The sequence below is a fragment of the Brienomyrus brachyistius genome, chromosome 15, assembly GCF_023856365.1.
Source record: "Brienomyrus brachyistius isolate T26 chromosome 15, BBRACH_0.4, whole genome shotgun sequence".
Taxonomy (NCBI): domain Eukaryota; kingdom Metazoa; phylum Chordata; class Actinopteri; order Osteoglossiformes; family Mormyridae; genus Brienomyrus; species Brienomyrus brachyistius.
Window position 1 is genome coordinate 17,132,856 of NC_064547.1, and position 220,152 is coordinate 17,353,007.

Consider the following 220,152-nt stretch of genomic DNA (forward strand, 5'->3'; position numbering starts at 1 on the left):
TCACTAAAACATTTGTAGTCATTCCTGAAACACCTCCCAATCCCCCCCACCCACCCCCCAACACAAATCCTTTGTATGTTTCACATACATGGTCAATAAAGATGTCTGATTTCTGAAGTACCCTTAAGGGAGCTTCTTAATGGGATTTACTTCTGCATTCGTAAATAGGTGAAAATGGTATGATGGGCTCTCTGGACACAGTGGCCATCAATAATATAATATAATATAAGGAAATCAGGGAAATGGATCATGATGCAATAATACAGCAGCTGCCTTATGACCCCCCCCCCCCCCGGGACACATCACGTGGGCAAGGACAGGCACGGTCGCGGGTCACCGCAGACCTCTGTAATGTCCATGTACCTCCATGGATTCACTGCACCACGATTTAACACTGGCGGCCTCCTGCAATTACCTCCCTTGTCAGTGTCTGGGTCGCTGCTGGCTGGGAAGCCCAGGTCCAGGTCTAATGTACTCTGGCCGCTTGCTGCAGTGTGGATTCCCTGCTCCCTCCAGACGACTGTTACGCATGAGATTGCAGCTTCCCAAGCTTTCAGGCTGAGTTCTTTGGCCATCAGCAGCCATCTGTAGGTGTTTCAGAAATAAAAAACACCAGTTAATGCCATTAGAGGATGTTTGCTCTCCTAACAATTTACTTATAAAAATGAATATAAAACAACCAAAGTATTCTCTCCTCTGTTAGAGAGGTAGATATTTTTGCTGGTTCACTCATAACTCAAAATCACAGTTTTAGGTAATGCTGTGTTAAAATCTTTCCATTATCCAAAGACCTTATCCCAAGGTCCTTTTAGCAGACGTTTGTGGTTCAGGCAGCCGTTTATAAAATCTTCTTAGCTTATCAGCGTCTAACCACTTTTACAGCTGGTTGCGTTTCAGTTTCAGGTTATAGTCTTGAAGGCAGATGATTGCGCTGCTGATTGACGAATGTATATTTAGGGATGTCACAGCAATAAGGAATATATTCAGTGAATGAGTTAGCATTTAAAGCAATATTTCTATAATGTGTTTTATTTGCATGTAAATGCTTGTACAAACTGGGGTGCACGTGACGTGGTTGTTGAGTCAGTCAGACGGTAGATGGTAGAACTTATCAATTCATGAGCTGTTGCTTCTTTTACCTTCACTAAGTGCTGAGAAGGTTGCCTGAGAAGTTGGTGGGAAAAAATTAAATCCATCAATCAACAAATCCAATCCGGGTGGTGATAAGCTGAAATGCAAAAATGTCCCAGAGGGAAACATGCGTTAGAGAGGGTGGTAATAAGGCTCGACATTGGACCCTGGGGGGGGGGGGGGGGCCTGGACAGGCTATGCTGTAGAAATTGCTTATTTAACAGTGAGCAGCTCATGTGCGTGAGACCTTGCTGAGGAGACACCAGTGATGCAACATCCACCCTATGTGTGTGTGCGTGCTTGCGTGCATGCATGTGTGTGCATGCGTGTGTGTATGTGTGTGCGAGATGGAGGACGTCCAGGCAGACTACTAAGGCATTTCCCGGAATGTGTGGAAGAATCATGGTCTACATCTGGCTTTCCCTGTCACACACACGCACACACACACACACACACACACACACACACACACACACACACACACACACACACACAGTCACTATATGGACAAAAGTATTGGGGCACCTGGCCATTAAACATACAGGAACTTTTATGACGTCCCAGTCTAAATCCATAGGCATCGATATGGAGATGGTCCCCCCCTTGCAGCTGTAACAGCTGTCACTCTCCTGGGGGGGCTTTCATCAACATTTTGGAATGTGTCTGTGGGAATATTTGCCCATTCATCCAAAAGGGCATTTGTGAGGTCAAGCTCTGATATTAGACGTGAAGGTCTGGCTCAAAATCTCCGTTCTAGTTTATCCAAAAGGTCTTTGATGTGGTTGAGGTCAGGGCTCTGTGCAGGCCAGACAAGTTCTTCCACACCAGTCATGTCTTTATGGACCTTGCTTTCTGCACTGGGGCACAGTCATGTTGGAACAGAAAAGGGCCATCCTCAAACTGTTCCCACAAAGGTGGAAGCATAAAATTGTCCAAAATGACTTAGTATGCTGAAGCAATAAGAGTTCCCTTCACTGTAACTAATGGGCCCAACCCCTGAAAAATAACCCCATACCATCATCCCTCCTCCAGTAAACTTTACAGTTGGTACAATGCAGTCAGGCAGGTAACGTTCTCCTGGCATCTGCCAAACCCAGACCCATCAGACAGAGAAGCATCATTCCACAGAATTTTTCCACTGCTCCAGAGTCCTACACCAATCCATCCGATCCTTAGCATTGCACTTGGAGATGTGAGGTTTGCATGCAGCTGCTCGGCCATGGAAGCCCATTCTATGAAGCTCCTGGTGCTGTGCTGGGGTTAATGCCAGAGGAAGTTTGGAACTCTGCAGTTACTGAGTCAACAGAGCATTGGTGAGTTTTACTCACTATGCACCTCAGCACTTTACATGGTCTGACACGTCATGCCTGAGTTTCTGTTGTTCTTAAACTCTTCCACGTTGCAATAATACCATTTATAGTTGACCGTGAAATATCTAGTAGGGAAGAAATTTCACAAACGGAGACTTATTGCAAAGGTGGCATCCCATGATAGTACCATGCTGGAATTCACTGAGCTCTTCAGAATGACCCATTCTTTCACAAATGTGTGCAAACCTGACTGCATGGCTGGGTGCCTGATTTTATACACCTGTGGTAATGGGTCTGAATGAAACACCTAAATTCAAAGATTAAGAGGTGTGTCCCAATACTTTTGTTCCTGTAGTGCATAGACAGCTGAGAGCGAATCTTGTGGTCTGAGCACAAGGTCAGCCAGTTATTTGATCCCCCTGGAACATTTCGAGGGGTTAAAGATGTTCCTGCGCCTGGTAATGAGGGGGATATCCTGCTAGGGGTGCAGGATCCGCTTGTATTTTTCGTTGAGAATGAGTGAGCGTCTGCTTAAAATCCTCTGACTGCCTCACAATGAACCGTGTCAAAGCTGTCAACAAAAACATCAACCTGGGTAAGGAGGAGAACGAGTGACGGTGGATGGAGATGGATACGCGTCGATCCTCCCAGACGTTACCCCAGACTGTGAGCTAAAACCCGGATGGCAGGTATCCCGAACTGCCAGCTCCCTGCCTGACAAAGTCAGGCGCACAATCCCATTCGAAAATCCAGGAAGGGGTCATCTGTGGGCCCCCCTGGTGTAGGGAGCATTAAAATGAGCTCCAGGAAGCTGTGACACAGTCTGAGAGATTACCTTCGCCAGGACTGTGACGGCTGGAGATGAGTACAGTGTGAGTGAATCCTAACGCCCCTGGGAGCCCTTTCCTTCCGTGAACAATTCTCACACTTTCCATGATGATGCAAGACACACTTGGATTTACTCAATGCGTTACAACTCTCTCCATATATTTATGTTTAAGCTACTGCTTGGTAGAAGAAGCACCTTTCAGGGTAATAAGGGTAGCTTTCCATAGGTACCTATATGAGGGATGATGGGGGGTGTTTGGGGACCAAGAGTGAGATAGTCACCCCCCCTCCATCCCAATCAAGCAGAGCTCCAGGACCTTGTCGACATGCCAAACGCTATGCCTGCCTTACTGAAAGCCTGTAGATAATCTCACTGTTCAAACAAATATACAAAACTGTCTCTCCGCTGGCCAGTCTTGCAATCTCATTGGTGTCTGGATTAATTTAAGAAAGAAAATCGACAGGGTCGTAAAAATCCTGCTGCTGTTGTCATGCGTGAATGTTTTTTTGACGTATGCCAGAACGGCGAGTCAACGGAGAAGCTCATTTCTGCTCGTGCTTGCAGACCCCGAGTATCTCGGGTGAGTATTGTGTGGGTTAGATACTTAAAGGGCAGGGAAAGCCCCCTGGGGGGATACTGTTCAAAGCTGAAAAGAAGCAGACCATCTTAATTAGGAGGGGGAACCATCTGGTAGCGTGTGGCAGATAGAGAGAGGAGGAGAGCCTCACGCACAAACATACAGACACAGGTCAGCTTCTCGGTGGAGTTGTGGATGATCCCCCCCATTACCGAGACAACAAGCTTGCTGTCGGCATTTTTTTCCAGAGTATTCACTCTCGCTCTCCTGCCCGTTAACGTCTGAATTCTAAGGAAGATGGGCCTACGGCATTATCCGCATTCCTGCTATCGGCGCAATGTGCAGCTTAAGTGCTTAGCTATACAAAGTTGAGCTTACGAGCGCCACACCATCTGTCAGCTTAGGTTGCGGAAAAGACAACTCCACCTGTTAAAATTCTTTGTTTGTTTTTATTTAATTTGTTGCCTGGCAACAATATCTCTTAATTTTTTAAGGGTGTAGCATTCTGTTTTTGGCTCCTCTGTGGTTGAACGGACAGTCATGAATTGACACAAGTGGTGGTCTTTGCCAAAGAACTCACCATCAGGCAACATCCAGATCAATTACTGACCGTGGCAACATGTAAATATCAATCGTTCAAGCTACTTCAGATGGGTGCGGTTTTTCTGTAATTGTTCTCCTTCTATGAGACTTGGGGTCTTTCTCTGGGCAACCTGATTGATGTTGCCCTTTCTTTTGTTCACGTCCTCATATGATGAGATGGATATGTGAAAGATTCCCAGAAGGCAGCCCAACATGCCGGAAACACATTTCACAGCCTCCCTTGGCTGACCCGTATCGACACGCCTCTTATCGTGGCTCCGAACTCCTGGCATCTTCCCTGATGTACTCGAATTCATAAACGCTTGTTGATAATTCTGAGGGGGATTAAAGAGAACTGGAAATGTGAAGGTCGGTACAGATCACATGTGAGATGACGACGAAAGAACCCGTTATGATTATCTTTATGATCATTTATTTCACTTGTTCTCATAGGTGGTTAATTCAGACTTATGCTTAATGCAATAGCCGGGATAATTAGATTTTTATTTGGAATTTTTAGGCATGTTGGGTGTGATTTTCTTGCATTGCCAGGGGAACGATATTCTAGAACATTCCATCTCTAAACTGCATATGACAGCATTTCAGTTCAGGAAAGGGACAAATATCAGTCCTCTACTTCTTTAAAGAATACTTCATAGAATTTTCAGGGAACAACTGTATAACTGTATGGAAAATGGATTCGCGATTCTGCAATCAGACGAACGTGATCCAGGTGAATGTGTCAAAGGCTGCAGGATGCATTTGAATACACCCCTTATTTGACTTTGCTCCTGAGGAAGAACATGCTTATTGTGTATCGTCATTGAGTTGCTCTGTGTTACATCATTTAACGCACTTTCCTTGAATCAGCATGCAAATGCATAAAGTTAAACCAGATAATCCAGCTTTTTTCCCGTGTTTAAGTCCCGAACAGCCCAGTACTCAAAACGTGCATTGAGAGTGAAGCTGTAAATGAACCCTATTTTAAAACTCCCCTTTAAAAAAAACAAAAATGGCCCAGCTATTGATGTGTGATGTCATGGCTCGCGGCCAATCAGAGTACAGGATGTGCCTGTTAAGTGTCTGGTAGGTGCTCGAGAATAATGCATAAAGCTCCCATTAAATATTTAATCCGTTCCCTCCACACAGTCCTCCACTTGGATCCCATTTAAACCCACACGTGTTGTGTGGTTAGACCACAAGTGACGTTTGGGGTCTCAGTATCCACTCTCCGACACTGTAAGAATAACAGAGGATCACCTGTCCCACAGCACGAGGATGACTGCTCCCGACTGGCCTCCCCAATGCTAATAAACATGCCTTCGGTGCACTGATGGTGTGCAGACTCAGAATCGCAGAAATCATACTGCTTTTACTTTGTGTAATATAACATGTAAAATGTAAATATGTAGAATTACTGGATTTTTCATTCCTCCTTTTGGCGCCACGCGGCATGAATATCATCATTTAGAAAAACTAAATCAGCATTTTCTCACACACCCCTAAAAACGAGGGACCCAAATATCTATGGCATGAGCTGTTTGACTGTTGGAGTAAATTATCAGCTATTTCTATGTCTTTGTGGTACAAATTGAGTCCTACAGTGATGATTATAAAGACCAAACATCCATCCAACTATCCCATCTAGGGCAACCCTACTTTGAGTCCTTGGCTTCCTCAGGTAGGCTGTAGGTCCTGCATGATGGATGGATGGATGTTCTTTTTATACAGAATTACTTCTGAGCTTAAAATGGAATCATATAGCAAAGATTACGAAGTCCATCCATCCATCCTTCCATTCGTCCTTCCTACGGTGGGCTCCAGGCTTCCTGTGACCCTGTAATGGAGTCGTGTTTGGAAGTTGGGCAAATATAATGAAGCACTTTCCCCTACCAACCTTGCAGAACTCTTCCTCATTACACTTTCATCTATAGAAATCTTTTCTGGAGCATTCTGCTGCCACAAAGAGGTTATTCATACTCCACTGTCAGTCGAACATGTATAATTTAGCCCTGCACATCCATCTTTTAATAAAATATGTTCATGTGTAATAAGGTGTCTGAATTTTCCACTCTTTCTATAAAAAAAACGAAGACCACCTATTCTCCCATTATATGGCTGTTCCCGTATCAGATTTAAAGAGGCACATGATTTGTTCCTCATGCCATGTGCGATTTCTCTCAGAACACCGGGTCAGCTGGGAGCACATCATCGCCGCAAACACGTTACAGACTCAGTCGTATAAGCAGAAGACGGACCGGCAGATGCGGGGCCGCATTTCGCCAGATGAGACGCAGTAAACCGGAACAACGTTGAAGTCATATCTGCTCCTTGAAGCTAGCAAGACCGGAGTTGAATTTTAAAAGTTAGAAGTAGCCGGAAGGATAGCTATCGTATGTAGGGGTATGTGAGAGTGGTGAGGGAATGTTATGGGTGTATCTATCACTCCACATTTGAGTTCAGGATACAGAATTTCTTTTTACCACTTTAACAGTATAAAGCAAAAATAAAGAAATTAAGTAAGTCAATGCCAATCAAACGCCACTAGGACACTTCCAAAGACACCTGGTGCTGATGACAGAAGTCAGAAAAGAAGTGTCTCTTTGTCGAAGTTGCGTACTATTGGTAGCCCAACCCAGCAGCAGTGACTATCACAATAAAGGAGCCCCTTGTATTGGGGGCAGTACCGGGGGGGTTGGGATGCCTCCTGGCTTCATTCATTCAGAAGTCACATGAACGCTGAATGTGCTGTGAAATCCCACACAGATATCCGTGCAATTTCAGCAGCATCCATCATCCATCATGAGGAAATTGCCAACTGCCCCCCCCCCCCCACACGTCCCCCCAGCTTCCTAGACACAAGCTGTCACACTCAAGTCCCGTGGGACTTAATTAAAACCGGAAGTCCTCAGCTGAAGGTGCAGTGAGCTGCTTTTGCACGTCACACTCCCTCGTCAGCTGGAGTCTCGACTGCATTGAGTCTTGGTTATAGAGGCAGGCTGACTTTTGACTTGTCCCATCTTGTGACAGTGTTTGTAGTTTTGGGTTAAGGAGTTCAGAGTTCCGCCCACTACTACCCCCGTTATCCGCACCCGAGCCCCCCCCACACGCACACCTTCTCATCCAATCAGTGCCCCCCAATTAAGTCTTGTCACTTACCAGAGTTCCTGCTGTGTTCAATGGCGTCAGGAGCCATCAGGCAGAAAATCATAAGATCTTTACTGTCACGTGACCAAGGCCGACGGAGAGCTCTGCTGACACAAGACAAAAAGGTGCTCAACCGGGAGGATTAAATGCAAGGTACCATGTGTGAAACATACAGCAGTTTGCGCGCCTGGGAGTTTGGGCAGGACTGTCCGGATCAAGATGCTCTGCATCCACGTCAAATTTGACAACAACAATAGGTACAAAATTCAAGGATTCTATTAGCACGCATGTACTGGCACACCATCAGTGAAATAAAATTGCTACTATTTTAGATTAAATAGTTATTAAATCATATTTATAGTGCAGGTTGTAGCAATAGCTTATATTACTTGGCAGTGACCCTAATGATCCTACTGGCCTGGAGACAGAAGCCGCTCCTCAGTCTCTCAGTCCCGATTGTAAGGCTCTGGAGGTACCTGCCTGATTGCCGACACTAAATGAATCCATTTCTCACATACTCACCTTCTGCTTTTTAGCGCACGGTTAAAATTCCGGCAGAAACAAATCAACAGTGCTTGAAAGGTATCTCTAGGGTCATACCTGTGAACAGCCCCCTCGTTCGGCTCCGGCGTCCGACATCTGACCTCGTTGCATCGTCTCCACTGGAAACGGCACATGCAGAGTCCGCCTGCCTGGTGTCATCGTAACGGTCTTGAACTAACATTTCTTTTCAAACTGTTACGCGGCAGGATTAGGATAAAGAGACAGAACGTGTACCTGAGGTGCACGGTCTTATTAAAAGTGGGGGGGGGGGGGGGGGGGGGGGGCGGAGGGGTTCAAATTCACGAATCTGAAGGGGCAACTGCATAACATTCGGCACAAAAGTGAAAATAAAGGACTTGTGTTTAATTTCTCCTTGATAATATTACTAATTTAGACTTCCTGCTAAATAACAGTATGAAACATTACCATGTTGGGGGGGTGACTTGGAGGGCCCCCCGGGTCCGGAGAATTGCCTCTGCAGAGAGGATACAGCCGAGGCCCTGGTCCCTTACCTGCAAATATCACAACCCCCCCCTCTCCTCCCAGACATGCCGCCACCCCCACGGTCTCCTGGATACTCGCATTGCATGCTGGGAAACGTGACAGCTTAGGGTCAAACAGAGGGTTCAAGAATCAGCTGGATTATTCTGCCTCGCCGTTAACCTCCATAAGTCCATCAGAGGCCAACTCGTCGCAGCAAGCATATCCCTTATAAATTCGACATAATCATGCTAAAACAATATATGATCTCTGCTCTTATAGCATAGCGGTATTTTTTGTGAACAGTTGTGTCTTCTCATGGTCCGTGATCCCCACTGAATCTGCTGGGCTTCCTTCTGTATCCGCACGGTTTGCGTGCGGCTGGTTGCCAGGTGGAGCACGCCGTCAGCAGTCAGGCCGAAAGCAGCTGTGGCAACATGGAGTTATTGGTCTGGTGTGGCGACTGTAAATACACTGGAGAGCACAGGAGGGAGAAGGAGCAGGAGAGAGAGAGAACTAATATGTTCATTATCTTTGTCTACTGTTTGCATGATTTCATTTCCCTACAGTTCTATCATTGTTACCTAAATGGTTTCGGCAGGACATTTACCCGTCAACGTACCAATAAAGTTCATCTGAATGAAAGAGAGACAGAATTGTACGGATGCAGATTATCTTTCCTTCTGGAGGTACGGAAAACAACCTGAATCAAAGGCCTATGCAGATCTGCAGGGATGTAGCTGGGCTTTTTCAAACCAAAGCCGCCAATGTTAAAACATAAAAAAAAAAAGAAAAAATAAAATAAAATTATACTGTAAGTGGACCGAACTTTATAACGACTCTGTGTGAATAAAGCTTTTAGTCAGTAGCTGTCTTCCGTGGAGTCAGTCTACAGCCAAGTCTGAGTGACCGTTTTCTCACCTTTTCTGATGATATTTTCTTTCACATAAAATGTATGAAGTACGAAAGTGTGACGATACTTCAAAGCGGGAAACGCAGTGACCCACCGGTGGAACCGGCCGGCTGAAAAACCGCTATGAATCCTCATTCCCTTTCAAGGCCTCTGGCCAGCGGACTGTAAGACAGACCTATAAAGTGACTTCGCACAGCAACAGGGATCCAGAAGCTGGGATGGGCCGGTGTCTCCTCGAGCCGAGCCTGACCCACATCGTCATGGAAACCCCGCTAAGTACTGCTGTGCCGCCCAGACATCACGCTGAGGAGGCGCATCCACTGTCCCATGTGGGGATATGAAGACCACAACAGGATATGAAGACCACAACAGGATATGAAGACCACAACACAAACAGGCGCCACCACAACAGCAGCGCATTACAAACATAACCTGATCAACCGAGCAGATGCTTGTCAAAAAAATGGCAATTTTGCAGCCTCCAAAATGGGATTATTAAAAAAACTATTATTTTTACACCCAGTACAGAAATACACAGACATACAGTCAGTGGAAATACGCAAGTAAATTCATAGTTATATTATGCGCTAGGGACTCGGGGGGGCATGGTGCAGGCAGAAAGAAGTGATGAGATACCAGCGGCTTCAAGACAAAGGGGGAGGGGGGGTCTACTAAAAATACACTGGGGTAAAATACAAAAGAAAAGGACCACGAGGGGTCAGAACTAAACAGGGGAAAATAACTAACAGAACCACAAATGACTAATGGGAAACCAAGTAACACGGAGAACAGAACTCAGAGAACAGGCAGAGTAACAGACGCAGAACAATGTACACGACGACCGACTGGGAAATGGCCGAAAGCAGCCACTTACATGCACTGATACTGAGGACTAACAAAGGGCAGGTGTGAATAATCAAAAACAACCAATCAAGCAACAAAGCAGGGCAACAGGCAACAGGTGGAATGAACTACAATAACAGAGTGTTGGACAAGGGAACCCTAACAAACACCAAGGCTAGGAAACGGACTAAACGTGTACAAGCAGAACACAATAAAAAAAGAGCACAACTTATTTGACTTAACTCAAAACAGGGAAGCAATGATAACTAGTAACACACACTAGGGAAAAACAGAAAACACACAAAACAGACGAGGCTGGTCTAGAACCCCCAGTCAGAGGACTCTGTTAATGTGTTAATGTCTTGTTAAGTGCTTTTAAACAACTGTGTTGTAAAAGGCACCGTATAAAAATAAATTGAGTTGAATTATGTGTTTTTTCATTTTACTTCACTTTGTAATATTCTAACATGAAAGAGTAGACGAGTTACAGATCTGAGAATCAAAAGTGCTTATGCAAAATTCAGAGACAAATTCTTCACCAAGTCGGCATGTAGGAACATAAAACGCTGATAATCGTGGCTTGGTTCTGGTGCTGCAAGAAGGGATCCGGTTTTATCATTTTCGGCTTAGATCGCTGACTCTGGCACCCCCTGCATCTTTCAGCCCTGAGATGAAACTCCCAGATGTGACATATTTCGGCCCTCATTGTACTTTTCCTAAAAACTTGATTGTATTAAGTTAAAAAAAAAACATTCATATAAATAATGTAAAACTGTGCAGAATTTGCTGTCATTTTCCTTTTGTGGGAACCTTTCACAAGAAAGGTTGTAAAGCGGTGTAAGGCGCCCTCTGCAGGACACGCATCTGCCTGCAAGGCGATGAATGATCAGGTTCTGTACATATCGTGCCGCACTGACTTAAGCCCATCCATCCATTTTCCAAACCGCTTATCCTATTGGGGTCCGGAGCCTATCCCGGAAGCAATGGGCACGAGGCAGGGAACAACCCTGGATGGGGGGCCAACCCATCGCAGGGCACACTCACACACCAGTCACTCACACATGCACACCTATGGACAATTTAGCAAGTCCAATTAGCCTCAGCATGTTTTTGGACTGTGGAGGGAAACCGGAGTACCCGGAGGAAACCCCACGACGACATGGGGAGAACATGCAAACTCCGCACACATGTGACCCAGGTGGAGACTCGAACCCGGCTCCCAGAGGTGTGAGGCAACAGTGCTAACCACTGCACCACCATGCCTGATTTAATGCCGTGCTTTTTGCAAAATCCAGTTTTTTTATTCTAATTATGTCTCCTGAAAAATATGACCAATCTGATAAATATATTGTATACTTTTTGCAGATTAAGATTACAGTGGGGAAGGGCTGGTTGTTAACAAATGTTTGTCACTGAGTTGATGATTCTTAAACTAGATGGGTTGTTTTGTGCAAGTTGTGCATGGATTTAGTTTTCTTTAACTACTAAAACAAAATGTCGTTTACTTTTTTTGCCATAAATTTCGACTCTGAAGTTGGAGTTACGTCGCATAAAGTGGGCGATTGTCTATATTGTTATATTTCAGTTTCTGTGCTAATCTACACATCAGCTAGCAAGAAATGTGTGCTAAACAGCAGGTTGGTACAAGTAGTCTCATTTTTCTGAGGGGTTGGTTGTCACTCAAGTGTTTTCAGGGGGCTGCAAATGCATAATTAAACCAAATGAGCGCGGGATGATGCGCTTCTGTTTTCAAAGATTATGTAGTTAATAATTTTGCCGACCCACACACCCTTCGGCAAAAAGCCCGGTATGTCAGGTGGCTAGTGCAGCCCTGCTATTTACTCTAGATAAACGTTAAAGAAGCAGTCATACCTCCATTGGCAGTTCGCCAAACGACGCATGTCCGATAGGTGGCAGTGTTGCTACCCCGAGGATCCGAACGAAGGTTGAGCAGCGACGATGACGCTTTTATATCGCGTTTTGCTGGCGCAATATCTTTTCTGAACAAGCGAGCTGTGTTACTTTTCTCAAGAAATGGAAACATGTTTTTTTTTTCAGTTTCTGATGTTTAGTCGACAATTTCCCTTATAAACGTTAGTCATTATTTTCCTGTGGGTTCATCTCAAGGATAAGTGTCTGTGTTCAGTGCTGAGTCACAGTAGCTGTAGGCCTATGATATGGTCTTATTGTAAGGTTGTTCTCACTTTATAATATGTATTCAAAGCTGTCCGCCACAAAGTTTATTTTTTTTTGTCAGTTTAGTCATCTCAAGGATTTACTGAAAAGAAGCATTGAGACGAACCTCACGTGACGTTTAGGTTTTTCATGAGGGAAGAAACACGTAATGAAATACCACCATCGGCAATAAATACTTTATTTGACCACAAAAATATGCGAACTACTTATGTAGACACTTATGAAGTATTTACCAGTTGAATGGCACAATCATGTAATTTAAAACCTTATAGGTTTTTTTCTTGCATTCATTATCTGCTTGCAGTAGAAAATGGGAAATACTGAAAATAGATCATATTTTACACGGTCATTTCAAAGACAGGATACAGTACGTAGAACGACAAAAATATACATTCAGGTGGAACTCGACGTGTGATGTTGGTTTAATTGACAGGCGAGCTCCTGTTGTACCCGCAGTCTCTTTACCCATGATAATGTCTAATGCCATCTGCTGCAGGGTTCTGCTTTGAGAAGTTTTGCGCCCGTGTGTTGCCGTAGTGATAATGCCCTTTCACCTCCAGTGGTGTGACACTGCATGGTCACACGCTTGGTGAGATCCCGCCTGCCTGGACCACGCCAGATTTGTCACTGTCAGACGCAAACCGGGAGTGTTTCTTTAAAAACTACAAGTCGTACACAGCCCTTCAGAAAGAGATAGAGGCACCTGGACATGGGGCAGGGTGTAATGAGAGTGGGGGTGCGTCACAAGAGAGTGTGAGAGCAGCATGAGTGATTCCTTGTATTGGATCGGTCATAGTGTTGGCGACCCCTGGAGGGACGTCTCGTGTATTGCAGCACTTGATGGCTTAAGCGGTAGAGTTCGAAACTGGGGCATGTATAGCGGGACGTTACTCACTGCCGACCCCACGGCCCATTCACCTCCCTGAGTACCCAGCAGAGGGCTGGATTCCTGGGGGAGCCTGTGCCACTGCCCAGGGAGGGCTGCCAGGACATCGTCTTGCCGGAACCTAGCCCCCAACTCTTCCGCCTCCTGGCCATTGTCTTCTTCACCTTCTTCCTGCGAGGTCATCCTCAGATAGCACAGCTTCCTCCCCGTGTCACTCCTGTCTGGGGCCTCTTCCTCCTCCCGCTCCGAGGTCTCGGAGTACTCCTCGGCTGAGTTGTACAAGCTAGAGCACCGGAGAAGCGACTGGGAGCCCTGCGGATGCTCGGGCTCCCATGCTGCCCCCGGAAATGACCCAGAGATGTCGGAGACGTTGGCTGAGAAGTTGCCCTCATCAGAGATACTACTGAGACTCTCCTGCTGCTTGTAGAGAAGACAGAGCGCCCCCGGAGGCAGGACGGTAGCATAAGTGATCCTAGACTGGGCCGAACCCTCAAGTCCCTGAATTTCCCTGCTCTCTTCAACGGCTGAGTGTCCAGGAGACTCACTGATCTTCTCTTGAGCCGGGGGTGTGGTCTCCTCCACGATCACAGCTTCTGAGATGGCCTCTGACTCCAGGAGCAGTGGGTGGGACGTCAGTAGCTCTGGGTGTCGAAATAGGTTCTCGATAATCTCTGCCTGAAGACAGAGGAACTGTCAGCATGTGCTAGCTCACAATTTATGCTTGGACCTGTTAAACCTGAATTAATGTGTTGAAGATTCTCACTTGATCTTTAATCTTTAAGATAATCTTAAATCCTACTTGAATTCACAATGGTTAATTTTTTTTTCATATTTGAACTGTCCCCATTTTCTCTTCTGATTTTTGTTAAAGCCATCTGCTTCATGAGGGGGCGGCATGGTGGTGCAGTGGTTAGCACTGTTACCTCTGGGACTCGGGTTTGAGTCTCCGCCTGGGTTACATGTGTGTGGAGTTTGCATGTTCTCCCCATGTCGTCGTGGGGTTTCCTCCGGGTACTCCGGGTTCCCCCCACAATCCAAAGACATGCTGAGGCTAATTGGAGTTGCTAAATTGCCCATAGGTGTGCATGTGTGAGGGACTGGTGTGTGAATGTGCCCTGCGATGGGTTGGCCCCCCATCTTGTGTTGTTCCCTGTCTCGTGCTCATTGCTTCCGGGATAGGCTCCGGACCCCCGCGACCCAGTAGGATAAGCGGTTTGGAAAATGGATGGATGGATGGATGGATGGATGGATGGACTGCTTCATGAAGAGTCATGGTGAGCCAGGATCCAATTCCAGAAACGATAAGATACAAAACAGGAGATACCCTGGATGGAACGCCAGTCCGTCACAGAGCAGCTAATCACACACGGTCCCGGCAATACAGAGATACCAACACACCTAAACCACCCAACGGTCTCTGGACTGTACAAGGAAAATGGAGAACCTGTATGAAACCCGCATCAACAAGTGAAGAAGGTGCAAACTCCACACATACAGAGGCAGGGACTTAGATGGAATCCAAAACCCAGGTGAGAGGATACAGTGCTACAGCAGTTCTAAGACCCAAGCACATCATATTTCAATGACTCCATTGTAATGCAGAAGATAACTTACTAGTGTTTCGGTGAACGTTACTGAAGTGAGCTGTACAGTGTACTGTACATGTCATGTCAAAGACAATTTCAATCAGATTCCAGTCTTGGTTCCCTAATTAGTCATCAGCAAAGGCAAGACTGATCCGTACACCCCGGCACCGAGGCAGAGACACTGACCTTCTTAAAATCCACGCCTTGGGCCCAAGAACAGTTGCTGGGATTCGGAACATCTTTCCAAACAACCCTCCTCATCCTGAAACAAATAAAACCAGGGGGAACGTTGGCAAACATGAAGGATGAACTGCGTGCGGTACCAGAGAGACAGCCACTCTCACTTTGCCCCGGTAACTCCTTAGCTGCCTCGATCGATTCTGAACTCCACTGCCAAGAGTCTGTCCTTGAAGAATTACACTGTTGAGATCTCGGCCTTTCAAGAAGTCATCTTGGCAGAAGTCTTTGCGCCGACATTCACTCTCCTAGCCTGACTGGGCAAAGCTGCTGGCCAACAAAAGCAAGGCAAATGGTACATATTACCTAAGAGGATATTTATAAACTCCTATTGTCCCATAATGGAACACAGAGATGATTATCAGATCACATAAGCAGCTATAACTTACAGCAAAAAGAAATGCAGAAATGTGAGGAGCGTAGCATGTAGGTTCTGCTGTTTGTTGTCTGTCTTTTCCCTGCTTAACCAGCAGGTGTCGCTGGCCGTCACTTTCCTAGTGTTTGAGTCTCCCCGATAGTTTACTACCCGCACCTGAGCCTTGTTATTCTTAGCCCTTGTGTTCATCAATGGCCCACACTTGCTTCCTGTCTAGTCCCAGTTACATGTGTGTATATGTGCCTTCCCTTGCGCCTCAGTTGGTCATTGTGGGGTTTGCTTGTGTTACCTGCCAGTAGCTCTGCGCGTTTTGTCCATGTTTTGATTGTGTTGATGCTTCTCCTCAGTGTAGATCCAGCCCTTGTTTACTCCCTATGTACCCAACCTGCCTTTGACTCTTTGAGGTCCCTTTCGTGTTCTCTGCCAATAAATTAGCTGTTGTAGGTCCTTCCATCACACCACACCAGGATGTTTGTCTGGTTCAAGGCTGGGTTTGAATTAGTCTTCAGAAAATTACAGATCCTTATTATTTCCCCGAGAATCAAGACAATCACAGGACTGTTGTGTTTCATATCCAAGGTTATGTATTTGAGACGGGAAGGGAAGTCATCTTCTGAACAGAGATGGTTTTGTTTTAACAGTCTTCAGCACACTCTTATTTATGTCCTAATCCTAATCCTGTTTTGGTAATAAAATCTGAATATTTCACTGTGCTTCTTGCCACAAAAAAAGTATTAATGTCATTTTCTGAATGAACGCGTTTCTAAATCGCATGCAATTAATTTGAATTTGTCACATACACACAATTAAACTGGGATACAGAATAATTAATTACCACATTAGAAGTATGACTCAGTCCTCTATGCAGAACTGCTTCAGTCACACCGGGCTTTAGGTTTGAACTAGTGTTGTGGATTCTTGAGTTGCATCCTTCCTGTCATCCTGATCATGTAGCAGGAAACATCTAAACCATAAGCCTGCCTGCAGTATGCTGTCTATAGGAGGCACATACATAAGAACATAAGAAGTTTACAAACGAGAGGAGGCCATTCGGCCCATCAAGCTCGTTTGGGGAGAACTTAACTAATATCTTAGAGTTGTTAAAATCTTATCTAGCTCTGATTTGAAGGAACCCAGGGTTTTAGCTTGCGCTACACTAGCAGGAAGACTATTCCATACTCTAACTGCACGCTGTGTAAAGAAGTGCTTCCTCAGATTCATTTTAAAATGTTCTCCCACATGCAGTGAAATACAGTGGCTGGTTTTCACCAGGCATTAAGGGACCTAAGGGTTACCGATTCCATGGAATGTCCATAGAATGTTGCTCCCGAATTATTGAAGATCACCCAAGTGGTTTCTGGAAAACTTGAGATGGGCATTTGGCTTCTTCTCCAACAGCAGTGGTTTCTACCTTGCTGCTAAGTCATGTCCTGCATCTTACTTTTGCTCAGTGTCTAATGGCGAAGCCATAAACCTTTACCTCAGCCAAAGCACGAAAGGCCTGCTGATCCCTAAGGTTCTTCACTGGTTCTCTAACGTGTTCCTCTGTGATTTTTATACCTTACTGTCAGTCTTTTAGCCCAAACGGCCACTCCTGAGAAGATTTACTAGCGTCCCAAGCTTTCCATTTTGGCAGTAAAGGTCTGGCTGTGGTTTGCTGGAACCCGGAAACGGTTTTGTAACAGTTCTCTGGCAGACAGGCACCAAACGCCAACCCGTCTCCTTTTCCATCCAAATATAAAGTCTCTTTTCTTTATCCCATCTCTGTGCCACTCGGTTCTGTTTGCTGACTCGCCCGGAGCAAATGTTACAGCATGGCACTGAAACAGCTGACCCAGACAGCCCCTTCATTGGGGTTGAATTACCTGGGAGATGCCAGGTTTGTGTGTCACTCTTTTCCCTGCTTAGCGGCCCCTTCTGTGTTATCTCACAATACACCGACCAAAATCAATCCAAAGACCAAGGGTAGATACTTTTTATAAATCATAGCAATCTCTGTACTTCTTCTAATAAACGAATAATAATATACTATCGTTAATGACACTACTCCGGATGGTTTACAATAGAACTGCCAAAGGTTTTGAGGTAAGGAACACAGTCCATATGTGAACAGAAACACATTGTTCTTCAGAGCAATAACTGCCCCCCCTGAAGTGTTTTCCAATTCTGATAAAGCATGAAAACACTGAACATTGGCTCCAGACTTTTTTCCATAACTGGGCATGTACTGGTGCCAAGTTCCCACAATCCTTCATGGTCTTTAGGAGATTATGATCCAACCACACTGCCAGCGGATCGGTCAGCCTCTCCAAGGTCAGAGGACCAACACTTTTCTTAAATCTACATATTCAACCTTTTTAATTTGCAGACAGAACCTGCATTGGATTACATGCTATAGAGAGCTCAGCCAATTTACCAGGTAACTGCAAATCTGCTAAACCACTCCAGCTTCCACGTCATCCACTGAACCAAACTTAGAGATGTGAAACGATATTTAAGATGAAATTAACTCAAATGAAAGTTCTGTGTAATAAAAAAAAAACTCTCGTTTTCTCTCCATTTTCCAGCAGGCATCCTGTGTGACCACTTCAGGTCATCCTTTAGCTTTTCCTTTTAAATAAATGCACGTTGCGAGAACACACATGCAACATGCACACGAATAAACACGCATACTGCACAAAATGAACACACATTAAAAAGAAACTACAGAGGCTGTCCGTACTGGCGCTGGGAGACGGTCAGCATCATGAACAGGGCCACAGACAGGAAAGCTACGACCATCATCAGCGTATAGACTGCTTGCTCTCTGCCGGGGCGCCCCCTGACATCTGCAAGGGGAATAAAGAAATTAATGATGGTAGATAAGAGAACGCAGCCATTACGGGCAGAACATAGGTTCTTCTGAGGGGGTGCTGATATGGGGTCCCATAAGGGAGATAAAGTGCTAGACATGGACCTGCCTTTGGAGGAGATGGGGTCCCCTTCCCCATGTTCAAAGACTGGGTAGAGAACGAACTGGTATTCATCCGACTCAAAGAACACATCTGCAGGAGATACAAGACGAACGACGAGTAAATTACAGGACACACGAGGGAGCGCAGGCGGGAGATGGGAGGGTGATGTGTGTCTCTGAAGGGAGGGGGGTCATTTCCAGCTGGAGTCGGGACCAGGGGAAGGAAGTGTGTGGAGCTACACCTGCACGGTGTTCATACAGCAGAAATACTGCAAAAAGCAACACCAGGCGCCCTAGATGATACATAAGGGTATGTTTGCATCGCTAAGCACCTTTTTAGTACAGTCATTCTCATCAAATGATCAAAATATTTTTGTTGAATGTGTTAGTTTTCACATATCCCACCTTGCTCTCCTTTTGTAAAACACACATAAACAGGTGAGAGTGAAGCTTGGAGTCATGAGCCCATGGGAGATGTGTCTACTCTGCGGAATTCAGTATCGGCGCCGATGACCTTCCTATCACAAGCACAGAGGCCGAACCCACAGGAGCCACCCACACGAATACACACTACAGGGACGCTGAAGCAGTACCGTGCAGATAGAAGGGGCTTGTCGTTGCAGGGACTCGAGCCCAGCTGATACTCTCCCCGACCGCCCGCTCTCCGGCGCCTCCTCGACCTCGCCACTCCACCACGAAGGACACTGGGGCGGGGACCGTCGGATCCAGGAGCCAGGACAGCACAGCACAGCTGCCATTGAGCACGGTGGAGCCGAAAGCCCGGACCGGCTGCGCTGGGGGGGGGGGACCGAAGTAAGGGCCGTTAGAGAAATCCATTAAGATTTTTGTGGCACTGACACGCGGGCGAGGACCTTCGCGGCGAGAGGGAATGGCGGAAATTACATTTCAGTGCAGCCGATTTAACGACCGGCGAGATAAAGCAAAGACGCTTTCTTCCTTCGATTACACTGACCGGCAGCTTTTTCAGGCCGACAAAAAAGGGACTATTAAGAAAAACAGGGATATTAGGGGAGAAAAACATGAACATGTCAAAGCCTCGCGATTCAGAGCGGACTGAGGTGCTCCATTGGCTCCGCTCGTCTCTCCGGAGCACGGCACAAACGCCGGAGCGCTGCTCTTATTAAAGAGCTTCTTTTCAAACCACGTTTGGCGTGCGGTAACAGTAACAAGTCTCTGTTATTCGAGAGAAGTCTCCGGAAAACAGGCCTACATCATCGTCAGGGTACATGCTGAAATATCCATCCACCATCCATGCCACATATCCCAGAAGGCAAGGGTGATAGTCTGTCATAGGCCACGCCCACACAATAACATGTTGTGGGCAAGTTACAGGCCCCACTGTTTGTATTTGGATTGTGGGGAGAAACCCATGAATAATACTTATGGGAGTCATACTTACACAAAATGTTTCTAAGAGGAGAAGGAAAAATGATTGGTTCAAAAAGAGATAACCAATGAGATTGTAGAGGTGGTGGGTCCAAGCAACCAGAGGAGACGGGACCAACCAGTCAGATGTCTTGGTCCTGCCTCCTCTAGTTGCTTGGGCCCACCTCTTCTGCAATCTGATTGGTCATCTGTCTGAACCAATCATTTTTCATTCCACCCTCAGAACATTTTTGTGTACGTACAACTCCCATGAGCATCCAAAATAGAACACGGCCAACTCTCTTCAAACACCAAACAGAGCCTCTTTCCAGCCTCCTACAGGAAAAGCCCCACTTTGTACGAAAACACCCACACAGTTTAGCCCATAATTCCTCACCCTCCCGGACAGTTATTTGAACCATACAAAGCGCCAGGAAACCAGCACTGTCCCACTCAGCTACCTCCAACCACAAAATAAAGAACCACAGACAACCAATGTAATCAGCTTAATAATCACATCTACAGTAGTTACCTCTCCTGTCCCTTATTAATCATTATTCATGTGCTGTCATTATTATTTAACCTCGCTGTCATTTCTTTTGCATGTTAAATGCATTTCCATAAACAAATAATTTCATTCAGGGTGATATTTTACATTTCAATTCGAAAGTGGCTAAAGCGGCAAGTCTCTCCCAGTAACTAAAGAGCCATGAGGTTCTGAAAGAGCGATTGTCTGCACTTTCTAAGCACAGGGAGGGGGGGGGGCGAGTGGCGGCAGCGTTTTCATGGGGGGGAGGGCTTGGTCGCACAGAACCGTGTTGCAGACACTCACTTTTTCCAAGACAAGGTCTCACTTTTATGGCTGCACAGAAACTGCAAAGTTACCAGTAGATATTCAGGAGATATTCCCTGTAACTGATGCTTAGGTGGACGGCGACAGTTCCCCCCCCATAACAGTAAAGCAGGTTATTTCCGCTGATCGCATCTTTCCACCAAGGTTCGCCAAACGTGCCTATAGCCACCGTACCAGTTAGCTAAACCAAAATGTTACAACAATGTTACAACAATATTACTGTAAATCACAGGCATACAGCCACCCATTCAGCAGTAGTATTTACCAGCACTCAGCCATGCATTTTGGTGGGGGCCCCAAGGTTTTGGGTGGGGGGCCCCTGCTGGCCACAAGCAGTCACTACAGTAAGTATTCCCCAAAGTGACTTTTTGAAGTGGGGCCCCAGAATCCATTCATTCATTTTCTACAGCACTAATCCAACACTGTGATCTGATGTGTAAGTTTAGAGTGGTACCTTCCCCATCACCAACGATCAGAATCAAACTTAACTACCTTTCATCGCCATTAACAGTGTTAGTCATGTTACTGTCAGGGGGTCTCACTTTTGGGACGTCTGCTCAGTGCCATGTGAGTGTTCCTGGTCGAAGACCCGAGCTCATTGACGGCCATGACGGTGACGGCGTGCTCCCCCGCACTCCAGAGGAAAGTGTAGCCGGACACCCAACCCGGGTTCTCTGACCACATGGCGCCCCCGGTGGTCTGGTGACGAACTTCAAGCCTCTCCACACAAAACAGGGGGTTCCCTCTTGGCAAAGGCTGTGGGGGCAGAAAGGAGCTTTTATACCCATCCGCCCACACACACACACACACACACACACACACACACACACACACACACACACACACACACACACACACACACACACACAGCTAAAACCCTAATCCAAACAATGATGACCCTAACCCTACCCAAAGTACAAGACTATTTTGGTTTTTGATTGCATTCACAGTTTCATTTAAAATTTAGGTTTATTTTATGGGGGCCTTAAAAATGAGTTTCCCCTTTTAGGGACCAAAATGGTAGTCCCCACAATGACAATATTACAGGGATCTATCACATTTTGAGAACATTTCATCTATATAATGTAATATAAACACAATCCACACATACTTACACCCACATGCACACGTACCACCTCAGATGTGAAACAATATCACTGATCAGCTTCATATACTTCCATGCTACATGACAAATTCCTGACTCAGAGTACAGAGAACAGAACCTTTGTGTCACTCCGTCGCAATATCAATTTAGATGACGATTTCGTTCCTTGACGTTCAACATGGCCAACTGAACTGAACACTGAAGCTGGACGCTCATGACTGCTCAAGCTGTCCTGTGTGTCTAACCTGGGATTATCAAGGCTTCTCCTTTAAAATATGACTAATTAAAATGACCCTGCCATGTACTGTGGTTGCAGAGGTTGTAGTTCTTCAAAAATTTGTTCAATGGCTCAATGTGACAGTTGAAGTTTATAATATGTAACTTACAGTTCAAAGCCCACTCAACTTGTGGATCATATTCACGAATAAAGTATAAACTTATATTAAAGAAATTAGTTAATCTTTCTTTTAAACCTTGAGTAAAGAGACTGTGTAAGAATTCCAGTGTACTTGCTGAGACTGCTGCCCATAGAACTTCTCGTACCTTCAGAAGCAGCGTGACGTTGGTCCGATTCAATTCAGGATCTTCTTGAATCACTCGCCAGAAATCGGGTCCCTCTTCTGGGGCTAAGATGACAAATGAGGAGTGACCATGAAGACCGAGGGTGTGTGTGTGGGGGGGGATTGTTTTGACTCACAGAGCCATTAATGAATGCGTTTAATTGTTATCTGAAGTCAGGCGTTTATAGGGCGAGGGGTCGGGGGGTAGGATAATTTATAAGCCATCCGGGGCTAAAGCTCAGGCCCCCACAAATTGCACCACCTCTGTGTCTATGCTGATATCAGCCTAGAGCCCCCAGATGCAGAACTGTGCAGAGCTCTTAGGCAAAGAAAATGATGCTAAAATGACGCTTCATGTTGGTGTACAATTATGATATAAAGTCTGTAAAAGTGGCAGCCGGACCACTTCCAAACCTCTCCTAACATCACCCCAGTACTTGTAGCAACCATCCAACACGTTCATAAATTTTTTGACTCCACGACTACCCACCTTGTATGGCTAATCGATACCTCATTGACTTTTTCCTTTACTAATTTAATTTACTCTGTACTAATTTATCTAAACTAATTTAATTAACTAATTAAGTGAGCCCGTGGTGAAATTTAACAAGCAGATGGAACGGCTGAGGTGCCCCTGAGGAGAAGTTTGGGAACTGAAGCAGTGTTCATCTAACCATCCAACTAGATATCAGTAACTTTTTGGGGAACGGAAGACATTCTTCTTTGTTGTTGTTGTGTTACTGTTAATCTGCATATGTTATGATGTGAAATAGTGTGTTTTTTTCGGAGCAAATATACACGGACTACCTAGTAAACAGCTTCAAACATTCCTTTGACTGCCTAAGACTTTGGCACAGTGCTGTACATCAACCCACACTGAGGAGGGAGAGAGTCTGACAAGCTTTAGATTGGCACCAGATCAGAGAGACAAGCACTGCAGGGACGTTTAACCACTTTCTGGATGCTTCTGGATGTTTGTACAGGCCGGAGTTGCAGTTCTCCCTGATACGTGTTTACCGTTTGTCAGGTACGACGGCCAACAGCAGCCACCTATGAATAAAGCCGCGGTTGGGATTTTCTTCTGTAAATATTGACTCGTTGCTCCTTCACTGAACACACCACACTGCTGCACTATACATTTTATTCATAAATGCGTTTCCAGGCAACACCCATTTGTTTTGTAAGGCCCCCGAGAGTCTCCTAGACAGGGAATCACTTCAACAGTCACGGATATCCAGACCTTTGAGCTCATCATATTGTCAGCCGTAGTCGTAATAAGGAGCTACTGCTTAATATAGATTTCTGACCTGTCTGCAAATTAGACGCCCTACTTATGAATCTCATAACCCACCCACCCCCAGTTCCTGTCATCAGAAGGTTGTTAGTTCAAATCCTAGGGTAGACAAAGTCAGTTCACTGTTGGACCCTTGAGCAAGGCTCTTAATCCACAATCGCTCCAAAGACTGTATGACCTGATTTCTCAAAAAATGTATGACGCTTTCCATAAAAGCATCTGCTAAGTAAATTAATGACATTGTCCAGGGGACATCTTGGAATATGGATACAAAAGCTGAATTTGTTTGGTCTTTCTGATGTAAAAAGTTTGCATAAGCACCTTGTGAGACACAGGCAACTGAAACTAAGCCACATATTTAACCTTTAAGGCCTGAATAAAAATCAGCTGTATACAGGTTTCCAGTACTGGTCGACGCCCACGTGGCACACAGACAGACCTCACCACTGACACCCCCTGTATAATATAAAGTGAAATTAGCTTGCTAAGGCACCACCCCCTCAGAAGATGGCACCCTAGACGGCTGCCAGTTACTTAAGTGTAACTGAAAGCATAGTCAGGGTTCTGGCAATACCGGACCTCTGAAGCTCTGGACGGTGCTGTTGCAGGGGTCGCTCCAGTCACTCCAGTATCCGGCCCCCCCAGAGCGCCAGCAGCGCACCTGGACTGTGTAAACCAGGCACGGGTCCGAGACCGCGACCACGGCTGACTCATTGAAGACGGGTCCGGCGACCTGCAGATTAGACCCAAAACGGCTTCATATCAGATAAATGAAAACCTATTAGTTACGGCGGCTCAGAGAGTGGCAGTGGCAGATAGTGTAGCACATCAAGATAGTTTAATCTGGCGGTTTGCACCGCATTTCGATTTACACTGCAAAGACGCTCAATATTACACTGAAGCGCAAAATTCTATTTCATTTAAGTTCCAGTGGGGAAAAAGGACCACCAGCCAACTTGAGAAAATGGGTCACGTGACCAGCAGCTGGCTTCCACTTACTTACACATTTCAAATTTACACTTTGTTATCATAAGCCCCCCTACCCCGAATCAGGCCTAATGCAAGTCCCCGCTAACAGGCCCCAGAAGGATGCAATACCTTCCAGTGCGTGCTGGTGCCCTCCGCTGCGTAGCGCACCTCGTACTGGAGGCCGTACACTGGCAGCTCGTGCCGCTTCCACTCGACACTCAGGAAGCCGGCAGGGACAGTGACGGCAGAGAGCTCGAATGGGGGATGCGGCCTCACTGGGGGCGGGGAGGAGGCCTTCAGAAGGTCAGCCAATCAGAGCACGAATCTTCTGGCATAAGTTTAGCCATGTGATTCCACTTCTGCACTTTAACCATATTTTATTTGCTACAATATAGTCTATTTGCATCTTTATCACCACTGTCCCCACTGTCTTGTGCTGTATTGCACTACTGTCTGTCCTGCACTGTCTTGTACTGTATTGCACTGCCGTCTGTCCTGCACTGTCTTGTGCTGTACTGCACTGCCGTCTGTCCTGCACTGTCTTGTGCTGTATTGCACTGCCGTCTGTCCTGAACTGTCTTGTGCTGTATTGCACTGCCGTCTGTCCTGAACTGTCTTGTGCTGTATTGCACTGCCGTCTGCCCTGCACTGTCTTGTGCTGTATTGCACTGCCGTATGTCCTGCACCGTCTTGTGCTGTATTGCACTGCCGTATGTCCTGCACCGTCTTGTGCTGTATTGCACTGCTGTCTGTCCTGCACTGTCTTGTGCTGTATTGCACTGCCGTATGTCCTGCACTGTCTTGTGCTGTATTGCACTGCCGTCTGCCCTGCACTGTCTTGTGATGTATTGCACTGCCGTCTGTCCTGCCCTGTCTTCTCCTGTATTGCACTGCCGTCTGTCCTGCACTGTCTTCTCCTGTATTGCACTGCTGTCTGTCCTGCACTGTCTTGTGCTGTATTGCACTGCTTTCTGTCCTATGCCCCATGCACCTGTCCCCTACCCTGCAACTGTGCCACAAGAATTTCCTCTGAACACATGTGACAATAAAATCTGAAACCTGAAACATGACCCCCCCCCAGCCTGAGTCCCTCCTTGCTGTGATTATGTGGCTGCTGAATAAAGTAACCGTGGCTATTACCGGTTCTGGCTAATTGTGATCTTGATCCCTCAGATTCTGAGTACTGTTTATTTTTTCATATTTGCATGTTGATAATGTTCTGCAGATCTCTGAGTGAAAACTACTGTTTGATAAAGAATAACAAGACTTGCAGACAGAAAAACACAAGCTGCAGTTTATATTTTGCAAAAATGGGTTGTAACCAGTGTACCTTCATCACTGAGCAATTTTCCTTTCATAAGACCAAACAATAGAGTTTGTTAACGCAGTAATTAATGCAGTAATTGATGAGATGCCATTTCCATATATTTATGGTGGCATTCAACTAAGTTACAGGGAACAAAAAAGCTAACCTGTAATTATAAAGTTACAAACACTAAAATTAATGCATGAAAATGTGAGGGGAACGTTTCTGTCTCCAGGAAAATAACACTCAAGAAATGTGTGTTTAGTTTGACATAGACAACGGAGCTGAAGGTGTGGCCAGCACACTCACCCAGGTCCATGGGCATGACGGAGGTGGGACGTGACCTGATCACACCCTCCTCCTTCCTCACTTCTAGCCACATCCTGTAACAGGAAGCTAGCAGAAGTGGCTGAAGCGTACACCTGTTGGAGCCCCTCCCCTCAACGGGACACTCCTCTGTGGGAACCACGCCCACTTCCTGTTCTGCCACGTCACAGGGGAAGTTGTGTTTCCTGCCAATGGAAAAATGACAAAATAACCATTCAGCAACATAGCATGGTACTGAAGAAGCCTGTCAGATAAAAACCCAAACGACCCACCCCAGGGGCCTTGTTCCACCTGCACTTTATCTGTCCCTAATCCTTATTTATTCTTCTATACCGTGGTCCATTTACCATATTGAACATATTTATTACTTTTTTATTATGCTACACTGTTTGTCCTGCACTGTCTTGTCCTGCATTGCACAGCTGTCTGTTCTACACTGTCTTGTCCTGCATTGCACAGCTGTTTGTCCTGCACTGTCTTGTTCTGAAATGCACAGCTGTTTGTCCTGCACTGTCTTGTTCTGAAATGCAGTGCTGTCTGTTCTACACTGTCTTGTCCTGTATTGCACAGCTGTTTGTCCTGCACTGTCTTGTCCTGTATTGCACAGCTGTTTGTCCTGCACCGTCTTGTCCTGCATTGCACAGCTGTTTGTCCTGCACTGTCTTGTTCTGAAATGCAGTGCTGTCTGTCCTACACTGTCTTGTCCTGTATTGCACAGCTGTTTGTCCTGCACTGTCTTGTCCTGTATTGCACAGCTGTTTGTCCTGCACTGTCTTGTCCTGTATTGCACAGCTGTTTGTCCTGCACTGTCTTGTCCTCTGTTGTACAGCTGTTTGTCCTGCACTGTCTTGTCCTGTATTGCACAGCTGTTTGTCCTGCACTGTCTTGTCCTGTATTGCACAGCTGTTTGTCCTGCACTGTCTTGTCCTGTATTGCACAGCTGTTTGTCCTGCACTGTCTTGTCCTGTATTGCACAGCTGTTTGTCCTGCACTGTCTTGTCCTCTGTTGCACAGCTGTTTGTCCTGCACTGTCTTGTCCTCTGTTGCACAGCTGTTTGTCCTGCACTGTCTTGTCCTCTGTTGCACAGCTGTTTGTCCTGCATTGTCTTGTCCTGTATTGCACAGCTGTTTGTCCTGCACTGTCTTGTCCTGTATTGCACAGCTGTTTGTCCTGCACTGTCTTGTCCTCTGTTGCACAGCTGTTTGTCCTGCACTGTCTTGTCCTCTGTTGCACAGCTGTTTGTCCTGCACTGTCTTGTCCTCTATTGTACAGCTGTTTGTCCTGCACTGTCTTGTCCTGTATTGCACAGCTGTTTGTCCTGCACTGTCTTGTCCTCTATTGCACAGCTGTTTGTCCTATTAGCCCCCACTGCACCTGGCCCCTCCCCTGCTGCTGCAGCATAAGAATTTCCTTGTGCTCCTCCAAACATACGTGACAATAAAACCTAAAACTTGAAACCTGCCTATAAAGGAACGTGACCTCAGCCCACTGACTGGCGTTCCATCGGCAAGTCATGGAGGACAAGTCGCCATTGGTCTCGCAGGAGATGGCGATGTTGAAGTCTGTCCCAAAAGCACATATGAGACAGGTGAGAAGCCAGGGCCACATAAGACAGAGGGGAGCGATGGAACGTCAGAGATGCGCTGCTCACCCGTGACGTAAATCTGCGCGTAGGGGTAGCTGCAGCGGGAGCTGGCCCCGCTCTTCTGGCAGCAGTGCAGCACGTCGTAGCCGCGCTGCCGCGGCGGTCTCACGTCCAGCAGGGTGACGCTGCTCACGCGCTCGCTCACCACGCTGTACTGGCTTTCCGGAATCTTCTCGTGGTAGTTCAGCCACCACGCCACATCTTCGGCGCGGAGGCTCCGGTTATTGAACACGCAGCGGACCGTCACGTTGGAACCGGTGCTGGCGAATAACCTCTCTGGGAGGTAAGTCACTTCTGCAGATGAAGTGAACAAACGAATGAACAAACAGACAAACACAATATTTTTGAAAAATAAGGTGCCCGGTCCAGTGGGGCTTCATGAAAGGATCCATGAATGGACCCTCCTGCTTTTCCAAGTACGGCTCCCCTTGTAGATATATTATATCAACTCCTATCGCGGCTCCACAGATTTTCAATTAGTTGCCATGGCAACTGGCAATAACAAGGACTTCCAGAGAAGCACGAACATAGTATTCCGTCTGAGGGAAAGAGAGGGCGTCAGAGAAGCACCACAACCCAGGAGATTTATTGCTTGCCAGAAAAACAGCATTAAATTTCTAGGAATTTCGCGTATTTAAAGGTATTATAAAATGTTCCGCGCCGAATACGTGCCACCCAAAGGCTAAAATAGTAAATTAACCTGCGAATGGTGCCACACCTCCATTCTCCATGCCCGTTCTAAGAAAAAGACCCAAAGACCCAGGGCTGCCTAAAGCATCTGCCCGGATGATTTATAACAGATTAAGCCTCACATCGGGCATTTACAGAGACAGCTATAACAGGTGGCCAAATTAAAGAAGGTATTGCAGGAGATGACGGATGGGCAATGAATGCTTGGCTGCTCATTGCAGTGTCACCCCCAGCATAATGCTAAAGGCCCCCAGGAAATAAATAAGACGACATGTGATATGTCAGGCCCCATCTCTCGTTGCGCAGTGGAATCCTGAAAGATCTATCAACCATTGCACTTATGTAGCAGACACTTTTATCCAAAGTGACGTATGTTATTATATATATATAATAACTTCTTTTTTTAAGGGTCAGTGTGTGGAGTAGTTGGGGCTAAGGGGCTTGTTCAGGAGCCTAGTGGTGAAAGAACTTGGCCGGCAGACAGGATATGAACTGGTGACCTTGTGATCACAGGTGGAGAACCCTAACCTGCTCCTTCCCCCCGTCACCCTCCCGTTCATGGTGCACCCACCCACCCCGTCCTGATGAACGTTCAGCTCTGCCTCAGTGCCTGCTCATCTACGCTGTGGGGGGGGGACACTTTGGACGTCACACGAAACCCACGCCCTCATCAGCAATAGTTCACTGGGCAGCAGCACGTAGACCGCATGCCGCACCATGCCGTCTGAAATTCCACAGCACAGGGCTCCATCAGGGGGCTATGAGAATGGAGTCCCCTTAATTACTGCCCTAGTCTGTCTGTCTGTGAAGCGTAATCCTATAGTACGATTGTAAACAATTCATAAATCAATCTAGCCATTGTCTGTACCTGTTTATCCGATTCAGGGCCCCATTGCAGGGCACACTCACGCAACATTTACTCATACTCACACACCTACAGGTAACTGGGTAACTGCAGTTAACCCCAGCATGCTGTCGGGCTATGGAGGGTGGGGGGGGAACTAGAGTACCCATAAGAAACCCCAGAATGACACAGGGAGAAGACGCAAACCCCACACACACGGAGCCATGAACCCTGGTCCCAGATGTGTAAGGCCACCACTGTGCCGCCCCATGCATTAAGAGACCCCATTTGGAAAAAAAAGATATATTGTGTGGGAATGTGTGCTTTGTGATGGACTGGCATTCTGTCCAGGACAACTGCCAGTGGATAAATGGATGGACAAATGGGTGGATGGAGGGATCATTGGATGGATGGACAGCTAGATGGGTACACAAACGCACTGGGCAGTATCAGCAGTACCGGGCACTGGGATGTTTTCCTGACGTGTTTAGCGCTGAGAGCCGATATTAATAACCCTTCTCGGGTCACGGTGGTCTGCCCCTGTTGAGTGTGGAGTTAAATGAAGGAGAGGGCAGAGATCTAGAGGGCGAGTCTCTGTGGCTGTGGAAGCCGGATCATGCAGAGCAACATGAGGCTGAAAACCAGCACCAAATGCGTCTAAGGCCCACACGCCCCCTACAGCTTCACAGGGGAAAGCAGAGGGACTCAGTCATTCAGCAACACTGGTCTTGGACGCCCCTGCCTGAAAGTTCCCTGCCTGAAAGTCCCCTGCCTGAATGTCCTCTGCCTGAAAGTCCCCTGCCTGAAAGTCCCCTGCCTGAATGTCCTCTGCCTGAAAGTCCCCTGCCTGAATGTCCTCTGCCTGAAAGTCCTCTGCCTGAAAGTCCCCTGCCTGAAAGTCCTCTGCCTGAAAGTCCCCTGCCTGAATGTCCTCTGCCTGAAAGTCCCCTGCCTGAATGTCCTCTGCCTGAAAGTCCCCTGCCTGAAAGTCCTCTGCCTGAATGTCCCCTGCCTGAAAGTCCCCTGCCTGAATGTCCTCTGCCTGAATGTCCTCTGCCTGAAAGTCCCCTGCCTGAATGTCCTCTGCCTGAATGTCCTCTGCCTGAAAGTCCCCTGCCTGAATGTCCCCTGCCTGAAAGTCCCCTGCCTGAATGTCCCCTGCCTGAAAGTCCCCTGCCTGAATGTCCTCTGCCTGAAAGTCCCCTGCCTGAATGTCCTCTGCCTGAAAGTCCCCTGCCTGAAAGTCCTCTGCCTGAATGTCCCCTGCCTGAAAGTCCCCTGCCTGAAAGTCCTCTGCCTGAATGTCCCCTGCCTGAATGTCCTCTGCCTGAAAGTCCCCTGCCTGAAAGTCCTCTGCCTGAAAGTCCCCTGCCTGAAAGTCCTCTGCCTGAATGTCCCCTGCCTGAAAGTCCTCTGCCTGAATGTCCCCTGCCTGAAAGTCCCTTGCCTGAAAGTCCTCTGCCTGAAAGTCCCCTGCCTGAAAGTCCTCTGCCTGAATGTCCCCTGCCTGAAAGTCCCCTGCCTGAATGTCCTCTGCCTGAATGTCCCCTGCCTGAAAGTCCCCTGCCTGAAAGTCCTCTGCCTGAATGTCCCCTGCCTGAAAATCCTCTGCCTGAATGTCCCCTGCCTGAAAGTCCCCTGCCTGAATGTCCTCTGCCTGAATGTCCCCTGCCTGAATGTCCTCTGCCTGAATGTCCTCTGCCTGAATGTCCCCTGCCTGAAAGTCCCCTGCCTGAATGTCCCCTGCCTGAAAGTCCCCTGCCTGAATGTCCTCTGCCTGAATGTCCTCTGGCTGAAAGTCCCCTGCCTGAATGTCCTCTGCCTGAATGTCCTCTGGCTGAATTAAAAAAAAAAAAAAGAAATTCAAAGGTTCGATAGCAGGAAGCTCCAAGAACATGAATCAGCAAGCACCTGATTTAAAGTCCAGCTGTTGGCCCACTATGAATCACAGTACATCCTGAGAAGCGGCGAAGGTGGACCTGCTCACCACGTAGGTAAATGTAGAGGGGGGGGCTCCAGGCGCTCCAGACGCCAGCCTCCTCCAGGGAGCGACAGCGCACCTGGACGCTGTAGTTAAATCCAGCGCTGAGTCCACTCAACTCCACCTCGGGTCTGCTGGCGTCCCTCACCTCCTGCACGAAGGGAAACACTGCACCAGTAGAGCTCCCCGCACACGCAGTGCGTGGACCCCGTTTTCACAGGGATCTACGACGGCCTTTCCATTGACCTACACTTTGCATATTTTAACAGATGGAAAAATTCTAATACGAAAACACTCAAATTTCAAAAAACACTCAAATATCATCAAAAAAAATCTTTGTTTGCTTGAGGTGGTTTTTATGGTGAATCGAAAAAGAAGTAATTCGCAAAAAATGGAAACAGATATCTAGGACTTAGTGTAGAGTACTCAGTTAGTTCTTCTGGAGCTACTAATTTCTAGAAAGCCATTCACAACATTAAACAAAATTATGTTTCCGAAGAACAGTTACAACAAAGAACGAACAATAAATAGTGGATAAAAAACTGATAATAAAAATAAAAACGTCAAGTATTTTTTTCATAACATCCGTTAACGGAAATACATCCTATTTGCAATTTAACTCTGGCTACTTATAATTTATGCAATACAGCCTTGCGTGGACATTTGGGACCAGAATCACTGGACAAGTCAATTTTGGCGTATCTTAATGTTGTAGTTGTCCATCATAAAAACAAGTTCGATATGGACTCTCTAAGCGATACACCTGTTAATGTCTTACTGCGTCCACTTTCAGGCATCTCTGGATCAGTGTAGATTATTTACTGTGGACCTCGGATGTAAATGCAATCAGATGTGAGTCTATCAGCCATAACTTGATGCAAGTCTCAGTAAAACCGTGATCCCGTCTGTCACAGAACCACAGCGTGCATCGGCAAGGTGGCCTTACCAAGAAAACGTGGGCGGACGACTCCTGGGCACAGCGGATGTGGCAGCTGAGCTGGCTGCTCTCGGGTCGCGGTGTCGTCCAGCCCAAGTGGACTTCGCCCTCGGCGGTCATGGTGTGATGCAGGTTCCCTGGGGGCACCAGCGTCACTGTAAACCGTACATGGGGCTCGATCAGTTACCAGTCACAGGGGGAGGGGCATCAAATCCAAAGCAGAATTACAGCAGTCGCTTGGTATTGGTTCTAACAAATGGCCACTGCTGTTTTTTTAAAACCATTTTTATACCATTGTGTTTAGTGCTATTATAAAGGATATACGACGCACTGCACTTTGGTTCATTATTCTGAAATATACTATACATCTGCATTATCTATAATAATATTTTTATGACGTATAGCATTAGTAAAGAAAGTACAGAGTTTTGTTTTACATGAAATTTTTTCTAGTCTATTATTTTCTAATCTCTAACTACATATACAGTGATTCTGACGAGTTTACCTGCAGATGCTTCACAGAAACATTTCAAAACGTATCTTTATGACTTTTTATATTTACTGCAATACTAATTACAGCTCATTGACTCCTTCCCCAAGCCGAAGGCTGCAGCGACCCCATAAAAACAGAGAATCAAAGTCGTTATTCAGCAGAATTAAGTTTCACCCTATGAAATTTACAAGGCCTTCCAGCAGCTGATGATGCTTCTAGCCCGATCCACGGGATTTAAAGAGAGGGAGCTCTGGGGGGGGGGGGGGGGGGTGATGTGTACAGTCCAGAGGCTCTGCAGAGGCCCCCAGGTCGGACACGGAAGGCTAAGAAGGAGCGGAAGGTAAACACACGCATGCCTGTTTCCGGAAGCCTCCAACATATCGCCATGGTTATAGGGCGAAAGCAAACAGTAATGTGTGTCTGAGCTCCCAATGCCTCCAGTGGCACATGGTCCCCCCTCCCATCTGGTCAAAGACGTCACCTCATATGCCCTTAAGATAATGGGTGGGTGTAGTGAGGCAGCACAGTATGGCTAAGCCAGGGTGAACAGAATCATGCGACATGGTGATATGAGGGCGATATGTTATGGGGGGGGGGGAGAGGTAGATTTAACAAAACGGTGGATAAGACAGGGGGTGTCAAACTGCTCGGTTCTTCCCCTGTTCCACCATGAATGATTCAGCTCAAGAGCTGTGTGGTAATTAGCACAAGGAGGTGAATCAGGTGTGTTAAATGAGGGGAAACCAAAAACTGTGCAGGGCTCCGGCCCCCCAGGACTGGAGTCTGACACCCCTGCTGTAAAACAAAGTCTGCGATCTTGTCATAAGAAGGAAGGAATCAGGCGCTGTGTCTTGGATGGGCGTGTAAGGAAGACAGAAATGACTCCAGATAACAGGACAAAAGCAAGCGTGCAGTGAAGAAGTGAGTCTGTCACACAACTGCCCCCATCACACAATCCAATCCCCAGCCGCAAACAACTTACGCAAAGTTCGCGGGACGAAGCGCATGGCCGGCGACTGCACAGGACCCGTGCAGCTGGAGACGCTGACCGTCAGGGTGACCTGGCCATCGAGAGCGCCCAACGCCAACACGCACGTCACAGAGTCAGACCCCTCCCTCCTGCGGGCTTCGCACGCTGCACCCATCCCCGATCTGGGGGGGGGAATGGACACCAGTCAGAAGGACTGTCAGGGACTGAAATGGTAACTGAAATGTAAACTTCACGAGGAATGTTTCGCAAGCCGAGAGGCCATCATCTGATCCAGGATCAACTGATGGTTATGATTGCCAAAAGTAAACAGCAAATCAGTTTAGGACCATGCCAAGATTTACTGTTACCCTTTACCCACTCTCCTGGTTAATTATACCCCACTTAAAGCTTCAACTCACCAGTCATTGTAAATAATAAAAGTTACAGCGTGTGACAGATGAAGGCTTCGGGTGGTGAGCTAAACGACATTCGAAGTTCACTGCAGATCCTCGGTACTTGAATCATGCACGGATTCCAGCGGCACGTATTAGGAGACCCTAGTTACACCACTCAGTCCAGCATGGGGCGGAGCTCAATACTCACGGAGAATCCTGTGAGTTCACGGACAGCACGCCGGTGCCACGTAGGTTCGAGGGCCACTCCAGATTACAAATTAGATTTGATGCTGTCTCGTCTATCCGGCACAGGATGTTCAGGCGGGTGGCTGCAAAGAGATTCAATTAACACGTTGGCCCCGACGCTGTTGACGGTGAAACCGAATTAACCGAGTTCAAGGTAATGGGGCTCGTTAGTGAGCTGGCGTTGGCGATCCCCAATTTAAAGGTTTTAGAAGCCTGACAGCAGATCTGCAAAGGGCAAAAACAAGAAATGGGGCTTTTACACTAATGTGTCGTTTTTGGCTAATGCTAGCCAAGCCAGCCCCGCTATAATTAACCTAATTAAACCAATGTGGGCGATAATTACCATCCATTGACATGTTTACTACCATCCTGCTATCTAATGAATGCACACCTACCTCAAACAAAGTAAAACAAAGTCGAAACCAGCCAGTGTTAATATGTAAAAGTCACTCTGGAGCTTTTGCTAAGTGGCTATTTATTTGTGTTAAAAATGTCACTTTAATGCTATTTAGCTGCTTAGCATCTTTATTGAGGCAGCTCATTAAAGTTTAATTAATCTGTTAAAGCAGACGATAGCCGAGTCCTTCAGCGTAAAATAAATAAACGGGTGTTTAATGAGTGAGTATTCAATGAGTACTAAATGAGTATTAAACGAGTACCTCTGGCATCGTGGGTGTCCTTGGTAAGCAGTGGTAGATGGCTGTAGCTGGTCACATGACACCCTGTGACATTTGTTGTGCTGTGTTGTGTTTTTACACTGTAGTTTCCTCTCTGACCAGAAGCGCAGCCCCCATCCGGCCCATCTTCTGTACGGGTCGTGGGGACGTCACACCAGAGACTGGCCTCCCATGTGGGGCCCTGAATCTCATTTGTCCAGGCGGAGACTCTGACACCTGCAGCCCGGAAACAACAGTCACTAATGGTTAATAATCATGTGACTGGTGAGGCTGGTCAAGGGGGGGTCAGCCCCGGTGGTTTGCTAAGTCAGCACCCCCTCAGAAGATGGCGCCCTAGGCAGCCGCCTATGTCACCTTAGGATGACTGGCGCAGAAACCAGCAGTGGTTCTGTTCTGTTGGCGCATCATCCAGGAGAGCCCTTGTTCGCATCTCCGTGTGTTTTCTCGGCCCAGAGAGATTACAGATGAGAAGGAACATTTCATAGAACAATAGGGTCATTATTCACGCCCTTAAACTTCACCATAATTTGATATGAAAATCTCTTCCAAACAGGGATGCTGGCTTGTCCTGCTCTCTGAGCTCATGCAGTGCTCTCTTGTACATCACCTTTACTCGCTAAGTAATTAAATAAAATGTTACACTAAATACAACAGGTCACTCGTATCGCTGAATCTAGACACCACACCTACAGAACGATAACCGACATGACTGCGTGAGATTCTCAGCACACTTTGGGTCCCGATGCTTAGCCAGATACTGGACACCAGTGACTGGGTATTATGAACTGGGATGAATTAATTGGAAGTGGACTGTGGGACAGATCATTTGTAATGTTCAGAATTGGTTATCCACCTGCAGCGATGGCCGTGCCCCCCCCCCACATAGCATCATCCGGTCCTGCACAGACTCAGCTCTAGCTTGGAATTGTTGGGTGGACCACGGGAGCATCGTGGGGGGGTGGGGTGGGGGATGCAGGCAATATAATGTGTCAAAATGGGGGGGGATGTTCCATTGTTTCCATGGCAGGATGGGTGGGGCAAGTTTATGATTGTGGAGCTGGGCCAGGTCCCCCTTCTGAGTGTGCTGGGGGGCTGTTTTCCCAAGCCTGCTCAAATGCAAGTCTTGGTGGGAGGGGTCGTACTGGGGAGATGTGTCTGGAGCGAGCAGACCTCCAGAAGGGGCTTCAGAGCTGCTCAAGGCTGCGTTCCTCCTGCCTTAAGCTTTCAGAGGAATGTAACCCCTCGTGTCTGTGATGTCCTGGGCTAGAGCTTCTCAAAAACTGCGAAGTTTTTGAAAAGTTTGGCACTGCGCATAACTGGTGACTCCCAGAAATTCCATGCATCCCGTCCCTTTTCCGTAACTGTGCAGGACCACGGTGAGCCTGGCGCTTATCCCAGGAATCTGAGGAATGGCGAGCTGCGAGGCAGGGGACGAGGTGTTAGTCTGTCGCGGGGCTCATGCCTAAACCACACGACTTCAGGAGGACATATGAGAAGCTGGAAGAGAGTCACACACACACACACACATGCACACACACCCACACACACACAGGCCTGTAATCATATCTTTATGGGGACTTCTTATTCATTTCTATGGGAAAAAATGCTAACGCTGTTTGTTGTTGCTATGACACCATAGTTTTTTAATTGCAGTTACAGATTTTTAGAAAATTGAGTTTTGCCTTATGGGGACCAGGAAACTGGTCCCCATAATGTAAAAACATGGGTATTTATCACATTGTGGGGATGTTTGGTCCCCACCAAGTAAGGTATACCGGGCCCACACTAACACACAGACACAGACAGACACATGGCAGCCAGAATCAAACCCGTAATCCTGGGAGCATGAAACATGCATCCATCCATCCATCCATCCATCCACATATTTTTACATAGTGCCTTTCACAACTTGACTACCCCAAGACACTTGACTTTACTACACTATTTATACAGAATGTTGCATGAAACAGGATACAAGGGAGGAGTCCTGCGATACATCATGCTTTATGTTATATACGATACGATTATGATAAAATAATGAGTTACAACCCACACTGTCAACAAGTAGGGAAAAAAAGTGTTATGGAGGAACCACTGAATATCACAGGACACACCAATGGCCACAAGTACACACAAGAGGGCAGAGGAACTCGAGCGCGGTTACAAGCATGCCGAAAGGAGCGCTTACCGCATAAAGTGAGGATGAGGAGGAGGAGGAAGATCATCATGCCAGAAAAAGCCCTAGAAACAGGAATGACCCTGTTATCCATCCAAATACGTACCATGGCCAGAGTGCAGAAGATGGTTTTTCCAGGATATCTGGCAATATATAGAGTTTCCCTGCTGCAGAGTGAAGCTTTTGCAGATACACATTTATACAATGAATGGACACATATACATATAACATATATTTATAATATTCATATTATGTGTGAAAGTTATACAAACACATATGAATATTAAAAATATATGTTGTACATATATGTGTATGTGTGTGTGTGTACATATGTGTGTCCATTCATCCATCCTCAAGCCAGTAATTCCTATAATATTCCTATAACTAGCAGTGCAAGGTGCACACACACACACACACACACACACACTAGCACATCATGGACCAGTGCAGGAAGAAATCACAGTATTCTGAGGAAATCCAGGCGACACAGAAACACGCATACTCCACATATACAGACCGGGGTACAATTCAAACATAAGAAGTACACAGAAGTGAACAGGAATATTTACATTTTTCCGCAATAAAAATAAAAGGCGTACTACGTTTAACTGTCAATAGTGTAAAACGGGGATAGAGTTTAATTGTTATACTTACATAATCTCATTTGCGAGCTGAATTCATCTCTAACTGGAGTTAAATTGCCTAAAAGAAAATTGTGTTACATTCATAATGTAGTGCACTTAAGACAGGTTTGCAGAAACAGGTCAAGCACGTTATGAAGTGGCCCACATCTCCTGTATGCGACACAAGCTATACCGACCGATACTGGAAACGACTCACAAACAATAGAAAATAAAACACCCTAACTCCCTGATTTATTAAACGCGGCGGTCCATGCATGCATATATTGTAAATAAATGTCACTTTCAGGCCCTACAAATTTCTGCGATTTCCAAAAAAAAAAAACATTAAACCGATGTTGTTCCCAGAGGCTGAGCGCCACAGTCTATCGGTTTTCAATAAACGGAAGATCCGTTTCCCTCCCCGCTGGTTTTTATTATTGCTCCAGGTAGACTGTGGTAAATAAAAAAGAGATCTAAACAATGTTCTTCGCTTGCTGACCCTGCAGTGTTATGCAGATCCCTGGCAACTCTCATATAACATAACCAAAAATATGACCAAACTGGACGTTTTCAGTTGAAGAAAAATCAATGGTGCGTTAAACCCATTATCCTCCATTTAAATTTATGGCTAATAAACGTCCCGCTTCATTGTCCTCCTATGAAGAATTACCTGCGCTTCTACCTTGGAACTCAGGTTGCTATTCTCAGAAATATCTGGCGATCTGGCGCAGTGGAAAACAATTTGCGCACCATCTGAAAACTCAGCATGCAAAATATTTCACCTTAACGCTTCAACATGCAGGTGTTAATTATGCTGTTCTCACAGTACGTTGACGCTTCAATATGTTATCCAGTTAGAATTCAGAAAATTCAATTGCAAAAATATACGGCATATTTCCTTATTTTATATTTAGACTTAACATGCAAATGTCTCAGAGCTTGAGTTTACTGACAGAAACGCATACAAACAAACTAATAAAACGAATAAAAACACAGAGAAACTCATATTTTACTGAGATCTAAATAATATACCGCTAATGAATGGTGAATATAGTGCAATTTACCAGTCGGGGTGTTATAATTAATATTAAATCAATCCAATGTTCTTTTACAGCCCTTTCGGTGATCGCTTAAAGACGATGTTAATCTCCGCATGCACCATAACACTACAGAGCCCTGCAAAATCGCGATCTGGAGCCAAAATCACGGCGAATACAACTCAAATGCATGTTGTACTGTATATTCATTGACTAATTGATACATATAAAGATAAGGAATTAGTGCCAGGCAAGTGGCTGTTCAAAGCCGTGCGGCGTTTTCCAGGAAACACGCTTCATATCCATGCAGCATCACTTGTCAAAACAGGTCACTTCGTACTCCGTAGTGACAAAAACAAAGCGTCTCACAGCTGCCCGAAAAAATGAATTAACATGGACAGCGTGGACGTGAATCAAACCCGCGGCAGTAAAGCGACGGTAAGTCATGTGCTGGGCACTCAGAAACTTGGAGGCGAACCATGTATTTCAAGCAAGCATCAGGCGTAAAATCTGACATACTTTAAAGTCATTTATCAAATCAACGCTTCTCCCAAAAGGTCTGATCTCAGCCTACATAAAATACCAACAGCGCACTGATGCTGACAAATGCGCGTCAGATCGTAGGTGCGCAGTTTTCCGATCCAGGAGAGCGATGCTGTTAAAGACTTAAAGCGAAACTTCACCCAAGTACAAGCTCACAGATATTCTGACATAGCGACACGTTGTATGCTTTATATTTCATGTGATTTCTCAAAGTCATTAAATATACCCACACAAATCAGTACATCGCAGGAACAATGGAAACATATGCCAAGAATGAAGAAAACATATACTGCACAGTCCGAATAATCCGCTGATTATATACCCATGGAAAAGGTGAGGTACGAGCAGAAATGTCATTGGTCACAGTTGTTGCCAGTAAGAAAGCAGATGCTAGACTACATTTTGTAGTATGCTTAAGCGATGAGCCAGTTTGCTCCATCTGTAGTGAGTGGAAACAGTGGTGTGGTTAAACGGCGACTCTTATAAACTATTAAGAAGGAACCGACTGACTCATAAACTGCAGACCGCAAGAATCCGGGGAATCTCGTATACCGCAGGGATACGGGGGGGTCTGCAGAATGGTCCCATCGTCTCACATCCACTTCAGTTTTGATTATAGACTCGCATACGTGGACATGTTTTTAAGGAAAGAGCGATCCCCTGTCAAAGGTACAACTGCAGGCTTTCCGCGGGTGAGCTGCTGAGATTCGCGTTGTCGGCAAAACTCATACGGCAGCGAAACCCCTGGTCATTCAGAAGTTAAGTAACTAACACACGGGAAACGTAAATTAAAATGAGATAAATACCCGTAGGCAGAGAGGCTTGCGACTCAGTTGCAGTCTCTCCCCGGTCGTGGCTGCAGAAACCCGGTGGGTCTGGTGAAATCCGGATAATCAAAGAAGCGGGTCTGGAGAAACCTACGCTATGTCTTCAAGGAGCGGGTCTGGGGTGAGCTGCAGGAAACAGGGTGTTTAAGGTGCCGGTCCGCGGAAAGCAGATTGGTTGGGGAGTCGGCCAACAGAAAGAAGGGTTAAGGTCCCGGTCCGGGGAAAGCAGAATGGTGAGAGAGGGTCTGGGGGTAGCAGCGCGCGACAGGGAGAAAGTGAAGCCCCATCCTTACCAACACAAGCCCGACAAGACGTGGTGACGTGGTGATGAACAAGGACGGCTTACTACTCGACATCACCGCCAACCTCCCGATAATAGCGCCCGTAAAGACCACGTAATAACGGACTTTGGGTTTATATCCATCCCCTGAAGCGTGAAATATACAAAACGCACTGAGCTTTAGTTGTTTGTTTTTTTTGTTATTGCTTTTCTAAATGTATTTAGGAAACACGTTCGATGATCATGACTCATAAACATGTTGTTACTTCGCACATTTAAAACTGATGCAGAGGTACGTAAATGATGAGTGAACGCGCCGTCTGTTTTAACGGGCACCGATCGGTGGGACGTGTCCAGTTGCATCATTGCAATGATGTCATTTAATGATTCCCCGGCTCTGGGTGAAACAAACATGAGGCGCTCTGAACATATCCTGCTCCCGCTAATAAGAACTAAGTGTTGTAAAACTCAACCCTAATTGCTCCAGGGACTGGCTGACCCAGCTCTGTCAATTACAAGTAAGCAAACGTAAAACGTAAAAGCGAGTGCTATAAGCAGCCCGCAGGTTAATAAATTGCTATAATGCGGAGTGTTGTTATATGTAATTCCAGCAGTTCAAAAAGTAATAGTTTACTTTCTTAAGAAGGATCTGTACTACGTAGGAGCGCACCAACAGCCCGACGACGCGAAGGAAGACACGGGCGTATTGCGGTAAATCGCAGTTAGCTAAAGCCGTAGAGACTCACACACCTCTGAACAGCTACCAGCAAGGACAGACTAGCCCACAAAATCCTCATACTCACTATCTTGTTGACGGCAAGGTCTGCCTGGCTGTCATTGCTCTGACAGCACTGCTGTAGGCATATATTCCCTTAAAAAATAATATTTATTTCCCGGCAAAAGACAGCGGTTTCTTTACCAATAGCAGCAACTGGAAGATGGTGGGCAGAACTATGTTATTATGTTTATGCCAGTGGTTTGATTAAAAGACCGTGAAAAGTTTAGCCACTGTAGAACCACAAAGGGGAGGATTGTATCACATCAAGGAACCAAGAAGGGCATGTGACACCAGCTTCAGTTTACCAAACTATTCAAAATAAGGATGACATCACATTTCCACCAATGATATGCTGGGCAAGGAAGGGTGATGTCATCAACACACAGATCTAGTCATGGCCTCTGGAGATGGTACTGGGATGAAATATTAACACAGGGCTCTAAAATCACACCAAAACCACATCAGCCCCATATCGATACCGGCGAAAGGCATCGTCAACACCACAAATGCAAAACATCCTACCAGTGCTGACGTGATTTAAATCAAGGGTCGGAAGGTCTCTCGGAAGCAAACAAACAGACAAGCTAATGACAGGGCACCTGTTCCCGCCGCGACGGGGGAAGCTATCAGTTGCCACTTACCAGATCTCACACGCGGGACGCTTCAGCACACTCAGCGATTAGTCCGCAAACAGGAGCATGTCTTCCCTCAGAGAAATATGTATGTGATTCGACTGGAGCAGATAAATCCAGGGGAACCGTCCTCCTCAGGCGCATGCCGTCCACTCAGGGCCAGCCCTGGGTCTTCTAATGCCCCCCCAGTAGCAAAAAACAACATTTTCAGGTAATTTAGGCTTACAAAACTAATGCGACAGAATTCAACCAGATGTATTTCTTCAGATTTTTTTTCACTGGATCTTTTGCCCCCCTCCCCCCCATGTGGTGAGGTTGGGATGATCACCATAACCTTGACAAGGGGTTGGGACATGAATGGATGGGTCTCAAAGGCATTATGATCCACAACAAGAGCTTTGCAGTAAAATTACAGTAAGTAGGAAGAAGTTAGGAGAAGTTTACATTCCTTCAAAGAATACATACTGTATGGTGGGGAGGGCAAACACAGGTGATAAATGCACACCCCCTCCTTTGGTACACAGTAAGCACGCTGGCTGCCATGTCCGTCTTCGCTCCCGTTCCGTGTGTCATTCGCTTCTGTCCGTCCCACCTGGCGCGAGTCTCACAAAGGCATTTAGAAATGAAAAACTCACCAGAATCTGCACTGCCTAAAACGCATGAAATAATCTGGCAAAATAATAATAAAAAACTAATGAAAATCCTCGGCATAATGTCAAAATTTAATTTCCATAATTTTCCTAAGGCTCTAAATTATTTTTATTGCTTTAACAAAAAGGGAACCTAAACTCAATATCATATGAAGAGCAGTTAAATGCCAGTTACGTACTGCGGTGTATTTTCGGCCCTTTGTAAAATCCCAGATGGAGTGCAAACTGCAGATGGAGAACATAACCCCCCCCACCCCCTGCTGTAAAACCACTTCTTTGTAATACAACCCTAAACATCCAGAGAAATGAACATCCAATGAGCTACTTTACTTTGATCTCTTGGTCTCTTATTGGCTACAAAATCATGTGAAGCAGAAGCCAATGCACTGTACTGCTATCTGGGTAGCCTTAACTATGTAGCGAGATTTCAAAACCTAGTTTGAGCCAAGTTCTGTCCTCCACCCTGGGTTCTGTACTTTATTATTCCAAGGACGGCGTCCAATTGATCATAAGGGCATAAACAGAACCATATGAACAGGGGATACTTGTTCTCATTACTTTGTGTTCGAAGGCCACGATCTGAAAGCCTTACAATGCCCTTTGCCTGAGCTCACCCTCACCTAGAACCTGTAAAGCTACTCTTCTTCTGAGAATAAAAGGGTTTTTTTTTCTATGTACAGCCACTCATTCCGTGCTGAATGCAAAACCACGATCTGGACCCATCTAGGACTTCGGCTCACTCTCTCCAGCTATCAGCGTGACACTAGCATGGATGGGCTATAGGCCTCCGTCTACAAACTGCACCTGGACGCTATGCAATATACCCAAGCCCCATATCCCCCAGCGTTGCCATAACAACATGCCAGTTATCTGTTAGAACCATGCAGAAGTAGGGGTTTGGGAATTCTCAGCTTGTCGTCCAGGTGCCACCAGCCGACGGCGCTGATTTGATAGGAATGACTCTTCAAATACCCCCTCTCTCTGCAATCGTAAGGAAACTCGGACAAGAAAACCGTTTTTTTTCCCTCCTAGGACGACCCTAGGACTTATCACTCAATGGGCATTTTTCCTTCGTCTTAACAAAAACAGAATGGGAAAGAAGCAAAATTAGCCAAATTTCTGACGAGGGAGATTAAATTCCTTTAGATTACTGACATACCAGTGGAGTCTTATCAATCACAATCTAATCAAGAACAAATGAAAAATGCAAAAAAAACTCAATACAAAGGTTGCGTTTGTTATTGTTTGTTGTTATCCGGGATATTCGCTGAAGCAATTACTGTTAAAGTATAGTTTTTCATGCCATCCCAGATACAGACCAATATAACAACAAATTGGAGTTTATTAGATGTACTGTCTCATAGCATCATAAAGGTAGAGGTCTTTCTTACCTGAATGCGAAATCTACGGGATTTATGCGCATCATTAACAATGTTATCAGGTTCACTGGAATTTTTTTAAAATCGATATTGGCAGTGAAACACAAACGCAGGGCTTGGTTGCTCTGCTGGTGACAGATCACATAGCAGCCAACGCCACTAACGAGCATCCAGAAGCTAATTAACACTGATTTACTGTTAGTGCCGGTGTTGCTGTTTATTAACGTTCTTATGTTGGTGTCAGGTTTCCATAGTGTAGTCGTTATCACGCTCACCTCACATATGAAAAATCCACGGTTTAGAGCGTGTTTATGGGGTGGTGTGTGGCTTAGCAGGTGAGAATGCTGTGCTGGTGAGGGGCAGGGTATTAGATCAAATCCCAGGATCAACAGAGTGATGGCAGAAGTGGGCCAGGCCCTTAAGCTCCACATGCTTCAGAATCTGCACTCAAACACTGTGCATTTCTTGTGGTAAAAACGTCTGCTGACTAATCGCATCATCGCCATCAAACTTCCGAACCGCAGTTCTGTGACGTTCACTGTCGTCAGTGAGCTGCTACTATTTGCGTAGCTTCCCTCTCCAGGGGTTGATGATGCGTGAAATTGCCTTTGTTGGAAAGCGTGCCCGCCTCACTCTAAGCATTACGCTCCTATACATGCCCAGCCTTTAGTAATCTTCCATAAATCACAAGGGGGCGGAGTTTGGCACCTGTGTACCGCAAGGTGGGAGCTGTGGGAGGAGCCACATCTGTTAGAGGAGGGTGTCGAAGCATCTGACTGTTTCTCTGATAAAATCCTCACCTTCCGCATCCACTGCAAACGGTCCTCTCCCTGCGGCAGCTCCGTCATTAAATCACCTGTTGCAACGCGGGCTACATCCACCCAGGATTTTTTAAATCTAAACAGCAAATTCCTATCACCTGCTGAAGTTTCCAAAATCAGCAACTTCGAAGGGAGTGTGAGACCATTGAAGAAAAAGAAAAAAACATCTTGGGGGGGGAAAGTGCAGTTCTGGTTCTAAAAAACTAAACAAATTTAAAAAGGAGTAAGAACCAGATAGAACCAGCATCTTTCTTGGACCTTTCGGAGATCAAAAGCTAGCAAAGTTACCAAAGTTAGCTGGCTCAGCTAAGTAGGGTCAGGAGTCACGTGTTGCGGTCGAACACGTGCGGAACGATTCGTGCCAAATCCCAGCCGATCAAAGAGCCGAATGGTACAAACAATAATATACAGTTTGTCATTAAAATTTCATCCCTGGTGAATAATTGTTGGCAGCCCAGTTTAACTTACTGCCAGATGCATGATTTATGAAAGAACTAAGACTCAAATTTTTGCTGCTTTATATACAAACGTGTTATACACAATTTATGCAGTAAACTTAAATATATAAACAACACTTTCTAATTTTATTTTAAACATTCAGTTAAGGTGCACAAAGCTGCATTGCTGATACTGTCAAACTGGAATGGTTAGATCGTATTTCCCAGGACGTACACTGAGTTCACCAAATGAAGACCTTCTTGTACTTCCTTGCATAAATAAAAAACCTTCAGTCAGGGGCTTGGTGGCTTTGGAACAGCCTGCCAGCATATATGAGGGATGTGCTGCAGCTCTCAGCGTTTAACTTCACCATGAAGACCCTTTAACTTCAGCCTAGTCTACCATAAATAAGGTTTGTACGCAGTACCATGACTGTTCATTATCAGCATCTGCGTCTCCCTCCTCCCCCTTATGCCCAGAAGTCCACGAACAGAAGGTCTCTGGTTCAAATCCCATGGCTGGCAGTGGAGCCAATTTTGGGTCCTTAGCCCTGATTACTTCGTGGGAGACAGACGCCGGCTGACCCTATGCTTTGACCTTTACGGGAAACAAAATGGGAGAGGCGAAAAGAGAATTTCCCCACAGGATAATAATAAATCTCACTCTTCTATTGCAGCAGACCACACATGCTACTGGTGTGTGCAGGATGGGATACGGCCTGCAGATGGCTGAGGAGAGGGCAGGCCTGCAGGGGGTGTGACAGGCCGGAGCGCCATACAAACACGTGCACTACTTTCTGGCCTGTGTGGGCAGCTTGTAACCTTTGGAGCCCCAGTGGGTTTTTTCCCTCCTATCAAACTATGGAGTTTTGTTTCCTTTTGGCTCTAATTCACTCTCCATTTACAGCGAGGGTGGGGCACCTGATCCATGGAGGGCCAGTCTGGGTGTGAGTTTTTGGCATGGCCTCTCAATCAGCCAATAATAAAATAGTTCTCATCTGCAGTCCCGGGGACCCACCGTTATTGGCTGATTGTGAGGTCATCCCAAAAATCCGCACCTGCAACGGCCCTCCGTGGAACAGAGTCCCCACCCTTGCTTTGTAGTCTAGTGTGTCTGACTGTGAAAGCTGAATACTGCATGAACTGAAGGGAGACTCTTTAGTGTACAAAGTTATGTGAGAACAGTTCAAGGACCACAATTTAAAATACGTGCAAAAACACTATAGTTCAGTCATACTCCTCTTATACAGCAGGGGGAGCAGCGGTGAAGGAGAGCAAATTCTGAATAATGAGACTCTGCCGGACTGGCCGTCTGGTCTTTTTCCAGAATCAGCCAGAACGTCGAATGGATGCTTTGGATGAAAGCTGTCGCACCAAGCAGGTGGAGACGGACACCGCAGTGGTACTGAACAGAAGACTGGGCTTCGTTCCCATTACGGAACACCCCCCCCACCTCACCTCACCCCCCTGCGCTGTGGAAACTGTTGCAACTGGACCAGTGATGGAAGGGATACAAAAGCCTGCCTCATATTATATGATTCAGAAATAACTGACTATTAGAATAAAATCAGCATGCATTTTCCAGGTATTAGTGGGTAATCATAGTACAGGACAGATGAGCAACGACTGTTTTCATCGTCCTAAAGTCATTAGCGGTAATGTGATGTAGGTGAGGGCCCTGTATGGGCGAGGCCTCCCCTTCTGGCCTAGAGTGGCCGGCCTGGCACTTAACGCCAAAGTCACAGCCCCGCAGAAATGGGGGGTAATTTGCTTTCTAGCGAGGAGCTGAAGAACATTGTGTGCTGGGGTCTTTAAAGGCTGCCTTTGAGTGGCTTGGCGAGCAGGGGTGCAGGGCCGGAGCGGGAGACCCCTCGCCCGGCCTCGTTAAGCGGCGGCATCGAAAAGCCGGCCATGTTCCAAGAAGGAGCCACAACAAGCCGAAGTACAAACAAGTATCACGACTTGAGGCTGTTCAGCAGCAGGATGAGGCCTAATTAACCTAACCGCCGCCCACGGGACGAACAACGTGGCGTTTCGACTCCGGCCAGATTCAAAGAGCAGCAGTGATCTGAAATCCAGCAAGACGGTGATTCTTCTGTGAAGTGTCAGAGTGGTTGGTTGCACGTTTGCATGCAGATCGTAAAAACACCAGGCTATTCCAACTGGCAGGGATGAGAAATCCTAAACGTAGGTAGAGATTGTAATGGCTGTTTACTGCATCTTTCTTACCCAGCTTCAAGAGCACCTCCTGTAGGCAACTGCTGAGGGCACCTCCTGTGGGCACCTGCTGAGGGCACCTCCTGTGGGCACCTGCTGAGGGCAAGCCCAAAAACACGCCAATAAGTATTTAGGTCTACAGAACAATGGATGGTCATCTCCACCAACCACAACCTGTGAGAACTCCCACCTAATGAAATCAGAGGACAGAGGTAGGGTCAGGGTAGGGCCAAGATAAGCCTCTTCACCAAAGAGCCCAAAACTACCAGCTTCCAGTCAGTTATCAGTAGGAAACCTTCCATGATTGATTCATCAAAAGACCCTTTTAGGCCAAGACTAAAATGTCCTGTGACTTTTGGCAAGTTAAGGTACTCCAAGAAAAATTACAGAAGACTAATGCCCAATTTACCCAGAATTAGAACCTGGAATTATGGATGCTAAACAACGGCCGGTGTACAGACAATTACAGATTTACTTCTATAAATTATCCCACAGTGGCTCCTGCCCTGTCAATCCTTCATCCATTGGAGGGATTCTTGAGGGATGATGGCCGACCTCATCCCCACCATCCTGGCCGCACAGCGGAGGCCCAGTGGTCTGGAATTTTCCATTCTTCCCCGCAATGCTTCAGCATAGAACAATAACAGGACGGTCGGAGGAACACGGCAATAAGTGTGGAATAAGTCACCCGTGTGTGTCTCTGTGTTTCTGAGTTTTAACGAATGTCCCTTAATTACAAGGTTTACAAGACGCATCCTGTATGGTCTTTAATTCAAAAGAATATGCGGAAGACTTCTGTCTTCTCGTAGGCTAAGGAACTGCTGGAAAACAAGCAAAGTAAGAAGTATTTATGACCATCAGAGGACTTTCCTGTGTGGCTTTTAGGACTAAACTTTCCCCACGTTAAGTTTTCTATGCCTAAAACCTACATCTCCTTGACTCACGCTACCTGAGTGCAGAGCGACGGCCTCACAGGTGCTGCACAGAGCACATTGTTTACAAACAAAGCCGGGGGCCCCTGCTCAGTTAGGCGACACCTCTGACGGTGAGGCAGCCTGCAGGCGACCGACACGAGCGACCGACAGAGCCGCGCTGTACTTACCATGAAGCTACGCAGCCGGCGGGGAGGGAATGGAGTTACGGGACCATGGGCGCCCTTTGTAGCGACCGGGGGCTCGCTGGCGAGCGGATGGGGCGCGTGGTCACCGGGCAAAGGCGATGCTATTCTGGGCACCCCCCAGGAATACTCACCAATCATCTGAACGATGCCTGACTCTGAAACACCAGGTTCTGTGACTCCCAGGCTGCCCCCTGGGAGGTGGCTCGGGGTGAGGGGGGGGGCGGGGAAAGCAACGTGGGGCCAAGGGGAGCCCCCCCCCCCCCGCCGCTATTCTACTCACACATTGTGAGGCCCTCTGAAAACCCCCCCCCCCAACCATGAAAAACCTTGCTTTGCCAGTGTTGACAGATCTTTCAAATCCCACCATTTTCCAGAGTAGGGGGCAGTCAGAGCCTCTGCCAGCATCGGGTCTGTTTATGTTCAATTTCCATTGAACAAACGAGAACAGAAATTCATTCTCAGGCCATTTCTGACCAAGGTACAGGGAAACAGTACCAGCCATTATGGGGACTCGCCCAGTGGCACACAAGCTCATTAATTAGTGACATTTTACACCACCAAGGACCTTGAGATGATGTTAACAAGTGAGGATGGTATCCAGCACATTCCCTGCCATTCACCACACAAACTCTTCTCCGTTATATGATAGCGGCGATGCGGTTCACGCTCCACATGGAACAGTCTTCAGAAACCCACGGCAGAAAAGTCTCTCACAAAAACATCTATGCTAACAGGAATGAAATCCACCACAATAAACAGACACAGCGACATCAGCGAATATGTGACAGAGGGAAATATCCATCCATTCATCGTCCAATCACTTACCCCGGCAGGGTCACATGAGGACCAAAGAGCCAATCCCAGGCAGCACAGACCACAAGGCTGGGGTACACCCGGGATGGGTTGCCAGTTTGAGCAGAGCAGGTTTTACAAAATTAACTGAAGCAACAAAACGTTTTAATTTTATGACTTTTCTGTGGTTTGGCCTCCGCTGGTGTATTTTAGAACATAAAAGGACTGAGAGGGGATTTCTGAGCTGAGGCTGGGTGACGACACGTGTGGGACATTCGATACGACGATTCCACAGCTGTGGAATTTAACACTGTCAGCTTGTTCCCCCTGACATTTACTTTTTCTACTTAAAGAGCAGTAACAGTAAGACACCGAATCCGTTTTCCCCGCACGTTGGTGGGGGGGGGTGGGGGGTTAAAACATACCTGTCTATATTTAAGCTGACAGAGTTTAGAATAAACCTTTCCATCGTTATTTGTTGTCCAGGCAGAGTCCAGGGCCGACGCTCCTGGTTCAGAGCCAGCGCTGTTAACTTTCATGTGCTCCCATTGCAGACAAAGGGAGAAAAACAAGCTTATATCTTGTCTGCACACCTGTCGCTGAAGGAATTTGCATTTAGCTACTTCCAAATCGCAGCACTGAGCTGAGCCAACGGATGGCCTGGTGCCAGAGGAACAGCTGGAGGCCCGGAGCTGGGTACGGCTCGGCCCGCCAGCGCCACCCACGGGCCGACGGCCATCGCAGCGCCCGGCCGGACTGACGGCGACAGCAACCACGGACAGAGAGACGTGTTGAGCGCGACAGTCACCCGGGGAGCGCCTTTCATTTGGGGACTATTTTCAGATGCCATGCAGGGCCAGGGCACTCTGTGATCCTGGGATCCGGTTCCGTAAGAGGAACGAGATCCAGTCCCTGGGGATGACCTTAAAGCGGCAGAGGTTTTAGTAGTTAAGGGAGCAGACCCTATCAATGCATCCACCCATCCATGCACCCAACCAACCATCCACCCATCCATGATCCCACATAGTCATCCATCTTACTGCACATCAATCCATCCATACACCCACTCACTCGTCCATATCGCCATCTATTTATAAATCCATCCATCCACCCACCCATATAATCATCGATCTATCCATCCATCCAAACTTGCACCCACCCACATAGCCATCTATTATCCATCTACCTACCCACCCATATCATGCTATACATCCATTCATCCACACACCCATAGCATCTATCATCCATCCATCCAACCAATCATATTATAATCCATCCATCCGCTTACCCAGTACAGAGTCACCATAGTGAGTATGTGATCATTTCCATATCAAAACTGTCTTGTAAATATATACATTCTGCTATTTTACATTTTCATACAAAGAATCTCGTCCACTTTTGATCAGTGACATGTTGTGGCTGAAGTGTCTGGCCAGACATGCAAGTGTGATTCTAATCAAAAAGGAAAATTTAGAAACATTAGGGCTCCCTGATTCCGGTCCTGCAGACTTCCCTGCTCAGACACCCCATTTAACTCAACAGCTAATTGCCAAGTTTAGTCTGTGTGTTTGAACAGGGAAATCTGCAGAACCGGAATCGGGGAACCGTGACACACATTAATCTACATTCCAAACCTGAGGTTCAGTACCGGGTCACATGACGGCTCACGACCATGTGACCCCACAGTAATAATCACTAAGCTATTAAAAAGGCCACACTCACATAAACATACTTCTACTGCTTTGAGCAACATGCACTCGATAAGACGACAGCTTCGACTTCCACGGCCTTAAGGAAGAACATTTGTTCTGAACAGCTTTTAAAAACCACTTAGGAAAAATTCTCTTTCTCCTTGGCCCCCGGGGGCTCAAAACTATTTCAAATATCAAATAATGAAACTAAAATACAGCTCACATAATCCTGCGGCCGGATGAAAAGAATATGCAAGACTTTTTCCGACTCACAGAGCAGCGACCAGACAGGAGAAGAACAAGTTTAATATATATATGCCATTTTCACAAAAATTACAGAATCCCCAACATACCACAGTGCATAACAGAAAAGGAGAAGATTGGAAACGGTAAAATGTACAAAACAGGCAATTTATTTTAATTAAATAAACGGATAACTTAATTTAAACAACCTGAAAGCACAATCAAATTGTACTTTCTAAAGTAGTTTTTTTAAAAAAAAAAAAACCCTGAAATCCTGAGTAATCTATTACTCTAATTGGCTTTGGTACGTCTAATTACGTCTGTGGAACATCCAACAGCGTAAACAATCAATGGAAAACCTCAGATAATAAAAAGTTACATCTCCAGTTGTGCAAGACGCCACATCCACAGCCAAACCAGGGACGATTACATAATATCCATTAAGCGTACATTGTCGCGTTTGTTTTTATTCTCCGTAACAGGTGGATATTTTCATAACAACCGTGGAGTATTCTGAACATCCGAGGAGCCCGATATAGATGCTTAGGTGGAAGCCGGATCGGCTAGTATGCAGAAAAGGACACAGCACTACAGAGAAACATCGGCAGGGCCTTAATTGTTAAGCTTCTTGAGCGGACACATCCGGAAGGGCGTCAGAAGGCTGGAATCGCACGCTCGTTAATTTCTCAGAGGGCATGGTTACGGCAAGCAGAAGGTCTGGTCGTGGGTTATTGGACCACGGCAGGGCTGTGCTTTGTTAGGGAGTTACATTTGCATTCCCATACCTCAGATATGCGCACGCACACACACACACACACACACACACCTTGAGATTGAATATTTGAATGCATGGACTATTCACTACATACGCATACTATATATAGAAAGTATTTATAATTTTGCATGAGCTGTACAGTGTAAGGCGATTGCATGTGATCCGTCTATATCTATCTGCAAATCTGCAAAAGCTGCAGGGTGATGCTACATCACCCTGCTACAGCGAGGGAAAAAAAAAAAAGGGAGTAAGGTGTTTGGAGAGTGCAGGTGGAGGCGGAGTCTTCGCCGGGGTGTGAAGGGAAGGAGGGAGGTGAGACATGAAGGGGAAAGGCCAGCAAGGAGGAGATGCGAGAATGGAGGCCTAAATACCCCCCTCCCAAAAGGTAAGAAAGATTAAAAAACCCCATTGGTGCAGCAACTGTCAGTGATCAAAGCAGTGCTTAAGGTCCCCGGCGGATCGTGCTGCTCTCCCCGACGTCCCGGCAGGCAGGACGTGCACAGTCCCATTCTGCTTTACCAGGAGTCCCAGCTGAAGCTGTCCCCGCCAAATACGAAGAAGAAGCCCATGATGGTGGCGAAGAGGACGACGTTCCCGGCCATCACCAAGCCACAGGCCCCCCACTTAATCTGCCGGGGGGAGACATGGGGGAGCTGATCAGGACAGGGTGCAAAAAGGAGTACACGTTACCATTTTACAGTCAATCGACTGCCGGCTCCCGCGTAGATTCCCACAATTCCCTTCGACAATCAAATCTGAACACAACGAATGGAACATTCCTGAATACAACTGAACACTGCGTTAAGGCTTTGGCTCAAAGTGCCAGGATGGATCAGGTAAGCAGGCTTTACAGAAGGAGGAAAATGGCGTAAAGCAGAGATGATGGGAAGGCAGACAGACTCAGAGGTCGTGACTCGTGGTTCATTGACCGGTTACGCTTGGGTGGAGTTACGAAACCAGCCATCTCATCTCATACTTCTGCTGGGAACATCAGGCAGCGCGTTTAATGGCAAGTCAACATGGATCTGAGGCATGGGGACAACTTGGAGACTGTGCCAGAATCATCCAACACACGGAATTCTTCAGTAGATGTGGAGATGGAGGGGTAGCTGGATAGGGACCAGAACACCGTCTCGGGAGATGTTCCAGAACATCTCCAAAGCTAAATTCAGGTTACTAGACCTTAAGGTGAAAGTCGTCTCTCCCTTCAGCAATGAAATAGTAGGCAAAAGATTGCATCTCAAAAGATGTGTGGTAACTGACATTGACCTCACTGTGGAAACCAGTGGTGGTCGAGTTACACAAGCAGCAGATCCGCTGCTGGAACCAGGAAACGAGCGGGCCGGCTTCCCATAGCGATGGACATAACAAACAGTGGATTGGACACGACTAAGCCTCCCGGGATTTCATTGGCTAATTAATTCCAGGGGACACACCCACATTCAGTCAGAGCTTTCTAAACATCGGGGTGAACGGGGCTAGCAAACATTTCCTGGCAACTAAAAAGAAGCAAACTAATCTTTCTGTAAACTGGAGAAGAGAGAAAATCGGCTGCACATTTGTCCTGAGAGAACCTCGTCTGAGTTCCATCTGCAGACAAGGGCAGCTAATCTTTCCAGAGTAAACCGGGGATTATTCATACACACTGCGCACCAAATGAAACACAAAAGATCGATAAAATGAGGCATGTGCTGCTGAAAATGACCAGTAACCCAGTCATTTATGCAGCGACGGCCAAAGACCCACATGACGGATTGCTTCACTAAATCCCTCCGAGACCCACCCTGCAGAGGCGCGTAAAGCGGGATGTAAGGTTTCTTTAAAAATGCCCCCCGTGCAGCTTGATGTCGGAAGCTCCGCCCACTCCGCGTGCGCCTGTAGGAACATGCGTACGTGCAGGCCGGTGCATCACCTGCGTCGTATTCGAAGAACAGGAAGGACCAGAAACCCTGTTTACACAGCTGGGCCTTCAAGTCAAACTGTAACAGGAAGCTCCTGCTGCATTTTTATACTAAAACTCATGGCAATGATGCGGAATCAAGCCAAGCGTTAGTCACGGTGTAAGAACACAAGCAGGGCTGCACCATATATCGTTCGCATCGTCTTTGTGACGTACGCATATGCGATTATCACTTTGCATTCCTCAGCATTGCTTTGCATCTGTTGACAACTCACAGCAACGCCATAAACTTATCGGCCATGCTGCCTTCGTAAATAAGCTATTTAGCTATCGTCTTCTTCGTTTTAGAAATATTGCGATATTACTTGCGGAAATTTCACATCCTGAGATGTGACGTCACACAGCTCTTAACACGAGCTAACGTCTCTCAACTCGGGGGCTCGTATCCGACATGTTGGAGGACGGGGCGTTGACACGGACCCTCAACCGAGGCTGGAACCCTGCTGGGGGGGTAGAACTGGAGACCTGGGTGCCGTCTGGAGAATCTCCGTGGACCAGGGTGGGGGAGGGGGCAGCAGTGGCGAGTTTATTGTCTTTGAGGCCCCCATTCAGGGGCCCCCATTCAGGGGCCCCCATTCCCCTTTACTGTAGTTACTGTTTTTAGCCAAGCGGGGGCCCCTAAACCTTGGGGATGACTTGAGTGGCAGTAAACATCACCCACAGGGACCCATCCACACTCACTGGGATCCGGATCATTCCACCCGGAGCAGGGGGGCACTCACCACGCTGGCTCGGGCCAGAACCACCGGCAGGCCGAAGGAGGACACCACGATGCCCGTGGCGAAGAAGAAGGCGAGCTCCCTGCAGGCGCTGCTGGAGGAGTCGCCGTCCTCGCCGAGTCGTTTGACGATGAGCAGGGGGATGGGCATCAGGACGTAGAAGATGAGGGTGAACAGCGGCCAGTACACTCTGGGGGGGGGTGAGGGGGGGGGGGCGCAGAACAGAATATCATGGACAGCAAACCAACAACACAGCAGCAAGTCTCTTCAACAAAACACCCAGTCACTGTGGGTCGCCCCAGGGGGGGGCACTAGGGCTGTTTTAACATTGTGTTCTCATTCATTAACATCAGAGCATCACTACCCCAGTGAAGGTTTACCTCCCCCACACTGCAGCCTCGCACCGACTGCTCACCTGCCGTCACAAAGACGGTACAGGAGCCTGGCGTCTCACACCAATAGGCTCAAGAACTGCATTTCCCACAATGCTTCATTCTCAAACCCTGCATTAGCCCACTCCCCCTACCCCCCCAAACCATTGACCTTAATTTTTACACTGTGGCCCTCCATCTGATCTGTTTTGCACATAACCATATGCTACTTCTGGTTAGATGCAAAACTGCATTTTGTTGTAGCTGAACTTGCGTCATGTCTAATGACTATAAAGCTGAATCTTAATAAACCTCCTGTATTCCTTGTCCCGCCCCCCGCCTCATTCAGGGTGGTGTAAAGCTATGCTGAGGGGAAGAAAGGTGAAGTATGGCCCCCAATCCACCTGTTAAAAACGTGCGGGGCGGGGAGAGCGCGTGCGAACGTACCCATACTGCTCCAAGCCGCAGGCTAGCATGAGGAACATCAGGCCGACTGCCCCCCCAAAAGACAGGCCCACCAGTGCTGGAAGAGAGAGCAGACAGCAGGCAGATGCCCCCTCAGCAAACAGTCATCACTTCGGGTTTGTCTCACGAAAGCAAAGCATTATCTACTAACCTACTGCTGCCCTCTAGTGGACAAAAAATGCATTTCACTTGACCAGATACCTTACACCATCCAACCGTCACTTGTTATCAGGGGTGTCAGAGCAGCACGGATACCCTGATGCATTCAGGGCCCCAGCACTATAGGGGCCCTTGAATATACCAGATCATTAGTTATGTGCTTGAGGTACATTATACAATAAATGAGAAATTTTATAGTGGGGGTTTCCATCGGCCCCCTTACTCGGCAAATCGTATCGTCGGGGGTTAGATTCTTCAGAAAGCAGCAACCCTAGCAGAGGGCCCAAGGTGGAATTTTGTCAGGGGGTCCAGAAGTTCTAGCTAATGGAAAAGAGTGAGAAACTGTCAACCCACAGCTTTCTAACACCTGAAAACTACACTGTAAGGCCGCCTCTTGATAAAAATGGGTCTGGATGTCTCTAGGGGCGCATTTTCACACCTCCGGAGAGCGGCTGTGTGCGAGACGCCCCCTGCTGTCCGTCCGGGGTACAAGTTACCCTGCGACGCTAACGGCAGGCGGGACTTCCGTGCGGTGTCAATCACTGCATGCTCTAAAATAATGGGAAGCAGGCTGTAGACAGTGCAAAATAAAGCTACAGACAGACCCTTTCACATTTCTGTTACAAACAGAAAAAACACACTTCATTGGACCCCCCACCACACATGTCATTTTTCCTTCAAATAAACCGGACTTATTTTCCGATTCAAGTGTCACTATTACTTCTTAAAGACGCCTGAAATATGCCCCGACAACAGAATTTGACGTAAAGATGAACAATTCGTCGTGAAACTGATGAATTACTTAATATTTAGACGGTTAATGATGAAAGTTACTTCATCAAGGCTCACCTTGACTTTGTATCACCGCTCGAAGTGCATGTTGTCCTGTAAGGCACTATATGTCCAAAATGACACTGTAAAAGTATCCCAATCGATCATAAACTAAACAAGAGAATTAAAAATGGCTAAAAACAGCGCAATGTGGGTGGGAGACACCAGAATACATTTTTAACAAGACTACTTTCCTTGATCCGAGACACCATCGATGACTAATACTTTCCACAGTTTTGTCCCTTTGTCAGATTAAACAGACTTCAATTAGATTTGCATGCAACGTGTCATTACAGTACATAGTTTAGTTACACCGTAAATGTTAAGCGCCGTAAAACTAATATTCCATGTTTTCCTACGTATTCAGAGTGGCGGAAGTGATCTGGCGCAACTAAGTGACTGGAGTCTTTAAACTTGACTTCTGTAATCCAGTAAATTAACACCTAAATGATGAAACAGAAATAAACTCAGTTAAAAGCTTTAATTTTGTCAAGCATCACAGTAACTGTATAATAGGATGCCTGTTTTTTTATGTTTGGCTTTTTCCCTTTTGTCTAATACTGACAAACTCACAGCATTTTACTTTCGCTTTAATCGCATAGTTCGAAAGACATCACCCCGGCCCCCTTTACCTTTAATCCCAGCCATCTTCTCAGTTACCCAAGCTGGATTTGGTTAACTTCATAAATGACTGTTTTTTTGCCCAGAAAACAACGCCTGCCAGGTAGTTTGGAAAAAGGCAAGACGGACAGAACCATATCGGAACCCGCCCTCTTTCCTGCCAGCCAATTGCTCCGGTGTTTCTATGGGAAAGTCCGCAGTGACTTCAGGCCTGTAATCCCTTCCCTGAAAAGCGATCCCAAGGTGAAAACTGGCAATAATTAAAATTACGGGCCATATTAAAATTCCAGTTTGTTTCAGATTTCCCTAAATGCAGCTATATTCATTTAACCGAAATTTAAATCATTATGCAAATCAGCTCCACGCGAGTCTCACACCGGTTGCTCATCTGGGGGGAAGGGGGGGGGGGAGCAGAACGGTCTCAGGTTTAATGGAACAATGTGCCGATGGTCAGGATACAAGAAACGGCGACAGGGGGGAAAAGTCGAAAACAGTGTCATTTATATTCCTTTATATATTATCACTGTGGCCTCCGTAAGATTTTAAACTAATTTCTTTAACCTCAAAAAAGGGGTAATTTAGCAGGCTCCTAAAAACGTATCTATATTCATGTGGTATATAAATTAATATCTTTAATATTTAAAATTTTATGCGTTATTTTGGTTATTGTCTTTATTTTCAGCTGCCCGTTTTAATGGAGTACATTTTCTTTTACATGAGCATATACCGAAATGCCAGTCAATTGAAGGTATTACAATATAAACATATATGCACACACATAATAACGATTTATGTAAATTTAATATCATACAAATATGGCAGCTTTACAGACTTTGTAAGAAAGAAGAGACTCGAAATCGAACATTTATTTTCTGTCGAAATCGAACATTTATTTTCTGTAGTATTCTCACTTCATCATAGTGCGGCGCCTTGTTATGACGAGGAAGTGTGTATTCGTCCCAGAAGCTAAGATACATGTTTCAAGAGGGTCACCCACGGCCATCAGGTCTTAGCAGATGTACCAATCAAAAACGCACCAGCAATATATATTAAAAAGTACATTTATTTACCAGACACTTGTATCCAACGCAACATGCATTTGAAGAAGCAGGGTCGGTCAGTTCCTGGAGCAACTGGGGGTTAAGGGCTCAATGGTGAAAGCACTTTGCTAAACACTGGATTTGAACTGGTGACTGTCTATTCACTGGTACAGCATCCTAACTAGCTGAGCGACACACCACAGGCATTATATAAGACAGTGGCGTAGGGTTGCGGTGCTGACAACAGCAATCAGAATTTCGAAACGTGCGGTGGAAGGCAATGGTGAACCACAGGAAAACCTTGTGAGCCAACACACCACTATGATGGTGACATAATGGTGCAGTCCTACGTCAGAAGGTGCTCCACAGGATTCTCTGCAGTACAGGTGGTGTTTATGACATAGTTAGCCCAAAGTTTTTGGGATGTCCAAAAGCTAAACTCATCAGCCTCCGAAGCTGCAAAGAAAGGATCACCGATGGAATGGGGGACATTCCGAGCTGATCCGAGCAGTGCTGAGTGTGGCGGAGATGGAAATAGGTCAAGTAAGCATCTTCGGCATCAGCAAGCTAAAAGTTTCAGTCGGGTGACCACCAGAGTTAGAGACATTCACATCCAGAGAGTGAAAGTCCAGACCGGGATTTTGGTTCAACCAACCAGTTGAGCATAAAGAGTCACAGAATATTCAACTGCTTGGTTGAACCAAAATCCCGGTCTGGACTTTCAGTCTCTGGACCTGAATTACAGCTTTGATTTTTAAAACTTGAGACAAGGCCACGAACAACCAACCACGCCACGATACTTGAATGACAGGTTCAGAAAGTCTTTGTTGCTGTACTTCCAGGTACAGCTGGACTTTATGAAAATCCCCGCCTCCTCTCTCAGATACACAGACACGTATTTAAAGAGTTAGAGTGCTAATATAGGCATGTTGTTTGTTAAATTACACAGTACGTTTAAACTGACAATACTATTCCAGGTGCCAGAAATTGCACGCTAATCCAGTGTTTCTGTGCTTGCGGTGGGAGGTGTGTGTTAGGCCTCTGTGCCTCTGAAGGTAAAACCCAATCCTCTGCTCAACAGATGCTAGAGCCCGGCCCGAAACAACCAAAGCTTCCTATTCGCCTGTATATGTGTGTCTTACAGAGGAGCAGGCTGGGATATGCAAAGGTCCCTTTCTCTGTACTTGTACAAATGGCAAATAAAAGCTGCAGGCTGTTGCTTATGACTTTACAAGCAGCATGAGGGGAAACCTCCCTCGATGTCCCCCCCTTGCATTCTGCCCCCACCCTCCCCAATACCTTAGCAATAGCAATGCCGGGGCGTGCTTAGCGTTCTTCTACGGCGGCTTCTAGCGTTATGGCAGTGAACATTTCAGCTGCAGTGCTCAGGATCCGTCATTTAAGTCGTTGTCATGTCTCCGTTTTTGAAGTCCTGTCCTCAAAGCCACATGTGTTTTTGGGTCAAACGCAGCAGGTGCTTTTGCGCGCGACGCTGTCAGACATGAAGCTTCAGTCATTTCATAACTGCATCACCTGTCCCTGGAATACCGCAGGACCGCAGTCCAATATGCATTCTTCTGGGTTTTCTCCAACCGTCCATCAGTTTCTGAAGTCAGGCTAACTGGCCTATCGGTTGCCGGTAGTGAGAGCATGTGTGTCATGATGCACTGGCCTCCCATCCAGCGTGTACCCCAAGCTTGTGTCATATGCTGCTGGGATAGACTCCGCCCCCCAACCCTGTACCACATAAGCGGCAGGAATGGATTGCGTCTGGTTGCTGCTTCCTTAGTGTTTGATTGCTATCCTGCTTTTTTTCCCCCCAGAAGTCACCATACCTGTTGAAAACCACATCGTTCGGCACCGTAGATCAGGTACGATGGCAAATAAAAACACGGGTGCGAGTCAGACGTGTTGAAGAGTGCCTTTCTTACGTTTTGATTCTTCATTTATTTCTGCATTTGCACATAATTATATACAGGTAGGAACGGGCCGGTCAATAATCCACGTTAACGTGACTCACGTTTCAGCAACACTTCACAAGCACACAAGCAAAGGTGTCTGCACCCAAACCCCACAACAGTCGTACCCCAGTTTCACTATGGGAAGATTAGCCTGTTTGTCGGTTCGAGAATCAAGACTGACGACTGAATATCCGTTCGACGGGGAACACTGTATGCAGCTCATTACTGGCGGTCACTGGTGTCAGTCCGTAAACACGCTCAGCAGCTAGTTAGTGTTGCCTTCTGTGTGACACCCTCACAAAAATACCTTCGATGTTCAGCATCTACAAAGGTGGATGATAGGGGCAGTGAGAAAAAAGATTCCCAAGGATATAATGGTGCTCTTTTGTAAAAATGTAACTGCGGGTAACACTGCGGGTAACAAAGAATCGAGTCTTGGACAGTTAATGGGGATCTAACTAAACAGAAAGAATATTCTGAGAGATAGCAGCAGGCCGGGGGGGGGGGGGGCTCACAGCGGGGGGGGGGGGGGGGGGCTGAGCGCTGGGAGGAGGGGGAGGCATGTACTCAGTAAATTGTTGCAAATTTTGCATGATCGTCTTGGGTCTTGGTATCAGCTGCAGGGGGGGAGGCTTGGTAAATTTTGCAGTGGGCCCCCTTCTATGCTATTCCACCCCCCTCAGCCCCCCTTCACTACTGTACAAACAGAAATGTTTTTTTGTACAAGTGACCAGCATTTGGCTCAACATTACGGGCTGTTTTCACCCTGATACTCATCCATTACAAACTACTTCTTCAATTCTCTCACGTGGCGCTTTGCAGAAACGCGTCTGCTGGATGGATAAATGCGAAAGAAATTAAAGCATGATTAAAGCCCTTCACTAATATAAGGATTCTGTGGAAAGTTCCGGAGCATATTGCAGCACATCCTGTAATTAGGAAAAAGCAATATTAATGGATTTCAGAAGCAAAAAGTCACGTTAAAGCCTCCCACTGAATACTCTAGCACATCAATTCTAATTAAAAATGTACTGGTCAGGCCGTCTGTGTTAATGTTTCATTATAGAAGGCCGTAGACAGACATAGTCTTAGAACCGTATAAATTAATAATTGCATCATGAAAATATCATATTATAGCTTAAGCGTCAGCTCTGGTGACTGAAAGTTAAAAATTTACAAACCATGGAAACTTAGACTTCTAGAGCTCCAGACACTGGAAGTACTGGGAGTACTGGGAGTGCTGGGGAAAAAAAAGAAGGACGAGCGAGAGGGAGGTTGAGCAGGCAGCTTTAAGATCCATGTTCAGCTCGCATGATTTTCCATGATGACGATCAAGTCAATGCAGTCAGTCTATAGAAATAAATACATAGTGATCGCCCACGCTGGTCCGCGAGAGTCGGTGTTTTGTAACGTGCCGTTTGCCTCGATCGTATATCACTGTGGACAAAAGCATCTGCTAAATAAAATCAACGTAATAAATGTGACAGGATAAAACACCGCTTGATGAAAATTAAAAGAAAAATACTCCTATGACCCTGACTGGGATTAGTGGTCAAACTATGGATGGATGGATGAATTTGAAAATATGTGCAATAAGTGATGTCAATACAGCAGAAATGTGAAAAATCAGTCCCCGATTTGTCCCCCCACCCACAATTAAAGACAGGGTTGCCAGCTCTCACGCATCAGACGTGACGCTCAGGCTTATCAGACTCTCACGCTCACGCAAGAAATCTTACAGGAAATCTGTATTATTCCATTATAAACCTAAAATCAGCTGCATGAAGAGCATTGGGACAGTTTGCGAACCACACAGATGACTTACAAGGTAATTAAACTGTTACATATTACATGTAAATGCATGTGCATGTGTGTGCAGACTCGTCTCCAATTTAAAATCTCACGACAGCCAGCTGACCAAAGTTGGCCACCCTGTGAAGAGAACATCATCACGTCACATTTCTCAAGATGAAGCAGGAACATCCAAGGTATCTTAAAGTATCCAAACGGCAAAGTGCAGTCTGGAAAAAGAAACATTTAACACTCTCCTTTAAATGTAAACACACTTGCAAGTGAAATAAAGTAAGAAATTTACTCAATGAAAATCCATAGAAGGTAGAGAGTATTTACATTACGGACAGAGTATTACATGTGACACTGTGGTCAAACAAAAGGTCCATGGGTAAGATTTGTGCTTGTGCGTCAAATAAGAATTCATCTTATTGACAGTCAATCAATAGGAAATGCTCTTATATGCTAGGTCAAGATTGCTAGTCTTACCTGTGGGCTTTGGGCCTGTGACCCAGTGCGATCGAGCCATCCCAAAGGAGGGAGACACACTGGATCCCAGAGTACATGATAAGAGTACATCCTCTACGAGGGTTATGAGTGTCATTTGATGACGTCAGATAGGATACTTATGATATGTCTCAACAGCCGTTATCGGCCCGAGTTGAGTGCACTATCTGTCAACCCAGAAGTCTGTCATTTTCCCTTTAAGAAACACTGCCTGGAGCCCACTGTGAAGGTCCACATTGTGCCTACAGCTGGAAGCACTGCTAATTTATAAAAATAAAAATATCTTCACGTCACTACGTCATGGACCATGGCAGTCCTGTCCCCAAGGCTGAGCAGATTTCCAGAGACACAACCAGTTTGGGTCATCGCTTTGGAAAGTCTCTATCTTACGTAGGACTGGCATTGGTGGCTGCATTTACATAAATAGCTAGTAACTCAGAAGCTTTGCATCTTATATATTAACACATTTGTTATCTAGCTATTTATGCAAATGCCCTTTGGTTTAATGACGCTCTTTTCATCCCTTGACACACTTGCATTTGCCGAAAGTGCGTGGTTAAGAGAACCTGGAGACCCCTGTCACATGGTCCCCTTCGCAGTTCTGTCGTAAACATCTCCCCCATCTACAACTGGGTTCTGTTTTGTATGTATTATGGACGGTTCTCTGCTCTTGGGAAGCATGAACTTCACACTCTCGCATTTGACGTGGTCGTTCTGTGCACAGAGACACCTGCAAGATCGCGTCACCGGCGATCAGAGAAGGACAATGGTCACGGCAGAGATACTGTATGGGGGGGTCTTACAGGTCCTTGGGGGGGGTCCACATGAAGTGCTCCTTGCGTCAGTACAGAGCTTTTTGACCTTGGCTTTCGAATTCTGACCAGGCGTCATTGAGCTCCATGAAGATCATCTTGGCATATTGTTCATAAGGCTGTCCGGTGGCCTGGGAATGAAAGCGCAGGAAAAATTACTGCCTCTCCATCTGAGAGCAGAGTCTCAAAAATGAAAGTATCCTGGAATGTGAGAACCTGGTGTATTTGAGACATGGACTGAAAGAAGCCTTTGAGTCAAAGTTCTGATAACCTTGATGCGCCGTATCAGTCTGGACCAGCTAACAAGGTCACTTCCATCCATAAGTTATAAACACTGATCTCAAACGTGCAGTGAGCTTCCAGTGATCATGCAGGCTTCCTCTTCTCTGAGTGCTTACAGCACCGTATGTGTTAATCTACTTGGTTCAGAGTATAATAGCATGCAGTGGGGATGAGGTATCAAGATAATAGGTGCAGGAATCTCAGATGCATTAGATTTTTCTGGCAAAATCCTGTGTCTCTCCTCTTAGCATGTGATATTTTTAATACTTTATCTTTGACTCCTCTCAGAAAAATTGACTATGAGTGAGTGAATTCTTCCACGATACCATTAAAACCAGAAACTGTGGTTTTGTACCGACATAGTGTGTGTGGTCCCAGTGAAGGATCTCTTCGGGACTCACTTTGTCTGGATGAACCACCAGAACGGCCTTGCGATAGACCTTCTTGACCTGCTCAGGGGTGACTAGGTCGGCCATACCCACGGACCGCCACCGGGTCTCACCCTCCCACAGGACCGTGTGCATGGTGGACAGCAGAGCACGGATGTTCCTTTCCTTGCCCTCAATCCAGTCCAGGATCTGGAGCAGACGCACGTCCACAACCCATAACTCACATGTGAGCATATACTGTACTGTGCAGTGCTGTACTGTGCAGTGCTGTGCTGTACTGTGCAGTGCAGTGCTATACTGTGCTGTGCAGTGCTGTGCTGTGCTGTGCTGTGCTGTGCTGTGCTGTGCTGTACTGTACTGTACTGTGCAGTGCTGTGCAGTGCAGTGCTAAGGTCTTGGGCAACCAAAGAAAATGTTCACATGACCTTCATGTTGTTGTAAAACTATGATGTTATACCTGTCAAAGTGTGTCAGCTCAGCCACTTCAAACCCTCTGCTAAAATCACCCCATATTTCCAGCAACCACACAACACACCCATGTACATATTTTTTGACTCGACCACTAGCACGCCTCGTATAGCTGAGCCGAATCTCATTGACTTATGTAACTAACTAAGTTAATTAATGAAGTGAGCTGGTGGTGACGTTTTATAATTCCATGGAGTGGTTGAGGTGCCCCTGAGGAGAGGTTTGGGACCTGAAGTGGTGATCATCTAGCCATCCAGCTAGATATCAGTAACCGTCTGGTGAACAGAATAAAATTTTTACTACATTTTATTGTGTTGATTAATTTGTTCTAATGTTAAAATGTGTTTTGTTCTGAGCAAATATACATTTACCACTCAGATAAATAGCTTGAAACATTTCTTTTGACTGCCTAAGACTTTTCCACAGTAATGTCACACATTGGGGCCTGTAATCTTCAAATTTCCCCAAGTCTGAACTTTTCCTGTGTTTTGATCTTTTCTTGAACATTCATGGGAAGCAGACATGTGCTTATGATGCTTATGTTCCGTATTTAACATACTGACCAGTGGAGTGGTCAGACACCCACCTTTATCTTCTCGGGGTCCATCTCCTTCACCATCTCCTCCTTCCTCATCTCCGCTATCGTTTTCGGACCTCTCTTCTCACGGCTGCCAGTGAAACCTTGACCGGTGAGTAAATCGTCAAAGTTCGCATCTGCCATCTTCGGCTTCCCTGTGTGAAAGAAAAACCAGACCCTGTCATCTCTGGTCTGTTTCAGTTTCTGTTCCTTTCTGTTCCTTATTTGTTGTATATTTATTATACTGCTACTTTTTATGCCTTTGTTACATTTACTATTCTTATTATAGACAAGTTCACCAGCTTGCATTTACAGCCTTTGTACCTTGCAGGGACAAATAAAACACTTGAATCCTTGAATCCATGAAGCACATGCAGTGTGAGACTGATGATGAGTAACTGCAATACGACAGAGATTCCAAAGCCTTTGTATCATGGAATAGGCAATGGGGAGATGTATTAATTTACAGAATATACCAAGACATGTTCCAGAACTTTCTGTCAGGACATGCTGCAGAATAAATAACGACACCAATACATAGTCCATCCCTCCATTATCGTAACCGCTTAATCCCCACTGGGGTCACAGGAGGCCTGGAGCCTACCCCGGGAACAACGGGGGCAGGCGGGAACAAGCCCAGGGCAGGCAGCAACACAGCACAGGGTGCACAAACTAACCCAGGGCCAATTTAGACAAGCCAATCGGCCTACCCTGTACGCCTTTGAACTGTGAGAGAGAAAACGGAGCCCCCAGTGACTATGGGGAGAGCGTGCGAGCTCCACACAGAAAGGACCCAGGACTGGACCCAGGACCGGACCCAGGACCGGACCCAGGACCTTCTTGCTGCGAGGCAGCAGTGCTCACCACCGCACCACCATGCTGACCCAGTACATAGTCAATCTGGCAAATTCCGTTTCTCAGCCTGATGATTTAACAGACACCTCCCCTTCTCCCGTTCTCCATTCCTGCTCCTCCATGCCCATAATCACTCCCCAGGAGGAGCACGACGTGGCTGGTTTTCCGCAGAGCAGCACTCACCCATGCCTGCCGGCTGTTTCCCAGGAGAGGCCCCGCCCATTCCGGAGAAGCTCACGTTGTAATTGGGCCGGTTCTGCAGGGAGGAGTGGGTCGTCGGTGCCGGTTTGGCCTGCTGTTGGTATGGCGAGCGTGGTGAGCTTCCGCCCGGCTGCCTGGAGGGGAACGTGGGGCCGGGCTGCCAGCCCCCAGCTGCCGTGTGCTGGGGAGATGGCCGTCCTGGGGAGCCCGTCCCGGGGAAGGCCCCGCCGGACCCCGTGGGACTGGTGGGCTTGCTGGAGAAGCCTGAGCCACCTGTGGGGACATTGGGAGAGCGGATATAACGCTCACGATGACCCACATCCAGATCGAAGTGGGACGCTCCTCAGACATGGGTACTCACCTCCTATACCGGCCCCGAGCGCCCCGAGGTCGCCAAAGGGGTCAAGCGTGTTGGGCTTGGCCTGATGAGTGGGCGTATTGTGGACCGACTCTGAAGGACTGGTGCTGGCTGACTTGCTGCCCATCCCAAAGGCTCCTACACACACAAGCAACAAGGTCTTAAAAGTCTGAAAGAACTACAACAAAGACCATAGGTATTCTTCAAGAGCAATATATCTTCATATTTTACTCAAGTAAGTTTATTAAGATACAACGTTTGGTTCTCACTCATGACCTGAGTCATGGACAAAGACTCCTGCCAGTGGATGGAGGTTGTGTTACCTGGAGTCGCTGGTCTGCTCCATTCCCAGTCCGCCATTGGGTTTGACTGTTGGATGTTGACAGTGGGGGTGTTGGGGGGCACAGGGGAGTTACAGCCTATAAGGGGGGCGAGGATGGTCAGCTGGCTGGTGTTGAATGCCCCTCCATCCCCCCCCCCCAATAAAGACTCCCATGGTGGAATGCTAATTTTTATTTAAGTGAAGATCAAAATTTGCATGCTTAGAACAGATGCATGCTGGGTACCCATGCCCACATTCTGCACCGCGAAAGAAGGTGACTGTACCACATGCCGGAGCGGGTTCTGTTTCCCCTCTTTACCTGGCCCCAGGAACATGCCTGTAAACTCTGTCCGTTTGGGGCTGGAATTGGTTCCAAATGGGTTGTAATCTGTCCAAGTGAGAATGGGGAAGAGTTATTTGCATGTTATTCTGAGAAGCTGGATTCCACAAAAGCAGGATTGGAGGGCACACTCACTGTCAGAGAGGCGGGGCGAGGGGCTGGAGGAGGGAGCCGCTGCCGATCGGCGTGGTGTGGAGTGGGCAGGGCTGGAGACAGAGGAGAGCTGGGGGGCTGCCCCAAACAGGTCGCCCAACAGATCAGCGTTGGTGGGGGCTCGTGGGGACACGCTGGCTGAGCTCTCTACATCTCCATCTAAACCCAGCAGGTCCACGTCCTCTGTGGGGGGCGGAACTGCCGGGGGCGGGGCTTCGACTTTCCTGGGTGTGGCCTGTGCACTGGCCGCTTTTCCATTAGAGGCGCTGCTCTGCTGGCTGGACAACGACAGCATCTCGTCATCCGACGGCTCACTGTCGTCGTTGGCCGGGCCGGTCCGGCCGTCCAGGCCACCGCCGATCCGTCCGGGATCTGAGGAACACGGAGAACCCTCTCTCAAGGCTCCACCCTTCTTCCGGAAAAGCGACTGAAACACGCCACCGCAAGGACCCGTCAAAAATGCCAGCACAAGGTGGGCATCGAGGGTGGGCATGCGAGCACAATGACGCCTTTTCACCACGGCGCAACATAACTCGTGCAACACAGTCGCCCAGCCTTCTCCCAACTGCTTATCCCGAGCAGTGTCATGGTGGGGAGGTTGGGGGGGGTTTGGCTGGAGTCTATCCCAGGCAGCATAAGGTACGAGGTCGGGGTACACATTATACAGGACCCACCCACTCAATCATACGCTATAGGCTAAGGGGGAAACATGCAAGCTCTGCACACAGAGGCGGAGGGGTTCAAAGCCCCAACGCTGGAGGTGTGAGGGAACGGCGCCACCTACTGGGCCACCCTACTGCCGCTATATCCTGGATGTGTTTTACTGAATGGTGTCTCACCAAGGCCCTGTATTCTACGAGTGATTACGGAAATCCCTAATGGATGGAAGCTTGCTTCTTCCATACCTGTCCTCCCAATCTCCAGTCTCCTCACGCATCGCTCCCTTGCTAAACCTCCACCCCCTCCCCAGCAGTGGGACAGGTTTGATGGGTGTCAGCTCTCCCGGTGTCGCTTATATGCGGGCTTCTCGCACTGATACTGCCAAGAAGCTACCCCCCTCCCAAATCCCCCTCCCTCAGGCTAACCAGCATAATACCATAAAATATACCTCCTTGCTGAAGACTCCAGGACTAAAAATACACCCGTGGCACTCATCCTGCCCGGCTACCTCAGGGAAACTAGGATGCTCCCTACTGGTTGGTTAACGCAGATTAAAATCTAGCATCCAGCCATCCACCAGGTCGCACCCAGTGCCCCAAGGCAGCTGACGGAGGGTTATAATCAGCTAAATGATCCTGAGAATGACCATTAATCCCTGGCTCAGAGTCGCCCCGGAATCCTTCGTCTGCAGTCTAGGACGGATCCTCCATCTGAATCACTTTAAAATGAAAAGTCTGCTTACATTTACAGTTTCAAGTACTTAGAATGATCAGTGTAAATGATCACTATCTCAATCATGTGCAAATCTATATCATTTAATGTCCATTGAAAATGTGCCGAGAATCTATATCAAGAACAAGTCTGGCATCAATTTCCTTTTGCTTTAATGGTCTTCAGCACCTTCCCAGGATGCCCCAGGCAGCTCGACTCCTCAGGCCCATTTAACGACTGGCTATTTACCTTCCTTTATGGTAATACTTTCTTTGAGGTATATTTGTGGTCGTATGTCTGTTCTGATAAAAAGAAAAAGCAAAAACCCATAACTTCATGTGCGTGTGTCTTAAAACCACTAATGTAAATTTACTGGGAGTTACTGTATGTCAAGAGAATCGGCAAATGGTTTGTTAAAAGCCCAGGTTTATAGACTAAAACAGTAATGGTTAATGGATGGGAGATAACAGCTGATTGTGATAGATTACACTTCCGCTTAAAAGGATATTTTTCATTAGGGACTGCACCTGCTTGGAGCAGCGCGTCCTGCTGCTCTTGGTGGCCGGAGAAAAGCACGCTGGGGCTCAGGTCTTTGCTGGGGAAGTGCTCCCAGGGCGGGGTGAGGTCCTTCTGTTTGTCTGTGCTCTCCACCTCGATGTCCAGCATTACATGAAAAAGCTGGGGGTATTTCTCAGGGGAATCACAGGCATCCAGCTCGGGCCTGAGCACACACAGGCACACACACACAGGCACACACACACACACACACACAGGCACACACACACACACACAGGCATACACGCACACACACACACAGGCACACACACACACACAGGCACACACACAGGCACACACACACACACACACAGGCACACACACAGGCACACACACACAGGCACACAGACACACACAGACACACACACACACACAGGCACACACACACATGTTAATCCTCTGACGACTTACATTCCATTGACCGCGACGGACTGACAGTAACTTACTTCATGAACTTCAAGGTGCTGGTGCCTGCGGCGATGAAGCCGGTATGAAACTGTATCTGGAAGATCTGCGTGTTGCTCACCTGCGGGGATCATCATCCAACACGCTTATAACACGTCACAGTAACACGTGACAGTAACACGTGACAGTAACACGTGACAGTAACACGTCACATTCATTTCATTATAAAGGGACAACAGCTCTGTGCAAACTCCTTCCGTTAATTATTTCCCAGAACAGACACTTTCACAGCTTACGGTACTGACAGACATTCACTGAAGCAGCCCCAAACTAAGGTACAACAGCAGGATCCCCTCCCAGGACCAATGGCCAGCACCGGGGACCGGCTCCTCGTACCTTTGCCTGCAGTCGCCCCCCGATGGTGGAGCGCATGTGGTAGACGGCAATCACCACGTCGCCGTAAGCGCTCACCCCCAGAGGAAAGATCACCTTGCCGTCCTGCACCCGGTGCTCTCTAGGGGGCGATATCACCACGACCGGGTCAGCGAGGTCAGCGCAGACTGCGATTTATCACGCTTACGTTTAAAAGAAAAGCCTTCATTAACGATCATAATTAACTGTACGGCTCTGGTGGAACTTTTATGCTGGAGAGAGAGTGAAGTGAGGCTGTTCCTGTTCTCCATGTCCACATACAACATAAGGCCAAATTGCAACAATCATATATATATATATATATATATATATATATATATATATATATATATATATATATATATATATATATAATATATATATATATATATATATATACATATATACACACACACACACTTAATTATACTATTATTACCATTATCATTATTATTATTATTATTATTATTATACCGCGGCGCTGTTCAATTCTCAAATCTGATTGGTCAGGAAGCTGTTGATTCATTTTCCATAAATACACACATTTTAAACTTGGGTTCTGTGTAGTTTTTTTTTCTTTCATTAACCCTTACTTCTTGTTTTTTATTATTAGAATTAATTTCTTTATTAATTCATTCTGTAGAATTTCTTTAACATCCATGATCTGTTTTCAGGTTATTCTGTTTGTGTCTTTTTCCGTTCGTTTGCACTCGTTTGTCTGTTTGCCACTGGACGTATTTTCGCTCGTGCGCCACGTTCTTGCTGCAGGTCTCCCTCAGGAACAATAAAGTCCATCTTAATGCTATTCAAAGCAGGCTTGGCAGATGCGGGCAGGCTCCATACCTCATCCTCTCGTAGTCCTGCGCAGTGGAGAAGATCTTGGTCTCGCCGATGAGGATGTCGCAGAAGGGTCGGCAGCCGCTACGCTGCTTGTTGAAGCACGGCACCGGTCGTACCGTCACCGCCTTGACGACCACAGGCTTGGTGTGAGGCAGCGACGGTTCCTGCGACACCATGCTGCACATGTAGCCCAGGTACCTGAGTGTGAAGGGCACAGCCATTGAGCCGTAATCAGCCTGTAACCCGTCAGCTCCCAGCTGGTAGGTTCATCTGCCCGTCCCGCATGGAAATCCGCCAGAAAGCCATAAGTATGTTACGGTAACGGCTGGGCGGAGAATTCCGAATGTCGATAAATACTAACAAAGATAATGTAAAGCTAATTTAAATAAAAGCACTTTGTTACCTGGTGCTTCTTAATCCATTTCGGTGTCCCCGTCTGCTCGGGGGGAGATTTATGCCGGCACAGTGACGCGACAAATCGATACAGAGGGAATTTACGGCTTTCCCCATTTTTAGCCGCACCCAGCGCATTAAATCACTCATGCCAGGGGTGATCGATATGCGGGAACTTTCAGAATCCGAGATAAGTCGATATCAAATTCCCTGATGGGGGGGGGGTCCTGAATTTAAAAGAGATACACACTTCCTCACTTGAAATGACTAATAATGTGCCCACTGCTTGACTGGTGCTGAGGGGATCTAGCAGGGTTGGATCTGAGTTTGGGGTTAGAGCCCAGTACCTTCTGTGTGAGGGTTAGTGCCCAGTACCTCCTGTGTGAGGGTTAGGGCCCAGTACTTCCTGTGTGAGGGTTAGAGCCCAGTACCTCCTGTGTGAGGGTTAGGGCCCAGTACCTCCTGTGTGAGGGTTAGGGCCCAGTACCTCCTGTATGAGGGTTAGAGCCCACTACCTCTTGCGTGAGGGTTAGTGCCCAGTACCTCCTGTGTGAGGGTTAGAGCCCAGTACCTCCTGTGTGACGGTTAGAGCCCAGTACCTCCTGTGTGAGGGTTAGAGCCCAGTACCTCCTGTGTGAGGGTTAGAGCCCAGTACCTCCTGTGTGAGGGCCACAGGCCCGTCCCGGGCTTCTTGGTGTTCAGCAGCTGCATGGCGGGCCCTGGGCTGCTGAAGAGGTGGCAGAAGCAGAACATGGCGCAGACCAGGATGCCGGCAGAGGCCCGCGTGACATCCTGCAGGGGGCACCAGCGAGCATGAGCCAGGGCATCGTAAACACAATAATAACATTAATGACTTCTCCGCTCAGGGCCCAGCAGCCCAGATTAGGGGATTTTCCACTCTTAATTTGGAGCCATAAAACAAGACCAGGTAATGAACGAGACCATCGACAGGCAGTGAAAATGTAACAGGGTACCTGTGATACATAATCATCTGTTTGTTAGTTATCTGACCTTCAAAAGTGGCTGAAAGGCATCAAAGCCTGCGAACAAAACTGAAAGAGCCACAATGTTTAGCTTAGGATTAGTTACCTTTAAGGGGCATTGGTTTGGAATCTTGATGCTGTTTATCCCTAATTATAAGCGAATAATAAAACAGTTTTTCTCGCTAATATCTATTGCACGTCTAAGGGCAGAGTATAAGAAAACTGAATAAACGGTCCGGCTGTGGGGATTAGTTCTGTACGTGTTCAGACACCTTTACTGACGAGGTTTACATAATGAAGCAGCGGATCATCCCCAACAGCAGTGTTTGGGACCGAGACTTCAAACCAACGTGCTTTGGTGTGGCCTGAGAGCAGAGGGTAGCGGGAGGAGGACAGGGCCGCAAAGGAAGGGCCCGGGGTCTCCTCGTACCGTGCAGGTGATCACGCAGACATTGCGGGGATTCTGCCGCAGCCAGTTGTGCATATTCTTGCAGACAGCAAAGAGATTGTGGAGGCTGGGGGCCTGTCGGGAGGGCCAACTGCACTCTGACACCTGGGGGGAAGAGAGAGAGTGAGAGCGAGAGCGAGAGAGAGAGAGAGAGGTCACATGACCCTGTCACATGACCCTTCTGTGCATGACTAACGCCAGCGAAAATAAAAGACGCTTCAATGCGATTGGTGACTCATCTAATTACAAAAACTTACTTTCTGCCTCAAGGAGAGGTGGGAGAATCCTAGATATTTTTTACATGTTTACAGCACCACCATGCAGGCCTCGGTCTACACTTTCATAGCATAGCAGTCTCCCACCGAATGTGTTTAAAGGGAAAATACACACGCCAATCCCAGATTAGGAAAAGAGGGACTGGCTCATTATGCCATTATACTCCTAGTCAGCTTTTCAATCAATTCGAAGTGATCAGAAACATGAAGGTGAGGAGAAGTTTCCAGGAATGTGGCAGAACACGAAAGTGGGCGTGTAAAAGCAGGAGCGAAGGGGGCAGACTGCCAAGGAGAACATATCTCATTTGGGAGGTTTGGATCCAGCTTTTCGGAAGAACCCGAGAGAATGTTGGCACAATCCTACAGTACAAAATCTACAAAGGTCATGGAATTCTCGCACTCATAACTGAAATACCACAGGCAGGGGCGCTGTAAAGGGGGGGTAAACGATGACGATTCTCGGGGCCCATGACTGAGAGGGGGCCCAGAGAAGCCCCCAATAAACTGTGTTGGGGGCCCTGTCAAGATTCTTTTCATGGGGCCCAAAATCCTTAGCAGCGCCCCTGACCACAGGTTCAAATCCCCGACCAGCAAGACACCACTGAGTACCCTAAACAAGGTACTGCCCCCCGGGCGCTGAATTAGCTGCCCCCTGCTGCTGTGGTATGACAACTAATCACTCAATTCTAAAAAATGAGAGGGGCCATAATGCATAGAGAGAGGTCAACATTATTATTACTGTTATTATTATTAGCCAATGATATGTCATGAATCAGTGAGTGACAGGGGGTGGGGTCCTCCAGGAGCCAATCAGCTTTCAGCTAGTATAAGACCCTGCCTAAGGTTGCATAGGTCACCCTTGTTAGGTTTTTTTTGTACTTAAAACTAAAGGCGTTTTTTTGCTCGGAAGAAGCGTTACCAATATAGCCCTTTGATGAGACTGCAAGTACTTCCAGCCCAGTTAATGCACAGAAAATGGGGTCACAAAGGCTTTAGGAGAATGCTGAGTCATCACATTTTTTACAGTCATCTTATCATCATGCTTAACTACTTATCCACATACTCACACACATCGGCACACACTGTAGGTAAAGAATGACTGGCCTGTCCTCCTCACCCTGTTGGACAACTTGGTCCCACGGTAGTTCCTCTGGGAGAGGTTGAACACCGTGTAGTGGTCCACATGCCGGGAGTCCAGGAAGGAGCGCATGTCCTCGATGTGGTTCCTGTATCCAATGTCCACCGCCTCCACAGGATATGACATCACTGCCCGGGGAGAAAGAAGAAGCCGTAAACACCACAAAAACGGTTCTCTCAGGCAAACAAAAGACAGGAAACAATCAATATTCGATGATTTCTCATCCAGTGAGATCCTGTCCCAGATCCGTGAGTTCGGCCAGGTCAGTCCACCTGTATCTGTGCTTGACCTACCTACTGTTCTTCCGTGAGAGCCGTAAATATTCCACGTTACAGATCAGAGCAGAAGACTCAGCTGTTAAAAAGGCTGGTAAATGGTACTCAAGAACAGTTGGGGAGGTCAAATGAAGGCAGCTAACATGGACTTTCTCTGCAATAGATCACGTGTAGACAACTGCCTCTGTACTCCAGTGACCTTCCGCCTCTGTCTGGCCCCTGCTCAGCCAGTCCACATTTTTGGTCCGTTCCACCACAAACATGCCTGCGCCAGGCAATTGAAGGTTTTACGATTATCTGAAAGGTAAAGAGAGGTTTGTAGGGCTGGAACAAAAATGTGGTCTGGGTGGAGGGGCTGAGGATTGGGTCGAGAACTGCTGAAATATTTTGTCCATTCAAATTAGAGCGTCAGTACTTCACCCTGGTGGGGTACAGGGTGTCTCTGAGACTCTGGGTCAGGTGACCATCACAGTTTGCAAGGATGTAGGAGAAAATTTTATACTGGTGGGGAGACAGTTATTAATTTAAATGCAAAGGTCTATTTATTGGGAGTGACGAATTAAGCCAAATTAAATTTTTGGAGGTGCACATTCTCCCTGGATCCAAAGCCGGTTTGTCTCTGTTTTTCTGTCTACAGTGAGATCAAACAGACAGATTCCTGAGCCTCCATGGTATCTTCTGGCCGTACTGCTGCTGTACTCCGCTTCTTTTGTCGTCCTTCTCTCACAAAAGAGCAGCTGGTTTCTCCTTCTTGTTTTTTTTTTGTTGTGGGTGAAAACCAGAAAGGCTTTTGTTTGTCCAGTAAGCCTCCAAAAAAGGGGAAGTGTAGAATAAAACTCTAGACGGTTTGCTAGACTCCCACCCCCCCCCCCAAACACACATTCACTCACCTATAATCCTTGAGGTGATGTAGGAAATGTCAAGTTCCCCTTTCGTGTACCTGAGTTAGAGACAGAGACAGGGGTGTTACAGCATGCTATCGGCCTACTGCCACCAGATCTACAGACGAGCCTGAAAGTGGCAGTGAAGGAGGGGTCATTAGAAGAAGCTGAGGGGCCACGGGAAGTGAAAATCAGCAGAAGTTTGTTATTATCATCTAACAGATCCTTTTTCCCAAAGTAGTGTGCAGTTAAAGAAGCAGGGTCATCCACTGCATGGAGACGGGCATCGCTAGGCTGTTTGAGGAAGACTTCTCTCCACAAAACATTCTTTACAAGTAAAAGTACACTAATTCATTTAAATAGTGTGTTCTCATTTCCACTAGACCCCCCCTTATAAATCTCTAGTCACACTCCAGCGCTGGAGGAGTTGGGAGTTAAGGGTCTTGCCCAAGGGCCCAACAATGACTTCACTCTGCTGAACGAGGGATTCGAACCAACAACCTTCTGTTTCGAGATACAGCATCCTAACCCGCTCCCAGCACTCACCCCCATTCATTTTTTATCATCCATCCATCCATCCATCCATCCACCCACTCACCCCTCAATCCATTCATCACACTTCCAGCTGCTTATCCTGGTCAGGTTCACGCAGATGTTCCAACATCAAATCCTAAAACTGGTACTTTTGATACTCCTGCCTAATGACCAGGGGATTAGGACGAACAGGACGAGTCATTAAAAGCCACGACCATTTCTCCCTGTTGCAAACCTTTTAAGAATTCAAACCAAGACAAAACATCCCCTAATCTCCAGAGTGGTCCTATTTGTTAAAAGCACTTTTTCCATGCACTACAGAGACAAGCCTGTGGCCTGTGGTTGGAGCTGTTAGGCAGTGGAGTAACATCCACAGTGGCGGTGGCACCTCAGCTTTAGGCCTAGTCAGACCCTCCTTCCATGAGAGACACATCCCAAACTTTCACGCTGATGCCATGTAACCCACAACATGTGACCTCGCCATCTGCTGGCGGGGGTGTGAACTGCAAGCACACCTGCCTAACGATGCTTCCCCATAGTTGAGGCAAGAAGGAGTGGAGGTGTTGCAGACAACCCAAGATTTGTGAGTGCATTCGTCAAAAAATGTTGGAGAACATTATACTACTAAACCAAGCAATTTATCTGGAAAAGGGAAAAGATGGTATTTTCATCATAGTTCTAGCTCTAAAGTCAAACACTCGATTTCCAAACAAGTTACACTTATAAGGATGTAAAAGTATGTGATTCTCTTCTGCACTGAATGCAGAATTACATCCAGTCTGTATGCTGAAGACCGTCATGTTATAACACATGAAGCCTTCACTGCTAAGGTTGCTCTCAGAGCGAATAAAAGCCCCAAAGCACGTGGCTGTAGTCAAACATACCACCACGCACCATGATCTAATAACGTTTAAGTATTTATGTCTTAAGTTCATTGACAGATACAGTGACAGCTTTATAGACAGATTGATGCTCTATAATCCAGTTAATTTATCTGATGCTTCTTTTTTTTACAATTTCTATGTGCACTATGGGATTTAAACCCACAACCTTTGGGTTACTAATGCAACGCTCTACCTGCGAAGCTGCATATGAGTGAAATAGTATAAGGCTGGCAAAGATAAGAGGACGTGTATAAAAGGGCCCTGTGCATTTAGTCGTCTAGGGGGGCACGTGTGAGTTTGCTCCATTTAATGATCCCCCACTGGAGTACCCCCCCCCCCCCCCCCCGAGCCTATAGCGTTCCCCCCCCTTCTGGGGGATAACCTGAATTTAACCTGCAGGTGTACTTCAGCGATACTGACCTCATTCACAGACTTGATGAGATTCCCTGACCTATCAAGCACAATGCTCTTCTCAGGCCCTAGCCAGACCCCGCCAAGCATCATGGGAAATTAACAGCTGACGCCTTAACCGGCCAATAACAGGTGTGACTCAGCCGTGCACCTCGTCAACCAAGACAGACATGCCGCCGCACACCTAGGATGTCTGTGGGAGGTGAGCTTGAAAGGAGACAATTCCATGGAAGACGTCCGACAATGGAACAGAAACTCGCCGTCTAGGGGCCACCTACGCACACCCAGTGTCCATCCCTGGCATAAAGTAATTCTATGTCAAGACAGAGAAATGTGAGTCCCGGAAGGATCAGCCAAGCGGCAGCGATCCAGCAGACCACGGAGAGCAGCTGTTTAATTCCAGGCCACGACGCATTTCAGCTGCACTTCAGACCCACCCGGCCTGCGGCTCATGCTCACGCCGGCATTAATATTGCACAACGCCGGCAGTAGGATGGGCGTGGCCACACTGAGTCAGGTTACATCAGGAGCCTTTTCTGTGAGGCCCACTAGGTTACCATGTGCTCAAAGGAATGCCTCCATGCCATACAGAAGCACTCTGATAGCAGAAGCAATGCCTGATGATCACTCCCACCACCCACCGGCTGATTTATGGAAGATTCCAGTCACACAGCTCCTCGTTCCCCTAGTTCCACTGTTCCACTGCGGATCTCATATTGACAGATCCCCCAGGACATACGAGCAGCTCCTCTGCAGCTTTCCAGAGGAACCGCACCTTTGTGACGCCATGCTTGAAACTTCCATATCTCAGCAGGCGAATGTTCGAGGTTCTCAGTGACAGGTGCTCTGGGTTCATCTTGCCAGTGTGATATTTACTTTGCAGCGATTAGTGGACATCACCGGAAGGATGGCGAAGGGTGTCGTCATCGAACTTGACACAGGGCAGGACTTACGTGGCAACCTGATGCATGACTTTGGTGGAGGTATCCTTCAAGGTGTCCTTCAGGTTGTCTTTGAAGTTGCTGAAGAACTTGCCCGCTCCCCCTTTCACCATGTCCAGAAGGCCACCACCATAGTTGGCATCCATATCTGGAGGTGAAGTGCCTTAACATGAGCAGATTTAAGGGCAGGACACACCTTATGGGCTGACACCAACATGTGAATATGGACCGTGAGATAGTCAATATTCACACACATGCTAATTCTATACATTTAGCAGTGAAACACAAAGATCTAACTGTGGTCTGTAGCAAAAGCGCAACAAACCATTCCCACTGACCCCCCCCCCCCTGCACTTTGCTCAACTTTTAAAGAGAGCACTAAAGAGAAAACTAAAGAGAGCACTAAAGAGAGTACTAAAGAGAGCACTAAAGAGAGCACTACACAGAGCACTAAAGAGAGCACTAAAGAGAGTACTAAAGAGAATACTAAAGAGAGTACTAAAGAGAACATGACACACAAAAACAAACAAAAACAAAAGTAATAACAATAAATAATAATAACAATAATAATTATAATAATAATAAGCTGCATGTTCCTGTAGAAGGTCAGTCATATAGCTTATCAGCATGTGAATTCTTCTTCAAGTTAGGTTAATGTGTCCAAATAAATCCAAGCCAAAATCGCAATGGGCAAGGACGAACGAGGGTAAGGACAAAAATATAGGCCAGAAATGTGCTATATCTGTGTACCAAGGAAATGAACAGGGCTGGAACAGAACCTGTGTAATGTTCTCCACGAATCAGAAAAGCACTTCTGTTTAACAGACAGGCTTGAGCACATATACATAGTATTTAATGCACATAGATCAACCCGTGGCATTTTCATAAGCATAAAGCTATCAGATGTTCTAATAGTCATCAAGCAAGACATCAGACCGTAACATCGATGCAATCAGAAATGCACAGGCTGGATATTTGTATTTCACTATAAACTTTATCTCTATGAATCAGAGAACATCATCTCTGTATCTGTCAGTTAAAATTTACTGTGACAAATTAAACACGATCTGCTTATGAGTCAGAGTATAGTGTAATACTTCAAACATCATCTCTTGATGAGTCAATCAGAGTATAGTTTGATCACTCATACATCATCTCTTTATGAGTCAATAGCAGTATAGTTTGATCATTTATATACCATCTCAACCACTCAAAGACATCAAGAGAGCATGAAGCTGAGTCGAGAAACACTTTAGAAAGGAAAACTTATCTCCACCCCCCACGTAGCTCGCCCTCTATGGACAGAAAAGCTCCGTATCAGTATCAAATGTCTCCCAGGGGGCTGCCTCACATACCAGCCCACATAACTCAGGACCATTAAGCATCTCGCTAAGATGTTGCAGAAGCATTCGTCTGTGTCTTCTCGCATCTCAATGACCATCAGCATGGCAATAGTAAGTATTACTGAAATGGTGAGTATTACTGAAATGGTGTTACTGAAATGGTAAGTATTTCTGAAATGGTGTTACTGAAATGGTAAGTATTACTGAAATGGTAAGTATTACTGAAATGGTGTTACTGAAATGGTAAGTATTTCTGAAATGGTGTTACTGAAATGGTGTTACTGAAATGGTAAGTATTTCTGAAATGGTAAGTATTACTGAAATGGTGTTACTGAAATGGTGTTACTGAAATGGTAAGTATTACTGAAATGGTGTTACTGAAATGGTGTTACTGAAATGGTGTTACTGAAATGGTAAGCCTGCACAGAAGCAGGGCTTCACAAATGAAATGAGTGCACCCACCCATAGCTTAGCGGCCAGAGCAGCCTGCGTGCCCACGTAGGGTTTGCTCACAAGCACACATATTAGTATCTGAGGAAACGCTAACAGACTGGCAGAGACAGCTAGTGACACGCATCTACACCCATATAAGACATGGAATTCAGCGTACAGCAAGCAAAGGAGACACAATCATTTTTTTCAGCTTTTCACAAAGACAACTTTCCATCTTAGACCTTCTCTCATAATCAAAAGGTTCATCATAAAAGGCTCCTCCATCCCAAATCCCGTCCCGGATCAAAAATTTCCATCTGTCCATCTGTCAGCCAGCATCAAAGAGCCCACTCTCCCCATTCTTTAGATCTGGGATGGGCCCCACGCCCCTGCCCCCTGCAAAGTCGCTCACAGGGATGTATTCCCAGCTCCTGCCCTGTAATCAGGGAACCCTCTTTCATGCTGAGAGCACAAAGGCCTCTGAAACTCCCTGCATGTCATCCTACCTGCTGACATCAATAAACCATCAGATTGGACCAGTCCTCATGTTCTCAATGCGGCTCACCTGGGGAGGAAGGGAGGCCATTTGTGCTACAGTTTACAGCATCTCTATTCAACAGCATAGGAGTGAGTTTGTTATGGGGGGGGGGGAGCTACTTAATTAAAATTTAGACTAGGATGAAAATGTGTCTGCCAGCATATACCGTACCATAACCTCTGTGATTATTATTATTAATATTATTAGCAGGAGCAGCAATAGTTTTACTAAGAAATGATGAAACAAAATATCTAAATCCCTAAGAATAATGTAATTATACTGAATAAATTACATACTGCAGTTTGTTTCCCATTTTTGCAGTAATCAGAAAACATACAGCAATCATTACAGGATTAGAATCATCGCACTTCCGCCTTCCCTCTGTTACACGAGTTTAGTGCATAATATCAGCCTAGCGTGTCCTTCAAAGCTAAACCTATTAAAAGAGAGTGGTTTAAAAAGGCATCCCGGCGTAAGGCTGCATGTCAGACGGACTAAGCGGAGGCTGGGGGACTGCGCCGCGCGCCTGCCTCAGCCGCAGCTCTGCTCCACGCGCCGTGCCTGCGGTACATAGGCAGGCTGTGGCCGGGCTGTCTGCGCAGGGACCGGACGGTCTGCGCAGGGACCGGGCGGTCTGCGCAGGGGGCGGAGGGTCTGCGCAGGGACCGGGCGGTCTGCGCAGGGGGCGGAGGATCTGCGCAGGGACCGGGCGGTCTGCGCAGGGGGCGGGGGGTCAGCGCTCACCTGAAACCATATCCTATCGTCCTCAACCTCTCACCCTACACCATCTCCATCCAGACTCGAAGAAGGTTGTGCTGGGAGTCCATTCACTTTCCAGTGCACTGCAGCGTAGCCATCTCTGGTTATCATGCCACGAAGCAGTGGCTTTTAATAAATAGCCCATCGAGGCTCTCTACCTGCAGCAGTCCCACGGGAAACGCATGCAACACTCCTTAGGCAAACCAACATTTCGGATGCAGATCAAAACATACAGCGGTACATTTTTTACCAGTAGTACCGATATATGCTACCAACAGGGACACGTTTAACACTATGAAACCGGGATCCGCTTCACAAGTTAAACGGGGACGATAACAGCACAGCCTCTGCAGCCATGAACGCAGGTCTTGTATGACACCATGTGTGGTTCACATGACACATTACGCCACATGCAATCCGGCCAAAACCTAGCGGCGTAATTAGGCTATTATTGGGCCTATGACAATTATCATCACCACCATCATCATCATCATCGTTATTTATTATAAACTTTAGATTATGCATTAAATGACATGGCAGCGACACCGCGCTTCCGCCGGGCCCCTCACCTGAGCTGTCCATGGTGCTGCAGTCGCCGGGTCTCCCCGGGACCGCCCTCGCCGCCGGGCTGCACGCTGCCGAGAAGCCGCCGCCGCCTCCGCGCTCCCCGTTACTGAGATCGCCGCTGCTGTCCACCAGCTGCAAAGATTCATATCCGTCGCACCCATAACCGGTCTTCTTCTTGTAGCCGCCCAGCAGGCTCATGATCAATGTGTGCAAATCGCATTAATAAAAAAAGCGATGCAGCGGATCCTTCCGACGGGTCTGTCTTAAAGCGACCCTCCAAAGAAGCCGATCGCCCCCGGTCTTCCCGTTCCCTACAGCCGACGAAGGGAACAGTTAGGGGAGTCGCATTTAGGCTCCTACACAGCGCAGAGGAGGCAGCCAGTCCCTCTCCAGGCTTTCTGCTGGATGGAGGCCAGAGCCGACAATGCCATGCCGGCTATAGGTGACTTAAGACCGCCTGTTATGCGGAGGGCGGGGACGGAGGGCTGGGCTAAGGGGGCTTTCGTGTTATTTTAGGACAGGGATTATTATGGTGTCTGCACGAATTAAAAGACCGTTTGTCCAGTACCATGTAAAAAAACTATATTAAATAAAAAGTGTAGGCTTATCAGATAGGACAACTGTCATACACGGAAATTAAACCTTACGTAATCCTATAAAATAAAATGTATTCTGCATATTAAGCGACACCTGCAGTCATTTACTTGGGTTCCGATTACACTTGCGATCCTTTTTTTCTGGAGTGTTCGCCTATTCCCGAATATGTTTATTCATAAGTTCCTAAGACATCCGAGTTAGCGTGGTACACATTATAGCATTTAGCACTTTTTGGGCGGTACAATTTTCCACTATGAGGCCCCAATTAGCCTAACTGTGTGCCTTGGCACTGCGGGAGGAAACTGGAGCAGCCCTACAGGAAGGAAACTCACACAACACGGGGGGAGCGTGCAAAGCACCCCTACCCAGAATGGAGGTGGGATTCAAACCCACAAACCTGGAGGTGTAATGCAATAGTGATACTCTCAGGATAGTAAATCAACACTCAAGCATCTAAGTAATATATATTTTTAATATATATTATATCTTTTTAAACACTTCTCGTTAAAATTAATATTGATTATGTAACAATTCTTATATTTGTAATATAAAATTACAACTAATAGCATGCAAGATGTAATATGATCTTATAAAAAGCAAATTGTGAGGATATAGACAAGAAACAGCAACATGACTCAGAAAGTTACATCACTATTTATTTGTCCTTAAGCACCTTACAAGATAACCATTTGCTAACTTTGAGCTAAGGATCACTGTTTAGCAACAAATACAGGGCACCTTAACAAAAGAAAGAATGTTAAAAACTCACACAAAGTTCATTATGTAACAAACATAAAGCAGAGGTGTCAAACTGCAGTCCTGGGGGGCCGGAGCCCTGTGTAGCTTAGTTCTTTCCCTGTTCCACCACAAATGATTCAGCTCAAGAGCTGTGTGGTAATTAGCACAAGGAGTTGAATCAGGTGTGTTAAAAGAGGGGGAAACCCATAAATGTGCAGGGCTCCGGCCCCCCAGGACTGGAGTCTGACACCCCTGCTGTAAAGACACTTCAGAGGATGGGACAACATTTACACATCAGCATTTATATTCCCAGGAAGCAGGCAAGACAACCAACATATAGAACAATTGCAACACTCCAGGGAAGAAATTATAGAGCCAGTCTTTGTAAATGTACATTTTAATATCATCGGAAGTCATCAAAGATGGAATCCAAGCCATGACTCGTAAAACACGCCAAAGGCTGCCAGTGCTGGTATGTCTGGTTTGGCCGACCGATCAGACAGATTCAGTGGAACCCGCCAGGATGCATTTTGCTAAGACACGGAATCCACATGACAAATGATTCTGTTAGGCGAGGTGTCTTAACATGTTGTACAACAATATTTAATGTGTTCAAAAATAATAAAAATATCCCCTAAATTGTACCAAAGAAAATAAATGAAACCAGCTAAGAGAACGTAACTGTTTTTGTACAGAATACACATTTATTAACGCTGTACAATTTAGGTGTAGGTATTTCATAAACAATTTTGCTTGCTTCATAGGTAATCAACCACCCTAAATGCTGTTAGAAAATGCTTTTATTTGCAAGTTATTGGCTGATAAATGTGAATATTTACTGATTAAAACAATAAGCCAGATGTCTAAATTTCAGAGGCCCGTGTAAGTAATTGTATTGTGTACAGTTGGTCTGTAATATTTGGTCGTGCTTTACAATTATTCAATTACACTGCATATAAAAGTGTGAATGGCATAAAACTGTACATAAATTACTTGGCATGTAAGCGAAGATGTTGCAGTTTCAGATAGTACAGAAGAAGAAAGCAGAACAAAACTACTTAAAGTATTAAACTGTGTTGTCATTCTAAAGATCTTCCAAGGACATACCAATAAACTGAACGTATACTCTGCCTGTGGAGGCCAACTGAACAACTTTGCAGGCCGTTTTTAAAAATTTCGAATAACTAAGTTACATATTTGGTATATTGGGTTACTAGACACTAGTTAAATTGTTTTTAACCAATCCCACCTGGGTACAGAACGTTGCCCCATTGCCATGAAGCAGCTAGGCCTTCACGACGTTCACAATAGTGAAATATTCCAACAGCCAAAAAACTAAAATTAAAAACACAGTTGGAATTATTTTGTCACACTGAATTTGTTTGAGACCGTAAAAGGGCTAGTAATGTCACTTCGAGATGCACCAATGAAAACAACAGATGCAGGGGTAACTGTAAGGGGAGGGGGGTGACAGGGGGGCCAGTGCCCCCACGACAACATGTATGCCCCCCCCTCCCACAGCCCCCTAAACACGTATTCTACTTCTGTCTAAAATAAACGTATTATTATTGCTCTTATTATTATTTATATACATTATTATTTACATGGGCTAAAATTCTGTGCGCTGGGAACAGACACAAACGTGAGCACATTTTCTTGACGGACTCTTAACTCGGATGCGACAGGCGGTCGAGTCGCTTCAGTTGGTGAAAAACGAAGTTAATGACAGAAAAAAAAATTATCAAGCTTGGTTTTCAAAATTGTCTTTTGCTTCTTAATGCTGGCAGTTCAGTGTAAGAATACTTGGAGCACATTATGATCAAATACATCTGCCCCCCCCCCTTAACAGAACAACAGGCCCCAGCCTGCCCCTCCCAGTTGAAATTGTCTTGAAGCACCACTGATTGGCTGGTGTATTGGTACAAACATTAAACCGCACCTGAAACTTTCACGTGGTCAGTACGCTGTAATCATCACTTCCGGTACCCAGTGGGGCTAAGCCTGGCGTTTTTATATATAATTGCATCGGCACAGAGCAATTATTGATAAATACGTATAAAAATACATACTCTGATAATTAAATGGTGTACATTGTACCGTGTCCGTTCAAAGTACAACGGGTAGAATTTATGGACAAATAACTATAAAACTAAATAGCTGTCAATCAGTTACAGTCATTTGTGGTGAATGGATACGGTATAATTATTAATAAATAAATTAAAAAAAAACATCAGGTTTAGTCCCACTGGGTACTGGAAGTGATGACGTACTGGCCACGCGAAAGTTGGGCATTTTATTATTATTATTCTTTTTTTTTTTTTGCATAGGTCCCTTCAGGGACTTCCGTAGGCCGCATTGTTTTAATTCACAAATATTAATATGAATATTACATACCACCAATAATCAGTTGTTGGGTTTGCAGCAACAGCAAAAAAAGAAGAAATCAATAAAAATCAAACGCTAAATTTACAAAGGAGAGCAATATGCAGGTTATCAGACGGTATCCGTGGCTTACCATTGATTAGGCCTATTAAATTATGCCGACCGCGTTTCATAAAGACGCAACGGCGTTGCAGGTGCGATACTCCCACTGCCGCACCTTTGAAGGATCCCTCTTTCATGCCTTTTTATTTCCTACAGATGAACGTGGGACGGTAGCGTTTCGCATCCGGAGAGAAAAGTGCTGTTTGCGGGGACAGTCATCAAAAAGGCCGCTGTCAGAAATCACTACAAGCCAAAGGCGATTTCGGCGGCGGGTGTGAAAACGCGGAGTGGATCGAACGCGCGGAACCGGAGTCACCTTGCCGATCAGGGTGGACCTGATTGCTGGGTGACTCGTTTGAGCTGTTTTACTATTTAGACCCGTCCGAAACTGAAGCAGATGCAGGAAAATCAAGCTACGCAGCAGAGGCTTTGAAGCGTTCCATTCAAAATATTAGCAGTAATTATAAGCGCTGATGGACTGTACCAGGGCGCCTTGTAATTAGAAACCTGCACGCAAATTTTATACAGAATTTTATATCTATCTGCTATTATCAGTTAGATTATGCAAAAACTGCCAAGTATATAGCAGCAAGATATTGGATGAGAGTTGCAAACTAAACGTACTGAGATATTGCTGAAGAAAATAAACTTTATAGTGACTCTCAGCTTTCAATGAAATTTCCCTTAAACCAGTTATATTCTGGTGAAAATCTGTTTTTATAAGACGACAGATCTTCGACAAAATACTTGTTTTATTAGTTGATGGTTGTTGGACTAAAGAATACAGCTAAAATTACAACCGATTCCGCAATTTTTATGGGCAATAAAAATTTTATAGGCAATAAAATCAACAGTAAATGCATGCCTTTAAAGGTATGTATTATAACCACATGTAGCTTCACAAATTGAGACATTCAGGTCTGCATAGCAATAGATGTTTTCTTTGTAGTGTCTGCTGTTAAAGGTGCTGAAAGCAATGAGCAGCATTTATTTAAAGTAGAAAATTTAACGACGAGCCAATGCTCTCCTTGAAATGTAGTTTAATTTTGGCTAAATATAAAGACATTCGCAAGCAACACTGCAACCAGTGGACAAATTCCACCTTCATCAAGGTCCTCAAAAGTTTAAACATCTTTACTTTTAGAAAGTTGTTTATGAAATTCTTTAAGCGCATCAAAGGTGCAAAATAGCTTCAAACTTTTCAAGCGAAAACATTTTTTTTTTCCCAAAAAAAATCAGCAACATTGAAGGTCAGAGGAGAAAAAATTGCAAGAACAATGAACATGTAAGGACATCAAACAGGAGAAAAATTTCCATCTTCATTTTACACAGAAACAGCATCAGAACCGTATTTCAGTGTTTACCCCACCAGAACTTACTCTGGGCACATAATTTCACTTACACGCTTATTTATAGAAACAGCAACATCTTTCCAGGACAGCTGCTCATTCTTAACCAACATGCAAAAAGCAGTAATGGAATTGTTTAATACCTAACTATCTCCTAGTCCAATTCTGGAAGATTTTTAACATAAACGCTAACTTATAACCTTGTATTTCAGTTATTTTTAAATTTAAAAATTGCATAAAACATTGATTGTAATGCACGATAAATAGGGTATTACAGAACACCTTTTTGGTTGAGTAATAGTTTTAGAGCTCACTGATATTTTCTTGCATAATATGCTATTGTTACACACTGTTAAATGTAATGTACTAAGTCATTGTTCAGTGAATTTCACAATAAAGGACTAAATGACTGTTTATTAGGTTTTCTGCTTCTGCCTGTCCTGACACATGGTGAGTTTTACACTTGGGGCCTTTCCGTGTTGTACTGAGCAGATTCGATCCCACGGTCTTCACCGCAGCCCATCACTGTTCCTGGCTGTGAAGAGGCCTGCACCTCAGGAATCTTGGCCGTGATCAGGGAGTTGATGTAAGGCCAGATCTTGTTCGTCTCTGTCCCTGAGAAGGAGTGCAGGATTCCTTTGGACCTGATGATGACAAATGTAGGTCACCTTGGTGGCGCCAGATTCTTGTACGATCAGATCCTCTCTTGTTAAACGGAACCGTAACAGGAATGTCTGTCATAGATTAACCTTAGGTTACCCATCTATTGACTTTACAAATCCAGGTAGTGAGTAGGGGTTAGCCTGTCTGTCCCCAGAATGCACTAGGTTTGAAGGACACACACTCACATGCTCAATCACACACCATGAGTGGCTTAGGTGTAGCACCAAATCACATGTCATTGGTTATCGGACTGCAGGAAGAGGCCCGTTCCGACACAGAGAGCACATGCAGACTCCACACACAGAGCCGGGGATGAGGATCGAATCCCACACCCCGGGAGACGTGAAGCTGCTGTATTAGGTACTGAGCCGCCACACCTCCCAGCCGAAGTTATAAAGACACACATTAATCCATGCATTTTCTATACCCACTTGTCATTTTTTTTTGGGGCGGAGATCCTAAACCTATCCCAGAAGCTATGGGTGCAAGGCACACTCTGGTCACTCCAGTTCACCTTATCATGTTTTTGGACTGTGGGGGGGGGGGGGGGACACACCCCACGATGACATGGGGAGATCACGCAAACTCCACACGCCATGGCGGAAACTCAAACCCAAGTCCCAGAGGTGTGAGACTCACCTCTGCGCCACTGTGCTCCCCCAACGTAAAATAAAATAAGGAAAATAAACCCAAATCCAAAACCGAAAATGTAATGCTGCCCCGGATCTAACACAGTGGATATTCCTTAGACGTGAGCAGAGGCTTCTGCTGCAGTAATGCAGCAATATCCTTCCTCATGTGAATTAACCACTTCTGCTCTCCTTCTCCACAGTTCCGCAGTTGTCCAACTCTGCTTTGCTACAAACGGCTTCCTTATACCTCTCTTACTGGTTTACTAGCCTCTTTATACAGGTCTTCAGACTCTCTGCTCCATCACAGTGCTGTGATGGAAGAAGATCCCCCCCCCCGGCAGAAGCACTTGTTGTCTCATTGCCCTGTACATAATGCAGGTCATTTTCTGGCACCTCCTAAAGCAGTTTAAGGATTCAGAGCCTTGCTCAAGCTCCCCCCCCCGCGATATGATAACTGTGCCAGCTGTAGGAGTCAAACCAACGACCTTCCGGACATGAGCAAAGATTCCTAGCCTGCAGAGCCCCTTTGTCCTTGTTTAACTTGATTTGCATCGTATCTAGATGTTTTGCAAATTTCATCCTGCATGTTCCCTTGCGCCGGCGCCTCCTCTAACATTGTTGCAGATCTGACGTTTAACAGTTGCAGTCCAAACACACAGCACTCCAGTTACACGCTCACATAATTCACCATTGTGCTTAATAAGGTCACATATTACTTTCTGTCAGCAAGCCAGCTGCACACACCAGCCGCCTTAGGCTCCAGCTCAGGTTATTTTTTTTATTAACATGAGGCTTTAATCAAGATGTTTTTGAACACCTCACAGAACAAATCATAAGCCGTCTAACTGTCGGCTGTTCTTGCTGCACTCTGAAACACGATGAACTAGCCAGAAGCTACTCCGCTTTAAAACGCTACTGTTTATTACAGAGCAAGCTCTCCCTTTTGGAGAATTGTACTTAAATCATCATTTTGCTATTCGTACTAATATTCCAGTCTCATATAAATGAAGTTAAGATGACCTGCACCCCTTGAGATATAGTAAACTTAGACAAACAAGGAAACAAAGTTAGACAAATGTATTAAACAAACAAAAAAAAAACAAGGATTAGAGGAAACAAGACAGAACTAAATAAGACACACGGCCATTGAATTTGAGGGACAGCTACTCAGCAGCCACAAAGCTTTCTGGGATCACTGAAGGACGTTGACTTCAGCAAAGATCTGCGTGTGACTTCCTGCTGCTGTATCACTGATGACATGCTGGCATGCAGTATCCCAGCACGAGACACTGGCTGCAGCACCACAGAGAGGGAGGCCCTGCAGTACGTCACCAAGGCGTCACAGAAGATCGCTGGGAACCAGCTGTCGGTTCCGGAGGACACCTACAGCACTCAATGCCTCCGGGCAGCAACCAGCATCACCAGTGATCCAACACACTCCTGTTGCCACCTATTCACCCTCCTACCCTCTGGAAAGCCCTACAGGAGAGTTTGGGACTGTGGGGGAACACCCCACGACGACATGGGGAGAACATGCAAACTCTCAGGCTGAGGAACAGCTTCTACCCCAAAGCCATCAATCATCTCAACCAGGCAAGAAACAACAAACTCAAATAACATCACTCCACCACACCCCCCAGGAGCATTCCGTATGCACACATCACCCAAACTGCCCCCCCTAACAACTGCTAATTCTTAATCGCATGCTGATGATTAAAAAAAAAAAACTACAGTTTAATGCTGCCAAGTATGTGAATAAGTGAATATACTATTCCACTTTGATTCATCATTCAGTGTGATACTGTACATCCATATTCCATAGTATTATTAGTTTTATTTATCTTTTATAACATGCAGCGTTAGTGGGAAAGCACACAGAGTTTCATTCTATGACAGTGTTGGCTATTTCAGGTCCAGAAGCTGCAAATCCAGACCAGGATTTTGTTTCTACCAACCAGTTGAGTCCTCTGTGACTGACTCTTTATACTCAACTGGTTGGTAGAAACAAAATCTTGGTCTGGATTTGTAGCTTCTGGACCGGGAATGGCCAACACTGTTCAATGTGTACAATGACAATGAAAATATTCTATTCTATCGTTCTGATTGTCTTTACACCCACCTGTATAAATCTATGACTGGCTTGGCGATGTCTTTATAGTGCCTCAGTCTTGCCACCAGTGCCTCAGGCTTGTCCTCGTCACGCTGGACCAACGGCTCTCCGCTGATGTCATCCATACCCTGAGATCAATCGCAAGTTTGAAAAAAGCTGAAGAATCATCTGAAGCAGTGGCAGATACAGGCAGACAGGCTTGAGCCTGGAGCCGGGTGGGGAGAAGGCACTCACTTGGACTTCAGGGGGGTTGAACTCCATGTTATACACCCTCCCGCTGGCCGGGTGTATCCACCGGTGCCTCAACCGTTCCTTTAGTGTTTCTAACGGAATGTTGAGGCTGATGACCATATCCAGGGAGCATGTGTCATTCAGGGCGGAGGCCTGGGCCAGCGTCCGAGGGAAGCCTGGGAATGTGGATGCAGGTGTGTTTCTCAGGTAAATCTTGCAGATTTACTTTCTCACAATGAATCGGGCCAGTTCCCAACCAAGACACTTAAAGCTGTGGTTCTGCATCGATATTACATTTTAGGGTTGCAAAGTAGCGGAAAATTTCTGGAAACTTTCCATTCCATGGGAAGTTAAACTGGGGGATTTTGGAAATATTCCACTTTGGAAACTTTCCATGAGAATTAATGGGAATATATGGGATTTAACAGGAAAATTCCCAGAATTTTGCAATCCTAATAATAATATGCTTAGATATAAGACAAGTCTCAGCTTAGCTCTTCGTAACTCTACTAAGTTAGGAACTAGTCATTTTTTGGTGACCAATCACTACACCAAAACTAAAAGCATCTAATTTTAAGAGGCACAAGGTCTTCCTCCTCCATGGTTGAGGGCTAGAATCACACACCAGCCTCTCCTCATCACCTCCTCGTCACCTCCTCATCACCTCCCCATGACCCATCAGACTCCTCCAGTAACTCCATTCCCCCCACAGTTTGATGACTAATGGTGAAGTTAGTTAGTATGGATAAATTGCCCTAAATAACTGCATGAGTCAGTGTTTGCCCTGTGATGAACTGGCCAACCATCCAGGGTGTCCCCTGTCATCCCTACAGGCCAACCATGGCCTTGTATTGGATAAGCTATTACAGAAAATGGCTGTAAAATAATCTTGCTTAATCCTTTGATTGTATGCAACAAAACGAAAACGCAGAAGAATCACCCTACAGCCCCCCACCCCCTGCCCACCTCAGCTACAAAGTGCAATAAGCAAACAGTAACCTCACAGTCCTCATTTAGTAACTTATAAATCTCCTGACTGGGTTTGAACCCGTGTCCCGCCTAAAACAAACAACGCCTGTAAATTTTCAACAGCCAGCCGCCCCCCAACATTAAGAGCGATCAAGTTTGAGTAAGACTTTACTATTTAAATAAATGTTATTTACTCCATCCATTCCAGACATTTCTAACTGCATCCAAAAATGAACCTTCAAAGACGATTTACAGCACCGTTGTCTGTATCACTGGTGTCAAATTTGAAGGAAAGTCTATTAAGGGATGTTGTTTAAAACTGGGCTGTAGGCAAAATGAAATTTGAAATGTTACATCCTGCACAAAGACGCTTCCAAGAAGCCTTTTGCTTCATGCTAAACACATCAGCCTCATACCATCCAGGACCCAGCTGTGTCTTGTCATCTGCTCCAGTCGGGGTAGCAGCAGACATGTCATGACACAGTCTGGGACCAACAGGTCCTTGTCAATGTAGGTTTTTGCCAAAATACCAGCCTCTACAGGGGAGAGAAAAAAAGCAAGACTCCTGAGATGCTGTTAACAAAATTAACTGTTGCAAGCTGAGTACATACTGCCCAAATGCCCTGATACTGAAGCAAATTTTTTGCTAGATTCATAAGCTACGAACTCAAACATTAAACATTTATGAAGATAACAGCTTCAAAACACGCAATGCATGTGAACAACTTAATAACAGGAACTACAAAAAAGGATGTCTTTAAATTATACATTTTCTTATTTAACATATTTTTCATATCGTCACAAAGTTTACTAGTCACAATGCCTGATAGTCCGTCTTTATCAAACACCGCTCGCCTGACAATCAATAAGCGGCTTTTATGTTTACTTAATGAGCTGTGTAAGCTTATAATTCCTGTCAAATGTCGCGTAACAACTATAACCACGTACTAACATGCATGACGAAAGTACAGCATGAAAGTTACAGCAGACTTAATAGCAGAGTATTATTAACGTAATCGAACAGTGAGCAATCCATCTAGAATATGTAATCCCGATTATTCAAAGATTTGATCAAATATCAATTACTTTTTTGCAAAAAAAAAAGATAAAAAAATGTGTCTGAACATGCCAAAACCACAGCAAAGCTCTGCATAAGTAAATATTTAGGCGTTGCAGCCAGAAGGGTTACAGCAGGACAGAGTTAGCCCAGTGTGCACAAAACAAAGTTCTCTTCCATTAGTAGAAATATAAAGTTAATAGTGACTAAATCACTGTGACACTTCGATGACAGATTATGAACGCATAAAATACAGTAAATTAATTATGCATAAAACCTTTTGCAGCAGGCAAACAAATTTGATATTCTTGTCAGTAAAGACAAGTAATTTAAAAACCGGGCGTCTATTACATTAACACCGAATGCATTTGTGTTCAAAGGCCGTCAACTGCCGTTAAGGGAAAAGTTATCCAGTATTATTATTGCAGGTAGATTTGAGCCACTTTCAACTTCATTGAGCTTTATGCATGAACACGTTTCATATATGTGGCGTGGTCGCATGGGAGGTATCGTGATGCCCACCGGTGCTCGCAGAAATGTTCTCCCGCACGAAATCGCCGCTGGACAGATGTTGGAGGCCGAAGCTCTGCGCGATTCTCGCCGAGATGGTTCCCTTTCCCGAGCCCGGAGGACCCAGCACCACAGCCCGGAAAATCCTATTTGCCATTTCCTATTTGGACAACTAAACAGTGATCTGTAAACACAAAGACAAATAAAAAAAACCTCCGATGGCTTTTGTTAAGACCAGCAAATGAAATAGTCGCTCTAGTGTTTGTTAACTCCGAAGCTAACTCGTTATTGATAAGCACGCCAATAGTCACGCACTTTGCGTACGTTTCGCCTTCTTACGTACAAACCTTCCTAAAACACAACGCACCAAATACCAGTTTACACGGCAGTAGATTATGACACACGCATTATTTTTAGATATAATGACAAAATAACTAACTTCGTGCTCATCTGAACTAGCACAATAGCCCATCTGCTGCAGAGAAAACAAATATAACAATGCATGTAAATATATACTCGGGAGAAATTCAACTGTTTGCTCACCTCAATATCTCTGCTATTTACTAATACTGAAGCCTTTAAGTTAACATGGAAAATGCTCAAACCAAGTTTGCACAGAAATGTTACTCTCCGCCCACTGCGCCTTTAAGAAACGGTATCTTTTTTGCAAATGAATGGGGGGGGGAGTCCCGATGGCCAAAATACACAAATCCTCATTAAAATGGGCGCAAACGCATCACACATAGCAGCTGACTTCGAATCGGTTTGTCTCGTTTCGCTCATAAGGGCTGTGATAAGAAGTGAGCGATGATAATCTGATTCGAAATCAGTAATGTGCAAGCATTCAGTCGCCAGAATACCAGAAGTTGCAATACGCAAGCATGTGTTTTTTTAAGTACGCCTTCGTGTAGGCTTCTGGTAGTTGTAGTTCTCTAAAATATACGTGTTGATTTTTGTAAGAATAAGTTAATTTTGATTTATGCAAGTGCATAATCCTGCAGGTACACTAAAGGGATGACAATTTAAAACCCATGAAAGTTTGAGGTCATTTTTCATATCATATTTTATACGAGGCATCCGACCTAATAAATAATAATAAAATCTTAATTATATCTAGTCTGCCTCTAGTCAAAAACGTTAAATTAAATTCGAACATATTGAATTACGTTTCAAATATGGTTCTAGATTTGGTTTTCATAGTAAGTCACAGAAGAACGGTCAAATTATAGACTCTGGAACTTTATGTGCGTAAATACACTACAGAACGGTAGTCGGCGCTGGATGGCTAGTAAGGGGGATGTTTTTACGGTTCTCTTGAGATACTAACGAGAGGAGGCCATTTGGCCCATCAAGCTCGTTTGGGGAGAAGTTAACTAATAGGTCAGAGTTATTCAAATCTTATCAAGCTCTGATTTGAAGGAACCCAGGGTTTTAGCTTGCGCTACACTAGCAGTAAGACTATTCCATACTCTAACTACATGCTGTGTAAAGAAATTCATTTTTAAATGTTCTCCCGTTAATTTCCACCTATGGCCACGAGTTATAGTATTTAAATTAATATTTAAGTAGCTATTTGGTTGAACAGCATTGAGACCTCTTAGAATCTTATATACCTGGATCATGTCCCCCCTTAGTCTCCTTTGCTCGAGGCTGAACAGATTCAGCTCAGCTAACCTCTCCTCATAAGACATTCCTCTAAGACCAGGAATCATTCTCGTAGCCCTACGTTGCACCTTTTCCAGGGCAGCAATGTCCTTCTTAAGGTATGGTGACCAAACCTGCACACAATCCTCCTTACCAAGGAATTATATAATAGTAGCATCACTTCCCTTGACTTAAACTCCACACACCTAGAGATGTAACCCAACATCCTATTGGCCTTTTTATTGCTTCCCCACACTGGCAAGAGTGGGACATGGAAGCATCAACATACACACCGAGCATCAACTTTCTCATAATCAGCTACCTTTATTTCAGTGAAACCCATAAAATACCTGTACTTTATATTTCTGCCCCCTGCATGGATTACCTTACATTTATCTACATTAAATTTCATCTGCCAGGTATCAGCAAATAAGGATCTCACTGTAGCCTCTGTGCCACTAGTTCAATACCTGCTACATCACCCACCTTGGTGTCGTCTGCAAATTTAACCAGTTTACTGTTTATATCGGTGTCAAAGTCATTAATGTAAATTAAGAATAACAGTGGTCCTAAAATTGTACTCTGGCCCTTACTATCCTACAGATTAGTGATTTCAGCTTTTAGAACTCAAACTGTCTGCCCCCCAGTCCCTAATTTAAACACTACTCAGCTACTCTACACAAACGCCTCCCCAATACACTGGTTCCCCTCGGGTTCAGATGCAACCCATCCGGCTTAAACAGGTCCCACCAGTTCCAGAAGGTCCTCCAGTGCCCCATAAACCTGAACTCCTCTTTCCTACACCTCCCGTTTAGCCACATGTTTAATCTCCTTATCTCAATGAACTCGGCCTGGCTCACACCTGGCATTGGAAGTATCCCAGAGAATACCACCGTGGACGTTCTGCTTCTAAGATAATCTGCGAGTTCTACCTCCCCTTTCCTGGGGAGCAGGGGCCTCCCCAATCTCACAGCATAAGGCTACAAGGTGGCAGAGACCGTGGACATAATAGCGATCCATCATAGCACACTCGGGATTCGTTTTTTTTTTTTTTTTTTTTTTTTTAAACTCTGCTACATTGATCAATTTGTTTGGATGAATCTTTACAGCCAAATATTCAGGCAGTTTCATTTTTAAAACTCGATACACGGTATAAACATATGACTTTGTTAATTTGTATTAGACAAAGCTTCATATCGTAAACATGTTCGATTTACAGGTTGTCCGAGAATACGGCCCGTCTAACGTCATGTACCGCAGTACTTACATTATTTGCGCACTTACATTTTTTAACCGCACTCAACTCGATAGAGACAGAATATTTGACCGCAGATATGAAAGGTACAAAATATTGAATTATGACTATTTATATAAAAAAAAAATTATATTGTGTAATTCAAAATTGCTCTATAATTTTAAGAGTATCGATCGAACCAGACGTTGTTAATAATAATAGTAATATTACTACTACTATTATTATTATTATTATTATTATTATTATATAAATGCACGGGGAAGTTATGAATGTTAATGGGAAAAATATTAGTTACTAGCCATTTAAACAATCTGACTTTCCATTTATAAAACGGATCACTTTCTGACAGCAATGTCGATACAATATAATAATGTCGATATAATAGCGGTAACTACCATTTGTGAAGTTTGATATTCAACATTCGTTTGACATTCGGAAAACTTATCCTTTGCATTAGATATTAACACATACAGTATTTGCTATGATAACAATTTCGTGGACAAACGACATAATTCAATGCAGAACAACCACAAATCGAAACGAAACGACGTGTTATATATTTCGCATAGAAAACATTAAGGCGGAGCGCACCCACCATCGCAGTATCCCTCTCTGCTGGGGCTACCGATATAGGGACCGTCAAAAAACTACTGCAAGACACGCAAAAAGGTTTACAGAGGAGAAAATTCATTCAACTATCTTCTAGTCGGGATCATTGCGTGAATTAAGACCACACCCCTGTTAGAATGCCGTGTTTAAAAGGAGACTACAATAAATCATGTGTTTCCCACATTTAATGTGATCTATATTCAGTACAATTCAGTTGTTAAACAAATCTGTGAGGATATAAAAATAAGCTGGTTGCATAGGTATACACAGCCTTAAACTAACGGTTTGTTGAAACACCTTTTGATTTAGTTACAGAATTCCATCTTTTTGGGTGTACACCTGCCATCGATTAAAGTGACTGTGATTAACCCCAAATAAAGTTCAGCTATCCTATTAGGATCTTCCTGACATTTACTCGGTTGCATCCTATAGCAGATAAAATGGCTTGCAGAGAGTTTGCGAAGATTCAAAGGGATCTTATTCATGAAAGGTCTCAGTCAGGAGAATGAAACAAAAAACATCCGTGGCATGAGATACACCATGGAATACCGTCATCAAGAAGTGGAGAAAATGTGGGAGGACAGTGACATTACTGAGAACTGGACGCCCCTTGCAATTATTGAAAAGACGAGATGGAAACTGGTCAAGGAGGCTGCCAAGAGGCCTACAGCAACTGTGAAGGGGCTGCAGGAATTTCTGGAAAGTACTGGTGGTGGTACTACTTGCGACAACATTCTCCATTATTATCCTTATATCTGGACTATGGGGTCAGGCCGGAAGCCTTTTTTCGCAAAGAAAAACATTCAGGCCCAGTTAAATTTTGCAAAAAAAATAGTCTCCCAAAAGCATGTGGGAAAATGTGTTTTGGTTTGATGAAACCAAGGTTGACCTTTATAGCCACAATTTTCCCACAAAAAACACCACCCCACATCACCAAATTAACACCATAACCACGGTGAAGCATGGTCTGGGCTTGGTGTTCTTCAGCTGCAGCTGGAGCTTAAGTCAAGGTGGAGGGACTTTTGAACAGTTCCAAACCTTCAGGTGTCTCATAGAAAGCTGAAGATGAAGAGGAATTCCACCTTTCTGCATGACAGTGACCCCAAGCAGACTCTCTGTCACCCTTATCAGTTACATGTCCCCTTAGACTAGGGGTACCAGCCTGAACGCTGTAATTAAATCAAATGGTGCTTTCGCAAGGTATTAGTTTGAGCTTATTGTACATTTTATACCCCTGCAAAATTTGTTTGTTTTGCAATTGAATTGTACAGGATATAGGTGTCATTCAAGGTCGGAAATATTTTTAAATGATTTATTGTGGTCTCATTTTTTTACATCACAAAAACCAGGCATTTTATCAGGGGTGTGTAAGATGAGATTTATATCCACTGTACTTCCAAAAACATGCCTTGTGGTATGTGAGGAATATTAGTCTGTACATGTCAGAGTTGTTTTGACATCACCAGGTCACATGGTTGAAGAGATTAATAAATTTCATTGATTCATTTGGCATTCAAAAAATTGCCAAAAATAAATAAAACCAATATTTCAGCATATGAGTATCCACTTCTGCCTTTCATCGATAGCCTTAATTCATACAATGAACCCGACAAGAAGATAGTTTGAACGAGATTTCCCCTCTGTAAGCCTTTTTGCGAGTCTGGTAGTAGTTTTGTGACGGTTCCTATATCGGTAGCCCCAGCAGAGACACATACTGCGATGGTGGGTGCCTTAATGTTTTCTGTGTGAAATATATAACGTGTCGTTTCGTGTCGGTTTGGTTACCCTGTACTGAATTATGTCGTTTATCCACGAAATCATAGTGAACGATGTATATGTTAATGATATTAATCAAAAGTATAAGATTAAACTAACTTTACTATGGTAAAATAGCGGACCATCTGTATTGCAGTATCTAATTGACATAAACAAACAACACAATATTAAGCTATATAGGCTTAGTTGCAGTTATACTGTGTAACCAAACTTAACACACTGATTGCTGCGCTACTCAGACAGTGTCATTACCTAGCTGTACTTTTTCCTTAAGCATTTTTAGCAGCCTCGACCCGGAAGCGAGGTTTTCTATTTGTCACATGGCTAAACCATTTCAATAACAACAAAAAATGGCGACAATCACGTTGCTCAATGTGCTCTTGCTGCGTCATTAAAAATTACTGTAAACACAAGAGAATAACAGGAAAATTACGGGTAAGCTTTGCTGGCATGCTTACGACAGAAAAAATATATTGACTAGTTGGATAATATTTATCATCCGACCATTGTTACGATTCTTATTTAAACATGGGGTATATGTTTTTGCTTTGAAAGGGGTGTGTACGGTACTGGGCGTTAGCATTTTGGTTGCATTAAACAACAGTTGCAAATCTAGGTAATAGTAACATTTAATACAAATGTCAAGTTGTGGAATATATATGCACATCTATTTTCTTGGTGTCTTGTGAATAAATTCCTCTGCAAATGCATCGCCCACGTCATGTTATTATTTACAGCGAACTACGTATAAATTCTCGAAATGTAACCATGTGTCTTCAACTGGTCGCCAGTGTTTGATATAGCTGCGTTTAATTTCTAAATATCATTGCGCTTTCTATATTTTGCCAACTTGTTTCGCTTGTTTGCTTATGATATTTAATTCTTTATATTGGATTTCAGACGTTGCGCATTATAGAAAGCAATGCGTGGACTCGCAATTCCCCAAACTAGCACTTCGCTTGCATTAGCTCTACATTAGGGGTTGGTGCTGTTTGTCGGCGGCGTTGCGCAGATGTTATTTTTAATAAATTTGGCAGCAATCCCTAAGGCCCTACGATCGCTAACTGTACTAATCGAGTTGTTTACACGGAGCGGACAGCGCGGAGGGGCGCGGCTGTAATCGGAGCCGACGCCAATGGGCGCGCTACGTGATTGGACGGTTGAGCGCCGGGGGAGGAGCCACGCCGTCGTGCCTGGAATGACGTAAGCGTGTGTTTGGCACGGGGGATCGTGAGCAGCCTCGCCTGTCAGCGAGCGCTGTCCTACGGCGCTATTTGTTTGTTTATGAAGTTGAACTCCTTTTTTGGTAACACTGACTATTGATAATATATGATTGATGTACACACACACACATATATTTATATATATATATATATACACACACACACGCCACGCACACAAGGTTTAGTATTTCAAATTAATGCGCCGATCAATTTTTTCGCACTCCTCGCAGCCCCAAATTTTGCACGCGACAGTGTAAGCGGCACGGAGGGGACCGTGAGCAGTTTCATTATCTTAATCTGAGGTACTGTGAGTAAACCTTCGTGGTTTTTGTCAAGTAGACGAGCAACTACTATAGCCCTGCAGCGTGTCTTAATTCAGTACAGAATATAGGGCGTTTTGGACGTCCGATTAAACAATTTCTTAGGTTCTGTTCAAACGTGTCAGCTCGTGTGCTGTACTGGTTAAGCGACCATATTTGTTTCCAGAAATGTAGGCAATGAGAAGGTGGGCGCGTGTTATAGTGCCACAGACTCAGGTTATTAATTTACTATAGTATTTCAAGCTGTATAAAAAGGAAAAGTAAACAATATGAAGATATACATGTTTATTATTAAAATATACTACTCAAAGTAAACATAAAGTAACAAAAAATGTTATTTGGTTGCAAATGTTGCAATATTTAATTCATTTTACTTATATTTTACTCAAAAAATCTTCCCCAACAGACAATAATAAAGATTTTGAATCAGCAAAAACAACAAATTATCTTCTGAAGTTTTTGCACACATTTTATTATTGCTGGTATTTAAATGAGGGCACTCGTACCAGAGTGACATGTGTGCTGTCTGACTGCCGTGCCACTGGGTCCTGCCTCCTGGACTGCAGCCCCCGCATCCTAGCGCGCAGCTGCACATCGCTGACACCCACAGCTCTGCCTGATGCTACAGGCTTTCCTCCTTCAGTTATCACAGTGCTGATGCTGTCCATTCTAAAGGTACAGTACTGTGATAACTGAAAGATGGCGGCCGACTTTACACCCCCGCAGCCTGAACTGGACAGAGAGGTCACATGGGCTTAAAAAAACAAGTGGAAAATTTGGCAGAATTTACCCATGTATCGAAGTATGTGTGTGTGTATTATATATATATATTATATTATATATATATGAGAAATGGAAATGTGCCATTTTTGTGTCATTTCATGATTATGATTAAAAGTAATTGTCAAACTGAGTCCATTTTGCATTGATATTAATCAACACATCATTAACATCAATTATTATTTTATAATGCTGGGTGACCAAATGAATGAACTGAAGGTGAGTGCCCCTTTAACAGTGTTACTTCTAGTAGTGTCCGTTATCATTCGCGGTGAGCTGTTAATTATTCATTATCACTGACAACTACAACAATAGCATATATTGCTTTTATCTTCACACACATTTCATTATATTTTACATATAAGGAAATCATATTTAAATAAACTATTATATAAATAAATAAGGCATATAGGTATGGCTGAGTCTAATCGACTGAAAAGTGCCAATTTTTCCCTCTTAAAAATGTACGTAATTCCTCTTTCAGTTCAGTTCAGTTCATGTTTCTCTTCCACATTTTATACAGGATAATTCTCACTTAAAAACACAGGAAGCTTGTTATCTAGCCGTGAATCTCAACATGGCGTGAAAAAAAGCCTGTTTCTTCCTTTTCATTGTTCTCTATAGTCCATGTTAAAGATCAGTTTGCATCTCATAAAGAAAGATGACATTGAGTTCTTAGACTAATGATTGTACCAGGACAGAAAATGGAACTTCAAAAGTATTTTAATTATCCTGTATTGCTACTTAACACACACACAAAACATTAGTATGATATTTGTTGTTTGTGCACCACAGCCCTCTATGGGATATACGGTTATGGACAATGGATGAACAGACAAGTTAAGTCATTAAGTAAACCATTAATCACAAGGTATGAAATTGTTATTTATAGCACTGAGTATAATAAAGGCCATTATTGTATTAGTACTTAGGGATTTAGTTATTGTCATTTGAATTATTTTGCAAAAAAAAATGGGGGCCTCTAATCTGTCTTACTCTGCAAATGATGTGGAGTTAGTTTTTTTTCAATAATTGCTTTTATGTGTGAGGGTACTTTGAATTTAACTTTTAAAACAGTTAAGGTATTGTGCTTTTCTGTAAAAGAATTTCTTCTCGGTTGTGGAACAATTAACCTTTTGCCTCAATAATTGCCTAATTTTGACGTGTCAGCTTGCCAAAGTTGCATGTTCATGTCACTAATTAGGCATTTTTAAGCTCACGCAGCAAATATTAGTTTTTCCTCGATTGCATTGGCACATTTTCCAAATAACTAAACATTCGCAAATCAACAAGCGTAGAATGATCAGACATTGACAAGGAGAAAGTGGAAACACCTGACATTCAGAACCTGAGCTCAGAGCGCAGAACCATGACAATGACATTATCTATTTTATCTACGTATTTTTGATTCATGGTTCAAACAGTGCTGGTTGTACTTTTCATTTCAGTGGCACTGACTAATTCATTGGAAGGAGTTTTTCCTTTTGTGACACGAGTTAATTGTTTTGGGTAATTTACAGCCTTTTGCAGATAAACAATGGTGTTGTGCTATGTGCATGAACTCCTCTGAGAAAGGCTCTTATAGTCGTGAGAATGTTAAGTATGTTTCATGATATGTGCCAAAGCGATCAAGAAAATCTGCTATAGAAGCCCTGGTAAAATAGCAGAGGGATCTGCATATAGCTGAGAACCTTCACCGCCCAGTTTCTTATGTTGGGTGGGGTCGCGGCTCCTGGATAGAACATGCAAACTCCACACGCACGGAACGATGTCAGAGACTCGACTGCTGCTCCCAGCGATGTGAGGTACCAGCCCGAACACTGCACCACCTCGGACATCAAGTGAAATTCATGACATGCAAAGATACTTAAGAATTCCTATTATGCACACTTACACAACTCAACATCTGCTTGTTTCATTCACATACCACCATTCGTGGAATCTCCACGGTTCTGATGCATAAAAATGTGTTGTGAACATTTTGCTGGTGTCTGATTATTTAATTGCCCAGCCGGTGGTAGTACTGTGCATTTTTGGTTTAGTTTAAGAACGATTTCCCCCTAGTGCGCCGATAGCTGTCGGGCACTTTTTTTATCATGCCTACAGGACTCATTTGACTGGTATTTGTTTTCGCACGCCAGTGTCATCGTTGCTGTTGATTCAGGAAAAGCGGAAGAGTGGGAACAACTCCACTCGCCATGTGGCGTTAAACTACTCTTCTGTTGTTCTCAGAACTTGGCAAAGCAAAACAAATATTAAATTCCGTATTTGAGGGGCATAATATGCCCGCTAATTAAAGTATGCTTGTCAGTGTAGAATAAGATCGTTGTTTATGAATGCATAGAAACTGGATCCCTATTAATCCTAACATTTAAAGTAAGACGAAAGGGTTTTGAATCCGCTCCCCCTCCATAGATTTGTCTCCAGATCTCAAACCCGATATTATATCTTTCTTATTATTATTGTTTATTTGAAAAATCATCTGGAGAATGAAAGGGAATTAGATTATGCTTTTAAAATTGTCATTGGACAAGATTTTACTGTTATTATTACTGTTCTTAGCAGTCTGCTGCACAATGTTTCAGTTGGCTAAATATTTTGAGTGCAGATTCAAAAGCATTATTTCACTGCCACTGGATGTGTGGTCTTTGGATTACAGGAGAAGTTCTGTTTATTTTTGTGTGATACTTACAGAATTCATAGTACTTTAATGTTATGGCAATCGGTCGCATAATGTGTGTCAACCAACCCCGTCTCGGGGCTGGTTGGCGCAAGTGCACCACATGTTTATAGCTGAATAAACTATTTACAGTAACCGTTTTCTGTAATCTAATGAGTCTGACTTTTAGCTGAGCTCTTAAGGATTAATGTGCATGTAGCTTGGTTATTATAATGTAATATTTGTCTGAGATAAATAGTACTAAATGGAAATTGTGCCAACCAGCCCGGTCTCTCCTACACCTGGACACTGTGCCAAATGTTAACTGTATTTAGTTGACTAACTATTTATGTTTTGTGTAAATATATTAATAGCTATTTTCGTCATCGTATACATAAATTTAGTGATAGTTATAATATGGCATAGTCATTCAAGGGAGAGAGCTATCAGAGATTACTTTTAGGTAGTGCATGTAACAGGCGGTATTTCTCCCTGTAACAGTGATGGGAGTTACGAGCCGGCACTGCATGGGCGTGCTGCAGTTTATACATAACACTAGATTCAGCTTTGTACTGATGTCGTATTCGGCCATAATGGATTGTGAAAAACAGCCCTGCATTACAAGACGCAGACGGGTTCCATTAATCAAAACCTCTTTCTGATAAGACAACACTTAGGAATATTAACAGAACCGAACACGTCACACAAGATGGAGTCTTGCGTTTTATTACCAAGTTGCATTTGTACATGGTATATGTGGAATTTAATATTTTAATAAAAATATTAGAACGCCGCGAAAAATAAATGAAATACTACAGTTGTAACTATATAGCCTAAAGGGAAAGAGAAAGTTAGCACAATGGTTGTTAAAAGCAGCTATAGTAAGTAAATGATTACTTGTTTGAATCCCGGGCAGGATTACACAATTGATTATGGTGCATAAAAATAGCTTCATCGGCACATTTATCTGCGGCAGCATAAGCAAATTCTTATTTTTTTCCGGCGCTGTGGGTCCAGCGGTAGCTTTGAAAGGGTTAAGGTACGAGGGCAAAAGCCACTGCAGAAGAAAGGCAGAAAACGCCAATCAGCCGCGCTAAATCCGTCAGCTTATTTGGGTGTCAGTGTATCAGGCAGCACTTTCAACTCCTCGGCCGTGTGAGGAGGCGACCGTCGAAAATAGCAGCAGTTTATACCGATTATTCTAATTTGCCCATTTTGATCCAGGGTGTCGACGTTTAAAGCGACGCGGAAGTGGCGCTTACTAAGTATGCAAGGTAAGCTGATTTAGGGAGATTATCATTTTTATATAAAAAGAAAAATATCTGTACTCGTAAGGGAGTTTTGTGCCGGCGCAAATTTAGCGCGTTTATCAGGATAACGAAAGTACAAGGCAGCATGTCGGGGCTGAATGCAAACATGTTTCACTTATAAGTGAAGTGATATCAAAATAAATACCTGCATTTGTGTACACGGACGAATTCTTTTTATATAACATGATTTCGATTTCATGTAATTGTTGCTGTAAAATTCCTGATTACATTTTGAATACAGTTCGCGTATTCGTCCGGCAGTAATCGCACAAGAGGGGACCCTGTATGAGCTATGACTTTTCTTTCTGCTCTCACAACCTTACTTTGGTATATAACTAACTGTCCCGGGAGCGATCGCTTCCGATCGGGGTAAAGGCACTCGGGCTGCCAGTGCGCTTCGGCGATTAATGGATCTGGCGAGCTTCGGCAGCTCGCTCAAAGTTCGCAGGGTCTCTCCAAACACTTATGAAATCAGTTTGACAGATTTTGGTGATTTAACTGCTCCGCCAACTGAATCTGTCACAAATAAGCAGAGAAACCGGTGAAATATAAACTTTCGGCTCGTTCTCGTTGATGACACATGCAGTTGTGTCGTACAACTCTCTGACTATTAGCCTAAATTACTGGAATATGTGTGATGTGCTTTTTAGACAGTTCACCACTGCGGCTATACGACGGAGACGGTCTGCTTAATGAACTTTATTCCCATGAAAAGTTTATTTAAATAAAACTTCTCGCAAACAAAACTTCATGGTTACGTAATATATTGCAGCGCCGTGAGTTAGGTCGCTGTAGCCTGATTACAGACTCATGCGTGCGATTTGAAAGAAGGTTTAAAACAAGGGGAATCACCGATCTTTGGGGGATTTGATTTTTTAATTGCTCCTTTAAAATGCATTGCCTCCACTTTCATACAAATGGTTTACACTATGTATCACATACATATTTACAGGAGGATGCTTCTTTAAGTTGTCAGCCTGACATTTTGTGCTCCTTTTCTAACCATCGGACGTACCTGTTGGTTTGCACGATTGCAGTAAACAGAGGTGAAACAAGCGGTATAACTGACTTGTTTTTTCTCCCCCGAATAGCAATGCGGATATTTCAGTCACCGTATCTAGTTGAGGTAGATCTGTGCTATTTTTTTAGCGTTTCTTGCGAAGGGTACGAAGAGAGTCTCCTTAGTAAAGTTAAATGGAGAATCGACTACAGTAAATTTCTTAGAGAACAGGTTATGGTCTGAAAACAACGGATATTGCAGAATTACTCTGCAACCAAAAATGCAAAATAAACAATACGACTTTAAGAAGAAACGGCGAGACAAAAATCATCGGCTGTGGAGCTGGTAGGCGGCTCAGGTGGTATATTGAGGCTCGGTAAATTCCCTTAAGTTTCCCCGGCAGTGTAATTCTGGTTTATTAATTTAAAACAATTTTATACTTTACAGCAAATCTACCTTGTCTGGAAATCGATCACAGTGAAACACTAAAAATGCTCATTTCCGGAAATATCCGTTTTAAATGTAAATATTTAAAATTAACTAAATACCCACATTTCGGTTATTCCACATTCTTTTTGATTGATTTATACATTGTTAAGTAATATTAACTATTTAATACATTTGACAGATGTAGGATATTGTATAATTCATACATAATTTATGAATATTTTGTAGAGTATATGAGGTCTGCCTTAAAAACAAATTGTAGTGGTTACACACTTAAATTTGTGACTATAGTGACCGTAACATGAAAAGTATTTGCAGTCTTTATGCAACATATTTAGCATTTGTATATGTGAAACAAATGGTTTAATAAATTGAAATCATACCTGCATGAAACATACTATTTTATTTGGACATGCTGTACCAGAAATTTTTGTTTTCAAGTACAAGAGAAATGTGGCTGCATCGCCTGACGGGATCGCACACTCTGGGTTGCGTTAGGTAGCTTGATCAGGAGCGCACTGGAATTGATAAGTAATAAGTAAAGACGTTAAACGGAGTGTTAACTCGTCCCCTGAAGATGTACTTTTGAGAAATGGACGCAAGCCTCAGGGAGCTTTTAGAAAAATCTCAGTTTGGGGGGGGTTTAAAATGCAGAGTAGTGGGGGCAAAAGGCGAAAACACAGACTATTATCTGAGTTATACAGAAAAGGAGGCAAGGCGTGGACGTAGTCTCAGACCTTTTGTCCTGTTATGATTTTCAGACGAGAACCACATAGACATTCTGTACCTTGTTCCGCTGTTTTTCACGCCTGTGCAATGGTTTGTTTCTTGGGGAAAGCCCATTTATAAAGGTTAGCTGCAGTTGATATATCAACTAAGCTATACATCAGCAATTACCATGTAATTATTTTATATAAAGCAATCTGTTCCCCTTTAATACATAGAATCGAGAACTAGCGGACCATGTTTGAGTGAGAGTACAAAGCTGGTGTTTGTTGTCCCAAAGACTGGTTATATTTATTTACTTTTCTTCTCATGGGGAAATGAGTGATCGGTCACTTCTTCCTGGATTATGGCTTTTGACCCTTTCCATCTTTGTGTTAATAAACGGTGGAAAGACTTCATGCTACATTTCACTTATTTGAGTGATATATATGACCCAGGTCAATCATACAAATGCCTGAAATATATGTGTGTGTGTTTTGATGTGTGTATGTTTGTTTATTTTTTTATTTATTAAGGGCAGTTTGTGGCTCTGTGGGCTAAGCCTGTGTGCCTGTAATCAGAAGGTCGCAAGGTTCAAACCCAGCCTCAGCCTCAGCCTCAGCCTCAGCCTGTGGGTCCTTGAGCCAGGCCCTTATCCCCCAGCTCCCTGGGCGCCACTACAGGTGGCAGCCCTTCGCAGACAACTTACTCTATGAAAAAAGAGCAAGTTGTGGGAGGCGTAAAGACAATTTCCCTACGGGGATCAATAAAGTATCGATTATTATTATTATTATTTATATATATGCTCTGTTGTGTGATTGGTCAGTTGCCCTGGTGACAGAATAACCGGCAGGAAAATGCTGAGAAAAGGAGGGACTGATGGGCTGAAGTATCCCAGCCAGTTACTACAAAGTCACGTTTCTGGGACTCCAGAGCAGTTCTGTTCTGCTCATGCTCACTGCGCTTCACTGGAGGAGAACAGGGTCAGTCTGGATCACCATTCAGAGGTGCCCTTGTCACCCGACGTCCGTGAGCTCGAGGGGAAGGAAGACCGTAACGATAGCAGAGCAAACTTACGATCAACCGTTGAGATATCGCCAGCAAAGTGCATCACCTGATGTGATTATTACTTGCTGCCCTTGAACGGTTTAACTTCAGATTACATGCTACAAATGGAAAATCCATCATTCATCATAAAAACAAAACATAACTGTTTCAATATGACCTTCCTGTTAGGCGTTTATGCAGATCAATGAATGACTTTAAAGCACTGCTTACCCCAATCCTGCCCTACAGTGGAACTTGAGAAAAACTACGTTGATGCAGATGTTTTGTATGCTTACACCAGTTGACCATGTGGATCTAATTTTTTCAAATATATCATTGAAATGATTAGGTATTTAATACTAAGTTTATTTTTAGTAACTGATTTGGTCCAGTTTGTCTAACGAGAGTTGGTATGTACACAGTATCGACAAAATTGAGACACCTGGCTGTTACACCTACATGAACTTTTATTACCTTTTGCAGCTGTAACAGCTGCCACTCTCCTGGGGGGGCTTTCCACAACATTTTGGAATATGTCGGGTGAGAATTTTTGCCCATTCATCCAAAAGGGCATTTGTGAGGTCAAGCTCTGATATTAGACGTGAAGGTCTGGCTCAAAATCTCCGTTCTAGTTTGTCACAGCATGTTCAATGGTATTGAAATCAGGGCTCTGTGCAGGCCAGACAAGTTCTTCCACACCTCACTCAACCATGTCTTTATGGACCTTGCTTTGTGCACAGTCACGCAGGAACTAAAAAGGTCCTTCCCCAAACTGTTCCCACAAAGCTGAAAGCAAAGAATTGTCCAAAATGTCTTGGTGCGCTGAAGCAATAGGAGTTTCCCTTCACTGGATCTACAAGGCCCAACCCCTGAAAAATAACCCCATACCATCATCCCTGCTCCAGCAAACTTTACAATCAGCACAATGCAGTCAGACAGGTAAAGTTCTCCAGACAACCGGCAAACCCAGACTCATCCATTAGACTGGCAGACAAAGTGATTCATTACTCCACATAACACAATTCCACTGCTCCAGGGCCCAGTGTTGGGGGGTTGCTTTACACCACTGCATCTGACTCTTGGGACTGCGCTTGGTGATGTGAGGTTTGCATGCAGCTGCTTGGCCATTCCATGAAATTTGTGGTGCATAGTGTTTGCGCTGGAGTTAATGCCAGAGAAAGTGCAGAGCTCTGCAGTTACTGAGTCAACAGACTGTTGGCAACTTTTACGCACTATGCACCTCAGCACTCAGAGACCCCGCTCTGTTACTTTACATGGTCTGACACGTCATGGCTGATTTTCTGTTGTTCCTAAATGCTTCCACTTTGCATTAATACCACTTCGAGTTGATCGTGGAATATCTAGCAAGGAAGAAATTTCACAAACTCACTTACTGCAAAGGTGGCATCCCATGACAGCACCATGCTGGAATTCACTGACCTCTTCAGAATGACCCATTCTTTCACAAATGTGTGCAAACCTGATTGCATGGCTGGGTGCCTGATTTTATACACCTGTGGCAATGGGTCTGAATGAAACACCTGAATTCAGTGATTGAGAGGCGTGTCCCAACACTTTTGTCCAATTAGTGTATTTTGGAGGAATGCTATACTCATTGTCCTTCTCTGTTTCATTTGGGCCATTAGGCATTTGGGGGTTTAGTGAGGTTTATTAGAATCTATCCTTTCAGGTGAATTTTTGAAGAAACCTGTCAAAATGAAAATGCTGTTTACCGTTGTACCCTAATTAAGGGTGCAACAATCAATTGTAATAGATATATTGATTTCTTAAGGCCACAATTCGATTTAATTGACTCAATTGACAAATTTCAATTCATATTATTAAACCATGAAAATATGCCAAAAGACTGCAGAAAAGTCAGTGAAAATAAAAATCTTTCACAAAGCAATTTAACGGGCAGAAGAAATCCGGAACATTACAGTACAATGTGTGTAGTTTAGTACATCTGTGTTCCTATTTATCTAGAGAGTAAGCTATACGTATTCAGAAATAGTCTTTTGTTGTTAAAGTACAAATACAAGACAGAATGTTTCTTGTTCAGAGCTTTTTTTGTGATTTCGAAACATGTATAGTTGTTAAAGTTAAAATGAAAACTTAAAGAAATCTTTTTGAATTCAGATTACTTCCACTAAAAAGGTTATGTTTCACTGTATTGAAAATATTTTTACTTGTGTTGGTTGGCGGTAGGTTTGCAGATCAAGTTGCCTCACGCTGATTTTACATTTAGGCCCACAAGCTAAGTTCCACTGAGCATCACAGGAAAGCCATTGCCTGTGAGTGAGTTTGCCAGCAGGAAGTCACAGCTATGAAACTGGCGATCTAGGAAATCACAGTAACGTCACAGGGCATGCCATCTCATTAATGCATTTTAATTTGCTGATGGGTTACACTTGGAGCTCTCATCTGGGAAAAGTAATTGAGCACCAAAGCCTCCCTTTTGACCCAAGTAAGGATGACACATCATGGTCTCTCTTATTGGCCAGTGTCTGAACATCACGGCTAGCTGCGATGGAACTGGGCCGCCAACTCTGCGGAAAGATGATAACCCGGAGGGGCGCCGTCAACGGGCCAACGACTTTAAGAGGCCTGGAAGTACATTTCTACCTACAGGACAAACTTCCCCTGAAATACTCCAAGGTCTGCTATTCTGCTGAAGACCTGTGTGTTGAGGCAGCCAAGAAATGTGGTAAGACACCTTCTCATGGTCTGCAGCTTTTCGGAAAAAAAAAACAAACACAAAATGTTTATTTGAGAACATGGGCCGTTCGGCATCAAATCAAACTGCGAGAACTCTGAATTGTATAAATTGATACTGTTAGACTTGTGGAACAGGCCTGTAAAACTTATGCTGAAGAATTGGTGCTGAGATGAGTGTGTGCGGAAGGAGATGGAGATAGCATGACTGTTTGGGTCAGGGCAAAGCAGGAGGTTTCCTTCTGTCTAGTCGCTGGAGAGTGGCTAGGAATGAAGTCAAGCTGCTTCTGAGCAGAGTTACTCAAGCAAAATCTGCTTTAGTAACATGTCAAAGAGAAAGCCAGAGGTAGAAGACTTTCAGTCATCTATGAAATTCAGAGATGGCTTGGATAGTGTGAGCCCGTCGTGTGATAAATCTCTTCAGCTTTTTTTTTTTTCCACAAAAAGGAGAAGTGAAATTTGCGTTGCCTGGCTGTCAGTCGACGTTAAATTTGCCAGCGACCTTAGTAAAGCAGGGGGTGTGGTGTTTACCTCCACGGACTGGCAGCTGCCTAGAAACCGATGTGCCATACAGATATAAATACTCCACTTTCTGGTGACATCCCCCCCCCATCCAGGTATTTCTCCTTTGTGTCACAACCTGTTTGCGCTGTATGATGAGAGCAGAAACCTGTGGCACCCTCCCAATCATGAGATTGAAGTCGACGAGGGCAGCTCACTGAAGCTGCACTACCGTATGAGGTAAGTTGGGGCGGGGGGGGGGGGGGGGGGGGGGTACGACGTCAAACTCTCTGGGTGATAAACATAATAAAGATTATGACTGTGGTCACATTGTGACTTTACATGAAAAAGGCAACCACAGTAAAATAAGATGTAAATGTGACTATTATTGAGAGTATATCGAACATCAGGTGCTACATGATGAGGTGGACGTTGTGGTCCCACCTTGCCCCCCAGCTATAAACTGGCAATGACAATTAAACTGCTGGAGCTTATTCAAAGTATGTCACCACTGGTATGTTTCCTCAAACTTGTGTGCCTGTGTGCCGTGACATGGGGCCATTGTGAGCCGCAGTGATGATTTAATGCCTGTCAAGGTTATATCACACTGCATATTTTCCCCGAAGGGCGGCTCCGTGACCCAGCCGGTACCACCGCTGTCTGTCATGTGACTTTTACCCTGGCTCTGCCCTTGTGTTCCATGGCTTTCTTCCCCAGGCTCCAGTTCCAAGGTGTGGTTCGTGCCATTAAACATTTGCGTGTGGGTGTGTCCGTCTATCTAACCAGTAGGAGAAACCTGTACTGAAAATAGATTGAACCATAAAGCAAAATTCTGACATGTGGCACGGTCCTTTGTGGATTTCCATTGATCTTTAAAAAGACACCTGTGTCACACACTGACCGGATACTCATGGACCCCAGCCTCAACAATACCTGAGTGTGTAGCAGCACCCTATTCTCACCCCTAACGGCTTTGCAGCATCAAAACACCGACTTCCAGATTCAAGAGTGGCTTCTCCCCCCAAGCTGCATGCATCATGAGCAGTTACACTTCTGCGATATTACTGAACTCTGCAGCTGATATGAATAGCGTCTAAGTGTCACTCATCTTACAGATCTAACCATCCAGTGTGTTTGTATGTAAGTCACTTAATTAAGTCGCCCTGGCTAAGGGCGTCTGCCAAATACTGTAAATGTAAATGTATGTTTTTTTATTGCATATTGTTGTTCATTGTACTGGGTGTAGCTGAGCTAGTGAACATTCCAGTGCACTTGTGGCACATGGCCAATAAAACAATGCGAATGTAGAGCAGAGGGTGAATAACAGGCTTAAATGTGAGCTTGTTAATTGGTTTGTAATCAAGTTCAAGAAATGCTGTGCTAGAAGCTGGCGTTGCCCTCTGCTCCTCACGTTTACCCCCTGCCAAATGAGTTCCGAGGGCACAGTGAAATTCTTATGCCACAGTTGCAGGGTAGGGGACAGGTGCATGAGAGGACAGGGTGGATAGCAGTGCAATGCAGGACAAGATGCTGCAGGACATGACAGTGCAGGACAGACAGCAGTGCAGTGCAGGACAAGACGGTGCCATAAGAATAAGTAAACTAAGTAATATGCCCCATGGATCCAACACTTGTCAGGGTAGATGATTGTCCTCTCCGATGGATTTAGATGGAGCTTATTGGAGACTGTGAATGGATCCAATTTACAGCAGGAGTGATCTCCCCTTGTCTTTATGGAACTGTTGGAATGGGGTGCAGGTCACATCTCTGTTCATGGGGTAAGGGACAGCAAATCTTTGTGAGGCCTGTAATGTCCTGTGTGTTTCAGTTCTAAGAGGAGGGTCACAGAGGACACTGATGAACTTCTGCCCACTGATAGCTGGGGTCTTTAACTCCTCTTGGGCCAGTCTGCCTGCCCCATGTCGATCCAGGACGGTATCGTTGCGGGGTTTTGGGACTCGACTGGACTGTTGTAATTTGCACGGCTAAACACGCACGTTCATTTTTATCCAAAAGTGTGGAAGGATGAACGAGGTCATCTCTATAAGTATGTGGGATGCACTGAGTTGTAAGCATCAGACCGCCCCCCCCCCCCCCGGGGTCGGTCACATGTTCTGGTACGGAATTAATTTTTTTTTATACTGAACTTCCTGTTTATAGTGCCTGCAGCACACAGTGGGACTAAAAATGAAGTCACAGCTAAGCAGACAAGTTGAGTTGCTCGCTTTCGTGTTCCGGGGATCCGCATCTTGCCTGCCTCACCTGAGAAGCCGTGCTGTGCTCTCGGAAAAGCAAGCTGTAACCCCTGCTTGATCCCGAAGGGCAACGGCCTCATTCCGGTTACTCTCGTCCCTCTTCCAGGTTCTACTTCTGCAACTGGCACTGCACAAACGACAGCGAGACCCTGGTGTGGAGGCACTCTCTCAGCAAGCAGACGGGCCCCGGAGGAACGCCGCTGCTCGATGCTGCCTCCCTGGAGTACCTGTTTGCACAGGTGACTGCGGAAGGCGGGAAGGCAATTTGAAGCACTGATCGCAGCTAACTGAAGCTGGTCGTGCTAAAACACGCGGTGGCCCGTAACCACAGGGATTTCGTACCGATATGCCTTTTCTAGGGCCAGTATGACTTCCTGAAAGGCCTGGTGCCGGTGAGGAGTCCCAGGAACGAGGCAGATGCTCACGACATTGAAAACGAGTGCCTTGGCATGGCAGTGCTGGCGATCTCGCACCGTGCCCTCAGCCAGGACCTGCCGCTGTCGGGGAAGGTGGGAGATGTCAGGTGGGTAGCCATTCCGTTGCTGGGCAACATGCATTTTTCCTTTGTCAAAGATCTAATTGGAATAATTACAGTGATTCTTAATGTACACAAACTGGCATCTATCCTCAGCTATAAGAAGTACATCCCAGAGAGCCTCAACAAGTGCATCAAGCAGCGCAATGTCCTCACCCGCGTCCGCATCAACGACGTCTTCAAGAACTTCCTCAACGAGTTCAACACCAAGACCATCCTGGACAGCAGTGTGACCGCACATGACCTGAAGATCAAGTACCTGGCCACGCTGGAGACGCTGACCGTCGGCTTTGGCTGTGAGGTCTACGAGACCCACGGACTGCGCATCTCTGCCGAGAGCGAGAAGTGGCTCCAGGACGGAGTGCCGCCGGTGTACGAGGTGAAGGTTTCTGGAAACATGGGAATAATGTGGCGAGGAAAGCCGACCAAGGTAAGACTCCGTGGATCGAGGTTTGAAGGCATTAGTCGGTTTTCAATAAATTAAACACCTAGCTAAATGTAATCTGCCTACGTCAGACGTTAAAACAGGTTAAGATGTCATTTTTTTCCCTCTTTAAATACACAGAGCGTGCAGCCAGCCAAAGGAAAAAGGAAATTAAAGAACAAGGGACAGGAGAGACAAGTAAAAAATGAGAAAAATGACAGTGATGGCTGGATTCTGTTTTCGGACTTCCATGAGATAACGCACATCGTCATCAAGGAGGCGGCCCTCACTATCTACAAACAGGAAAACAAAAAGATGGTAAGATATTTTTTCACAGGGGTTTTTTGGGCAGATCGTTGGCTGTGGATTCCCAGAATCCCCTTCTCCACGCACACTCTGGGTATCTTCCCACTGACTCGGTTGTTGTTGTTAAGTGCAAGTATTCTTTATTTTCGGCCTTCATCTGTTTTACGTAACTTCGCAGGTGGAGACCGCTGCGTGCATTTTAAGATCGCCGTGCTTGGTAGGGCAGCGTGCCTCTCGTGGTGTTTTCAGATCGCTGGGCTCGTAAACAGCGCGGACGAGCACATGCATGTTGCATGCTAGATCGTGAGCTGAGATAACGGGAGGCAAGGCTGCCTGCCAGCAGTCGCTTTCAGTCACGGTGCTGCCCGTCAAAACAGAGGGGTCATTGTGTCCTGACGCTGACAGTGGTTTTGCAGGCTGTGGCACAGTGAAGATGGCTCCTATCACGCCTTTTCTCCAACCCTCTCCCCTCCTCCCAGGACCTCCAGATGGCCTCTAGGGATATGGCGCTAGCCTTAGCAGCCCTGGTGGACGGCTATTTCCGTCTAACTGTGGACGCCCATCACTACCTGTGCACGGATGTGGCGCCGTCCTCCGTGGTGAGGAACCTGCAGAATGCCTGCTATGGCCCCATCAGGTAATGTCCTGGTGACCAGGCTGCTACTGGCCTCTTCTCCATCTTGTGTCCAAGGGCCACACCAAAGGAGTTTGTGATGATTAGCATGTAGCGGTTCTTCTTACCCAGTGCCACCCCGTCCCTCTCCTTTTCCCTGGCCTTAATCTACCCGCTCCTCCAGCACGGAGTATGCTGTCCACAAGCTGCGGCAGGAAGGCAATGAGGAGGGCATGTACCTCATGCGCTGGAGCTGCACTAGCTACGACCACATCCTCATGACGGTCATCTGCGTAGAGGTAAAGTTTGCGGTTTGCAGGGCCTTGTAGCGACGCTCCACTTGCCCCGTGAGCTTGCCGCTCTATCCAGAGACGCGACTCATACTCCGTTGCAAATTACATGCAAAAATTTGACTGTGAATATACAAATAGGTGGGACTGGATGCACACAACTTTTCAGAGAGGAAAAACTCAAGTGGGGCTTTAATGTTGAACGTTGGATCATTGATCCAGTGATGTACAGTGGCTCAGAATAACCTTCCACCAACTCCGTAGTGCAGTGTTATGTATTCCTAGACTTGTGCAAATCACAAGAGGTTGTATATGAGATGACTACACACAAGTAAATAGAGGTGAATGTGTTGCATACACAACATCGTATATATACACATACAAAAAAAAAATCACATTTAGAAAAGATTTGTGAACATGGTTGTGAATTTGAGCCGGGTCAGCCTTGGGTCAGCTGCTATCCTTCGCTCTCCCCCTACCCCTCAGGCCGGCCCGGTCCTGTCCAGGAATGGACGGCAATACAAGAACTTTCAGATCGAGGTGGGGAAGCAGGGCTACGGGCTATGCGGGACCGACGCGATGTGGCCCACCCTCCCGGAGCTCATGGAGCACCTGACACTGCAGTGTCTACGGACCGACGACATCAGCTTCCAGCTGAAGAGGTGCTGCCCCCCCCAGCCCAGAGGTGTGTGCCGAGAGCTCTAGGAAGTTTCCCAAAACCATACACCGCTCTCAGACCAATTCCCGGCGAGTCGCACTGATGTGCAAAATATCAGTGTGGGAGAGAGAGAAAGGCAAACAGATTCAAAGAGGCCAGTCAGGCGATGGCATCCCAAAAGGTTAGAGTAGCGTGTAATGGGCGTTGTTGGGGGAAACTGTTATATCTCCCCTTATGGGTCACATTTCAAAGAAAGTACACTCTCCCTGATAAGAGTGACTAATCTGACCTTTCCGTTGTTGCGCTTACAGTGAAAGGCAGCATTAAACTGCTCTAGTGTTGCAGTGCAATACAGTCTAACTGCTGACTGCACTGGTTTTGGGCATCAATGAATCCTTTCCAGAAAACTCGACTGTTTTTTATGAGCTGCAGGCCTCCTCTGCGTGACAGTTTGGTCTAGTGATCTCGTTCTGTTGTCGCTACCCGCTTTGCATCCGCTGTCCTCTGAAAACCCTCACGTTTAGAGGTGGGGGTGGGGGGGGAGAGGGCGGTTCCTATTTTCAGTGTTTGTTTACCTTACTCAGCTCCTCATGTTGACCGCATGTCACCCCAAGGGGCCGCTAAAGGCAACGCGCATATTCTGCATCCTTCCTCTCTGCACAGGAGTGTGAGGTGCATGCGGGGGAGGGTGGGGGGGGGGGCTGCTTCACTATGGTCCTGCCCCCTGACCTTTAAATTGTTTATGTGTGCCGTGTTGTGGGCCAGATATTTTCACACACTGCCATGTCGCTGGCACCCCTGCTCCTCACCCCCCCCCCGCGAGCACGGCAGCAGCCCCACTCCTCATACGCCCATCCTGTCAGCACCCGTGCTAGCAGGAAGCATGTGTAGTAAATGCGGTTTCCCTCCAGCTCACGACTCACGTCTGTTTGCCTCAGACACGAGTCTTGTAAAACGATCCCGCGCCTGCGATAGACGCCAGGAAGTTTTCACGTTTGTTTGCTTCCCCCGTTAAAATGCACCTTTCTTTGCTGCGGTGGCAGGGATCAGCTCCGGAAATACCTCCGGATTTTTTGCATGGTCTGCCGTCGTGCTGTCATGTCGCATTTCAGGGCTTCTGAGTCGCTGTCTTCCGAGGTTCTTTTTTTTAATCACGGAACAATGTGGCTTTTAAAAAAAATCCGGCACTTGTACACAATGTTTACATGCATATCAAAACTGAAAACACATCAGACTTTACATGGTATCACTTCATGCGAATTGTACACAAGCTGATTTTGTTGTGTCTGCATGGTACTTAATCCTTATGTTGTTGTGTTAAACCTTCTCTTTATTGTTTTCCAGAAGTCTCCAACCTACTGGTGATGACTAAGAACAGAGTTCATGACCCTCCGCCCCACTTGCAAGTCAGTCAGCTGAGCTTCCACCGGATCCTCAAGGACGAGATCACACAGGTACTATATTGTGCACGATCTTCTGCTGCAGCAAGGGTGTGGAAGGCTTGACCACCCCCCCCCCCCCCCATCACACCCGCTAGGGAGAGCACCTGGGCCGAGGGACGAAGACCAACATCTACGTGGGCCTCCTAAAGAGGAAACCCGATGAAGATGAGATCGACGTCGGTAGCTACTCCTCCCAGGAGGTGAAGGTGGTCCTGAAGGTGCTGGGGTCTGGTCACAGAGACATCTCCCTGGTGAGCTTTCCTCTCCCAGAACCCATCAGTGTCTCCCCTCTGCCTCCATGTCCCCTAACGCTAAGCTTCCCTGCCCACAGGCCTTCTTTGAGGCAGCCAGCATGATGCAGCAGGTGTCCCACAAACACATCGTCCTGCTGCACGGTGTCTGTGTGAGAGACCTGGAGAGTAAGTAAGATCTGAGGGCCTTCTCGATGCCAAACCCCATGATTGGTCTCTTGTGTTATTATTTTTTTTTTTACTGTTACAGATCTTTACCATACATACCCTAATATTTCCTCACTCGAGATCTTGGTAGCACCCGTAGAAATCTAGGATAGCTCTGAGTTTTTGCGGTTTACGTTCCGGTTCCGCAGCGTTTTCCTTTCGGTTTGTAGGATGTGCTTTTCCCCCATTGTGTGTCTGTGCTCTCGCTTCACATGCAGACATCATGGTGGAGGAGTTTGTGCAGCTAGGGCCCCTGGACCTCTTCATGCGGAAGCATCGCAGCCACCTGGACACGCCGTGGAAGTTCCAGGTGGCCAAGCAGCTGGCCAGCGCACTCAGCTACCTGGTGAGACGACTTGAGGCACACATGATGGGGTGCTGGGGGGTATTCGGTTCTTGTCAACCCTCCCCAGTTGAAATATTCAATATGGCACAGTTTGGAAAACTCTTTGAAAAGAGTCAAGTCAGGCTTCTGATTATTGGATTTGTCCTTCATGATCCTGGATCTTTCTTCTTCTAGGAGGACAAAAAGCTGGTCCATGGTTACGTCTGCACCAAGAACGTTCTGCTGGCCCGGGATGGCCTGGAAAGCAAGGGTGGACCTTTTGTCAAGCTGAGCGACCCAGGCATCCCTGTCACCGTGCTCACCAGAGAAGGTCTTGTGGACTTTTTCAACATTCCACGTTCAGGACATTTCACTGCTATTTGACGTAGGAACCATGGGAACTCGTGTAACTAGAAACACCAGTAGAGGTCTCAAGCAAGATTCTGGTCATTGGTAGACTTTAAGAGAAAAAGGAGATATGTGGGCAGCAAGGTGACCGAGGTCCATGTTGGGTTCTTGCCTCTCCAGAGTGCGTGGACCGAATCCCCTGGATTGCTCCGGAGTGCGTGAGGAACCGGACAGACCTGAGTGTGGCAGCAGACAAGTGGGGCTTTGGGACCACCCTGTGGGAGATCTGCTATGATGGAGAGGTGCCACTGAAGGACAAGAAGCTCACCGAGGTATGAATGTCCGCACCTCAGCGTGTCCTGGTAGGAGGTGGGCGTGATGGCCCAAGTTTGACATCTCACGTTGCATGTTTGTTCAGACTTCAACCCCGCAGCTACAGCTGGTGCCGTTGGCATGGTACCAGAGCAACAGCATAGCTACAAGCTAGCTGGTGGTGATCGTAGATCGTAGATACTTTGTGCCATGGGCTAGACAGAGCATTCGATCATGCAGTGACCTTCAGGGGTAGAAGATGTCGATCTCTGCTGCATGTTCACCTCAGAAGCCACAAATTCAGCTCCATTAACATACAATGTGCTTATGATCTTACAAGCTGGCCAACTGTGGATTAATTATTAAACTAACAGTGAGTCATGGCAAATACTTGGAATGTAAAACGGATTTTTCCAAGATCTCCCTTCAGGAGGTTTCGGAACCTTCTTGAGTACTGTAAACAGTAGCTGTTCCTGTTTATGCCAAAATGGATATCTAAAGGGAGGGGGGATCATCCTGTGATGAATTCCCTCATGACTGACCCCGCCTCCTCTGGCAGAAGGAACGCTTCTACACGGCTGAGTGCTCTCTGGCTACGCCCAGCTGCAAGGAGCTGGCCAAGCTCATGGTACACTGCATGAACTACGACCCCCGCAAGAGGCCCTTCTTCAGAGCTATCGTGAGGGACATCGAGATGCTCGAGGAGCAGAGTGAGGGGAAATTCTCCTTTCCAATGTAGTTCCACCATAGAACTGGCAGTATTAGTTTCCTCAAGGCTGGTCTCTGCTACTGAAAGTTGCTATTGTTTCCGACGGTTTCCCCTCGTCACTGTTCTCAATACCCCACCTTGTGGCTGTCAGGAGTACTGCAGTCCTACAAATTATTTAAAATTATATCTACAAAAACGAGCAGATCAGCAACAGCCTAAAGTGCTATGCATGTTTATCCGTTTGTTTTTATATTCCACATCTTATGGAGGAAACTTGTTACTTTAAGTGAAAATGAATAAACATGTTAATGCTAGTTGGAACAGCCTCTTGAACTTACAGCTGCTTGTTCCAGCTCCTTAGCCGCTATGCTAATTGCAATGCGTCGATCTTCATGAGGAAACATGCTGCTGTATCATGCAGACCCACTAATCCAGCCGGTACCAACCATGGAGGTGGACCCCACCGTCTTCGAGAGGAGGTTCCTGAAGACGATCCGAGATCTGGGCGAGGTCATTTTTATTTTACTTCGTATCACGCAAAGCAGTGAGTGACAAGCTTTTGTTTGGTCTTATGAACCTGCTGACTGTGTGACACAGGGCCACTTTGGAAAGGTGGAGCTGTGCATGTACGACCCCCAGAGCGACCGCACCGGCGAGCTGGTGGCTGTCAAGTCCCTGAAGCCAGAGACGACGGACGAGCAGAGCTGCAACCTGCAGCGTGAGGTTGACATCCTCAAGGAGCTCTACCATGAGAACATCGTCAAGTACAAGGGCATCTGCAGCGAGCAGGGTTGGTAACTACAGCTACAGCGACAGGGGGAAGGCGCACGCACCCCCACTCACACGGACTTCCCCCGTGTCACTTCCTGTTTAGGAGGGCTGTCTATCAAACTGATCATGGAGTACCTGCCAGCCGGCAGTCTCAAGGAGTACCTGCCTCAGAGGAAGGCACAGACGGACCTGCAGCGGCTCCTGACGTACGCCGTGCAGATATGCAAGGTACGTGGGCCGTGATTGTGCTGCAGGGCGTCCCTGGGAGCAACAGGTCTCAGGGTCACATGACACAGCGCCGCACCAGGGAAGAAGCCAGCAGCCGTGCTGTGGGCATTGCAAAAGAATCCAACAAATAATTATTCAGTACAACTAACTCATTTGCACAGCTGTCACGCTAAATTAAGTACCGGTAGTTAAACAGCAGAGGGCAGAAGTTCCTTGATCATCGGCTCAACAGCAGAGCATGAGTGAGCTGCATTTCCTTAAGGCGTATTGTGCCGTTTTCCACTAGGGAATGGATTATCTGGGATCCCGGAACTACATCCACCGGGACCTGGCCGCCCGGAACGTGCTGGTGGAGAATGAGCACAACGTCAAGATCGGGGACTTTGGCCTGACTAAAAGCATCAAGGACGGCGAGGGCTACTACACGGTCAAGGACGACCTGGAAAGCCCCGTCTTCTGGTGAGAATCACCCCCAACGCCACGCAGCCTTAAAATCGTCACGCGAATCTACTGATGGAGGTTCGGCTGAATCGCACTAGGAGCCCATCTGCATTACGTGCGATCTTTGGCATCTCGTACCTACAAGGTCTATCTGGGACACTGATTTTTACCAGCCCCGACAATCTGTCCACAAGGAAGAGCCTGCAGATCTCTCAGCACCCCCTGGTGTTCAGGATGGAACTGCAGCCTCCAGAAAAATACCGCCACCAACAGCATCCTCTCGGTGCCACATGTTGTATCCGTGGCCTTGTGTCCTTTGTGCCAAAATCACATTTTGGACCTGACCCTTCCTCTTTCCGCTCTCCCCAGGTACGCCCCCGAATGTCTGGTCCACTGCAAGTTCTACCGCGCGTCGGACGTGTGGTCCTTTGGTGTCACCTTGTACGAGCTGCTCACCTACTGCGAGAGCGGCTCCAGCCCCATGGTGGTATGGTGCCCCCGTCGTCCCCGACCCGAATGCAAAGGCAGGGGGAGGGAAGAGCTTGCAGTTTCTTTCAACCCATTTTGCAATGATTCTGCTCCAAATGTCAGACTGGTGAGGCACAGGGGGGGCGGGTGGGGCTGCTCGGTTCAGGCGGCAGATGGCCCTGGTCGCGGCCGAGGGTGATGGGTGACTCAGCCAAGGAGAGTGTCGGGCTGTACTTGTGCCTGACGGAGAGACACGCCCCCTTCCCTTGAGCCACATCTCCCCTCAAAGATAACTACCACCAGTATGAGCCCCAGAGCCCCCTTCCCCCATTTCTTGGATGGTCTGATGCTTAGATGCCCTGTCCTCGTGGGTTTCAGATGTTCCTGAAGATGATTGGCCCAACCCATGGTCAGATGACCGTCACCAGGCTAGTGAGGGCGTTGGAAGAGGGGAGGAGATTACCGTGTCCCCCCAGCTGCCCAGAAACGGTACAGCGGGGGTTCTCGCCATAGGGGAATTAAAGAAGGAGGTGCTGCTGCCATGCCACCACTTGCCTAATCCCTCTCTCTCCTCTGGCCAGGTCTCCGTCCTGATGAGGAGGTGCTGGGATAACTGCCCGGAGCAGCGGGTCACTTTCAGGGAGCTGATCGAGGCTTTGCAGCCGCTGGCGGACAGGCAATAGGAAGTCGGCGGACCTTCATCAAGCTCTAAAGGGGATTGAACTCTGCGCAGCGACAGACTCCTCGCTCCTTTTTAAAATAACCACGTCTTCGTAAATAGAGCAGCTTCTACGGGATTTACCGCCAGTGGCTTTACGGCTCGCAGCAGTGCAGACGAAGCAGGCCGTCCAGACAGACATGCTATTTGAAACTGCTCACGTCGCATTCAACTGCATATATCGGTGACCACCCATGGACACAAGATGGCAGCAAATCCCACCAATTCACAAAAGGGAAAAACAAACGCTCACCTCACGCCCTGCGAGTCGCAAATCGAAATTAAAATTAAACGGCAGGGCTCAGGTGATTATGGGTCCAAAGTTTGTGCTCGTTTTATCTGGGAAATCGGAAACATTCCGCTGTGTGCAGAACGTTGTGAGCGATGAAACTGGGATGATCAGGACTTACCAGAAGCAGGAGCAGCGGCGAGGCGAGGCGAGGCGGTGGTGCTGATGATGTGAGATGCAGGACGGCAGCCAGCAGAGCTGAGAAGCTGCGGAGAAGCTACAGGCTCCATTAAAGGACACCACGAGTGGGAGAGCCGAGGGAGACGGACGCCGGCGAGAAAAGCACACCAGTAAACGTGACTGCGACTCCATTTCCGCCATTTTTATTCCAGAATGTAAAAGAAAAATGCCTCTCCGTTTGGGAGAGGAAAATAAATTTCGACAAGGAAGATGGTAATCGGCTGGGCAAAAAAAAAAAAAAAAAAAATGTACATAAATACACATTTAATCCAATTAAATAAAAGTCATTTAAATGAAAAGCACTATTAAACATTGATTTTTAAATATGCATGCTAAAATTACAATTTCCCTAAAAATAGCTTATTCACAGTAAAGCAATATCAACCTATTCTGGATATAAAATATTGCAAAATCTAAATGGTCAGAAAACCTAGATAAACTTCAAACGAATGGCTTGCGAAATCTGTGATTTCATTTTCATGTACAAAGTCGTGTACTGTGCTCTTCCCTACACTACAGGCAGCGAGACATTCCTCATCTCTGAAAGTTTCAATATTGCAAAGCTTTAGTAGGGAAAACGGAAAAAACAAATGTAGTGATTGAAGGCTTAGACTCCATATTTACAAGCTATATTGATCCTGTGAGGAACCAAAACGCCTTTCATTTATTGACAAGGGCTGCCCCCCCCAACTCCACCACCACCACCATAACCTGTAAGGGCTCAGGGAGGGGAGCTTGTTTACAATCAATACCAGTTATACACCTGATTGGCAACATGCAAGAGAGGCACCACAATGACAGCAGGGGGGGCCCTTCTGTCACAACACTGGGTTTTTAAAGAGGGTCCGGGGGCTTTTAAAAATGGTTTGTCGGCCAGCGAACAACGGCAGGGCCGCCCCTTAGGACCCGGAGGGCAGAGAATTACCCTCATACCACACTGAGCGGGCTCTGGACTGAACAATGCTAAATTTGACGGGAGGTAAAATATTCTTAGTAAAATGCCCGCGGAATGATGTCACTGTGACAGTGAGGAAACCCCTCGACAGCAAGCAGAAGGGAAGAGGCCCTGCCCCCACTGATCCAGGATCAGCACCACGGTCGGCACTGTTTATCTTACTGTCTCAGAATGAAAACAAACCAGGGAAGGGGCCTCAGTCTGGTCCTGGAAAAAGGGGGTTGTGGGTGTCGAGGCTGCTGTGGGTAATAGCTGTCACGGGGAGACTGGATTACAAACACAGCGGAAATAGCAGCCTCCTAATATGTCCTGAAGAACCGGCAGACGGCAGTTTGCTCATCAGCCAGGGGAACAAACAGCTTTATCCCTTCGTTATATTATAAAGGTTATTAGAAAGAGAGCTGCAGGATCAGAGCTGCTTTTGTGAAGGCAAATGAGCAGCCGGGTGCTTGAAACCCAACTGAACGCAACACACTGAATTCAGTTGGGGGGGGGGGGGGGGGTAGGCGCTGACAAATCACTTGCCGACAGTAGCTGCATGCCAGCAGTGCTTGGTAACGACACCACCGCTCCCACATCCAGCAGATAGGCTGTTTCCCCATAGGCCAATTCCCAAGGTTAGGGGCGTGGCCTTACTGCCAGCTGCAGAGGGGGCGGGGCTAGAGGTCACACCTCAGCTAGGCCTGGAACAGCACGCCCTGAGCGTAGTAGCCAGCGTGGGCTTCCTGCGTGGAATACGCCAGACCCAGGCCGCGTCAGATTCCAAAAGATATTCGGGGGCTTAGAAAAATTTAAAAGCATTTAACATCCCCATAATGGAGGATAAACAGCACCTATCTCAGACCTCCAGCATTGAATCCCTGTAATTCTAAACTGAAAATGCACTCGATGGAGGCAGGAGGGGAGAAAAGTAATTAATTCACGAAGCTTAAGACTCCAGAGCGACAGGCGGGTTAATAGAGAACGAAGTCACACGGCAGCGAACATTATTGCATTTAAGACATGGCCGTCGGATTCCTAGGAAGCTTCTGTCCTTAAGGATTACGAGCCGAGGGCCCCTGTGCTTTCAGTGGCAGGCAGAAGCAGTCCTGTAAATGGCTATAGTCACTCCTACGATTAAAGGTAGTAGCAAGAAGATAACATAAGCGAACGCGGAGTGCGTCAAGGAGGCCGTGACGGTGCGTAATGGCATGAGTCAGTTAGAAAAACGACAAAGGGGTTGGGGGATGGGGGGGGGTTTAAAACTACATCACCTTTTCAAAGATTATGGATAAAAGGGGCTTTTTTCCTCACACTGAGAAAAGACGGATTTATACAGATATAAGTTACAACACACGAGCCCACGGAGAGGACTTGGAATATGCAAATACAAAAAGAGTCTCATACATTTCAAAATTGTACGTCCCTCCCCCGTGTAAACGAGAACCATTTAAACATCGAGCGATAAGCGAGAGGAGCTGGAAGTTAAGGCATGGACAGGACATGGGGGGGGGGGGGGGGGGCGGGCATACCGCGAGCATGGAGGACGAGAGCGCGGATGTTGGGGTGAGGGGCTTAGATCCTCTTCTTCTTGAAGTATTCTGCATACTGGCTCTGGGACTGCTGGCCTGCGTACCCCCCCTCCCCTGCCGCGTCCTGGGGGGCCGGCAGGGGGTACTCTCGCTTCTGCCCTCGCGTCGTATTCTGGAGGGCACAGAAAAGGGGGCAGATGGGTACACAGATCCGCAGAGTACCTGCTATATTCCTTATAAGGAACGATGACATACCAATGGTAAATATTAAAAATGAAGATGACAAGATATTATTTTTTCTGGCCTGATTCCAATATTAAAACTCTGAGCATGTCGATACGATATCAATCTGATTTTTTTTTCCCCTTTAGCAACTACTAAACATTAAATTAGATATTTGTATCAATACATTTCAATGAGCGTGGTAAACATTCTGCATGTACCGCTGCAGTGACATGCAGGAAGATATGGTGGTCACATTGCTGAATGAAAAGCTGTGTGGCTGCGCTACAGGAAGACATCCACTGCCAGCACGACTTACACGATTCCGCTTCTTTGTTTTATTCACGACAACGTTCGCAAAAACGAACAGAAACATTTTCTTAAAGTGCAAATTGTGCAATCGGATAGAAAACGAATCATAAAAATATCACTGTAAACCCCAACTAACCATTTCTAGTCAAAAAGTACGCATAAGTCTCCAATACAGCAGAGTACAGATAAAACTTTTAAATAGTAATTAACCAAACTTTAGAAGAGTACATAAGACATCTAGTTTGTATAAATTTTACTGCATTTAGACCTAAGAAGAATCAGCACCTGCCTTATTGTACTTGGGCACTTTTGCAGTTTTCCCCCCACGTTTGCGTATCTGACAGTTCAGATCCGGTTATTCGCGTTTTGGGGGTCACTGCATTTTCACACCAGACACATGACAGCTCCCATGCACGTGTGACACTGAACACTTCCCAATACTGTCTGTCCCACTCAGGCTACAAGTGTTTTTGCAGTTTTTCAGGGTAGAGCTAATTCTGATAGAAACTCGCATCGGTTTCTTGCTCCCCCGTTATCCAATCCGCATTTTCTCCCAGTATCAGTCTGATGGTGATGAGTATCGGATAGGTGCCGTCTCTAATAAAGAACAAAAAACCAGCCCTCGGTCTGAGGGCACTCACGTAGTAGTACTGGTTCCAGTCAGTGGTCGTGGTAGGGGCCTGGCCACCAGTGGGCGCTGCAGAAGTGGCAGGCATGTGCTGAGGCCCGATGTACCCTGGTACCAGGGGCATTGAGCTGTAGGCGGGGACCACGGTCGTGGGGGGGGCACTCTGGGTGCCGCCATTGCTGACCGCATGAAGAGCTCCACCCAAGGCTGCCTTGTTGGCGTCGACATCCTGCGGGGAGCAGACGCGGGACCTGACACACCCCCTACTGGCAGGATGCAAAACTGACAGGGTGTGGTGATCCCCACAGCCCCGCCCCCATAGTCCTGCCCCCACAATCCAGTCCCCACCTTCAGGCCCTCACGGGTGTTACATCATGATCACTGATCTATCACTGGGGGCCCATTGTAGACGTAAGCACATCAGCACAAGTTATGGCTAAAATGAGGAAAGTTAAAGCTATTTTAATGTCCATCAATGGTGCTGGGGGTGACAGAATATGGCCGAATATGACAGAATATGGCTCCCAAACACCAGGAACAGGAACCTCAGGGAAATTTATTCAAAGCAACATCTGTTATTTGAGAAGGCAAGGTAAGACAGCCTGAGCCACTGGGGCTTAAAGGCCTTGCTCCAACAGAGAAATCACTCCAGGATGTGAACCGGCGACCTTCCGGTCACAGGTACAGCATCCTAGCCTGCTGAGCCACACGCACAAGGCAAGCAAAGCACAACAACAGAAGCCTCTCAGATCTCAGCATGTACAAATTAACAGGAAGTGAGAGAAACGAGAGGACTGAACATGCACTGGTGGAGGACAGTGAACTGAGCAGAACTGCACTGCAGGGGGCAGAGATGTGTAAGAAAACAGTGCTGGAGCGGGGGGGGGCGGAGGAGTACCTTGCTGGTGTCCCTTTGCTGGTACGACTGTATTGCTGTCTGGGACATCTGCGTCTGAGAGTAATACTGACTGACGGCCTGCATGTAGGAGCTGTAGTCCCCATAAGAGGTCGTACTTCCCTGTAAACAGAGGAGTGTGCAGTTATGGGGTGTGGCCAGAAATAGGGTCATGGCCAACAACAACAGGGGGCGTGACTGGCACCGGGGGTGTGGCCAAAAGCAACAGGGGGTGTGGCCAGTAGAGACAGGAGGCGTGGCCATCCTCGGGACTGACATGTGAGACAGATGGGCTTGTACTGGGACCACAGCTACCGGTCACCACTCCGACGGCTTTCCGGGACACACAGGCCATTTGTGTGAGTAAGGTAGCAAGTACAGGATGCCTTAAACACCTCCAGGACAACTACTGCCCACAGCTGAGGGTCGGGCTGCTTACCTGGTGGTAGTAAGTCTCTGAGTTGCTGGAGGTGGGTTGTGTGTAGGCAGTAACCTTCAAAGAAGGAGCAGAGGCTTAGGGTCAGTGGCCACCCCCAGCAGGAGTATTTTGGGAGGGGGGGGGTGGTGGTCATGTGCTCACCTGGGCTTGCTCCTTGGTGTAGTCGCTGGGGGCTGACTCCTGGGTGGGGCCGGTGTAGCCTTGGGCCTGGTAGTGCTGATACCACTGCTGTATGGCCTCCTGCCAGGCAGTAACATGGTTGGCGGGGTCAGAGGTCATCCCCTCCTCTCAATCCCAGTTTGCTCTCCTGCCTCCTCCGAACCTCCCTGTTCTCGCTTATTCATCCTCTGCTTCTGCCTCTCTCTCTCCGTCTCTCTCCGTCTCTCTCTCTCTCTCTCTCTGACTTGCCCACCTGCCTGTTTGCAGTACATGCAGCCAGTCTTGGCGCCCCCCCAGTGGAAGAAGAGCCAGCCAGCTGCCACCGGTGGGTGTGCGCCATGTGTCGTGCTGCTGGAGGTTGAGGACCACAGGGTTGCTGGGTGCCATATGGGCCGGAACACCCAGAGCCCGGCTAATTAATTAATTAATTCATTAATTAATCTTAATTAATGTCCTCCACCACGCATGGAGCCCGGCAACACGCCAGGCATGGCAGAGATGGCACCCCTCCCCCCGCTACATGCCGAGTTCAAGGGCGGTGTCATGCACCCAGCCTGCAGCCTGGCCTTGTCATACCCGTTCATGCCATTAGGGGGCGCTGGTTGCTCATTTCGGCACATGTGACAGCTGGCTGTGAGTAAGAAGCCCAGAGAAAGTTCCAGAAAGGCGGATAAGGAGGGCACTGTGATGTGACCCACGTTTGCCGCGTGCGCCGGTGAGGATCTGTGTCCATGCAGCGGCGTGCTTACCTGCGAGTATGACTGTGTGTACTGCTGTACGTAATCGGCGGGGGTCTCCGTGGTGTATGGGGGGGCTGGCTGCGGGGTCGTCTGTGGGGCACTCGGCAGCACGGTGCTATAAACCCCCCCGGCTGGCTGGACATTTTGAGCCTTGCTGCTGGGAGCTGATGGGCACAGACACCCTATTCAGACCGCAACTAGCAAGCTAACTTACAAGGTAATCCACTCTATCCTATAACCGCGAAGTGAACAGTAAATGGGATACAGCGGACATCCCCCCCCCCCCCCTTCCCCCACCCCAGCCCAGCCACCGAGTCTCGCACCCTGGAGGACCACGCCGGGCAGCACACTGGCCAGGTTCAGGTAGGGGTTGGAGGACACCTTCACGTCCTTGGGTGGCTCCCCCAGCAGCGAGGTCTGGTTGCTGGTCAGGGTCTGCAGGAAAGAAGGCAGCATTCCCCATTAATGACACTGGGCGTTCCCTTGGGGCGCCTATCCAGAGTAAAATTATGGGATGTGAGTTTTAATAAAGCATTAAAAGCAAGTCTTGTTAACGACAAAAACACGATGCGTCAGACTGCCTGTCGGCTGAAACCGCGGCACACAAGCTCACCCTGCCCAGCCCTCCTGCTTTGCTGCCCTGCCGTGATTTGGACCCTGCCAGCAAGGCGCTCACTATGGGGCTGGCCACCCCCTGCAAGAAACCGGATGCCGGCGCCCCCTGCTGCTTGTCCCCAGCTGGAACACCGTTCTGCTCCCCCCCGCTGGGGCCCAGATGCGTCCGGCTCGGCAGGTACGGTGCCTGGCCGGGGGCCTGCGAGGCGTCCTGAGGCAGCTCTGTGGGGGTGGGAGATTTTTAGACGTAGCAGGTAGAGGGTGCGGCTTCATCCACTTGCCAAGTGCCCCCCCCCCCCCCCCAATGCATTAAAATCCCAGACTGCTGCCTCTCAGCTACTTCTTGGAGACTAGAGGTGACTCTAGAGATTTTTTAAGGTAGGGGGCAAAAGAGTCATAATTCACACAGGGAGGCCAACATTATTATGAGCCAATCATGTTTTGAATCAGTGAGTGACAAGGGGGTCAGCCAATCAGCTTTCGGCTGGAACCACTGGGCCCATCCCTGTATGTGTCTGTTTTGGAGATCCGAGGATTAATCTTAAGAAATGGCTTCATTCAAAATGTACATAGCGAGGCGCCCCCTTTTGGTGAGAATTCAGCCTGTCGAGATGAGCATCTCATTTGATAGATAACCTTTGCGTTTGGAAGCAGAAAAGCTCCATTTCCTTATGAAGGCATGGAGACACGTGCATCGACACCTGTGCCACCGGCATGAGCATCTAAGGAACTGCGGGCATCTCCGTCCCACTCGCACACGCCGCTCACCGTTTGGAGAGTCTCCCAGCAGCCCCTTCCCCAGCGACAGGGGCCCCGTGGCCCTAAGGCTCATGGCTTTCTGCAGGAGCATCCTGGAGGGGTCACCCAGGAGGCTGGGAACCTGGTGGGGGAGAAGGCGGGGGGTTGATCCTGAGCCGCTTACAGACGCACGCCGGCAGGGAGAGTACGGCATGTAAAGCAGCACTTTACATTATGCAAATGATTCGACAATCTCTTTTTACAGAATATTAAGCATTTGAAAAAAGGATCCAGAGATGTACGAGCAAATGTAATGTCTCCATATTTCAGGGAGACGAATTACGATCGACAGCAGCTTTGAGCCGCATCTCGTCTTTAACGACACACGCGTTTCGGTCTTTCTACACAGACCCGATTCTGCGGTGCCGAAATGTCGCACCGCTATATGCGATCGTTCCTTATCGATATGCAAATAGCCGCGAGAGGCCCACGCAATGCAGCTGCGGCAGGATTCGCATCGAGGGACGAGGAGACGAGCAGAAATGCAGGTTGGCTGCGTCTCGGGGAAGGATCAGCGCCGGAGGGTTGGCGGGAAAGGACCGGAGGACGATGCCAACCTGAGAGCCGGGGATCTTTGAGGAGGCGGGGAGACTGGCAGGCAAAATTCTCACATGTGTGAGGGACACACACACACTTACAAACACACAGGTACACTATTCATATCTTTGTGGGGACTTCTCATTCTTTTCATTCTAATCCCAAAAATAAAAACCCTAACCCTGCCCGGCCATAACCTTAGTCATAAGTAACCAAAGACTTTTGGGATTTTTTACTTTTTTGATAGCAGTTACAGATAAAACTGAGTTTACCCTTGTGGGGACCGAAAACGTTGTCCCCACAATGTCAAAATAACAGTTTATCATCATTTAATGGGGACATTTGATCTCAACAAAGTAATAGTTACAACAACACACATGCATACACACACACACACACACACACACACACACACACACACACACACACACACACACACACACACACACACGCACGGTGCTCACATGCTTCTCTTTGATCTGCAGTAGCTGCTGCTGGGTCAGCTGCATCTGCAGTAGGTTCTGCAGGACCAGTCCGTTGCCCAACATGGCGCTCTGGAAAGCCGCCCAAAGAGCCACTATTTAATCATCAATAATAAAACAGAATAACAACAGTACCGATCACTATTCATTCTAAATCTGTTAGGCAGAGGGTCTGAATCCCACTGCGCAGTGACCCCTTCATGCGTATCGCCCAGGGACTGTGACCGGCTGTGCAAACCCTCCCTACTCCACCGGCACCTTAACTACTGTGTCACCTGGCACTGCTGTCTTGTGGAATATTAAAAAGCTCGGGGCAGTTTAACGTTTAAATAACAAAACCCCCGGAAACAGGTTTCCAAGCATATGACCTTCAAGCCCCACCCACAGAGCCCTAACCCTCCTACCCCCCCCCCCCCCCGCCACCCCCACCCTGGCACGCACACACGTACATACACACGGTCTCACCTGTTGCACCTTTCCCAACTGCAGCAGAGCCGAGGCGAGGGGGGGGGGCGCAGGAATGGCAAACCCTGGGGACACCCAAATTTCCCTGGGGAGGGACAGTAGAGCAGCGCCAGACCGTAGCACGGCAGTGAGATTCGGCTCCACCCAAGACTTATTTTAACGGAAATAGGTAGGAGACTTTAACATTTAATGACCCCCTAAATTTAGCCGGATAATCGCACGCTGCTCTAAGAGGCCAGGCCACGTCGGCTCCCTGAACTCATTCGCTCTCCCCGCGTCTGAGAAGTTCATTTTAATATCTGATGAGATGTTCATCAAGTGGCGGAGAAGCTGGGGCGAGTGGAAGGAAACAGACATTTGAAATGGACGGTGGGGACTTCATCTTAAAGGAAATAGTTCAGATGTAGGACTGTGAAACAAATAAGCCAATGATACGTGTGTTTACAGAGTGGAAATCTCTCAGCGTCAGATTGGATGTTAATCTCTTATTGGGTCAAGATTCTTTCATTAGGCTGATATGATTCTTAGCCAGACAAGCAAACTGGGCCTGACCCGGGCATTGGGTGGGGGGCAGGAAGGGGGCTCTCTCACCTCCTCTCTTGCTGGTGCCGGCATGGTATGGCCTCAGCAGAACCTGCAGGGCCGCCGGGTTGCCCAAACTGCTCAGCAGCTGTGCGAGGCTCGGTTCCGGGAGCAGACCCTTCTTACCGCTGGACATCTGCCCCCCCAGGAGACACACACAGATTTTTATACAGCGCCCCCTGGTGATGGCAGGTTCGCGACAGCCCTCTATCTCCTAGTCGCTCGGTCCTGCCCCCTGCTGGCCACATTTCCATTTGGGTTCGACGGTGCCCCTAGACCTCGACGGCCTCAACCGCCATAAAGATTATTACTGCTCAGCGTGGCAATAGAAAGTAGATCAATAGCCCCCCCCCCCCTCCCCCGCCTAAGCCCGTTTTGGAAGCTCTGATCAGCCTCGTTAAGGCTGTCACTGCTCCAGACCGGCAGCTTGCTGGCGAGCTGGACTCCATCTGTCACCATGGAGGAGAATAGTCCTACAGCGAGATTTTGGGGAGGGGCTGTGCTGTCTACGCACGGTGTGCTGCCGCCTCGAGGGGGGGGCCGCCAGCTTGGGGCCCCTGCAGGTCAGTCCTCATCAGCAGAGAATGACCTACTTTTTTTTCTGGATTTTCCTTCTGCGATTCCGCGGGATCGGAGTCCTCTGTACCGCGCATATAAATGTGACGTCCCTGGAGCAGAAGACAAGCCCCCCCTCCCCCCACTACCAGTCATGAAAAACAAGTCTGCCTGAATTCGGAGCACACGCCTTGTTGAAGGGGGGTGATTGGGGTTTGAGAGCCACACTGACATGCATGTCGCTCACTCAGTCCCGACGTGGGGGACGAATGAGACGCGCTGCCCCCGGTGGCTGTGAGAGGGAAAGCTGTCAGTTTGCATCATTCCGTCTGACTGGCCACCGCCTCCCTCTCCGCTCAGCACCATCGGACCTGAGAGGAGAGCCCATCTGCTCCATGCCCAGTCATCCCGATCGGGGAGGAATTCCAGAAGTACCTCCTGATTCCGTCATCATCCGCGCCCCCCCTCTGCCCTGCCCCCCACCCCACCGATAAATCCAAGGAGTGCTTTTGCAAGGGCCTCTCTCCCATTGTGGCTATATATTCACAGGCTATGCTTCTAATACCTGCCACACTCCCGGATAGATTTTACATTTTAAAACCAGAGTTCCTTCCTTCCGGAATCTTCCGTAATGTTCACTGCCAATACAAACACAATTAGGTCCTTTTCATGGGCTAATTCGCAACATCTTCCGCATCTCGGGCAAAAATAACCACGGCCCTTGGAATACACGCTTTAAACGGCGTATTATCCATTTTTATCCGGGCTCTATGTATAGCGACGCAGGCCTCTGAGTACTGTAATTAAGCTGACAGGGTGCAGAGTCTCCACCCCTATGTGTGAGCATGTTGAAGCGTGTTTCCCCAGCGAGCCGTAGATTCCATCAAGGAAAACCCTCTAGAAGAACGTCAGCAGAGCCGGACGTGTCCAGAAAGGGTAAGAGCCGTTGTCACGCGTGCCTGACGGGTCGGGGGGGGCGACTCACCGCCCCCTGTGCGGCGATCAGGGCCGCCAGTGTGCTCCTCCCCGAGGTTCCCGGCGTGCAGAAGGACACCCGGATCTCCCGGCCGCCGACCAGCCGCCGGTCGGTCTCCATGAGGACGGCCTCGGCCTGCGCAGCGCTCTCATACTCCACCACTGCGAAGCCGCGAGCATGGCTGTCCTCGTCCTGGGCCAGCTGCCGGGGGCAAGAGAGACGCACCATTAGACTTCAGTCACACTCCCCGAGGGATCAGGAGCTGCAGAGGAACGTGGGGGAAAGGCTCACGGAGGCAAACATCACCAAGGAGCGGCCGAAGGCAGGCCGAGTCAACCTTTTCTAAAGTGGGGGGAGGGTGACTTGGGGAGGGAGGGGAGTAATATCCCCTTGAAAAAAATGGCCAAATCGTAATTAACTCCCAGAATTTCTACATTTCCTTTACATCAACGGTTTCTAAATTATGTCATGTTTTAATGTACAACATAACACATTAAATTCATCAGCATGTCCTACTACCTACTATCAAGTGTTAATCCAACAAAAATATGGGAAGAACAGAAAAGTGTTTCAGTGTTTCAGTGAAGCCCATGACCAAAGGGGGGGGGGTGTTGTAGAATGGTCACGTGACAAGCAAGTAACCACAACCAGTCAGAACCGGCCAGATAATCTCAGACAAACCTTCTAAGATGCAGAAAACTCCTCACTGGTGACATCATTTCCCTGGTGATTAACATGTTACCTGAAGACCATTTCTGCATGGAGAGAAACATGTTTGCACTCCCATGCCGTGAAATTTGTAAGTAACACACCTTCACGCTCCTGGGTGTCTGGGAACAGCCTCCAGTGTTCCACCCCACATGGTGATCAGGATTAATTCCTACCCCCACCCTCCTTTTCTGTATTATACCTTCGCGGCTCTGTGGGGGGAGGCGAGGGTCAGGCGATAGCCCTCTGGGCAGCAATGCGCCGGCGGGGGACACTGACAGCACAGGGCCTCATGCAGACTGTGACCTCAGGGCCAGTGAGACGCCCCCTCTTGGTACGTGGGCTGGGCGGCACCGCTTCTGAATGCTAATGTAATCAGGGTACATCAGCGCGGGTGGAAAGAGTCCATCAAACATGGCATTTACAGCGCGCTAATGCGGCTCAGTCCTCTTCCTACAGGCCGCATCTCTCACACAGGCCGGTGACGGCTCACTCTTGACACCAGGATAATGCACTCGGAGTTTATAAAGCAGCCTGTGCCAGAGCGGAGTAAGTACCTGTCACCAGCTTGGGTGGAGAGCAGATTCAGAGAGGCTGAGTAGGAGCCAGCCCGGGGATCCGACAGAAAAGTGGAGAGAAGACAGCTGGGATCCGAAAGGAGAGCAGAGAAAGGCCAGTGATCAGGCAGAAAAGTGGAGAGCGTCCTGCTGGGGATCTGAGAGGAGAGCGGAGTGAAGCTAGCCGGGATCCGAGAGGAGAGCGGAGTGAAGCTAGCCGGGATCCGAGAGGAGAGCGGAGTGAAGCTAGCCGGGATCCGAGAGGAGAGCGGAGTAAAGCTAGCCGGGATCCGAGAGAAGAGCGGAGTGAAGCTAGCCGGGATCCGAGAGAAGAGCGGAGTGAAGCTAGCCGGGATCCGAGAGAAGAGCGGAGTGAAGCTAGCCGGGATCCGAGAGAAGAGCGGAGTAAAGCTAGCCGGGATCCGAGAGGAGAGCGAAGTAAAGCTAGCCGGGATCCGAGAGGAGAGCGGAGTAAAGCTAGCCGGGATCCGAGAGAAGAGCGGAGTAAAGCTAGCCGGGATCCGAGAGAAGAGCGGAGTAAAGCTAGCCGGGATCCGAGAGAAGAGCGGAGTAAAGCTAGCCGGGATCCGAGAGAAGAGCGGAGTAAAGCTAGCCGGGATCCGAGAGAAGAGCGGAGTAAAGCTAGCCGGGATCCGAGAGAAGAGCGGAGTAAAGCTAGCCGGGATCCGAGAGAAGAGCGGAGTAAAGCTAGCCGGGATCCGAGAGAAGAGCGGAGTAAAGCTAGCCGGGATCCGAGAGAAGAGCGGAGTAAAGCTAGCCGGGATCCGAGAGAAGAGCGGAGTAAAGCTAGCCGGGATCCGAGAGAAGAGCGGAGTAAAGCTAGCCGGGATCCGAGAGAAAAGTCGAGTAAAGCTAGCCGGGATCCGAGAGAAGAGCGGAGTAAAGTTAGCCGGGATCCGAGAGAAGAGCGGAGTAAAGCTAGCCGGGATCCGAGAGAAGAGCGGAGTAAAGCTAGCCGGGATCCGAGAGAAAAGTCGAGTACAGCTAGCCGGGATCCGAGAGAAGAGCGGAGTAAAGCTAGCCGGGATCCGAGAGAAGAGCGGAGTAAAGCTAGCCGGGATCCGAGAGAAAAGTCGAGTAAAGCTAGCCGGGATCCGAGAGAAGAGCGGAGTAAAGCTAGCCGGGATCCGAGACGAGAGCGGAGTAAAGCAAGTCGGGATCCGAGAGAAGAGCGGAGTAAAGCAAGTCGGGATCCGAGAGAAGAGCAGAGCGAAGCCGGTCAGGATCCGAGAGAAGAGCGGAGTAAAGCAAGTCGGGATCCGAGAGAAGAGCAGAGCGAAGCCAGTCGGGATCCGAGAGAAGAGCGGAGTAAAGCTAGCCGGGATCCGAGAGAAAAGTGGAGTAAAGCTAGCCGGGATCCGAGAGAAGAGCGGAGTAAAGCTAGCCGGGATCCGAGAGAAGAGCGGAGTAAAGCTAGCCGGGATCCGAGAGAAGAGCGGAGTAAAGCTAGCCGGGATCCGAGAGGAGAGCAGAGCGAAGCCGGTCAGGATCCGAGAGAATAGTGGAGCGAAGCCAGTCGAGCAAAGCTAGTCGGGATCCGAGAGAAGAGCAGAGCGAAGCCGGTCAGGATCCGAGAGAATAGTGGAGCGAAGCCAGTCGAGCAAAGCTAGTCGGGATCCGAGAGAAGAGCAGAGCGAAGCCGGTCAGGATCCGAGAGAATAGTGGAGCGAAGCCAGTCGAGCAAAGCTAGCCGGGATCCGAGAAGAGAGCGGAGTAAAGCTAGCCGGGATCCGAGAGAAGAGCGGAGTAAAGCTAGCCGGGATCCGATAGAAAAGTGGAGAGGATCCAGCTTTGATCCAAGAGGAGAGTAGAGGAGCCAGCTGGGATACAAGAGAAGGGCAGAGAGGATCCAGCTGGGATTCAAGTGAAGAGCAGAAGAGAGTGGATAGATGGCAGATGGATCAACAAAGAGAAAGAGAAGGATTGGGGGGGGGGTATTTTTACACAGTAGGTGGTTTTAAACCTGTCTGGCTAACCTCCAACTGCGCACCAAATTTACACAGATACTCACAATGGAAGAGCAACACAGTCAGACACCAAAACCAAGCCATGCATATGCACTGCATGCCAGTGCTGCTAGAGGGAGGCGACCTTCCCAGCTGGGGAACACTGGGTGGGCAGGAAGTGGGTGGGGTAGCGGGTGGGAGGTCCTGTTGAGACCGCGCCACGTGACCTTCACCCCCACCTGAAGCTACCTGCTCCCCTGCCAAACTGTGACAGTAATGCCCCCCCCCCCCCCAGCTGGGCCTACTGTCCCCACGCTGCAAGGGCAGAGCATGCTATCGAACCAGGCCATCTGTCCATGCTGCTCCCATGTTTACGCTCATCGATGAAATGCTGCATTTAAGCCCGTCACATAACAGCCGGGAAATCCGAAAGCATCCACAAGTACTCATAAGAGCCGGCGCTCGGCAAAGATGATGCAGATCTTTCACGCCGATGCACCACAGATCATCCCTGGCACAGCTATAACAGTCGGCCAGTAGAGCTCCGTTCAACAGCGTTAAACAATAGATAACGTTAAACGGCTCCCTTCCTGATGCCTCCCTTTGGTGCACGCGTTACTCCCACACCGCCCAAGCTAAACTGCCATTTCTACAGTTTTTTTTGGGATGTTTTTAGGGACTCCAGACACCCCTCTGTTACACACAGTGCAGGTCGCGCTCATCCATCCGGGGGGGAGCGGGGGGGGGGGGGGGGGGGTGTAGTCGCTGCAGCGAGCCATGCGTGGGTTTGCTCGAGCGGCACCGCAAGCGATAGAATGAAAATTACTCATCAAAACAACCGAAGACAGGAGGCAAAAAAAAATGGAGAGTTAAGGATTCGGCGAGATCTCATAAGAGATGCTGACAAACGTGGGGGTGTCAGGCCGTTACACTGTAAAAATACAAGACTCTCCGGAGCATCTGGGGGTGGGAGGGTGGGGTCACTCTGACAGGCCTGGACTCTCGTGAACCCCTTCGCTGACCTAGAGATGGCGCTGAGGAGGCAGGGCTGCCAATCAGTGCCCAGCCATGACAGATCAGTGGATCCATGTGTTTATAAACAGCCACAGAGCAAATGTCCTGGGTGAGAATGCCAAGCGGGGTCCTGGATGACCCCCCTACACACCAGGCGATGTCAAACTGGCCCGTTCGATTCCTCTGAACGGACTGAGAAACAGTTGCATGACAACCCGGAAAAAAATCTACAATTCAGATGAAGTGCAGCTCGGTCTGGTTACCATTGGATACCCAACTTCAAAAACTTTGCACTTTTCCACATAGTCTGCGCTCCAAAAATGAGTCATCTAATGCGCTAAACGCTTCAGAGATCCGTCCTGTCGGCCGGCCCAGAAGCAGGAGGGGTACCTTCCCCCTCCACGTCAATGAAGGGGTAGCCGGAGATGGAGCTGATGGCGAAACAGGAGGATGTTCTCTGAAGTCAGGAGCGGCAGCTTCAGGAGACCAAAGGCAATAAGAATCCTGAACACCTCTGAGAAGGAAGGACAGCGTGGCTACATCCAAATATTATATTTTGCCTTTTTATAAGAAAACAGCAACAAACACTCCCCCCCCTAAAAAAAAAAAAAATGCACCAAAGCCAAAACGACTTCCAAGAATTCGGAAACAGTCTGGCAGCAATGCATTGTGGGCATCCGTAGCGGGAGAATCTGGCTTCCAGAGGAGCGTGCGGATGCGGCGCCGGGAGAGAGGAGAAACCACGGTGAATCACACCGATGACCTCGGTCGCCGAGTCTGCCGATGCCGCAAGGACTCAGCCCGTGATTCACCACGACAAGGGAGGGGTGATGTTCAACACACAAGGCCTCACAAAATGCCCCCACCCCCAACAGTAATGTTGAGTTAAAGGTTAAAACAATCCTGTAGAGATGGGGACAGAGTAGCATGCTTGTGAACTCACTTGGCAAAAGACGGGCTTGTAGCGTTCGGAGAAGACGCTGGCGAGCTCCTCGGTATCGCTGAAGTCGGCCGGCAGCCTGTCCACACAGAGGCACTTGGAGTGGAGGAGCTCGGCTGTCAGCTGGTTGACGTCGGTCCACTGGACCACGAGCGAGCGCTCCCCCAGTGTGCGGCCCAGCAGCTCGGCCCTCGCCCGCGACGCCGAGTCCTTCTTCATGTACTCCACGAAGCCGTAGCCCTTGGAGTGGCCCGTTTGCTCGCTGTACACCAGGAAGCAGCGCTCTGTGTTGCCGTGGCCGCGCACCAGCTCCTCGAACTGGGCGCCGCTGAAGGAGTGCGGCAGGTTGGTGACGCACAGCAGCGAGTCGGTGGGCTGCAGCAGCACCGTGATCTCACGCCCGCGGATGGAGGTCTGGTGGAAAGAGCGGATGGCGTCCTGGGCCTGCCCGCCATTCAGGAGAGTCACGAAGGCTGCAAGACAGGGGGGGCGCTGTCACCATCCCATCCGTGCTGGGAAGCATCCCCCCCCCCCACAAAGCATGTAACAGTGAGTAAACTGTGCCCCAGAACAGAGTAATTAACAAAACTAAGGACCTCATCACAGCTGTTTGAGAAGAACTGCCATGCTAATTAAAGGCGAGATTCATAAATGGCTGAGGTGTGTCCATGGAGATCTTGTGAAGCTCCTAGCTTCACCCCGTCTTAGCCAAACTGTACACACACACACACACACACCATCTTACACTGAAACGATAGCAACCAGTGGGGGGGGTGGTGGCTCAGTGGCTTAGACCACAACACGCCTGATCGGATGGTCGGCAGGTCAAATCTCAGGGTGATTCCACAAGTTGGGCCGTAGAGCAAGGCCTCTAACCCCCAGTTGCTCTAGGGACCGTCTGACTATGTCAAAAATGCTCGTCGCAGCGCCGACAAAACCATCTGCTAAAATGTAAATGTAACTGTGCATCTCGGCACAGTGGGGTGTAGCATGCAGGGAAGCCAGAAGTGCAGCTTATGAGGGCAGGAGACTCTGGAAGGGGACACCCACCGACCCAGGAGAAGCCCTTCAAATTCACTCTGTAAACACCCCGTCTCCTTGGCAACCAAGCTAAGCTAGTTAATAATGCAATGAGTATGACATCAGGTTTCTGAATATTCCCCCAATGTACTGCCTGAGGGGGGGGGGGGGGGGGGGGGGGTTAAAATTGAGACCATGACTAAAGCGGCTACTTTTATCAATATTCAAGCAGGCAACATGAGAGCAGAAAGGGGACTGTGATTATGAGTGGAGAGCATTGATTATTAAATCAAAATTACGATAAAAGCTTCTTTGAAGCTGATACATTCACGCCATCTGCCTGTGCGGCCGGGTGGCGGCTCTGGGAACGAGCATCGCGCTCTTCACAGCCGCGGAATATGAAGCTCACATCCTCTTACATAAAGCATAATACCTGACAGTCAAAAACCTGTATTAATGATACTTAATGCTCACCAAAAAAAATGGGATACATTTGTTAAATAATAATAAACTTCAACGGTGACACGCTGCAGTACTTTTAAACACGAAGACCAACCTTTTTAGGTGCATTTTAGTACCGTTTCATTACTAGTTTTAGTGAAAACGCAAATGGCTGTAGCCAGTAGCAGCAGGAGCGTTAAGCGTAAAGGCCGGGTTATAATTCATCTGGCGGTAATAATTTATCATTTACCCAGCTAAGCTCCCAGTGGGAGCACAGACCCCTGACCGACACGCATGTCACACAGCATGTTAAAGTACCATCTTGTACGCACGTTAGGCTGGGCGCTGCTTCTCCTGTGTGCGTGTACCAGATGGACACATCGCATTAGCATGCAGAGCGCGTCGAGCTCCACAGTGCTGATGTAACACTGGGGTGTGTGTGTGTGTGTCATGGGAAGGGGGGGGGAGGCGGAAACCAACAGGCCCCCACCTGCTGCTTACAACACTCAGGCTGCCGTGGAGGAACAACGACCAGCTGGACCCCCTTCACTCCCGCTGCCACGAAGCAACGCTAGTGTGTGGTCAACAGGGGGAGACACTGGGGCTGCCCAGTTGGGCTCTTAAAACCCACACGCACATGCGACCCTCTGGGTGTCACGGACACACCCCCTACCCTTCATACCCACCCACACCTGTCTCCATATCAATTAACGGTGAACTCTCCCCGCTCTCGAGCGTCAGTCATCCCGAGCGGGCGGCAGGCACGGAGAACCTGGCCTCCCACACAGCACTGAGAGAGCGCCTCTCCACCCATTGAGTGGATGGAGGGACCCGGCCTGCAGACCGCCCCCCTGCCAGTGCAGTTGGACAGTCACATGCCCCTTAAAAGGTATACGGGGTAGCGTGGGGCTCAGTGGGTTCGGATGCAGTGACTGTGATCGGAAGGTTCAAATCCCGGGTTTCACTGTCGGGCCCTTAAGCCCTAATTGTTCCAGAGACTGGTCCTGATTAGACCAAGATCCTTGCTAGGTACAGAGTCCGCAGGGTGGAACTGCAGGGATTCTACCCAACAATATCTTTCATTCGCCTGAGCCTGGCTATCCTGAACCTCAGTCCCGCCATCTGTCAGACCTCCATCCCACTGTCTGGCAAGAATGTTTTATAAGGGAGTCCTGGCAAAGTGCCATAATCCCATCACTCTGGAGGAGGTAAACACGCCGGAGAGAGATGACTGTGTGTGATCAGCCCAATGGCACCCCTCCCCCCACTTGTTTACCTAATGCCAGCTCACTCCCAAAGCCAGAAATTCAGTTTTAAAAGCTTTAACTAGGCACTTAAGCAGAATTTTAAATAAATACACGAAATATAATGATTAACCCCAACATGACAGCGACTAGCCTTTTGCGCACATTTCAGGGAGGGTTAGGGAGTAACAACAGGGAAGTACACTTGGCATATTAAAAGGTGAAATATGACTAATAGGAAGGAAAGTGATGTGATAAACCGTCATTAAATTAGACATCCGGCTGGAATGTATGGTGGCCGGCAAAGCAAGTCTGTGGCCTTTAATCTACTGGAAAAAACTTCCAATCAAAACGGGGCTTTAGTTTAAACTGGTGGGGAGAAGGGGCCAGACTGCTGAACAGGAGATGTGGGGGTGGCACGCAGGGGGTGCACTTCGTGAAGGCCCTTCTTTCTGGATACTGGGGGATGGGTTAAAATACAGGCAGGAAAAAAATTAACAGACCACTCTATATTTTTAAACAAATCTGCATTGTTAAACCATGGTTATAAATAGTGGTTCTGCTGGCAGAAGGTGACGCTGAGCAGCAGGTTGCTTCCAGGTTCAAAATTTGTAAGACAGCAGCACATAAGAGCAAAGTGAAGCAGGAGACACTGGGAACGACCAGAAACCATCCAGGTAAAAGGCGGGAAGCGACAATCTGATGCCAGAGATGACAGTCAACTTATCCGACAGTTTCTCATGAATCATAGAACGACATCAAGTGACCTTCAGAAGGAATGGGAAAGGGGGGCTCCACTCTGTGTGTGTGGGGATTGCACCCCCCCGGCGTGTCACATGGATTTACTCTTGCCGTCCAAGACGTACAGTCAGGCTGACAGGCATCTCTAAGTTTGCGTGTGACAGGCTCCAGACCAGCCCCTTCCCAGGATGCGAAGCCTGAAGAACGGATGGATGGAATCATGCGTCACTACACCGAAAGAAAAAAAACTATGTATTAGGAAAAGGATTTAGATCCACATCCATCATCGGCAGCCTGGAGCCTTACCCAGGAAGGAGCGGGTGCCGACAGGGATGGGATGCAGTCCGTCACAGCGCACACACAATCACACACTGTGGACAGTTTATCAAGATAATATTCGCTTGTTTTTGGACTGTGGGAGAAAACAGGAGTTCCCAGAGGACACCCACGCAAATGCGGGGAGGGCATGTAAACTCCACACAGAGCGAGCGGGGGTGGGAATCGAACCTACAGCCCTACAGGCATGAGGCCAAAACTCTACCCACTGCCAACCCGCACCCTACTCGCGCCATTAAATGACAAAAATCAACAAAACACACAGGTTACCATACTAACAAGTAATCTTTAGCTCATGAATCAGAGCGAGTGGTTTTGAATTATCATCGTGTTTGCCTGAAATTGAGGTCTCGAACCTTTCCTAAAGCGAGCATCTCCAAATGCAAAGAGAGCAGAGGTCAGGACTCGCTGGTGCATCGTCGCCAAGGAGGAGGGATGATGTTTGTTACTGGAGTGAGAAGAAAATGCAGGGAGTCAGATTATAAAGCTTGTACAGGAAAGGAAAACCTCGCCGGTGTGGCTCAGAGTCGCCTCCTGCTGGCGGCTGACCTCAGACCACAACACGACAGCGACCCGCAACGGCACCCCACATCAGCACCCCACATCAGCACCGCTAGCTGCAGGGGATCCTTCACTGGCAGCCTCGCCATGAATGAGCCACTTGAATCGCGAGGGTGCCAGGCGGTCTCTAAGGCGACAAGGCGGAAAACGTGTGTGTGTGAGTGCGCCTGAGTGGGAGGGGTGCGGGGGGTGGGGGTGGCAGAGGGACTTCTCCACCCCCCCAGAAATGGCACACACTTACGTAATGCATAAAGCGCAGCAGGGAGCACAGGACTGGAGGCACTGTCACTAAACTGAGCCCTGTCTGTCCAAACCGGGGGGGGGGATGCTGTTGTACCTTTGGATAATGTGTTCAAACTGAACTGCTCCAGTAAACAGCAACACTGGGCTGATTTAAAAGCCGCCTCAGGGCCAGCAACAAGCAGATGGCTTCTGAATCTTCTGTAGAGATTCACACCTGGGGTGGGTGTGTGTGTGTGTGGGGGGGGTCAAATTAACCAATCAGAAGCAGCTGACGGGATCTGCATCCTGTGCTGCCGAAATATCAAAGAGGGAAGAAGCTTCTTTTTTATGGGATCTGGGGGCAGGTTTGGCACAGCCAAGCCCGGTCGTGGTGACAGTCCCTCCCCAGCCCGAGTCACCTATGCGAGCCAGATGTCACCCATACCATCACCCCAGATGGCAGAGTGCAGGCTAGGCCCTGCCCAGGATCTGAAGGCCAGATGAGGTCCTGAGTTACTGCTCCACCCTCAGTATTCAAATAAATCGTCCAAAGAGGCGAATCATCCGCCAATCAGAGGCTAATTAAAAATTAATCGGGTCATTATTGTATAATTAAACACACAAGACAGCAGCCAGGGTTACGGCGGCCCAGCCCAGCACAAAACAATAAGAGCCTCACACAAGCCAGTGATCCAGGCGGGGCGTGAAATGAAAATCAGTCACCAGCTCCGTCAAGCACCATCACAGAGGCAGGACCAAAGGGTCAACAGCAAATCCAAGGCTGAGAACAAAACTCAACACAATTCTATCAAAATACAAATGTTTCAGCTCAACAGATTAAAAAGCATGCATTTTTTTTGGGGGGGGGGGGAAAGCAGGTCAGCCAGTCTCCGGAATAATATGAAGTTAACGGACCACAAGACAGGGCACCCTAAGCTAACACCACGTTCATTTGCATCACAGTTTAGCATATTTAATGAGGGATGCCACCTGTTAAACATGATAAACATGATGACAAAGAATCACAGAAATGTTCCCATGGAAAAAAAGTCATACAGAAAGTCATGTGAGTAAATTATGTAACTCCGCAAGAAGAGTTTCTATTAAGACATCCTGGCATTGAAGAACCTCAGAGGTTCTGGTCACAGGTCTACAAACCCAGCTAGCTCTGCTCCTTATACGTCCATGATGCCTGGTTTTCCACAACGTGATTTGGCCTATAGATACGGAGGTCGTTACCTGTTCCTTTGTTCCTGTCCACGTAACAATACTTCAGTTCATATTCTCTCAGGATGTCGTGGACTTCCTGTCAGCAGGGGAGAAGACAATCGGAATCAACGGTTTTAAATCTGTAGGTTTAAACATCAGAACGACATCAGCGCACCAGGAAGTGATTCAGCTACGCAATTGCACACAAATAACAAATTGGACTAAAAACTAACACCCATATGGATGAAACGTTGTCCCCCCCACCCAAAGATCTCAGAACATCGTGATGCATCCGTTTAAGGTGATGTGAGAAGGTCAACCGATGGTGGAGAGCTTCCAGCTGTTGGTGCTTCTGAGAGGCAGCAGAAGGTCTGACTTCCTGCTTTTACCGGAATGAATCAGCCCCTCTCAGCCGATATGTGTCCGGGAAGGGGGCTCCCATTTGGAGGCTGAGAGGGGCTGGGAAACAGCCAGTCACAGCGAAATCCTTATCTCACATATAAATTGGAGGGGGGGCTTGTTTAACCTCCAAGCTCTGTAATATGGAGCAGGGGTGTGCAGTAGGGATGTGCAGTAGGGATGTGTGTACGGATGTGCAGTAGGGATTGCAGTAGGGATGTGCAGTAGGGATGTGCAGTAGGGATGTGTGTACGGATGTGCAGTAGGGATTGCAGTAGGGATGTGTGTACGGATGTGCAGTAGGGATTGCAGTAGGGATGTGCAGTAGGGATGTGTGTACGGATGTGCAGTAGGGATTGCAGTAGGGATGTGCAGTAGGGATGTGCAGTAGGGATGTGTGTACGGATGTGCAGTAGGGATTGCAGTAGGGATGTGCGTACGGATGTGCAGTAGGGATGTGCAGTAGGGATGTGCAGTCGGGATGTGTGTACGGATGTGCAGTAGGGATTGCAGTAGGGATGTGCAGTCGGGATGTGTGTACGGATGTGCAGTAGGGATGTGTGTACGGATGTGCAGTAGGGATGTGTGTACGGATGTGCAGTAGGGATGTGCGTATGGATGTGCAGTAGGGATGTGCAGCACTCACAATATAACCCCCCCCCTTGCTTTTCAGTAGGAGAACAGAAAATGTCACTTGCTCATTGCCTTTTTGAAATGACGCAAATGAAACGCAGGACAGACTGACACAGCGACAGAGCTTCAGTTTGACGGGTGGGGGTGGGGGTGAGGGTGGGGGTGGGGGTGGGGGGCGTTGCTGAAACAGGTGGGAGTGCAGAGCGGTCAGCCAATGCAAAACTGAGCCACACAAATAAAAACACATCCAGGTGTTTAAATACGTAAACAATAGAAAATTCAGGATATAATAAGGTCCTCATTTGCTTTTTGCATTCTTGTAACATCCAGGTCAACTCCAGGTCGACTTCAGAGTTAGACCCACATGAACGGCATTCCTGGGGGGGGGGGGACACAATTGGGGGAAAGGGTCCGAAATGATACAGGAGGTAAAACCCCATGAAGATGTCCAACCTTACATACACGCCATTTGAAACCCACCACCCTCACCCATGCGGTTGCCCATCTTGTCTGGGTTTGTCCAGGTTTCCCGGACCGCATGTGAAGAGTGGCTGCCCCCCTCCCTCTCCCGGACACGGGGGCACTTAGCCCACACAGACACCCCTGTAATGCACTTTCTTCTAGACAAGGCTTAATGGCCCCTAATTGAGCAGAAAGCCAGGCCCAGACATCACGCGCTTCTCACTACCGGGCTCTTCAGCTGGGCTGGGGGGACGTGGGGGTTGACATTTTCTTTCCAAGCTGCCTTGAGCACAAACGCCATGAAATTTTAATCTCCTGGGAATCATTTCAAAGGCAAACATCTGGAACGACACAGGAGACGACAGCAGATTCCGTGACGCGCTCGGCACGTCTGTGTCACTTATCTGCTTACCCATCCATGTTAAAGACCCCACCCCCCTCAAGATCCCATATAGAGAATCCGCAAGACAGCAGAACCAAAATGTGACAGTAGATCCACAAAAGCCACAGAACATCTTCAGATGTCTCCATCACCTCCCTCCCCAGATGTCACACCTGTAGGTTGTATACATGGCTACCATCAAGACCCGGGGGGGGGTACCCATCCCTAATCCACCCCCCAAGGGCACAAAGTGAACCAGCTTCCTGGACGTGGAGTTCCTTCGGCGGCCTGTGGCAGGTGGAGCGTGCTATATGGATCACACCCCCACGGTTACGGGGCGGGCCGACCTGGGACTGGAGAGCCCTGCATCAGCCAGCTCAAAGACCGGCACAACTCCGACGGACCTTTTTAATTGCCCTGCTGGACACGCTATCCTTTCATCGCCATGTGAAGAAAACTCCAAAGTACCGCAGGATACTGCCATTCTCTGAAGGCACAACCCCCAACCACCACAAGGGGCTTCCCACTCAGGAGAGGGCAGGAACATGAGCAGGACCGGCCCAAGACAGGTCCGAAACCAACCATGCCCACAGGTTTGCTCTGTTTGTCCCCAAAGAGCACCGGTAGTGTCTCCAGTGGCACAGGTGAAGAGGACCCTGCTGGCTCCACCCACACTGACCCAAAATACCACAAACGGCCCCCAGTGAGGTGCCGCCACACACAGGCCGTTTCAATGCCCGCCGATGTATAAAGGGCACCCCCCCCCACACCCCACCATAACTTTAAATGTCAGCTATTAAAGGAGGAAAGAGGAGAACCTTCCAGAACATTTTCCCCTGTCATCTTTTCACGTGTCGGGACCCCGGCTTCTGAAATAAATGCAAACAACGTCGCTGTCTAAGCATTTTAAAGAAATACCGATTACGCCTCTCCATTGCCGGCACCGAACTCACTCACGCTCTTGAGTGTCGGAGGGAAATTTATTAGCGCAAGACGCTCACTCATTAAACAGGAGCGTTGACATTTATAAGCGGAGAGTGGTCTTCGGGAAAAGGATGAAACATCGTTCCAGCTTTTGAGAGAGAGCGCAGTGAGAGTCTGTCATTAACCCACACAGGCAGCATGAGAGCCTTGTGGATCGGGAGATGAGCATGAAATGGATGCTCTCCCAAACTCCACGGAATACCACTTGCTTCAAAGATGCCCCAAGAGAAAAAAACTACTCCCAACACACACAACCCTCTACCTTGACCTTTGTCCAAAAATCACCACTCTGATCCTCAAGTCATAAGTGAGACGTTTAAAAGGCAGGACAGTAAAAGGCAGGACAGAAACCTGACTGTGCTTCCAAGACAATCCAGAAAGACAAACAGAATCTTAGTATGGAAACAGGAAACGCATCTAGGGTTTGGTACAACAAATAGTCACACACAACCAGAGGGTACAGTTGCACACAGTACAACCCACAGGGGAAGAGGGGGTACAATCACAGGTACAGTACAACTAACAGAGGATACAAGGACCAGAGGATACAGTCACACATGCAGTACCCCCCACAGGGGAATAGAGTGTACAGTCACACACATTACAACCCTCAAGGGAACACAGAGTACAGTGACAAACAGTACAAACCGTGGGGAAATACAGGGTACAGTGACATATACAATGGACAACCAACAGGAAAACATAGGGTACAGTCACACACAGTACAACGCACAGGGGAACACAGAGTACAGTCACACACATAGTACAGCCTACAGAAAAACACAGGGTACGGTAACTCACAGTACAACCCACAAGGAAATGGAGAGCAGAGTCTCACACACACACACACACACACACACACACACACACACACACACACACACACACACACACACACACACACACAAAGTACAGCCTACAGGGGAACAGAGGATACAGTCACACATGCAGTCCCCCCCACAGGGGAACAGAGGATACAGTCACACACATGTTACAACCCACAGGGGAACACAGAATAAAGTCACACACAGTATAACCCACAAAAGAACTCAGAGTACAGTCTCTCTCTCACACACACACACACACACACACACAGAGTACAACCCACAAGGGAACCAGAAAAATGGTCCCCACAACATAAATAAAAAGGTTTTTATTACGTTGTGGGGGTCCCCACAAAGTAATATAAACCTAATACACACACACACAGTATAACCCACAGGGGAACCAAGAGTACAGTCACACACACACACACACACACACACACACACACACACACACACAGTTCAGCCTACAGGGGAAAACAGAGTACATTCACACACAATACGAACCACTGGAGAACAAAGGGTACAATCACACACATGGATAAACCTACAGGGGAACACAGGGTACAGCCATTCACACAATTCAGGCTACAGGGGAACACAGGGTACAGCCATACACACAGTTCAGGCTACAGGGGAACACAGGGTACAGCCATACACACAGTTCAGGCTACAGGGGAACACAGGGTACAGCCATACACACAGTTCAGGCTACAGGGGAACACAGGGTACAGCCATACACACAGTTCCGGCTACAGGGAAACACAGAGTACAGCCATACACACAGTTCCGGCTACAGGGGAACATAGAGTACAGCCATACACACAGTTCAGGCTACAGGGGAACACAGGGTACAGCCATACACACAGTTCTGGCTACAGGGAAACACAGGGTACAGCCATACACACAGTTCCGGCTACAGGGGAACACAGAGTACAGCCATACACACAGTTCCGGCTACAGGGGAACACAGAGTACAGCCATACACACAGTTCCGGCTACAGGGGAATACAGAGTACAGCCATACACACAGTTCAGGCTACAGGGAAACACAGAGTACAGCCATACACACAGTTCAGGCTACAGGGAAACACAGAGTACAGCCATACACACAATTCAGGCTACAGGGGAACACAGAGTACAGCCATACACACAGTTCCGGCTACAGGGGAATACAGAGTACAGCCATACACACAGTTCAGGCTACAGGGAAACACAGAGTACAGCCATACACACAGTTCAGGCTACAGGGAAACACAGAGTACAGCCATACACACAATTCAGGCTACAGGGGAACACAGAGTACAGCCATACACACAGTTCAGGCTACAGGGGAACACAGAGTACAGCCATACACACAGTTCAGGCTACAGGGGAACACAGAGTACAGCCATACACACAGTTCAGGCTACAGGGGAACACAGAGTACATTTACACACAGAACAACCTACAGGGCAAACATAGGTCCATACAGTCACACACACCTTACAGCCCACACAGAAACAAGCTTTAGTCAGACATGTACAAATACAGTCTACATATCAGTATTTTCCACTCAGGAACACATGCACAATCCACACATATACTCGCACCAGAAGCGTGCTGTTGACAGGTTTGCCCGGCACCTGCAAAGACTACAATTAACACTCTACCTTGGTTAATTCATGTGCACAGAACCTACAGAGAGTGCGGAAACATATATGCAAAATTCTTCAACTTCCTTAAGACCCGTATTATACATAATAGGTCTTAATTGCGGCAAGATCAAAACAAGGCAGTGAGTATATCACAAACAGGTACGGGCATATGGGTAACATATATTTAACTTACAGTTATATAGGGAATGCACAAAACGCAGGTTTAAAATGCGACCCGAAATATTGAGAGAAAACTCCAAAGTCATTTCGCCTGCATGTTTACTAACACGTCCTCCTGCATTCCCTCATTCACAAAAATAATCCCCCCATTCACACGAAGAGGGACACTCTCTTGCTCCGGTGCCTCAGACACCCAGGCGCTGGACCCCGAGTGCAGGGCTCTGGATTTTAACAAGAAATGCAGTCATTCATGCCCGCAGAAACAGCAATATTTACTCACCGGAGGCATACAAGGGCATTTCAACCTAGACGTTCGGTTTAAACCTGCCGGTCTAAAGGTACACATTTACATGACATAATAATAATAATAATAATAATAATAATAATAGCTATAATTATTATTATTAGTAGTAATAGTAATACTATTATTATTATTATTATTAAGTTTGGAAAGAATAACTTCAAAATGCTGCATAGTCTGCATCAACTTCGAATACAGACTGGATGCGCCTTTTAGTGCCTGTTAAACGGGATTCCAAAACGTATTCAACAGCACAGGGTTGGTTTGCGTGCTGTCATCGCCCGTCGATGCGCGCAATGAACTTAAAAGGACCGGGGAGAGCGAGCTGAGGGCTGGGCCGGAGCCCACCGGAGGAGCGGTGGTGCCGCATCGCGTCCGATCATTAGGCGGCCGTTAATTGGGACGGGTGTGGAGTGCAAAACGCACAGGATGGGGAAGGGGTGGAAAAGGACGGGGGGAGACACAGGGATGCCAATTGCTTTGGGAGACCAGTGATAAAAAATATTAAACAAACAAAAAAAAAAACTGTACCGATGACACGCTATAGCATCGCCAAGCTGGGTTTTACACACGCTGGGTTATTTCTGTTCGTAAACGCTACAATTATTTGCGCGACCCCGTCGGTGAACTTACAGCTTTATAACTTCAATAACAAAGTAACAAAACCGAAGTTGTCTTGCAACTATTTTGCAAATTAAAGCCTCGTATCCTCTTTCGCGGATGGTAAGCGGCCCCAGAACTAACCGCTATTGTAAAATGCCAAACGTGGGTAAAGCGGGGCTCGGCGCGGATATAAGGCGGAGATCCCGGCTGCTGATGCCAAACGCGCTCGGATCGCTCGTTTATTATAACAAGATGATAAAGGTACGGAAAAGTGTGCCAACTTATATGTGGAGCACGGGCAGCGATGAAGTGGGAGCGGAGGGTTAAAGGTGCAGGTTTGTGAAGTTGATGTTGAGAGTGGCAGGTGTCAGCGGGTAGTTTGCGCTGCATCGCATTACCTGGCTGCTTATGTCTTGAGGGAGGTTCTTAATGAGGATTTTCCTCCTGTTGCTCAGCTCCCTACGAGTTTTTTTCCAGCCTCCTCTCGATCTCATCTGGCTCCAAGTCCGGCAAGGCTCGCAGACCGGTCCCCTCGGAGGACGCTTCCTCGTCCTGGCGGCTCTCGGGGCTGTCCGAGTCCGGGAAGGGCGAGTTGTGCCGCTTCAGGGCGTGCGAGCCCGGCGGCCGGACGGAGGACGCTGCCGCCATTTTGCGCAGCTCTGCGGCGACTGAGCGCAGGCAGCGCCGGGTGGGCGTCCGAGCTGGGGGGGTGGGAAAAAAGGAGGGTGCGAGGTAGGCTGCGATGTGCGCTTGGCGACCCCTACCGGTCGGAAAGGGACTGGGAAAGGCGAACGGGGAGAGGAAGGACGCGGAGAATGGATGAGAGGGTGGACCAGAGTAAGTGGCAGAGGGGGCACAGCATGGATGAGAAAAGATGCATTATATTAACGTCATCTTCGCTTATTGATGCCAGCGCCTGTTTCTGTGCCCCATAATCAATCCAGAATCTACGTGATGCACGTCTTGCGTAAATAACAAATATCTAATTATAACCAAAGTGCAAAACTAGCCTTTGCCCTTCATCCATCCACGTATCGCATTACAGTGCGATGAAAAGACAAGTGACAGACCGGCACCAAATTAAGGGGCTACTCGGAATGAAACGCGAGATGCGAGGCGCGAGGTTTCGGGGAATGAGGCGTTGAATGGCGGCCGCTTTCCTAGCCGCTCCGCCCGTCTCCCGTGGGTGTCCGGCAGTAAATGTCTGCTTTGGCAGCTTCCTCGAGAGGCGTACACATACAAGCAAGCAGCTACGACTCGGAATCCCTACACATTACAGCCCACCTAAGTAATATTTAGCATACACTATGCTGGGGAGGGAATGCCTATTACCACCGTGTATCACTGAAGTACATTACTGAAGTGTGACAAACAGTCCCACTGTTCAAAATATGGCTTTTAAGAGCATAATACATTGCCGACAGACATTCGGCAGCCGTGGCGGAAACATTTAGACTGATTTCAAGACGATCATCCATCCAGATTTGGACATTTTAAGCTGCACATTCATGTCATTTGCAATTTAAATACAGCAGAGTCATTACATCTTCAGAAATGCAGAAGTGAATTTTGCAATTTAGTACTGCTCCCAGATAAATTCTTCATTGTTTCATAAAATCTGGACCGTTCGGTTACTGTCTTTACCATTTACTCATAATTTGACTGTACAGTATACAGTATACACCACTCAGTTAGGTCTATTTAAAATGTAATTAAACGAAGTAAGACAGGTGACTCGCCCCGGAGGGCTGGAAGTAATAAAACCAAATAGGCTAAACAATATGCTGGAAATAGAAGGAGAGTGAAAGGTTTATGCGCGTAATAAAGGCTGTTTTAAAAAGAGCATGGATAGACGTGAGCGCAAAAATGGTTATTGCTAAACGGACGAGGGCGGGGGGAAGACGGGCGCGTGGGTGTTGAAGAAGAGGAAAAATTCAATGCACAGAAGCGGCGTGTGGGTGTCGGTGAGTGGCAGAGCAGGCTAATCGGACACCTGGGAGGGGATGTGCGTGTTTATGTAAGGCGACGCGGAGCCTTGAACCTGCGCCTGCGAGCCGGGATAAGTGGTTGCGTGGGCGCGGGGAAAGGGGACCGAACGCCGGCGCCGCCACATCGCCGCGATTTATTCATCTATTCATCCATTTAGCAGCCTGGACGCTTCGCACCTCATATTTACACTTTGCCCAGCATCGGAATCTAGATGTAAATAGGCAGAGAGGTCAGTTTTTTTTTTTTTTTTGGGGGGGGGGGGGACGGGGACGCCGAGGGGTACGGGGGCGGCGTGGGGGGCGCTTCCTCACATACAGCCTACTGAGCCTCAGTGATCCCTGGATGCCCAGGCGCGCTTGGAAGACTCCGAGCTCACATCTCCCAGACAACCCTGCTTGGGATTATCTGCCACTCTTCTCACTAATAATTATCACAAAGTAATTAATAAAATCCATTTCATGTACTCTATGTATGTCCTACTTGCACGGAGTTTTCAAATCCCCATACACAGTCTACTCAAACTTAAAAAAAATCATAAAACTTTACAATAGTGTACAAAGAGAGAGAAATGATTCATTCATTGATTTCTCCCCAGCGCCATGACGGTCTCCATAACCTCAACCCGCTTTATTCACAGCCCCATCGGTTTGTTAAACTCGTGTCCAATAGCGCTGAACACTGACGTCTTCGTTTTTATTTCCGATTTATTTCTACACAGGCTATCTAACACGTCACTTCGTCATCAATATATGCTGAGAGAAATTAGCTAGCGATTAGGACATTATTCCATTATTTATCAAAATAAACGAAGGCTACTTTTAATAACGCAGCCTACTGCCGTCAGAAAAAACCCCCTCCCTATAATTAGAGTCAAAGTCGCGGTGTTCCGTTCTCATCATTTATAATTTACGAGTTCGTGTCCTTCGATAGCTCAGTTGGTAGAGCGGAGGACTGTAGAGGTTGAACGGAGATCCTTAGGTCGCTGGTTCGAATCCGGCTCGAAGGAAGATGAGCGTTTTTGCGGGCGGTGCGTAGAGGGTCACCCGATCAAACCGCGTTCTTACCATGGAAAGGCCCGTAACCACCAATCGTTCTGGGGATTGACTGACCCATCTTAAAACAGAAAATGTAATTTTGGATAAAAGCATCTGATAAATGAATAAATGTAATTGCATAGAGTTAATGAAGTATGTATACGACAAAACAACCTGCACACCTGGGACACTCCAATATCTATAAATCCATCCTCCAACCACTTGTCCAAAACAGGGCTGCAGAGACCCTAGGAAGAACAGTATAGAAGGACAGGGACACCCAGCATGTATTGCCGCATACACCCACACACAAACATATCCGACAGGCAATTTTAAGATGCCAGTTCCTTGGAGTGCGGGAAGAAATCTATGCGTGACAAGGAGACCATGCAAGCTGTACACAGAGAGAACTGGGTTAGGGTTCAGCCTTCCTCCCCCCAATCCTGGAGGTGTGCAGGACCCAGCGCGCCTCACCATCTCGCAAACGTGCAGAATAATAATTTTTTTTTCTGCTACTAAATGAATTTAAAAAAATGCTGCTGGATCATTTTCATTTCCATATTTAAAAACGCGTGCCGTTTTACACTCTGAAACAAAAGGGACTAACAGGTCAAAGATTATTTTAAAATTTTGCTAATTATAACTCCAGTAAAATATATTACGTTAAACAAATCAATGCACCTTAATAGTGATCTATACATGCATGCAGTTTGCTGTGCAGATGTTCTACACAAAAGGTAATTCTCTGATATACCAGCAACTTCTCAGGCTTTGTATCACACCAAGACTATAAGTAACTGTTAAGTAACTGCTGAGTAATGTCTCACAAGATGGTCTGTGCGGTAAAACATGCAGTCAATCTCGCTGTTGCACATTAGTCAAACAACCTTGACTGACAGAGGAGACACATTGAAAGACAAGATTTCTGTAAAGGTGGGCCTTTTATCACATTCATTTTGAAACTTTTTTTTTTTTAAGCATCATACATCGACATAAGGAAAAGGAATGACGTGAGACCAGGATTCTTTCGGTAACAATATAATTCTTAATGTTCAGTATACACAAGATTATGCTTCTTTACGTTGGCCGGTAAATACTTAATCGTCTCAAATGAAATCAAAAGAAGCTTATATCAGCGGTGTTTAACAGGAGGCCGCAGATGTAAAACGCATATCGTTTTAAGATGACAAAGTTCATTTACAAGGTAAAGAATACGCAGATGTTTAATTAAGAGCATTTCGCTGCATGTCATGTTACATTCCTGGTCGATATCTGCCACCTCAACATGCTCAATCCCAAAAATGAATGTTATTGAAACATTAGGATACATTTTCAGACGCTATGCAGTCAAACATGACAAGCTGTTTAACAATGATCCCGTCTCCGCTGCCTTGACGTGAGCGATTCGACACATCCTCCATTCCAATATGGACAATGAAACCAGAAGACTGCTTTGCCCAGAGCTATAACAAGGACAAAGTTTTCCGTCTAAATATAGCTTCAAAACTGAAGATTACCGATATCGCACGATGTATACACTTTACACACATTCGAGAATTTCGAATCAAAGATTTACACTGATAACTATGTCATTTGTCTAAACATTTATACACACACACATAACATCGGTCGGGATTGGAAAACAAAACAACAGACCACCTTTTAAGAGATTATCAGTAATTCCCTTTGATTCTGTTTATGCAACATATGACGATTAGAAGCATTTTTCCGATGGTCTGTTAAACATTAACAGTGCATTGTTTAGCCATTTCAAAAGTGTGCCATTTGTTCCTCAGTACTTAAAAAAATTGAATCGTGCAATATTACAGTCAGCTGATTACAGGTTTAAGAGGCCATATTCCTTATATGGACACAGAACCCATTTCTGTAACATGCATGAACACATACAGACACGCACACACACACACACACACACACACACACACACACACACATACACACAGACACACACACACAGCTAGACTTCATGTAAAATGTCCACAATTCACAGCAGCCAGAGTAGTGACTACAGGACAGAATTCTTATGAAAGGCAAACGAGTGTCCTGTCTGGCTCCAGCTTCACAGCCTGCATCTCTGCGTGGCCACAGGGAGGCGCCGCGCCTCACTTGACCCCAACCCAAGGAGATGGGATGTCTGGGGATCCCACACCTTCTGAACACACCCTTCAGGTGATCAAGCGGCATCACGACGTACTTTGAGTTGCGTGTTGACCTTCAGATTTGCAATCGGCAAGGACAGGAATCGAAGCGTCTAATTTCCGCAGTCGTCCCGTCCACAAAACAGGCACCATTTTTGGTACCATTTGTGTACAGATATTCTCTCTTATGCTTACCTCAAAAAAAAGAGAAAAAAACAACAATGTTCTTTATATGAGGAAATGGCTCACAGACGTGTTGAATATCCAGCCAGAGTCTCCTTACAGGTGCACAGCCTTCTGAAGTCACTTTTAAAGTCAATTCAGTCTTAACTGTCCATATGATTCAAGTCCTCTTCAATAAATAGTAGAAAAATATCTCTCTAATATTCTTTCTTAAAAATCTCAAATGCATTGTTATAGTGTTTACCGAGTCTCCTCCTTCTCCGCGCACCAAACTTCCCGGGTGCTCCCGTCCTGTAAAGGTCGATTGATTCATCTCAGAAGTCGCCCCCTAGTGGGCTTAAATGGCAGGCCTCTGCCTTGTTCCCTGGGCCAGTCAGCACTCGGCGTCCACGCTGTGCACGGTCACGGCTGCCTGTAGGTGGCGCGCGTGATGCAGCGGCCGGTGGTGCATGTGCCGATAAGGCTGGAACTTGTGACTCAGTAACGCCGCCGTCTGCGGGGGCGTGTCCAGGTCCAGGTCATCGTCATGGTTACCCACATCCACGCCTGCGGTCAGGGGGTCATTGTTGCCGGGCGGGTTCTCGCTGTCCTCCTGCGGGCTCATGGTGCTGTACCCTGTGCGGACAAAGGCATGAGAACATGCTAGAAACACAGAGAATCGTGACAATTACACACCCAATGCCCTCGTCACCGGACACACCTCGCTAGTGCGAGTAAGGATCCACTTTTCTCCACCAGAACCATTTCAAGAGTAGATAAGCTGTGTGCTCAGGAGTAGCCACTATGCACGGCTCTGTTATACCAAGCTGGTATCTTTGCACTTGCAGCCTGGCCGTTAGCCTTAACGAGCCTGGCCGTTCCCCTCTGACCTCTCATTAACAAGGTGTTTTCGCTCACAGAACTGCCGCCGATTGGAAGCTTCTTGTTTAATCACGGCGTCTTGTGTAAACTCCAGGCACCGGAGAGTGTGAAGATGCCTGGAAGGTGAGTATTTCTGAGACACTGGAACCATCATGTCTGGCACCAGCAGTCAAACCACACTTAAAAAAAAAAAAAAATCAGCTAGATCACACACCCTAGCTGTTCTAATGTTCAGCTGCACGGAAACTGAACGGTACACAGTGTTTCCCCTGGGTTTACAGCTTTTTGGTGGCGGGGGGGCAGATGGACACTGATAGGATTCATGGTATTCATGTTTCTCTTTTAATGACAGCAGTGAAAAAATCGCAGATATTTCTGTCTGCTTTTCAGGTGTTTGACGTGACATATTACCCAACGCGCTCTCTGTCCGCTGGGGGGAATGTGCTCACCTGTGTGTGCGCGCATCGGGGTGGAACTCCGCCACGCGCGATACAGAGAGCAGAGGAGAATTGTAAATACGCGACCGTGTACAGACAAAAATGACAAGCTGCTGTGTAAATAAGATAAACAAACTAAATAGCCTTATGTTATTTAATAAAAGGACAATGTATAGATCTGTTCTAAGGGTAAGGTAACCTTAAATGATTTCTGTTGTGATCTGGCGCTATATAGAAAATAAAATGAAATAAAATTAATGACTTTCAAGGGGGACAGGAGGTGCCATTGGGGGGGGGGGGCGCCCCCCTAATATAATGGTAGGGGAAACACTGGTATGTGTTTACTTTCGTTTGGAGGATGGGGTTCAGCAATTTAACAGGCAGGTGAACTTAACAAGCCGGCCAGTAAAGGTATAATTCATTACCACACACCATGCCACATTTCCCAAGTCCATTAATTAGTCTGACTACCCACTACATTTTCTTCAAAGCAAATATGACTAAGCATTAGTGAAAAAATGAAAAAGAAATGCGTCTTCCCATCGAGGACGGCAAGCAGACCTCGACACTCTGGGAGCGGGAATTTGGGACTTTAACAGTAATATGACTGTTCTGTTGGTCATGGGATTTGAACCCACTACCTTCACAAATAGACACAGACACAAATCGCTCATCTATTGAGCTGCACATGAAAGCTGGAGACATAACCTCCCCACTGTTCGGTATGATCTCGGAAAGGTAGCGGAAATGGTAAAAATACTCAGCACGTTAAAATAGCGATACCAGGCCTAAATAGAAAGGAACAGAAGAAACAAGCATCTCCGTCAGTCTCATGCCCCATGGTGCCAAAATGTTGCAGCGCATTTGTGGTTGGCGATGTAGCATCGGGCACGGAGTGCAGCTAAACCCTCCCCTCGCAGAATCCGCCCCCCCCCCCAATTCCCAAAGCCGTGTTGGTGGAGGTCAGGGGACTCAGGCAGCTTCTCCACCACGCATGGGCTCCATCGATTGCGCGATGGTGGCCCCCGTCGGCGTTCACAGCGCGGGCCACCGGAGGTCACCTCCGACGGCAAACTTTTCTCCGCTTGGCGGAGTTCGGGTTCCGCTCTCTGAAATGGGCAGTACGCGCTTCTGAAACATCACTCCCACGGGCTGGGTTTGGGGTGGAGTGTCCTCCGGCGCTGGGGGGGGGGGCGAGCACAGCGCGCTAGCACCGGATTCGGCACCGTGGCGGGCACCGGCAGATGAAAGCGTGAACCCTCCCCCACACCCACAGAAGGTTGTTTCCCGCTCATTCTGCGCTCCGCTCAGCAGCACAATCCTGCACGGAAACAGCCGTTGGCGGTACACGCTTGGTGACTAACAGCCGGCCATGTAAGTGAAGTGGGTGGGCGGGCTTGAGAGGAACAAATGAAGGAATATCATACAAAAACAAAAGGCGAAAAAGAAAAAAGAGAATCCATCATGCTCCCCCAACACACACACACACACACACAAATTTCAGCACCACAGTCAACGAAGGCGCCCCCCGGTGGTTGTCCTTACCGTGGTCGCTCTCAGTGCCGGACCTCCCCCAGTAGCGCTGCCTCCGCTCAGGGCTGTGTGTGTGCCGCTCAATCACTGCGGCGATGAACCGTGTGTTGCTAACTGCCCAGGGTCACAAGAGGCATGGTTAGTTCCAGAAGCCAGGGACTTTACCTAGACCTGCGGAGTTGGTCTGGGTTTCCCAAGGAATCCATCGTCGTCCCGCCCCATTCAAACCCACTCTGCATCTGTGCAACTTTGCAAACACAAACCGACCAAGACCCACTGAAAATCAAAGTCAGAATGTGACATCAGCATTCATACCTTCACCATTCATTCATTCATTACGAGATGCTAAATGTTGAACGGCAGTTCCCCCAATTCCCAAAATCCAGAGCAGGACAGTCAATGCATCAGGCCAACTTACTTATTCCCCGATCTTCATGACTGTCCTCATCCCGGTCATCACGGTCATTGTCTAGGTTGGACATCCGAACCGACATCTCTGCAGGGAGAGAAGACCGGGCTTAAGCAGACAAAGGACACCTTATTTTGCAGTAAATAAGCCGAGAATTATGAAGCGAGTGGTGTTGTTATGTATCTAAGGTATCACACAACAAACGAACTAAAAATCGGAGCCTGGGGAAATGTGACAGGCAACAGACTGACGACGTCAATCTCCATATATTTTCACAGCCAACCGCTCGAAGGCAGTTTGATCACTATTACGAAACGTGGAATGAGTCTTAAGTAAAAAAAAAAAAGCTATGATTAAAGTGACCGATTCGCTTTGTTATGAGTGTCCATGTCTTGAGGGGTTTGCCGACAGTCTTTGGCCCCTGCAGTCTCTTGCTCCACCCTCCCACCTGCACTCACCCTGGGCAGCCAGGGGCGACATGTGCTGGTGATTGCGCCGGTGGATCTGGTGACGGTAGGCGTAGACGGCCAGAACCAGAACCATGATGCAGCCCATGATCCCTCCTGCCACCGGCCCCACGGGGGCGCTCTTTATCATGCTGAGGGACGCCACCTCATCCTCTGTGGAGAGAGCTGCCGTTTAAACCCAGGCCTTCAGAACAGCATCTTGTTTACCGGTGATCTTCAGTCATTCTGAAGACCAGACAGCCATCTTGTCGGCATTTAGTACATTTACGCTTATTTACCAGACACTGTTCTCCAAAAGCAAGAGGTCAGCCAACACATAGGGTCAAGGGCTTTGCTGAAGGCCACCACAGTAATATGACTGCTCTGCTGGCCATGGGATTTGAACCCAAAACCTTTACAAAAAGACACACCTACTGAGCTGCACAGAACCTGTATCCAGCCATATGTCACCAATCTTCCATAATTATGCACTAATCTGTGTTTCATCTAGTCCAATCACTGATCGTCCAGTCATTTTGAAGACCAGCTCACCCAATTGGCTTCCTCCGGGTACAAACCCTATTCTGACAATCATGGGTTAAAGGCAGTCTCAGCACTGGTTCAGCACAATTAAAATGCCGGCCTGCTTCACACTCTCACTCTGTTGTGTGTTTCACTGTGGAAAAACATGGGATTTAATGGCAGTACTAATGGAGCAGGAACCTGCTCTACGCCCACTAGTACCACCTCGCCCACCACGAGTCACCAGTCAAGAGTCATTTTCGCTCTAAAAGCCAGGCCCAAAACACATTAGGGAACGGCGCCCCCTGCTGGTGACATACCTATGTGCCCCATACTATCCACGTAGGGGCTCTTAGCTCCCACGATACCCCCGAAACACTCCTTCTGCAGGGCGCAGTAGGGCTTGTCCAGATGGGATTTCCCATCGCTGTCCACGGTGCACCACTCGCAGTCCAACACGCCGAAGCAGTCGCTGCGGAGACAGAGACATCTCGTTATGGCACCAGCATTCACAACGCCGCCACGCCGGGCCCTGGGGGTCCGAGACCCCCTAATGCAGACACTTCTCATGATGGCGTGAGAGAACTGATTTACATAATGTGTTTCTGCAGCTGTGCTGCCCTAAGAGGGGCCATAATTCATACAGAGGGGCAGACCTTATCGCTAGCCAATGAAATGTTTCGAATGTGTCCCTGTGACCCCGCCCCGGCCTCGTCCCCTGACATGACCGAATCAAAGAAAGGTCACCGTGGAAACGTGTGGCCGCACAGCTCACATCTCCTCGTGTCGGGTGTGGCAGCCCGTGACCCCAGACGGCCCCGCTGATGGAGCTGACTAACCCGCTGGTGTAGCGTTGGCTGCAGCGGGTGTTGATGCACTGGGGCAGCGTGTCCTGCAGACTGGGGTCCGTCGTGGCGAGCGACACGGGTTCCTGGTGCACCTCACAGCTGGGATTCCTGAGCAGGAAACAGCCGTAACGACCCTCCGAATACGACGAGAGCGCGGGAGGCTGGAAGAATGCTCCACTCGCGGAAAACGTCTAACCCTATATAATTATTAACTTTATAAGAAAAGCTGGTGCATTATGGGGGGAAAACGAAATGGCTATTATTCAAAAGAATGAATTGCCAATTAAGAGCTCAGGAGGGGGGGGGGGACTGAATGTCTGATTATCATGACAAACTCGACTTGATAAAGCGATCATGTGGATCTGGATGACTAACTGCGCTAATTATTCGATCCGCACAGCTTAAAAAGCGTCCGCCCACACTCCCCGACGGACTGGGGTTTCAGCCCGACACGACTAGCCCCTCCTGATTGGAGGGGGAGGGAACAGCAGGGGCTCACCTGTTCTCGGTGTTCGTGAGGTTGCCGGTGCACTCGTTCACCTCCAGGGGGCACTCACACGGGCACTCGCACTCGTTCTGCTCCATCCTGCAGGGAAAACGGTGCAGGTTTTATTGTGTACTGAATGTCATTTGGGTAGATGGTACAATAGCTGCGAAAGTAGACCTTCAGCTTTAACAGCAGCCAGGGCTACTGCTCCCCCCCCCCCCCAACTGTTAAGAATTTTCTGCAGCTACTCTGGTCCACATTCTTATTTAACTTTTCTAATAAGTGACGTACACTTTTGGGGAAGCAGTGATAGTCCCTAAAGGCCTTATCGGGGATCCAATGACAAACCCACTCCATTGACCTTGGGATTTGAACCAACGACCTTCTGATCTTAGATACCGTGTGCGACCCCGCTGAGTCGCACACCCTGCACCTTCCTCCCACACTCCAAATTAGGAGCCCGGGTGTCTCTCAGTTCGCGGGGACGGACTTATATGCCAGCCTTGATTTGTTTCCCCGGCCGAGCACCCTACCCATACTGGTATTAAGCTACCCTGGAATAGGGACAAGTAAGGTTGGACAATAACAGGGAATTTAAACAAAAGGAAGAAGCTGACAAAAGGACACAAATGTACCTGGTCCTGCATAATATAGCACAGACACCATGACCCAAACGGACCTGTGGCAGTTGAGACAGAGCCGGTCCACGGTACTGCAGGCGCAAAAGGCCAGCGAGTCGCATGTCTCGTTCAGGATGCCGGCGAAGGCGTTGGTGCCGGGGATTCGGGTCAGCCGGTACTTGGAACAATGGCTGCCGTGGACTAGGTTAGTCAGGTCACCCTGGGGGGGGGGCAGAAGGGGGCTAGTGTCATACGACCATGATGTCAAATAAAACAAAATAAAAACAAAAAGATATCGATAACGGCAAGCTGACCTGTATATGCTCTAAACACTGCTGTTTTCTGTCAACCAAGACTACGGTAGGTAATGTAAAAAAAATTCAAAGTTTCACCCAAGAGTGAAGTTCTACAAAAACGCCACATGGTGGCGCTATAACACAGCTAAGCACCTGAAAAGTCCGCTGATCAGACAGAAAAGCATCCAGAAGAGCGACTGGTCATTATCATGCTGCTTGCTTTCGTCCGCTCACCGCAATGCTGGTGTTGAACTTGTAAAATCTCTGCACAGTGCGGTCACTGAAGCTGTTGCACAGATTCTTCTTCACGAAATTGGGGTGGTTGAGGATGTCATTGGCAACAAGTGGCTCCTGCAATCATAAGAGGGACACTTTCATTAGCTGCTAAGCATATGTGAAACCAGAAAAAAACATGGTATTAAGACAACCAATCAGAAATGAGGAATTACAGTCAGGACAAAAGGACAGTAACCCAACAAGAGCTACTGACGGCCCTACCTTGTGTGTGATGTGTTGCTGTTCAGCCGGGGCGTGACCTTTGGGGTCAATCAGAGTAGGATGAGCAACAAGGTAGCCTCTGTCCTCCATGATGAAGCAGCTGGGATACAAAACACAGGAATGACACACAGATGGTCTGTGTGACCCAGACAACATACATAACTGCCTGTAAAACATAACTAAAAGCTCTAAAAATATTACACTCCATTTATTTAGCAGACACCTTTATTCAAAGTCATTGAGAGCAGTCTGAGCAGGACCAGACTGGTCCTGGAGAGTTTAGTGTTAAGGGCCTTGTTCAAGGGTCCAACAATGACATCACTTTGCCGACTCGGGGATTTGAACTGGTGACCTTCTGATGATATATTGATCACAACAGCTGAACCATCACTTAGAACACATGTAGTGTATATTTAAAGTTAATTAGACAATACAGGAAAACAACGGTAAAAGCAGGGAGCTCAGCTCTGCCCGGTGAAAGCGGCGGGCCTGGCCATCCGCTTCATCTGGCCTGCACTCCCATCAGCTCTGCTCCCACAAACTCCAGAGTGGTAAGCTGGTATAAATATCCAGCACATGAAAGCCCCATTCAGCGGCCCCGCTTGGACGCTCTCCAGAGACCAGCACCACCTTCCAAGAGGATGCCTCTGGAATTCCATCATAATCAGCTTATCTCCCTTTGTTTACGTCTTTCTGCACGGAGGAGGTCGGTGTTTATTTCTGCCGTGTCATTCTTTGGGGCTCCCTCTGCGACGGAGAGCTTTTGGAGGACGGGGGGGGGGGGGCACCATTCAGGAGGGGGCAAATCAGATTAGTTACATTTAAAGGGCCTTTAATGGGCTTGACAGGGGCGATTCAGTAACCCTTTCAGGCGCGACTGTGGAAGCAGGGAAACCCGTCTGCGTTTTACCGGATTTTGTTGCCCTTGTCCTGGTTGCAGACGGGAAGCAGGTCCAGAAGAACCTTGTAGAAGTAGCGCAGAGTGAAGTCGATTCCCATGACAGCCACCACACTGCCGGGGACCATCTGAGAGCTAGAGGGGGCGGGAGGAGAGATGGATGCAGAGAGTTAAAGACACACGGATCCTTCAGGCTCAAACACCCCAGGCTCAAGGGGGGGGGGGATTCCTGGTGGTCCTGGCTGGGGCCCCATTCCTCATACCGTGGGAGCAGCCATTGTGCCGTGAATTTCAAAGTGCACCAAAGCAGCAAATCCCCCCCCACCAGGGTGCCAGCCGAGCTGTGCTGAACCGAGCGGGACGGTCTGTTGCACCTTGCCGAGTTTCGCCATTCGCCAAAAGCCCTTTCTGGGTCACCGTCACATTGCGAACGCCACAGGTTGGCGAGGTGGGGCAAATCGTGAGCGGGACACAACAGCCATGCCAACAAGACTGCATTCCTGATGCAGCTTCAAGGTGAAAATCCGGGGGGGGTGGGGGGGGGGGGTAATCAGCAGAATGTGCTGATGAAATGAACCTCAAATCTCCCCAACTCATCATTAACAGAGCACCTTATTAATACAATATTCATAACACCTATCAAATATTAAATCAAAAGGAGAAAAGGATGTGATCTCAATACTTAAACAGGAAGGTAGGGGACAGACCCCCCCCCCCCCACCCCCCGCGCACGGCAGGACACAGGTGGCATGTTTAAAGCAGAAAGGGGTTATTCTGCAGGCCTCAACATCAAAGGGAGGCCGAGTCCTTGTCAGCGAGAGTTCCCAAGCACTGACGGGATACCTGGAGGCATGGATGGTGTGGCTGATGGTGACCACGTATCCAGCCCCGCCCACATCCAGATAAGGGCCCGTGAAGGTGATGAGGCCCGGGTTGGCCACGGCATGAAGGTACCTGAGGAGAACAAGCCACAAAGTCAACCAGTGGCCATCAGAGCCCATGGCTGGTTCATGGTTCTGGTCCTAAACTCCCCGGAGCCCTGAAAGAACTGAAGCAGCAATGCTCTGTATGCAACTTCCATGCTATGACTAATTCTCTGAATTTTAATTTCAAAACTTGCACAGGAGCAGGTTTTTCTCTTTGCAACAGAAAGCCTATAACTTGGCAGCCTGCTATTAAATCCACTATAAAAAGACCTGACTCGACTAAGGAACATGGATCATGCGTTGGTTCCCTACTGCACACAAGGAATCTGGAATTAATTCACAGAGTGCCCCTCTACCCAAAAAAACTCACCATTGTCTTCTGGTTGGGTCGAAAGCTTTGTCCATGAGGGAGCCGGGGAAAATCCGCAGCACCCCATTGGGCGTTGCTATGTAACGGCGCACAATGTAACAGTTCAGGCTACTCATTTCCATTTGTGTCATCCATTCGTCGGTTATGTGACTGGTAGCCATTACTTCGTTCCTGACAGACGACTGGAAGACAATGAGAGCACATAGCAGGGTTCCCTTTAGGGCCAGACTAAGAAGATCTTAAGCCGAAGGCCCACTTTCCTTCAAGAGCCGGCCAAGAACGAGGTAAGCTGCCAAAAACCACCTTGAACACAGTTGGCTTTAAGAGCGAGTTTTGCCAGAGAGAGGGCCGCCTCCCCGACACTGTAAACAGATAAGCCAAGCCCCAAACTAAACCAGCACATGGTGACTGTCAGTTCCCGAGGGAATGGCACGGTTAGCACGCTGACCTTGAGGCCGGGATTGGCGATGAGGCGCGTATTGTCGCTCAGGTACGCTGTGTAGTGCTCCACCATGCGCTTGGTCTCCGGCTGGCTCAGGTGCTCGTAGGGGGAGGAGAAGCTCCCAGCAGACAGCATGACGGTCGGGTTCTCTGTAGGAGAAGGGACCGGGGACAGCGTTCAGCGCTCACAAAATGCTAATAAAATAAAATGCTAACAAGTGCAACAGACGCTGTCAGACGCCCCTGAACCTCTAGGGGGCAGTGAAGGTACCAAGTTGACCCAAATATAAAACTGTTATTCTTCCTAAAAATATGCCTGAGAAACTGCTGTCGTCTTATATTTGGCGTCTAGACAAAAAATGTAATAGACGTCGCCAAATACGATATTTTGTGATGAGCGCTTTGACTTATAAGATTTACCACCATTACAACATGGGGCCAAGGTTTGGCCAGAAACACTCATTTTACACTAAATATTAAATAAACAAGTTCCTTATTTAGTGCATGTTGAAGTAGCATGCTCTGCTAAGCAGCTAGTTAGCTACGATCTTCTGACTCTACTTGGTAGCTAAAGTTACTGTGAACATTACAAGTAACCGCCAGGGTTGGGACACGGCAGGGGGGGGAAGTGACCCGAGAAAAAAGCCTGGGGTAGCTGGTATGACCCTCGGTGGAAAAAGATGAGCTTGTTTCCCAGGGGATGGTTTGTGAAACCGTGAGGAATCCAGAAGCACTAATGAGCACCGCGGGCCTCCCGAGGTTCTGCGTACCGACTGTTGCGAGCTGCTTGAAGTGCAGGCAGGAGCCGGGCTGCCCTAGGAGGTCCAGGCGGTGGTAGAGAAGCCTGCTGCTGGGCACCGTGTTGAGGTTCTTCAGGTTCTTCACGGGGATCTCTGGCTGAACGTAGACGATGCACAGGATGAACGCCGTGTCCTGAACCTGCAGGGCGAGAGAGACGAAGGACAGTTTGGGAGCTTCCTGACCTGGCAGGGAGAAAAACAAACATGGCCGACTTCCCTAAAGTCTGAAGTTCCCGTTTCCTCACAAAGTCTCCATTGATAAATATGATTTGATGCACCAGTCATCAGACAGATTAAATTTACAGAACAATTAGGGTTTTAAGCCACCCGGTGGCAGTACCAGTTTCCAGGCGTAGCTGACATTGTAGGAGCCCTTCCTGGTGTCCCTCAGACGGTTCATGTGCCAGGAGAGGGACGAGTTCATCGGTACGGTGATGACCTGGCTGCCCAGGGGGAGGCTGGGAGGACGAAAGAGAATCACTGCAAACTTGAGAACCTCCCATGCAGACCACCAACAAGGCAGATTTTTATTTAAAAAAAAAAAAAAAAAAAACATCTTAATTTACTTAGCAGACACTTAACTAAATAGACATAGAATATTTTTTGAGAGAAAGCACAGTCAGAAAGTCCCAGGAGCCACTGGGGGTTAGGGGGTCTTGCTGAGGGGCCCCAACAGTGAAATTGCTCCGCCAACTGGGATTTGAACCGGCGACCTTCCTACCACACGCACAGCATCGTATCCCACTAAGCTGTGCGTGGACACCTGGGCGGACTCGGCCCACACATCCTTGGGAAGGCCCATGCGGGGGCTCTGGAGCACCCACCTCAGAATGTTCTGCTGGACCTCCTGGAAGCCTGGGATGTTCTCGTAGTGGATGATGTCCGTGTGCAGGGGGGGCTCGGCCATGAGGTAGGGCCTGGTGAGCGATGGGTGCATGAGGGTGTAGCCTAAGAGGGAGAGAAGGAAAACAACCCAAACATTATTATCTTAAACACCTTGGTTTATTGTTCCTGCACTAATGAAGAATTCGCCTTTACTCAACTCAGTAAAACGATTAAGCCTGACAGACTCAAGTCAACCACATTGCGGGTGGTGGTGGTGGACGGACTAAACCGCGGTGCCTATAAGTCTCAGACACGCAGCGGGATCCGGACCTTCAGGTCCGCTGAGAGCTTCTAAGACGGCGGCAGCCATTCCACCAGATTCACCACATCCCGTTCTGCGTCTCCACGACACCCTGTTTACGTTAAAGTGCACTTCTCCGCTCAGACATTTCAGTCACACTAGTATTAATCTACATCCCTAAGTTAAACTTCCTAAACTCTGAGTGTGTTCCACCCCCCCCTTGCCAAAATTTCAGCGTCACTAAAAAAAACTACATATAGGTCAGGGCAGGCTTAAGGGAAAGTGAGACGTGATAGGCTGTAAAAAAACGCCGTGGGAAACAGGGAAACTGGCTTGACTCAGCGGCGGTGATGTCACCTGCGAGGACCTGAGAGTAAGTGCTTTGGAGTAGCTTTTCCCTTCAGTACAGGTGAACTTGACGCCCGGCTCTCTCATTCTCTAATAAGTTCAGCCATGAAGGGTGTCTGCTCTCAGTTCAGTGCTCAGAGCTTGCCGGTTGACAACAAGGACACCGGGTACAATGGGAGTGCTGTCCCGGGTGGAACCTACCTTTCTGATCTATGAGAAAACTGTAGGATGCCAGAGAATCCTGGTAGTAGGTGACATCTTCCAGGATGTAGGCCAGGTTGACATCGACACCCACGACGCCTAGCAACAGGTTGCCAAAGTAACACGGCCGGCTGACAGTCATAATGAAGCCTGGACGGGGAAGGACGAGATGTCCGAGTTTCAGCGTCGCGCTGGCAAGCTCCCTCACACACAGTCGTACATATTTCAAGTCGCGGCGACTCAAGTACGGTCCTGGAGGGACAAGTCCAGGACGGTTCTGTTCCACTCGGTCACTGAATCACCTAATTAAACCAATAAATCTATTCATTAAATAAATTCGGCTGCCCTCGCAAGCTGGAGCACATACTAGACCTCGTTAGCAGGAGTCACTTTAGTTCAGATTCATCAGTTTGACTAATAGCTTGGCAGTAATAAAATTACAATTTTAAAAATCCCTAATAAAGGTAATTGTTTCCATCTGAAAGATAAATGCAGCTGTATTCCAGTGCCGTAGACCAAGTCGCAGTGCAGAGGTAATGGATACTCACTGTCCCCCATGGGGTCTGCGTAGGGCAGGCTGAAGCTGGCCTTGTCGATCATGCGGTTGGGCAGGTTTATGTAGAAGCGGCCCACTGTCGTCTCCAGGTTACTCAGCTGGTTCAGAACCATCATGCTCCCCTTCAGCACCGGCAGGGTGGAACGGTCTGGAACCCCGTACTTGACCGAGTTCTGCTCTGCCAGATCCCTTAGGAAGGCCAGCTCCTTCAGCCCAGTGACGCCCTCTGCAGGCGACAAGAGGAATGAAGCAGCTGGCAACAGCGACCTCTCATTCCGCGGAGCGCAGCCTCTCGGTTCACTAACGGGCCAGATTTATTTCATACTCATGCTAGTGTGCATCGTGATATTGTTACATTCGGCTGGAAAAAACAAGAAAGGGCTCCGCATTCTAACTAAGATGAGGCTGTTCTAGAATAAAGCAGCCTTTCCGCAAACTATGACGATTCCAACGTCAGAAAAACGCCAGCGAGCAGTGAAATGCTAATTAGTGCTAAAAATCGCTCGGTCGGCACTTACACAGGAACGCCTGCCTTGTGGTTTGGCTAAGCTCCGGCACATTCATTTTCTCTAGCTCCTAACCACATTCCCATTAGCATATAAAATCGTCAGAAATAACAGGTGCCAAAAAAAAAGTGAATGCCCTGATTTTGGATTCTGAAAGCAAAGGGCCTTCAAAGAACGGTGCTGGAAGGGTTAACACTTAAAGGGGCGGCAGGCCGGGGAGACAAATGAATAAGCTGGTAAACATTTCGCAGAAAATCCCTGTAAAGGAGCTGCTTTTGTGGGACTGAGCTCGCCCTCTCAGCGGGTTTGTGTAAATAACGCTGTATCGGGGCTGCAACAAAAGCTGTGAGCACACCGGGAGGTGGGGGTGAGCTGGGGGGGGGGATCTTCACTCAGCCCCATGTGCACGCGATGGATCATATGCACAGCTGGCCCTGGGACCGTGCCGGCCAGCAAGAGATCCAGAGGAAGGCCGGCCAGACTGTCGGCATATTTCAGAATTATGACGAGCAGTCAGAGACAAGCTGAGTGCCCCCCCCCACCCCCTTCCCCCACCCCCGTGCAAATACCACTCATACCGGAGTCTGAGGATTTCTGGGTTTACGCGAGATGCTAAAACGCTACTGACCCTGCTCTGCTCCTTTGCCAGCGTTCATACGGGAACAACGGACATCCCAATGCTTACTGTTAAGGAATGCAGTCCAGTCCTCAGGGGCCCCCAGACAATCCATATTTATACTCCCTCCCAGTTCCCAGCACACCTGAACCAAACAATCAGGAACATCTAACACTAGGTACAGATGTGTTGTTAGCTGGGAAGGATCAAAAATGCGGACTATCTGGGGGCCTCAGAGGACTGGGTAACGAAACATTGCAGTAAAGGATTATATCTTGGGTCACGTTATGTAATTATCAGACTAGTTCTGTGTTACAATGAGGTACATACATATGACTTATTACATCCATCCATTTTCCAAACCGCTTATCCTATTGGGTCGCGGGGGGTCCGGAGCCTATCCCGGAACCAATGGCCACGAGGCAGGGAACAACCCAGGATGGGGGGCCAGCCCATCGCAGGGCACACTCACACACCATTCACTCACACATGCACACCTACGGGCAATTTAGCAACTCTAATTAGCCTCAGCATGTTTTTGGACTGTGGGGGGAAACCAGAGTACCCGGAGGAAACCCCACGACGACATGGGGAGAACATGCAAACTCCACACACATGTGACCCAGGCGGAGACTCGAACCCGGGTCCCAGAGGTGTGAGGCAACAGTGCTAACCACTGCACCACCATGCCGCCCCGACTTATTACATATCATTCACATATTCTTCCATACATCCAGTCATCCATCCATCGATTTATCTATCCAACCTTTTATTCTGGGTGAGGTTGTGGGGGTATCACATATTATATCATATTACAGCAAAAAACATCAACTAAACAGATCTGCACAGAACACATTCCTGTCAGGCGTACATCGGAAGGAACAGCAGGTCCGGTCAAGCCTGTGGGAATCTCACACTGCCTTACAGTTCCAGAAAGGGAATCTCACACTGCCTTACAGTTCCAGAAAGGTCAATCTCACACTGCCTTACAGTTCCAGAAAGGTCAATCTCACACTGCCTTACAGTTCCAGAAAGGTCAATCTCACACTGCCTTACAGTTCCAGAAAGGTCAATCTCACACTGCCTTACAGTTCCAGAAAGGTCAATCTCACACTGCCTTACAGTTCCAGAAAGGTCAATCTCACACTGCCTTACAGTTCCAGAAAGGTCAATCTCACACTGCCTTACAGTTCCAGAAAGGTCAATCTCACACTGCCTTACAGTTCCAGAAAGGGCCAAGTTGATTATGATGCTTCATGCGCCACAGAAGTTCTACCAAAATAAGCACTGGTCTTAATCAGCACTGTATCACTGTATCACCAGTGAACATGGACACAGTGGAACATGGCAGAAGTCGTCACCTTCCCTTGTTGCGAGAGAACCTCACCGTTCATGAGGGCGTAGGTGAGGATCATGACGGAGTTGTTGAGGTACTGGTTCTCCTCCTTGACCATGCCGAGGGTGGCCCTCTTCTCGGCCTCGGAGGAGTCCTTGGAAGTCATGCCAGAGGACAGGTAGATAACCACCATGTCTGTGTCTGTGGGGAGTCAGGGCACAGAGGCGTCTCATGTACGGGGGTGCAGCTATCAATTACCGGCAATTCACCCGTAATTCCTCCACAATTTTGCATCTCTTTAGTTATGCTTCTCTTTATAAATGAAATTTCTGCATCGCTTGCCCCTGTGCTACATGTAATGGATTCTGCCTCAGGTATACATGAATGCGTTTTTACCGTAAATGCATGTGGCCATGGAATAAGAATAATAAAATTAAGTAATTACTACTATGCTTAACCTTAAATAATATGAATAACACTAGATGAGCGAAACTGCTTCAGTTCGGTGTTGTTCTTTCATTTACTGGATTTTTAGCAGGTACTAAATTATGGGAAATTTCCCTTCAAAGAGGGAACTAACCAACATTTTAAAATCAATCCTGTGAAATTTGCTAGATTACAGAAATCAAAGCATTCATATTCGCATATATGACGATTCACTGTACACAGGATAAGAAAACTGCTGTCTACAGCACAGCAACTTGTAGCATACTAACTATTATGCTGAAATAATCGATGATTCATAAAATTTGTCGAAGCCGCAATAAAAATTAAAACAAAAAGCGAGAGAAATAAGAGAAGTGTCACCCTCACTGCTCTGCTGCCGGGTGACATTGTTAGTGTTCCTCAGAAGGTGGAAGGCCTTTTGAAAGCCCAGTGCATGCTGGGTAGGGCTATCCGAGGCCTTGATGCTACTGATGAAGGCGGCCATCTTCCTCTTGGTCTCACTGGTGGCAGGGGACAAGAAGGTCTTATAGCACTGATCCAGGGAGCAAGAGCGAACCATGTCAGCCACCGTCAGCACCGAGATCTGGGTAAGGGGGCACAGTGTACACAAGGGAGGGGAGAACACTCTGAAATCAAGGTGCATTGTGGGAAATGATGATTACTTCAAATATACTCAATGTGGATTATGGGAAGTATTGATTACTTCATATAGTACCAGTCTGGACAGGTACCAGTCTGGAGACGCCTGCTTTTAATATATCTGTCTCTATTTTAGCTGTTATTCACCTTAGAGTAAAAGGCCTCAAGGTATTGTTGAACACTTATTTCAGTCATCGCATTTCAAAATCTTCTCAAGTTTTAGACTTTTCACAAAACAGCCCCCTTCTGCTTCGACGACAGCAGTGCAGACTCTTGCCGTTCCTTCAACCGCCTTCCAGATGTAGCCACCTGGAACGCTTCTCCAACAGTCCTGAAGGAGTTTCTACACGTTCTGGGCACAAGTTGGCCACCTTGCTCTCACTCTTTGGTCAAACTCGTCCCAAACGAGCTCTAAAGGGTTTAGGTCAGGGGGTTATGGGGGTCAGGTCATCTGCCACGGCATCTCTTTCCTTGTTCATAAGATAGTACAGCACTTACTGCAAGGTGTGCTTAGGGTCGTCATTATGTTGAAAAAGAAATTATTTTCAGTAAGTGTTTAATAAGAAAAGCCTGTTTCTCTCACCCTGTCATGCTCATCGATGGAATTCAGGATGACGAGGGCAGAGTCTCTGGCGATCTGGAGCTGGGTTTCAGTCAGGGAGGCTCCGTGGTCCATCAGCACCACCACGTGCTTGGGCTGAGGTCTCACCGCGGATACGTACACTGGCCTGCAGGACACCAAGGTAAACGTCAGCTGTGACCCGGGGACGGGCCGTCAAACGGGCCAGGCTGTTGACGCACCCTGTGCCATCAGTTCATCTGATCTTCTACAGCCAGTAACCTGATCCTTCTCATATCCAGGACTTCCTTGGTGGGCTGGCACTTCTCTGCACTCTGAATTCCCTTCTGCTGAGCGAGGGGGGGCGGGGGGCTTCTTGACTAAGCCTACTTTACCTTCATCTGCCCTCTCAGCGCTGTCCATCTCGGGCTGTATAAACTCCCACCACGCCACTCCCCACGATTCCCACGGCGATGGTACTGGTCTACATCCACAGACCGAGCAAATGTCGGTGGTCGGTGGGGGCGTCACATTCGGCACCAGTTTGCCTGTGCCGCTCGGATTACCCCCAGGCAAATTCCTATTGGTGCCGTGCTAATTCGCATTTTTAAAAAGTGCAGTTGTGCAAACGTGGTCCCTCAAGAACACGCAAGTGAGGCTTCGCCAGACGAGCACTAAGCCAGCTGTCGGCTGCGGTCGGATTTTCTATTCAGCATCGGGTCTTAAGGGGACATCATTCATTGCAGAGACCACCGAAACCACAACACAGGGTGCAAGATTCCAGCGGGCTTTGCTGGGCCCTGTCGACGTTCCAGCATAGGCTGTGTGGTCACACTGTTGCTGCTGAGAAAACCAGCTATTTATCTGCAATTCTACTCAGCGCAGCAAACAGGTGCCTTTGAGAGAATACCAACAAACCATGATAATCTCCCTTTGCATTGTTTTTAACGCAGTCAGAAATGACAGCCTGTCGTCTACTGATAACATCTAGACAGATTTACCGCCTTGGCTGGATTACCATTCCCCCCTTAGAAAAACATCCTAAATGCCTAAAGTACGACCTTGCGTTCAACTGAGGAACATCAAGGTTCCTACTACTTGGGCTGAGCCATGGAGGACTTTCACAGCACCTGCTCCGATGCTCGTAGGTCCCCTTGCAGTGGAACTTGTGAGCGGGGAACACGGTGAAGATCCCCTCCTCCGAGCTGAAGTACTGCCACTTGATCCCAGGGTTGGACTTGAGGTTGTCGGCAAGAACTGGAGGACGACACACAGGGCTGGCCGTGAGTCTTTCTGGTGGGAGAGTCTGCCCACTCCTCCGCTGGACAGGAGTCCACCAGGAATGCGGCAGAAACATAAAACTCTTGGAAAACAAAATATCCAGAAACTTAGTGTGGAACCATTAGTGTAGGAAAGTTGGGAAAACAGCCTTCCAAACTACAACTACAATGGCGGTTCTCTTCTTAGTCAATCTCAACCACGCAAAACAGCGCGATGAACTGGACCTACAGCAACTGTGCTGACAGAACCGAAAACACGGTGTTGTAGGCCCAGCTGTTCCAGGCAGCTAACCTCCGTCATGACAGACACGGCATCCCTTCATCCGTGTTCCAGTTTGACGCATCACGTCAAAGTCCTGGTGATTATAATCAGACAGGACGATCCTTTGTAACCCTCGGAGGACGAGGCCAAACAGAAGGCGGCCGAGCTGGAGAGCTTATGAGCTCAGGCAGCTGGAGGCCGTTAAACGCGGGAAAGCGGGGAACAGCTGGGGACACCGCAGGAGCCGGCGCTCAGCGGAGCAGCCAGACGGCGCTCAGGCTAGACGGCTCTCGAGGGCTCCATCGCCACACATCCCTCTCTGTGTCGGTGGGCTTTGTTTGGTCTCCCAGGCAACCGTAGGGAGACACAACGTTAATAAAGGGCATTTTGAGATTAATTAATTGCGTCGTCCATGGTGCTAGTACAGAGACCCAGACAAATGGTTGGATTCTATGCGTTGTTGTATAGAAGGTATGCATGCATGCATCTCCCAGTGTTCTGCTGCAGTCGTCTTTCGGATAAACCTTTTCCATTCCAGTGTTCTTACACTGCAGCGGTCTCCATAGCGATAAGGTACCTCCTGACTGACAGATGTACTCATCCAGGTGCCAATTTCACTGACTACATAAAAGTTCCTGTGAGATACCCTGAGCAAGGTACCACCCCCAAGTACTGCTCCCCGGGCGCTGAATTAGCTGCCCCCTGTATGTCACATATGGGTTAAATGCAGGGGACACATTTCGTTGTTGTACACTGTGTGTGTCAACAATGACCACCAATCATTAAATTCTAATTCTAAACCAGGAAGGCAAGCATGATGGTCATTAGTATGGCTAATGACTATATTATGTATAGCTTGGAGGGTTAGAAATTAGTACTTATGTCCAGCAAGGTTACAGGTTTATTTTCTATGGCTCACAGAACAATTATGTCAATGTTGGACCCATAATCCCAACAATTTCAGGGATGCTGTCCAACCACGCTCTTTGACCTTCACTTGCACGTTGATCTCATCAAAAACGTATAAATAAGTGCTAAATAAGTGCTTTAAAAAAATGTAAATCAATTTTAAATCAGTGTTTATTGCTTATTTATGCTATTGTGTATTTTGAACTGCAGATAAGTGAAATACGACAACACCAGCTATCAGACTTGACTTAAAATGGTCTTTTCACACGTATGTGACCCGTTCTTACTTACTTTCCAGTTAACTATCCATTACTATTGCAAATCTTAGTGCGATACCGAAATGAGCCGATGAATATTAATGTGACTTTGTCTCGACAATGCGGACGGCCCTCCCCACGGCTGCACCCCCCCATAGCACGAGGGGCCACCCTCTCCAATGGACAGGCGAACTGTAAACAGACACGTAAGTGTCCCTAGGGGAAAGGACCATGTATAAATAAATAGGCCTAGAAGGTTCCACAGTCCCACTTAACTTCAGCACCCTTCTGCAGAGGATGAACGACAGGGCAAGAGTCCTGGGGGAATCCCAGAGAGCAAAAATATGGACTCGCTCCCAGGTCCGGATACACCTGAACCAAACAGCCCTGCACACAGAGTATTAGATACAGGTGTGTTGGGAGCTAGGAGGGAAAATTGTGGACTGCCTGGGGTCATCCGGGGAAGGGACTGAGAAACACCGGCATATACTAACAAAGTTCAGTGAAGTTAATACTTAGCGGGCAGCACAGGGGTTTAGCGGATAGTCTCACTGCTCCAGAGTTGGTTCGAATCCCATTTTCCTCTTTGCGGAATTTCTCCGTGTTTTGAGGCTTTCCTGTCAGTCTGAAGAGACACAGTCAGGCTAACAGACATCTGTGAATTGCCTGTAATATATAACTGTCTATGTGTGAACCTACGTGCTTTATAACGGACTAGTGTCCCATCCAGGGTGTGCACAGCCTCACCCAGTGGCCACCACCAGCACTGGATAAGGAAGAAGGGCGACTTATGGATGGAGTTACCATCAATAAAAATAATTAAAACAGGCAAATTCTGCAAACATGGTCTATCGTTGGTAATTATATCATCATAATTACATGAACACGTGCAACTGCTGCCAAATTTAATCTTGGCAAATTGGAATCAAGTTCAATGTTTTTCATGCAAATGAGTGTCAATGTTCCAACTGTAACCCGTTATTAAATAGTTCATTTACTGCTGGGAAATCTCAAACAGCCGGGGGGGGGGCACTTACTTATGGTGTACTGCCAAAAACTACAAACATACCATGCGAGGATACTGGTTTACACTTAAATAAAAGGCGACACGCAACACAGGGGTCAAAAGACCATGAACAAATATAAATAAATAAATATCAGTTAATGAAATGATCACTAACATTCCTCGGTTTGTTGGAATCATTACGAGTGAATCATTCATGCCGTTTAAGGATACAAAAGCATTTTTTTCATTAAGCTGGCCAAATGCATGTAAAATAATCAAAAAAATTCGGCTTAACCTCTGGTATTATCTCAGGAAAGTATTCACAACCTGTAGTTTAGCAATATGCTAGTTGCCTGACTTGTATTTTGCTTTGGACAAAACCCATCTGATAAATATGTGGAATATACACATTTTTTTCCATACTGTACGACTCATTGCAATGGAAAAGGACTGAACAATATGTACGATGCACCACACTGAACATGACAGAGAGGAAAGAGAGAGGGAACACAAACCAAAAAGATCGGAAATGCAATAAGAACGAGAAGATGAAGGATACGGCGTGTAATGCATTTGGTTTATGGAAACCGAGCCTCTACGCGCGAGAGAGACTCCGACAGATTGCGCCACCCAAGTTCCCCATCATATCAAAACCTTTCAATTTAAAATTTAATGACACAGAGGGAATATTTAGTTCTCTGAAGTTAGTTGCCATGGAAACGCTCCCCTAGCTTTAGCAGACTCTCCGTGGCGGTGCGCGGGCTATGGGAAGAACGGTGACGGAGGGGGGGAGAGAGGAAAGGGGGAGAGAGAGAGGGAGAGAGAGGAGAGAGAGGGAGAGAGAGGAGAGATCGCACCTGAATTGAGGTCCCGGCCGGGATTAAAGGCTCGGCTGTTGACGGTGGGAGACAGGCGGTCACAGCAGATGGTTTTCGAGACGTTCGTGTTGAAATTGCCGTCGAAACTGAGAAAGAGGACCAGAGAAGAACCAATTACGTGACACGTACAGCGCTGTGTGGGTGGAGCTTCACCGGGCCCTGGAACCCAAAACAATCCCAATGGACAATGCAATTTAACATTTGCAGAACCCACTCTGTTTGGCAACATCACATGACCCCGTCACATGACCCCCGTCACATGGAGGCTTCGGATGCCAGAGGGACTTTCCAATTTCACAGAGATTCAACAAGCAGCAATTTCACAGGAGGCCCCCCCCAACGCTGTGAAATCCATTCCTGCTGCATTATGATGAAAAATTGTGGGTGGGGTAGAATTTCAGGGTAATACAAGCAAAAATAATTCAGAAGGGTGTGGCAGCAACAACGGGGCAGGTTCTGAGGGGCGGCTGGACACCAATCTGCCTTCGGGAAAGTGTTTACATGCACAGAGCCTGTTTTGGCCTTGACGCGAACCCAGAGGCCATCTTAGAAGCGACCTTGACCGTGGAGCCGGTGCGTATCGAGTTGCTTGCGGGTCACGCGGAGCCCCGAGCGCTGGCTCGCATGGCGACCCAGGTCCCGGCGTTTCCGGGGAAACGGCATTGTTTCCAGGCCGCCTCAGTTTCCCTTTAACGAACGGCTGCTCAAAAGTGACGCTCCCCCCCAGGGGGAAAAAACCCGCTCTATGCATTGGGCTTTGATGCCAACCCCCACCCCCCCTCCACCTCGAATGACTCAACCAGTCAGGGCTCCAAGCCTCACACATGTGCGCGCACACACACACAATCCTGGCCAGTGAGAGGATGGATTCTCTCTCTCTCTCTCTCTCTCTCTCTCTCTCTCTCTCTCTCTCTCGCTTGATTGACGGCCGCTCTGATGTACAAGCCGCTTTGAACTTCAGAGATTTAATTCCCATCAGGCCACAGTCATTACTATTCCCCTTCAGCACACTTTACATGTGGGGGCTAAAGCAAACGGGGAAGATAAAAAAATATATATATTTGCAAGCGCTTTGAATTTTACATCAAAAAAAGAGGGGGAGAGACAGAGGAAGATAAAAAAAAAAAAAACCTTGAAGCATTTTATGTTTATTCCAGCGTTAGTTTGGATTCTCCATGTAAATGAAGGTCTAGGGAAACATTTCAGGCTGGGGGGGGGGGGGGGGGGGGGGGGGAGGTGATACTGATTCTAAATCCAACTGCAGCCCCTGAAATCAGGTGCACTTACAGACCAACGAACGCAGCACGTTATTTCAAACATGGGAAAAGCAAAAACATTAGTGTACAAACTTAACATCCATCCCTGTGTTTTATGTGGCTGGAAGCATGAAGCATCTGCATAAAACACTCAGGCTGACCCGGGATGACACGGGTGCTGATCCGAGCCGGGGGGGGTCTGCACCGCATAGCAGAGACGCAGTTGGAAATTTAAGACGCAGCAGTGGTGCTGCTGCCCGGCCCCCCACCCCCACGCCTGTTTAATCCGTCTATGCGCAGCTACGCGCATTCCAGGGAACGTCGCAGACCCCAGCCAGAGGGGGGCGCCCCTTACCAGCCCCGCCATAAACCCCTTAAAGGTCGCTTAAGCCCTCTCCAGCCCGGTCCCGAGATGCACACTTCATTAATTTGGTTACGGGACAAATTAATCCCCCACTCTTCTGACGGCTAGAGGGGATTAAAACACAAACGACGTGAGAGAAGGGGGAGCAAACCAACAAAAACCCAGACACGGACAGAGTACCTGGCTATACTCTTGATTCCCACTCAAGGCATCACAAATGGCTGATTTTCCCTCCTTTTAAGAAAACAAGCAGCCTCACACACATACATCTGTTACTCCACTACAGGCGGCTGATGTCTCTCACCACAGGAGTCTGGATTTATTCCAGCTGAGAAATAACATTACGAAGGCTGTACGTCAGGCTCCAAAGGGCAGGGGATTCGGCGGTGCAGTCGCTCACAAAGGCAACGTGCTGGAAATACTAACGGCACAAAGTCAGCCCGTAACTGGGCTCTGATCACGGCAAGTGAGATTTTGCTGATGTGGTGATTCAGGGAAAAGTTTCTTCAGGTCTATCAGGGTATCATGTGAGTGAGGAGCAGATTCATTCAGTCACACAATCATCTCCCCCAAAGGCAAAGCTGAACACTACAGACACTCCTCACATTCTGCCCTCGCTGCCTCTTCTAAAGGCACCTGCATAAAAAAATGGAACTGAACGTGCCGATTTGCAGTCATCATGCATTGCGTCGTCTTTACTGCAGCGGTATACTGGTTACACTGTTCACTTCTGTTTAAATTGAGTTAAATTTTATTATTGTCTATTTTGCCTACTTTTAGTAATGTCATCTGCAGGGGGGGGGTGTGGTTCAGCAGGTTAGGTTGCTGTGCCTGTGATCAGAAGGTTGCTGGTTCAAATCCCAGGGACAGCAGTGTGATGTCATCAGCAGGCCGTTAATCCCTGATTGACCCTACTGTCCATTTCTACCTAAATTATCCGTTGATGCATTTATCCATTTCGTCGTGCTGGACACAGACATTTACCCTCACAGGGATTAATAAGGTTCTGATGCATCTTAGCTTATCTTACAAGACAGCTGGAGGCGGAACCGGCTATGCCTGGGAACCTGATCACAAGATCCTCCATGGTTACGCATTTTCACTTTTTCCTCTTGCCCTTGAGCTGGGGTGTGGGGGGAACCACTTTTCATGTTATAAAGCCAGTCCCGTCCGGAGACTAAATACCGGGTCTCAAAATGAGCTGCATTTCAGAGCTTCTAAAGGCTTTGAAGTCTTGGAGCTGGTTGCTCCATTATCACACAGGGCTTCTTCAAAAGACATCTTCAGCTCTGTGCTTCCTCACTCCCAGGCCGGAGTCTTATATAACCCTAACCCTACCTTCCCGGAAGAGTCATCGGAGACTGCGGCAGCAGAAACGAAAGCATGGGCCGAACTCCAGGCCCGTTTAGTGCCATCCAGCCCCCCGCCGCCCTCCCCCCACTGCAGCTCCAACTCCTGGCTAATCCCGACCGTCACACGCCGATAAGGAAACGGAGACACCACTGGCCCCCGTGCGAGTTGATCTCCCACAAGCTGCTCCTCTGGAGATTAAGTTAAAAGCAGCCCCCCCCCCACCCAGATCTCCATCCAGACTTTCTTTGAAGGCCCCACATTCCACAGGCGCGTCTGACTACGATAAACAGTTAAAAAACTTTCCCCAAAACTCAATACCATGCGAGGCTACCAACCTGTCAGACATTCTGCTTTGCAGCTTTTATAAAAAAGCCAAGGGCAGAAATCGCCCCCGAACGCGAGCGGAGACCGAAAATGGGCGATTATGACGGGAGCCACTGCATGCGAAGGGGCGACCAACGGATACGGTCATGTGACTCACTCCATCATGGAGGGTGGGATGGTGCAGCAGTCCTGCACGGCGGTCAGCGGCGAGGTCAGGTGGGCTGTGTACGAGGCCTCCACCACCTGCTTGTTGCGGTTCGCCACATCCAGGTAGCGGTTGAACTTCTCGCGGATCTTCTTCGCCAGCTGGAGACAAAGCGGTGAAAGTGTCAGGCATGTAAACAGACAGCGAAGATGCGTTACCATGGTGCCGCTGGGAAATCTTCAGCCGTTACATGTGATTTATCTGAAAAAGGATGCAAAAAAATGATAATAAAGTATTACTGAATAGGACAGGAAAGCCGCCGGTTTCTGGGATCAAACCGACAGCTTCCTTTGAAATCTGCCACGACGTGTGAGAAACTGAGATGCAGAATTCCTGTTCCAATCACGTGACAGATGTCCCCCCCCTCGCATATTAGGTGTACGGCAGACCTTTGCCGACGTAAAAACAGATCTCTCCCTCAAGTAAAAACAAATAATAGAGTAAGAGCAGTTTCGACACTTGGCCCAATTTTCAGCTCTGAAAGTAAGTTAAAGTTACACTCTTACTCGCCACTGTTACAAGTGACCTTAAGTGACCCGACTGGGGGCTCGACTAAGAATCCTACCAAGGGTCTGTGGACAGACATGGCGTCCCAGGGCGATCCTAAAGCAATGGCAAACCACAGAGTTTAGAGAAAGCTGCCAAAAACTACAAGGGAAGGGGGGAAAAAAGAAAAACAAATTTTGAAAGCCTTAACATCTGCTGAGCGTGTGCAGCCAGAGGGCGGGGCCACAACAGTCATGCAATCAACACTATTTTAGTTGTTTCGACAAAAATTAGTCCTTGATAGGAGCTTTCAGATTTTTAAATAAAATGACAGAAAATTATGGTCACGTGGCAGTTCACAGGAGTCCCTGCCCAGCCCTGTATGCCTGGAGTAAATGGGAAACATGCGTGTTACTATGCAGGTACGTGTCCTGTGGTGACCAGGCATTCCATCCAGCGTGTACCCCAGCCGGCGTGTACCCCAGCCGGCGTGTACCCCAGCCGGCGTGTACCCCCCTTATAAATCGGAAGTTTGCTACTCTGGGCTTCCTCCGCTGGTCCCAGGAGGACGGACTCCCCCTTTGAGTCTGGTTTCCCACAAGGTTACTTCCTTTTATGGGGTTTCTCTTTGCCACTGTCCCCTCTGGTTTACATACTGGGGGCTTGGGGCGGGATAATGTAATGCACTTTGACACAATGTCATATTGTGAAAATGCAGCACATAAAAAGAAAATTAACTGAATTGATCCAGAAGCTTCTGTCAGATTCAACAAGGGCAGCAATGGGAGGGATGAGGGTTACCTCTGAATCTCTATTCACTTTTTATGGCTAATGTTTCAAAATAAAAGCATCGCCGTCACCAGAAGAATAGAGGAAGTTCATGTCAGCCCCACCTTACCTTAGTGCTCCATACAGCAGCGGAAACGCCACCGGGCCGGCAGGTACCGGTCGGCGGCGGCCGTGTCAATTTACCAGAGAGCCTCACGCCTACGATTCTTTAAACTCCTCTATGTTGCACTTACTGCCCCCTGAACAGACTTACTAGGTTCTTCCTTTGTTAATAGTTATATATGTAGTTGTATAGCTGTTGTATAGCTCCTGCCCCCCCCCCCCCCTGACCGAAATGGTAAAGCACACAGGATGTTGACAGGAGCTTTTGGACCCCAAAAAGGTAAGACAAGACAAAACGGTTATGGGAACGTCACCTTCTGAAAAGAGAAGCTCGATAACCGAATGCCTTCCACCGGATCCCCTGCACGCTAACTAGCAGCGCCAGCCAGAATCAAACAGCTACACATCAGGGAGGACTGGTGCTCAAATGCATCCCAGCAAATGCATCTAGCTAATTAGCATGCCGGCCCATTTCAGCTTGAACAATGACTTTCAGAGGCGTTATACATATTAACTTTTATTTGCCCCTCTCCCCATTTGACGCCCCCACCATAACTGACTAGTGTGGTATTTCAACTGGGTTTTAGTTTTTCTTCCTATATTTTAAGGGGCAAAGTGCTAGGCAGAATAAATCCATTATAGTGTCTACTCAACCAGCTGAGTCACAGCCTCAAAGTACTCAACTGGTTTATTAAAACAAAATCTTGGTCTGAATTTTACTTTCTGGACCTGAACTATCCACTTCTGGTGCCAGTCCTCCGTAGGGCACAGACATTATGGCCGATTATTGAAAAACCAACTACGGTCACCTATTTTTGGACAGTAGGGAGAAACCCGAGTACCCAGAGGAATCCCCACGCCAACTGCGGCAGGACACACTCCCGACCTGGAAGTGTGAGACAACAAGGCTGCCCAGGAGATCCATACCGAGCACAAGAAGCAGAGCAGCCGGAACTGCTGTCCATGACGCTCCACAAGTCTCTCAAACCGGGTGCAGATCGAAGCTTAAGGAGCCTGTAATCAATGCCACCCAGGAAATGCTGCCTCTCCAGGCAACCAATCAGCAGAAAGAACAAAAAGTTGCAAGACGCCTTTGAGGAATCCCCATTTGCAGCTGATGAATGCCTGTGAGGCAGATATACAGGCAGTCCTACATTTAACAGCGAAGCTGCTCCAGAGTTCTCTGGAAAATTGGGGGGGGGGGGACTTGTCAGGTCTGGGGACAGCAGCCATTACCATGCTAACAACATGCAAGCAATGCTGGGAAGAGCAGCTCATCTCTGACAGGAGCCCCGAGAGAGTGTCTGTCAGAATTCTTCTAATTACAGTTTGGTTAGAGCTGTACTCACCCCCCCCCCCCCACTGCTCATTCTACACACAGTAGTGGCTGCTTCTCAAACAACAAGAGACCATGAACACGTTTACTGACAGCAAAGGCGGACAGGGGGTGTGGGGGTGGGCATGGTTTTCAACAGATACAGAGCATTGTTTTTCCGGAAGCTTCTTCCTTTTGATCGAGGTTGCGGACAGGATGATACGCGTGTTTCCGCCATATTGCTCGAACAACTGAAAAACTTTAGAGGTTACAGAAACATTTTAGAGTCTTGGTCTCATTTTTAAAGGAGATTTAACAAGACGTTTAAATGTGAGGCGGATGTTTTTTCAAGGTTGACATTTTGGAAAACTAAGGCAGCTACGCTGTATGTGGGTTAGGGTGAACGGCGAGCTGGCGAGGACCCCCCCCCCCCCCAAACGCAAAACTGGAGATTAAGAGGGGGGCTCACCTGCTGGACTTCCGTCTCTCCATTGGAAATCTTCTCGGAGTAGACGAAGGAGTTGAATATTCTCTGTGAAGATGCGAGAGAAAAGCATTAGGGGTCGATTTGAGGAGATTCAAGAGAAGATCATCTCTGCATGAATTGTGAGATTCACACTCCATCCCTCACACTCACAGAGCAAAGACAACAGGCTCATTTAAGATGCGGCATTCCGACGATGTGGCACATGGAACAGACTGAAGGGAAAGAGAGCGAACGCAGGTCTGACGAGCACTACGTCGCGGAAAAGTGAAGAACATACATTAAAAAATACAATAAGAGAAGCACCACTTTGACATCTCCTCACAAACATCATTCCTATGCCCCTGAAAGCACAGGTCCCACAGTCTCGCTCGGAGCTTGCAGACAGGCGGCGCGATTACCTGCCTTCGCAATCCCTCCGCAATCCCTTGCATGTTTTCTTGCGCTTCAAAGAAACCCTCAAGACCTCACACATCCATAAGCGTCCCCCTCCATCACAGTTAAACTAATCCCCCGAAAAAGACACTATGTTAGACTTAAATTACACAAACTACCCCCCATCGCAACTCAAACTCCCCAGAGCCAAATACAGGCGAAACACTTCTGACTGACAGATATGGGTCAGGGATCATATACAGGCCTTCTACCCCCCCCCCAGCTGGAACCATATGTTCAACGCAGGCTATTTTGAAATTAGATGGGAGGAAGGAGACATTGAATTGTTTGGGATTATTATGCAGTGTAAAACCACACCCCAGGAAACATCTCAATGACTTAAACCGGTAAACCCCACCCTCCTAAGCTCTCAGTCTCATTTCCCCCCCATCACTACCCCCACCTCATAAAAAAGGACAACAGCACGAAAGTGAGCTTGCCTCAGTGCCATCCTTGTACCCAAAGAGGTGCGATGAACCCTTCACACAGCCGAAAAAATTGTGAAACACTAGTGACCACCCCGGAAATGTGGAGTGATACCTAGACACTCCGACACTCCGATGGGTCCTGATGACAGCTGTTGTGCGAATCAAGTCTTGATAATTCCGCCGCTAAATGCCATTTCAGCTACGAGCTCTCGTGCGCGACTGAGAAACCAGATCTGTGCCAGGCAGCAGAGCGATGCTCTTCCCCGGTAAAATCCTGAGGATAAACCTATTAGCAATTCGGGCGTCTTCAAAAAGCCGGCCGTAAGCGGCAAACCATATTAATTCGGGATTTTACAGCCGACTGAAAGGACACAATCATGTGAAAGCAGCTTTCAGATGAAGTTCCCTAATCCTCTCTTCGGGCCTCGAGGTCAGCAACCACCCGGGCCACCAAAACCCCATGGACTACAGGCTCGGCAACAGCACAGACGTGCAAGACAGAGCTCTACACACACTGCAGGTTCCCAGGCAGCCAGGACTCCATCTCCAGGCACGACTGGTAGCTTAGAACAAAAAAACAACAAAACAATAAAAAGCCAACCTGTCGCCACAGAGACCCTGGGCCCAGAGCACCGGGCGGAGATGGGGTCTCGGCCCTGGAGATAAAAGGCCAGGCGACGGCAGCTAGGAAGCTGAGGAGCAGCCAGGTACTCACCCCTCCCCCCTTTGTATGTGCTCAGTGAGAGGCAGGCATCTTTGTTTTGTCTCTGATGCCCCCCCCCACCCCCAGCCCTTCTCTTTCCAAACCCACTTAGGCCCGGCAAAGAGGACAGCAACAAAGCAGGCCCCCATCTGTGAGAACCACTCCAACACAGAGGGGAACATCCTGCACTATATAAAAATGGTTTTAACCCCACTACATGCAGGATCTTCTACCATAAAAATAAGCCACCCCCCCCCCATGTATATGGTGCAAATTGTAACACAACCCATTTGTAGTTTGGTTATTAAAACACTTTTTGTGCATGCCCAAAGCCCAGTGCAAATTGGAAATCTCACTGACATTTCTAAACCCGGGAGGCTCTCTCAGGCGAGCAGACAGGTCTTTGAAGATGGTATTTGGTATGGTACGGCTGATATGGTCCCCCCCCCCCCATTTAGACAAGGAAATAAACCGTCAGAATAGTCGAGAGGTCGAGTGAGGCAGGGAAACAGGAGAGAGGATTCTTTAGTTTGGGAGACGAGAAAAAGAAAAACATTGAGAAACAACCGTTCGCAAAAAATGCGTGTGACAGTTGTCATATCACTTGGGTTCTTAACAATAATACATGCAAGGTTTTGTTCACCTAGGGTGGGGGGGGGGGGGTGGTAATAATATTTACATGGTGCATTTTCCTTCAAGAGCAAGGAAACTGTTTACTACAGAACCACCAAAATTTGAGAAAGCAGAGGCAGACAGTCCCTGACGCAACTAGGGTTTAAGGGCCTCGCTGAAGGGCCCAACGGTGACACCACTCTGCCGACCCTGGGATTTGAACTAGCAACCTTCCGATCACAAACACAGTGTCCCTAACCCGCGGAGCCACAGACTATCTGGCAAGGTTTGGGGAAGACAATGAAATAGAGAGTGTAACGCCCATATGTTTTAACTGGGGTAAGAACTAACGTCCCGCCAGCATTTAAAGGCCAGCCACAGCGTGACGGCTTACAGGGGTTTGTATGGACGCATTTCTTGTTTTCCCAACCCCCACGCCTCCATTTCACTTTTCACCCGCCGAAAGGACCGCGGACCCTGCGCTTAGACCCCAAGCTTCACCTAACCCAAGTAGACCCTCTGTCAGTTGTAAGGCTTTAGGTATCAGGACATCATAAAAAAACTGGCCCTTCGCAGGTCTTAAAATCAGGTAAATACAACCTTAGATGAACGACGACGACTGACATATCACACCCTGTCGTTATTTAATAAAAAACTAAGCCGAAATGCAGAAACGGTGAGTGGGAAATTGAGCACAGCCTCAAGCTTCCATAGGAATTCAGTGGGTAAGTAGCAGCCAGGGGCGGCCAATCAAATGCACTTGATTAATTGATCATCAACATGTGTGACAAGCTCTATAAAAGCAGAGGTTCAGGCAGATTGCTGGCCTGGAGCATTCAGGTGTGTGTTACCACAATGGAGGACAGGCATCAGCAATAATAGGCCAAGTCTTCATAGAGAAGCAACAGCTGCTGCCCATCAATCTGGGATGGGTTAGAAGGCCATTTCCAAACAGCTTGAAGGCAGCGAGAAAGATTATTCATAAGTGGAACACATTTAAGACAGTTACCAATCTTCCCATTAGTGGATGTCCAGCAAATTCACCCCAAGGTCAGACCATGCGATGCTCAGAGAAACCGCCAAAAAAAACGAGAGCTACATCTCAGACTCCGTGGCTTATACAAAGAAAATGCTTTGTGTATGTGCGACTTTTTACTTATTTAATTGTCCAATAGGCTTTCGGTGCACTTATGATGTAATAAAATGCAGCCGAGAATATGGCCACTTTATAATCGCATGTTCAACCGATTTGCAAACGGCCCTGTGATAAAAAGACAAGATGGACAATGTACCTGAGGCTGAAGCAACCGTTAAGAGCAACGCGATCCGCGGGGTGGGTAAGTGTGTTGTGAATTATCCTGGCAGAAGGATAATCACCTTAAGACGGTGGGCTGCGGCAGAGAAAAGGTGGGTAAGCAGCCAGACATTATCCAGGACCATCATCTGAAGCAGGACCTGCTGGATCCCTCGGCCCCGGCCAAACCCTCCTGAGGCCCCACAGTCTGATGTCCTAACCCCAAGTTGATAATAATAATTTGATAATAAAAACAGCGGCGGTCTAAGCGCCTTTCTCTCGTCTACGTAAGGAGTCCTTTTTTATTCAAGGCTCCACACACACACAGCCGGAGCAGAGATGTGAACCCTGGTCTCCCGAAGTAGCGACCATGCTAACCACCGTTCCACCATGCCGGCCCGCAAGGAGGAGTCATCTCCGAAATCTGTTCATCTCATTCTCCTGTATGAGAAAGTCAGAGTCCTAAGAGCAGATTTCAAACAGCAGAAGGACTTTGCATGCGAGGTGTAAACCCGCTGCCTTTGGGATGCACCAGGCAGACAGATCTGGGCCCTTGGTTGAGGCCCCTGGAGGCAGATCAAAGGAGAGCAGGCTCCGGGCCACACAGCCACACCCCCCACGGCAGAGGCGCTGGCACTGGGCTTGGGAACAGCGTCCTACCGACACAGAGCGACACATGCCAAGGAGACGCAGGTCCGAGACCAAAGGAAATGCAGGAACGTGCCAGCGGAACACAAAGATCCGTGAGAGAGCGAGTGTGAGAGCCGAACGCTCGACCCTTTAAAGCCCGACGTCCAAAAAAAACAGCAGAACGATTAAGCTAAGCTTCTGAAATACGATTTATATGCAAAGTCCAAGCTGATACTCTCAACAAGTGCATACAAAGTGATTTCAAAGAGCCCTTCCCGAGAAGCTGACCAATCCCTAGCATGTTGATTTATCAGGGAATAGGACCAGACATGTGTTGTCGCCCCCCCACCCCCAGAAGACACTTCTGAAGCGCATGTCACACATGCTCCTCCTCACAAAACGAATCACACTCAACAACCCCCTCCGAGAAGAACGCAGTGGAACCTCTCCGCCATCGTCAGATCATGCCCCTGGTGGTACCTCAGCTATTCTGACACCAAAAGCTCTAATCACCCCCCCCCCCCAGCTCTACCAATCCAGGTTATCGCTGACGTCTTCGCCATTCAGCTCCGCGGCTAGGATTAGCTTCAGTTTTTTTTATTTCCTTTGTCTGGATAAGGTAACAAAGCAATGTCAACCAAGCCCTTTCTCAGCACAGAGGGTGCAATCGAGGTTCGCCAAGCGTTCTTTCAGAGTACAATCGAAGTTGAAGTGCCCACATTTTTTAATGATATGGGCTGTGAATCAGAGCTGTAGCACTTGACGGATAGTCAGCATTTCCCCCTTATAGGGCAGCCGACTAAGCAAAGCAGAAGAGCACTGGTATCTCCAAGAAAACAAGGCTTACCTCAAGAGAAGTTCACCAAGATTGGGTCAAGACTGCCAATGGGCTACTGCACCACACCCCCAATTCCCAGAACCCGCAGTCGGATGGCAGAGTGATAATGGAGGGCAGAGAAGCTAAAGGTGTCTGAAATGGACTAACACGCCAGGAAGGTGAGATTAGTTGATATCAAGACCCCCATAAAAATTCTCCCCTAGACCACATTCATACTTACTCCCTGATCTTAAGGCTTAAATTAGTAAATTACTTCTGCGTAAGGTGGCCAGGTGACCAATCAGACCGTGAGAGGGTGTAGCTAGTGGGATCAATTTAGGTAACGGCCACGTGATGAGTAAGGACCAATTAAGGCGCTTTTAGAGTTCGTCTGTTTTCACTCATCCATACCACAACGTTAAAATGAAGTTTTCAAAATATTATGGCTATGAGAGCATTCACACAAGTCTATTTTTGGGCACTGAAACGTCCGAGTGGTGTGGATGAAAGGCTAAAACAAAGACTAACGTCTGCATTTTTAAATTAAAACGTAAGGAGGCGTACACACCCTCAACTCGCCTGCACAATCACTTCTGCATGGACCATACAGGTATTTCACCATGAGCCTGGAAGATATGGACTGCAGCTTTTTACCCCTTGCACGTCAAAACCTGAACACCCCTCACCCCCCCCCCCCAGCAACAGAGAACCACAATAAGGGCACTCAACTCGGTAGCGAAGAATCCGCATGCAGCTCATTCAACCAGATTCACTCACCATTACTTTGAGAAATTACCCACAGCACCTGCTGAACATCACAGACCATCTAGAGCAATAATTTGGCACAGTGCCGTTTTCAGGTTCATTACGAGAGATCTAGGAGAAGGGTAAACAGCACTGTCAGCGGCAAGGAGGGCCAGACTGGGCCAGAAAAGGCAGGCGGTCTTCTTAAGCAAACTTACAAAGAGTGCACTCTGAACATTAATCATACAATGAGATGTTCTCCAGTAATGACTTCCTAACAACCATCATCATCATCCACATAATTAAAAGACTACCAAGCCAGCTAGGAGGCCAATTTAGAGCAGAAATCCATAATAAAACACTTCCTTTGATCACACATGTGAAATGCGAAGTAACCCAAGTTAAATTATGGCCAGAACAGCCAACAAACTGAAACAGATTTTATGGCAATGGATCTTCACAGGTCAATCCACATTTCTGCGGAATTCCATTTCCGTGTACACCAGCTCTCCAACAACACACACTTGTGACCCACAAACTCCAACTTTCACATCAGATCATCCAGTCACATGTAAATGTTGTCACCTCTCATACCCCGTCCAGGACCCGCCTGCATCCAGCTCTCACACACAGCAGATCACACACATTCTACAGCTACGGTCATCCAGTGTCCCAGTTTGCAAAATAATCCAACAGGAGAAGGAAATAAAAAAAAAAAAATCTTTTTGTATCATGAATTACATCTCAATTTCTCATTCATTAAAAAAAAGAAATCAGTTTTAGGCATTAAACTAGTCATAAATGTTAAACTATAATCATAAACACTATTTTGGGAATAGAAAACGCCCCATTGCTGAATTTAATCAAATCACCGAACAACATATTTTATGAACAACAAAATTAAAAAGAAATAAATAAAAGACTAATGAGCTTTCGTTAATGACTTTATTTTTATATGCATATCCAGATTGGATCTTATAACCCAACATCTGCTGGATCTCCCGGCCGTTGAGGATTTTACGTCTCACGCAGTTTCTACACAGTCTCTGCACAAGATTGTGTCGTCGAATCTGACAGCACCTATTTCTTTAAAAGTCTTCCAACACATACCAAAAACGGTATAATGAATTTGCTGCCATTGGTGTGTTACAATTAAAAAAAAATAGGTGCATGACACTGTTCTGGGTGCAGCTGTAAGCACTGGCTGGCCGCAGATTGCCTAAGCTATACTCATAATTCATGCGTAAAAACTGTAGAGGCAGATGGTGCTAAAAGTGAGGACTGCATAGTGCGGCTGGACGTGAGCTTTCTGTAGATAAACAGCGTCCAACACGCTGAAATATTATAAACACGTCTACACTCTAAGAGAGAGTGGAGATGGGCCTCTTTCATGTTGCCGCTGGAGCGACCGAGCTGATTGGCCGGTGAACACGGGGATGCAAGCCCCCCCCGTCCACTGAGGAAACAGTGAAGGCTTGTTCTGAGGGATAAAGTGACAAAGGGGGAAAATGCAGGTAAGTTCCAAGCTTTTTTTTCCCCAAACTCTGGAATCCTATCAGGTGGTGCATCTACAGAGTGACGTCGCTTTGAAAGGGATTAGCTCACCGGCAACATCGACACCCCGAAAAACAGCCGCCTGACACTAATGACGTTCTGAAGAGCATCGAACATCAACCACACAGCGCTACATATCTATAAGGAGATAAGCAGCCTGCACACCTTCACTGCCACTAACCCCCCCACTCTTACTCCAATGCCCCCCCTCCTGTAATTTACATGTAGATCTGTCAAGCAGATGAGCAACTCTCATCTCAATATATTGGGGCGCTGGTATTTTTATGCTGCCCCCCCCCAGGATAAAACATTACCCAACCAAACACCAGTTAATATCAGTATTATTACCACTCGAAAAACGATGAGAGTTAGGTGTCATTTTCCTTAATTCGGATCTTTGAAACCTCCTTTTATTACTTTCTGCGTTCTTATTCCGTGACATATTATTATTATTAGGTGCCTTCAAGTCCACATAAACTCCTGGTCGCCATGTGGGTACCACGATACCAGAACAATCTCTCGTTTGTACGTCACTTTGGACAAAAAGGTTCTGCTAAATAAAATGAATGTAAACATCTTCTGTCCTGTTCTTCCCGGCTTTCCAAAGGCCCGCTGACTGCTGGGACAACCAAAGCCATATCTTCTTGCAAATCATCCTCTTATCTTTTACCTTCCATTACTTTCCAGGTATTGTGTCCCCCCCCCAGCCCCAAAGTACTGAGCTGAATTATAAAATTGCCAAAATAGTGCAGCTTCAGTCATTCATTTTAGCTTCAAATGAAACTTCAGGTTTGATCTGATCAATAATCCACTTGTTTGTCTTCCTTGCAGTCTATGGTATTCTTACAGCTTCCACCCACACTGAAGTTCAAAGGCATTGATGCTCCTCACACACATCCCGTTCCCATACACTGAACAGCTCTTACCTTTGTTCTTGGAGATACGTACTTCGGCTAGCTGGTGAAATCAACCTAATCATATGATCTTGTCAAGCCCCCATTTACCAGGCAAAGCCCTCAGCCCACAAAGCAAGAAGATGAGATTGGCTAACAGTGCACACATCAGATCTGTCAACATAAGGGAGGTGCACAGACAGGGAGTCCTTTGATGGAATTAACACTCCATTGGGAGGGGGGGGATGGGTGCAATGTGTCAGCCATTAATCCGAGTCGAATAAACAAACCAAATAAATCATGTGCCCCCTGCATCTCCACAGAGAATGGCCCTTTGTCAGTAAATTAATAAAGAGTAACAAATGGGTCTTTACATATGACAAGGGTATAAATTAAAATTTTAGTTTTGAGATTAAAAGCCTCAAGATTAACACCACTGTCTGTCTTATATTAATCCTGAGGGACCAAGGTGCCAAAGACCTGCTTGCGTCCGTGTTAATAGGCAGATCCAGCCCTACTTCATTGGTTCTAAGCAGATAATTCTAACATACGTATAGATGCCCTATATAATTACCCAGGCAAAATATAAATATACACCCTGGAATGAACACATGCACAGAACATGCTTCAGACATGCAAGCAGCATTCCCCAACTGCCTCTCCCTCCGGCGCACGGTCACCGTGACCTCTGTCAGTCCCTAACCAGCCTCAATGAGACTGCTGGACTTGTTCCAGCTCATCGCGGCGGCTCAACTTCACCTTCCCAAAATGCCTAGCGTAGCCCACGTTCCAGATGCCGGGAGATGCATGTGGACAGTAAAGCTGTTATAGGGAGTGTGACAGGAACCTTTGGCTTTAAGTTACTAGGTGCAAAAAGTAAAGGAAATATGGGCATTGAATAGAATGAGGGGCAGATGGTACTAACCAACATGCGAAAGCCCAGTCAGCTGACCTGTGGTTCCCAAGATGACTACAGGTCACACCCCTCACCCAGAGCAAGTTTCCTATTGGCTCTGATAAGCTGCAGCGGAGGTTGGTGGGAATGGCACAGTGGGACACTGGAGGGCTGCACTGCAAAACTGGCAGCTAAACTTGGCTGATCCTTTAAGTGTGTTAGGTTGGTTATGAACCCACTGTTCTCCTCCACAGCCTCTAACCTCCAACACAAACTGTCTGTCAGCTCGCCTCAAGGCACTGCGTAAAAGCTGCCCCTGAAACAGTGAGAAGGTCAAAGGCTGAGCAACGTTTCACCTCGTTAGTACAGTGGTGAATGTCCCTGGCTGTCATCCAGGAGACTGGGGTTTGACTCCCCAACGAGGAACGCTCCGTCTTTGGGCTGCTGTGTGATTCAGTGGGACTGGATGCCTGATCTGTCTCTGGAAGATCGCCGGTCCCCAGTCATGTGGATGGATGGATGATGTCACCATTGGGCCCTTGAGCAAAGCCTTTAACCCCCATCGGCTCCAGGAACCATATGACCCTGATTTCTCAATTGTATGTTGCTTTGGATAAAGGTGTCTGCTAAGGTAAATTAGAGTAAAACTTTACTTAAAACAGTCATGTATAATGCATTACAGATTCCTTCATAGAGCATTTTAATGCATTCATAAACATGGCTATAACTATTTCTAAAAAGACATAACACACTATAGCCATGTTTATTATGCATTAGGAATGTTTTATGAAGCTCTCACCTGTAATTCACTATAGATACCTTCATAATGCATTATAATGGTCGGTATAAGAATTAAGGGTGTTTTGTACTGCGTTATAAAATTATTTAGAGTGGCATTCAATCACTTTAATTAGGAACACTTACAGTCCTCTGAGAGGTTCAGCTTAGCAGGACATGAGCAGGGCAATTCAAACCAACAGCTCAATCACAGATAATTCATTTAGGGCTCAAAACAGGTCACAAGCCAACTGGGAAATCCTGTACCAGACGGCAGGGATTACAGTCTACAGGACCAAACCATTACCTCTCCCCGGATTACGATGGGGTTACGTTCCGAAAAACCTTGATTATATGCATTTAAGTCGAAAATGCATTTTAATGCAGTACACGCAACAAACATATTAGCCTAGCCTCGCCTACCATAAACATGCTTAGAACACTTACTTTAGCCTGCAGGTGGGCAAAATATTAAACACTTTTAAAAATAAATTACGCTTTGTGTTGATCATCTCATGTCATTTACTGAATAACATATGGAAAGTGAAAAAGCCATTTTTATCCATAGTAAAGTCGAAATATCGTAACACGGACCATCATAATCCGGGGAGCATCGCTATAGAGCTCCAACCCATGAAAATATCGTAACACAGACCATCATAATCCGGGGAGCATCGGTATAGAGCTCCAACCCATGAATAAGGCCTTGTCCTTTCACGCATAGTTAAAGGACCACAAAATAAAATAAATATATAGTTTGTTTTTTGTTTTTTAAATCTTGTTTCAGTAGTTCTTGATATGGAGAAGAAGATTTCCGAACTAGAACTGTACATTAAACAATTCCAAAGATAAAATAACCTCGAGGAAGTCCCTGCCAATCAAGGCCTGTCAAACCAGGACATACTGAAGCGCACATTCACATGCGGGAATTTGCCGGCACGCATCTCGGCACAGCAGCAGTGCTAAATGGGACAGACTAGAATTGTGAATCAAGTGCGTAACGTTTGCTGTGAATCCTCAGAGGATCCCGTCCTCTTAATAAACCACGGTGAGGACTCTGGTCTCGGCACGAAATCGCTCCGGCGTTTAACAAGCGCCGCCTCAAAAAAGAGAGAGAGGAGGCCTTTTGCCAAAGAAGATGCGGCAGAATCCATGGTCAGCTTTGTCCTAAATGATTTATTAAAAAATAAAAAGGCACACGACCACAGCTACACACACAGCTGGAGAACATTTCTGTCTCCCCATCGCACGGAGACCGGGCCGGGCCGGTCCGTTCTGGCTCCCAATTAGTGGCTCCTTTTCAAAAGCCCTGGATCCTCCTTTCATCTTCCGAAAACAGCCCTCCGCCAGCCCGGAGGGGCCACGGATCAAAGGTCACCCAAGACGACTTCCTGTTTCATCTCTCAGCAAGCAAACTTAAAATTTATATACTTCTGCGCAGAGAGATCTCGACAGCGAGTATAGCAGAAAACTAGCCTGGAGATTCTAAGAGCTGGTTTGGTAACTCAAACACTATTCCAGCTCACATGTCCATAACACCAGGAACACTTTTCAGCGCAATCAATAGTGTGGTGGAAGAAAAATTCTACCCATTGGCACAAAAGACAATCTGCAGGTTTTTATTCATAGTTAAACACAGTCTCTGAATTGCCGGTTTCGGTATATGAACCAGAAGGAAGCCTTACTACCCAAAACACGAACTTGTTAGTTATTCTGTGATCAAATTATCACATGAAAATCATAATAATCATAAATCTTTATGAAAAAAATCTCACATCTAGAAAAATCTAATGGAAATTTGTTTTCAAAACAGCTAGGCAGCTTGTACATATTGAAACTACTTCCATTAAATTTTTTTCTACTGGGGGGGGGGGGGTTTAACATTTAGCACTATTTTTCCAAGCATTACCAATGAACAGGCAATACATTTTCTGAATGAAAATGCTGCACATTTCCAGAATGTTCCAGGAAGACCACGTGCCCACGCCAGGGAGAGCGGGGCGAGTTCGCACCTGACGGGAGAGTTTCGGGGAGCTTCGTGCCACCGAACCACCATCGCAAAGCCACCCAAGTTGGTTCCTGCTGACAGAACCCCCACCCCCACATTTCCTCAAGGGCCATGATCCCAGCTCAGATTTAAAAAAAAAAAAAAAAAAGACCCTTTAGCTGAAGTAAAACACAAAGGCTTTGTGTGAGACAGAGAGGAGAAATTCCCCAGAAAGAAAACACTCAGCTTTATAGCAATTATCTGACAGGCTGCCGTAAGACACCCTCTTTCTGTCAAAACAATATATTTAATTAAAAGTCGTCATCTCAGAAGACCTTTAGAGGATAACCCTGGGGAAACAACAAGCGGGTTCTGATTGCTGTACCCTAACATCAGCATGTATGAATCCATGTTTCACCCAAGAGTTAACAGAATTCCTTCCAGAGACGCTGATCCAGTTGACGCAACTCGATCCAGTTTCAGACTAAATATTCACCTTCAAGATACATTTTTAAAATTTTTAAAAGAGACTCTCCAGAAATCTCCAAATACAGAAGCCAGCTGGGGGGGGGGGGGTGTAGCGTGGCGGCCTCGCATGGGGCCGATACGAGCATGCGAGGCAAAGACATTCCCGCACTGCTTCTGAGAAGCATACAGCGGTACCCTGCGCCCCCCCCTCTCAAACGCTACAATGCAGACAAGTAATGTGGAGAAATTAATTCCTGGATGAACACCAGCACAAGTCTCGCATCCTTTTACAGAAGCGCTACGCTAGGAAGAGAGGGAAGGTGGATGAAGGTTCTGGATTCTCTTAAGGCATCTTGGATTGCATGAGAAGCTCCAACAACAGCGTGTCACACTTAAACGTAAAACCCCCGACCCCAAACTCCGAGAGACAGGAATTGCGACAGTGGGGTTGGTCTTTCATCCAGTCATTCATTCATGACAATAAAAAAACAGCACCCCCCTACCATAGCGTTTCACCCTAAAGGTCACGTGCCCCCAATGACATCACACACACACACGTCTCTCTCTCACACACACACACACACTCGCACCAAAGCGAAGACCTGATCATTAAAAATAAGTCATACTTACATTTGTTAGCTACATATGCTTACACTGCAGAGTTTAAAATGTACACTTTATTTATAAAAACTAATATATACAGTGTGAAAGAGGCAGAAGGAGAGAGAGAGACCTCAGGGAGCCCAGCTCTGAGTCAGTGGGGTGGCAGGATTGGGGTTCATTGGGGATTTTGTGGGTTAAAAAAATGCAGATAATCAAGCACGAAAGCCAGTGTCCCCCCCCCCCAAAGTTGCTTTAAAAACAGAGGCTCGCCTTATGAACCAACCAACCCCCCAAGGGTTCACATCAGCCCTTTTTGAGCCTAGCTGAGGGCCCTACAGGGGAGCCCTGAGACCAGACAAGGCCTGCTTTCCTCAAAGCCTACCTTCATCGGCAACCCCAAACACGCGGAAATGAATGAGCCATCCGAGTGTGTTAATTACACAGGCGGTTTAATTAAGGAAGCTACAGATAGGCATGTCTACAAACCCCGCCCATACAGTCAGCATCCAGAATGTTCTGTTCTCCGATTTCACACAAACCATATGCAAGCAGAAGAACCACGAATTGTAAGCAGGCTCGTCTTAAAGAGGTTTGGGCAGATCACAGCAAGAGGAAATTTCAGTTTGAAAAATCTAGATCGTTTCTCATATTCCAAAGTTTACCAGTGATCACAGGGGAGAGAGAGAGAGAAAAATTAAACCGCTTGCTTTGTGAGGCAGCCGAAATCACTACAAAGTGGGGCGTTTTCAGGAGATAAACGGGTAAGGATAATCCGTAGATCGCTATCTCCGGAACAGCACGCCGGAGAATTGTTTGCACGGCGATTCGCCAAACTGGAAATAAAATTAAAAATTCAAATTTGGCAGAGAAAAAGCCAAGGAAGCTGAAGAAGGTGTGACAGTGTGGAAGAGCATGGAACGAAGACGGAGATGAGGACAGCAGCACATCACAGACCACCAATGATTTAGGTCAAACAGCTGCAGGACAACAGTGAAGTATCTCAGAGTTCATGCACATCTGGAACAACGGTATTCACTGCATTATTCACTGCATTATTCCTCTTCCACATCCTTAACCAATAGGTAGGCCCTGGACGCGTTCCATACCCTCACGATCTGGAGGTCTGCCAAACCCCACCTTACCATCTTATGAAAACATGCCTCTCTCACCCTGGCCATGCAAGAGAATTAAATTTTTCACGGCTGTGTTTTTGTCTGTTCCAATTATTTTTTTATACAATTAAACCACAGTAAATCATGCTGTGACAGACGCATTTCATGCCATAAAGCAAATTCCCACAGAACGATCATGCAATAAATAGTCCTACTGGTTGAAATCTGAAAAGTTTCAAAAAGCTATAATTTGTTTTTATAATTAGTTGGCAATTCAATCAGGGAATGTTATATCTAAATCAGTTAAAAAGGCAATATAATTCAAACTCAATTCTGAACACACACAAACAGATATACTTCACATGTACTGAAACGTATCATTTCAACGTTAAAGTGAAACCTCTCTTTTTGGCAAGACGACACTCTACCAACAGAATCATAGTCTCTGCAGCAAACTTCAGAAATTGTCAGCTGTCCAGCTGAAGGGCAAAAGGCCATCTGCACCTAGCAAGTCAGATCAAAACACTAGGATCTCCCAACTTCATCTGTCATCACATCTTGGAACAATCCCAGGCAGAAAAGGTCATAAGGCGGCTGACGGCCTGCTTGAGAGGAGCAGAGATTCAGCAGGAGAAATGCCAAGCGACAACAGAAAGCAGAAGGGAAGGCCTTCAAGCAGGAGCAGAGGACGTCCATGGACATCCACGGCGGAGCAGACATCCCTCCGCAGCTTCAGAAGTGGGCCAATCATTTGGCTCCATTTTAGCAAATGCCATGGCAACGGGTAGCCCCATTAAGCAGTGGTCCAACACAAGATCAAAGACCAACCCAAACAAAGCAACAGATGATTCTCATGGCCAATGAACTGAACAATATGCATAAACAAGTAAATCAACTGTGTAAAGACAATCCCATAAACCATTCTAGAACCTTCACTATCAGTTTGCAATGTTCCAGACTAGAAAATATAAATGACTCCTATAATATAATCTGAGTTGCAATCATGAGTAAATATTACAATACCAGCAACATCAGCCACGAGCCTAGCAACAAATCCATGACCACGGCATTTCAGTGGTTCACTTCCTGACCCTGGAAGCGATTACAAAAATTTAGGTCAAGCTCTTCCAAGATTAATAACAACAAAATACTTCTGGGAAAAAAAAAAAAAAACGATTTAGTCTCTGAAGACTGTTGTGATTGGGGGAAAAAACCAACCAGTCACATGGTGAAGATGAGAAGATGGCTGGTCCTCTTCACCAGTTAGATCTGCCCAAAACTGCAGAGATCCCACAGCAGACACCATCACCGCTGAAATACGAGACCTCAGCTCAGTTCTAATGACGAACCAGACCCCACTTTCGCTTAAAATAACCGAATTACCGTAAAGTACAGATTAGAGAGAGGATCGGCCCATGCTCCTCTTGACACTGGTTACCTCAAGATACCAGATCAGCTGAAGGAAATTCAGTAACTGCTTTAAGCGTCGTCATAGAGAATTTTATTTTCTGCTTAATTATCAAGTCGAATGAGTAACCAGCACTGTAAATATTACCTCCTGGCACCATGAATTGAGCAGCAAAAACAAACACACTTTACCCTGTAAAAACACCTTGCTTGCCATGCAGCCATCTGAAAATATATTTTATGCACCCGGAACTCTGCCTGATGTGGCTGCCGCATCCATTGCATTATCCAGGATTAAATAAAAAAAAAAAAAAAAAAACCACACACACCTCCCAGTTTGCCCAGTTTACTGAACCACCACGAGCCAGCTCCACTAAAAAGCTACTTGCAATAACAGCATCACACCACAGATCCCAGTATTAAAACCATAACAAGGGAATCCTTCAGATGCACCTAAAGCCTGCCCAGAAAAGACTACACTTCCGCACTCGCTTGGAAAAATGTCCGCTTTGACAATTAACAATTCTTAATATTTTGCTTTCCCAAAAAAAAATAAATAAATGGATCAGACTGGTTCACAGAAAAAATAAATTAAACCAAAAATAAGTCACTGAAGGAGACATTCCCTGCCTCCGAGGAAAGGAGGAATTAACATCGGGGTGTGACAAAGAGAGGTTACGGAGGAGGGTATAGGCCTCTGAGAGCCCTGGTGCAGTATAAAGACTCCAGATGAAACACCATTTGCACACACACACACCCCCTCTGCCCCCCGCATACACAATATCCGTGATGTGCGAAGACGGCTTCAATGCGTCGCGGCTAAATAACAAAAAGTGCCGTTTGCGAGGAGAACCTCAAAACGAGGGACAGAAAGGGAGAGGAAGAGCCTCCCGAACAACCATCGGAATCGACCAAGGTTCGATCTGTTACCGATTCAGTCATTTTATAGAAACCAAGCCGCTGATGGTCCACTGGCACTTTAAAAGCAGCCCTGCTTTCCAAAAAGGAAAAACATTCAAATAATAGCAGTCTAACCAAAACTTGGAGAAGCAGGCCTTGTACTGACAGGCAGCGTGTGACGATGTCTTGCTTATTGGTCCTGCAAAAATATATATTTCTTAAATATTATAAAAACGAACAATTCAAATGATTGAGATTAAATTATATTGTTCATATTCTAATCGTCCTTTCTGCTTTTTTTCTGCAGAGGTTTTACACACCCAGATATTTCCCAGGCTCGGAAGGTTTTACACTGCAAACTGCTTTTCGGATACCTGCTCTAATTTATGTCTCTTACACTATCTGCTTTGTTCTTCTACGGCTGTTTACAGTTCAAAATGAACAATTCCTTTATTTTCTAAACAATCGCTCACTTATACAATAAAGGTACTGTTCAGTTAATCACGTTTAGTACTGGATTAAAACGCGCGCATAGTCACTCTCACACACACGCACACACAATAAGCGCACTGTGTAGAGCAATGAATGGGATAACATTGCGGTGAAATGCGACCACGCTGAAGTATACAAATTTTTATTTTATTTTTAAATTATAGGCCTATTCTAAGCCACACCGTGCATTGGAGGTGATTGATTCAGCGGGTGAAAAATTTTGCCACTTTAAGTCAAAATGTAAAATAATATATTTTAAAAAATCAAACTCATAAATATATATTTAAAAAAAGACAAATCAAAAGGGGACAAATCCACAGGGTAGGTTTAACACACCACCCACATCCCACAAACAGAACAGGGATTAAAGGATCGAATCCCAGAAAAATGAAACACCATCGATCGCATCATCAGTATCAAGAGCCGCCTATTTTGAAAAAAGGCCGACTACACATTACCACCAGTACAAAAAAATAGAGTAAAAACCCATCCGTCACACAATATCAGATCTCCTGTGGTTCGAACAGTATTATAGCTATTCGTGAGAAACATCAATAAAATGAGAAGCGTACATACGGACTTTCCCGTTCACTTTTTGTACCTTTGCTGCACGTTTCCCCACTGTATTATAATAGCCAGGTTAACAGGTACGGACAGGTATCTTGATATCGACCAGAAAAAGTTAAAATAAAATAAGCCACTGCAAAAAAAAAAAATATATATATACACACATCAAGAAAAGTGACTCCCCCCCCGTCGCTGAAGAAAAGCAACCTCACACTTCGATGCATGTCCCTCACCTGCATGGTGAAGACCCCCAGCTCCTGAGCCGAAAGCCTCTTCATTTGCGCCGCTAAAACTTGCGCTTCTTCCGGGATGGAAAACGCGGCACCGGCGCAGCAAAAGCCGCAGCAACTCAGTGCGCAAAAGGCGACCAGGCTGCGAAGGGCGCCGCTCAGCCGCTGACTGCAGCCCGCAATCGGGCAGCCCTCCGACGCCGAGCTCGCCATGACGGCTCGGCCACTTAAAGGCTAATCTGGCAATTCGGCAGCCCTGGATAAAAAAAGAAAGAAAGCGGGGATGGGGGGGGGAGGAACTTGCGAACTATTTGTAAACTTTGTAACTAAAATCCAGCAGGTATCCAAAGCGCCCCTTCCCTTGCGCTGGAGATCGGGCATTAACGCGTCCTCCTCTTGTCCATTTATTGTAGGGGGGAAAAAAGATAGCGATGATTTAAAGCGGTGTAAGAGAGCGAAAGCACGGAGGAGGGTCCTCCCCCCGGCAGCGGCGGCTCGGTGCGCAGGCAGAGCCGCGGCGCGACAAAGGGGGCGCGGCAGCGAAACACCGCGCCGGACTCGGATTGGGATTTAACAGCAACAAAATAACTCACCGCGCTCCTTCCCACCCACTGACCCCACGTAGAAAGTCAAAATAATGGTCTCGATTCTCATATTTATTGCGATAAAACAATAACGAAGAATATTTAGATTTTGTTTTGTATTACGTCCTGTAAGTGCACTATAGATGTACGTTTCGTACTCAGTTATACTACGCAAGGTTATCTACCGGCCTTATAATGAGTGGTAATGGTTTTTTCCCCTGCACAATCAATATAGATATCAATATCGATAGGTCTAATTCTAGCAAAGAAATCTGGGCTTTTTCTGAGAGTCGTAACTTGTTTCTGCAAAACATGATAACTTAATTGGCCTGCATCTATGCACTGTATTCTCTGGAGAAAGTTTACTTCGGTCAATAGCCTTAGTTATTTTAGAAATTACTGTAATCTGTCTAACCGGTTCTATAACTTCAAGGTAGCCAAGTGGAATGTCGGAAGAAGTTGATCCCCTCAGCGTTTTAGAGGCGTCCTTAATGACATCCCATCCCCACAATGCCGTGTTACAGAAAATAAACCAGAATTTGCTCGTTTAGGCTACAGATGGAAAACAGCAGCCCTGTGCATGTACTGTATGTGGGTCTATTTAGAGATGCATAATGATGCTCATTAGCACTGCCTTTGACACGCCTAGCACTCAGTAACAAACAACAGGTTATGTGTTTGCCAAAACTGTATTCTGGTGACTTTTGCTTGGATGCCAACAAGGTCACTCTGTCCTAGACCAGGCCAGTCCCATCCTCAGAAGATACCGGCCACTTAAATCACTCAAACACAGCAGTGAGGGTATTATAATCTCAGTTGTGTAGATATCAGGCACTCCTTCTTTGTCAAACTGGTTTAATATGACATTTAAACTGGCATTTCTCATAAATATTTCTCATGCATCAAAGATTTGCAAGAGATATCTGGTGTAACCAGGGACGGATTACGGACCGGGCCAGCGGGGCCGCTGCCCAGGGGCCCTTGGGGTGCAGGGGGCCCGTGGGGCCCCTAGCCCAAAACAATTTGCAACGCCTATCAACAATGTATTTTCGTTTGTCTATTTTAGAGGGCCTACAGTCTTTGATCCTCTGCCTACAAGGGCCCCTGACACTATAGGGAGGGCGTTTGGCTGCCAAGGGCCCTTGAATTGTGGTGGTTGTGGTGGTGGTGCTGGTGAGGGGGGGGGGGCCTCGCGAACGTTTTGCCCAGGGGCCACACAACCCATAATCCATCCCTGGCTGTAACCCTAGTATGTTGGGAAAAACATTTGTCGCAGTAAAATATATTTAATTTAAATTAAATGCTTTAAGGACATGGAGGGCGGGGGGGGTGGGGGCTGTAGCCCAGGGCCCACAAAAAGGAGTGACTTTAGTATTTTTTTACCATGCAGTGTTTGTGTGATACATCAGTCAGATCTGTTCCATTTCTTAGAAAAAAGCGCAGTGACTGGAGGGACGTCCTGCACGGATGGGGGACATCGCATGCACTGTGGGAGGGGGGGCACTCAGAAGGGCACCTGACTCGTGGGGCAGAGTCCAGGCAGGAGGGACAGCATGCATCATCCAAACCATGGTGAGGCTCAGTGTCCATCCAGCACCTTGTGGGTGGGGGGGGGTGACCTTACCCCCCAGGGCAGTCACGCAGTCCCCAGCCGTACTTCACGGGATTCTCAGCTACGTGACTCATGTACTCTGCTTTTACACCGGGGTAACTATAAATAATCCCCCCCCCCCGGATGAGAGGAGGACAGGAAACTTACGGGATTAAATCGTCATCAAAATGCGAAGCGCTGGGCGTCGGCCGCTGGGCTTTTTCTTCTACACCCTGATACTGGCCCTGTTGCACATGAGCATTGGGGTTGCGCCTCTGAGCCCAGCTTCACCTCCACGGCAGATCCCAGGCAGTCTCAGCTGCGGAGATGCGCAGACGCAGGCCCCCTGCTGACCGGAGGGTGTACCTGTCGCTGCGTAGGAAGCACGAGGTGTGTCAGGGGCAAACCCACAGAAGACAGGGCAGCACCAGCATGCAGTGGGGGCAATCGCTGACACAGTCTTAGAGAAGGGCAGTTGAAAGAGCCGCTGTTCGACTGTGGGCTCCAGCTGAACGGTGCGTGACCCCCCCCCCCCCCCCCCCAACACCCCATCGGGCCTCTGTGCCTGATCTGACGCAGCTGCTTCTGAAGCCCACATGTCGCAGTGTTCAGAAGGGGGGGGTCCCGACCGACAGAACCCTCAAGCACGCCAGCCGGTGAAGAGACGCAGCCAAGGTGGAGCCACAAGGAGCCGAGAGCCGCCGGACCGCCCACCCCGGTTATCAGGATACTCAGAATGGCCGATCGTCCAGGACCGTGTCTGTTTCAGAGAGACGGACTGAGAGAGGCTGACTGCTAGCGAACCGCATCAGGCCCGTGCTGCTGTAATGAAGGGATTAGCCCCCACCGAGCCCCCACACTGATGCCTGCAGCTTGGCTCCGCCTCCACATCAGGGATTTGCCTCACTCACTGCTCCTCCCCGGCTGAGAAGAGGGGTAGCGATATGATTTGGGGGGGGAGCAGGAGGATGAGAATGGCAGAACTGAGACGCAATGCCGACTCCCCAGACTCCCCAGACGCGACTCACGTCCCTGGCAGTGCGATGAAAGCTGACTAACTGGATTAATAACTGACCAGTGACGGGTAGTGGGTGTAAGTGGCCTGGGTAGCTATGGGGCAGCAGAACACTTCCGAAAATCCCCCCCCCTCCGCTGCATCCTCATCCTGCTATCGGGGGCCGGTGTGAACGGAAATGATGGGGAAATCATCTCGTTGCCAGGTCGACGCTGTATGAAGAAGCCGCACAGCATCCCTGAGCTTCAGAGCTCAGTGTGTTTGGACTGAAGCCTGTGGCTCACTGTCACTTCACAGGCCTCATTAAAATGGTCTGGACCCCACACACACACACACACACACACACACACACACACACACACACACACACACACACACAGACACAGAGACACAGACACAGACACACAGACACAGACACAGACACACACACACAGACACAGACACACACACACAGACACACACACACACACACACACACACACAGACACACACACACACACACACACACACACACACACACACACACACTAATTAGCGGGAGGGATCTTCAGAGGCTGTGCCATATCAAACAGCATTTTTCTCATCTGTCCCTCTGTTCTTCTGCCCCATAATAAACCCCCCCCCCCCCCAGACGCCTCCACACCCACCCACCCCCGGGACCCTGCCCCGCCCCCCCGGAATGGACACAGCTGGCAGCAAAAGTATAGAGATTCAATCCAGGGCTGATACACAAAAAAAAAATCAGAATTTCTTTGTAACTCCTTGTGTTTAACAGGAAGCAGGAATATACCATTTTATCCAGGGGTGCCACTTCAGATCAGGGTTCCTGTGAAAGCACAACATATTAGGCCCCTAATCCAGACCAGTCCAATTACGAGGTATGCTGGAGTTTTTCAGGAATCGTCCTGGTTTTTCCCTCTTTATGGAACCTTTGCCTTTATTAAATATCAAAGTTGTTTTAAAAGCATTTGATCACGGAACAGAAAAGGAAGGAAATAAAAGGACCCTTTATACCATCCCACATACACCTCTATTTTACTGATCATTGCTTTTTTTATTGTCTTATTTTACAGTTTTTTTATTTTATTAATTTTACAGTTTATTATTGTTAGTTTCATCTTAATTATTTGTCTTATTATTTTATTTTTCGTAGTATGTATTTCCTTTCAGGTAGTATCCAGGAAGCAGGTAGAAAAGACATTTCACTGCAGAGCCCTGCAATGCGTGCCTGTGCACGTCTTGACTAAAGCTTGAACTGGAAACTTGAATTTGCGACGTCACACGTCACGTCCAGGCGATGCGGTGATATATTTACGCGTCGTCATCATTATTCCTGTCCCTGCTGCACTGTCGCGCCCTCACACAGGCCACATTAAGGCAGCTTTCCTGCCATTTCACACGCTGGAGAAAATATGTAATTACACACAAACGAGCCGATTCCGGGCCCAGCGGCGGATGGGTCTGAATTATAGGATTATTTCATTTGCATAATTTTAATTAAACCGTGAGTCTACAAATGCAACCTGGTTCTGGAAGATAAATGGGTCATGGGACGTCGAGCGTTTGGACAGAACCCGGCACCGGGAATATATTGGCCCAGATCTGAGACAGAGGAGCTGGGCCAATGCTGTGGTTATAATCGTCATTTCATTCTGAACAGCGCTGATAAGGCAAGATACAATAGAGCGGAGCCTCACACTAGTGGCCCCCGAACCCAGAAACAGAGAGCAGCCTCAGGATGGACTCGTTCCTCATTCCACCCTCCAAACGGGACTAATTTTGTCCTCAAAAGGAGCCCCCCCCCCCCCCCCCCCCCCCATCTGTAAGCATCTATTTCCCTTCGGAATTTTCTTGAGAAACTTCCAGATAACCCTCACCTGCCTGAAGGATCAGTGTTTAGTCGATCCTAGTGACCAGGTGTTTCTCCCCCCACGATAAAATTTACGGGGGGGGGGGGGGAGATCAGTTATTCCGTACAGATTTAATTGCGTTTGCCAGATACTGGTCGCTGCTTCACTTCACATGTTCCCTGCTGAGCTGGGGGGGTCCTCATCTGCAGCTTGCCAAGTCAGCACCCCCCCAGAAGATGCTGCTCTAGACGTGTGCCACCGCATGGGTTTACCGGCACTGGTTGATCAATCTTACTCAAGCGGTTCGCGGCGGAGAGAGGCACCATGATTCCTGCCTTACCGACCGTCACGCCTGGCAAAACTCTCCAAAATCACAGGCCGACAGGGAACGCTCCATGGACGCCATCCTCAGACGGACGTCCAGCTGTCCGTTTGGCCGCAGTTCTGGGTCGGCATTGGGTTTCATCCCTTTCTTTATCCGCAGCCACGTTCACACCTCTAGGGCGGCCTGGCGCACAGTAAAGGTCACGACGAGCTCAGCTTCCAGCTGGGCCGACGACGTATCTGCAGCTCGGGGTCCGCTGGCTTTCCCTCCCAGCACGCTCACGATGATTGCAGGCAGCGCCGACCCAAAGCTAGAGAGAACTAAACAGCCGCTTATGGTCCACCGGCCACCAGGGGCCCCGAAAACGGCTGGGCCAGCCCTGACCGCAGGCCCTTCTGGATGGCAGGAGCCCTCAAGCTGGCCACACCCATGTCACATGACCGTTTTGTTCTTCCTATCATATGTCTTCATACAAGATCACCTGACATGTTATTTATATAACTGAACGAATGACAAGGGAGATTGCTAAAAGCAGTCAGCGTGCGCAATGTAAATGACAACAGAAGACCGACGGAGCGAATGCCTAGTCAGTGAGAATCAAAATTTCCCATAAGCACTAAGTGGATGGATGTACTTTATAGAAACATTGGTACGATTTAGCATGGCGACGGAGCTAATTCTTCATAAACAGCAAAATGGCTTTGATGAATTATTCCTGTGGTCGTCTGGAAATGTCAACAGCGCACAGCCGCATCAGAACAGGACACGTTTCGCAGTTTAGTCAACCAAACAAATGTGCTCAGCTTTAGAAGCTTATCGAAAACGTAGCTGCGACTTCTTTGACGAATAAAAGGCAACAAGATAAACATGAACAGCTGATAACTGATCTCATCGACTCGGTTTTTAACACAGTGTCCACAGAACAGTTGTAGGGGGTCTGTTGGGGGTTTTTTTCAAATTGACAAAATGTCACAATTTACAACCGGCTCGTGCATTGGAAAAATATTCCCCCCCGCCTCCCTTTGAAGAGCAAGAGGCCCAAGGGGGAAGCAAGGGGAACATACTAAAGTCACCCCCAGGTCCTTTGTTCTGTCTTGTGTGATCACTCTGGTGGGGGGTCCCTGGTTTAAAAGTGTCTGAAAATCCTCACAGTGCCTGTTTAGTTTAATATTGAGCATCTGCACATCAAACCATAAAAATTCATATTGACGGCGGATGGAGACGCTGGGCAAACTCACCTGACCTGCAGGACGAGGACGAAGAACCTGCAGCAGGACGAGGACGAAGAACCTGCAGCAGGACGGAGTCCTCAGCAGAATCCTGAGAAGATGCAGACTCTCTTTCTAAAAGTGATTTTAAAGTTGCTCACAGTTCCGAAAAGCCTGTAGGCAGCTTCTCCTCTGAACAATATTAAAAATATCTGAGCTAACTCAACTATAGTGATTAAAAGGTAAAGTGAATGTATTTTGGCCAAAATTTCACAGTTTAAAATGCTGAAAAGGATGTTACCAGTTTAACTTCAGTCAAACCGCCACTGTAAATTCGTTTTTCTCTTCCAGCACAGGGCACCTGGTGACATTTCTGTTCACACAGCGAATCAGCTGTTTCCAAGTTATTAAAAATCCATTGATGGTTTCCTTCATGCATAAGAATAGCTTATGCAATTCTTCTCCCCCCCCCCCCCAAGAATAATTTATACTTACATTTCAATTACGCCGAAACACTTCACACTGCCACAGTTAATAGGCCACTGTTGGGAATAAAACCGTGTTTGAGATTATTCGCGAGGTCGGCCATTTTTAGTCACACTTTGATATTGAGGCCCTGTTTTCATCCAACAGGATTTTATGTTTGTAGGGAATTAACAAGGAAAACAAAGTGATGGTTGCAGCTCTCTTATGACGCAGATGCTAAGTGTCATTCGGAGATTAGCCCGAATATGCAGAATTGTGCAAAACGATTTTCCATGATCTTCACGTTGGTGTAAAACCACAATATTGTCTGTCAAAGTGTGTGAGCTTCAGAACCGCTCTTAAAGTCACCCAGTATGTGCAGCAAACGTCCAATATACCCACATATTTAACTTGACCAGTAGAACAGCTCAGGCCCGTAAAAAATACCTCATTAAGTTATTTGATTAATTAAATTAAGCAATTATGTGAGCTGGTGGTGAAATGTAACACACTTGGAATGACTGGCATCATGCCCCTGAGGTGAGGTTTGGGAACTGAAGCGGTCTTCATCTAGCCATCTAGCAAGGTCTCTGTAACTTTTAGGTGAACAGAACATATTCTTCTTAGCTTTTATTGGGTTACTGTTAATATTAGAAGATATGCAAACTAAGTAGTGTTTTTTTTCTGACCAAACAAACAATTACTACCCTGGTAAACAACTTTCACATTTTCCTTGACTCCTAACACTGCACTGTACTCATGGACTGTGCTGCTGTCTGCTCATCCACCCCAGCTTGTACTGGACCCAGGGAATCTGCCCAAACTCTTTATTCAAATACCAAAGGCCAAGATGAGGCTGAAGTGATGCTCAGCTGACCGCGGACGTCAGGAGGACAAACCGCAGTGTTAACGCTCCAGAATCTGGGCTTTTGGATGAAGTCGGCGCCATCAGGGGAGATCGGGGGCAGTTACTGAATTGTTTTCATTTTCATTTATCATCAAACGTGTAAGAATGGCACAGAAGTAGCGTTTTCGCTTTCAAAGTAAAGCTGTGCTAACTTGCTAAACACCAGTGTGGTTTGTGTGAACCTGAGTTGTGCAGGAAGATTTCTGTGTCCCTTCGAGCAACTGTCAATTGGTCAGTAGGTGTCCCTGGTGTAAAGCTGCTATAATGTATCTGGAACTCAGCTGGACACCCACAGCTGGGGTAATATCACTCAAGACAAGACAAGGCCGTTTATGTAGCACGTCAGACACAAGGCAACTCAAAGTGTTTTACAAAGGCAGAAGAACACAGTCAAATAAAAGACATTGCAATAACATTTAAAAGACAATAATAATATGACTGATCAACTTGTTAGAAACAACAGCTGCTTTAGGCTGAATGCATATGTACAGCAGTGTAACGTCCAGCTGGAGTAAAATGAGCGTGCGTACAGTATGTGACTGTTTGTTCAACGTTGGAAAATGGCTCTAACTGGTACTGCATACACAGTAATGTTCAAACACTTCAGACAGACATACAGTGGGGTGAAGTATGTACAGGGTGTAGGCTGTTATTTACCTTATATTAACGGGAAAAAATAAAAGGATAATCTTTAGCTATTTTCACTGAAGTACGACGTTTTAATTCCCTTAAATGACGGGTACAAAAATCGGTTTATTGTGCAGACCTGCTTGGATGCAGTCTCTCTAAGACTTGTCTGTACTCGTTAGCCCATCTGCAAATTGTTCGGTAAACGAATATCCACATATCTTCTAGTGAGCCTACAATGGAACGTATCCATTCATTTATTTATTCTATTTTTTGTCTTTGTGTTCTGTCACAATGTCATTCTTCACAGAGAGATTCCTGCCCGCAGATGGTTGAAAGTGGGCATGTCTGGGCTGGTTTGAACCTTTTAGGTTTAAATGTTCGGGTCTCACTAATGATGCTGTTAGATATGATCTGTATAGCAGAAAATGTCCGCAATGTGGAATAATGACTTCAGACGCTTCTCACACGGATGTTTTAGGGATTAAACTCGTTTGCTTTCCTCCCATTTTCATGGAGAAAAAATAAATAAGTTGACCCACACCAGTAACACCTCCCGTTTGCCCACTTGGGTATAATGAATAATTAAGGCATGAATTATTTTTAATCCATTTAAAATGGAAACCAGTCGAGTAGAACCGCGATTCTCAACCAATGGGTTGCAACCTAAATTTGGGTTGCGGCTTGTTCTGAACGGGTCCACGAGGCAGAGTTGGAAATGTAAGCACTGATCCACGATCAGATTTCCCAGTCCTGATCCTAGAATTAAGCTACATAAAGGGGTCTTGGGTTGGCAAATTAGCATACAAATAGTAAACACTCAGCCAATCCAAGAAGCCTAACCACACACTTAATTTAAAATTCACTGGCACGTCCAATCAGATTTGTGCGATAGGAATTTGCGTAAATTGCAGACTGCACTGCACGCTTGATCACAGCATTAATTTAGACCTATACTTCATACAGGGTCGTGACTGAGCTGCCGTGGTAAAAAAATAAAAAAAATTAGGTCATGGTGCAAATGGTTGAAAACCACTGGAGAAGAACAACAGTCCAAACTGCACAAAGGAAGGCATCAGTACTGGAGAGTTTATACATGGTGTCGTGCTGACGGGATTTCATCGATGGCCAGTCGGAGACAGTATGATATATGTTCTCGTCCCTGTAACGAGAGGGTTAGGGGCTTATCTGCTGCCAAGGCGACAGAACGAGGAGAGAGAGAAATGACGTAGGGGCAGGATCCGCTAATCCACAGCGTAGCGGACTCACGACATGGGACACGGCTGGGATCTGTTCAGGATAACTGACCCAGCGCAGGCTTTCAAAAGACCGGCCTTCCCCACAGCGTGATCCAGCCGTATGGACCCCCCAGCCCACAGACTGGGGGCCTCAGTCCGACGGGGGCATCTGCGAGTTGAGTGGAAACAGACATGGGGTGCGAGACGGAGCCCTTTTCCCTCATATGGGAAGCATTAGACCGACATTCCAGGGCAGAAGATGGATTAGTCTCAGAGCTGAATCATGGGATACGGGACGCAGAGGCATGCCGAGTTCAGAGGGTTGAATTCGTGCCTTTTTGAGCCATTCGCTAAGTAGCCCTCCTCTGTCATTTCAGTGTCGGAATCCACTGCACCAGGTTTGAATGGAGATGGGTTGTAAGGAAGGTTCCAGATCAGGGGTGGGGTTTGGTAAAACTGAGCATGTCTGGCTAGAAAAGGAAGCATGATGACTGGTGCATAAGATGCGAAGGTAACTGCCTGTCCATATGGCATTTTCAGGTTGCGATCTCTTCGCTCTGCGGCAGGAAGGTATGAACATGTAAGCAATCACAGGGTCTTCTTGGCATGCAGGGCAGGGGAGGGGGCGTGGCCTCCGCATACGTGAAGAGGAAGGCCAACGTAACCGGCTGTTACCTCGCATCGCTAAACTTACAGCTCATCTTCAGTCTGCCCCGTCTCTGCGACGAAACGTATAACAGATTCAGCTCTGAATTTTCACCACCCTTTGACTTCGGAGGATGGTTATGCTGCCATGCCTTTAAACAAACATGCATGTGCGTGAGCACCTGCATCTGTCTAGACTCCTCTCCTTTGATGAGTTTCTGCCAATTTTCCCATCGTGTTATTTAAGTCTGCGCACGAGGATCTGATGTTTGTCAAGAACGTGGAGCGCTGCGGTTCCACTCGACTTGAGATAAACACGAACAAGGCAGATGTACTGAAGAGGCCATGCAGAACATCTTCAAACAGGTCCAAATGCCACAGCAACACAGGCTAAACTGATACACTCTTTCTTTTCATTGTTTTCAAAAAAAAAAAAAATAGATCAATAAATCTCAGAAACTCTTTTTAAAAACTACCCAATCTATTTCCCCAAAGCGTTATTTAGGATCCTGACCCCCAATTTCCTACAATTAAAGACACCCACCACCTTCAGTTTCTACATCTGAATTCAGGACAAGTGTCTATTGGATCTGGTTTCTCCTGAAGAAGCACGCCGTCTGACACACAGTTAAGTCAGCACAGTTCTTAGGCTGTGGGTAAATATTTATCTGCAAGGACATGAGGGACTCCTCTTCATCACCTTGTCACCTGATCACCGGAGTGTTTACATCAATGCCCTCGTTCGAGATTCAGGCACAATCGAGCAGATGGATCTTCTCCGCTTCTGACCGAACGTCGCGGCTCTTTAGAGATTCCCGTTTTAACCCTGGACATTTTAACAACAGATAGGGGATGCCGTTTTCAATGTAATACAAGGGATTAACTTACTATAAACAGGCAGCTGCTGAAGGTAAGTGAGCTATAAGTGTTACGGACAGCATGTTGGTGAATTCCAGAAAAGGCTGAACAGTATTGGTAGGTCAGTCGAATGGGATGCCATGTTTTAATAATTCATAACAGACTTACAAGCAGCCAATAAAATTAGGGAATTGGATTTGGAGAGACAGGGAGAGAGTTTTAGAGCAGGAAGTAGATCGCAGGGAGGGCTGGATGACTGATTAATATCCTTTTCATGTTAAAAAAAAAAACACAGGCTGTTACATTAGGATGAAGTACATTTTTTACCTGCATAGACACCTTGATTTGTGAAGCTTATGTTCTAATTGTAGGACCTGCCTTCAGCCAAACTTCAGAAAAAGATCATTTTTTATCAGCTGAAACATTTGCCATACAGTGTAGCTCAAGCCGAGTGCAGCAGATTTATAATGTTAACAAGATGTTAGTGTTTACAGTTATTTAATCTCAGGGAAAACAACAAAAATGCAGTTATGCATGTCAATTTTTTTTTTCTCCATCATTTAGTAATTGAGGCCAAATGTGAAACCAAACAAGGTAACAATTTTGATGTCAATTTATATGCAGCCCTGGAAAAAATTATAAGACCAAAACAACATTTTTGGTTTCACTTACTACAATTTATTGGTATGTGTCTGTATAAAATATGCAATTTTTTTTTTTTTGCAAACTCCAGCCTGTTTCTCATTACTGAAGGGCTTCTTCCTTCCTTTATGGGCTTCAGTCCTGCTTCTAGGAGCCTGATACACACTGTCCTATCAGTGCACCTCACACCTGCACTTAATGTTTCCCATTCCTTCTGAAGGTCACCTGATGTCATCCTCTGATTTATGATTTCCTGCCGGATAAGCTAACTGTCATCTCTGGCATTAGAAATTTGCTTCTGCCAGTGTCTCCTGCTTCACCTTGTTCTTGGGTACGGCCGTTTTGGAAACTGAGCCTTGAAGCAGCCTGTCTCTCACTGCAGCCTTCAGCCAGTAGAACCAGGATCAAACTAAATCAAATTAAAAATGCAGATTTTAAAAAAATATATAGAGTGGTCTCATTTTTCCCCAGAGCTGTGTATCTGAATGCAGACTGGTGCACAAACAGTGAATTTTATACATTTTTAGCCAGTGGTATTTTTGTGATGAATATATATTTTGCTTTAATGAAAATGTATTCCAAGCATATTTAGATATCAATTAAAATTTTTAAAAAAGATCTAAGATGTTCTCCGTCACTTAAATGATATTCTAATTAAAGTTTCAGCACTTTTTTAGGGTTTGCATCGCACTGGCCGTGGAAGTGGAACGAGGAACGCAAACGTGTTCCATTGCTTAGTCTCTCTTATTGCTTCTACAGCCTCAATACAATCAGTCAGTGTCAGTTAAAGAACCATCTGGCCAAAGCTGCCAAAAGGACCCCCCCCCCAATCAGGCTTTGCAGTGCAGTGCCCTCTGGGGGGGGCTGTTGAGTGCCACTTTCCATACTCAACACCCAACGCTCACAGGGAACCATCTTGTCCGCTCCCCCCCAGATGACTGCCGATCTCACAGCCCGAAATCCTCCCTTGTCTCTATTGCATCCTTTCCTCAGGCCTCAAGGGGACGTGAGCTCCTGCGAGATCCGGCCTCTTTCAGTCACCTGTCACGGAACCCGCTTCCTGACCATTGTCTGAGCAGCTACTGGCAGCAGGGGCACACAGGAACCTGAAGAGAACCTGCCAAGCTCGAAGGTCCCTCAGGATCTCTGCCATGCATTTTCCCAATTTTAAGCGTGAGGAACCTGAGGCTGAATGACAGCGGCCGAGATTCTGCTCACCTTACATAGGCGATTCGTACCTTTACCTTCTTTACATCCAGCATTTTTGGCATCACGCTTTAAAAATTACTACACAAACACTGGCTGTGATGTTTATAAACAGGCACACTGGTCCACAGCCACCTGTCTCCTGGTTTTAGGTTCCCCACCCTTTCAAAAATCTACACGTCCTTTGAGTTATTCCGGTGTGATTCTCCGCTGGTGAGACAGTAAGCCTGGGCGTGGTGCTCGGACATCACTGTCCCATAACAGACACCCACTCCAGTCTCTCCAGAAAGGCTGCGCTCAAAACCGCGCTCCCACAATACAGAGGCAGCCATCTTTGACTGGACAGATGCTCTACTCCCAAGGGTTAACAAACCATGAATACCGAAAGGATCATTAGTGTGTGTAAAACTTTATTGAGCTAGTATCGGAAAAATTCATTGCAGAGTCTTAAAGCACTTATGTAAGTCGCTCTGGCTAAGGGCGTCTGCCAAATGCTGTAAATGTAAATGGATCAAAGTATCAAAGCAAAACACAAAGAAGCACAGAGTCCAGCCAGGTAATTCTAATCTCTCCCTTTAAACCTAAAAAAATTCCCCACACCTCTGTATTCTCTTGGTACACTACATCTACCATGTGATATTACGCTCTCAGCCAATCAGATTAACACATACAGTGCTGTAACCACTCAGAAAGGAAAAAGGCATGATAAGCAGGCATCTACTACACATACGACATAAATATGCACAGATGCAGTTAAACTGGACAAAGAGGACACTCAGCTTTCTGCCAGACTTACGGGTTTCTTTCAGGCTGCTTCAGTCAGACTCACGCGTGAGAAACCACACACTAGGATTCACAAGACGGCCAAGTACAAATATTTTAAGCACAGAGTAAAATTCAGACCATGACTATCAGTTCAGAGTTAATTTCGAAGTCTAATCAATACTGCAATTCATTAGTCTGAGACACGAATGTAGCCAAAATCTCGGTGTATTCTGCAGATATCGATTTTACAGGCTGAGGTGGGGTCACCTTCTGAAGATTCTACCGATTGGGGAAGGCCGAGGGGCCACTATCTAGAAGCAAACTTCAAGGGGGGCTTTGTGACTCGTGACTTTACTGCCGGGCTACGTGCCTAAGATCCGAGACCACTGGTATACAATTTAAGATTTATGAATATTTTTGGGATTTATGTTCTTTCCCCCTCAGGACTTGAGCAGAATGTGGACAAATAAATACACAAATGTCTGACCTTACAAGAACATCACTGTCCACTATCAGTCGCCCAGTCCTCTGAAGCCTCTCGAGAAGTACAGAGCCACCCTCACCAGCTCTGCGAAATGATAGGTTCATGAAAACATGTGGGGGTGTGCAGAACCACCGCAGGGCAAACGGCTTGCAAGTCCAGGAATATCAGATTTTTCAGGCTTCAGAACTGCTGGTAGGTAGTCCAAGCACTTCCTGCATTTTGAGCGGGGGTGGGGAGGGGGGTTAGACATCCTCATCTGTGAAGCCAGTCTCTTCTTACACCCAAAGCAGGTACTCCATTGTGTGAAACATCACAGCCAGGCATCTCTAATGTTTGTTTTTCTCCTGAACTGTCGCCATCCACAACTGGAACACCAGAACTCTCAACAGCGGTACAAAAAAAAAATAAAAAATTTGGCTTCGCAGAAGAAATTTTCCGTGAACAAAATAATGCCAATATAGATCTAAATAAGTACAGGGTCTATGTTTCTCCACCATTGACCACGGTAAGCGTATGAGAGATGGATCAATATCGTTTTGCGAAGTCTAACTTCGTGTAACCGAGGACAATGGTGAAGCGTTTCCACTCCCAGCGATCCAGTTCTGGGAGGAAACGCATGTAGTCGTGGCGGCACCAGAACCCGCGCAGTAGATCAAACGGACCTCGGGTCACGGTGGAGGGGCCGCACACCCGTGGGAAAGTTAAAAACCATGCATCTACATTTCAGGCATTAAGTCTGTGACCCACAAAACTGATTAAACAACGAAGGCTCCTTTTTTTACTTTACATTCAGAAACAGGTGTTTACAATAACTATAAATCTTTCATAATTTGTCACAATTGACTGCAAAGTTCGTTTATATGCATCAAGGTTTGTTTTAAAATTTAAGTCCACCTTGAATAGTTACTTCCAAGAGTACAATTCTCATCTTAGACATCGCATTTGACACAAAGATTCCCATACAGCCCGAGAGCAAAATGATTTACTGTCTGATATATAGAACATTCCAGATGTGGGATAATAAACGAATAGGCGCATCTTCAAAATAGTCTTTTCCTCCCTGGAAATAAACTCCAGAAACTGATAAAACACAAAAAAATCTAATGGTTCTTATCAGCAACTGCGGGCAACTTGGAATGTTTGGCTTGCATTGAAAAAAATAAAAATATTATATATATAAAATTCTCCGTGTGCGTTAAATATTTCAGTTTTAATATTTATTGATATACTAATCGATAACTACAGGACTAACAAGTGCTACTTTCTCCGGTTTAACTCAAAACACTTGTCTTAGTATAATTTATTTACGTGCGTAGCCATACTTAGTAAGTGGAGCACACTGGCACGATTCATGTCAGCTAAAAATGACATCCTGACCGCGCATGCAACACTTACAAACGGTGTAACGAATTCTGAGCAGGAATTGAATGATACGATACTGCCCCCTTGTGACAAAATTGTGCAGAGACATTTTCCTGTACCGGTTTTATTGCAAGCGTCACCGCATCCGTCATGTATTTTACTGAGATTGTTTTCTTCGCAGTTTTTCTACAGCCTCTCTTTTCTGAATACCACCATGGTGAAACAAAAAATTGCAAAAACCACCGGATATATATAAAATACACGTCAAGTAACAGGGCATGCTCACTTGATATAATAGGGTTACCAGATATCCCGCGACAGTCCTGATTTCAGGTTATGTATCCCAGTGTACGGAAAAACTCACATGCTGCTCATCTCAAAATAGTTTTACAGCCATCAATACAATAGTTTAACACGCACATCAAACCACCAATCACATATTAGAAATGTAACACCCTCCGTTGCTTCTTACAGCCGTCAATAACGGGTTTTAAATCACAATCGGTCGTTTATTACGCCCAGGCTGTATAAACGGAGTCTCAGTGCTTTTCCAGCTGCCAAGAAAATGGAAGCAGATGAAGATGCCAATCCGTGCTGTGAATCCCATCAAATAACCACGCGTTTTTAGTAAGGCCCTGCAGCCAGAGTTAATTTTCCTTAACCCAATACCGCAATAGCGAACGTTTATGCAATATCAAACGCATCGAGTTTGTCCATAGTAGGGCTATAAACGATATATCGATTTTTCCGCATATACTGTACAAGTTAAATAAGAATCTGTCGATAAGGAACATTGCTTGATGACACACATCGGTTTATCGCATCACAGAACGCAATTCCAGCCCATCGTGCATGAGCCATGTATGAACCCACAACCTGTGGCCACCAAACGCAGTGTAGATGCAGAACGCAAGAGCTGTGAGAGAAAAGTAAAAAAAAAAAAATCAATAAGTTTTAGTAGCTTAGTAGTTCAAGTTCTGCTGGCCACGCCATGAACCTAGAAGGTAATGATTTCTAGGCGCACCTTTTGCTTTGTAACGAAGCCCGGCCCTCAGACGTGATGTCCTACCAGCTGCTGGGACGGCGGGTGGGAACGGGCTCATTCCCAAAATTTTGCGGCAGCCACCGGCCGGGGAGGCTTCCCTGCTGTTCCCGGGACACCCCTGATTAAGACAACGAATCGGGCTGCCCTGGACACTGCGCCCTGCCCCCCGAGGATGAAGAAACACTTTGAGAATAATGTGGTTCTGCAAATGTGTTGAGTATGTCATTACTGAGCCATAACGCTAAGAGAGTGGCCGTAGTTAACCGAGAAGGTCCGCACCTTGATAGCACTTACGTTCCCGCTGCAGTTCGGGACCTCCAGGCGGTGACTCGCACTGAAATATAGAATATCCACAGGGAAGACTGGTTGTTTGATTATAGCTTGGATACTTGGTTAGGGGATCTATTCCTTAACCTCAAAGGCACCTGGGATCATCCACACGAGGGCTGAAACTAGAGGCAGGGTTAAATGGGGAACAGGTGTGGTTCGTTAGCGGCACACCATGGGGAGCATGGGGAACATGGAGAACACAGGGAACAGGGCGTGACACTATGCTAGAGATGTCAGTGGAACAGTTCTTCAGTTCTAGTATGTTTGTTGGGATTTCCTGATTCAGTGGATGGAAGTGAAATACGTGGTGTTCTGTACCTGAGAATGAGATAAATCGTGCGGGGGGTTCATTTTAGGACTTTAATAGTTTAATTTGAGTAGTTTAGGTTGCATATACTTCAATTATTAATTAAGTAAATACTGCTTGCCTAGCACTCGAGGACTGATTATTGGGCGCTGAAATGATGCATAAGGAGTAAGGAACCAATCAAATGAAGTGAACAGGTCAGGGGTGTAACAGATTTCACTCAGATTTCCCGATGAAATGTATTTCGTCACTAACCAAATTAAACCGCAAGAAGAGCTGTGTAAATCATGGAGGAAATAGATTCTCCCTTTGATCAAAGAAATAAAACCGTGAAAAAGAATTGTTGCCCGTCTGCTGTCAATGGGTCTTTGAGTTTGGGTGACTTAACTTCCACAGGATTTGCAGCGGTAAGATTTTAAATGTAGCGCTATGACCAGATCGATTTCTAAGCTGAGTGTTTGCCGACATCTAGTGGACATGTCAAGGAGCACAACAATACAATTATTATTGAAAAAGTAAAACACTGAAAAAAATGTCTTTAAAGCCAAAATTCGCATTCAGTGCAACGATTACCATCTACCATTAAAACCCTAGTAA

At 47.0% G+C, this 220,152-nt stretch overlaps 7 protein-coding genes and 1 non-coding gene across 29 annotated transcripts; 2 read left to right on the top strand and 6 right to left on the bottom strand.

Moving 5' to 3' along the window:
- Positions 1-12,713: 12,713 nt before the first annotated feature.
- lepr (leptin receptor) lies at positions 12,714-48,942 on the bottom strand. Of its 13 annotated transcripts, none has more exons than XM_048977063.1 (20): positions 48,771-48,942; positions 47,681-47,761; positions 38,099-38,146; positions 37,457-37,509; positions 35,251-35,484; positions 34,554-34,674; positions 33,963-34,132; positions 32,497-32,642; positions 31,557-31,701; positions 28,042-28,329; positions 27,853-27,952; positions 26,372-26,574; positions 24,886-25,031; positions 24,367-24,520; positions 22,477-22,559; positions 21,371-21,584; positions 19,183-19,383; positions 18,359-18,680; positions 15,210-15,285; positions 12,714-14,112 (listed from the first exon to the last, which is right to left on the bottom strand). In XM_048977063.1, coding segments are annotated over exons 3-20 (3,429 nt in total). In that variant the 5' UTR covers positions 38,101-38,146; positions 47,681-47,761; positions 48,771-48,942; the 3' UTR covers positions 12,714-13,341. The 13 variants fall into 13 exon arrangements, with proteins under 13 accessions (XP_048833020.1, XP_048833015.1, XP_048833018.1 ...); XM_048977058.1 differs by having other exon boundaries at positions 47,681-47,764; XM_048977061.1 differs by having other exon boundaries at positions 47,681-48,293.
- A 2,617-nt stretch (positions 48,943-51,559) lies between these two features.
- Positions 51,560-57,722, bottom strand: LOC125709017 (leptin receptor gene-related protein-like). 2 transcript variants are annotated; one of them, XM_048976998.1, is made up of 4 exons: positions 57,427-57,722; positions 55,787-55,862; positions 54,972-55,158; positions 51,560-52,918 (listed from the first exon to the last, which is right to left on the bottom strand). In XM_048976998.1, exons 1-4 carry the CDS (start codon positions 57,440-57,442, stop codon positions 52,805-52,807), a joined length of 393 nt encoding a protein of 130 aa, XP_048832955.1. In that variant the 5' UTR covers positions 57,443-57,722; the 3' UTR covers positions 51,560-52,804. The 2 variants fall into 2 exon arrangements, with proteins under 2 accessions (XP_048832955.1, XP_048832956.1); XM_048976999.1 differs by lacking the exon at positions 57,427-57,722 and adding an exon at positions 56,813-57,378.
- Positions 57,723-62,494: 4,772 nt separating this feature from the next.
- Positions 62,495-85,788, bottom strand: dnajc6 (DnaJ (Hsp40) homolog, subfamily C, member 6). Of its 3 annotated transcripts, XM_048976307.1 has the most exons (19): positions 85,706-85,788; positions 81,858-82,166; positions 78,229-78,364; positions 75,456-75,505; positions 74,270-74,418; positions 72,860-72,982; positions 72,102-72,238; positions 71,057-71,251; positions 70,199-70,316; positions 69,844-69,923; positions 69,370-69,563; positions 67,454-67,843; positions 67,298-67,366; positions 66,980-67,075; positions 66,660-66,794; positions 66,281-66,571; positions 65,252-65,397; positions 64,210-64,386; positions 62,495-63,657 (listed from the first exon to the last, which is right to left on the bottom strand). In XM_048976307.1, exons 2-19 carry the CDS (start codon positions 82,051-82,053, stop codon positions 63,556-63,558), a joined length of 2,784 nt encoding a protein of 927 aa, XP_048832264.1. In that variant the 5' UTR covers positions 82,054-82,166; positions 85,706-85,788; the 3' UTR covers positions 62,495-63,555. The 3 variants fall into 3 exon arrangements, with proteins under 3 accessions (XP_048832264.1, XP_048832265.1, XP_048832266.1); XM_048976308.1 differs by lacking the exon at positions 85,706-85,788 and adding an exon at positions 80,498-80,556 and having other exon boundaries at positions 63,539-64,386; positions 81,858-81,984; XM_048976309.1 differs by lacking the exons at positions 75,456-75,505; positions 78,229-78,364; positions 81,858-82,166; positions 85,706-85,788 and adding an exon at positions 74,584-74,719 and having other exon boundaries at positions 63,539-64,386.
- A 909-nt stretch (positions 85,789-86,697) lies between these two features.
- Positions 86,698-96,812, bottom strand: ak4 (adenylate kinase 4). Of its 2 annotated transcripts, none has more exons than XM_048976311.1 (6): positions 96,690-96,812; positions 93,208-93,379; positions 92,045-92,164; positions 90,663-90,835; positions 90,438-90,556; positions 86,698-87,667 (listed from the first exon to the last, which is right to left on the bottom strand). In XM_048976311.1, the coding sequence occupies exons 2-6, from the start codon at positions 93,350-93,352 to the stop codon at positions 87,481-87,483; spliced, it is 744 nt and encodes a 247-aa protein (XP_048832268.1). In that variant the 5' UTR covers positions 93,353-93,379; positions 96,690-96,812; the 3' UTR covers positions 86,698-87,480. The 2 variants fall into 2 exon arrangements, with proteins under 2 accessions (XP_048832268.1, XP_048832267.1); XM_048976310.1 differs by lacking the exon at positions 96,690-96,812 and adding an exon at positions 93,739-93,900.
- A 7,526-nt stretch (positions 96,813-104,338) lies between these two features.
- On the top strand, positions 104,339-123,255 carry jak1 (Janus kinase 1). The gene is made up of 24 exons (XM_048976181.1): positions 104,339-104,735; positions 110,475-110,677; positions 111,303-111,426; positions 113,548-113,680; positions 113,801-113,964; positions 114,073-114,406; positions 114,542-114,718; positions 115,186-115,343; positions 115,504-115,618; positions 116,096-116,294; positions 117,612-117,721; positions 117,805-117,960; positions 118,041-118,128; positions 118,386-118,513; positions 118,688-118,823; positions 119,021-119,172; positions 119,712-119,862; positions 120,283-120,371; positions 120,459-120,651; positions 120,736-120,860; positions 121,147-121,319; positions 121,671-121,788; positions 122,148-122,258; positions 122,351-123,255. Exons 2-24 carry the CDS (start codon positions 110,500-110,502, stop codon positions 122,450-122,452), a joined length of 3,414 nt encoding a protein of 1,137 aa, XP_048832138.1. The 5' UTR covers positions 104,339-104,735; positions 110,475-110,499; the 3' UTR covers positions 122,453-123,255.
- Positions 123,256-123,378: 123 nt separating this feature from the next.
- Positions 123,379-151,888, bottom strand: raver2 (ribonucleoprotein, PTB-binding 2). Its single transcript, XM_048976182.1, is given in 18 exon segments — positions 123,379-125,594; positions 126,598-126,813; positions 127,483-127,602; positions 127,919-127,972; positions 128,060-128,158; positions 128,827-128,981; positions 129,141-129,252; positions 129,431-129,654; positions 130,201-130,312; positions 131,232-131,321; positions 131,715-131,759; positions 131,762-131,799; positions 132,306-132,432; positions 133,837-134,028; positions 139,017-139,486; positions 144,818-144,884; positions 151,591-151,662; positions 151,664-151,888. Coding segments are annotated over 18 exon segments (2,499 nt in total). The 5' UTR covers positions 151,841-151,888; the 3' UTR covers positions 123,379-125,465.
- A 2,213-nt stretch (positions 151,889-154,101) lies between these two features.
- Positions 154,102-154,187, top strand: trnay-gua (transfer RNA tyrosine (anticodon GUA)). Its single transcript is given in 2 exon segments — positions 154,102-154,138; positions 154,152-154,187. It is a non-coding gene; the product is annotated as a tRNA-Tyr (tRNA).
- A 1,050-nt stretch (positions 154,188-155,237) lies between these two features.
- Positions 155,238-219,468, bottom strand: cachd1 (cache domain containing 1). 6 transcript variants are annotated; one of them, XM_048976914.1, is made up of 29 exons: positions 219,213-219,468; positions 209,170-209,216; positions 208,705-208,786; positions 184,539-184,601; positions 181,330-181,478; positions 177,855-177,961; positions 174,414-174,540; positions 173,308-173,452; positions 172,446-172,668; positions 171,690-171,839; positions 169,173-169,406; positions 168,625-168,774; positions 167,774-167,897; positions 167,290-167,407; positions 166,920-167,088; positions 166,157-166,299; positions 165,709-165,890; positions 165,256-165,366; positions 164,425-164,547; positions 163,515-163,614; positions 163,251-163,367; positions 162,780-162,940; positions 162,113-162,199; positions 161,605-161,721; positions 161,086-161,237; positions 160,256-160,417; positions 159,807-159,884; positions 159,401-159,502; positions 155,238-157,172 (listed from the first exon to the last, which is right to left on the bottom strand). In XM_048976914.1, coding segments are annotated over exons 2-29 (3,720 nt in total). In that variant the 5' UTR covers positions 209,172-209,216; positions 219,213-219,468; the 3' UTR covers positions 155,238-156,930. The 6 variants fall into 6 exon arrangements, with proteins under 6 accessions (XP_048832871.1, XP_048832872.1, XP_048832870.1 ...); XM_048976915.1 differs by having other exon boundaries at positions 219,198-219,468; XM_048976913.1 differs by lacking the exons at positions 208,705-208,786; positions 209,170-209,216; positions 219,213-219,468 and adding an exon at positions 202,105-202,619 and having other exon boundaries at positions 172,452-172,668.
- Positions 219,469-220,152: the final 684 nt, after the last annotated feature.

Coding starts and splice junctions, on each gene's coding strand:
- LOC125709017 (XM_048976998.1), bottom strand. Junction 55,159..55,786: donor TGCGGCTTGGAGCAGTATGG/GTACGTTCGCAC, acceptor ACCCCCCCCCAG/AGTGTACTGGCCGCTGTTCA. Junction 52,919..54,971: donor TTCTGGCCCGAGCCAGCGTG/GTGAGTGCCCCC, acceptor TCCCCCCGGCAG/ATTAAGTGGGGGGCCTGTGG.
- cachd1 (XM_048976912.1), bottom strand. CDS start 202,314: ATGGCGAGCTCGGCGTCGGAGGGCTGCCCGATTGCGGGCTGCAGTCAG. Junction 162,200..162,779: donor CTCTGTCTCAACTGCCACAG/GTCCGTTTGGGT, acceptor TTTTCCCTGCAG/GATGGAGCAGAACGAGTGCG. Junction 160,418..161,085: donor GGATAGTATGGGGCACATAG/GTATGTCACCAG, acceptor CTCTCTCCACAG/AGGATGAGGTGGCGTCCCTC.
- jak1 (XM_048976181.1), top strand. CDS start 110,500: ATGGAACTGGGCCGCCAACTCTGCGGAAAGATGATAACCCGGAGGGGC. Junction 116,295..117,611: donor CTGCCCCCCCCAGCCCAGAG/GTGTGTGCCGAG, acceptor ATTGTTTTCCAG/AAGTCTCCAACCTACTGGTG. Junction 121,789..122,147: donor GCGGCTCCAGCCCCATGGTG/GTATGGTGCCCC, acceptor CGTGGGTTTCAG/ATGTTCCTGAAGATGATTGG.
- lepr (XM_048977063.1), bottom strand. Junction 21,585..22,476: donor ACGTCACGCTGCTTCTGAAG/GTACGAGAAGTT, acceptor CTGCCCCCACAG/CCTTTGCCAAGAGGGAACCC. Junction 18,681..19,182: donor AAGCCCCTTCTATCTGCACG/GTACTGCTTCAG, acceptor TATCTCCTGCAG/ATGTGTTCTTTGAGTCGGAT.
- ak4 (XM_048976311.1), bottom strand. CDS start 93,352: ATGGCAAATAGGATTTTCCGGGCTGTGGTGCTGGGTCCTCCGGGCTCG. Junction 90,836..92,044: donor ACACAGCTGGGTCCTGGATG/GTATGAGGCTGA, acceptor CCACATTCCCAG/GCTTCCCTCGGACGCTGGCC. Junction 90,557..90,662: donor TCAACCCCCCTGAAGTCCAA/GTGAGTGCCTTC, acceptor GATTGATCTCAG/GGTATGGATGACATCAGCGG.
- dnajc6 (XM_048976307.1), bottom strand. CDS start 82,053: ATGAGCCTGCTGGGCGGCTACAAGAAGAAGACCGGTTATGGGTGCGAC. Junction 71,252..72,101: donor CTGTGGCCCTCACACAGGAG/GTACTGGGCTCT, acceptor CTTCACACTCAG/GTACCTGGGCTACATGTGCA. Junction 67,076..67,297: donor AGGCATGTTCCTGGGGCCAG/GTAAAGAGGGGA, acceptor CCCCCCTTATAG/GCTGTAACTCCCCTGTGCCC.